The 283,404-nt window shown below is 48.9% G+C and overlaps 17 protein-coding genes and 1 long non-coding RNA gene across 29 annotated transcripts in view; 11 read left to right on the top strand and 7 right to left on the bottom strand.

Annotated features, from left to right (window-relative positions):
- The window catches only part of SLC2A1 (solute carrier family 2 member 1), a 37,464-nt gene extending 26,890 nt beyond the window's left edge, over positions 1–10,574 (bottom strand). Inside the window, exon 1 of the mRNA XM_053452198.1 lies at positions 10,423–10,574. Within this exon, the coding sequence (XP_053308173.1) occupies positions 10,423–10,506 (84 nt within the window). The 5' untranslated portion in view covers positions 10,507–10,574. The remainder of the gene's footprint in view (positions 1–10,422) is intronic.
- Positions 10,575–17,651: 7,077 nt separating this feature from the next.
- PHC2 (polyhomeotic homolog 2) lies at positions 17,652–31,343 on the top strand. 2 transcript variants are annotated; one of them, XM_053452195.1, is made up of 16 exons: positions 17,652–17,727; positions 21,922–22,082; positions 23,530–23,691; positions 23,948–24,025; positions 24,485–24,640; positions 24,938–25,027; positions 25,258–25,540; positions 25,627–25,976; positions 26,198–26,330; positions 28,783–28,991; positions 29,320–29,346; positions 29,762–29,852; positions 30,003–30,117; positions 30,236–30,377; positions 30,553–30,835; positions 31,187–31,343. In XM_053452195.1, the coding sequence occupies exons 2-16, from the start codon at positions 21,972–21,974 to the stop codon at positions 31,339–31,341; spliced, it is 2,385 nt and encodes a 794-aa protein (XP_053308170.1). In that variant the 5' UTR covers positions 17,652–17,727; positions 21,922–21,971; the 3' UTR covers positions 31,342–31,343. The 2 variants fall into 2 exon arrangements, with proteins under 2 accessions (XP_053308170.1, XP_053308171.1); XM_053452196.1 differs by lacking the exons at positions 17,652–17,727; positions 21,922–22,082; positions 23,530–23,691; ... (4 more) ...; positions 25,627–25,976; positions 26,198–26,330 and adding an exon at positions 27,252–27,450.
- Positions 31,344–35,298: 3,955 nt separating this feature from the next.
- LOC128470391 (uncharacterized) lies at positions 35,299–35,924 on the top strand. The gene is made up of 3 exons (XR_008346025.1): positions 35,299–35,462; positions 35,583–35,642; positions 35,913–35,924. It is a non-coding gene; the product is annotated as an uncharacterized LOC128470391 (long non-coding RNA).
- A 211-nt stretch (positions 35,925–36,135) lies between these two features.
- On the bottom strand, positions 36,136–57,867 carry ZNF362 (zinc finger protein 362). Of its 3 annotated transcripts, none has more exons than XM_053452472.1 (8): positions 57,591–57,867; positions 42,652–42,715; positions 40,140–40,437; positions 38,959–39,280; positions 37,746–37,970; positions 37,524–37,602; positions 37,137–37,295; positions 36,136–36,873 (listed from the first exon to the last, which is right to left on the bottom strand). In XM_053452472.1, the coding sequence occupies exons 2-8, from the start codon at positions 42,712–42,714 to the stop codon at positions 36,757–36,759; spliced, it is 1,263 nt and encodes a 420-aa protein (XP_053308447.1). In that variant the 5' UTR covers position 42,715; positions 57,591–57,867; the 3' UTR covers positions 36,136–36,756. The 3 variants fall into 3 exon arrangements, with proteins under 3 accessions (XP_053308447.1, XP_053308446.1, XP_053308448.1); XM_053452471.1 differs by lacking the exon at positions 57,591–57,867 and adding an exon at positions 49,256–49,333; XM_053452473.1 differs by lacking the exon at positions 57,591–57,867 and adding an exon at positions 49,256–49,333 and having other exon boundaries at positions 40,191–40,437.
- Positions 57,868–58,188: 321 nt separating this feature from the next.
- Positions 58,189–62,444, top strand: LOC128470188 (E3 ubiquitin-protein ligase TRIM62). 2 transcript variants are annotated; one of them, XM_053452030.1, is made up of 5 exons: positions 58,189–58,845; positions 60,637–60,732; positions 60,860–61,116; positions 61,407–61,522; positions 61,609–62,444. In XM_053452030.1, exons 1-5 carry the CDS (start codon positions 58,438–58,440, stop codon positions 62,157–62,159), a joined length of 1,428 nt encoding a protein of 475 aa, XP_053308005.1. In that variant the 5' UTR covers positions 58,189–58,437; the 3' UTR covers positions 62,160–62,444. The 2 variants fall into 2 exon arrangements, with proteins under 2 accessions (XP_053308005.1, XP_053308006.1); XM_053452031.1 differs by lacking the exon at positions 58,189–58,845 and adding an exon at positions 59,618–59,737.
- A 1,541-nt stretch (positions 62,445–63,985) lies between these two features.
- Positions 63,986–69,475, bottom strand: SVBP (small vasohibin binding protein). Its single transcript, XM_053451849.1, has 3 exons — positions 69,346–69,475; positions 69,011–69,212; positions 63,986–64,267 (listed from the first exon to the last, which is right to left on the bottom strand). The coding sequence occupies exons 2-3, from the start codon at positions 69,122–69,124 to the stop codon at positions 64,181–64,183; spliced, it is 201 nt and encodes a 66-aa protein (XP_053307824.1). The 5' UTR covers positions 69,125–69,212; positions 69,346–69,475; the 3' UTR covers positions 63,986–64,180.
- On the top strand, positions 66,506–67,994 carry LOC128470020 (calpain small subunit 1-like). The gene has a single exon (XM_053451848.1). The coding sequence runs from the start codon at positions 66,680–66,682 to the stop codon at positions 67,694–67,696; it is 1,017 nt and encodes a 338-aa protein (XP_053307823.1). The 5' UTR covers positions 66,506–66,679; the 3' UTR covers positions 67,697–67,994.
- Positions 69,476–71,761: 2,286 nt separating the features above from the next.
- On the top strand, positions 71,762–77,479 carry LOC128470090 (tyrosine-protein kinase STYK1-like). The gene is made up of 10 exons (XM_053451925.1): positions 71,762–72,019; positions 73,715–73,797; positions 74,025–74,165; positions 74,333–74,557; positions 75,020–75,201; positions 75,358–75,441; positions 75,744–75,961; positions 76,063–76,103; positions 76,194–76,290; positions 76,872–77,479. Exons 2-10 carry the CDS (start codon positions 73,746–73,748, stop codon positions 77,044–77,046), a joined length of 1,215 nt encoding a protein of 404 aa, XP_053307900.1. The 5' UTR covers positions 71,762–72,019; positions 73,715–73,745; the 3' UTR covers positions 77,047–77,479.
- Positions 77,377–85,892, bottom strand: TMEM269 (transmembrane protein 269). Of its 3 annotated transcripts, XM_053451927.1 has the most exons (7): positions 85,518–85,892; positions 81,218–81,280; positions 80,630–80,777; positions 80,363–80,460; positions 78,755–78,898; positions 78,374–78,574; positions 77,377–78,153 (listed from the first exon to the last, which is right to left on the bottom strand). In XM_053451927.1, the coding sequence occupies exons 2-7, from the start codon at positions 81,240–81,242 to the stop codon at positions 78,044–78,046; spliced, it is 726 nt and encodes a 241-aa protein (XP_053307902.1). In that variant the 5' UTR covers positions 81,243–81,280; positions 85,518–85,892; the 3' UTR covers positions 77,377–78,043. The 3 variants fall into 3 exon arrangements, with proteins under 3 accessions (XP_053307902.1, XP_053307903.1, XP_053307901.1); XM_053451928.1 differs by lacking the exon at positions 85,518–85,892 and having other exon boundaries at positions 81,218–81,810; XM_053451926.1 differs by lacking the exons at positions 81,218–81,280; positions 85,518–85,892 and having other exon boundaries at positions 80,630–81,132.
- A 12,246-nt stretch (positions 85,893–98,138) lies between these two features.
- HSPG2 (heparan sulfate proteoglycan 2) lies at positions 98,139–157,183 on the top strand. Its single transcript, XM_053452508.1, has 98 exons — positions 98,139–98,267; positions 109,832–109,961; positions 110,816–110,896; positions 113,131–113,205; positions 115,422–115,531; positions 115,692–115,750; positions 115,992–116,152; positions 116,452–116,490; positions 117,387–117,512; positions 117,783–118,070; positions 118,192–118,311; positions 118,687–118,818; positions 118,946–119,090; positions 119,172–119,323; positions 119,518–119,664; positions 119,750–119,913; positions 120,114–120,293; positions 120,504–120,700; positions 120,914–121,061; positions 121,300–121,427; positions 121,676–121,762; positions 121,868–121,929; positions 122,198–122,265; positions 122,432–122,572; positions 122,874–123,056; positions 123,239–123,418; positions 123,565–123,683; positions 123,767–123,878; positions 124,065–124,178; positions 124,258–124,379; positions 124,568–124,654; positions 124,782–124,831; positions 124,906–124,988; positions 125,211–125,351; positions 125,557–125,748; positions 126,159–126,197; positions 126,742–126,837; positions 127,064–127,354; positions 127,609–127,698; positions 128,073–128,156; positions 128,828–128,920; positions 129,156–129,236; positions 129,327–129,557; positions 129,683–129,796; positions 129,898–130,025; positions 130,214–130,300; positions 130,536–130,594; positions 130,821–130,988; positions 131,255–131,362; positions 131,545–131,645; positions 131,975–132,155; positions 135,913–135,972; positions 137,451–137,573; positions 137,659–137,811; positions 137,987–138,129; positions 138,645–138,722; positions 139,638–139,773; positions 139,898–140,046; positions 140,385–140,520; positions 140,839–140,990; positions 141,103–141,235; positions 141,416–141,567; positions 141,657–141,789; positions 141,914–142,059; positions 142,413–142,542; positions 143,306–143,460; positions 143,935–144,073; positions 144,285–144,428; positions 144,605–144,742; positions 145,046–145,227; positions 145,459–145,654; positions 145,760–145,939; positions 146,206–146,466; positions 146,883–147,045; positions 147,449–147,546; positions 147,847–148,113; positions 148,254–148,366; positions 148,472–148,619; positions 148,752–148,868; positions 149,184–149,201; positions 149,704–149,788; positions 150,092–150,236; positions 150,426–150,525; positions 150,643–150,752; positions 151,151–151,256; positions 151,387–151,485; positions 151,676–151,897; positions 152,174–152,418; positions 152,773–152,944; positions 153,143–153,265; positions 153,536–153,592; positions 153,978–154,053; positions 154,160–154,238; positions 154,823–154,864; positions 155,338–155,408; positions 155,514–155,597; positions 155,915–156,018; positions 156,702–157,183. Exons 1-98 carry the CDS (start codon positions 98,223–98,225, stop codon positions 156,872–156,874), a joined length of 12,555 nt encoding a protein of 4,184 aa, XP_053308483.1. The 5' UTR covers positions 98,139–98,222; the 3' UTR covers positions 156,875–157,183.
- A 1,577-nt stretch (positions 157,184–158,760) lies between these two features.
- LDLRAD2 (low density lipoprotein receptor class A domain containing 2) lies at positions 158,761–173,037 on the bottom strand. The gene is made up of 8 exons (XM_053451574.1): positions 172,975–173,037; positions 172,815–172,890; positions 171,576–171,746; positions 163,316–163,501; positions 161,330–161,797; positions 160,710–160,895; positions 160,147–160,302; positions 158,761–159,816 (listed from the first exon to the last, which is right to left on the bottom strand). The coding sequence occupies exons 1-8, from the start codon at positions 173,035–173,037 to the stop codon at positions 159,566–159,568; spliced, it is 1,557 nt and encodes a 518-aa protein (XP_053307549.1). The 3' UTR covers positions 158,761–159,565.
- USP48 (ubiquitin specific peptidase 48) lies at positions 172,900–183,369 on the top strand. Its single transcript, XM_053452503.1, has 27 exons — positions 172,900–173,172; positions 174,434–174,554; positions 174,671–174,827; positions 174,924–175,051; positions 175,135–175,259; positions 175,426–175,534; positions 175,611–175,744; positions 175,830–175,912; positions 176,591–176,770; positions 177,780–177,905; positions 178,270–178,419; positions 179,206–179,406; positions 179,531–179,645; positions 179,899–180,029; positions 180,127–180,204; positions 180,330–180,454; positions 180,608–180,730; positions 180,887–180,948; positions 181,038–181,148; positions 181,228–181,361; positions 181,598–181,704; positions 181,789–181,893; positions 181,975–182,130; positions 182,273–182,398; positions 182,486–182,534; positions 182,706–182,732; positions 182,861–183,369. Exons 1-27 carry the CDS (start codon positions 173,039–173,041, stop codon positions 182,881–182,883), a joined length of 3,120 nt encoding a protein of 1,039 aa, XP_053308478.1. The 5' UTR covers positions 172,900–173,038; the 3' UTR covers positions 182,884–183,369.
- A 1,022-nt stretch (positions 183,370–184,391) lies between these two features.
- On the top strand, positions 184,392–186,490 carry LOC128470616 (chymotrypsin-like elastase family member 3B). The gene is made up of 8 exons (XM_053452507.1): positions 184,392–184,431; positions 184,645–184,730; positions 184,836–184,933; positions 185,088–185,222; positions 185,350–185,486; positions 185,673–185,815; positions 185,916–186,068; positions 186,352–186,490. Exons 1-8 carry the CDS (start codon positions 184,392–184,394, stop codon positions 186,367–186,369), a joined length of 810 nt encoding a protein of 269 aa, XP_053308482.1. The 3' UTR covers positions 186,370–186,490.
- Positions 186,491–188,588: 2,098 nt separating this feature from the next.
- Positions 188,589–193,420, top strand: LOC128469779 (proproteinase E-like). The gene is made up of 8 exons (XM_053451573.1): positions 188,589–188,631; positions 188,720–188,823; positions 189,055–189,152; positions 191,886–192,017; positions 192,369–192,505; positions 192,761–192,903; positions 192,991–193,143; positions 193,252–193,420. The coding sequence occupies exons 1-8, from the start codon at positions 188,589–188,591 to the stop codon at positions 193,270–193,272; spliced, it is 831 nt and encodes a 276-aa protein (XP_053307548.1). The 3' UTR covers positions 193,273–193,420.
- Positions 193,421–195,084: 1,664 nt separating this feature from the next.
- Positions 195,085–228,028, bottom strand: RAP1GAP (RAP1 GTPase activating protein). 3 transcript variants are annotated; one of them, XM_053452504.1, is made up of 25 exons: positions 227,946–227,964; positions 214,152–214,236; positions 206,672–206,707; positions 206,448–206,495; positions 206,204–206,242; positions 205,936–206,115; positions 205,283–205,386; positions 204,945–205,023; positions 204,290–204,343; positions 203,939–204,022; positions 203,676–203,776; positions 202,620–202,749; positions 202,125–202,280; positions 201,181–201,252; positions 200,648–200,734; positions 200,037–200,177; positions 199,739–199,870; positions 199,121–199,198; positions 198,324–198,433; positions 197,752–197,865; positions 197,540–197,660; positions 196,647–196,752; positions 196,395–196,498; positions 196,112–196,166; positions 195,085–195,492 (listed from the first exon to the last, which is right to left on the bottom strand). In XM_053452504.1, exons 3-24 carry the CDS (start codon positions 206,687–206,689, stop codon positions 196,158–196,160), a joined length of 2,067 nt encoding a protein of 688 aa, XP_053308479.1. In that variant the 5' UTR covers positions 206,690–206,707; positions 214,152–214,236; positions 227,946–227,964; the 3' UTR covers positions 195,085–195,492; positions 196,112–196,157. The 3 variants fall into 3 exon arrangements, with proteins under 3 accessions (XP_053308479.1, XP_053308480.1, XP_053308481.1); XM_053452505.1 differs by lacking the exon at positions 196,112–196,166 and having other exon boundaries at positions 227,946–228,028; XM_053452506.1 differs by lacking the exons at positions 196,112–196,166; positions 199,121–199,198 and having other exon boundaries at positions 227,946–228,028.
- A 6,730-nt stretch (positions 228,029–234,758) lies between these two features.
- On the top strand, positions 234,759–242,123 carry LOC128469778 (alkaline phosphatase, tissue-nonspecific isozyme-like). The gene is made up of 11 exons (XM_053451572.1): positions 234,759–234,822; positions 235,066–235,185; positions 237,347–237,462; positions 238,001–238,175; positions 238,583–238,758; positions 239,138–239,281; positions 239,539–239,608; positions 240,301–240,435; positions 240,725–240,916; positions 241,220–241,339; positions 241,852–242,123. The coding sequence occupies exons 1-11, from the start codon at positions 234,759–234,761 to the stop codon at positions 242,121–242,123; spliced, it is 1,584 nt and encodes a 527-aa protein (XP_053307547.1).
- Positions 242,124–249,167: 7,044 nt separating this feature from the next.
- Positions 249,168–258,342, bottom strand: LOC128469891 (alkaline phosphatase-like). The gene is made up of 12 exons (XM_053451685.1): positions 258,249–258,342; positions 254,315–254,433; positions 254,085–254,204; positions 253,897–254,012; positions 253,057–253,231; positions 252,701–252,876; positions 251,949–252,092; positions 251,437–251,506; positions 251,122–251,256; positions 250,704–250,895; positions 250,459–250,578; positions 249,168–250,107 (listed from the first exon to the last, which is right to left on the bottom strand). Exons 2-12 carry the CDS (start codon positions 254,394–254,396, stop codon positions 249,836–249,838), a joined length of 1,602 nt encoding a protein of 533 aa, XP_053307660.1. The 5' UTR covers positions 254,397–254,433; positions 258,249–258,342; the 3' UTR covers positions 249,168–249,835.
- A 4,270-nt stretch (positions 258,343–262,612) lies between these two features.
- On the top strand, positions 262,613–275,650 carry ECE1 (endothelin converting enzyme 1). 4 transcript variants are annotated; one of them, XM_053452056.1, is made up of 19 exons: positions 262,613–262,653; positions 265,362–265,448; positions 267,238–267,379; positions 267,558–267,767; positions 269,519–269,643; positions 269,904–270,050; positions 270,333–270,398; positions 270,487–270,675; positions 270,942–271,084; positions 271,163–271,277; positions 271,884–271,994; positions 272,122–272,220; positions 272,322–272,399; positions 272,787–272,890; positions 273,260–273,370; positions 273,700–273,767; positions 273,850–274,040; positions 274,573–274,668; positions 274,933–275,650. In XM_053452056.1, exons 2-19 carry the CDS (start codon positions 265,362–265,364, stop codon positions 275,107–275,109), a joined length of 2,259 nt encoding a protein of 752 aa, XP_053308031.1. In that variant the 5' UTR covers positions 262,613–262,653; the 3' UTR covers positions 275,110–275,650. The 4 variants fall into 4 exon arrangements, with proteins under 4 accessions (XP_053308031.1, XP_053308032.1, XP_053308033.1 ...); XM_053452057.1 differs by lacking the exon at positions 262,613–262,653 and adding an exon at positions 264,923–264,991; XM_053452058.1 differs by lacking the exon at positions 262,613–262,653 and adding an exon at positions 265,022–265,042.
- Positions 275,651–283,404: the final 7,754 nt, after the last annotated feature.

Below are 283,404 nucleotides of genomic sequence, written 5' to 3'. Positions count from 1 at the left end.
TATTATTATTATGGAGATTATTATTATTACGGGGATTTATTATTATTATTATTATTATTATTATGGAGATTATTATTATTACGGGGATTTATTATTATTATTATTATGGAGATTATTATTATTATTACGGGGATTTATTATTATTATTATTATGGAGATTATTATTACGGGTATTTATTATTATTATTATGGAGATTATTATTATTACGGGGATTTATTATTATTATTATTATTATTATTATTATTATTATGGATATTATTATTATTACGGGTATTTATTATTATTATTATGGAGATTATTATTATTACGGGTATTTATTATTATTATTATGGAGATTATTATTATTACGGGGATTCTTTACTTCTGAGCTGGCATTTCTGTTGTTTTTTGGGATTAGATTTTGCATGAATGGCTGTGAATGGAAAATCCAAAACGTGCAGAACGTGTAGAGTCCTAACTGAGACAGGAGGGGCCGGCGGGGGCCGCAGCCGAGACACAGACCCCAAACACCGAAACCTCCTGAAAACGGGGGAAAAAGTGCCCAATCCGTGCAGGAGCTTTAATAACTGCAGAGTGTGCGATGACACATAAAGAGACACGATGCATATCCCTTTGTACAGCGCTGCGGCGTATGACGGCGATATATAAATAATAATAATAACACACATTGTACAGCGCTGCGGAGTATGACGGCGATATATAAATAATAACACACATTGTACTGCGCTGCGGAGTATGACGGCGATATATAAATAATAAAATAACACACAGCTGTACTGCGCTGCGGAGTATGACGGCGATATATAAATAATAACACACATTGTACAGCGCTGCGGAGTATGACGGCGATATATAAATAATAAAATAACACACAGTGTACTGCGCTGCGGAGTATGACGGCGATATATAAATAATAATAACACATTGTACAGCGCTGCGGAGTATGACGGCGATATATAAATAATAATAACACATTGTACAGCGCTGCGGAGTATGACGGCGATATATAAATAATAATAACACATTGTACAGCGCTGCGGAGTATGACGGCGATACATAAATAATAATAACACATTGTACAGCGCTGCGGAGTATGACGGTGATATATAAATAATAATAACACATTGTACAGCGCTGCGGAGTATGGCGGCGATATATAAATAATAACACACATTGTACAGCGCTGCGGAGTATGGCGGCGATATATAAATAATAACACACATTGTACAGCGCTGCAGAGTATGGCGGCGATATATAAATAATAATAACACATTGTACAGCGCTGCAGAGTATGGCGGCGATATATAAATAATAATAACACATTGTACAGCGCTGCAGAGTATGGCGGCGATATATAAATAATAATAACACATTGTACAGCGCTGCGGAGTATGACGGCGACATATAAATAATAATAATAACACATTGTACAGCGCTGCAGAGTATGGCGGCGATATATAATTAATAATAACACACATTGTACAGCGCTGCGGAGTATGACGGCGATATATAAATAATAATAATAACACATTGTACAGCGCTGCGGAGTATGGCGGCGATATATAATTAATAATAACACACATTGTACAGCGCTGCGGAGTATGACAGCGATATATAAATAATAATAATAACACATTGTACAGCGCTGCGGAGTATGGCGGCGATATATAATTAATAATATCTCGCGGTATATCGGATGGTGACTCAGCTGAATCGCCTGCTCCGGATGCACCGAACAGATAAGTCGTATTAAAGCCCCGCGTGACCTTTTTATGTTTGTTTACAGACACGCGTGTGATGTCATGTCTGCGGTGCAGGAAGTTGTGACACCGGCTCGGGTGGAGCGACGACCCTGAATTTTACCAAATATGGGAAAAAAACAACATCCCGTTCCAGGGCTGTCAGATCGGAATTCTCACCATGACGAGGCAAAGTGCTTTACTACCTCTGATGGGATTCCATGTCACGTATCCACATAACTACTATTTGGTAGAATTTGTTAATGGATTGGTCTTCCGAGGGAGGTGGTAACTGCTTATTTTGGTTAGGAAGCAGGGTTAGACATGTCCTAATATAAAGATGTATTATCATTATCTCTATTAGATTGTAAGCTCTTTGGGCACTTTTTGTGTCTGTATGTCCCAATGTACGTCTCTGCGGTATAGGATGGCGCTTCTTCGTGATGTTTGGAGACGGTTTCCGGGGACAGGGTTTGCTTCCCCCGACCCCCGCCGGACCCCATCCCCCGGACCCCCGCCATGACCGGGCTCTCGCGCAGGGTGAGCTTCCCTCACCTTTTATGGAGAGACGCTCGTTCTGAGCACGTAAAACACTCTCATTCCTTCCTCCAAAACACTAACATCTACAGAATGAATCAAACCATCTGCCCCGGGGATCAGCACACAGTCCCTCCGCACACTCGGGGATGCCTTTCGGGGGCCAAACGTTTCTATAGTGGACCTGGCCGAGAGATCCCGGATATTCAGGCCCAGGAAGGGACTCGGCGGCGGGTGACGCTTTGTACTCACATACATGCTGAGCTTAGGAGACGCGTGTTTGCCGTGTACTGTGCGCGTGAACAACATATGGCGAACGGGTTACCCTCAGGACACGTATTACACGACACGAGGACCTCCTCTTCTCTGTATATATTCTATACCAGATTACTCCCTGGCTTTACCCCACGGGGGTAGATAAATGTGACTCCCAGCAGAGGTGGTAGAGGCTGATACAGTGAGGGAATGTAAACATGCATGGGGCAGGCAGATGCCTTCCTTCCAGCGAATGAATGTTTGCAAAATGTAAATATAGGCGGTTTCTCTGAAAACGTGTGATTTAACATGTTTGGCGACATGTGGCGGTTCTGTACATGTCTTCACCTGCGTGTGACGCGGCCTCTTATTACAGCGCTAATTCCTCCGCGACACGCAAGAATGAAACGGCTGCATTACGTGAAATCCTCATCCGCGGGTGCATATATCGCGCGGGTGCATATATCGCGCGGGTACACTTACATACACTCATGCTGACACCACACGCTGACACCACACACTGACACATACCATACACTGACACACACGCTGACACCAGACACTGACACACACTCACACTAACACCATGTACTGACACACAATCACGCTGACAGCACACACTGACACACACTCACACTAACACCATACACTGACACACACTTATGCTAACACCACACACTGACACACACTTGCGCTGACACCACACACTGACACACACTCACACCACACACTGACACACACTCGCGCTGACACCACGCACTGACACACACTCGCGCTGACACCACACACAGGCTGACACCACACACTGACACACACTCGCGCTGACACCATACACTGACACACATTCATGCTGACACCACACACTGACACACACTCGCGCTGACACCACACACAGGCTGACACCACACACTGACACACACTCATGCTGCCACCACACATTGACACACACTGATGCTGACACCACACACTGACACACACTCACGCTGACACCACACACCGATGCTGACACCACACACTGACACACACTCATAAAAATAATAGATGTAAGTAAAGTAGCGGAAGGTGGACCCCATCTCTGAGCCCCGGGTGGGGGATCTCTCCACACCCTTTCTTGCACTCTCTGTTTCCATGGTAACGAGGATGTTTGCCACTCTGTGACCTCTTACTCTGTAAACAATATATAATGGAAAAGAGAGCCCTAGATCCTGATACACATTAGATAACACAGCATGCGCCACGGCAGACCTCATATTAACCCTTTCTTTCACACAACCAAAATCGGCACAAGTGGCTTTCCATCCAGAAGCCGCCCCGAGGGTAGAATCACAGGGACGGCACTCGGGAGCTTCAATCGCCCCCTGAACAGCCTCCGTGCCTCTAAAAACCTCCAATACTGAATGAATCGTGGAGTCAAGAGACGCCGTCCTCTAATCCCGGAACTCAATCCCGGGACGGTGTCGCTCGGAACGTAGCTCGACCCGGTACCTGTTCTTATACTGTGACTGCGTAGCCAGTGATTGGCTGACGTCGTATACGTTGTTGTCACATTGGCCAACAGTTTATAAGTCACTGTGATTGGCTGATGGCTTATAAGCCGCTGTCACATAGGCCGACGGTTTATAAGTCACTGCGATTGGCTGACGCCGTATACATCGCTGTCATATTAGCCAACAGTTTATAAGTCACTGTGATTGGCTGACGGCTTATATGTTACTGTCACATTGGCTGACAGTTTTTCAGTCACTGTGATTGGATGACGCCGTATACGTCGCTGTCATATAGGCCAGCGGTTTATAAGTCTCTGTGATTGGCTGACGGCTTCTTCTTTGCTGTCACATTGGCTGACAGTTTTTCAGTCGCTGAGCACTTTCTATTTCCGAGGTACCAAGAAATATGTCAGGCGAGGCCTCCGACACAGCGGCCTCCACTACCGTCCTCCATTTAATATCATTCGATTAAACGGTTTCAATCAAAGTAAAATAATGAAGGAACCTTTAGACGGGGGGGGGGGGGGCGGTCTCCCCTGTTATACCCTGCACGGTGCCGTCTGGCCACTGAGGGGTTAATGCCGGCCACCGTTGTGTGTAAATAAATCATAAATATTTCTGACGTCCTCCCTTCCACTCTCACTAGATCCTCTTTCGTGGTAACTCTGATGAAACCAGGGAGAGGTCTGTCCGGCAGCAACCGGTAACGGGAGGGCGACCGGTAACGGGAGGGCGACGGGCGCGCAGGATTTAAAACAAAACAGATGAAGTTCCTGGAGGTTTTCTGGAGCCGTTCCCATGGGATTCACTCCACATATTATTGGTTGTTTGTTTGTTTGTTGGTTCCACGGGATTCAAAGCGATCCTCATGGAATAGGCATAAAGTGTTAAGCAGCCTTATACCCGTGCCGCGCATGGTTAATTAATACCCTTTATTGATTGCAGAGACCACCATGAGGGAGCCTCCTATATTATCCGTGTCACAGTGAATGGACTCCATATACGCTATGTCAGCATTCACTTAATAATATCTCCATATGATAGATATTATTAATAATAATAATATAAAAGCTAATCGTATATAATGATAACAATAATAATATAAAATCTAATCGTATGGCGGGAGTTACTCTGCATAATAAACCCAAATTCACCAAATATTTATCATATGGAGATATTATTATTAATAATAATAATATAAAAGCTAATCGTATATAATGATAACAATAATAATATAAAATCTAATCGTATGGCGGGAGTTACTCTGCATAATAAACCCAAATTCACCAAATATTTATCATATGGAGATATTATTATTAATAATAATAATATAAAAGCTAATCGTATATAATGATAATAACAATAATAATATAAAATCTAATCGTATGGCGGGAGTTACTCTGCATAATAAACCCAAATTCACTAAATATTTATCCTATGGAGATATTATTATTAATAATAATAATATAAAAGCTAATCGTATATAATGATAATAACAATAATAATATAAAATCTAATCGTATGGCGGGAGTTACTCTGCATAATAAACCCAAATTCACCAAATATTTATCATATGGAGATAATGATTAATTAATAATAATAATGATATAAAAGCTGATGGTATGGCGGGGGTTACTCTGCATAATAAACCCAAATTCACCAAATATTTATCCTATGGAGATAATGATTAATTAATAATAATAATGATATAAAAGCTGATGGTATGGGGGGGTTACTCTGCATAATAAACCCAAATTCACTAAATATTTATCCTATGGAGATAATGATTAATTAATAATAATAATGATATAAAAGCTGATGGTATGGAGGGGGTTACTCTGCATAATAAACCCAAATTCACCAAATATTTATCATATGGAGATAATGATTAATTAATAATAATAATGATATAAAAGCTGATGGTATGGAGGGGGTTACTCTGCATAATAAACCCAAATTCACCAAATATTTATCATATGGAGATAATGATTAATTAATAATAATAATGATATAAAAGCTGATGGTATGGCGGGGGTTACTCTGCATAATAAACCCAAACTCACCAAATATTTATCATATGGAGATAATGATTAATTAATAATAATAATGATATAAAAGCTGATGGTAAGGCGGGGGTTACTCTGCGGTACACGAGATATTGAAACATGGAGGAACAGGCTGTACTCTGGTGCCATCTAGTGGGCTTTTGGTATATTATCCCCTGTAAAGCCTACGCCTGACTCTTACCACATTTAACCCTTTCCACTCACTGCGTTCACCATGGACTGCGAGGGGGTAACTCAGCAGGACAGACAGGAGTTATGCCTAATTTATAGATAAGCCGGGGGGGGGGTAAAATGTTCTGCGCCGCCCACCCCCCAAATATACCCGGGTCTCGTCTTTCAATGTGATGTCACAATGAGTGTCAAATACATAACGTATCCCAATGTATTATACCGCAAACTGCATCTCCCATCATCATCAGCATTTGGCTGAGGGTCATATGAGTGGCTGCTGCACTTGCAGCCACAGATTCCCAAACCATACAGCGCTGCGGAATATGATAGCACTACATAAATCAATAAATAAGAATAAAACTGCTACAAGGATCAACCATCTGAAACATCTCATAATGAAACGGGCCAGCCCCACGCCCACTACCCCATACGTTGGGAATCCACCCCTGACATCAGAGTACAGGAAGTACACCAATTCCCGCCAGGTACACAGGAAGCTTGCGCAGCGCGGTACATGGCGTGACTCGTCTCGCTGTTTCGTGCAGGGATCCCCTTTTTCCTCCCCTTCCGTGTTTCCATCTGATGTAATAAAACGTGTAAGGGGCTCGTGTGGCGTCAACTTCTTCCGGCGGGGATACCAAGTTGCTATTAATATGTCGTCCGTATGTGCAGTGACTACCATTATAACCTCAAAGCGACACCCGGAGTACGAGTCACGGTGATCTCTCTCACGGTTAACGGAAACCCACTGAGCGCCACGGACGTCTCTTTATACAATTACCGGGGAAGTTCATGGGAAAGATGTCAGGCGGGTTGGATACGTTGTGAATTGTTTGCTCCTTGTTGCTGGAGAGACGGTAACGAGTTTAAGATGTCAGAATCCAGCAGCCAATCAGGCCGCTCGTTCTACATCAGGACCAGAACACAATTACCCATCATTCGCGCTCGTCATTGTTTCCGTGGAAACAAGTTAATCATATAGAAAGAGAAAAAACTGGTTTCAGTTGGTTTTAATCCTGATTTAACCCTTCTGTCTCTGGCAGATGCCGTCGCCGTGATACTTGTATGTAGCACACATGCCTCGCCCTGCAACACGGATATCACGTACATGCAGCCTGTAAACACATCTTAAAAATTATCCATACACTCGTATGGGCAGTCCCTCCATGCCATGTGTCCCTGTTTAGTTTCACCAGTCCCTCACCCAAAGCCCCGATGCCCTTCTCTCTTCCCCTGATGCCCCTCTAGGAGGTGGGAATGTTTGCGGGGTATGAGGGGATCGCAGGGTTCTACAGCCCTAAAAGCCCCGATAATGTGTACAGAAACAGCAGGAAACGGCTTTAGAAATAAACGGGGTAAATAAAACTGACTATACTTATGATGCCCGGCTCAGTTACACAAATAGCCCCACCCCAGGCACGCCCATAACCACACCCACTGATAGTGCCCTTCTCTGGCCATTTGATGTGCTTGTCGTCAACCGTTGCACCGAGGCCAAGGCCGGTGCCGCGGGAGCATGGCACTAAGGCGCTCCAGTAGCTGAGGTGCCCAGTGGGGTCATGTAACTAGCATCACGTGACCCCTCGCAGGAGTAAGGGGGCAGCTGGCACGGAAGGTGAAAACTGCAATGAAGACAGGGCTCTGCTTGCGATAAGAAGAGAGGGGAGCTCTAAGAGGGAGTGCGTATGTGTGTATGTATGTGTATGGCGTTAGAGTGAGTGAGTGGGTATGGCGTTAGAGTGAGTGAGTGTGTAAGTGTATGGTGTTAGAGAGTGAGTGTGTATGTAAGTGTATGTGTTGGAGTGAGTGAGTGAGTTACTGTATGCTGTTAGTATGTGTGTGTTACTGCATGATATTAAAGTGTGTGAATGAGTATCAGGGGTGATCCTGGAGTTAGTGCTGTGAGGGAGAGAAGGGAGTGTGTGTGAAATACAGAAACACAATAATTGAGTTACCTCGGTTGTCAATCAGTGCAATTATTAATCAAACACATGCAGCTATACCCACTTTTTAGCTCAACTCCGAAGTGCCCCATATGGGGTATATTTATTCCACATGTAGTCTAATCCATGAATGACGCCTGACCAACGGATCTGCATATTCCTGAAAGCTTCTAATCTATTACAGTTCAATTAAATGATCATTTTTACCAAATCTGCTCATTTTCTTCCCTTGGCTTAAACGCTCCCCCCATTAGTTTGCCATTCTGGGCAGCATCGTAATATCTATCCATTACTGAGAGCGTTTAGACGAAGAATAATGGACTTTATTAACATTTCATTTATAAACCGTTTCCTGCTGTTTCTGTACACATTATTGGGGCTTTTAGGGCTGAGGAGCATCTAAGTGAGGATACCAACAAAGTATGTGCTACGGATGGATTGGGTGGGAGCGCCCAGGACCGGGGCCCCCCCGCTGCACACTGTGAAGTACAGAGCAGCCACACTGTTTGGGGGTCCTGTCAGTACTGGGGAGCCCCAGTGCACAGTTTGGGGGTCCTGCCAGTACCGGGGAGCCCCAGTGCACAGTTTGGGGGTCCTGCCAGTACCGGGGAGTCCCAGTGCAGTGTGGGGGTCCTGCCAGTGCACAGTTTGAGGGTCCTGCCAGTACCGGGGAGCCCCAGTGCACAGTTTGGGGGTCCTGCCAGTACCGGGGAGGCCCAGTGCACAGTTTGGAGGTCCTGCCAGTACCGGGGAGTCCCAGTGCAGTTTGGAGGTCCTGCCAGTGCACAGTTTGAGGGTCCTGCCAGTACCGGGGAGCCCCAGTGCACAGTTTGGGGGTCCTGCCAGTACCGGGGAGGCCCAGTGCACAGTTTGGGGGTCCTGCCAGTACCGGGGAGTCCCACTGCAGTTTGGGGGTCCTGCCAGTGCACAGTTTGAGGCTCCTGCCAGTACCGGGGAGACCCAGTGCACAGTTTGGGGTCCTGCCAGTACCGGGGAGGCCCAGTGCACAGTTTGGGGGTCCTGCCAGTACCGGGGAGTCCCACTGCAGTTTGGGGGTCCTGCCAGTGCACAGTTTGAGGCTCCTGCCAGTACCGGGGAGACCCAGTGCACAGTTTGGGGTCCTGCCAGTACCGGGGAGCCCCAGTGCACTGTTTGGGGGTCCTGCCAGTACCGGGGAGCCCCAGTGCACATTTTGGGGGGGACGCTGCTACTTACAGTAACATGGGAAGCGGGAGCGATACAGTGTGATGATGAACTGGAAACAGTATGAGAAGCTGGTAGAATATTCTGCGTCAATCGGGCCCCAAACGCTGAGAGCCCGATGAGCCCCACTTCCTGCAAATTGACATATGGCTGCTATTTACACCGATACCCCCGAGGGACATGGTCAAGGTCGTACGGACTCTCGATTGATCGGACCTCCTGAGCGATGAGAAAAATGCATTCAAATCACCGTATCAGTGCAGCTGCATCCAGAGCGTTTATCCATGTAGAGACTACTATACAAATGGATATTACAGACCAGCTCCCAGCTAGACGTCACCTGCCATTACCCACAGTGCCCACCTGCGAATGGAAGCATGGCAGCCCATGGCAGGGGTGCAGCACGTGACACTAGATATGTAGCACCACGATGGTTTTGTGACCCTAACGTTTTTTCGCAGCTCAGGGATTATGTGGGCTGTGAAGGAAATGGAAGTGGGACCCGGGATGATGCGGGGTGCATGTGTGTGACGCCGGGATGATGCGGGGTGCATGTGTGTGACGCCGGGATGATGCGGGGTGCACGTGTGTTACGCCGGGATGATGCGGGGTGCACGTGTGTGGCGCCGGGATGCTGCGGGGGGCATGTGTGTGATGCCGGGATGCTGCGGGGGGCATGTGTGTGACGCCGGGATGCTGCGGGGGGCGTGTGTGTGACGCCGGGATGCTGCGGGGGGCATGTGTGTGATGCCAGGATGCCGCAGGGTGCACGTGTGTGACACCGGGATGATGCGGGGTGCACGTGTGTGACACCGGGATGATGCGGGGTGCACGTGTGTGTGATGCCGGGATGCTGCGGGGGGGATGTGTGTGACGTGGGGATGATGCAGGGGGCATGTGTGTGACGCCGGGATGCTGCGGGGGGCATGTGTGTGTGACGCGGGGATGCTGCGGGGGGCATGTGTGTGATGCCGGGATGCCGCGGGGTGCACGTGTGTAACCCAGGCAGCTGCCTCTTACCTTTTTATCCCCGGGCCCGTGCACCAAGCTGGTGTTCTCGTTGGCCGCTGGTTTGGGGGGAGGCTCCTTGTCCTCGGGCTGCATGTTTTGGATGGGGAGAGCTGCAGGTGAGAGTCCGCCAGATCCACAGAACTGATAGCTACACCCTTCTCTCTGAGTCAGACGCTTTCCAATGGCAGCCCTTCTCTCCTCCTCTTATTTCTCCTCCTCTGCATCCTCTTCATCACTTGCAGCACTGCCCTCCTCCCTCCCGCACCCTGCGCTGCCTCCTGCCTGCCTGTCTGTCCGCCTGCTGCCTGCCCGTCCATCCGTCTCTCTGCGATGTCTTTATCTCCGATAACATTCTCACTGCCAGACGTTCATTCTTTACAATATTTAAGAGGGAAATAATCTACCCCAAGAGTTTAAATTCCCCAATCTCTATACCCTCTCGTCTGTACACACCCGTCACCTCTGTACGTCCTTCACCTATACGTTCACCACTATACTGCCCAACTGCATTTAATCCAAATGAACACGTTTTATGATAATGGCTCTATAGTGAGAGGACATGAATTATTGTATAAGATCAATTTACGCTACGAATCCCTTACAGAGGAGCCGGCGTCACCGGCTGCAGCATAAACTCTTCCTAATTACTAAAAGCCGCCAATTATGCCCATCTCGAGGGACTTGTTATTCCTGTATTATAGCTGCTACCTATAAATCCAGCGTCATGAAAAGCCACGAGGTTTACTGGGGCAACAGACTCTTCTCCGCAAACTAATATCTCCATAATGTATACATCTCACTCGAATGTATACCTCCGTAATCTCTGCATCGTCCTTGAAGCTAAACCTCCATAATTTACACACTCATGTATCCATAATCTATACAACCCCCTTGCATCTATACCTCCATAACCTACATATCCCCTCACATCTATACCTCCATAATCTATACATACCCCTCACATCTATACCTCCATAATCTATACAGACCCCTCACATCTATACCTCCATAACCTACACATCCCCTCACATCTATACCTCCATAATCTATACATATCCCTCACATCTATACCTCCATAACCTACACATCCCCTCACATCTATACCTCCATAATCTATACATACCCCTCACATCTATACCTCCATAACCTACACATCCCCTCACATCTATACCTCCATAATCTATACATATCCCTCACATCTATACCTCCATAACCTACACATCCCCTCACATCTATACCTCCATAATCTAGACATACCCCTCACATCTATACTTCCATAATCTATACATACGCCTCACATCTATACCTCTACAAGATATACATACCCCTCACATCTATACCTCCATAACTTACACATTGCCTCACATCTATACCTCCTTAACCTACACATTCCCTCACATCTATACCTCAATAACCTACACATCCCCTTCACATCTATACCTCTATAATCTAGATATGTAATAAAAATATAGGGCCAATACAAACTTCGTATCGGGAACACATAAATATGTATGTGCGCCAAAAATAGGCAGTCACTTAGATGCAAACAAAGGTGAAACATTTAATACGAACAAAAATAGAAGAAGAATATAAAAAGAAGATAACAAAAATAATACGAAACAAGTCTTACAAAACCTTGGAGAGGAATTTAGTTGATGACATCTGTCCTATGCGTTCCTGAGGATGGAGGGAGGGAGTGTTTGGGACGTGAAGAGTCCGTGGATGGCAAGTACATCTTCTCTCTACATCTCCTCCATGCATCTCTAATGCCTAACTTATATACGGTTTGGATAATGATGTCAGTCTATTGGTCTTCACCTAATTGGGCGTTCAAACAGCTTACTAAGGTCTTTACACGTCTAAACCCTATTTCAGGTGGTCGCTGTGCGCATGCTGTAATGCCCTTTTACAGTTACAACTTTACCATGCATTAACAAGTTACTATCCTATCTATAGAATGCCTGTTCAGCAAATCCTTCCTTCCATATTTTAAGGTCAAGGAAACCCTGAAGCCCATTAATATATCTTAATGATCATTTATTTATGAACAATGGTTACATATCTTTGACTATTGCCTATACCAATAATTATATATGGTCCTTTTCTTAATTGGGGTTAGAAGAGATGTTAAATGTGTTAGAATCTTTTACAATACATACCCCTCACATCTATACCTCCATAACCTACACATCCCCTCACATCTATACCTCCATAACCTACACATCCCCTCACATCTTACCTCTTTCTGACCCTACCGTGACATTGAGATGTCCTCTCCCCAGCAATCATCCCCAGAATCCCTTTGTCCCCTCATTCACTAAACCAAACCTCTCTTTTACTTACTCCCTGAGGTTTAGATATAGATCAAATAAACACACAAAACAGCACTTGCATGTATAGATCAACTGAATAAGACATACAAACCCTTGAATTACAGGCATACATAAATAATGTATGGAAACATAGCCGGCACAGATCAACACATGAACACACAAACCCAGCTTTGCATGTATAGATCAATTGAAATTCGCATGTTATTCACAAATAAACAGAATCAGACACACAAATCCTGTATTTGCAGGTATACAATAATAATGTATGGAAACATAGCATTGCAAGTATTGATCAACAGAACACACAAATCCAGCATTCCAGGTATAGATCAACTGGAAATCACATGTAAACTCAGCACTGAGGGTATAGATCAAATAAAAAAAACAAACGGAAACAGCTTTGTAGGTATTGATCAACTGAATAAGACATACAAACCCTGTATTTGCAGGTATACATCAATAATGTACGGACACACAGCATAGCAGATATAGATCAACAGAATAACAAAAAGCAAGCTTTACAGGTATAGATCAATTGGAATTCACATAAAAACTCAGCATTAAAGGTAGAGATAAACCCCGTAAATTGCAGGCATAGATCACAGGTCGCACACCCCAAAGCCAGCCCTGGCGTCCACACTGCCCACATAGAACCCGACCAGCACCCAAATTACACACATAGGACTTGCCATTTGTCCCCAAACAGCCTGCCCTGTGACATCTTGGCCCCCAAGGCTCAAACACCCTGCTTGTGTGATCTTTGCCTTTATACAAATCTATTATATACACTTTTACACTCGCTCACTAATTCACACTCTATATACACAGAGCTTAAAACCCTTTCTCCCCATCTCTTACCTTTCTCATCTTCCATCCTTTTCAATCATCCTGCATCATCTTCTTTCTTCCATGCTGTCACGGGAGCGCGAAGTCTGTCACTCCAGGCCTCTGCTTTCGTGCTCCCTCATCATTATGCGCCGGCTATTGATGCAGAGCGCCGGGGTGACGTCATATCCCCGCGCTCTGCCTCATTTGCCGGCGCGTAGTGGTTAGGGAGCAGGAAGCCGAGGTCTGATTGGACAGACCCCGCACTCCCTAATGTCGGGCCGGTTACAGGGAGATTGAAATCCCCCAACCAGCCCTGCTCATCGGACAGCTCCTCCCCCGACCAGCGCAATGCCCACTGGGCGCCCGATGAGCAGGGCTGGCTGGGGACAGCACAACCGTGCAGCTGCCTCTACACTCCCCTGAAGACCGCCCCGGAGGAGGTGGCTTATCTGATCGCCCCGCCCCTATATAGACGCTACTATTTTTTAGGGGCTTCGTGGTGAATCACTGGCAGCAATGTCATTCGCCCCGGGGCCCCTAGAACGCTGGGCCCCTGGGCAGCTGCTCAGAGTGCCCATGCATTTAGATGGTTTCTTTAATGTTGGGCTGGTTAAGGAGATCTGTGATCTCCCCAACCAGTCCTGGAGGCCAGGGGCGTAACTAGACCCCTCAGGGCCCGGGTGCGAGAATCTGTTAAGGGCCCCCCACCCCCCAAAAAAAACATGATTTTTACCCAACAATTTTTTTTCAACAAATTCAATTTACATATTGAATCATTTCTGTAAAAAAATCAAAGAAAAAGGGGCGCATGTTCAAAGGGCATAATCAAAGAAAAAGGGGCGCATGTACATAGGGCCCTTTTTGTACATGCGCCCCTTTTTCTTTGAATACATAAATAATCTTTCCACCAAAACAGCCTGACTGTGGCATTTTTGCCACCAAAACAGTCCGCCTGTGGCATCTTTGCCACCAAAACACCCCGCCTGTGGCATCTTTGGCCCCATAACAGCCCGCCTGTGGCATCTTTGGCCCCATAACAGCCCTCCTGTGGCATCTTTGCCACCATAACAGCCCTCCTGTGGCATCTTTGGCCCCATAACAGCCCGCCTGTGGCATCTTTGGCCCCATAACAGCCCGCCTGTGGCATCTTTGCCACCATAACAGCCCTCCTGTGGCATCTTTGCCACCATAACAGCCCTCCTGTGGCATCTTTGCCACCATAACAGCCCGCCTGTGGCATCTTTGGCCCCATAACAGCCCGCCTGTGGCATCTTTGGCCCCATAACAGCCCGCCTGTGGCATCTTTGCCACCATAACAGCCCTCCTGTGGCATCTTTGGCCCCAAAACAGCCCTCCTGTGGCATCTTTGGCCCCAAAACAGCACTCCTGTGGCATCTTTGGCCCCAAAACAGCCCGCCTGTGGCACCAAAACAGCCCGCCTGTGGCATCTTTGCCACCAAAACAGTCCGCCTGTGGCATCTTTGGCCCCATAACAGCCCGCCTGTGGCATTTTTGGCCCCATAACAGCCCGCCTGTGGCATCTTTGGCCCCATAACAGCCCGCCTGTGGCATCTTTGCCACCATAACAGCCCTCCTGTGGCATCTTTGCCACCATAACAGCCCTCCTGTGGCATCTTTGGCCCCATAACAGCCCGCCTGTGGGATCTTTGGCCCCATAACAGCCCGCCTGTGGCATCTTTGCCACCATAACAGCCCTCCTGTGGCATTTTTGGCCCCAAAACAGCCCTCCTGTGGCATCTTTCCACCAAAACAGCCTGACTGTGGTATCTTTGCCCCCCCTTACACATCCATGCTATCTCTCACACACACACACACACACACACACACACATATATATTAATTCACAAATATTTACTCACTAATTCACAGATAATCCATTCAATCATTCAGATATTCATACATTGATACCCATTAATTCCCTCATTCAGATACTCATTTACATATACTCATTCACAAACATTCATTCACTCACTCCTTCACAGATATTCATTAATTCTCTCACTCAATCTCAAATACTCCTTCATGCAGCCTCCCCTTACCTGAACAACCGAAGATGTAAAAAGTATGTGCCGCTCGGCGCTCGCAGACCAACTTGTTCAGTGCATAGGGGGAAGCAGATGCGCAGCAGGGTCATGTGACGTACGTCACGTACGTCACGTGACTGTTGGATTCCTGCGTCCCCCGGCATCCTCGTCTGCCAGTAAGTAGCGGCCCCCCGCGGAATTAATCGTGGGGGTTGCCCGGGCCCCCTAGAGTGGCGGGCCCGGTAGCAGCTGCTGCAGGGTTAAGGGGCAAGTGCCCCTTTTGCCCTGAGTTATAGACGGCCGTAGAGGCCGCATAGGCCCAGTCAGTCCGGTCCTGACTGGGCCTATGCGGCCTCTACGGCCGTCTATAACTCATAGACCTTGGGGCCCCTTGCCGCCGGGGCCCGATTTTGGGCGGCCCCTTGGCTTGGGCCCCCCTGCCACCGGGGCCCGGGCGCAGTCGCGACCCCTGCGACCCCGGTAGTTCCGCCACTGCTGGAGGCTGCAGAGTGCCTCAATCTTCCTACTGCCCTGCCTCCATAATCTATACCTCCCCCTCACCTCTATACCTCCATAATCTATACATCCCCCTCACATCTATACCCCCATATTCTATACATCCCCTCACATCTATACCTCCATAATCTATACATTCCCTCACAGCTATACCTCCATAATCAATACATTCCCTCACATCTATACCTCCATAACCTACACATCCCCTCACCTTTATACCTCCATAATCTATACATCCCCTCACATCTATACCTCCATAATCTATACATAGCCCTCACATCTATACCCCCATATTCTATACATCCCCTCACATCTATACCTCCATAATCTATACATCCCCCCTGCATCTATGCCTCCATAATCTATAGATCCCCTCACCTTTATACCTCCACAACCTATATATCCCCTCACATCTATAATCTATACATCCCCCTGACCCCAGTACCACCATTATTTACGTCTCCCTTTTTTGTTAAATTTGAGCACGGAAGCCATTGGATGAGGATTCTGCAGCGCGTCTCACTCTGCAATCTTACAAACAACCACTAGATGGGGCTGCAGAGAACCCCGGAGAGCGCAGGAGGGTTTTATCCAATAACTATTATTATTATTATTATTTGTATTATTATCTGTTATTATTATTATTATTATTTATTTATATAGTGCAGTTTAACAGTTTACACAGCGCTTTTTACAATACATATATTCAAGGTTGCGACAAGACGAGAATTCACAGACTAAGACAAACCGATACATTAGGTGGAGAGACTCGGCTCGCAAGCTTACAATCTACATATCTTACCGTATATATATATATATATATATGATGTGTAACTGCTAAATCAGTGACACGCCCCGCAGAATGTAAAACTGAATCAGACACGCCCCATATAATGTAAAGCTAAATCAGTGAGATGCTGGCCCCCTGTATAATGTATAGATAAATCAGTGACCGGCCCCTGTGTAATGTAAAATGTATAGTTATATCAGTGACCGGCCCCTTGTATAAAGTATTGTTAAATCAGCGAGCCGGCCCCCTGTATAATGTATAGTTATATCAGTGACCGGCCCCTTGTATAAGGTGTTGTTAAATCAGCGAGCCGGCCCCCTGTATAAAGTATAGTTAAATCAGTGACCGGCCCCTGTGTAATGTAAAATGTATAGTTATATCAGTGACCGGCCCCTTGTATAAAGTATAGTTAAATCAGTGACCTACCCCTGTATAATGTATAGTTAACTGGGACCAGTATAATAACATACAATTCCATACTGGGAATGGTAGAAGGGGAAAGGCCTCCTCTCCCTGTTCCCACCCACTTTTGTTGCCATGGAGATCAGTAGCAGCCTGCAGCAAAGAACCTGCCAAGGGAGCTCGGGAGAGGCGGGGCCACACAGCCCCAGATCGCTGATTAGCTGAGCTGGCCACGTGATTCGCACAGGAATGCTAATGAATGATGGCATTTGACTCCCCTTGCTGGGTCTGATTGGGGGAGCTAGAATTATACTGGGAGCACTGGAGACACTGGGACTGTGAGGAGAAGACAGAGACAGGTACCATGCAGCAGGAGGAGCCCCGGGGCTGACACAGCCAGGTACTGGGGAGGATACTGGGGATTGCACAGGAAATTGTAGAGACTAAAGTGCAGTGTACTGGGACCCTGGAAATTATATTGGTAATATTGGAGATCGAGGATATTGGGAGTTGTATTGGGGATACTGGAGAATGCTGGCATTTATACTTGGAATCATATTGGGGATAGTGGGAATTGTACTGGGGATGCTGGGAATTACCCTGGGCTCTGTGCTTGGATGCTGAGAATTACTCTCCCCCTGGACAGGCCCATCTTTAATGTCAGGGCTGTTTTGTGGAGCCATAGATTACTCTGGGGCCCACAGCAGGCGAACTGCGATGAAGAGGTCTTCCATGCTTGGCACAGATAGGGTTAATAATAATATTATCAGCTGTCGGCCGCAGCTGGTCACCTAGTCACCTCCGGTTCTAGGTTGGACTCACGGACCCCTTTGCCGAAGTGCCATCTCGTGGCCTTTTTTCCCGTTTGTTCCACATTTTTATCATGTAGTTTGTATCTGGGCCAGTTTGGGTTAACCAGACCCTTTCTGTTTATCAAAGGTGTAAGCTCTTTGGACGTGGCCCCATGTGGCAACCAGGCAATCTCTGTAATGCATGTATAGCTCAAACATATGTCTTAGTGAAAGGGGACGTGGGATCCGATGTCTGGACCCTGGACCTTCTGCTTATGCCCGCTGTGTTTGGTGGCTGCTGCACTTTTTCCGTTACCGTTCTGCCCCCCCCCCCCAGTAGGACCGTGACCTGCCCAGAGCCTGCTAAATAGCCTGCGACTTGTACAGCACCGTGGAATATGATGGCATTTATGAAGCCGGTAATAGCTGTCTGCCGGTATACGCACTGCCATCATAATAATGCGGGGCTGGCACTAAGCGGACAAACTGCCATTTGTGTTAACGGAGGTCCCAGGCCATGCATCACAGTTCTAGGCTGGTCTAATTTTTCCCAGCTTTTGCATCCTGGTTCTAGGCTGGTCTAATTTACATCAGCCACTGGATCTGGTTCTAGGCTGGTCTAATTTCCATCAGTCCCTGATCTGGTTCTAGACTGGTCTAATTTCTCTCTTCTCTGGTTCTAGACTGGTCTAATTTTCCCCTGCTCCTGGATTTTTTTCTGGGCTGGTACAATTTCCTCCTGCCCCTGGATCTGCAGTAGCTACAGATCAGAGACAGTAAAGACATGATTTATGGGACACGCGGTAGGCATTTTCTTGACTCTTGGGGCAGAGGGACTGTTCTGGGGATGTCAGGAGTGTTGTCTTTTGGGTGATTTACAGCTCGCGCCCTCTGGATTTATTGCTTTGGGTGGAAGGAAGTCTCTGCATCTGGAGGGGGTTTGGAGATAAAGAGTCTGAACCCAGATCAGCCTCACCAGCTCTGTTAGAAACACTGAGATCAAAGCTGCCAATTAGCTTCCCTGGTGGAACGTAGATCTTGGTGGCAGATAAGAACCAGCAGTCCCATTTAGTCTGTACGTTCCCCACATAAAAAACACAGGTCTTACAGCCCGACCTCCCCCACTATGTTTTTTTGTACCATCTCTGGTGGAAGTCTGAGGTCCCTAGAGCACCTTGTATTTCATGCGCTTGGGAACCGGTTCTAAGGGCCCCGAGTTAATAATTCTGAAGCCTCTGGGTTAGTGAGGCGGCCATGAATGTGGAAGCTGATACCCAGGTGGCAGGTTGGTGGGATTGATTACAGCACTTAAAACACCCTGCTTCCTGCACTGAGGGGGGGGGCTGTATGGATCAAAGCCATGTGCAGGAAGTCGTAAAGTCACATCCTGGGGACATTTGGCCTCCGTCATTAACCCAGCAGAGCCCAGAAAGGTCACATCGCAGGGAGTCCGCTCCTTGTGTGATCGAAGGTGCCTCGTGCTAAGTGTTAAGGGCCTTCCCTGCCCACGTTTATGGCCATATTTATTCATAAGAAAGCACTCTGTCTGCAGGCGTCCCCCAAGCACCCAGCGGGACCCGTCCGCTCCCAGCTCGCATTGGCTCAGACCCGGGTGACTGGCCCCGGGGCCCTCTCACTTCCCTGGGTACCGTGTTCCTGCTGATGGATAAAGCTGGATAGATTACCCACAATCACATGCATGCTGGAAAAAAAAAAAGAAAAAAACAGGGCAGCCACTGATTGGCTGTTGCTAGGTAACACCATAATCATGAGGAAATTAAGCTGTTCCTGTCGTGCTCCGGAGCGGGGATGGGATTGCGGGAGGTAAGGGGGTAACAGGAACAAAGGCGGCTGTGTGTGGGATTCGGATGCTGGAAGGCCCAGCCTGGACAGTGGTTAAACTGGTAGGAGCCCAGTCTGTTTGTGACATTGTGTGCAGTGCTTGTTCCTGTCAGTGATGGGAGTGGGGGGTATCACTGGGATGCTAATTAGGCAGGGGGTCCGCTCACTGCCTCCATTGTGAGGGTCACCAGATTAATGCCACAACCCGTCTAATGAGCCACGTGGTGTCTGCTCGCAGGGGGTTGGGGTGAGGCTGTACCCGGGGCATTGTAGCTAGGCTTAGGGTTCCTTTAGAATGAGGGCATTTCTATAAAGCGACCCATCAGGTATTTACTAAGGCACCCCCTCCCCGGTGGCTGGGCTTCTGTTGGGGTTAATTAATATTTTCTTCTGCCCTAATCCATGTGATTTGGTTACAGGCTGGACTTGGACATTAGTTTGTTCTTGGCCGGCAGGTTTGAGACTTAAGAACCTGTGAGTGGGGGGTCCTAGGGGCCCCTATCACTCGGGGAGGGGGGTGGGTGTCATGCTCCAGGCCCTCCGTCGCAAACTGTAGATTATTCATCACCCAGTCAGCAGGTGCCAAGGCACGCTTGGTGAATGTGTCCACTATAAAACAAGAACATGCTAGAAGGATGCTGACCCTCACTGGTCACGTTATCACTGGGATCGCCCTGCTCAGGTGCCTTGACTGTGATTGGTCAGAGTGCATTCTCAGCTGGCCAATCACAGTGACCGTCCTCACACTTACAGTTGGTCCCTGAATGCAACTGTTGCAAACGGTGCAGATAAGATGGTTGGAAGAGGTACGGGCCACAGGCGGCCCCCGTGGAGGCGCTCCTCCCTCACGCAGCTCTGCTTCTCCGTTTCCAGAGTTTGGCGGCACCTTTCCCGGGTGTATTACTGGCACCGCGTGAGCAGATTGGCCCCGGTGTACCTGGCTGCTGTGCTGCAGTATTTAACCACTGAGATTCTGCAGGTGGCGGCCAATGGCCAGAGACACATCAGCCCGCGGCACCTGCAGTTCACCATGCGCAATGACGAAGACCTGGGAAGACTGGTTGGCCAAGTGCTCATCTCCCAGTGTTTGCTGCGCCGCAGGCGGCGTCGCTCCTTATAGGTAGAGAGGTGCAGCTTTGTCGGAATAAACTATCCATCTATACTGTATGCTGGCTCGTGTGGCTCATTTCATTATTCAGTGGTTTACATGAGAAATTGCCCCCCACCAGGGTTATAAAAATATGACCCCTTATTGCTGTACCTGACGTGGGCCAGCTGGTTGAACCCATTCTATGGAAAGTGGGGTGAATCTAACTACAGGGCCAAACCATTACCAAACCACGTGCTAAAGGGATGGTCTGATTACTTCCTTGGCCTCCAGTGGGTTAATCTGCTGCCTGCAGCTGCTCTCCACCCATTGGTGGACCATAACTCTCATTCCCTCAGGCCAGCACAGTAAAGGGAATGAGAATATCATTCTCACTTTCCCAAAATGCCTGTTGATGATGTCTGACGTGGCTTTTGCGGGCTCCTCGTGGTGGTTTTGGTGTTTTCTCTAACACTTATACTCTGCCAGGGGCAGCCCCGCACAGACGGCAGCTCTGGGTTGAGGTGGGGCGGGGGCTTTGAGGTAACGGAAGTGAGGGGGTCCACGCTGATGTCGCACACACCCCGGAAATCAGAAGAGTGTTTGGCCAAAAACCACTGCTCTGTGAATGTCTTTGATAATTGTCTGCCGGTTTACACATTAAAACACTGTGGGACCCATTCATTATTAGAACCGGCAGACGACTCCTCCTCCTCCCGAACCTCCGTCCCTCCTCCAGCCGACTGAGTCCAGAACCCGGAAGACCTCCCTCCCTCCTCCTCTCGCCGACTGAGTCCAGAACCCGGCAGTGCGAATGAACCCGTGGGCAAGCTGTACACCATGTTTACGATGTCTTCTGTTTCTGCCCCATCAGGTGGTGTCGCGCGTTATTTGCCCTAATTTTTGGGACTTTTCGCTAAAAGTATGGAGAACGAGCAGCAGACGTCCCAATCCTCCAGCAGCAGCACCAATGGGCGCCAGTCCACTGCCTCGTTACCGGTATACAGCGGGATCCCGGACCGGCAGACTGTGCAGGTAATGTGCTATGCAGCGAGCCCCGGGAATTACACTGCCCTCTCCTGCCACTACGGTCCCAAGTGCTTAACCCTTTGAAGACCCTTGCGCTCCCCATTGCCCCAGCTGGTTGTTGCACCCCAGGGTGGTTACGATATTGCCGGATAACGTGAAGCCAGTTGGTGACGGTGAGTTGGTTAAAGTGCATTATCCGTGGCCCCCAAGCCTTTCTCCTGATAAATCATTTGGTGTCACAAAGTCTTTGCCCTGAAACCTGCGTTGGGGGCAGAATTTAGTGTAGCTTTGGAGAGAAGAGTCAGATGGGGTCAGAGGTCGGCTCTTTGTCATGTTTGACAAAAGCCTGACTGCTTGTTTCCGGATCTGGGAGTCGCTCGAGCCGGAGAGACCAAGGACAACGACGCAGGGAGTGGGCCGCTCGCCGACGCCAGGCCGCCCCCGACAGGTAAGGGAGCCGTCCTGTGTCACTGCCATGAATGTTCTGATCCTACCAAGGAATTTCTGCCATGGCTGTCTGCATGCATTTTTTTGGAGCTGGCTGACGAGCTCTGTCCTTAATCTGCAGCACAACGAAAGCATCAACTTTTTTTTTTTTTTTTTTTTACTGAGAGGGTGGTAGATAAGTGGAACAGCCTCCCGGGAGAACTGCTAGAGGCTAATCCAGCGAGGGAATGTAAAGGTGCATGGGATAGACATACAGCTCCTGTCTAAGACAAGACTAACGACTGATTAAGGTTTGAGTCATTTCAGACTAGACGGGCCGGATGGGGCCGATCTGCCGGCGGGGGCAATGTAACTACAGGAGTCGTCCGTGGGGGTCTGATGGCCCTGCGGGGGTCTGATGGCCCTGCGGGGGTCTGATGGCCCTGCAGGGGCCGCTGTCAGCCCCTGGATGATGGATAGGAGGCAGCAGTAGGGGAGGCTGGTGATGGATGAATGCTCTTCAGGATGTTTTGTATTTGCAGCTTCAGTGGGTGGATAACAAGGTCAGCTCTTTAACCCTCTTAACCTTTGACCTCCTCTGACAGGGGTAGCTAGGTTCTGAAGGCATTAACCCTTGGGGAGCCAGTGCCTGCAGATTGTAGAGAAAGCACAAGGCAGCCGGCTTGGAAGGCTCAGAAACTGTGAAGCGATGTTAGAAATGGAGCTCCCTGTCCGTGGGGTGCCGCAGTAAATTACTACTATTCGCTCTGTTCCGCTTACCAGCTGAGGCAGGGGTGAGGCACGCACGACACGCTGCTCACTCGATCCCGGCAGGTTTGACCTTGGGGCTGCAGCATATCTCATTCGGAACGCACATCTTTTGGTTTTCTCCTCTGCAGAAGTAGCTGCGATATTCGGGAGCCTGATGCAGGTTTTCTGTCGGATAATTAGCGGCGTTCCCGTCTATTGATGTCGTTTCTTGTTTCCCGTTAATCGTTTTTGGCGCATTTAATGTATCTGCTCACAGGTGATCCAGCAGGCTCTGCATCGGCAGCCTAGCACAGCAGCGCAGTACCTGCAGCAGATGTACGCAGCGCAGCAACAGCACCTCATGCTGCAGACGGCAGCGCTACAGCAGCAGCAGCACCTGAGCAGCTCCCAGCTCCAGAGCCTGGCCGCTGTGCAGCAGGTGAGGGGGATTCTGGGAAACAATTGGTAGCACCACATGCCAGTCACGCTGCCGGTAACCTTCAGCTGAAACTTAAGAGATACGCGGAATCACCAGATTGATGGGGATTGGAGGCAAACGGCCGCGATGCAGCACGCATCAGACAGTGCCTGTGCATGTCGTTGTGTCAGGGGCCATGCATGCGCATGCTGTGTCCATCAGAGTGAGTCTGCATCGCTGTCTGTAAAATCGTACTCCTGCGCAATCTGTCTTTCAGGCCGGATTGGCCGCCAGCCGTCAGGGGACTCCGTCTGTGACTAATGTGTCTCAGCAGACCCCATCTCAGCCCACCACGGTAAGCGAGATGTTTCCCTACTCCAGACGTGGGGTGCAAAGGGGAGACAGATAATCCGCTGGGAAGGACTGGGATCCTAAAAACTGAGAAACTGCAAAAAATATTCTGCAGTTTGACCGATAGCCAGAAGGTGGCAGCAACGCTCTGCAGCGAGAGGGGACTACCTGCCTGCTCTCCTTAATGAGACGCTTACGGCATATACGGCATTTCCCTACAGGATCCATGCCTACCACACAGATATATCTAGATATAATATATAATATCTCAGGAGTAAGCCGGGAGTGCTGCTAATCCGCACTCCCAGAGATCCTGGCTGTCCTAATAAAGCAGCAGCAGCAGTAGTAGTAGCGGGTCCTGGGCCAGTAAGCACAGTAAATCCCATCTGTTAGAAGCTGCCCCTGAGTCTCGGACGTGGAACTTGTCCTTTCTTGCCGCGACCTACTTTCTATCATCCAGCAGATTAACCTAACGACGTCCCCCCAAATCATCGGCCGCGCACAGACTGTAAGCTCCACAGCCTCGTCGGGCATCACACAACAAGCGGTGCTGCTGGGAAATGCCACGTCGCCCGCTCTCACGGCTAGCCAGGCTCAGATGTACCTGCGCGCACAGATGGTAAGCGGACAGAGCGGTGGAAACAACTCTTAGGGTTAGGGGAAACAACCCTAACCCTGCGGGGGTCGCAGAAATAATTGCTGTGTCTGTTCTTAAAAGTGATTTCCATGCTGATTGTTAACAATACTGCGAGTAGGACCGGGGGGGGGGGTATTTATGTCAGTTGGTGGCTGGTGCCTGAATACAGTGAATGGTTTGCCTGGGGGTCCCCAGACGCCTGCCTGCAGCTCAGCTCATATTGGTGATGGCGGCTGGAATCCATGTCTCATGGTCACTTTGCTGTTCCTTTCTCCCCAGCTCATCTTTACTCCCACGGCCACGGTGACAAGCGTCCAGTCCGAGGTCAGTGCTGGAGCCCCCACCCAGCCCCCTCTGAGTGGCGCTCAGGTAAGTGGCACTCAGTCCAGACTCTCTCCTGAGGGCTCATAATGAATCTGCAGCTTTATAATTCTGTGTGTTTCGGCCCCGTTTTGATCCCGTGGCATTGCAGCGATTTCCCTACTTTCTAGAGTAGGAATAGCGTCCCTTTCAGTCCATCTTACGTGTTTCTGTGCCACCTCGTGATGACACAGGAGCACTGCGAGGTCATGGTGCAGATGTTGCCACCTGTGTTTCAGGTTCAGAAGCTGGCTTTACGTGGCAAGCAAGGGACGCCGCTCGGCCAGTCACACCTTCCTAGCCTTGCCATGAAGCCGGCCACAGGCAGTCTGAGCCTTCAGACCACAAGCACCACATCTAACCCAAAACCAGCAGCGCATGTTCTCCTGCAAGCAGCACGGGTGGGCACTGATGACTCTTCAGACGGCTATAAGAAGGTGGAGAACCAGGGCATGGAGAGCCGAGGAACAACGAACGGCAGGGCGATGGTTCCAGTCACCACGCACAGCATTGTTTCTCCAGGTAAACACCCAACACTGACATCTGTGTCAGATGAGGTGCAGCTAAACCCGTTGGGTAAAACCTGGTGATTTTTTTTGCCCCCACAGCTTACACGCATCAGCTGGTGCAGCAGCATCAGAAGCAAGTCCAGCATCAGCTTGTGATCCAGCAGCAGTTCCAGCCCAGGCCAGGCCTTCTCCCTCTCTCCCAAATCAGTTCCCCTCTCCAGACGCAGGCGTCCCAGTCCCTCACTGCCCTGACGGTCACCTCCCAGGCCCAGCAGGAACCCGCATCAGTCGGTGTGGAGTCCGTCGGCCAGAAGTCCAGCTTGGCTGCTCAGACATCTGCTCCTCAACCCTTGGCGAGGCCGTTCCATGAAGGGCAGGAGCCCACAGCATCGAGCAGGACTCTCTCACAGAACCCTGTAGTCCTCCACGTACAAGCACCCACTGCTACGGTAAGTGCACCCAGGGCATATGGAGGAGGTTGAGTGGAGCGAACACTCCCAGCCCCAGGAGGGCTCAAATCACATGGATGTTTCCTATAATCGGGCCATTTAAATGTCCTGTTTTCCGAGTGAGTAAGCGAGCGAATGTCTGGGACGGATATGCCGTTCATTCGTGTGCGGTGTGTAGAAAGTGATCGTGTCCTGACAATGTGTCTCCTCTCCTACCGCAGGAAACCTTCCGGAAACATAATGCTGTCCCGCAGAGAAACATGTCTTCTGCACAGGTGCTGTCTCAAGGTGCACTACCGCCACAGGTTGCCTCCATCACAGGGACCCCGGAGCATAACGGACCCCTGCCACATGGTAACTCCACTTGCCTTTTTCTACATGGCCTAGGTGTGTGCAGGGGCTGCTCTGTTTTCTGCAACACATAGTTGCACATCGTGTAACTATCCATGACATATTTCTTGGTTTTCCACCCGATCTTCTATCCCGGAAGCTTCCGGGGTCCAGACAGTCGAGGTGGACTAACTGCTTCTTGACGTTTCACAGTTTGTCTAGATTGGCCCTCACAGGCCTACAGAATTCTGTACATAGCCCCTCTGGGAAGTTCAGACTCACATGCTGGCAGCTTTTAGGTTTAGAACAGAAAACTTCCCAGCATGCACCTGACGTATCTTGATTGGCTGCTCTTAGGGGCTTTTATTTTTATTGGTGCGAGATGCCCCAACAGCCACTCTTTCTTCTCATGGTTTTTGTGTTTTGCGCTGATACCCCAGTAGGGGGGGGGCATCACCCTTCGGGTGGCAATTGGCACAAAGCTCCACACAAAATATATTGATTGTCCGGTATGAAGGTGGCATCTGTGGAGGTTCGTGGTGGCAGAGAGTACCCAACGCGCATGCCAGAGACCACTGACCCCCGAGACAACCAGTAAAATGATCCCAGCGGGGAGTCCGAGTGCGTGGGGTCCTCGGTCTCCCCATGCAGGAGGGAGAGAAGATCAGTAGGGGTCCAGAGCGAGTTTGCTGTGGGTTTCCATGCGGCCACACACCACCCAGCAGCGGGGCCCCTGCGCACCTCCCTGCACACACAGGGGCAGCTGGCGAGGTGCTGTAGCAGCTGCCTGCAGCCTCCTCCTTCTGCTTTCTTTGCTGATTCCCCCTCCTGCCTGGGGCTCGGGGATTGGAGGAGGGAGTCGGGGAAGGGCAGCCCTCGCTCAGGAGGAGTACAAAGGCTGAGCTGCTCATTCATTGTCTGCGAGTGAGGGGGTTGTATGTGGACAATGTGCCGGCTGAGGCCTGCCCTCCCCGGGGTGTGAGGCTGGCACAGGAGATCACAACAAAGGGCCATGGAGCGCGTGTGAGCCGTCCATGCAGCGCCAGGGGGCACGGCCACTGGGGCAGCGGACACCGCCTATCGGGCCACTCCGGCAGAGGCCTGGCCCCTGGGAAGCTGCCTCTGTCCAGTTGCTCTCTGGAGGGTGAGTCCTGTCTCTCCGGGTTTGTGACGTTTTCTTTGTTGTGGTTGGGGGGAGGTTTCCACGAGATTTACCCCATGTTGGGGCTAACGAGAGGTTTGAGGTGCTTCTGCCTTAGACTGGATCAAAAAAAAGAGAGAATCTTGGCTGTTCTTTAATGAGACCCTTTCCCAAACGCCAACTCCAGTTTCCACTACTCCTTCGGTGAGAGAGCCATGGTTTGTGTGCAGGGTTAACAGTTTGTTGTCCTGTTCATTTAGTCGGCTGTGATTGCTGGGGTAGTTGCCTCCGGATCTGTTGATGCCCCTCTGCAGTGGGGTTCGGGTGTATTTTTCTGCTCTTGTGTTTTGTGAATGAGTCGCCCAACGGTGGGAACAAAATTCAAACTCCGCGTGGTTCAGCTGTTAACAGCACATCTTTCTGCATCTGTTAATTACGCTTCCTGCTCATTTTATTTTGCGTGAATGGAGCGAGGATCTGCCGTACAGCCGAGGTGGTGGGGAACTCGCTAGCAGACGGGAGCAGAGTGAGAACGGCCTAATCAGACCGCGTCACCATAAAGCCTCAGCTGGCACTCCGCCGAGAAATCAGAACGGCTGCAAGTTTCCAATTAGATTTTGGGAGTTTTTAGCGTCCTGGACTATTGGTCGCTCCGCTTGCCCGCTGAGGACTCCAAAGGGCAGGATACCTCAAAGCCCTGCGCCCCGTCCGTGTAAAACATTCCGGGTGCAGATGATCTGCTTCATCCCCTATTTTGGGAAACCCTCCCAGGCGTCCCGCTCTTCCTGCCAGGCTTATTGTGGCAGCCGGGGGCAGATCCTGGGTATTTGTGTGTGGAGGCTGCTGCTCGCTTCTCTCCGCTAACAGCCCCTGCAGGCTTAGAGCAAATGTATGGCTCAAAACGCAATGGAAATCCCGGAACGGGATATTGGTGCCGAGCCGCTAACGGGCTTTACTGACGTTATTTACCAAGACAAAAGAAACCCGCGTTTAACACATTGGGTGCCACGGAGCTGCCGCTTGTTCTTTTGTTTAATTTGGATAGAGATGCTGGAGCCCTGACATATCGTGAACCGAATCCTTCAGGACGGCTTCCAGAGCTCCCAAAACTCAGTCCAGCTTGTACCGCACAGAGTTAATGGGTAACAGAGCGGTAGAAACATAGATCCATCTGTTTTACCAGATACTGTAGATACCCTGGCCTTATGCTGCACCTATATATATATATACACCTAAATGCACGGGGTCCGGGGCCCTTGCCCATGGCCGCTCTGGTTAAACGATTGAGAGGCGACACTCGTGCCGCGTCCTGATAACCTGTGTCTCGTTCTCCAGACTCCGGGCGGACGGCTCATCCAGACCCACGCAGTCATCCCAACTCGGACATGACCTCGGGGACCGGCTCCTCTCCCGTACCGGCCGCGGCCACTGGCACCACTCCTCAGAACGGTGAGAACAAACTGCCGCAGGCCGTGGTCAAACCCCAAATCCTCACCCACGTCATTGAAGGCTTCGTGATCCAGGAGGGAGCTCAGCCCTTCCCGGTATGACCAGCTCGACTTTATACCCCATCTCAGGGGACTTACATGGGGTACTAACCAAAGCAAGGGGTGTCCCCGATATTCAGAACGGGTTCTCCACAGCCCTCTGTCCGATGCGTTATGGGAATCATTTGCTGACGGACTGCCTGAATATTGCGGGAAATGCTCAGATGATAGAACTGCCTCCCTTCTTAGTGATTTGGGGGCCACAGGTGTGTGTCCTGCGGGCGGGGGGTTTAGGAGACCCTGATTTGTTCACGTTGTGGTGAAATGACTTGTCTTGTGTTTTGGGTATATTTCTGTGTCATTCATGTCGCTTTTACCTTTGCAGTCACTCAGGAGCAGAGCCGTCCTAGAGGTGAGTGTCTCTTATGAGCGTTTGCTCAGCCTCCCTGCTCAGCCTCCAGTGCGGAGGTCGCCCCGCGCAGCAGCTGCTTTGCTCAGAGCCATCTGGGGTTTTGCGTTGCACCGGCCTCTGATGGCGTGAAGTGACATGCGCACGCACGGGCTGGAGAGTCTGCATGAGCGCAGACTCGCAGTGCTGCTCCAAACCGCTGGCAGTCTTTGCTACTTCGGGGCGATTAGGTGGGGTCCAAGAGACTTACTGCATTAAGCTGTTTGTTGTATTGTGGTGTTTCTACGACGCTCATTAATCCCAGCCGTCCCACGCGCAAGATATAGTCACGCTGAAGCCTATGCGGCCCGTGTGCTTCTAGAGCCAGGCTGTAGGTTGCCGTCCAGGAGCTCCATGCTGTCTCTTCTCTATCCGACAGGTGGGACGATCCTCGCTGCTTCTGCCTGAAAAGCTTCCCCAGCAGGACACGACGACCACTGACTCCGAGATGGAGGAGAACTTTGTGCCGGGTACGGATCTGAGTGACGGGGGAGGGGTATCTGCCCGCGGCTGGCTGCTCTTCTTGCTAGCGCCCCCCCTCGCGTGGCAGTTCCTGGGTTTCATGTATTTACCTCTCTGCGTTTTGGTTAAAGACTCCCTGACTTTAACTCCTTTTTCAGAACACAAAGAAGATGGGGAACCTCCCAAGCTGAAGTGTGAGCTCTGTGGTCGAGTAGACTTTGAGTACAAGTTTAAGCGTTCTAAGAGGTTCTGCTCCATGGCGTGTGCGAAAAGGTAAGTGGCAGGGGAGGGGTACGCGTGCTCATCGTTTAAACGTATCATTTCCCATTTAACACGGTCATTTGAAGAAGAACAATGTGTCTGAGAAGGTTCTTGCTCTGGGCTCGTGCAGGTACAACGTGGGCTGCACCAAACGGGTCGGCCTCTTCCACCCCGACCGCAGCAAACTGCAGAAAACCGGGGGGCCAAAGCATGGACGCAGGAGGTCACGGAAAGTAGGCTCCAATAATCAGAACATGGACCCAAAAAAGCAGGTAAGAACTCTGATTCTGTGTCTAGCAGCTGGTGGGAATTTTCTGCTTCTACGAGATGGAACGTAAACCGTTATGTGGCATAAAAGCCGCGGTCCGTTTAACGGTGACGGGGTCCGTTTAACGGGGACGGGGTCCTTTGAGTCGTAATATTGCAGCGATCTCTACTCCTCTGCAGTTGTCCGGATCCATCACTCCCCTGAGCTCAGTGCCTTTACCTGGTTCCTCCAGCCTAAAACACAGAAACAGCCAAGAGGACTCGGATAACTCCAGCTACGAGGAGCCTCTGTCCCCCGTCTCGGCCAGTTCCTCCCTGTCCCAGCAGCGCGAGCGAGGGACGGATTTGGAGCTGCCCAGATTACCCAGCGAGGAGCTGCTGTCTCTAAACCAAAACTTCCTTCCCAGCGACCCCACCAAGTGGAAAGTGGAAGATGTTTGTGAGTTCATTCGCTCTTTGCCAGGTGGGTCACGCATATTGTGTTTTACCCCTCAGACTGGATCCTTGGGGCCGATAACCTTCCACATTTAGTTATCTAAGGTTAGCAATAGGTTCTTCAGTTCAGGTCATTGCTGAAAAAGGCTGCCGGCCCTGGCGCTTAGAACGAAACCTGTATCCGTTCTTTGGGCAGGATCTCCTCCGCCTAAAACAGCTCAACTTGGGACCTCGGTGCGCGTTATGTAACATCTTTAATGTTCTTGGCTGGATCTGGTGGATGTTGTTGGTCACGGAGTAGATCCTGTAAGATTGCAGGACAGAAATAAAGGTTTTGGTTGTCTTCACCCTACTAACCCTCTTGCCTCGGACCCCACAGGCTGCCAGGAGATATCTGAAGAGTTCCGGGCGCAGGAGATTGACGGCCAAGCTCTCCTGCTCCTCCGTGAGGACCATCTGATGAGCGCCATGAACATTAAGCTGGGTCCAGCTCTAAAGATCTACGCCAGGATCAGCACTCTCAAAGACTCGTAGCGAGACGCTGACGATAAGAATCACTTTTGGAAAGTGTGCGTATTCTGATCTAGTTTACAGATTCCTTTTTATTTTTATTCTTACATTATCACCTTTTTTGAGGCTTGATGATGTCGCCTCTGTCCGGCGATCGGCCTTCACCCAAACGTTTTTCAGAGACTCCGTGTGACCGTGGGGTGGATTATCTGCGGACCTTTAACCCTCATCTCACGTTTCTTGAGGCCAAGGTCGTTTATTGACGTACCTTTGCCCAAACCTTTTCTGCCTTTTGATTTCTGGAAGTCTCCGTCCGCTGCCATCAGGCAGATAGAGATTATAGAATCCACCCCATGCTGCGGTTTATAAAAGACCAAGCGGGTCCCTGAATGATCGCGTCGCAGGGGAACGGAGGCCATCTTGATGGATGGAGGCTCAGTGGTTTCCTCTGTTTAATATCCTTGTAGGATTTTCTGAAAGCTGAATAACCGGATGAAAACACTTCTGAGGGGCTAATTTAGCTGCTGGGGCAGGTAACAGAATTGTTATGGGGGGAGCGTGGGCGGCAGACTCATGCACGCGGGTGGAACACGTAATGGCATTAACCCTCCCTGTGTGCCGGTCGGCTCCCGTAACGCTCTTTAATGCTGATAGAGTTCATGTTCTGCACTTGGTGACCGTGCCCGGTGGGGACGATTCTACAGAACCAGCATCGTGGTGGGAAGCACCGTCATTATAATTACCACGTCTGTCCCTAGATTTCATAGTCCTGTTCACTAAATAAACCCGCGTTATGGTGTTTCCGGGTCAATACAAGCAACAGATCTGTATTAGAAACCACCGTGCGTGCGTCTGAGCGGCCGCCTTGACTCCCCGTTCTCAGGATCTGCACAATTATTCCTCCCCATCAAGTTATATCCACTATTAAGTTGCTGATTGGTTCAGGCACCCTTTGCAAAAGGAAAGGAGAGAACCGATCAGATAATTCTGGCTCTGCCACAGGCTGCCACCACAAAACAAACCTAAATATCTCCAGTGAAACTGACAAGAAGCACACGTTATCGCCAGTTATTTATTTCATTCATTGTTCGTTTCTGCCGGCGCCCATTAAATGCCAGTATTACATTTACCTGCTAAGGATTAGAAAAATAAGATTTTTTTTGTAATAAGAGTTTGTTTTAGGTACTATGAAAGTCTGAGTGTTTGAGGCATTTTGGGAACTCTTCTGCCCCTGTCTTAAAACAAGACAAAGCTGTGGGGGGAAGGGCACAGGTGCATCATGGGAGATGCGATCATTACAAAATATCTTTCAGCAGTAAACCGTTTTACGGGTATTTTTCTGATTTTCATCACTCATGGCCCATGTATCCAAACCAAGAGCCTTCAACCCCAAAATGCCCCTGAAATCATCAGCAGCGTGGGCTCGGGACGCAGGCTCGGGATAGGCGTCTGGGTTGCGGGCTGGGCATAGGCGTTTGGGCTGCGGGCTCGGGACGCGCGCTGTCACCCCAGCAGCCGGCGGGTGCAGGGGCCGAAGCACTAGCTGGTATGTCATTACCTGTCACACGTGTCACATTCAGGTTATCGCTCTGTTTACACAATAAAATCCCGGTTACATTACCTGCTCGTAGCGTTTGGCCTCTTCAGATGTTCAACGCGTCTCGATCCAAGTAACAGAAGCATGAGCACCAAACTCAGCGCTGTCCGGGCCGGGGCCCCAGGACCCCGGAGGAAGTAAAACACGCAGATGGAAAGAGCAATTTACAAACATTGCATGTACATGTTTATTCTCACAACAGATACAAATAGCAACTTTTAAACTGTTTCCCCTTCTTTTTTTTTGATACATAATTCAAACTGATATTCCTTCTGCGACCTGTCAGTTTCTTAATCCCCTATAATTTCATTTAATGAGAGAGATAACTAGGTTCTAAATACATGTGGCTTGTATTTCATATAGAAAAAAAGGAGCGGTGTTAATATGTATATAGGGTATTTACACGGTATTAACATGCTGACGGCATAACCTTTACACAACACATTAGAAGCGGGGGAGGGGAGCCAAAAATCCAGCCTAACAGAAATGAACTAAAGATACGACTTAAAATAATACAATTAAGGCTTAAAACGAGTATAAAAATAACAGGTCAGCACCCCCGGCTTTATACACGTAGCGGGCCCTGTACTTACCCCCCAAAGCCTCTGCTCAGCAATACAACTAAAGAGAGTATTAACTCTGCTAATCGGGTTACCCCATGGGGGGTGCGGTGCCGGTGGGCGCCCCTCTTCTGATCTCCGGGTGGCAGGAGGTGGGTGAGGTGTGCGAGATGGACGAGTGGGGGGTACGGGGTCTGGCCGCGGCTGAAAGGGTGACTGATAAAAAAAACCCATTCTCCTTTTCCCAGAGAGCTCATTAAGTAACTAATGGGTTAAACGCTCCAGAATCACCAAGACACTGGATTTCTAGACACGCCATTGGAAGATACTCCAAGATTCGATTTAATCGACAGAATATCCCAACATTTTCTTTTGGAGACGCTTTTAAGTTCTTTTTAAAAAAAATGCTAAAAGATCAATTATTCTGATAAAAACGAGTGACGAGCCGACGGCCGCTTACGTTAAATAACGATCCAAATTACACTTCTGCTTCAATTCTCTCCCTCCGTTCACACAAAATTATCTGTTCCTTTAAAAGAAATTGAAGGTGCCGACGGGCACCACCGACACTCACCGAGTGTCTGAAGTTTCCCGGTACGGCCGCCTCGCCTCGTTTCCGTGCCCGTCCTGCCCCGGCCATTCCCAGGAACACCAGGAGCTTCGTGTGCAAACTGCCTAACTGCCCCGGGAACTCACAAGAGCTGACACTTACCGTGCAAACACTCAGCCCTCAAATAACGTTAGACTGAAACCAGGACCCTCAGTCTGGGGGAGAAAGCTCCGGCCCTTGGGTAATTACACGGGGTCTGCGGCTCCGGCCATAAGAACTCCATATATCAGGAAACGTGATCTGCTACGCTCCCATTGGGTGTTTTTCAGCCAATCGGTGAAGCCGCAGTGCGCTAATATTTCACTAAAGACACCCGCCGAGTTCATTGCCGGGTTCAGCAGCTGAAGCGTCACCGTTATCTGAAAGACACGCCGTTCGAGTGGGGTAAATACTGTAAATAGGGGCTTTATTAGGGTAACTTCCGTCTGTAAGCGGCATCTACACCTTGAAATCATGGACCTTAACTAACCGTTACCCTCATGCGAGGGCAATAAATGCCCGTCTTCCACGAGCTCAGCAGGTAGAACGGGGCTGTAAGCGATATATATTTTCACGGTTACAGCCAACGTCAGAACGGGGCATCTCAGGAGCCCGTGGCCATCAAAAACAAGACTCGGCGGCGTATAGAATTCCATGGAATGTTTCTTTACTAGACATGAGAGGGTTAAGGACCTGAGGAGGTTATTTCCCATTGTAAGTGATAATACGGGCCATGTACTAAACACCAAAGACAAAAACACCCACCTGGGCTGCCACGCACGTCACAGAAAACAGGAGATCCCCGTAAAGCCGGCGCCTTATAACCTTGACAACGCTTCGACTTAAAGCTGGTATAACCTGCTAAGGCACAGGACCTATCGGCACGGCTGAGGATTCCCACAAAAGGGCAGGAATTCAGGATCACTAGGACTGGCCGGGAGATCCTGAAAGCCTCTGTATCGGGGCCTATTAAGGTCTGGCTCGTAGGACCTGTGCTTTAAGGCAGGACAGGGTTTTTTGTTTCTGGGGCAGTAAATTCCAAATTGAGCCCTAAACAACTTGGGACGAAGTGTGCATTACTCAGTTACTGCGCTGGCTAGGTTTCCACTTAATTCTATAGTATCTCTATATACAATAGCCTCTCAAACGTCTGCCACCAACATAAGTGCCTTATTGCAATAGCAAAGAATGTAATCTAATACCTGCATTACAAAAATAAAAACGGAGAGCTCCCTGGACAGGCCGCCGGCGCCAGCAAAGGCCACTCCGTTATTTGGTCAGATCCCCGACAGTCATTGCCGCCAGTAGGAACAGAACAAGCCTCCTGCAGATACACAACCTCTTCCCAGGCAATGAGGGGGTAAACAGCCTCATAGGTCATAAGAGCAGGTCACTGGAGGTGATACACTCCACCACGGGGTCAATGGAGGTCATACGCTCCGCCGCCGGGTCTCTGGAGGTTATACGCTCCGCCACAGGGTCAATGGAGGTAATACGCTCCGCCACGGGGTCACTGGAGGTCATACGCTCCGCCACGGGGTCACTGGAGGTCATACGCTCCGCCACGGGGTCACTGGAGGTCATACGCTCCGCCACGGGGTCACTGGAGGTCATATGCTCTGCCACGGGGTCACTGGAGGTCATACGCTCCGCCGCCCGATCACTGGAGGTTATACGCTCCGCCGCCGGGTCACCGGAGGTTATATGCGCCGCCACGGGGTCACTGGAGGTCATACGCTCTGCCACGGGGTCACTGGAGGTCATACGCTCCGCCGCCCGATCACTGGAGGTTATACGCTCCGCCGCCGGGTCACCGGAGGTTATATGCTCCGCCGCCGGGTCACTGGAGGTTATATGCGCCGCCGCCGGGTCACTGGAGGTTATATGCGCCGCCGCTGGGTCACTGGAGGTTATTTGCTCCGCCGCCGGGTCAGCGGGGCGTTATACGGTTTGACTTCTTGGGACACTTGGGACGATTTCTTGGAAAGTTCGGCAAGGACCAGGTTTTCAGCCCGGGGACTCCAGCTGTTGGGAGCGCAAGTTCATTGCCCCTCACATCTTACAAGTCTCCATTTTCTTTAGTTTTCCCCAATTAGCAGCACCAAATTCTTGGCCAATAAATAGGACATTTTTATTGTTTTCTTGTATGTAAAAAAATGGAGGATAAAAAAAGTTTGGGTAACATAAACAGATATAAAATGTGAGAGGTTCAAAGTGCTAGGCTGGGGACTTTGCATGTCACCAAAATGTGTTGGGCAAACAAGACGTCACGTCCAGGTTCACGCTGCTTTCACTCAGTAGGTCTCACCGAGAAATCCCAAAGGCAACTGCACAGGAGGAGCACGTGGAGATCCGGAGGTAAAATCATTTACTAGCAACCCATCTGGAAAATTTGGCCATCCAGAATCAAATTGTAATTGTTACCGGGCCGCCAAGGAGCACCCTCTGCACCAAATTGTGTCCAACAGAGCTTGGCAAACATCCAGACGAGCCCAGAGCAAAGAGGGCAACCAGTAGGTCCGATGAAAGAAAGCGAGTGGCAGACTCCATGTCATCCCTTCCATCCGAGTAACTGGATCCCAAATTGGGAGCTGGAGCTCAGGCTACCCCACTCCAGAAGATCCACCCGGGTCCTGGGAATGGGGTGTGAGGGGCAGAGAGGAACCCCAGTGTCCAGCAGCCCTGGTCTTTCTTTAGATGAGGGAGATCCGGACAGGAATGCCGGGAGACTCGGTCCTCTGGGGAGAATGATGGTTGACCAGATGCTCCACTACTGTATGTTTAGACATGTGCTTCATTAAATACGTCTCCTGGAGGGCGAGAGAGAGGAATATGAATTTCACGAAGAGGACAGTCACTTCCTGTACACACAGGAAGTTCTCACGTTACAGCAGACCACATATGACCGTCTAACCGACTGGACCAGCCGCTGTCATTCCTCCACACGGAGTGAGTGCGAGGCGGTGGGAGTAGACGCAGCGTACGTGCCAGACAGCATTACATTACAGCATACAACACGCACAATACACAGCCGGACGGGATAGACACACGGAGCAGGACACGTGACACTCACCGAGGTGTACGCTCGGCCACACATACTGCAACAGTAAGCCTTGGCGTGTTTAACGGCATGCGCAGAGAGGTGGATCTGAAGGGACGCGGAGTCTGAGTACGCCCGGTAGCAGTTGGGACACTTGTACGGTTTATCTTTGTTGTGTTGTCGCTGGTGAGACTGCGAGGAGTGAAACACAGAATAAAGTCACGAGTGAGCGTACAGAAACACTTCCCGTGACATCCCTGCGGGACCCGTAACTGGGGCATGAAACAGAGAAAACAGAAAGTGACCTGTAACTAAACGTGCATTTACCACGAGCCTCAAAAAATCACCTGATGCCCCGGGAGGGGGACATGTACCCCATACCACGGCCGAGAGACCCAGTCTGTGACCGAATCCACCCACCTGCAGGTTGGAGAGCTGCGTGAAGGCCTTTTCACAGCCGGGCTGCGGACACTTGTAGGGTCGGTCACCGGTATGAATTCTTTAAAAGAAGAAAGACAGTAAGAAATGGGGCGCCGGCAGGACTGTGAGCGTTGGGTGGCAGCCATTGGTGTTTTCTGTAAACCCTGGAGTGGGCATTTAAGAGTCACAGTCGGGGCTCTGAGGGGTCAGGGAGCCGCTCACCTGGTGTGCTGCTGGAGGTGTGAAAGCTGGCGGAAGGACTTCTCACAGTACGAGCAGTGATAGGGCTTAACGCCGAGGTGAATGCGTAGGTGCTGAGCAAGGTAGGAAGCGTTGGCAAAGGATTTGGAGCAATGTGGGCACTTGTGGGGTTTGGCCTCCGTGTGGGACTTCGAATGGATCTGCATCTCTGACTTGGTGAAGAACGTCAAAGGGCAAACTTTGCACCTAAACACGAAAAGGGGGTTCAAAGATTCATCAGCCCGTTTAACAGGTTGAAAAACGAAAGGAGCCTAGAACAGCCCCCAGCCCATCGAGACAGCACCGGGAACACCCCCCCCAGCCCATCGAGACAGCACCGGGAACACCCCCCCCAGCCCATCGAAACAGCACCGGGAACACCCCCCCAGCCCATCGAGACAGCACCGGGAATACCCCCCAGCCCATCGAGACAGCACCGGGAACACCCCCCCCAGCCCATCGAGACAGCACCGGGAACACCCCCCCCAGCCCATCGAAACAGCACCGGGAACACCCCCCCAGCCCATCGAGACAGCACCGGGAATACCCCCCAGCCCATCGAGACAGCACCGGGAACACCCCCCCCAGCCCATCGAAACAGCACCGGGAACACCCCCCCAGCCCATCGAAACAGCACCGGGAACACCCCCCCAGCCCATCGAGACAGCACCGGGAATACCCCCCAGCCCATCGAGACAGCACCGGGAACACCCCCCCCAGCCCATCGAGACAGCACCGGGAACACCCCCCCCAGCCCATCGAGACAGCACCGGGAATACCCCCCCAGCCCATCGAGACAGCACCGGGAATACCCCCCCAGCCCATCGAGACAGCACCGGGAACACCCCCCCAGCCCATCGAGACAGCACCGGGAATACCCCCCCAGCCCATCGAGACAGCACCGGGAATACCCCCCCAGCCCATCGAGACAGCACCGGGAACACCCCCCCAGCCCATCGAAACCGCACCGGGAACACCCCCCCCCAGCCCATCGAGACAGCACCGGGAACACCCCCCCCAGCCCATCGAGACAGCACCAGGAAGACCCCCCAGCCCATTGAGACAGCACCAGGAAGACCCCCCCAGCCCATCATAGTTGTCCACACCTCTGGTATTGTAAAGGTGCAGTTACAAAGAGAAACGTGCAGTGAGCGGACATTCCCGTGGCCAGGGGCCATGCTTGGATGTTACAAACCTGTAGGTTTTTCCCTCTTTGCCAATATCTCCCGAGGCCAGGATAGGGTATGGGACAACAAGGACTGGTGGTCCTGGGGGGTTCTCAGCTTTAATCTTCTTGCGCCCCCTTTCTGGCTTTGTGGGTCCTAGCAGACTGTGCCCCTGGATGGTTTTAATGGAATCCAACGTGGGGGAGCTCGTGATCCCTGAGATGAGGGTGGGTGAAGTGGCAATAAGTCGGGTCTGGCTGTTGGAGGTTGGCGTTGAGGGGGTACCGCTAGTGGTACCGGTGCTGGACTCTGAGGTGCTAACAGTCGTGCGGGAGGAGGTCAGACCCAGCCCTGCGGAGTAAGATGGCCAAGAAAACAAAGGGGAGAAAATACAGCGAATGAGAACGATCAACCAAGAGCCAAACTGCAGCCATCACAGGACCAAAATCATACCAAGTATAACAGCTTTCGTGGCCCTGACACACGTCACAACATTTAGTCCTGACACATCTCACGTGAACCAGGAGCCCGACGCGGTTTGCCCCTGCTACATTTCACATTCATAGGACCCCATGCAACACCAACACCCTAACGCATTTTGTTGATATCCCACCAACCAATTGCATTTTCTATATGGGACCCTAATGTGTTTTACAACACTGGGAACCCAACGCATTTCACACCCCTGAGAGCCTGTCACATTTCACAGCGATGCCCATCCCCAGGGCATTTCCCGTCATTTAGTATCGCCTGACCTGCTTACACGTTTCATATCACTGGAACCCTGACACTCCGCGTCTCCCAGGGACCCTGACTTCATGTCCCTCGAATCCTGTATCATATTTCCTAACCCCTAACATTGTACGGTCACCGACACACTTCACGTACTATGTACACAGCCCCCCCAACGCATTTCACATCCCAGCACCCTGACACGTCTCCCAGGGGTCTTTAATCATCTGTGCCCTGGACTCGGATTAGGGGTCTGCTGGTCAATTTAATATCCTCTAGCTAGCAATTTGCACCGCCAAAGCCTCAGCCACTTACCCCGCGCGTTTCACAGCCCTGAATGGCTAGGAACCCAGCTCCATCCATCTCATCCGCACCAATCAGCACCACGGGTTCGGTTCTTGCATTCCCCCGAAATGGTCTCAGCACTCTCTCTCCAGCAACAACTTCTACCCAACGACCTCCCGCTCCATTTACCCACCTACATATGTACTTCTGCTCCCCCACCTTCCGTGTCCAGAGTGTAAATTACCAGTGACGGTGCTGGTGGCCGGCCGCGCATGGAGTGCCACGTCGGGCTGCGGGACGGCTTGTGGGTGCAGACCCGGGACCTGTTGGAGTTTCTGCAGGGACATGACAGACTGACTGGTTTCTGCAGGCGACGGGGGGATAAGCAAAGGCTGCTGGGAAGGAACAGATGTCGGAGGCAAGTGAGGAGGTCGAATCTTCTCGGCCATCAGCTGCTCCTTGATCTTGTTTATCAGAACCAGGTTATCCAACTGTGCAGAGAGGAGGAGAGCGGGTGAGAAGCGGGTGAGAAGCGGGGGGGGACGCGAGTGAGAAGCAGGGGGGGGCGCGGGTGAGAAGCGGGTGGGACGCGGGTGAGAGGCGGGTGAGAAGCGGGGGGGGGCGCGGGTGAGAAGCGGGGGGGACGCTGGGGGGACTCACAACTCCCAGATACATTTCATGGCAGAGGGCGCGCGGCGGAACCGACACATCACCAGTCACTCACCGCCTGACTACTATACGCGGGAGCTTCGCGGCAATGATGGCGGATCTGCGCTGCCGGCAACGGACTCCTAAATATCTAGAAAAGGCAAAGGCCCCAAAAACGGCAAAACCCCAGGAAAATGGCATCTCCAACGATGCGCCCGATCGGCTTCCCCTTTGCCCTTTCTATATATTTATGGGAACGTCTTGGCGTCCTCCTTATTACATCATCATATTTCATACCACATTCTGTTGTGTTTTGTGTTCCAGAGCTTGGTGGGCCCTACACTCTGTGTACGCGCATTTTGATGACATCACAGCAGATTTCCCGTAAAGAGGGGGCACCAGGGACACGGTTCAAGAGACACACAGAGACAGCATGAAAGAGACTGCTAGGAACACACACCAACAAGCCATGCGAGGCAGAGCAGGCAGCGGGAGACACACTGAAAGCTCACTGACAGAATTCCGGTGGTCAGCAGCTGATCTATTCCCTGAAACAAAAGTCAGTGATGTCATCAAAAAGCGCGAGACAGAAAGGTTTGCGGTCTGGCCAGTCACCAAAAGACGCATATGATACGGTTTATACGGCTCTAGGTGTCATGTCGGACGGGGTTAAATAACACCGTCAGGGCCAATCACAGCTGCGCTTTCCAGAACCAGTTATATTTAACCCTTCGCTGCCAGACCTGATGAATAATGTGCCAAAATATCCTATTATGTGTCAATGAGCGAGACATTTACCCCCAGAGCACAAAATCCAGAAAGGCCGGGGCATGGAGCTCAAACGAAATCCCTCATTTAACAAAAATCACCCTCAACGCTTCTCTGCTTACAGCGAGGAGCCAATCGGGAGCAGGGGCCCAGGGGCATCATGGGAAAGAATATGCTCTAGTGCTCGAGACGGAAACGTGTCTTATTAAAAATAATTGAAATACAACTTCATGTGCGCTGAATGAGAGCTGCGCAGGTTCCTGGCCGCTGTAGGAGGAGCCCAAATAAATCTCTCTGCAGCACTAACTGGCAGCATGCACCGGATGCACCCCAAACATGCATTCATGTTAATAACCAATCTCTTTCGTTAGCAGACCACGCGCCTCGACACGCACAGCCACACAACACGCGCCCCTTCACGTGGCCAATGAAAACACTGGAGACTAAAATACCCCCCAGATACAGAGTCAGGCAGGCGCTCCGATGGGTTTCTGAAAGCCAGCGGGTCCTAGGGGCTACTAAACGGGGCATGCAGATGATAAAAGCAGGGTTACTGCAGGCAATATATGTAACCAACATGCTAACCACGGCTCAACATCACGTGACCAATCGGACACCTCTCAACGTGAGTTTGATAACGTTAATGGTGTGCGATTAGCGCAGCCGCTTCAGCACAAACTAGCAACATACCTCGGTCACACATCTAGGAGACACGCCATCCACACAGCGGACACGTCAACAAACACACAGCACTACACGCAATGTTGGAGCTTTATAAATAAGATCTAATAAAGCCGTGGCCTACAGTGTACACGTGGATATCAGCACGTTTTAGGGTGCTGGGTTTTCCACGGGATGTTTGGCGGCCATAAGCCACAGAGGGGCCCTGGCACTTTTGAGAGGAGATAGGTTGACAGCCCGAGACGTGTAGCCAGGGGCCCCAGCCTCACATCGCACTTCCTTTTTGCCCCCAGGAGGTCCTAGACGGAGCGGCGTTTGGTGATCTTCCTGATCACGTGGCGGCTGCCGGGGCTCCGTGCCGTTGGCGTCTGGGCGCTCTGCCCACGTATGGGTTTAAGGAGCGTTAAATAATAGTTCCCGGAGCCGCCGCCGTGTCCCTGGCGCTGGCGCTAACCCAACTTACATCATGTTTTAGAAGTGCACATAGTGGCCCCTCGCTGCGTTTGCCCCGAATTCATCGCCCGGGGTCTACGGGGGTCTCTGGTGGCAGCGCAGGAAGTCACGGTGGATTGCAGGGGGTCATTTGACACAGAGGATTCTAGCCTTACCTGGCTGGGCATGGTGGGAGGTGGAGGCCAAAAATACGGATTGTTAAAGCGCGGTTCGGCCATCCTGCAAGAATGAGAGAGAGTTACCAAGTGGATTAGAGGCTCACATGCTGATCACAACAATCGGGGCACCATTATTAGTAATCGCTATTTATAAAGCGCCAACATATGCCACGGCTGTGTACAATGGTTAGTTATTCACAAGAAAGCCCTTGGGGCCACGAACCTCACAAATATCACCACCCCGGGTCACGCATGTTCTGTGTACTGCGGTAAATACACAACTCCAATCCACAGCAGCCAGCCGAAAGCCGATGCCCCCCATTCCTACCCCACAAGTTACCCCACATACCTCACGTGTCCTACAATCTCCAAAGCTGGGATTTTACATTAAGAAAGACGGGGGGAAAAGGGAGCCGGGATCTCTGCTACCTGCCCCGAGGGGCTTCTCCGGGATCAGAGGCTGAACACAAATACCCAGGATTCAGATACATTCCCTGCAACAATCTGCCCCTGACGGGGGTGCGTCTGGCAGGTTCCTTTGTCGCCCCGCAGCCAGCAGTGAATGTGTTAACCCGGAGCCTCCCGTGGAATGCTGTGAAATCCCGGCTTGTTTATTTGTATCCCAGGGTCAGTTCCTGCGCAGCTCGGGCCTCAAACACACAGAGGGGGCAGACGCTACTATTAACCCTTACAGGAACCAAACCTTTCAGCAAACAGCCCTCACCGAGATGAAAAAGACCGAAAATCAGAATATTAAAAAAAAAAAACAAGATCGCTGCACTGTGCAGAAAACGGGCCACAATGTGCAGCGGCAGGCACGGGCACGGCAAGTTATCCGGACCCCGGCTCCTCCGCCTGGACCCCGGCGCCCGACTCCTCCCCCCGGACCCCGGTGCACGACTCCGGGTCCTCCCCCCAGACCACGGTGCCCGACGCCGGCTCCTCCCCCCAGACCCCGGTGCCCGACCCCGGCTCCTCCGCCCAGACCCCGGCGCCCGACCCCGGCTCCTCCGCCCAGACCCCGGCGCCCGACCCCGGCTCCTCCGCCCAGACCCCGCGCCTGACCCCGGCTCCTCTCCCCAGACCTCGGTGCCCGACCCCGGCTCCTCCGCCCAGACCTCGCGCCTGACCCCGGCTCCTCCGCCCAGACCTCGCGCCTGACCCCGGCTCCTCCGCCCAGACCTCGCGCCTGACCCCGGCTCCTCCGCCCAGACCTCGCGCCTGACCCCGGCTCCTCCGCCCAGACCTCGCGCCTGACCCCGGCTCCTCCGCCCAGACCTCGCGCCTGACCCCGGCTCCTCCGCCCAGACCTCGCGCCTGACCCCGGCTCCTCCGCCCAGACCTCGCGTCTGACCCCGGCTCCTCCGCTCAGACCTCGCGCCTGACCCCGGCTCCTCCGCTCAGACCTCGCGCCTGACCCCGGCTCCTCTCCCCAGACCTCGGTGCCCGACCCTGGCTCCTCTCCCCAGACCTCGGTGCCCGACCCTGGCTCCTCCGCCCAGACCTTGCGCCCGACCCCGGCTCCTCCGCTCACACCTCGCGCCTGACCCCGACTCCTCCGCTCAGACCTCGCGCCCGACCCCAGCTCGCTGTCAACCACCAGGGAAAATTCCAATTCACAAGAACAAAAATTAAGAAAGAAATAAATTAATGAACCAAGATATTAAACCAACACAACAAAAAACAGGACGGCCATAGCAGGGAGATAGAGTGGCGAGACCTCACGAGACAGCCCGCTGGGGAGATGCTCTCTGGGCTTCATGTCTCCACACGCGTGTGAACAGATTACTGCAGTAGAAAACAGAATATTTGACTAAACCGTGTCTGTCTTAGACGTCACGTTACCGTGATCTCCGCCACCCTCAGAACCGGACAAAAAGCCACATTGTGAGCATGTAAAAAAAACAAGAGAGTGAGCACAGGGTCCACACCGCCCGTTATCAAACCTCTCTGCTGGGCGGCAGACTTCTATTAAGAGAAATATTGTGCAGGACCAGGGGAAATGTTATTACAGCTGCAGCCGGGGCTTACGGCTCCAAATAACCCCCGTCTCTGCCCCACCAGAAACCACCCCACGGCTCGCAGCCTGCTGAACGGGCCGCGATGTTCTGTCATATTACATAGGGGGCGTTTTTATGACCCTTTCATTCCCAGATCGGCATGTTACAGAGATGACTCCCCCCCATTTAAACCACAATGTATGTTTCTGCGGAAAGGAAGCAGACACGGGTCACATGATCCACTACCCGCCAATCACAAATGAGCATTCAACATCCAACACAAAACTGTCCACACAACATCCACGTAACAACGAAATCTCTCAATGGCAGATCGATAACACGGCAGCGTCCGTCACAACCGAGTTTACAGCTTGGAGGTCTCTCCCCCTCTGACTACAAACGCCCTCCGAGCCCCTCGCCAAATAAATGGGGGTCGCAGACAGAAACTGTAACCATCTGCAACACGCGCATTCTAGCCTGACAACATATGCATTCTAACCCATGCACGCCAACACGCGCACTCTTAGCCATACGCGCCAACACTTCATGCACATTCCAACCCATACACTGCATGCACATTCTAACTCATACACTGCGTGCACATTCTAACCCATACACTGCGTGCTCATTCTAACCCATACACTGCATGCTCATTCTAACCCATACACTGCATGCTCATTCTAACCCATACACTCCATGCTCATTCTAACCCATACACTGCATGCACATTCTAACTCATACACTGCGTGCACATTCTAACCCATACACTGCGTGCACATTCTAACCCATACACTGCATGCACATTCTAACCCATACACTGCATGCTCATTCTAACCCATACACTGCATGCTCATTCTAACCCATACACTGCATGCTCATTCTAACCCATACACTGCATGCTCATTCTAACCCATAAATGACCCCATGTTCATTCTAGCCCATAGGCAGATTTAGACATTCATGAATTTTCTCTTAGTTAAATCGATTCTCCAGGGATCCAGGAAGACAGGAAGTGTAAAAAAACAAAACAATAGCAGGACCACGAGCGGACACGGGACGCAGGGCTTAAATTTCATTCTTAATATTTCAGATTTTCAAATTTTAATAGATTTACAGAAATATTGATCAAAAGTCTCACAATTGGGATTGTTTTCACTAAACTCTTTGCGGTAGAAGGCTGTCAGAGACATTACTGCACGGAGCCGCCATAAAAATAATTTTGAGGTATAGTATTTCTCGGGGGGGGGGATTATCGTCGCAGTATGGTAACAACCGCCACAAAAAATCCATTAGAGAAAAATTAAACCTCTCCCAAGGAAACATCAGAAAGGGTCTCACAACCAAAATCTGCTTTCACGACAAGGACTGGCCGGCATCAGAAGGTCCGACGGTCAGGGATGCTGCCGATTCTACTAACGCACGAAGGGCGATTAGGAGATGACTGTAAATTCTCAGTGAGAAACATGAAGGTCCAGCTTAGAGAAGAACCACAGAAGGACCCCCACGGAGACCCTGGCAGCGTGGGCTGGGGGTCTACACACAATCCTTCAGCTAGATTTCTTTTACTGATATAGAGTTTCACATGGGCACCCGGTAACACGTATCAGCCGCAAGCAAAGTAACTATGTGAATAGAAACCAGATTAAACTACAGGAAAGTGAAGCGAAGTAACAGCGTCTGTGAATAGAAAACAGATTAAACTACAGGAAAGTGAAGCGAAGTAACACCGTCTGTGAATAGAAAGCAGATTAAACTACAGGAAAGTGAAGCGAAGTAACACCGTCTGTGAATAGAAAGCAGATTAAACTACAGGAAAGTGAAGCGAAGTAACACCGTCTGTGAATAGAAAGCAGATTAAACTACAGGAAAGTGAAGCGAAGTAACAGCGTCTGTGAATAGAAAGCAGACTAAACTACAGGAAAGTGAAGCGAAGTAACACCGTCTGTGAATAGAAAGCAGATTAAACTACAGTAAAGTGAAGCGAAGTAACACCGTCTGTGAAGAGAAAGCAGACTAAACTACAGGAACGTGAAGCGAAGTAACAGCGTCTGTGAATAGAAAGCAGACTAAACTACAGGAAAGCGAAGCAACACCGTCTGTGAATAGAAAGCAGACTAAACTACAGGAAAGTGAAGCGAAGTAACACCGTCTGTGAATAGAAAGCAGATTAAACTACAGGAACGTGAAGCGAAGTAACAGCGTCTGTGAATAGAAAGCAGACTAAACTACAGGAAAGTGAAGCGAAGTAACACCGTCTGTGAATAGAAAGCAGATTAAACTACAGGAAAGTGAAGCGAAGTAACAGCGTCTGTGAATAGAAAGCAGACTAAACTACAGGAAAGTGAAGCGAAGTAACACCGTCTGTGAATAAAAAGCAGACTAAACTACAGGAAAGCGAAGCGAAGTAACACCGTCTGTGAATAGAAAGCAGACTAAACTACAGGAAAGTGAAGCGAAGTAACACCGTCTGTGAATAGAAAGCAGATTAAACTACAGTAAAGTGAAGCGAAGTAACACCGTCTGTGAAGAGAAAGCAGACTAAACTACAGGAACGTGAAGCGAAGTAACAGCGTCTGTGAATAGAAAGCAGACTAAACTACAGGAACGTGAAGCGAAGTAACAGCGTCTGTGAATAGAAAGCAGACTAAACTACAGGAAAGTGAAGCGAAGTAACACCGTCTGTGAATAGAAAGCAGATTAAACTACAGGAAAGTGAAGCGAAGTAACACCGTTTGTGAAGAGAAAGCAGACTAGACTACAGGAAAATGAAGCGAAGTAACAGCGTCTGTGAAGAGAAAGCAGACTAAATTACAGGAAAGTGAAGCGAAGTAACAGCGTCTGTGAATAGAAAGCAGACTAAACTACAGGAAAGTGAAGCGAAGTAACACCGTTTGTGAAGAGAAAGCAGACTAAACTACAGGAACGTGAAGCGAAGTAACAGCGTCTGTGAATAGAAAGCAGACTAAACTACAGGAAAGTGAAGCGAAGTAACATCGTCTGTGAATAGAAAGCAGATTAAACTACAGGAAAGTGAAGCGAAGTAACACCGTCTGTGAATAGAAAGCAGACTAAACTACAGGAAAGTGAAGCGAAGTAACACCGTTTGAGAAGAGAAAGCAGACTAGACTACATCCAGAATGCATTTCAGTAAAGGAGCTGACGGGGCGGCGTGCACAAGGCAGGTATATACCGTATGTGGATGCGGCTGCATTAGGACCCCAGCCCTCCTATCCCAGAGACCTTCACAGCGCATGCGCGAAGACCACCTACATCAGCAAACTAAACAGTGCAACGCGTGAACCCTGGTGAGACCAGCTAAGGGCAGATCCGCCAATACTCTCTCGGACATAGTTACCAGCTCCGCATCGGCTGGCATTAGATTGTCAGCTCCTATGATCAGCAGCCTCCCACCCTTGTGATTCCGGTTTGGGGAATCCAGGTCGCCCCGCACACACCACCACCAAATTTACCCCCCAAAAAAGCTATTTTACACATGCACATAAACATTTACTCAAATAACTACAGTTACACGTCAAAGTCACGCCACACACATGAAAGTTACACGCCACACACATGAAAGTTACACGCCACACACATGAAAGTTACACGCCACACACATGAAAGTTACACGCCACAGCCATGCAGCCATGAAACGCTAAACGTGTACAGCAAAGCCAATAAGCCATTCAATTATTGATCGCTCTGCTCCTGGTCTGATCGGGTCCCACGGAGCCACAGCACCAGGAGCTCTTTAACCCTTGGAGTGCTGACTAAGCCGCAAACACTGCACTACCCAGCCAGGCACTAAAAAGGTTAACAATGCAATAAGTCGCAGCGAGCCGGAGAAAATGCCTCATCGGCAGCACCGCCGACGGACGCCCAGGCCACGGGCCCCGCCACCTCGACGGGGCCCTCACCCCAACTCCCAATTCAAAAAGCAGCTAGAGAGGAAGAGGATAGTTGTTATGGCAACAGCAAATCGCACATTTTACCGACTGCGAAGGCTGGAGCGGAGTCCGAGCATCCGCCACAAAGGCTTTACGAACAAAGGGGTTTGGGCTGAATACTCTGCAGCGCTATACAGTGATACGCTCCGCAGCCGGCCAGCAAGCAGGACCCCAGCCCCCATAACCAGCAGGGCCCCTGGGGAACCCCAGCCCACCCCCTCTGTGGCCCCTCAGGGCCTCTCCCACATTCTCAGACAGTATGAGGTAAATTCGCAGACAAAAGAATAACAGCCGGGCCCAGGGGCGCCATGTTCTGCAGCTTCTGCACCAGGGCTGGAGGAGGGGCAGGGGCCACACACAGGGCTCCCAGGCCGGTCCAGGGGCCACACGCAGACCACCCCTCCCCCACACCGGCAGCTGCAGGGGCCCCGGCGCCCCTCCTCCCAGGCTGAGGTACATAACCCCGTCGGCATCCCATCAATGGGGACACAGGTAGGGGCCCCCGGGTCACAGGGACCCCCACAGCCCCCCAGGGAAGCCCGCCCAGTGTGCACTGGGGCCCATCCCCTCCACCCGGCATGCACAGCGCGGGGCCCCTGGGTGCGGGGACAGGGGCCCCAGGGAGAACTCAGGGCCCGGATTCTGCATACAGACCTGGGGCGGGCGGCAGCGGCACCGAGAGAACCGAGAACCGAAAACCCGCCGACTCCGGCTCCGAGATCCCCCTCCCCAAACCTGCCCCCCGCCTGCCCCCTCCCCCAATCCACCCCCTGCTCCCCCCTCCTGCCCCCTCCCCAAATCCACCCCCCGCACAGCGGAGGGGGCTCACAGCACACACATCATACACTATACACACACTATACATACTATATACACACATCATACACGATATACACACTATATGCACACATCATACACTATACACACACATCATACACTATACACACACTATATGCACACATCATACACACGATATACATACTATACACACACACATCATACACTATACACACACATCATACACTATACACACACTATATGCACACATCATACACACGATATACATACTATATACACACATCATACACTATACACACTATATACACACATCATACATACTATATACACACACATCATACACTATACATACTATATACATACTATATACACACATCATACACTATACACACATCATACACTATACACACTATATACATACTATATACACACATCATACACTATACACACTATATACACACATCATACACGATATACATAATATATACACATATACACTATACACACTATATACATACTATATACACACACATCATACACTATACACACTATATACATACTATATATACACACATCATACACTATACACAATATATACACACATCATACACTATACACAATATATACATACTATATACACACATCATACACTATACACACTATATACATACTATATACACACACATCATACACTGTACACTATATACATACTATATACACACATAATACACTATACACACTATATACACACATCATACACTATACATACTATATACACACATCATACACTATACACACACATCATACACTATACACAGTATATACATACATCATACACTATACACAGTATATACATACACACATCATACACGATATACATACTATATACACACATCATACACTATACATACTATATACACACTATACACACACATCATACACTATACACACTTTATACACACATCATACACTATACACACAATGTTCACACTATACACACAACTCATACACTATACACACTATATACATACTATATACACACATCATACACTATATACATACTATATACACACATCATACACTATACACACTATGTACACACATCATACACGATATACATACTATATACACACACCATACACTATATACACACTAAATGCATACATCATACACTATACACACAATATACATACTATATACACACATCATACACTATATACATACAGCATACACTATACACATACTATATACACACACAGCATACACACTATATACACACATCATGCACTATACATACACACCATACACTATATACATACTATATACACATATCATACACTATACACACTATATACACTCATCATACACTATATACATACTATATACACACATCATACACTATATACACACTAAATGCATACATCATACACTATACACACAATATACATACTATATACACAGCACACACATCATACAATATATATACTAACTACACATCATATATACACATATACATACTATATATATATATACACAGCATACACTATACACACTATATACACAGCACACACATTATTCACTACACACACACTATATACATATCATACTTACACAGCACACACATCATACTATATACACATCATATATACACAACACACACATCATACTATGTACACATTATATACTATATACACACTATATACATATAATATATACACATCGCATACAACATACACTATACATACTATATACAGATCATACACAATGCACACTATATATATACACATCATACACTATACATACTATATACACACATCATATATACACAGCACACTCATCATAGACCATACATATGCCGATACACTCCATCACTATATACGCTGATACGAGACATCACTATATACACTGATATGCTCCATCACTATACACATGGACACGCACCATCACTATACATATGGACACGCACCATCATTATATACACGGACACGCGCCATCACTATATACACGGACACGCGCCATCGCTATACATTTGGACACGCACCATCACTATATACACACGCACCATCACTATATACACGGACACGGGCCATCACTATATACACGGACACGCGCCATCACTATACATATGGACACGCTCCATCACTATATACACGGACACGCGCCATCACTATACATATGGACACGCACCATCACTATATACACACGCACCATCACTATATACACACGCACCATCACTATATACGCGGACACGGGCCATCACTATATACACGGACACGCGCCATCACTATATACACGGACACGCGCCATCACTATACATATGGACACGCACCATCACTATACATATGGACACGCACCATCATTATATACACGGACACGCGCCATCACTATATACACGGACACGCGCCATCACTATACATTTGGACACGCACCATCACTATATACACACGCACCATCACTATATACACGGACACGGGCCATCACTATATACACGGACACGCGCCATCACTATACATATGGACACGCTCCATCACTATATACACGGACACGCGCCATCACTATACATATGGACACGCACCATCACTATATACACACGCACCATCACTATATACACACGCACCATCACTATATACGCGGACACGGGCCATCACTATATACACGGACACGCGCCATCACTATATACACGGACACGCGCCATCACTATACATATGGACACGCACCATCACTATACATATGGACACGCACCATCATTATATACACGGACACGCGCCATCACTATATACACGGACACGCGCCATCGCTATACATTTGGACACGCACCATCACTATATACACACGCACCATCACTATATACACGGACACGGGCCATCACTATATACATGGACACGCGCCATCACTATATACACGGACACGCGCCATCACTATATACGCCGACACGCGCCTTCACTATATACACGGACACGCGCCATCACTATATACACGGGCACGCGCCATCACTATATACACGGGCAAGCCATCACTATATACACGGGCACGCGTCATCACTATATACACCGACACGCGCCATCACTATATACATGGACATGCGCCATCACTATATACATGGACACGCGCCATCACTATATACATGGACACGCGCCATCACCTGAGTACAGTACTGGGCACCAGTGTACAAGAAAGATATAGTGGAGCTGGAGAGGGTTCAAAGACGGGCAACCAGAGTAATAAGGGGAATGGAAGGACTGCAGTACCCAGAAAGATTATCAGAATTAGGGTTATTTAGTTTGGAAAAAAGACGGCTTAGGGGGGACTTAATAACTATGTATAAATATATAAGGGGGCAGTACAGAGATCACTCCCAGGACTGGATCTATAACAAGGGGACATCCTCTACGGCTGGAGGAAAGAAGGTTTCTACACCAGCACAGACGGGGGTTCTTTACAGTAAGAGCGGTGAGACTATGGAACTCTCTGTCAGGTGGTGAGGAGGTGGTAATGGTAAACTCAATAAAAGAGTTTAAAAGGAGCCTGGACGTGTTTCTTGAAAGCAATAATATTACAAGTTATGGATATTAGATTAATAGGGACAGAACGTTGATCCAGGGATTTATTCTGATTCCCAGATTTGGAGTCGGGAAGGAATTTTCCCCCTGGTATGGGGCAATTGGCATCGGCTTCATAAGGGTTTTTTGCCTTCCTCTGGATCAACACAGCAGGCACACAATATGTATATAGGTTCAACTTGATGGACTTTGGTCTTTTTTCAACCTTATGAACTATGTTACTATATACACGGACACGCGCCATCACTATATACACGGACACGCGCCATCACTATATAGACGGGTACGCGCCATCACTATATACACGGGCACGCGCCATCACTATATACACAGGCACGCGCCATCACTATATACACGGGCACGTGCCATCACTATATACACGGGCACGCGCCATCACTATATACACGGGTACGCGCCATCACTATATACACGGGCACTCGCCATCACTATATACACGGGCACTCGCCATCACTATATACACGGGCACGCGCCATCACTATATACACGGGCACTCGCCATCACTATATACACGGACACGCGCCATCACTATATACACGGACACGCGCCATCACTATATAGACGGGTACGCGCCATCACTATATACACGGGCACGCGCCATCACTATATACACGGGCACGTGCCATCACTATATACATGGGCACGCGCCATCACTATATACACGGGTACGCGCCATCACTATATACACAGGCACGCGCCATCACTATATACACGGGCACTCGCCATCACTATATACACGGGCACGCGCCATCACTATATACACGGGCACGCGCCATCACTATATACACGGGCACGCGCCATCACTATATACACGGACACGCGCCATCACTATATACACGGGCACACGCCATCACTATATACACGGGCACGCGCCATCACTATACATATGGACACGCGCCATCACTATATACACGGGCACGTGCCATCACTATATACACGGGCACGTGCCATCACTATATACACGGGCACGCGCCATCACTATGTACACGGACACGCGCCTTCACTATGTACACGGACACGCGCCATCACTATATACGCCGACACGCGCCTTCACTATATACGCCGACACGCGCCATCACTATATACACGGACACGCGCCATCACTATATACACGGACACGCGCCATCACTATATACACGGACACGCGCCATCACTATATACACGGGCACGTGCCATCACTATATACGCCGACGCACCATCACTATATACGCCGACACGCGCCATCACTATATACACGGGCACGCGCCATCACTATATACGCCGACGCGCGCCATCACTATATACGCCGACGCGCGCCATCACTGCAGTGCCAGCTCCATTGTAGTTAAAGTGAGTGAGCCCTAAACTCGCCAGGCCCACGACTCGACTTTCAGTCTAAGTGCAGCCAGTTGAGTTACGTCTGGTGATTGAAGCCGCTGCGAGTGTACCCTGTGATTGACATGATAGTATCATAAGCTCATGCCCCACCAACACAGTACCTAGCCCCACCCATTTTTGTATGCACAGCCTCCGTTTGGCACATTCACATCACGTTAATATAACGCGGGTTCTGGGGTTTGGTGACATGAATGACGCATCAGATCAGCATGAAGACTGGTCGTGGTGAACCCAGTCCTGGCCGTTACACCGTGGCCATAAGAGAATCGCGGCTCTGCCAGGTCACGCCGTACTTGCGAGAGATACGGGCAGCCAGGTCACGGCGTACCTGCGGGAAGATACGGGCAGCCAGGTCACGCCGTACCTGCGAGAGATACGGGCAGCCAGGTCACGCCGTACCTGCGGGAAGATACGGGCAGCCGGGTCACGTCGTACCTGCGAGAGATACGGGCAGCCAGGTCACGCCGTACCTGCGGGAAGATACGGGCAGCCAGGTCACGCCGTACCTGCGGGAAGATACGGGCAGCCAGGTCACGCCGTACCTGCGGGAAGATACTGGCAGCCAGGTCACGCCGTACCTGCGGGAAGATACTGGCAGCCAGGTCACGCCATACCTGCGGGAAGATACGGGCAGCCAGGTCACGCCGTGCCTTCGGGAAGATACGGGCAGCCAGGTCACGTCGTACCTGCGAGAGATACGGGCAGCCAGGTCACGCCGTACCTGCGAGAGATACGGGCAGCCAGGTCACGGCGTGCCTGCAGGAAGATACGGGCAGCCAGGTCACGCCGTACCTGCGAGAGATACGGGCAGCCAGGTCACGCCGTACCTGCGGGAAGATACGTGGCACATTGTCCACCAACCGAACCTCCCTCTCTGAGAGGCCCCTTCCACGATGCATCCATAGGAATCCCTTCCTGCCGGGAACACCACGGGGAGCAGAGAGGCCAAGAAGGGCTTTAACAAACATCCCCACATACCTGCCTGCCCTTAAATAAATACTCAGTCTCTCTGCCTCAGTATTACTACAATAGAGCGGCCAACAGACAGGGACCAACAGCATCTCCAATCTGTTAAGAACGTGGCAAATATTTCAATGGCCAGGTCTGCCCATCCCATGCCCCAAATATATTGGCCCGTACCTGTGCCGAGGCTGTACCCGTGTTCCAGGTGACACTGCCTGTGCCGAGGTTGTACCCCTGTTCATGGTGACACTGTCTGTGCCGAGGCTGTACCTGTGTTCTTTGTGACACTGCCTGTGCCGAGGCTGTACCCGTGTTCCGGGTGACACTGCCTGTACCGAGGCTGTACCCGTGTTCCGGGTGACACTGCCTGTGCCGAGGCTGTAGCCGTGTCCCGGGTGACACTGCCTGTGCCGAGGCTGTACCCGTGTTCCAGGTGACACTGCCTGTGCCGAGGCTGTACCCGTTTCCCGGGTGACATTGCCTGTGCCGAGGCTGTACCCGTGTTCCGGGTGACACTGCCTGTGCCGAGGCTGTACCCGTGTTCCGGGTGACACTGCCTGTGCCGAGGCTGTACTCGTATTCTCTGAGATCACACGCAATCCTAGTGTACATCACAAAGTATGGAACAGGAACTGCGGATTACCAACATGCGTGACCTCTCTTATGCTGGCTGAAACTTGCTGGCCCTGTTTCTGTGCATTGCCCATTGCAGTGATGTGCGGGGAGGTTATCTCCCCGGGGAGTGAAATGAAAAGCTGCAGAAACAAGTGTCTTCCAAGGAAAACTCCATGAAAGAATGATGGGAAATGTTCAGTGATCTAGGGGTGCTCATTGGGGACTGACCCAGTCTGGCAGTGAATGGGTTATGGGATATTGCACACCTGCCCCCTGCCCTCCAGGCTCAGCCTGACGCTCACACTCGCTTTGGAGTCTGAAGAATGTGGTTTAGAAGATGCCGGGTCGGGTCTCATCATGCCGGAGTCTGGAGCCCAGAGCTACTGATGTGTCCCAGATTGGGGGTCGCCCTCTAGTGATTCTTGAATGTTATTACAACCCCTACACAGGGGGCACCATGACGCCTATATATATATTTACCAGACCTGGAATGTGCCACTTGCTGGGAGATAATTTAACACAAGTGCCCCCAGAAAAGGAGAGCATGATTACCCTTTCATCAGCAGCTAGATGTGCGACACAAAGTAACAAGCCCAGCTCTCAACATACGAATACATTAAAACCACATTATAACAGAATATATATCGGATACAAGATGACCAAAGGCTGGACCCCACACAGGGCCCACGTGATTTCTGGGCCACGATCTAATGCTTTTTATTAGAATTCTCCAAATTGATTGTACATCAGGAACGTGAGCGGTGAAGGGCACACCTTGTCTGAGATACCTTGGGCCCACGGGTGGTAGAGACAGACAGACAGACCGGGCCGAACGTCTGGCAGATTCCTCACCCTGCTATCAAATGGTTAACCAAGCGCCTGGTCATACATCCCCGTTAAAGGGTCTCTGTAAATCAGAGATGTTTCCTCTCTCACTGTTCAGAAACTGCCCGGCTTCCTCTCCATTCATCTCTCAACACACAAAGGGCTCCATTCAATAATGTCAGCCCCAGCGCTGCCAATTGTCTGAAAGCCTGTCCTCTGGGGCCACAAGATGACACGCCTAGGGTTAAATGTTTGATTTTAGGAGCAAAGAGCTGCAGGGTTATGTATCAAGAGCAGTCTTGGTTCAAAGTAGTAAAAGTGATGCTGTCGCCATAGCAACCAGAATCTTTCTGTTCACTTCTCCATTGCTACCAGGGCCAATTTCCGGCAGGGTCACCTGGCCTCTTTTCAGAGCCATCCTGCCAAGGGTTGCAGTTGAAGGACTTCAGTGCCCAGCACCCAACTAGAGATCCCCCTGTAACCTGCGGTATCAGACGTTAGTGCACATTGGGCACGAGCGAGCGAAGAATGGCTACCAATCTACCCTTTTGTTTTAGAAAATCAGCCGACTTTGCTCTGAATGCACTGCCCGCTTGCAACAAGGGATATTGCTGACGCCGTCCCTTTAAGCTCCCCCTCCCTCTACTGTCACCAAATGAGCTCTGTGCAGAACAATGAGCGGACTGAACCACACTGAGACACAGGGGAGGGGTGTGTCGGGGGGTTACCTGCCATGCCAAACCGACTCCCTAACACTAGGTGCCCTGAGGTGCCCCTGCAGACTGCTTGCCTGGGGTGTGTGACTCTCCAAGGGCTGCCGGCGGCAGACTCACCTTGGAAGTGCTCAGGTGGTTCGCTCCATGTTCCCAGGGTCCGGACTCCATTCGCTTCTGACTTGGAGGAAAACCGAGGTTTCCGCACCACTGACCGCATCCAGGGAGGCACTGGGGCCGTGCTCGGACTGGGGGTACGCTGACGCAAATGGACCGGTGGGCTCCCAGCTGACGCCTGCGCCACCCCACAGTTAATGCCAAGGCTTGGGGGCTTTTCCTGTTTAATCCTAAAAGCCGGGACCTCGCTAAGGATTACATTCTGGAGAGGAGATGACAGGTAAGAAGACCCACTTCATGCCACAGAGACCCACGCTTGGCAAAGAGACCACGCTATACGCAAACTTCCCGAACACACATCGGACTCCGTGACATTTTTGTCAATTGCTAAAAAAAAAATCAGGTAAAACTAAAGATTCCAGGATTTGTCAGGAGAGCTTGCACTCATGCTCCCCAATGAGTCAAGCTGTGATCTGGTGGCCCATGCTTCCGACTATTTTGGAGGATTGCCCTGCCCCAGCTGAGGGAGGGGATATGCAGAATACGCTCTCCCAGAAGCCATCTCGGGATCAGACGTCAGAGGGAGGCTCGGAGAGACGCTCTGTAGCTGTCATTACAGGCATCTCGTCGGAGGGGTGTTTTCCCTGTCCATCTGCAGCCTAGCAACGTGGGGCAGATGCACTTCTCCCACATACCACTCGTTTCACTTGATTTTTTTCTCTTTTTTTGCAGTCCCAGATGCTCTGTGGTATCTGTTGGCTGCTAATTAATTCAGCTTGCACAGTAACGGTTAGCTGCACTGGCTGTTTGCCGGTGACCAGATACAGCCATCCGAGCCCCGCTGCCTAGAATGGCCTGCTGCCTGAAGGACGAGCTGCTCTGCTCCATCTGCCTGAGCATTTACCAGGACCCAGTGAGCTTCGGCTGCGAGCACTACTTCTGTCGCAAGTGTATCACAGAGCACTGGAGCCGGCAAAAGCACGGGGGCACTTTGGACTGTCCGGAGTGCCGGAGAACCTTCTCAGAGCCCACTCTGTCCCCCAGCCTGAAATTGTCCAACATCGTGGAGAGGTACACGGCGTTTCCCTTAGACGCCATCCTCAGCGCCCAGAGGACCTCCTTCCCGTGCAAGGACCATGACAAGGTCAAGCTGTTCTGTCTGACGGACCGCGCCGTGGTTTGCTTCTTCTGTGACGAGCCGTCCCTCCACGAGCAACATCAGGTGACCAACGTGGACGAAGCATTTGAAGAGCTGCAGGTGAGGGTCAAGCAGGTACTGGTAGAGCGGCTGGTGAGGGTCACGCAGGTACTGGTAGAGAGGCTGGTGATGGTCACGCAGGTACTGGTAGAGCGGCTGTTGAGGGTCAGAAGCAGCAGGTGTGGCACTGAAAGCTCTTGGGTAAAGTAAAGTATTGGGTGAAGTTCTGCATGGTTAAAGCGTGTTTGGGTCCTGCAGTGCCTGGGGTGATAATTTAGACTCCAACACGTGCCTGTGGGTTACCCCAATGTAAAAGGAATTTGTATTGAGACACCAGACCAGGTATTGGGGTCTCTTGCCCAGTCCTCCACTTCACTGTCCGGGTACCAACCATTTACAATCGGGTCATGAAAGCTGATCTGCATGAGAACGATTCCCGGTTGACTGCCCAGTATGCGTTTATCAGCACCCCGGGATCCCTTCTCTACATACAGCACTAGATCATGGCTGACCTGATCCCATTCCTCACCTAAAACCCAATTTCCAGTTCTAGATACAGATTTGTAAATAAAGATTAGCAGATTAAATCTGAATAATCTAGGCATTTCATCCTACAAAATTCCCTCTTCACTCCCACCTTAAACAGATCCCAACATCCTGTGGGTCTGTAAGGGGTAAAAGGAGCTATTTTTACACGCGTGTGTCTGGCATGTATGACTGAAGCATTTCTGCAGAAATCCATTCCCCTTGTAATGAAGCCATAAAATGTCCAAAGATTTGTTGAAGATCTGCCAAAAAGCCAAGGTGGCCGCAGGTCACAGGGAGTTTCCACGTCAAACCACAGGGCCTGTGATTTGAGTGTATGTTAATACCAAATACCTTCGGTTTATACAGTCCACGTATCCAGCATCTGGAAGCACAGCCAGGAGAGTCAACAAGTCCACGCCGTCAGGTCTGTAGTGATCCTCGTAGACCCCACTGATCCCTTTAACTGGGTTTGCATTTGAGCCACATAGCGAAGGTCAAATAACTCCTGCACTCTGCCCCATGCACGATTTGATACATATAATACTAATATACTCAGTTATATGTACACCTGCCTGCATGCGCAGCCACTGACTTCTGCTTCCAGTGTGTAGCAACGTGTCATCCCTCCCACGACTGGATTACCGAAGCCAATCTTCTCATATAATCTGGTCTGACCCACCAGAATAAGGGCTTCAGGGACCTACACTACACCCCTGGAGAGGGGTACCCTGATGTCTGGTATAAGAGTCACATATGCCTCCGAGGTCTCTATCATTTGGATTCCATCTGAAGCTAAGGTCCCAAAAGCTTATTTGTCTCACCTGAAGACTCCTTCCTCCCTTGGGTGGATATCCATTCCCCCACGAGATTAGACACTAGGACATGCCCTGATGCCGGCTCCAGGCAGCGCGCGGCGGGTGCGTTACAGACGAGGCAGCGATAACTCCGCAGACAGATTCTCTTTTCACGCTCGACACCTTCCGTAACGCTTACGAGACGCTTGTAACAGGGATGTCTCTGTCTGGTAATTAGCAGCCAGTTTGCTGATGGTTAATAATCTCGGATTAATGTTCTGGCTCATGGATGAGCGGATTAATTGGAATATTATATCAGAGATAATTATCAATAGCGACAGAACCGGCAGACTGGATACTACCGAGACGAACCCAACTGCCAGACGACGGGCGGAAATCTCCAAAACTTGGCGTATGAATTATACATAAGAGAGACACCGTAATGCAGATTAACCCCTTCACTCTGTGGTTAGAGACGCCAAGGTCTGTATTTGCGTTTCATGCTGGTTTCTCTTGACTATTTTCACAGCGGGAATTGAAGGAACAGCTGCAGGCGCTGCAGGAAAGCGAGCGGGGCCACACCGAGGCCCTTCAACTACTGAAACGCCAACTGGCCGAAACCAAGGTACGTTAACAAAGTGCTGCGTCTATTTGTCTGGGTCCAGTGGGGTACAGTGTGTGTAAATTAACGATTTATAGTTGCCGCTTTAAGGAGTAATGTTCCACCGGACTCGATTTCCCATTCTTCTAAGTCTTCAGCTAAAAGCCTGCGTGCCACCATCGGGGAAGCATTCGAGCGTCTCCATCGGCTGCTGAGGGACCGCCAGAAATCCATGTTGGAGGAGCTGGAGTCTGACACGGCGCGGACGCTCACCGACATCGAACACAAGGTCCAGCGGTACAGCCAACAGCTGCGCAAGGTCCAGGAGGGGGTCCAGATCCTGCAGGAGCGTCTGGCGGAAACTGACAAACACACCTTCCTGGGGGGAATCTCTTCACTCTCAGAGAGGTATGGGGCAAGCAAAAGGAAGCAGCCCAGGTGTGGGACAGCGGGATGGGCTAATGCAACAGGACAGAGTAACAAGGGGTAACAGGACTAGATAGTGTACAAGGATGGGAAGAGTACTGGGGTAACAGGACTAGACAAAGTAATGGGCTGGGCAGAGTTCACGGTCATTCAGGATGCGTTGGGGTAACACAGTAGAACGTGGAGATCTGTCGGTACAAGGCATCTATGTTTATAAACCCCCTGGCCACAGGGAGCAGGCAGATGAATAACTGCCCCGCTTTTCCATCCAGACTAAAGGGGAAGATCCATGAGACCAACCTGACGTATGAGGATTTCCCCACCTCCAAGTACATGGGACCCCTGCAATATACCATATGGAAATCTCTCTTCCAAGACATTCACCCAGGTAACGCTGTAACCTTTCCCGCTCTAGTGAACATCACACTGACTTTTTTTGGTCTTTACAATGACGTTTTCCTGCTACTCTTTTAGTACCGGCTGCTCTGACCCTCGACCCAGTGACGGCTCACCAGCGCCTTATTCTCTCTGACGACTGCACCATCGTGGCATATGGCAACTTGCACCCTCAGCCGCTGCAGGACTCGCCAAAGCGATTTGACGTGGAAGTATCGGTGCTGGGGTCACAGGTCTTTGATGGAGGTGTTCATTACTGGGAGGTGATGGTCTCAGATAAGACACAGTGGATGATAGGACTGGCCCACGAGGCTGTCAGCCGTAAAGGAAGCATTCAGATTCAGCCTGGCAGAGGCTTTTACTGCATAGTCATGCATGATGGGAATCGCTATAGTGCATGCACGGAGCCGTGGACACGGTTAAACGTCAAGAGCAAACTAGAGAAAGTAGGTGTCTATCTTGATTACGACAAGGGTCTTCTCATCTTCTACAATGCCGACGACATGTCGTGGCTTTACACCTTCAGAGAAAAATTCCCAGGAAAACTCTGCTCTTACTTCAGTCCCGGACAAAGCCATGCTAACGGTAAAAACGTTCAGCCGCTGCGTATCAACACCGTTCGGATCTAATCGCAGCTACTGTTTCATCCCTGAGGTTACATCTTCTGCCAGCAGCTACAGAACCACCCGGACCTGGGACACAGACTGTAGCGGATTGGGGTAATTGTACCCGATTACTGTTAAGTAACACAGGTGCTTATCACCGAATGGTGTAATTTCTCTACGCCATTCACGTGATTATGGAAAGCGTGAGGCGTTTTGGATAGTCAGCTGGTCCGTTTGCTTGAAAGATAACTTCATTTTTCGCTCCCTACTAATCTGAGGCATCATCTTTTTGGAAGGAACGATGACCGTCAAGACAAGCATCTCCGTGTAACACAGGACCTGAGACAGCAGCTATCAAGGAAATATTGATCAATTCTCCCATTTTCAGTGATTGTCCACCGATGGGAAAGCAGGGTTGGGTTGATGACCAAACTTTACTAATCTTACTCAGCGTGCTGCCTTATTCCCGAGGCAGAGACTTCTGCTATTATTCCTATGTACGAGCTTAATCAAAGAAAAGGGCCCTTTGGCTGTGGACCTCAGTGCCTGACAAACCATTCCTGTTCATCAGCGGGGTTTGGTGCACACACACCTTTTGTGTAACTCAGCGCTGAGGGGTCCACAACCTGGAAGCCTCATCTGCTTCCATGCGGGTCTGTCCAGAGTTCAAATCTGCGGCCGGCCCGTTGTCTCCATCGGTGGAGGAGCCGGTGGCCCATTGTCTCCATCGGTGGAGGAGCCGGCGGCCCGTTGTCTCCATCGGTGGAGGAGCCGGCCATATAACAGGAGCCCATTAGGTTTCATGATGATTTTAGACTGGATTAAACAAGAAGTTCACAACAGATCCATCCACAATTCACAACCACAAGGCATTTGGCATTGTGTCAAGAAAGAAAAGGCTTCATTAAACTGCTTCCTCGAGAAACAGACCTTTTCACACAATGATGGGCTCAAATGTTTTCTTTTTAAAATATATACATATTAGAAGCCATCTGTAATCTATTTAAACGATAATTTAATTAAATAAATTGACCGTTCTCACAGAATGAAATCTAGTAGGTTTAGGGGGCAAATTGTCGGGTAATAAAATCCCCTCCGAATTCTAAATATAAGACTAAGCAACGTTTTGCTAGAGCTGACTGTGCCAGACCCAGGTTACTTTACGCTCAGGGCAGTGGTTTGTATGTTTTCCAGATCGGTTTAGTGGTTCATTGTGATGTACACAATGTACGCTGGCCCTTTAACAGGGCTTGACGAGTTGCTCGTACAGTAAAGCAAACCGCTTTAGGCTCAATCAGTGCTTGCCCCCCCCACCACTCAGTCCACACATACCTATATTTACATACATTATTATAAGGGCTTACAGTATGATACGGACAGACCCATTGGCTCTGGGCCCGCACAGACCTCGAGCTCAGTCACGGGTGTTAGGAACTTCTGTACCAGTGTGATTCCTAAAAGCTGCAATAAAAAGAGATGCAATAGTCGGAACCAAATGTCTGCGTCTGTTTCTTCCCACCGACGGAACGGTACGAGTGCTGTATAAATCAATCAACAATAAAAGGGGTTATACTGGATTTCCACATGGCAGCCGTTACAGGGAATATATGGGGGCCATGTGGCTTTCTTTACTGCTCATGCGTTGGGTTTAATGCAGGTCACAGAGGGGTTCCCTAAATGACTCACCTGTTTCATTTAATGGTTATATTATCTGCATTTATAATGTGACCGCGTTCACCCCATGGACGCATCACCTTAACGATTTCCGTGACAAGGGCAGAAATCCACTTCCTGCAAATCTAAACCAAATCTCCCGAGTGAGTAAGCGAGACAACGGCATTTACCAAAACTTTGCTTTTTAGAAGAGTTTAATTTAAAAAAAAAAGTAAAATAAGGAGTAAAATGATCACACGAGGGTTAAGCTTCTGATTACAAATTAAATAAAGAACTAACGAAAGAGAAGGTGGTCATTCCCACATGGTGATAAGCCCCCTCGTCGGCGCATTCTGTGTCCGGCCCGACACGTTCCGCCTCCTCCTCTTGGGTCACTTGCCAGACGCTTGCATCTGTTTGCAAAATGCTTCAAACTGCTGCTGCTCCAGCTCTGTCATCACCTTGTTTAGAGCATAAATCTGCCGAGGACAAAGCAACAAGGTGAGAAAACGCTGCCGCCTCATTTACCATCCAATTCACGTACGATAACTGGGAACTCAGGCGTATTCAGGACTGCTCCAGCTGCACGTCAACCGATTCTGTTTGCTGAAAGGGTTAAGGATTCAAACCGCCGGCTGCATTTTAACGCTCCTCTGGAGCTTTGTATCTGGGAAACATTAGTACTTTATACTCACATGTGAGTGACAGGTGGGAGGAGCTACCTGTCCACCAACCTATCCCTAATAAAATATTCCTTCCCATATATATCAGGTTTATCACAAAGGGTTAACGCAAGCCTGCACCCTCTGCTATACGGTATACAGCGCACAGTGTTCTCAGATGGAGTACAAAGCGGAGACCACACGCAACGCACCAAACAGGACCATTGTGCACCGCGGGGCACGGGAACCGTTCTGTTTATACCCCACAGATCGCCGTAACTCAGGTGTACGGCAATGGGGTGATTTCACTCTATATCGTCTCTCACCCCCAACCCCACACAAACTGCCCCAGGTCTTAAAACACAAGTGTCAGACAAATCGACCCAGCCAACAAGGTGTAAACAGCTGTCATGTGAGCATCATGGGGCAATAACACTCAGCCCCGGGCAGGTATCAGCACCAGATGTTATGTGAATAAACATGCAAGTACTTTACTGTGGCAGACTGGGGGCAATAACACTACAGGGGGAGAGGCTGGGAGGTATGGGCCAGCGAAGGGGCTGGAACAGAGCTCTAGAAAAACCAGTATGACACGCCAGTCACCGCCAGGGCGGAGGAGTACGAGATCCTTGGGAACCACAGCAGGCTCTTAGTCAGGAGATAATTCCCTGCCCCGGGGGGAATCTGCCCAGCCCTGGCTGAGAGGGCGTCAGCAGTGCATTCGTACCGTGCGCCACCCCACATCCCATCGAAAACCCGCCACACGGGAAGGAAGGAGGGGGCACCCTCCATTTATTAACTCATTCATATCCAGCGCACAGCTTTATCACGACTAAACATCATATGTAACAGACATGAAACGTGGAAAACGTGGAGTCTCGGGACAATTAACTGACATGGACCAGGAATCTTGCCTTATTTGTATGAAGGGTACTTTCGGTACCGCTAGGCACAGTAATTACCCCGGCAGGTAACCGGGAAGAGAAATATTTAGGGTCAGGAGACACTGGCTTTGGCCGTGCAAACACGGTCAGCGAGCGCCAAGGCATCGCCGTCAGATTACGGGTTAGTTTGGTGCCGATCCACATTCAACTGTATTTGGCGAAGGTCGATTCCCGGGGTCACACTCCGGCCATGAGCTAAAAATAAAGAGCTTAGTCTATTAAACCCTTAACCGTTGAAGGGTCATGCACGGGGCCTCTCACTGGCACTCTAAGAGTTAACCTGCATGCAAGTTTATTCTAAAGAACCGAGAAGGGAGGGCCAGTAATTTACATGAAGCTTTACTGGACATGAAAGGGTTATTAACGTGAGCACCGAGACTCGTAGGAAATGCCTCCGCAGAGTAATGGTTTCAACAACATTGATTTGGCAAAAAAAAGTTCAAAAAAAGGCATTTAACCCTGCAAATACTGCAGTGCATTCCCTGCAAAAAACTGAGGGTGAAAGGGTTAATCTTCCTGAAATGCCAGACAGAGATTTAAAAAAAACAAAAAAAAAAAAAAAGGAAGAGGAAAAATGCCAAGTAATTTAACCCAAAGCAGGGAATGGAAGGGGCCGGATGAGGGCCGCCCCTCATTGTGTGCTCGAAGGTTTGTTATTTTGTCGGGTTGCTATGCAGAGAGTCGCACAGCGGGGAGAGCCCTGGACCGCGCACGCACTCACTCAGGAGGAATGCTTCTGCAGCTAAAAAAAACAGGCTGGCTGCCGGTTGGTTGCCATCGGCGGGGTGGGGCAGGCCTATGACTCACTATTTCTATTTTCTCCTGCAGAGCGAGACCAGACTCTCTACGCTGAAAGCCCACGCCAGCCTCTGCTGAGAGCTCTGCACCGACTTCTCCACGCCAGCCTCCCCGGTGAGCTCCGCACCAACTACTCCACGCCAGCCTCCCCGGTGAGCTCCGCACCGACTACTCCACGCCAGTCTCCCCGGTGAGCTCCGCACCGACTACTCCACGCCAGCCTCCCCGGTGAGCTCCGCACCAACTACTCCACGCCAGCCTCCCTGGTGAGCTCCGCACCGACTACTCCACGCCAGTCTCCCCGGTGAGCTCCGCACCGACTACTCCACGCCAGCCTCCCCGGTGAGCTCCGCACCGACTACCCCACGCCAGCCTCCTCGGTGAGCTCTGCACCAACTACCCCACGCCAGCCTCCCCGGTGAGCTCTGCACTGACTACCCCTGCCTACCAGGCAGCTCTACAACCCCTCATCTCTCTTCCAAACAAGATGTTTCTACTCAATAACTTCAGCCAGGGGGGTGCGGGCAAATTAGTGCAGGGAGCTATGAGCTGCCTGTCGGGATCAGGCCAGGGAGGTGGCGGTGGCGGCAATGTTCTCCAGGGAGTTCTTGGTGGCCTGACCGGACAGGGCCAAGGAGGTGGTGGAGGTGGTGGAGCCGGCAAAATGCTGCAAGGGGTTATTGGTGGCCTGGCTGGACAGGGCCAAGGAGGAGGTGGTGGCGGCGGCAATGTTCTGCAGGGTGTTCTTGGTGGAGGAGCCGGTAAATTAATACAAGGAGCCATAAGCGGTCTGGCCGGTTCAGGACAGGGGGGTTCCGGATCTGGGAAGCTCTTTGCAGCCCCCGGCGGAGCTGGGGGGGGACAAGCAGCAAACATCCTAGGAGGGATTGTCAATGTTATCGGTGGATTAATCGCCAACTACAACCCTGCACCTCCACCAACACCATGCGCCAACACATACCAGCAAGAAGCCAATGAGAACGAAGAACAGAGACAATTCCGACGTCTCTTTAAACAGCTTGCAGGAGAAGACATGGAGGTCTCCCCTGCAGAGCTCCAGAACGTCCTCAACAAGGTGGTAGCAAAACACTCAAATTTGAAGACCGACGGCTTCAGTATTGACACTTGCCGCAGTATGGTGGCCGTCATGGACAGCGACGGGACGGGGAAACTGGGCTTTGAAGAGTTTAAGTATCTCTGGAACAACATCAAGAAGTGGCAATGCATCTACAAGGAATTTGATGCCGAGCAGACAGGGTACATTCGAGGATCCGCCCTGCCGGGCGCCTTGCAAGCTGCCGGCTTCGAGCTCAACGAGCAGCTCTATCAAATGCTGGTGCGGCGTTACGCCGACGACAAAGGCAACATCAACTTTGACAGCTTCATCAGCAGCCTGGTTCGAATGGATGCCATGTACAGAGCGTTTAAAGCCCTAGACAGAGATGGGGATGGCGAGGTCCAGATCAGGATGCCAGAATGGCTGAAAATGACTATCTATTCCTAAAAGATGTGTTCACCCTTCCGATGCCCTGGCTGGGGTTTATGGGGGATTTGCTGCTGGCTACCCCTGGCTTGGTAATTGGTATCTGACTGTTCTCTGTAGATGGGTGAGGGATGGCGGGGTGGATCTGATGCATTTCTCTGCACTCTTCATCTTCTATATAAATGTCTTGCAGCTGCAAATGTATTATAAATATATATAAATCGATATCAAACCTATAGCCTCGCTGTGATCTATCATAAAGCAGATCTATTGGCAATAACCACTGTATTCTGTACAATAAAACTTTACTGCCATTGAACGTCCGCAGCACATGGGCTCAGCTTGGATTTTTACACACGGTTTGCAGAATTTAATGCCCAAACGTCTTTGGTTTTAAACAGAGAGCGGGTGAGCCCCTGGCAGCGAGAGGGTTAACCCTTACGCACGCCTGGTGTGGCACCCGGTAGCCGCAGAGTACCGGCCCTGCCTGACATTTAGCCCGAGGCGAGGGCTGTATCCTCAGCGAGGACGAGTGGGAAGCTGATCCGCATGCAGGGTTTGTGTTTCACAGGATCCGAGGATTACCCTTCGTGCGAGGAGATCCTGAAATCCCACATTTATCAAACCGTGAACACGTATATAGAGGGAAATAAAACACAGACAAGACGGGCTGGGTGGCTCTGATCCGTCTCCAAAATGTATGATGTGCACGTTTGCGTGTGTTCTACCGGGTACACGCGTGTATATGTGTGCTATAATATCTACATACGTATGTACATGTGTGTGAGTTACAGTGTATACATGTAAGCATGGGTGTATGTGGGAGGACACGTGTACCCGTGCCGCTGCCTGGCAAGGGTACAGCCTGTGTGAAGTATAAGTGATCCCTATGGAGGTCTTACACCCCCCTCATGCTGCAGGACGGCACTTTATACGCGCTCCTCTGGGACACGGGAAACCGATGGGTCCAGGAAAACATGGCCGGCCACCACACCAAATAACTAATTCCTGTCATTATGCAGAAGTGATGGAAGCTGGTGCTTCTGAAGAGTGTGAAAGGGGATTTCACGCGTGCACTGCGTACAAAACCGTGTTAGCTATGAGATGGTGGCGTGTGATGGCACTAATGGACCCTGCTGGAACCCAGATATGAAATGTGCTGATTTTAGTTGGCATGTAGGGGAGTCTAATGAGAGGAGCCAATGGCTGCAGTAAGAGGCCAATGAGGAGACTTGTTTAGCGGGTGCAGTAACATGGCGCCTATTGGGAGTAGCATCATGGCGGACGATAGGTGGCGTTCCCTGTGGGTGTAGTAAGATGGCGCACTCGCCTCACCTCCGCCCTCTGCCGTTGCTTCAGTTCCTGCTGGGCCGTTTTTTGTTTCGCTTTCTCCTGCCGGCTGGCGGCGTCCTTAGCCTTCCCCTTGTCCTTGCGCCCTGCGGGCTCCATGGCAGCTGGCGTCCGGCTCTCAGTCACTGGACCCTGATGAAATTGTCCGACCCTAGAGCCGCCCGGCTGCCATCTTGGTACACCCAACCTGAGGTAAAATAAAAAGCATTGGCCTCGGTTACAGCGCGTCCCCCGGATCTCGCACCTCACGGGGTGGGCTGAGGTTCTGCTAACGAGTAACCGGGCACAGGCTTAAACGTGTGACCTGAAACCAGTCTTACCGAAAACAGAGTGCGGACTGCGGTCAGCCAGATTCCGGTCCTCCTCGCCTCACACAGACCGGGTGCAGTAAGATGGCCGGCTTCCTGCGCTAAACCGGAAGCACTGTCTGCGGGGAGCGGCTCCTCAGTGCTGTGTGAGGATGTAGTGGGGCTGATATCACGGATATAATAATAGTAATGATATTTATGATAATAATATAAATGATATTAATAATATATTATACTCCGGTTCCTGACTGGAGCCGCTCACTGCGCCCCCCTCTGGGCACTCTGGGACCTGCGGTTTGGCGGCAAATACACATTAACCCCTGGCGTGCCAGAGGGGTGTCCCCGTGAGCCCCAACTGTGGGTGACAGAGAGCGCGGGATCAGCTTTATTACCGACTGCACGATAAATGGTGTCTCTCCATACCTGCCAGGTGTCCCTGTGTAGTCTTTCCACCCCCGTTCTCCCCCCCGATGCTGCTCTTTTCTAGGAGGTCTGAATGTTTGCCGGGTAAATCTAGCGGACTCACCAGTACAAGCAGTTGCACGTTACAATGTCACGAATGCATCGCCACTTAAAACATGCTTCATTTTTGTCAGCACAGTCATGCATATTAAAAATAATCAACACATTGAATTGAACTCCCATAAGGCTCAGACAGACATACTACTTCCATGATGCTGGCTGAACGTCGTGGGAAGTGCAGCAACAGTACAGCTAAAGATATACATGTACACTGCCCTTACACACACTCACATATACATGTACACTGCCCTTACACACACACATACACTGCCCTTACACACACACATATACACATGTACACTGCCCTTACACACACACATGTACACTGCCCTTACACACACACATGTACACTGCCCTTACACACACACATATACACATGTACACTGCCCTTACACACACACATATACACTGCCCTTACACACACACATGTACACTGCCCTTGCACACACACATATACATGTACACTGCCCGTACACACATACATGTACACTGCCCTTACACGCACACATATACACGTACACTGCCCTTACACACACACACATACATGTACACTGCCCGTACACACATACATGTTCACTGCCCTTACACGCACACACATACATGTACACTGCCATTACACACGCACATACATGTACACTGCCCGTACACACATACATGTACACTGCCCTTACACACACACATATACATGTACACTGCCCTTACACACACACACATATACATGTACACTGCCCTTACACACATACATGTACACTGACCTTACACACACATACATGTACACTGCCCTTACACACACACATATACATGTACACTGCCCTTACACACACACACACACACATACATGTACACTGCCCTTACACACACATACATGTACACTGCCCGTACACACACATACATGTACACTGCCTTTGCACACCAGCTAACAAATAACTATACTGCTCTTACACACCGGCCCATACACACACGCACACAAGCTCACAAACACATACATACACATACACTGCCCTTACACCCCTTTCTCCCCATCTCTTACTTCTTCCTCCAGCCTCCATCCTGTATCCTGAGGTGGGAGCGCGAGGTCTGTCGCTTCAGTTGGGAGATCACGCTCTTCCTCTACTCGGCTCAACATTAGGGAGCGCGAGGCTTTACTGCTCCCTCATCACTGCGCGCCGGCTATTGCTGCAGAGCACCGGAGTGACATTATATCCCCGCGCTCGGCATTATTTGCCGGCGCGTATTGATTAGGGAGCAGTAAAGCGAGGTGTGAAGTGACAGACCTCGCGCTCCCTAATGTTGGGCTGAGTAGAGGGAGATTGCGATCTCCCAGCTAGTCTGCAGCTGCTGATCGGGCGTCTGTGCCCCCCCCCGCACACTTGAGGTGAGTACGGATCTAGGCGGGACAGAGACCCAAAATCGGGACAGTCGGAGGGCATGGTATCGTAGGGTTCTACAGCTCTAAAAGCCCCGATAATGTGTATAGAAACAGCAGGAAACAGCTTTAAAAATTAAACGGGGGAAATAAGATCCATTATTCTTCATAATAAATGCCCCACTCAGTGACACAAATGGCTACCAGTGGGGCCCAAAGTCGCATAAAAGCCCCTATTCTGTGTAATTCCTTACAGGAAATGGCCAATTATTGTGCAGATTACTGGGACGTGAAGCCTTTTAAACCATTTAATGTAAAGTAATAAATAAGATGCCAGAGCCCATTATATTGCAGTTTATACTGGCTTGGAGTCATGGGAGTTGGCTGGTGGCAGCAGATGTGCTGAGATGTTCTGGGTGTCCATATCTCCCCGGGCAGGGGGCAGGTGGAAGCGTGTGACACTCTCGGGGCAAAGTTTGCATCGTCAGGCGGAGGCAGTGATTGGGAGTTCTCAGGAGGCAGCAGCCGCCGTGTTCAGGCACCGCCTGCCCCTCTCTATACCCCCCCCCGGGGCCGTAATTAAGCTGCCTCTGGGAGAGTCTGTAATAAGCGGCTCCGTGGAGGGAATTGCTGCCTCTCTGACACTTATCTATATTCTGACAGGTTTGCAGTTGCCGGTTGGTGCTGCCGACAGGTTTGTGGTCGCCGGTTGGTGCTGCCGACAGATATCAGCCGCTGATCCGTTTCGCAGGGTACCGGACCGGAGTCTTAACAGCGGATCTGTCGCTATGTGAAGAGGTAAGCGTTTTACTTATCATCCTTAGTTACCAACCATCAGTACCCGGTACCATGGACCCGCCGCAGCCGCGTCTCAATCACCCGTTCGCAGCATCAGATGGAATTAATGAGCAGCCTGTTGTGACGCGGGGAGCAGCCGGTTGTGACGCGGGGAGCAGCTCTTCACGCGTTTCGTCTGGTTGGGTCCGTTAGGTATACATAGATGAGCCCGCGATGGAGATCACAGCTGGTCCCCGTAACCCGTCCACCAAATTCACTTTCCGGTTCCGTGAGTAAAGCCGCCTGTTCTTGCCCTGCCCGCAGCTGGCACTCTGTGAAGTCGTGGGTGGCATCTGGCGCGGTGCCGGGATCATGCGTGTCGGATACGATCCCCGTCTTTATTTATGTTACATACTTGGGAGTCACCTGGAAAAGCGGGTTAACTGTCTGTGTGTCCATTAATGAAGTAAAGGCGTAAGTGGCTTACACCATGAGGCACAGGAAGGGGTTAATGTCTGCCGGGGCAGAACAAACACATGAAGATATAACATCCAACAAAAAGCAAACAGGAGCCTGGAAGCGAAGGGTAAAATAATGTGACCGGAGATCCTGGCGACTAGTACTCCCTGCGGGAAGGAATTAACCCCGCACAGAGCTGGGTAACCGGGGCAGAGGGTCACCCCCCTAAGGGGCAAATGTTCCTGTAATACGCGTTGACCATGAGGGGCAGTTTCTGTAGTAGACCATCGGTTTTGGGATTGTGTTCGTGAACGTGAGCTTCGCTGTGGACTAAACATGGTCCCTGGCGATGGCCCCCGGGTGTCAGGAACGGGCCGTCGCTCAAGCTGGAGTGGTAGACGTTTGACGTAACTGAGCGGTACAACTAAATTCAAGCACAGAGCGCTTTGCCGGGTCCACTGGGGCACTGTCCACGAACGCTTGTTGAACTTTACACGCAACACGGGGGCCTCAGCTAGGGCCGGAGCCATTCCAAGCAAAGGGTTTTTCACAGTCAGGGCAGGGAGATGTGGAATCCACTGACTTGAGAAGTGTTGATGCTGCCGACTTTCACCCAGCCGCACGTTATATATTTCTATATAAAAATGTCCGTGTGAAGCAGTCGTGTATTTACCCGTTTACCAAAAGACCTCCCTACCCCAGGCTGCGGAGCCGTGTCGCGGGAGGCAGGCTCTGTATGCAGGGTAATGTCGATATTTTGCCCTGTTAGAGGTGAGTTTTGTCTTTACAGACCAAGGGTCGATGGCTTTACTTTTATCTTGGGTTCAAGGGTACGGCTGCCCGTTCCCCGCTGATACCTTCCCCCGTAATAAACTGGCGAGATTGCGCTTTATCTGCCCGGTGCCATCTGCTAATATCTTAACTGCCCTGATAAGGGAAGACACCGTCAACAAAGAGCACCGGTCTCAAATCAAAGCAAAACACCTCGTTCCTCTACAGCAGCGAATGGGTTAATCCGACCAATAGCAATGTATTGAAGTAAAGGTCATGTGACACTGTTATTATCCTGTGTTTTAACTGCCCCAGCCAGGTAAAATGAGAAGATGCTGATACCCCATTCTCCCGCCAAGCACCCGCCTTTTTAGTCCAGCTTTTCATTTAGTCTCTCTTTTCTCCTGGATTTTCACCCTGTCCACTAGCGAGGGATTAAGGGCCAACAGTGACAACCAAACTCATCCCCATCTGCTTCTCTTTCAGCCAGACATCAGACGCTGGCCTGTGACCACACATGGACCTCCTGTCAGGACCCTCCAACAGCTCCGCAGGGGACGTCCAGCGCAGTGAGTGATGCCCCTGACAAGCTTTACCTGCTGGGGAGAGATATTTGCCTCCGCGGGGTTATTATTCAGGGACGGGTATCGCTATAGAAGATTTTTTGCCTTCTTTGAAGAAACGGCAAATAATGACGTTTCAGTGTTTAACATCGCTACAGAACACGTTGGTGCTACAGGACAGGTTAATGAATAATAACAGGGTCTGTGTATGATTTGGGGTATTTCTGTTGCAGATGAGAACAGTTGGCAGGACTCAGTGATTATTATTCCCGTGTTGCTCTCAGCCTCCACCGTCATCGTGGTCACCATCATTTTATGGAAATCCATACAGAGAAAAGGGAAGAAGGGGCGAGAATCTTTCAACAGCCCTGCGGGTAAATGGGTGATCGCCTCAAATACAGCTCCTTAATGCCCCTCTATCACTATCACCCTGACGCCTGCTCACTGTCGCTGTACCCCTCGCTGATCTGGTGAATTTGACTCATTACATGTTATACATGATCCTGAGACGCTTCACCCACGTTCATATTCTCTCTTTCAGAGAATGATGTAGGGGGCGAATGGGCTGTAAACGATGGGGCAATTTATGAGAACTTCCCTGTCGTTGAGTCTTCGAGTCTGAAGAAGCTGGAGCTGCCGGAGGGGTGGAGGATCAGGGATCAGGTGGTGATATGCGCTGGACAGTACGGTCCAATAAGCCGCGCGGTTCTGGTCGGAGACGGGGTTACTGGTGGGAAGCAGGACGTGGTTCTGAAGGAGCTGTCTGGTAAGTTACCCATCCAGGCCACACAGGTGGACCCCAGAGACCCCCGTCTGTGTCACGCGCTGGGAGATTAACTCCAGATCCCTTTAAACCCACCACCTTGACATAAGAGAGTCCCCTGGCAGGACTTGGTGCCCATTCTTAGTGTAGAATCCCTCTGAACAGAGCAGGGGGAATAACTAAATCAGGGGTAACAACAACCCGACTTCTGGGCAGATCCCAACATACTGATTTATTTTAAAAAGAAACAAATGGGGAGGCTACAATCCCATATAAATTCAAATAGTAAATCCAAACGTAAATAAAATCCAAAGGAACGACAGTACGTCAACACAAACAAAAAATGATTTATTTTGGTTGCATTTTGGCAACTATTTGCCAAATTTGGAGTCATGGTAAGTGAGGGATGGTGCTAGCTGTGTGCTTTCATTAGTTATTCAGTACTCACCCGGAGTCTTTCTGCAGAGGATTTTAGTCCCGGTGAAGCCCAAGACTTCGTTGACCTCATGAGGTTCCATGTCGAGGTTTGTAACCACGAGAACCTGGTGAAGGTGTTTTGGTGTCAGACAAAAGTGAGACCCCTTCGGCTCATCCTGAAGGCCATGACCCCTGGAAATCTGCTGGCGTTTCTGTGGCGTTCACGCGAGGTAAGCCCGGTGCTTGCACCTCCGTGTCACTGACACCATGGCTGGGGTGTGTAGTCCCCTAAACAGTCTGGGGCTTTGGTGGGGATTGTTAATAGAAACTGATAAACAGACACTGTATTCCACACCTCCTTATTTAACCCTTTATCACTTCCTCAGGAGCATCCTATGGACACAGAGTCTCTTTATAAAATCACAGAGAAACGCGTCTTCCACATGGCTTCCCAGGTGGCGAGTGGGCTGGTAGGTATTGTTCGGCTACACGGGGCAATGTCTAGGGGCAAAATGTTACCCTAGAAGAAAAACAGCACTAAGAACAGAAACTATCCCCAGAAATGCCAAACGCACCAAAATGACATTAAAAGTGGAGAAGTGACTAGAAGATTTCGAGCGAGCTGGCTGGTCACTCGCCTCTGTGGGGTGGATGAAGGATCTCCGATTCAGCTGCAGCACGAAAACCGTCATTCCCCAGTCGCTCTCATTAATGAGATCTACCCCTGGCGATGCCCCTCTTGCCCCTGAGACCTTTATTGCTTAATTCACAGAAATACCTGTCAGGAAGACATAACCTGGTTCACGGCTTTGTGGCGGCGTGTAATGTCCTGATCCACGAGGATATGAGTGTTCAGCTGTGCGGCCTCGGGCTGGCAGCCATAATGCACCGGACAGGTAGCATCCCGACAAGAAGGGCTGCTCAGGTGCCCCTGAAGTGGCAGTCCCCTGAACGGCTGAGCGGATCGGTCCCCACCGAGAAGTGCGACGTGTGAGTTATTTCCTCTGATTTCATTCCATTTTACTATTTTAATGAGAGCGGAACGAGGTTTGAATAATAACGGGTTTCATCTGTTCTTACTCTTCCCCCAGGTGGGCTCTTGGAATTTTACTGTACGAGATGGTCACGCTCGGTACGTGTTTGTGTGACGCGACTTTCTCTGTTTTCATTCGTTTTGGGAGATGGGAGTGATTTCTATATGTGAAGCCTTTGACTTTTCCAGGTGCGCCCCCTTACCCAGACCTGGAGCCCTCTCAGCTGCTACCAAAGCAGAATGGAGCGTGCAGGATGGAGCGGCCGGAGCAGTGCAGCCGGCAGCTGTAAGTGCTTTATATCACGCATCAGCATAAAACTGCTCTCACGGCCCCCCTAAAGCCACCTGATACTCCAGAATAGGCCCCTGATAATTGGATCCTGGCACCGGTTCTGGATTCATAAATGGGTTCTAAGCGTGGGCGCAGCGTTCTGTTCAGACGTTGAGTCTGCGGCTCCCACAGGCTGGTGATTGACTCCCCTGTAATATAAATGATAAATGATGAATGTTTATTAATGCAGATGGTGCTAGCATGGAGTATGTGAGTAACGACTTACTGAATGACCCCTGATACTTGGGGCAGATATATTAACCCTTTAATAATGCACCGGTGAGGTTTAACGAGAGATCTCTGCCTCATGCGGTTATGACTATTTATTGCTTTAAAGAGCCCCATCATATTCCGCCAGGTGGCAGCAGAGACCTAGACGGGAACTACATGTCTTCCCAAGACCTCCAAGCTCTGCTCTATGGGCGACTCTTTGTGTTTGACGATTCATTGCCTCGTGTGACAGTTTTGTGCCTCGTTGCTGGGGTGGGGGGGTCTCTGGTATAATGACCGACTTGACCAATCTCCCGCTTGCGCAGGTACGAGGTCATGGCGGACTGCTGGACATGGGAAGATTTACAAAGGCCTTGCCTTACAGACGTGATGAAGCAACTGCAGATCCGCATGGAGCAGGCAGAAGCACATGCGCCTCTGACAGCCGCCCCCATGATAAGTCACAGCGACTACGCACGCCTGACTGGGATTTCTCTATGATGAGACACAAGGCCTAACTGCACGTTAACCATGGCTGTGCCGCAGCATGGTCAATGGAACGGGCAGTTAAATGTAGGTCTATGTGTTTGGTGGTTACAGAGACCAAACGGCAGCACTTGGCCTGTAGGAAGAGCTTTCCACCCTCGTGGGTCATTGGATTTGTTTAAACGTCTGATGGGGGTGTGGGGTAGTTATATGATTAGGGATTAGATCATCATCTTTTTAGTTCATCCCACAAAGAAGGGACAGAAGAGAAAAGCCGGTATCCGTGAACTGAAAACCTCTTTATTACATACATGTAGCTGAAAATACTCCAGACAGGACCCGTGGTGTATTGACAATGGCTTTATTTAATCACACATGGTTACACTATGTCACAATTTCACAGTTCAGCCAGAATAGTCTTCTAATAAATGGATGTTTTCTCAATGAATTCTGGGTCCGGTAACCAAACCGCTGACCGGGGCTTACAAAATGCATCATTTTCCCGATCATGCAACAAGCGCTCTGTGCTCTTCTCTAACCCCCCGCGGAATCCGTGTGCTTGGTGGGTTTATCTGATGAATGGTGGTTCTCATCCTATGTATACCTTCCGTGGAATGAGGTTTGCTTTGTGCGCACATTGCTCCGCGCTCCCCACGCTCAGTGTGTTTGTCGGAGGCTCCGCTCTGTGACTCCTGGAAGACCAGCAGACAAAAGGGAAACTAAAAAGCTCAAAATCTCTCTGATATTGGAACGGAGCGGCCGCAGCTTGAGATTTCCCCTCTTATCATTGACCTTGAAGATAATGAACTCACAGCAACTTCCACTAATGATAACGCACGTGCTGCGCGGCAAAATACTCCTAATTAGACGGCATGTATGTGCTGCCCACTTCAACACAGAATAGTTCTCACTCCAGAACAGCTTTGCGTTCGCGGGGACCTCGCTGCGGTGCTGGAGACCCCGGAGCTTCCTTAAGAAGGGGAACTCGGAGCCGCCTTTCCCCTCCGGGCCGTTACACCTTGAAGCTCCACAGAGTGTTGGGGAAGAGGATGTAGGACACCGACCAGGTCAGGTGGTATAAGCAGGCCAGTGGGGAGAAGGAGCAGAGGATGATCAGCACACCTGGAAAATAAGACACGGCAAATGCCTTGAGACACTGTGAGTTTCTCAACGCAGGGAGACTGGGGGAGGAATAATTTTTATTAACGTTATTTAACACATTTTTAATGATCGCATCAAGCAAGACGTCAGCTCATGGAGCCAGGAGGACACGCGAAAGGATAAGTAGATACGCAGCTGCCCAAGAGCTGTCCAAGAGCTGGACTTTAGCCGATAAACTCACCGCCCACAAACACCACCTTTTTCCAGAGCTGAGACTCCAGGATCTTGTCATGAGGGTAGAAGCCTTGGTCAGCCATGAAGAGAATCATTATGACGGCTATGGCCCTCAGAGCCACCAAGTGACCGCTAGTCAACAAAGACGCACAAGCCAAGATGGCAGACGCGTAGGGACAAGGCAGTCCTCGGTATACGAAGGGGATACCTAGAGGGGGAACAGATAAAGTCTGGCAGTGAGACCCCCAAAACAGGACACCACCAGCACACGGCCACGAGGACAGGATAATGTTCCCAAGTCTGTGAATTTAGCAAGTTTACACTAATACAGGAATGTGTAGTTTATAAAAACGGCGGTTTTGCTAAAATACGAAGAAATCCCCCTTACCACTCGAATAGAAACAGAGGCGCGTGAAGACGGCCAGAACATAAACGATGACCAGCAGCGCGTCGAGGACGCTGTCTGTGTGCAGGAGAAGAGCTGTCGCCAGACCAAAGGACGTGAAATCAGCGAAATCATCGAGCTTTGCACCTGCGCGAAAAAAACAAACCCAACGCGTACGTTAGAATATCCACGCTTCTCGCTGACTCCACGCGTGTGATCCATTAATCGCAGAACTCCCGCGCCCTGATACTACATTTCCCCCTGTATACCTTTCCCAGGGCCATCTTGACTGCTGGACAAAAGGGGCATCTCCCCTTAGCCCAGGCTTACCTCAGGGGCCCCAGGCAGTGGTCATTGGGCCCCAGGCAGTGGTCATTGGGCCGCTAGCTTTAGTATTCCCCTGGTTGCCATCAGTTGTGTTGTGCACATGCCCAACATCAGCTAGCTAGATGCAGAGGGAGGAAGGCAGGCTGCTGTGATTGAGCTGGGGTGCACCAGGTCGGTGCTCTAGGGGGGCTTGACAGCCCTACTCTCCCAGTCTTAAGTCCTCCTCCCAGCGCAGGTGGTAAGGAAGGTTAAATTCTCTTTATGGGAGGAAGGGAATGTGTTCCTGGCAGAGCCTATGGAAATAGTATTAACGCGTTCACCCGGCACTCGAGGTGCCAAGAAACCCATACAGAGCAAGCAAAATAACCGCCCATCTCACACAAAATAAAGAGGGATCCTCGCCTTTCCCTGTTTTCTAGAAACAAAATGTTTGTCCAGACTGACCATCGGGAAATGGATAGATAACAATGAAAGCGTGAGGATGGTGTCAGCGACGTAGCTACTTACCCCAGGGCGCCAACATCCAGGAATCCGAGCCTGGTGCCAGCGGCCACCAGGAGAATGTGGGTCGGGGATTATCACATTGTTTGGGTATTATTAACCCTTCAGGAAAAGGTGATTACAGAGCCCGGAGCGGTGAGCGCTCAGTAACAGCCATGGAGTCTGCGTCCAAACCTGAGGGTCACACGGAGGTCTGAGCTGCAGCCGTGACGAGGCATTCAATCAGCCCTAAAACTGGCTGCACCTTTCCGCGCTCCAAATACTTTCCACCCTGCACCCGCGTAATATTTACCAGCTCAATTCTCTGCCTGACTGGCCTTCTGGTAAAATATTTACAAGGGGGCAGGCGGCGAATGCTAATGGGCCGTACGTTGCCTCCTTCAGTACTCTGGCACAGGAAGGGTCAGATAAATTCTTACGTTTGGCTGTCACCGAATGTTAACACGGCGGGTCGCCGTCCTTTGGCTGCTGTCACCATGGCAGAGCTGGGCTAACATCCCACGCAAAGCCCACTGCCTCCCACTGCTGAAAGAGGCGGGACATGAGTGGAAAATGGGTGTGCATGGGGAAAAAACAGGACGTGGGTGTGGTCTGCAAAAAAAAGGGCAGAGCAAGCGTGGAAGGGGGTAGGGCCACGATTAAGCCCTTCGGTGTGTTGGTGGTACACGCCTAGAAATTCATCATCTCCACGTCCTGCGTGGTGACACCTTATGGTGGGGTCAGTATTTGGATATTCTTAGAATTAAATCAGACTCAATGGCGACCTCTGTAGTGGCGTCTTACCCAAAGCAGAACACGCATTTAGTTGTCTGGCAACAGCTCCATCAGCCAAATCCAGCATGAACCCGATCAGCAACAGCCAGCAGGCCGACTGGCGAAACCTTCAGGAGAGAAAATCGAACACGTTGACCAAAGGATCAAAGGCAAATATGCAGCTGGCCGCGGCATCAGGAGAAATCCTGGCCCATATATAACCTGAAGGTATACAGGGGCTGGGTACGTGCCCACCGGGTCACTGCCAGAGGGGGGCTGTCTATTTACTATACTTACCCATTAAGGGTACACAATAAGGAGGTGAGCCCCATGATCAGGTTGGAAAGCGACAAAAAATTGGCAGCATTTTTCCGAATGAACTCCAGAGTCTGGCAATGTGAAAGGTGCCGGCCATGAACCCACCTCCTGGCAGAGAGTACAAGCCCTGGAGACCATATGAAGATGCCGCAAGTTAGTACATAACAGATTGTAAGTGATACGGTCACAGACGAGAGCCACGCCAACTGCTTGTGTTGGGAATAAGCAGCGCAGCGCTGTAAACGGTGCAATGACACCGTCGCCGGGTGGCATCTCGCTAAACAGAAGGCAATTAACTTGATTATCAACGTTACGATGCAATCGGTAATGGAAACGTGGTGGCAGCATCTGGCTTCGTGTCCCAAAGACACCTGCGATGGCTGCATCACCACATCTTACCATCCAAGTGCCGGAAAACATGATCGTTCTTGAGCCAAATGCTTAACCTTCCGTTTATTCATGTGAAAGGTAACCTACAATTCACTAGTTCTGTGTCCACGCTGTCTGTATCCTCCAAAGCCAGAAAAGGACCTGGTCACTCCTTGTCATCCCTGGCAATATACTCACCAGAGGGGGGCAACTGCATTAGCATCCTGGGCTTTTTCGGCTGAACGGTGTTATTTATCCTCACTGGTTGTTAAAAAAAATAAAATAAAAAAAAAACACAGAAAAAGTTACTAGAGACATAATTTGATGTAATACGAAGCTGGCGCGGCCCTGAAGGTCATACGTGTGTGTCCCGTGTCCTAGCCTCAGTGACCTTCATGTATGCGTCATGTGCCACCGCCATTGGCTGAGGGTTTAATGAGATGCATCAAAGAGAATTTGGTTTCCATGGAGCGTTTTTGGATACAACCAGTGAGAAGAGCGCCCAGGAGCAGCGGCTCCGGCTCCCAGTGTTTGGTGAAATGTAAGCAGCGGGTTACGCGTAAATCAGTGCCGCGTATCACAAAGGTCAGCTTTCCAGTGCCAAAGAACCGCATTAACCCTTGCGTTGCTGGCAGATTTACAGAAGGGTCGAGACTGCTCTGCCGACGGTTAGAAGGCGCAGCGAACTCGTTGGGCTCCATGCGCGGTTTAATAGATCAGATCTGCAGATTTATTAACCCTTGGTTTGACATGTTGTCCTATTTGCAGAGCGCTGAGTTTATTCGGATGAATTTATTTAACCTTTGCTCCGCCGCCACCCCCGGTTATGGCTCCTCTCGGATAAGTAAACGTGAGTTATTTGATAGCTGTGAATATCGGCTTCCCGCCGCGATTCACGCCACCCCGCCGGCGGTATTTATCATTGGGTCCGTGGACTAATCCTGAAATGTTCTCTGAATAACACGGAAGCTTCATGCCAACAGAGGTAACCCAACCCACGGAGCGCACGACGGGAAACGAACACTCCCGCTCGGTCAATGTTATCTGGAGGTGTGTCCCGGGGTAATAGAATCTGCCCCCCCCCCGCCTGCAAACTGTAATATCATCTAAATCCTTTCTACGGCTTTGTAGAATTAGGATTCAAAGCGACACACAGAGCCCCGCAACTCGAAAACACACACCTGCCACTCCAACTCTTACCCCAACTCTTACCCCACTAGCCGGCCCCAGGAGGTGTCTGAGCGTGACGGGCGCTGGCATCTTGTCCCATCGCCCAAAACCACTCATATTTAGAAGTTATTATTTTTAGCATTGAGAGGTTTCATTTTCCTCCCCTCTGCCTCTGCCAGGGGCAAGTACTTCCCATACCCGGTACAATAATCCCTCCCCTCTACCTCTGCCAGGGGCAAGTACTTCCCATACCAGGTACAATAACCCCTCCCCTCTGCCAGGGGCAAGTACTTCTCATACCCGGTAAAATAACCCCTCCCCTCTGTCTCTGCCAGGGGCAAGTACTTCCCATACCCGGTACTATAATCCCTCCCCTCTGCCAGGGGCAAATACTTCCCATACCCGGTACAATAATGCCTCTGCCAGGGGCAAGTGCTTCTCATACCAGGTACAATAACCCCTCCCCTCTGCCAGGGACAAGTACTTCTCATACCCGGTAAAAATAACCCCTCCCCTCTGTCTCTGCCAGGGGCAAGTACTTTCCATACCCGGTACTATAATCCCTCCCCTCTGTCAGGGGCAAATACTTCCCATACCCGGTACAATAATGCCTCTGCCAGGGGCAAGTGCTTCTCATACCCGGTACAATAACCCCTCCCATCTGCCTCTGCCAGGGGCAAGTGCTTCTCATACCAGGTACAATAATCCCTCCCCTCTGCCTCTGCCAGGGGCAAGTACTTCCCATACCAGGTACAATAACCCCTCCCCTCTGCCAGGGGCAAGTACTTCTCATACCAGGTACAATAATCCCTCCCCTCTGCCTCTGCCAGGGGAAAATACTTCCCATACCCGGTACAATAATCCCTCCCCTCTGCCTCTGCCAGGGGCAAGTGCTTCTCATACCCAGTACAATAACCCCTCCCATCTGCCTCTGCCAGGGGCAAGTATTTCTCATCCCAGGTACAATAACCACTCCCATCTGCCTCTGCCAGGGGCAAGTATTTCTCATCCCAGGTACAATAACCACTCCCATCTGCCTCTGCCAGGGGCAAGTGCTTCTCATACCCGGTACAATAACCCCTCCCCTCTGTCTCTGCCAGGGGCAAGTGCTTCTCATACCAGGTACAATAATCCCTCCCCTCTGCCTCTGCCAGGGGCAAGTACTTCCCATACCAGGTACAATAACCCCTCCCCTCTGCCAGGGGCAAGTACTTCTCATACCAGGTACAATAACCCCTCCCCTCTGCCTCTGCCAGGGGCAAATACTTCCCATACCAGGTACAATAACCCCTCCCCTCTGCCTCTGCCAGGGGAAAATACTTCCCATACCCGGTACAATAATCCCTCCCCTCTACCTCTGCCAGGGGCAAGTACTTCCCATACCAGGTACAATAACCCCTCCCCTCTGCCAGGGGCAAGTACTTCTCATACCCGGTAAAATAACCCCTCCCCTCTGTCTCTGCCAGGGGCAAGTACTTCCCATACCCGGTACTATAATCCCTCCCCTCTGCCAGGGGCAAATACTTCCCATACCCGGTACAATAATGCCTCTGCCAGGGGCAAGTGCTTCTCATACCAGGTACAATAACCCCTCCCCTCTGCCAGGGGCAAGTACTTCTCATACCCGGTAAAAATAACCCCTCCCCTCTGTCTCTGCCAGGGGCAAGTACTTTCCATACCCGGTACTATAATCCCTCCCCTCTGTCAGGGGCAAATACTTCCCATACCCGGTACAATAATGCCTCTGCCAGGGGCAAGTGCTTCTCATACCCGGTACAATAACCCCTCCCATCTGCCTCTGCCAGGGGCAAGTGCTTCTCATACCAGGTACAATAATCCCTCCCCTCTGCCTCTGCCAGGGGCAAGTACTTCCCATACCAGGTACAATAACCCCTCCCCTCTGCCAGGGGCAAGTACTTCTCATACCAGGTACAATAATCCCTCCCCTCTGCCTCTGCCAGGGGAAAATACTTCCCATACCCGGTACAATAATCCCTCCCCTCTGCCTCTGCCAGGGGCAAGTGCTTCTCATACCCAGTACAATAACCCCTCCCATCTGCCTCTGCCAGGGGCAAGTATTTCTCATCCCAGGTACAATAACCACTCCCATCTGCCTCTGCCAGGGGCAAGTATTTCTCATCCCAGGTACAATAACCACTCCCATCTGCCTCTGCCAGGGGCAAGTGCTTCTCATACCCGGTACAATAACCCCTCCCCTCTGTCTCTGCCAGGGGCAAGTGCTTCTCATACCAGGTACAATAATCCCTCCCCTCTGCCTCTGCCAGGGGCAAGTACTTCCCATACCAGGTACAATAACCCCTCCCCTCTGCCAGGGGCAAGTACTTCTCATACCAGGTACAATAACCCCTCCCCTCTGCCTCTGCCAGGGGCAAATACTTCCCATACCAGGTACAATAACCCCTCCCCTCTGCCTCTGCCAGGGGAAAATACTTCCCATACCCGGTACAATAATCCCTCCCCTCTGCCTCTGCCAGGGGCAAGTGCTTCTCATACCCAGTACAATAACCCCTCCCATCTGCCTCTGCCAGGGGCAAGTATTTCTCATCCTAGGTACAATAACCACTCCCATCTGCCTCTGCCAGGGGCAAGTGCTTCTCATACCCAGTACAATAACCCCTCTGCCTCTGCCAGGGGCAAGTGCTTCTCATACCCAGTACAATAACCCCTCTGCCTCTGCCAGGGGCAAGTGCTTCTCACACCCGGTACAGTAATCTCTGCCTCTGCCAGGGGCAAGTACATCTTGTGCCCAGTACAATAAACCCTCCCCTCTGCCTCCCCAGGGGCAAGTGCTGCTCATGCCCGAGAGCCCATGAAATATTCCCGTAAATAACCTCAGGAGAGAGGAACGAGGAGACAGCGAGAAAACATAACGCAGCAAAAAAACAAACTTCATCAACCCTTTCAGTGCCAGGAGAGGGGGGCTCCAGAAAATACAAGGGACCCCACTGGGACTGGTGAGCCGAGGATCCCAATCCGTGCAGCGACGGGATACGGCGGGCACAATTATCTGATCTGGCAGATTATCCAGGGAGAATGTCGTTATTCCAATTATGGGATTGTGTTTCCCTGATAACAGGTGGGGAAAGCCAGATTTTCAGGGACACAGAATTAAAGCCAAACAGCATTTCTGCACGATATAAATGATTCTGTGCAATAGCGCTGGCATATAGCGCAGCACGGTACAAAGGTAATACTACCAACTGGGATTCGCCAATTTTTTTTTTGTACCCCTGGGGTAAGAGACGTGATTATTGTGATCATTCTTATTCATTTACCTCTCAGACACCTGCCCTCACCAACAATTTACCTGCTTTTCCACCTTCGTAGCCTTTTGTGTGTTTGGGGCAACACAAGAAATCCGCCGCTCTATGCTGTCGATAAGGTGTGGGGTTCAGGCGCGGACCCTCGCTGCTCCGTCACTGGTTTACCAAACTGTTAATTAGCATTTGTTGGTTAATTGCTGAGTTTGGGGGCAGAACAGAAGCTAAATTGTTGCCCTGAGTCCACGGATAAGCTGGGGCTAGTTAAAGGAGCGGTGTGTGGCCCCCGAGAGCCTGGCATTCGGTGGAAGGTGAGATGTCCTCGCAGTTTGGAGGCAGTGGTCCTGACCGTGGTGGCTCACACTGGCTGTACGTCTGTCTGCGCAGCGGATGATTGCTGTCTGCGCGTCTCGTAGCCTCGCAATGCCAGAACTTTCTGCGGATCTAAGTGCTGCCTCTTTTTTTATCGGCTCTCTGCTGCCACCACGTGGGTCAGTTCCAAAGGAAAATTCCACAGGATGGATGTGCAGCCACGGACGGCACTGACGCCCCTGCCAGGGCTGCACTCGGGGACGAGCGGAACAAGCCCGTGAAGCCAAATAGTTTATAACAGAGTCACCGTATTAATGGGGAATGCAGAGGGGAGGACGGTGCGGGGAATAAAATCATTGGGCAAACCCCGATAATGAGTTTATCTCGCGCCATCTGCGCAATATCTTATACAGACGCCCAGACCGGGGCAGTCTGTAACCCTAAAAGAGACGGCTTGTGCCAGCAACAATCTAAAGTGATCATGGGTTGGCGTTTCCCTCCGTCAGCCGCTGACCTCAGAGATTCTGCCCCCCATCTGCCCCAAATAACGGAAACCATTAACAGGGGCGGTTGTGAAATCTACCCTGGACCCTGAGTGTGTCCGGTTTCATGAGTTGAAATGGTATGAACTCTTTCCCGGTCCTTCTTGTGGCGTCCTTTATTTGTTATATGACTGCATGGATCTGTTATACTCGTTGCGCGTGATTGGGTCACATGACAATCCCGGATGTGCCAGCCGCGTGCGAAGGTGTGCCTGGAATGTGTGTCGTGTTTATCAGGCAGGAGGCCAATGGTCGTGTAATAATTGGGGTGGTATGCCTCTAATACTGCAGTGGTCGGTAAAGGTGCCTTCTTGCGTTGTCGTGGGGTGGATCTGCACGCTGTTCTCTATGTATACAGATACAATTGCAGGACAAGCCCAGATCCCAAACTGTGAGAACAGCCAATCACAGTGAGATATCTGTCTCTGCCACCCAATCACAGCCAGTGATTTCTTGGCCACCCAATCACAGTGAGAGATCTAAATCTGCCACCCAATCACAGTAAGTGATATCGTGGCCACCCAATCACAGTGAGCGATCTACCTCTGCCGCCCAGTCACAGTGCACAATCCGTCTCTAGCAGCGAATCACAATGTGTGAGGAGCTCTGTCCGCAGGAGGGAGAGCTGTTTAACCAGGAGCTGCCCTCCAGCTGTTGTTAAACTACAACTCCAATCACTCTGATGCCTCCCTGTTGCAGCTCCATGGAAGAGGCTGTCCATAAGGGATGGATCTCCTGGGGCAGAGACTCGGCCCCTGCCCCGGTCTGGATGTTGACCTGGCACACGCAGGGTTACGGGTGTGGAGAGCTGGTAATTTTCCGCTCACTGTGGGCCCGTGTGATGTGTAATAGGAGCGTGACACTTGTGTAATACACCAGTCAGCGGAGCTGCTCTGTGATTGGCTGTGGCCCCACACGGCCGCTCGCTGTGTGTGTAAACAATCAGGCGGTGGGGGCAGGGTAATACTCCTTACTGCTATGGAGTGCACCCCTCTGCTGGAGCGAGCATTGCGCTGCTGCACAATCATATTGTACGGATTCAATAAAACATGTGAACACAGGTCACACCAGGAACATTTCAATGTCTTGTGTGTGAGCGAGAGAGAGAGAGCGCTGTGTGTGAGCGAGAGAGAGAGAGCGCTGTGTGTGAAGCAGGAGAGACTGCTGTGTGTGAGCAAAAGAGAGTGCTGTGTGCGAGTGAGAGAGCGCTGTTTGTGTAGGAGAGAGCGCTGTGTGTGAACAGGAGAGGGGGCCTTGTGAGTAGAAGCGAGAGGTTTGTGCAGAGACAGGGAAGCAGAGGTGGATCTGCCCTTTGCCCCAGACACAAATAACAAGTACCCTTTCAGATAATGTGAAATTCACCTCTCTATCTAACAAGGGCAAATAATGTGAGTTGCCCCTGGCCTGGGGAGTGTTGGGGGGGGGTAAGTGTCTGTGACTGTATTTACTTTGGATGACTCAATAACCGTGACAGCTGCAGACGGCGGCTGGACACGAGAGGACAGTCTGTACTATAACAGAAATCACATCGCGGGGCCGTAAACAACAGGGGCAATTGTGACGATTCTCGCAGCGACCTGATCCAACTGCCCCATTCATGATGAGCAGCGATTAACTCTTGCAGACAATACATCGATAAAGACTGGCCCCTAAACAGTTAATTAACTGAATATTTATTGTGTAATTTCACCCCAAAAAATCAAATAACCTGATTCTGGTTTTAACCCCTTCTTCTAGAAAGCCCTGTTTGAAGTGGCTCCTGAAGGCCTGCTGGGGGCTGTGAGGGGCACAGCGGGAGGGAGGGAGGAGTGGGGTAAGAGGCTCTTTCCCTCAGTAATGGAGCACGGTGAGTTTCTGACTCTCAGGGGCCCGGACCTGTGCAGTGGCCCTCCTATTTCCTCATAATGTGTAATAACCCAAACGTGTTGTCTCTACGCAGACAGACAGACGGCCACGTCGCTGTCACCTCTGCGTGATCTTCATTCTGCTCCGTAGAATTATCCCGCAGATATCACAGAAATTCCTACCCCGGGAGTAGGAAGAAAGGTGGCGGGTTCTGGAGGAGGCAGAAAAGTGGCGGGTTCTGGAGCAGGGTGACTGCACCATTGACGCTTTGATGTGGACTTTTCTGTGACTCCGAAGTTGTGTGTTAGGGATATTAATGAGACAAAACAGGCAAAACCAATATTCTATCGCATACGCAAAATAACGACGCTATCAATTATTGTAGGACCACATCCACAATATTACTATAAAGAGATACCCTATATTTTATCTCCGATCCTAAAATCTTTCAGATCGCGCCAAAAATTATAATTAAAAATGAGATATTATACCATCACAATAGTCAATCAAAAATATTATTTATTGTAAAAACATAATTTATAAAATATCTATATTAGTCATGCAGTGCATAATATAAAACAGAACAGTTATCTTTAAAACATGTGATAACGAATCAAATCCAAAATACAGTATATTATCAATCAGATATCAAATATAAATTATTACTTTATGAGTCTAACAGACACAAAAAGCACATGGCATAAACTTTAGCTTTATCAATTATCACCTTATATAAACAGCATTTATTATCAAATCAATTCATTTCCACTCCACTCAGCAATCAAAAATAACAATCAGGGTGGTAATAAAAAGATCACTATCTCTCTCTATATTATTTTTACTAATATGACAAAAATAATTTAATAATGTCTAAGAGTATTAGTGAAGTTCCTAATAGATGCAAATAATGTCAAACTTCATCTATAGGTAAAAATACCTTTTCATTATTGTTATTATCACGGGTTATAAGCTGCAGTCTCACAAGCCGTCATATACAATAATGCAATATAGTACCTCCCAGAAACAGGGAATTCTATATGAAGAAGACAAAATTCACCTCTATTCAGAATAATTATAATTACCACCACTTGTTGCTGCGGTCCGACTGGTCCTTGTAGATATCGAGCCAGGTTCAGTGGAAAAATGAATTGGAAAGAAGAATAACTTTATATGTTAGAAACTCAAAGTAACTCTAAGAGTAAAATATGGTGCCAAGATCTTGTGACGTTCCAAAATTCCAATTGTCTCGGTCAGAGTCCCTAAATTATTTAAAACATAAACTTTTAAAGACCGGGCTTATTATCATATTCCCCACCTATTGATTGGAATCCTCCAATCATATTTGGGGGTTTTACTCATTATAATTAGGACTTCTTAGCGTATTTGCACCGTTGTATTTCCATCATTTACCTCTGAGAGACGCTCTGGTCTAAGAAATAACTTTAAGACCGTTACATATACGTTTGGAATTTATCCTTGGTCACCCATATCTCCAGACGTTACCTCCTGGGTAGTAAATCAGTTTGGAGGGTCACGCAATGTATCCCCCATTCCATTTACATTCCTAGAGATATGCAGCTTCTACTCCTTAACGTTCTCATAGAAGATAAGACTAATTAGGAAATATTTGCTGAAGCGGCTATATTCGGAAACGCTTCCTTGTTCTCCATTATAGAAAGACCAAGGAGAAAAAGAAATAAATATATGATTAAGGAAAACAAAATGGTTCTGACTCCATTTTGGGCTCATATAAAATACAGAAATATGGAATACTTGTTTTCCAGCCTAAAATATCTGACAGTGGGAAGCCAAACGCCCTGAGCGATGTAACAAATACGAGACTTTTAAACCACTTTAAATGCCCGTCACGTGTCACTATGGTGTCCCAGGGCAGAGAGGGGCCGAGAAAACAAGCATTGAAGGCAGACGTGGCCGGACCCTATGCCGTGGCCTCCGTCCTTTGCTTATCTGCCCTTTCTCTTGGTTAATCCTACTTGCAAACGGGTCACATTTTCTGTGGATCACATCATCCGGTTCCCCCTGAGCTGTCGCTATCTGCTGATCTTTGTGTCATCCTCTCACACTAACTGTGATAAACAACCCAATCCGTCCGATGGGCCACGTGGCCCGGCACATGTCCTCCCACTGCAGTTAGCACCAAGACAGCCTTTCCGGATCCCAGGACTCCTGCTCATTTTGCTGCCTCCAGATTGGGTTCACTCACATTTATTAATCCCGAGATCTCTTCATTATAAAAGCCGAGATGTCTTCAAGCTCCCATAACCTGATCCACCCAAGCCCTGTGCCACTAACCACCAACGTGTCCCGTTTGGCCGGTACTGCCCCTCACACACATCATGAAACTCTATGGCAAGACATAAATATAGTGCCAACCTGTGCCATGACGCTGTCAACACACGACAACTAAATGAAGCCAGAAGACGTTGGGTGACTGGTAATCTAATGTGGGTCGGGGTTGGGGAGAGAGCGTAGACAGGTTGTCAGAGACGTGGCCAGTGGCCTGGAGACAAGAGAATGTAGCTGGGTTTGTGGCCAGACTGGGGTTTGGCCAACTGAATGTATAGGAAGCGTATATAGGGCTGTCCTGGCCGAGGTGAGTTGCAGATCCCGACCAGATGCATGATCCGCCTGACTTTATAAACTCAAACGTGGAAGAAGACAATTAAGGGTTGGGCAGTTCCGGTTTCTTCCACCGGAGGGCAGCCTGAGCTTTGACACTGGTGTTAGGTCCCACGCACTGTTTATTAGAGTGTTGCCAGTTTTGGGTTTAAAAAAAATTTCTGCTCCGAATTCACGAAAGTCATCAGAAATTCTTAAACCATTTAATGTCCCGGACCAGCGGGGGAGGGGTAAATACCTCCTTAGTCAAACTTTTTAGCAAAATGTCAGGTGTTCATGTTTAGCTGCTCAGTAGGCATGCTGTTTTGCTGTTTTTTAGTTCTTGATTCTGAGCTGAGGGTATTGGGAGTTGCATTCCAGTCTCTCCCAGGTTGCAGGTGATGTGGGCACTCTGAGCAGATAGGGCCACTAGGGAGAAACAATTGAACCCCTGAGCTCTCTGCTCCCTCTGAGACAGATTCTGGAAAGCGTTTTCGTATTAAGTAATATTAATAGTTTGCCATGATCTGTAACCTCCTTGTTACAGCCAATACTGCGGCAATCAGACCCGCACAAGGGCTCAGACCTTCTGTTTGTGATTATTTCAGCAGATGGAATTAAAGGGTTAAATGCCCTGTTATTACCACTAGATGGCAGCATTTCTCCACTCTGCTCTGTGCTCTGCCCCAAAATATCTTTCTCCAGCACCCTCCAATGCCCTGGCCAACTGGGAATCCCAATCACCCAAAGGGTTTCAAAAGATTAACTCAGTTCTGTTGGGGCGTTCTGGTCCGCCCGACATCAGTCAGAAGATATGTGACTTCTCCCAGGAGCCTTTATACAAATAAATCAGGGGAGGGAGCTGAGCTCCTCACACTTCAGTCTCTTCCTCCAGTGGATTGATATCAACCAGAGAGGAGGCCGAGGGGCTGCATTATCAGAGAGGAGGCCGAGGGGCGGAGTTATCAGAGGGGAGACCGAGGGGATGCGTTATCAGAGGGGAGACCGAGGGGCGGAGTTATCAGAGGAGACCGAGGGGCGGAGTTATCAGAGGGGAGACGAGGGGCGGAGTTATCAGAGGGGATGCGTTATCAGAGGGGAGACCGAGGGGCGGAGTTATCAGAGAGGAGGCCGAGGGGCTGCATTATCAGAGAAGAGACCGAGGGGCGGAGTTATCAGAGGGGGGACAAGGGGCGGAGTTATCAGAGGGGAGGCCTAGGGGCTGCGTTATCAGAGAGGAGGCTGAGGGGCTGCATCAAAGGGGAGGCCTAGGGGCTGCGTTATCAGAGAGGAGACAGAGGGGCTGCTTTATCAGAGAGGCGGCCGAGAGGCGGAGTTATCAGAGAGGAGGCCGAGAGGCGGAGTTATCAGAGAGGAGGCAGAGGGGCTGCGTTATCAGAGAGGAGGCAGAGGGGCTGCGTTATCAGAGAGCAGGCAGAGGGGCTGCATTATCAGAGAGCAGGCAGAGGGGCTGCTTTATCAGAGAGGCGGCCGAGAGGCGGAGTTATCAGAGAGGAGGCAGAGGGGCTGCATTATCAGAGAGGAGGCTGAGAGGCGGAGTTATCAGAGAGGAGGCTGAGTGGCTGCATTGTTGATTTCTGACATAAATATTGTGGGACAGACATGCGCACTCATAGTGTCGCTTTACAGCCGCTGTAAACTACGCCTGCTCACCCTCCTATACCGCCCATTGTTTGGGGAATCATGTGCTCAGCACCATAAAGCGAGGCAGTAGAACCAAAGGAGGAGGTTGGGGACCTGGAAGAGCATCGTGCTATGGAGGCCCAACTAGGGACAGGCCACGCGTACATGAGTCTCGGCACCTTCAATGTTTTATTCCCCTTTAAGGCGAAATAACCTCCTTTGTATGTCAGCCTCAGACCAGGGGGCAGATGTTCTTTGTCTCTCAACAAACATTGGCCAAGGGTAGCAGTATGGGGTTTGTGCACCTGGACGGGGGAGTTGTTTCCCAGCTGGACCGTAACCAGGGTCTGGAGGAAAGGATGCGATCATCATCAGACCGATAGTACCTTCTGTAGCCAACTAATGTATCCTTGGCCACAAATCCAAAAACCACCTAATTATCTATGATTAATGAAGAGCTATCATATTCCATGGCGCTGTACAATGGTTAAAAAGGACCCAGAGGGCCAGCCAGGACTCCTCCTCCTTAGCGTTTGCCCCTTGCAGCCAGCAGCGGATTCGAGAGCTCTTCTGCCTCCACTGGCGGTGGGGACGGTAAATGCGATCAGCAGCACGGGAGCAGCAGCATGCGGGGATGTAGGGTGTGAGGGCAGGAAGAAAACGTTTCGGGCGGGGAGCTTGCTGCTGGAATATGTCACATTATGAGAAGTGTTTCAGACATTCACGCCTTAGTCTTAATAATTGTTCATTGTCTTTACACAAACCCTGTGCCCCAGGGGCATTAGGAGTCTGTTAACCCTTTTACTTACTTATTGTCCCACCTTGAGTTTTGCACCGAAGCTGGGGAGGGATCAGGTGTGGAACCGTCTGCATTTTAAAGCTTTCTACATGGTAACGGAACTAGTAACATAGTAACTGTCCTTTTAACCGAGTTTCCAGTTTAACCCTTTGTGTCTCCTATAAACCCGCTCAGATAGGACATGCTGTGTGCCCACACAAGTCGTCTCGCCCCATGTGCACACACAGTGATACTGTGGGGGGTGATTAGAGCACAGCCTGTGGCCTAGACAAAGGGTTAAAGTTTGGGATTGATGAAACAGACGGTGTTATCGCAGGAAGCAGGCGCTGCACACATAGGAAGCACAGCTTGGGAAATGGCAGAATTAACTCTTGGAGAACCAGCAAAAGAAACCATCCCAATACCGAGGGAAGCTGTCAGCTCAGCGGCTCAGTAGCAGAACCCTACATGTAATGAAGGGGTTAATTAGCACAAGCCTGTCTTCAAGTTCGAGTTGTTACTGTAATGACGCCACGTTAAGAAGACACGTAACACGTAAATATCACGTTATCGAGCATGATTGTTGACATCGGAATCTTGTTATTATTACTGATATCAAGTGTATTCAGACCCAGCAACCGGCATTATGAGCCACGTCAGTGTCCCGTTTAACCCTCTCAGGGGGCGCCTATCGTGGAACAAAAACAGGAAGACGTGAAGATTACAGCATCCTCTGATATCCCAAAACAGGGGCCGAGTCTTTCCTGGGGCAGAAATGAATGAATTAACTGGATAGCCACAGAAACCAGGTCCATTCCTGCCCCAGAACGCACACTGACCAGTCTGGGCCCGCTGGACCCCCCGTCACAGAATCAGCCCAGAGGGAAACATGGATCGGTCCACAGAACTGAGCCAACCTCAAGATGGGAATCCCCGAAGCAGCTGATCACGGCTGTGACTGGCTGAGGGTTATGGGAGTGATGGAGATGTATGAAGTCACATATATTCCACACACTGAGAAATATGTGTAAGAGTTTCTAATATTCTGTGGGGTTAGAGTTGAGGGGCCAAGTTTCCGTTGCCCCCCCCCCCCCCAGGAAAGCTGTACCGGGGGCAGTATCTATAGAAACCTTTAGCCATACATTTTTATCGCTCTGGCATTTTTTTACACATACATTTTTTCTCCAATCATCCATCGTGAGCCCCGGGTCAGTCATGCCTTAGGGTGAACCTTGAATTTTTTCCATGGGGGGCAAAAAAATGATTGCTCTCAAAGGATTGGGGTTTGGGCAGAATAGATGTCTGTTTACTGGACATCTCCCAGCAGCCCCTGGGGGTAAAGATCTACTTTTAAAGTGAGATTATCTTCACTGCGCCAGATTAACAGAGAAACGAGTGCAGAACGCAAAGCCCTGCAGCCGGGGGGGGGGCAGCAGAGATTAACCCTCCCAAAAAGAATTCATAAAGAGGGATTAAAGGAAACCAGGCAAAGTGGGCACAACAACCCCATACTAATGAACCCCCTGAACCCAACTGCCCCTCCTCGAGACTCCTAAAAGCCCCCACCAAAGTACATGGACCCCTCCTCCCCATCATAGAACAATCTTGGCCATTGAAGAAAAGGGCAACCCGTGTAAATGCCACGCTTCCCACTCGCTGGAGATCAGACAGAGGGGCGCACAAATCAGGGATCACATTCCCAGGGCTTTCTATTAACCCTTTAGGGGTCAGCGGGATGAGCTTGACACCCTTGATACAGAATTTGGATAGTGAACCAGACCCTCCCTCTGAGATCTTCAGAACTGCAACTCTCTCTCCCTTATCCTGCCCCCCCCATTATTTATCCTGCCTCCACTCCTCTCTTTATCCTGCCCCCCTCCCAAATGAGCATCTCTCCCCTGTCTCCACCACCAGTAATAGCATCCAAACAGCTGTCAGGTTTACTTGGCTTAATCCTAGAAATCAGATGTGTGGCTGTGGGGGCCGCCCTGGCCCCCGGCTCTGCGTGGAATGTATGGAGAGTTTCCCATATTAGTGGTCTGCCTGTGACATACCCCAATCTGGACGTATTATTTGGGGGGATTATTATATTTGTTCCGTAGTAATTACCGTAGTATTAACCCTTCAAATCACTTCCCGGGCCGAGCCATTTCATTATACCTCGTCCCGGGGTCCGCTGTTTGCCTTGGTTTCTCAGGCTCTGCCTCCTTTCTTCTTCAGATCTTTAAATCTCCTGCGGATTTATCCTCATCGTTCAGATGGCCCTTAGTATAAGTGCCCCTATAGAATCTCACCTCCTGCACTTCGTGGCCCCTGATTCTCCCCCAGGCCCTTCATCTTGTTCCAAATCTCTTTTCATCCTGAGCGCCTCTCCCTCGGCCCCCTTTACCTGTCAGCCGCTGCTTTTATCTCTTATTTGCTTTCTGCTTCCTCCCACGATACGGTTTACCAGGAGCCACCCCTGGGCCTCCAAGGACTGAACACACAGGGGTAGTTGGTGTTATAACCCCATCTAAAACTTACGTAAATGATTGCAAGCTCTTTGGACCAGAATTGGGTCTCAGCGAGATCTTAAACTGTGTTTATTTCCCTCTGCATGCCCTGAAGAGCTTCCGACATTTAGGGGCGGAAAGACACTGCAAGGATTATTCCTCACATGTCCCGCTGGGTACATGTGAGGAAGAGCCCCTGATGTTGCTTGGCCCCTGGGCAATGAACCCTTGGAATGCGATAATTTCTCATTGATCGTATTTTATCACCTTGCTGATGGCGTTTATATCACGTAACGGCTCCCACCGGTAGCCAATCACAGATTACTACAGGTACGTCTACTATGTAACTGATGATGCCCTAAATACAGCTACAGGGACTAAAGGGGCATAAAGGGGTTAAAGGAATGGAAAGGGTGGTATTTAGGGTGGCGATGATGTCATACGTTCCTGTCTTGATTACAAGTGACAGTCTGTGGACACAAATTCCTTGGATTCCTCTTTTTTTCTGTGATTATTACACGTCCTAGAGAAAAAAGGGGGAGGGCGAGGGGCAAACTCATCTGAATGCCCCTTGTGTGCTTCCCACTGCCACCTCTAGGGTCAGCACAGAGCAAATAATAAAGCCACATCCAAAATATCTAGGGGCTGCAACATACCCCAAATACCCTAAAGTACAGAGGTAATATTGGCGTAATGATCATCGATGGGCCGGTGGGTAGGGTCATCCAGACCCTTCTAGCTGGCTCACCTTGAATATCTTGGGGTAGTTCTGTGCTTGTTGCAGAGGTTTCTGCCCCGTCTCCTCTCTCTTCTCAGATGTACAGACCACTGATTGCACGTCCCTCCTAGATGAACAAAGCTGCCCGCGAAACCGGGAAAACATGGGAGCCGTTACATCACTAAACGACATGGAGGGAATTCAGGGTAATGAACATTCGCTGCTTCTTCTCCCCAATATATCTGCCCCAGCGCCGTATCACAGGCGGACAGTAGAAAATATATATTTTATAAATAAATATATATAAATATATTGCTCGCTGGTAACCCAAAACATGATGTAATGCCTTCCATTGGTTGATGATATCACTCCGCATGCCTTTACACCAGTTAACAGACACCATCTTATTATTCCATTCAAAAGTTACCAAAAAAGCCCTGAATAGCTGGAAACGGCATGAAGCTGGCGGCCGACGATGTTCTCAGACGGGAACCTTCCTGTTTAACTCATTGACTGCCTTGAAGATGATGCCTACCATTGCCCCCGGGGGTTAATGTAGTGACCCCTAAGCTTTAAATAGCGTTACGAGAGAGGTTTCGGTTTACGCTAAAAATAAGTGGCAGACAAAAGACTGCGTGAGAGGCCATTTTTACACCATTTCCCAGCATGGGGTTTCTGGAGCAGCCTCCACGGCCGCTAATAGCCCCGCAGTCACCAGTCCGGGGAGGACAGTAATAGACGAGAATGTGTTCCATGTCCCCAATCCGGTGCAAATTAACTCACCTCTTCCCCACCAAACCCCAAAAGTGTTACCGGGGCCTGTAGTGGTTAATGACTTATACCCTACTCGACATCAGAATGTATTGTAAACGCGGCATCTATAGATTAAATAGGGGAGAGTTTTACAGGGAAACCCATCGAGAAAGCTCTGTAAAACATTAAGGGTGAAGGAGCTCATACACGGGTCTGAGAGCAGGAGGAAAATAGTATATAGGAGTCAATATATAGGTCAGTGTATAGGAGTAAGTGTATAGGAGGCGGTATGTAGCAGGGTTAGAGTGTATTGGGGCAGTATATAGGAGTCAGTGTATTGGAGTCATTATATAGGAGACAGCATATAGGAGTTGGTATATATGTGGGTCAGAGTGTATTGGGGCAGTATATAGGAGGCTGTGTATAGGAGTCAATATATAGGAGTCGGTATAAAGGAGGCAGTGTATAGGAGACAGTATATAGGAGTCAGTGTATAGGAGCCAGTACATAGGAGACAGTATTATAGGAGGATTAGAGTGTATTGGGGCAGTATATAGGAGTCAGTGTATAGGAGTTGGTATATACGTGGTGTTGTTTGGAGGCAGTATATATGAGTCAGTGTATAGGAGTCAGTATATAGGAGTTGGTAAATAGAAGGGTTAGAGTGTATTGGGGCAGTATAAAGGAGTTGGTATATAGGAGTCATTATATAGGAGGCAGTATATAGGAGTCGGTATATAGGAGGGTTAGAGTATATTAGGGGCAGTCCACAGTATTAGGAGTCACTTTCGGGTGTGTCACATCAGGACTTTCTCCAGCAGGGTTTCCGTTGGCCGCGGAGCTGACACTCTAGTGGCCCCCTTGTGTGCTCGGTTCCAATCACTGTTTTCTCCCCGTGGAGTGGGTTCGTGCCCTCGGTGCCCCGTGTCAGCCAGTCGTCCCCGCCCCTCCCCATGCGGCCCCGCCCCCTGCCCGTCCCCCTCTGCCCTCAGTCTGCTCGGTGCTGGGTCCCGGCGGCTGCTCAAACTTTGTGTGGCCCTCGGCGCAGAATGGGGCCCCCGACAAGACTGCTGTGCGTGCTGCTGCTACTCCAGGTAAGTGCCCGGGACAGCTGATACTTTATACCCCCTGTGACTATGACAGGTCCCCGGGGGTGGGGCAGGGGGGCAGAAAAGTGCCGTACAGGGTGTAGTAATTCGCTGATGTGCCCAGAGGGGCAGGTTCTGGGGCCCTGGTGTATGCAGTGTTTGCCCCTCAACCCCCAGACACGGACCCCGTAAATGTTCTCATTACCTCAGGTTTGTGGCTGGCTCGGGGCCCCGCGTGGTACCGGCTGCTGCTTGGCTGTGGCACTGAGGGGCCGCCCCGCCGGTACCTGCGCCGCCAGCCTTTGACAGACAGGAGCTGTTGTCGGGTATTTTCAGTTCCGACTCATTATAAATAGGGCCGTGTTAGTTTACCCCGCGGCCGGTGCTATTCGTGGACTCGGTGCCTCCCTGTCCCGGCTCTCGTTGGGGGCTTCGGCGGAGCAGACCCCACGTCTTCGCTTCATATCAGGAAAGGCATTTGATTTCCCGAGAGCTTCCCTTTTGTTGGGTATAAACATCAGATCTGGTACAAAGTGGTAAAAGTGGAGCAGTTGCCACAGCAACCAATGGACTGTTCCTGCCAACTGCTGCGCTTTTTCAACTTTGCCTATGGTATTTGGCACGCCAGCACCCGCAGGGTTAATCTGTACGTTGGGACCCTTTTCTCTGTAACCCCCCCCACTCTCTCATGTTGGTTCCACACGTGTGTGTCTCTCTCTCTCTCTCTGCTCCGGGTTCCACGCGTGTGTCTCTCTCTCTGCTCCGGATTCCACGCGTCTGTCTGTCTCTCTCTCTGCTCCGGATTCCACGCGTCTGTCTGTCTCTCTGCTCCGGATTCCACGCGTCTGTCTGTCTCTCTGCTCTGGATTCCACGCGTGTCTGTCTCTCTCCTCCGGGTTCCACGCGTCTCTCTCTCTCTCTCTCTCTCTGCTCCGGGTCCACGCTCTCCCCCCTCTCTATAAGTGATTTCTCAGATGCCGCGCTCGCCGCGGACGGTTCCGGTGAAACCAAGAGAGAGTCTGAGATTGGGAGCAAAGTCCACGGAAATGTGTGCCGGATCCCATAGCAACAGGAATTCCTGCGCAAAATGCTTTCTTACTGTAGGTGTGAGTGGGAGAGGCGGGCGATGTAGGAGAGGCGGGTGAGATGATAGAGGTGGGTGGTGTGGGAGAGGCGGGAGAGATGAGAGATGGAGAAGCGATAGAGGTGGGCGATGTGGGTGGCGTGGGAGAGGCAGGTGAGATGATAGAGGTGGGTGGCGTGGGAGAGGCGGGTGAGATAAGAGATGGAGAAGCGATAGAGGTGGGCGATGTGGGTGGCGTGGGAGAGGCGGGTGAGATGATAGAGATGGGTGGCGTGGGAGAGGCGGGTGAGATGATAGAGGTGGGTGGCGTGGGAGAGGCGGGTGAGATGATAGAGGTGGGTGGCGTGGGAGAGGCGGGTGAGATGAGAGATGGAGAAGCGATAGAGGTGGGCGATGTAAGTGGCGTGGGAGAGGCGGGTGAGATGATAGAGATGGGTGGAGTGGGAGAGGCGGGTGAGATGATAGAGATGGGTGGCGTGGGAGAGGCGGGTGAGATGATAGAGGTGGGTGGCGTGGGAGAGGCGGGTGAGATGATAGAGGTGGGTGGCGTGGGAGAGGCAGGGGTGAGATGAGAGATGGAGAAGTGATAAAGGCGGGTGAGGTGGGTGAGGCGAGGTGGGCGGTTATCGGCATGCTGTCAGATAACGGGCCCCTGGGTTTCGGATGGACGAGTGACACCAGTCACCGCACAAAATTAAGGTGTGACGGGCTGGGGCAAATATTCCGGCTTCAGAATAACCATGGGGTAAAAATAGCCAGGCAGATTCCAGGGCCGTGTCGGCTGCCAGCACAAGCCTCCGGCAGCAACCATGCGCAGGATGCTACAAACCCTTTTTGGAGCAGCCTCCCAGCAGAGGTGGTAGAGGGTAATACAGTGAGGGTATTAAACATGCATGGGAAGGACATACTGTTCCTGAATCTAAGACGAGACCGACGACTGATTAAGATTTGAGTAATGTCAGACTAGAGGGGCCGATGTGGGCCGATCTGCCGGCAGGTTTGGGGTTACTACATTAATCAGTGATGGTGGGGTTAACCCTTGTTGTGCTAGACCAGCATACACCAGGAATCCCCCTTTAGCCAGGTGGGGCAGATAACTCACATTCCTGATCCAGAAGGGGGCTTTTGTCTCAAACGTGTGACATTTTTGTGTTCCTGTTCAAATGAAAAGCCCCATGGGGGGGGCAGCCCTCTCCTCCCTGCAGCCAGGTGGCCTGAGGTGGCCCGAGGTGGCCACGTCTCCACAGGCCACTGCCCCTCCCAGACACGGCCAAGGAGCGTGAAATCTCTGTTTGACCAATAAATTGAGCAGATGAAAGGAGCTTTAAGTGGCAGCAAACACAAGCGGCCCCGGGGCCGCCTTCACGTTAATGGAGCATCAAGACCTTAAGAGTTTGTTTCCTGAACCTTTTCACCTCCAAGTTACCCCTGCAGAGCATCTCACCCCGAGCTTACACTGCGTGCAGAGCATCTCACCCCGAGCTTACACTGTGTGCAGAGCATCTCACCCCGAGCTTACACTGTGTGCAGAGCATCTCACCCCGAGTTTACACTGTCTGCAGAGCATCTCACCCCGAGCTTACACTGTCTGCAGAGCATCTCACCCCGAGCTTACACTGTGTGCAGAGCATCTCACCCTGAGCTTACACTGTCTGCAGAGCATCTCACCCCGAGCTTACACTGTGTGCAGAGCATCTCACCCCGAGCTTACACTGTGTGCAGAGCATCTCACCCCGAGCTTACACTGTGTGCAGAGCATCTCACCCCGAGCTTACACTGTGTGCAGAGCATCTCACCCCGAGTTTACACTGCGTGCAGAGCATCTCACCCCGAGCTTACACTGTCTGCAGAGCATCTCACCCCGAGCTTACACTGTGTGCAGAGCATCTCACCCCGAGTTTACACTGTGTGCAGAGCATCTCACCCCGAGCTTACACTGTCTGCAGAGCATCTCACCCCGAGCTTACACTGTGTGCAGAGCATCTCACCCTGAGCTTACACTGTCTGCAGAGCATCTCTACCCGAGCTTACACTGTGTGCAGAGCATCTCACCCTGAGCTCACACTTGTGCAGAGCATCTCACCCCGAGTTTACACTGTGTGCAGAGCATCTCACCCCGAGTTTACCCAGTCTGTAGAGCATCTCACTGAGTTTACCCAGTCTGTAGAGCATCTCACTGAGTTTACCCAGTCTGTAGAGCATCTCACTGAGTTTACCCAGTCTGTAGAGCATCTCACTGAGTTTACTCAGCGCGAGTGCGTCTTGGCAGACTAAATATTAGGAGCAGCAGTGTGCGAGGCCTCCATATAGTTGCAGCTGTTTATATCAGTTCGTGATGATGTCATAGATTTTCTGGTAATGCTCTGCAGTGATTGTGGTGGTTTAGGTGATCCTGGTCTTTTCACAATGTGTTTGAATGGACCTCGATGGGGGAGAGGCTGCGGTGGCCGGCCGATGATGGGGGAGAGGCTGCGGTGGCGGGCCGACGATGGGGGAGAGGCTGCGGTGGCGGGCCTACGATGGGGGAGAGGCTGCGGTGCAGGGCCGACGATGGGCGAGAGGCTGTGGTGCGGGGCCGAGGCTGCGGTGCGGGGGAGAGGCTGCGGTGCGGGGGAGAGGCTGCGGTGGCGCGCCGACGCCGGGGGAGAGGCTGCGGTGCGGGGCCCCGATATTCCCCTTAGAGGAGGCCCGGAGGAGGCTGGCGAACACACTCAGTGAGAAGAGTAGCAGCCAGTTTTCTTTTGCTCCAGATTGCGTGGCCCCCCTGCTTTGTCCTTGGGGGCCCCGGTCCTGTTCCTGCTACTCCAGACTATATCCGGCTAAACTTCATCACGAACAAAGGAGCCTCGGAAGGAAAGGGCAGGAATCCCACAGCTTTTCCTCCGCGGTGTCTGGGCGGCGGGGCAGGTTGGGTGGAGAAGGTGTCCTCCGTGGGTCCTGCTCCCGAGTGACATTTGGGTCAAGCAATTTTACTTGTGACCCAGATTATTTCCTTAGAGAGTTTCTGGAGACATAAAAGCCAAGAGAAAGCTTTGAAACGTTACGTGGATCAGGTGACAGCGGCTTGAGGGGTCCCGTGTAACCCCCTGAACTTCCTAATGCCAACTGGGCCCCCAATGGGACCCAACCTGCCTGCATTTAATGACGTGCCTGCTGGGTGAGGCGGGGGCCACAGAGAGACTGCCAGATACAGCTGAGTGACATACCCCCCCCCCCGGTTTACCTGCCGCGACTTGCCGTATCTCACCCACCTCCTAGAATCTGCCCAGGTTGGGGGAGTTTAGCATCGTTCTTTAACTTGAAAGGAATTCTCTGTTGTCGGATTTAACCCCGTCAGCGAAATTCACATCTGGAACAGGCGTCTCTAGACGTTGAAACCTGTACAGTAAGAGAATGAAGCGCTCGGCCATGAAACGTCATGGGTTTCTGCTAAAATGGGGAAATGTTTGTGATTAATAAGGGGGGACAGATGGCGTGAGCGGCATCCGCAGACCCCAATGCCACGCCCAGTTTGTATTAACTACTGTATTGGGTCAGGAGGTGAGCGGACGCTAACAATGTGGCAGCCCCTGACGACCAGGCAATCTGAGATAAGACAAACCCAGAACCAGGGAATAAAGAACGATCTCGGATGAATGTAACCAATAAGCGCCAGAGAATAAAGAACGATCTCGGATGAATGTAACCAATAACCGCCAGAGAACAAAAAACGATCTCGGATGAATCTAACCAATAACCGCCAGAGAATAAAAAACGATCTCGGATGAATGTAACCAATAACCGCCAGAGAATAAAGAACGATCTCGGATGAATGTAACCAATAACCGCCAGAGAATAAAAAACGATCTCGGATGAATGTAACCAATAACTGCCCGGGAACAGCAAGAGATCTCAGATGAATAAGTGCAACAAGCAATCTTGGATAGATCTACCTTATAACGGGTTAGAATGAGCGACCTAAGATGCATCCAACCAATAACCAACAGGGTGTAGTCCCCCATCTTGGATACATGTACCTTATAAGTGACAGAGTGTAGACATACATCTAACCAATAACTTGAGGGTTATACCGAGCAATCTCAGATACATCTAACCAATAACTTGCGGGTTATACCGAGTGATCTCAGCTAGATCTAACCGATAACTTGCCGTTACAGCAAGCGATTGATCTGAGATAGATCTAACCGATAACTTCTGGGTTACATTAAGTGATCTCAGATCTAACTGATAACCATCACGGATTCATCTAGTTGTATTTGATTTATGGAGTTTTCTTGTAAAGCCGATGAAAACATTACCGGTTTGTGATTTTGACCATTTTAGGCCTGGGGCTCATCTTTAGCCGTATACACTGGTCTAGAAACTAAGCAGTTAAGTTGTAATGTGACACAGCGAGGGACCACCTACTGGCAGTCGATGAAAGACAAATTTGGGTAAGTTGGCACAGTTTGGGTTATTTACAAGGAATGCGGAGTGTATTCTTGGCAGGTCTTTACAGGGAGATTTCCTGACCCCAGGTGAGGTGCAGAAAGATGTTCTACAGCCTGAGGGTGGGTAAAATGATGGGGAAATCTCTTGTTACGACCGGAAGAAGTGAAGGTACAACAGCAGTCTGTTTCAGCAAACCCGGCACACCTCTGTGTGTGGCATCCAGTCGGGCAAACAGAGCTGTATTAGATACAAGATCCAGAGCCCACTGGTCCCCTCCTTACCCCACAAGGGGCATAGTCGGCCCTGAATTTACCCAGAATGCCACATGCAAACAGACAACCTGAGAGCCCTCATACATGTACACAGACCATGTGAGAGCCCCTTATTTCAGGTCTTCAGGGGAAGGAAAGTGAGAACAGATCCTTCTGGGAAGGAAAGGGTTACATGGAGAGGTGAGAGAGGTGTGGAGTCTGGTATGGGAGAGGAATGATAGGAATGTGAATTCCTGGCCCATGAAGGACTCTATACAATAAAGTGATCTTACGGGAGGTGGAGCTCTGCAGGAGACCCCCACACACACAAGTTTTGGGGTGTAAACCCCCCCTGGCTGCATGACCAGACTATAAAAATGTATTAAATAAAATCAAGTATCCCGTATAATTCAGGCTTTTGCCTCTCCTTCTCAGTGGAACTGCATGTCTCTGGCATTTTAACGGGATTTGGGATTAATAATAATAATATGGCGGTCAAGATGCCATCGATGTTAGTGGAGGTCCATCGTGGTGCCTGTGCTTTTCACAGCCTGCCCCAGAGATACCATCCCTCAGGTTTCCAACTCGCATCTTTCACTTGCCTCGCATCCTCTATCCCCTCCCGGAGCCTCTAACAAAACACGGGGGTAAAACCCTAACCCTTAATGCAACCTGAACCATCCTACTTTGTACATCAAGCAAGGCAGAGTATTGGCCTCCTGATACCTGGACCTGGGAAGGAGTTACTTGTCATGTATGGTTTATGTTGGCAAGAAGCCGTCGGTTGGCTGCAGGTGATCGGCTGCACTTGTTTAATGTTTTTATAATTTCCCAAAGAGTAGATTTCATCCTGAGATAGTGATTTTGGTCGAGTAACCGGTTACCCCTGGGCCGGTTCTAGTAGCCCCTGTCCCCCTGCAGGGATTTCCCTGCGTGTTGGAGGTTCAAAGGGCTGCCTGTCCTATTAATTTTGCCTGGTCCCAGCACTATTTTAATGAATGAACACGGTTCTGCATGTGTTCGTACTCATGGCTCTGGTTATAGGCTGGATAATGAGCTCCCATACTATTGATGGTAAAATTTTGGTGTGCGAGACGAGAAGCCCCACTGAGCTGTTTGTGCACTCAGGTCCCTGGCCGAGTGCAGACGGACACCTTTCCCTCTGGCTTCACGTCTCAAGCGGTTGTAGCCACAGTGAAAAGAGAGATTTGAGTTTGTTGTGACTGGGGTCAGTGGGCTCTCTGCCCGACCCCTCCGTGCCTGGTATCCGGTGCCAGTTCTGTAGGATCAGCACTTGGCACGCAATTTTCCCAACAGAGGCAAACATATGGTGGGGGTAACATGGGGTAAGATGTACCTTTAAACATTTCATGGTGCAAGCGTATTTAGATGGACTTTTAGTGCCAGACCACTATGGATTCTGTATGTTGCCGGCTAGTGTGTGAACAGCTGTCACTTGTAGACCTTTAGTTTAAGGCGTCGTTGGTAGTTGGTCTTAAGTGGTTCTGTGATGAGAAAATTCCTCTGACTAATGCCTCTGTCAATTGCCCTTTCCTGTTTTTTTCCTGTAATACAGAATACTGTTTGCTAATCCTGCCCGTTGGGCCGTTAGTCGCGCCTCTCCCTGCAGGGGATGTAATGGCTGCTGGGACCCTGTCTCCTGTGAGACCCCCGCTGCAAGACAAGTAGGCACTAGGCCGACTAAAAATATTTTCCATTTCCGGTAACCTGAGCCGGTCCCGCATTCTGCCAGCAGCTAGCAGGTGGCGGCTGGGGGTCGGAAGTTGAGGCCTACGGGTGAAGCCCAGACTGACCTCGATCAGCACGGAACCTGCGTGTCCTACCAGCCGGTCACGCGGGCCACCCTTTGCTGCCACTTGTGCTAATTCGTCACAAGAGGTCCCTTTACATTCCCAGCATTGAGGAAATTTCCATGGGACGGGTAGACAACTTTCCACCGATCCCCAGATCTCTGTGGGCTCCAGGATCACCAGCTCGTAGTCCAGGGCAACCCCTGATCGATTCGGAATCCTACGATGCCCTGAGTCACAGAAACCTTACGTCCATACGGTTGAGCCTGGGCGGTGTGTGTAGAGTAAGGGGCAATTTTAATCTCCAGCACTGTCCGCAGAAGGGCAGAGCAATTCAGGGCTCAGGGCTAGTAATGTGGCTTCCTGAATGCTCAGCCTAAAAGTCACAAAATGAGGCTTCCTGTGCGTTCTGCTTCCCATGAGCTCCACCTGCTAGCCACCTGATGAGGCTGTCGTCCTATTATCACCCCGTGTGTAATAACTGACCAGCCAGAGAGGGAAGTCTGCCTCTAAACACCACTAAACGGTGGCCTTCCTGAGGGTTTGTGGGTTAATCCCCTCCGGGCGGCAGGTGGGGGTTTGTTTGTACAGTGTGCGTGATAAAGGGGCTGGAGGGGAACTGAAATTAGGAATTAGGCTGATGGCGATGGCGGCAGCTCCAGGGCTGGGGCACTAAATGTACAACTGTGTTTTCGTAGTGTTCAAATGAAATCATAAAGCCCGGGAGCCTGTGCCCTCCACACAAACCCCAAGTGCATGTCTGGGGCTGTAAGGGGCAATCTGTGTAATCACATTTGCTTCTGTATATACCCTGCCCACAGGTGACTAGGGTTTCTATTATGTGTATCGCTCCTTCTGCCCATTGTGAGACGGCTGTAACTTGAGGCAAGTTCAATCACCCATGGGTGCAGCTTTTTTGTAAGGTAATGAACTCCGTTATGGAGTTGAGGTTCTAGGTTGGTTGGACCAATGGTGGCCCAGCAGAGCCGTCGATGGAGCAGTTTGAAGTTCTAGTATTGTCCCAGTGGGACGAGGAATAAGTAAGCGTTTCTGCTTCTCCTGGGGTCTAGTCATGACGTTTACTCCATATAGTGTCTCAGTATTCACTAAGCCTGCATGGATTCAAAGCTTGGTACTGCTCTATATTGCAGCGGCCCCTGTGGCGGGAACTCAGTCTGGAGCTGCTTTATTCTGCGTTTCTGACACGGCTACGTGGTCTGCCTGTGGTTTTTCACATTTCTGGCCTGCCACGTACCGATGTGGGGAATTTGGGTTTGCAGGCCTGTGAGCTCACATTGTCCGGCCGCACATGTACGATGTGTGTAAAGGCTGCATGTGTGTACGTTTCATGGGTCCTCCTCCTCTGTCCCCTCCATAATGGTGCCCTCCCCTATGTCTCACCCCCTCTGTGATTCAGCGAAATCACCCGATTCTCCTGCTGTAAAGACTAAAACCTTAATAGTCTTTGGTCTTGTCTTAGATTCAGGAGCGATCTGGTTACCCCCCCTTCACCCTACAGATACTCTCTGTTCTATGTGGGTGCCCCTTCTCCATGTAGTTGCCCCCCCCACCCTGTAGTTGCCCCGCACTCTCCCCTCCGTACTGCTGCCAGCCATCTCTGTGTTTCAGGTCTGGGCGTTCCCCGTCTCCTGCCGTCAGTAGCCCTGGGGCATGTTTTCGGAGGGAGCTGTAAAAGCTCAGCTTGTTTAAAGACAGTCGGCTTGGGAACGCCCGAGGCCTCGTTTCTTTCTAATGGTGTGCTTTTTGTGTCTGGCTGGGAGTCCTTGTGTTCCCCTGTTTTTGGTCTACGGACCACCTGTTTGTGTAACTACAGTAAAGGGGAATGTTTTACTGTACTAATGGCGTGCGCTGCGATCGTTCTATCCCATGGAGCGGGGCTCATCTGGCGTCAGGTTCGTGTTACCTGGCAGACGCTGGGAGGTTTGTTCTTCGGCAGCAGAATGAGAAGCGACTAAACAGCCTCCTGGCCGTCACACAGTTAATTTCACCTCGACTGACACCACTTCCTGAGGTTAAAAATACGTGGCATTGTTAAGGGTTTCCTCCATCCTGGAGAATTCCCTTTGGCCGAGCAGAAAGAATCGCCCCATGATCCCCGTGGCCCAGCTGCCCCGAGAAGGGGAAGAAAGGGTGTGGAGGGGAAATGTTTTTGTATCCTTCCTGGACTGTAAAGAGCATCTCAACTTAACTCTGTGTTTTCAAAATGGAAGACGCTGTGTAACGACCAAACGTATCATTAGTAGAACCAAACCATCCCAGTAACAGAAAGAGCGTCAGGGGTCACGATACCAGAAAAGCTTATTATTAAATCTTCAGCAAAAAAGACTTTGCACAAAACATCGGCGAATCCGCTTTGGAATCCCGCTGGGTAATCCGTGTTTTTTTTTAGGACAAACAGTTCTGGTTCCTCACAGAAGATAAATGTGATCAAATACTTTTTCTGCCTTTAGCCACTTATTTTTTGAGGGAGACTTTGAAATAACTGTTACCAAGAACATATGTGATCTGAAATTCATGTTCCCAACAGCGCCTAACCCTCAGGCGTGAGCAGGAGAGATCCGTTGCAGAGTGGAAATCTGATGAAGGGCCGTGGGTTGTGAGATGGCACGCCAGGTAGGGGTCCAGGTATTTGAGATCAGACGCCAGGTAGGGGTCCAGGTATTTGAGATGAGATGCCAGGTATGTGAGATGAGACGCCAGGTAGGGGTCCAGGTATGTGGGATGAGGCACCAGGTAGGGGTCCAGGTATGTGGGATGAGACGCCTCATCACCCTGGCAATTTGTGTCATGTCTGCATGTGTGCCAGATAAAGAGAGCGTCGCGGTTGGTGCCACCAGACTGAGAGACGTTCAGACACCACGTTGGTTCTGCTGTGTGACAACCGCAATCCCGTATCCCACATACCAGCTCGGCTCTGCTTAACCCCTTCCTGTTCCTCTGTATAACATAACCCACCACACTTGGTGTCTGCTACACATCTCACTGACATAATGTGATGCAGCCCCTGTGACAGGCATGTGTCCCCCCACTACGCTGAGCCCGCTCCCCAGCAGTCTTAGGCCTCCAGGCCCCATTGAGCGAGCCTCGAGCTGATTAAACACCCTTTATGTTGGCGTTAAGTCCCTTTGTTTGGCTCCCGTCGTCCTGTAATCATAAGCCGCGTATTTGCACAGAAAGTGCTGTCCCCACACATTCCAGCCTCGTCCCGGTCTGATGAGCTGCAGCGAAGGCCGAGCTGGGCAGGGCGTGCAGTGAAATGGCTGCAGAGGAATTTATTAACAAACTGTCAGTGTTTGAGGGAAGAGAATTAAAAAGGTCTGTTAGATAAATGTGAATTTGGGCACCGTGACCATCTTGGGGGGCTGTGCTTTTCTTTATACATTTGATGTTTTTGGATTTCCGGTTGTAGGAGCGTTAATGAGATTTTCATGCAGAGTTTTAGCATTCTGCTTCCAAACACACCAGGAGTTAGTAGCTCTTTGTTATATGATGTGGCCCCCACTTTCCAGTTTCTCAAAGTAAAAGGGATCAGGCCTCACTTGGCCCTGTCTGATGTAATTGACTTAAAAGGGTTAAACACGCACTGTCCGCTGGCCCCATGACCTCATACTGACGCCCCCCCCCTTCCCGCGCCTACACTTTTTGAGCCTTTCGGATGATCTTATTCTCATTGTTTGGGGCTTGTAGGCGTCCGCCAGGTGACGGCGCAATCCGATAGGCGTCAGGGCAAAGTCACGGGGGGAGGGGAAATATGATGGTGAAGATTTAACCCTGCACTGGCTGTACAAAAATATCCTTCTCGTGTATTTTCATGTTTTTCTTTAAAAATTAGTATTTTCTGCTATTTCTTACATTTATGTAAAAAAGTATATATTCTGAGTGGTTTTGAGGGAAGTCGGGTGTAGAGTGTAGGAGGGCATTGGCTGCCTCAGGGGTATAGATATCGCTCACATGTTATATGCTGTCTTTCAGGTGGCGCACAGTTCCCGCGTTTTGGATGAGGTGTATTTCCCAGAGTCAGACACACGGACGGGAAGTCACAGATGGAGCTATGGAGACCTGGCAGACGACGAGGATTTTGTGGCGGACGAGGCCTCAGGAGGTGTGTATACTGACCATTCGCGTTAATTTGAGGGTATCTGCTACGGAGATAGATGGGGAGGTACTCAACATTACCCAGAAACCCCAGATTAGACAGGAATAAAAGTCAAAGATCTGAGCAACAACGGTAACCACCCCGGTGTGCTCCTCACTCTGCCCCGATGTGCTCCTCACTTTGCCCTGGTCTTAGAGCTCCTTCCTCTGCCCTGCAAGCACCACTAACAGTTCCCCAGACACTGAACCTGTGCTGCCTGGGAAGTTCCTCCGGTGGGAAGGGGCGATTTACACCATTCCCTTAATTAGGCAAATTGTCTCCTGCAACTCGCTATAAAGCGCATGAACCCCAGACCCCATTAAGCTGATATCAGCGGCTGTGTGTGGAAGGGACGCTGCTCCACGGCTGCCTAATTTATGGTATGGGACCTGGTGACCCCATAAAAACTGTGTAAATTACTGCGGTATATGGGGGGTATGGCCTGTATATTAGCACATATTAGCAGTATATCCTAGTATAAACTAACACTGTTTGAACACAATAAGAACAGGGGACCACAGAATTGAGACGCAGGTTATTTGTTTGCTTTTCATTTAGTTTTGTGACCACAACTCAAATGTAAGCTCCTCTGAGCAGGCCCTCCTCACCTGTTGTCTCTGTAAGTCAATTTGTTATGTTACATGCTACTTGTTATGTGCTGTCCACCCATTGTACAGCGCTACGGAATTTGATGGCGCTATATAAAACAATAAATAATAATAATAAATTAATGGCTGTTTCTGCCAGAGTCTCATGTAACTTTAATGGATTGAAGGGGGTGACGTCTGCCCCGTGACTCATGGGACTGTTTTTTTTTCCAGATGATAACGGGAGCTCTGAGATCGGCAGCGGAAACGTGGCTTCGGAACTAGAGAAACCAACACAAGCACCCTACGCTACAGGTGAGGCCAAGTCATGGTTGGCCCTTCCCTTTCAGTCCTATGCCCCCTTTGATGGCCCTTGCCCCTGCCTGCTGACCCTGCCCACCCTAATGGCCTCCTCTCTCCTAGTCAGCCTCTTCTCCCACCCTCCACCCTGGCTATTGAGTGTAGAGTATTACAGCAGTAGCAGAATTCTGGCGGTGTTGGCTTCCTGTGTGCCTCACGCAGACGTGTAATGCACATGGTTGGGGCTTCATGTTACATGTTTAGCCAGTGTGGAATGTGTGGGAGAACATGCTGGACGTGCTGAATTAAGGAGACGGATCTTTAGATAAACAGGAAGGACAGGTGGGTATCAGGAACGCAAGGGGACCCGGCTGACTCGCCTGCTGTCGGCGTGCTCACCAGTGCCAGACCGGGAGGTGACATCATAGCACCATCTGAGACCGAGCTCCGTGGGAGAGTTTTTCTTGGACATTAAATCCAGAAAGTGGAGAAACCAAATGGAATCTCAGCCCAACAAACCCTATGCAGAACGAGCGCTTTATTCTAATTCATTTTACGACCACAACTAAATTGGTAAAAGTGGCTTCTGTCAGCAGGATATGGCTTCCCTTGTAGGACATGGCAGCCGTGGACTACCGGGTTTCTGCCCAGACCCGATCGTCCGCGTTAATTGTCTGTAAATGTCTATTTTCTATGTTGTACGCTTGTTGTGTATTTTGTTTTGTATTGTGCGATCTTGGCCATCTCCCGCCTCCACGTAACACCCCCCCCAGCTCCGGAATGTCCTGGCTACTGACGCTCTTCCCACATCTGGATCTCCCCCTGGGAATGCCCCTAGTGGGGAGTACATGGAGAACAAGCATGTGGGAAGAGGGTCTCAACAATAAGGGACATCTGGCAAGTCCCCGTGTTTTTACTCCTCCGCCACTGCGTGAAGAACTGCGAGCTCTGCTTCTAGTAAGAGACGGTAACAGACATGGGGTGTTTCTTTGTCGTGGAAGGACTCACCCCAACAGGCAGAAAGAAAGAAGCTTCTGGGGGTCATAGCAAAGTCAGTCGCTCGTATTGCCCCCAAGTCTTTGTATTGTGAATTATGTGTTTAGGAAGGAACAGTGGGGCCCTATTCTGGCCCCAGTGGGATCCTTTTCAGTTTCTGGTCCACATAGAACTCATATAAAACTAATCTGATCCATATCCCACCTCATTTTACAGTTTAATGCCCCCACCGTGTCCTACATGTGTTTTATTGGCTATCAATTTATAGTCAGTGTCAATAATGACCAAACCATGTCATACGATCACAACTGTGAAATGAGGAATGTTCCAGGTTGGATTATAGAGGCCAGAAATATCTCCTGGCTTTTTCTCTTCTGCCCAAGTTGTTAAGTGGTTTTGCGATACGTTGTGGATGGGTTCCAGCCAAAGACAGGGATGGACAGGCTCCTGGCGGGCAGCCGCACAGGATTATCCGGGTGAAAAGCTGGACCGGCCCTGAAGTTACATACAAGGCTTTAAGTATTTTTGCACGTGATTTAATATGTTATAGGGAAATTTTTTTTAGAGCCACGAACAAGGCATGCGCGACCATGTTCTGGGTCAGATATAAATAGCTTTTATGTATCCGTGTGGCCAGGGTACAGCGGGTGCCAGCTCGTGCACTTAAAACAATTCACTGATGCTGACCAGAGGTTACATCCCAGGGTGATGCCAGCTATCCCTATCTGGGATTAAGATCACTGTATCTAACTAAAAAAAACCGCTTGGGACTCCTACCTTACCACTGGGATATCACTAATTACTTTACCCAGTTTATTAGTTACCCTGGTGAAATGTTTGTGAGGTGAGGATCACTGTCCCACTTGGAAATGTGAGGAGCAAAAAGCCTCCAGAAGCTCTTTGATGTTCTCTTTCTCAAATCTGTTTCACTTTTTTCTTCTTTGTCTTTTACTCCTCTCCTCTGCTGTTGCCTCTCCCTCCTGCCCTCTCGTTGCCCTTTCCTGTACCCTCTCTATGTGTTCACCTGCACTGCCCCCTCTTTCTCCCATGGCCTCCCTCCTGCATTTTCCCTGCCCTCTTCTATAATCTCTCTGCCCTCCTACTTTCCACCCCTTTCTCGCCCTGATTTTTGGCCCATCCTTGGGTTTCTCTTTGTGAATCCCCCATCCCTTGTTTGTTGCCCTCCGTCCTTCCTATCTTGCCCCTTTACCTCCTGTTACCCTGTACCACATACCATACTTGTCAACCCCTAGGTATTTACACCTCCCCGATAGTGCCCCAGCTGGCGGGTATGAGTGTATCGGAGCAGGACCCAGAGCCCTTTCTCAGTAAGTTGCTCCATGGGACTTTTGGCCAGGGGTGTCAGTGTTTGTGTGGTTCATTGCATGCATCCTCTGTGTGAACTCTGTATGTAGCCTTTGTGCACGTGTGTGATGTGGTAAGGGCAACTGGACTATGTGATACTGTGTTCATGTGCGGTTACATGTGTTGCAGGAGATCACGGGCCCTGATCTTCTGCTCCTCGTTCTGCCTTTTATTCACGGTTTGTAGGTGATCTTTTATTGGTTATAATTAAACATCAGGGTTACCGCCAACCAGTAAAATCATGGCGCTTGCCCCCGTATTCCTCTGTATCGGGAATCTATGACTTCATTATGCAGTCGTGGCCAGAGATCTCAAATATTTTCCAACTGGGTGGAAATTCCCTTTTTAAATCTGGTCTATGGCTGTGGCCTCTTTTTCCCCCAGGTTGCAGCCTCCTCGCCCCCTGTTCTTAGGTTTATTGGAGGCTTCTGTTGAGTGTGACTCAGTCTGTGTTAGGCAGACGTGACAGTCTTCAGGTCCACGGAGTGCACACAGACTCCTTTCATCCACATGCAGCACATGGAGCTGAGAACGTGGCTCCCCCAGGCCATGCTGCCATCTCTGGGCAGACTGGCCATTGTGGGGTATTTTCAGTATCCTGTAAGAAATTCCCAGTTAGATTAACCCCTTCCTTGCAGCCGTGGAGGGTACACAATGAGCATAAGCGTCTGGCCTGGCTCACCTAATACCCCGATAAGCTGCTCTGTGGGCCTGGACCTGGACCTGGAGCAGACTGAGCTCTCTTTTGCGAGTGCACAATGTCTACATTTCCAGACGTATTCCATAAATCACTGCCTATGGGCCAGCCACTGTGAGCAGCTCAAGGTGGTCAGGACTCAGGAGCCTCTCCCCCCAGTGTACATTCCCAGGTGTAGTTTGAATCTGGTTCTGCCCCTTCATATGCTCTGAATATTGAATACAAAGGTTTGTTCTGAAATCAGCGCAAAAACAACCAGGAAGCCCATCCGTCCTCCCCCACTGACTTTACACAGAGCCCCCAATGTGTATCCACATTTCAGGAGACCCCGCCGTACACAGCTGTACGTGGTACCTCCTAGCACACACTGCAGGGGCAATTTGGGGCCCTTCCAGCTGCTCGCTGCGGATGGGTCTGTTTTCTGGCAGCTGTCTCTGTGATTGTGTTTAACAAATTGCTCCTGGCTGGACTTTGGGCATCTGTATAACTGCAGCAACAGTGCTGGGGGTTGAAGGGTCTGGTGAGGGTTCCAGGGTCCAGGCCTGTACAGGGTTCCTTATTGCCCCAGCAGGTCTGTCTTCCACCGATCATAAATGTAGATGTCGGAGGGGGAAGTGGGTGTCCAGGCTCCAGATGGGAGCAGGAAAGCAGATGTTTGGAAGGCAATGGAGATACGTAATCTTTAGGAAATGCCTCAATGACCTTAGTAAATACGGCTGGTAATAGGGAGCCGAGGAACAGCAGGAGAGGACTCTGGAGAAAACTCAAGAAATATTTACACTTCTGGAGAGTTGTCGGCCTTCGCAGCTGAGCGTTTGTCCCCAGTTTGCAGCCAGCTGTTATAAAATCACATGTGTGACCCTTATCAATAATGTGCTTTGTTATTGTGAATTTATTCTTTCCGTGGTCAAGACTCCACTGGACGCTGTTATTATTCATTGATTTATGAAGCTAGCCAAACCCAGTTATTGTATGTCAGTGAGGGGCTACAGTGATAGTGCCCACAAGTGGTTGTGTTAATAGCGATGGTGCCCACTAGTGCCAGTCTTAACAGGGATGGTGCCCATTAGTGGTTGTGTTTATAGCGATGGTGCCTACCAGTGGCCGTGTTTATAGTACCTGTCTGAATGCTTTGCTTGCGGTTTGTTGCCAAAGTGTGTTCAGAAAGTGGAAATGGATCCAGATAATCACGTCTTGTTGCATTTTCACTCTTTTGTTCTGTCTGTAACTTCATTGTCTTCTCCGGGGGATATAACACATAACCGCAGGGCCAAGGCCTGCCCTCTCTGTATCTCCCAGCCTCTGTCTCATTGTCACTGCCTGTTTGGGGGTCGCTGTCTTTGCCCTTGTGTTACCTCGCAGCGAGCGCTGACAACACGTTAATCCTCCTCAGAATTCAATCAAATCCAGTCAGCTGTTTAAACTGCCCTCGGCACGGCTTGTTCCCTGTCCTTCCCTTTAACCCATTTTTATTTCTTCTAGTCTATTACAGAGCGCTGGTGAATTTCACCCAATCCGTGGAATATTCCCCCAATTTGGACAATGTGTCGTCGGATGAATTTCGGGATTTGTCAGAGGCCGTTGTTGACACGGTGAGATGTTTCATGTTCCGATCAGATATTTTTTCCAACAGATCCGTCAAGTGGAGAATAAGCCAAAGATTGTAGTTTTATGACGCCACATTGTCATTTAATAGCCTCATCCCAGCGATCACTGCGCCCGCTGACTAATTCCTTACGTGTCTTGTTTTAGCTGGAATCCGAGTATCAGAGAATTCCTGGAGAGCAAATGGTCAACGTCGTATACGTCAAGTGAGTCTCCATAAAGAATAAAGCGGAATTTCCGCCTGGGCTGTGTAAATAACATGGAGCCATCTGTTCTCCCTGGATAAATTGATATTTAATTTCCCCCTTATCAGCAGTCTGTGGGCAGAGAGTGGCCCTGGGATACCGTGGAGAGCATACGATAGTCTTCCGACCTCGGGAATCAGGATGTAACATTGGTCAGGAAGTGTTATTTGATTATTTTTTCGCTCACGTCTTGCCTTTACAGGCTTATTGATGGATACGTATTCGTAGAACTTGACGTGGGCTCAGAGGGTAATGCCAATGATGCCCAGATCCGGCAGGTGCTCTACTCTGTGATTGAAGGTGGATCCATCGCCTCGTATGTAACATCCACGCAGGGATTTCAGTTTCGCCATCTCGGATCAGGTAAGGAATCTGTGAAGGCTCCTTATAATATCCTGTCTGCGATCTTAGAAATTAATGTCTATTCTCATCTGCATCTGTTGTAAGGACGTTCTGGTTAATCCATCTCGCAAGCCGTGTCAAGGACCCCAGGCACCAAAAGTGTGTTATCTGTATGTAAAGCGTGTGAGGGTGGATGAAACTCCAAACATACAGATTCCACCCCATTTCTAATAATGCACTGCATTTATATCATGAACGTGCATTGGTTACAGTATCAGCCAAAGCTCTGTACACAGCACTAACATGATTTTCCTTTGTAGCACAAACCCCACCATCTCCAGTGGGGATGGCGCTGCCAGGTAAGTGACAAGCTGCGTGCTGTAAGCAGACGCATGGTACTATTTGTGCTGCACGTCACGTTGTAGGGGTTGTGTGTTTATGTGCACCTAGTGCTTTAGTGAGTATGCGGTTTGAATTGGGGACAATGTTTTTCGTAATCCTCCTGATAAAGCTGATGTTTACTCCTTACTCGGTTGCTGTGATCTAATTGTCTTGGCAGTGTTCATTAGACAGGACGCCATATGAGGGGATTTGCTTTTTCCTGTGAATAAAGTGCTTTGTGTTCCAAGGCCAGTAAATAGACCAGATTTTGCCTGCTGCAAGTTCTGCATCGTGCAGCAGATTGCTGCATGCACGTCTGCTTCCGTGTGTTGCTGGACTGGAGTTTTGCCATACTTGTAGTTATTGTTTCATAGTTGTGGAGTCGCATGCCTTGCTGCCACGCAGTGCTAGGGGATGTGTATTTGGCACCCAGCTTGCGTGTTATGTGGGTGGCGTGCACCAGATCTGCCACGCCAGCATATTCCACAATCTGGTGGACAGCACAGGTGAAGACATGCGCAGGTTCCCAAATCATCTCTGAATTTAGCAGACCCTGGATGTCCTTTAGAGATATCGTCAGCTCTGTGCTAGCAGCATGGTGATGGATATGGACTTAAGTGAAATTCCCCACGTGAGGGGGCTTCCTGCGCCCTGGTGAGGGTATTCTGCATTGTTACCCTGAAGCAAGACCAGTCCTGCTCTTAAACTGCTAGATTCTGTATGTTTTTCATTTGCTGCACGCTCATCCTTCGGTCCCGGGTATTCTTGCACATTTGTGCGTTGCTCCCTTTGTGTGCATGTGAGCGTACAGCTGCATCGGTCGTGGTCTGTCATTCTGTATATGTGACACTCCCTGCGTGGTCTTCTCCTGCAGTCACTCCCACCGTGCGTTCCTGCACAGACTCAGAGTTCACCTGTGGCAGCGGAACATGTATCCCACTGGAGTTTCGCTGTGACCAGCGGCATGACTGCCAGGACATGTCAGACGAGGATGGATGTGGTAAGGGCCGAGTATTGAGTATTATTAGCAAGCGCAGGGACTAATTATTGCCTACTGCTAAGGGGTTATATGGTGTAAGAGGGGCAAGAAATGTCTGACCCCTATGGATCTTGTTCTCTCTAGAGAATTGGCTTAGCGGGGTGTTCTATTTATCTATCTGTGTATGCTGACCGTCAGCTACGCTTTACTCTTTTGAAAGCCGTGTATCTTCTGTAACGAGCAGTCCACAGTCAGTCGGCATAAGGATTTCTCATTGATTTTGCTTTCCAGAGGTCTCCACTCCTCCGGTTCCAAGAATAACAACTGCGTCAGTTCCACGTACGATCCCTTACACAACGAGACCGACTGTTACTGCAACACCTCCTCGCGTATTCACTCGGCCTCCGGTCTACACCACCAGTACAGTCAAACGTCCTACCCCAAAACCAGGTCTTGATCTTGAGCCACGTCAGTGTCGGCGGGAAGAGGCTCGGTGTCCCAACGGACAGTGTATCCCCAGAGATTATCTGTGTGACGGGGAGAAAGACTGCACGGATGGCAGCGACGAGCTGAGCTGTGGTGAGACCTCTTTTTCGCTTCCCTATGCCGGCTGCCAGCCCAGTCCTGGACTGGTCAGAGGCTGGTAGTACCTCCACAAAAAAAGGTTATTCATTTGCTACGACATATTTTCTTGCTGCAGGAACTCCTTCTCCTTGCGAACCCAATGAATTCAAATGCAAAAATGGCCGCTGTGCCTTGAAGCTTTGGCGCTGTGATGGTGACAACGACTGTGGAGATAACTCAGATGAGCTGAACTGCCGTGAGTGCCATGAGAATTGGGGGGCCGATAGGGGTATTAATATCACACCTGTTTTCCAAAGACCTTTCCAAAAGTCACTTTTTAAGAGCGATATAGCTGTGTGGGGAAAATGGACACATTTAACAGAAATGCCATGAAAGTTCAGGGGAGACAATTCCCAAACCTGGGTCCCAGGGATGAAAGGAAGATGTGGAGCGGGTTTTAGCGCTTGCAGGGCAGTTTAAGACTGAGCGATGAGAATAGGAGTAAAATAAATAAAAGCTGCGACAGGCTCCAGCCAGGTATGACAGGGAGGTCATTACACTGAATACTGAGCAGCGTCCATTGGCTGGCATACTGGTTTCTGTTTAACACAATACCTTTCTGTCCCCACAGCCACAAAGGGACCAAGCGATGCATGTGCCCCAGATCAGTTTGTGTGCGTGGGCTCCCGTACCTGCATTCCTGCCAGTTACCAGTGTGACGAGGAGGCCGACTGCCCTGACCGCTCCGACGAAGTTGGCTGCAGTAAGTGGGCTTCCATCATTGATGTTTAGGCTGAGTACTTTTTTTGTGCCAGCAGCTTACGGCTTTTCGCAGAGCACACTCCCCTCACTGAAGATCTTTAAGATGAATTTTCATTTGTCTTAATTAGATCCTCCCCAAGTCATCACACCTCCAGAGGAGAGCATCATGGCTTCCAGAGGGGATACCGTGCGTTTCACTTGTGTAGCCATTGGAGTACCCACTCCCATCATCACCTGGAGATTGAACTGGGGTCACATTCCCACCAGTAGCAGGTAATGTCTATCTCAGACCCTGACTGCATGGGACAGAGAATGATGGCGCTGAACCATTTTGTGTACTTGTTTGTATTGCAGAGTCTCAATGACCAGTGAGAATGGACATGGTACCCTAATAATTCGGGATGTAAAGGAAGCGGACCAAGGAGCTTACACTTGTGAAGCAATCAATGCTAAGGGCATGGTCTTTGGAATTCCAGATGGAGTCCTGTCCCTAAAGCCAAGCAGAGGTATGCACTCAATGAAGACATTGCAGACATGGCTGGCTTTCAGGATCCCGTCACCTTGGATGGATCTGTGAAACCAGATCCCTGGTGACCCCAGCAGAACCTGACATCCAGCCTCATAAAAGGGTTCTGAAGCTTTTAGAACCTCTTGTTTTGAGTGTTTGTGTGATCCTGTCACTGTTTCCATTAACTGTTAGGCCCCTGTCCAGAGGGAACATTTCACATCGAAAGCACATCCAAGTGCGTCCCCTGCTTTTGTTTTGGGATCACCAAGATCTGCCACCACACGGGGCGTTATAGAAGTCAGATCCGCCTGAGGTTTGACATACCTGATGATTTCAAAGGTAATTCATTTTCCAGAATCTATAGATCTCCTAAATGAGAGATATAACCATTAGACATTATATGAAACTATGGATTCCCTCGTAGGGGTGAATGTTACGGCACCGGCACACCTGGGAATCCCCCCATTGTCCTCGAATCAGCTGCAGATCGAAGCAAGCGAGGAAGAGTTTCAGCTGGTGGATCTTTCACGAAGATTCTTGAGTCAGGAGTCCTTCTGGAGGCTCCCTGCACAGTTCCTGGGGAACAAGGTACGACAGTTGTGGTTTCCCTGCTAAAGGTTACTCCATCGAAACCATAATCCATATGATAATTAAAGAAAATGATTTGGCCGATTTTGGCATGTTCTGAAATGTTTTTGCTCTGTATTGTCTGTTGAGACTGTACATGATCTGGTTGGATAGCAGACCTATCTTTGTTCAAGTTTGTAACATGTGATACATTCATTCAGGTTGACTCCTATGGGGGAACTCTAAGCTTCAAGGTTCGTTATGGGTTAACTCGTGGTCAGTCTGAGCCGGTGAGAAGACCTGACACGGTTCTAATAGGAAATGGGCAAAAACTGATCTACCGCATCCAGACACCTACCCAGCCATCCGTTGTGAACCAGCGCACCATTTATTTCGCTGAGGTGAGTTAGTTAAGAGTGATGGGGTTATCTGTGTACGAATGGAATAGGTTTCCCTTTTGAAGGTCACAGTAGGATATGGGGTAAGTCAGCCTGATCTGAGTGATGGATGTAACGATGCGTGTGGGGCATAAACAATAGCGCAGTGATTTTTTTTTTATGTCGGATATAGATGCACCATGCATAAACACTGTATCTTCTTCACAATGTTAGGAGAACTGGATTCACGAGTCTGGGGCTCCAGTGACTAGGGAGGAACTCATGATGACGCTGCAGAACCTGGAAGGCATCATGATCCAAACGGTTTATGACAACAAGATGGCGAGCGTGGGAATTGCAGACATTGTCATGGACACAACATCTGTGGAGTATAGCCAGCTGGGCATTGCCACAGGCGTGGAGGAGTGCAGGTTGGTGTTCTCGCAGGTGGTATCTGTTGACAAGGATGTGACTTTTGGGGGGCATGTCCCTTGACCACCCAAGAGCACCGCATAGTATTGCCCACCACACCTCCAAAACCAGAATCCCCATGTCAGCAAAAAAAAATAAAATAAGGTTGTGGAATTAGTCTGTGTGTGTTCCATCTCGTATCGGCATAGGGTCTCACAGACTCTTTCTTTCAGATGTCCAGGCGGTTACTCTGGCCTTTCTTGTGAGGTCTGTGCTGCGCAGTTTGAGCGAGTTCCCGGAGGACCATTCCTCGGCACCTGCTCTGGCTGCAACTGCAACGGCCATGCCACCTCCTGCAATTCTGAGACCGGTTATTGTGTGGTAAGAGAAGCCATTGCCTTCCTCTTGCAGAGTAATGGATTGGGGAGGTTTTGCAAAGCACATGACTAATACTTCCTAATACACTGCTCTAATACCATTGCCATTACAAATACTATGCCCCTAACTCATTAGTCTGCAGATGTTGTTGGGGTAATTAATGTCCAGTTTATGTCAGCCTTGGTCACTGCACCACTTTCTTTTGGTTTGATCTATAATATCATCCATTTTTTATATTCAGAACTGTCAGCATAACACGGAGGGGCCGCAGTGTAACAAGTGCAAGGCTGGCTTCTTCGGCGACCCCACCCGAGGTACTCCTGATGCTTGCCGGCCATGCCCCTGCCCGCACACCGACTACAGGCGCAGGTGGGTCCCAAATCCCTTTATCATCTTGATAAGTCTATTGTGCCACGCAATTTGAGACTGGGGATTCTTAAGGAATCTCCATCAACTGCCCTCAACTTCAGTATGAGGAAAAGATCATTTTGCCTTGTGGCTTATGTAGAGGAAATGTGAATTTCTGTCAAATTACTAAAATCTGGGGTTTTTTCCTTACAATTTCTACCATGGTTTTTGCTTTTGCCCCTGCCAATCATACCCTGTCACTTGGCCAGGTATTCTGACACATGCTTCGTGGACACGGATGGGCAGCCCACATGTGATAATTGTCTCCCAGGTTACACTGGACGTCGATGTGAGAAGTGAGTACAGGATCTTGAAGTTCTATGTAAATTTGGTTCTGGTGATGTCATCATTGGGTGCTGCATTGTGGGAAATGTTCAGGAATGTCCCATGTCACATTTCAGATGTGCAGCAGGGTATGAGGGGAATCCCATGCAGCCAGGAGGCCGGTGCGAGCCCAGCAGTGGTAAGTAGCAGCTCGAAGCATACACCACATTGTTTCCAGAGGCAGCCTGTTTCCCTGAGGCGTGACCGGTGCGTCCTTTGTCATGTGTTTGATACATTTGTTTTAACTTGTTAATTTCTATAATGATAGGAAAATGCTAGAAAATCTAGTAAGAACGTGTTTTGTGTTCTGGGTGTTCTGGGTACCTGGCACAGGTTACCTTAATGCTTGATTTTGAACACCTTACTGCATTATTTGCCAATATCTCCCAATCTTTACCCATTACCAGCGGGACCCCTGGAGGAGTGCGATAAGAGGGGCAGCGCATCCTCATCCGGCCAAACTTGTATCTGTAAGGTAAGCTTCTGCTCATACGATGAACTCATATTGCAACGGCTTGTTGTTTGTCTAACTTGTCCTTACCATGTGCCATACATTAGTTCTCTCGAACGGATTTAGTATTTAAATCATAATACCATGTGTCTTTTTTGAACATATTTTTCATGATTTGCCTTCCTCGTAGTCACACGTGTCCGGGGGGCGCTGCAATGAATGTAAAGGCGGCACCTTCTACCTCAGTGAAAGGAATGCAGACGGCTGTCTGAAATGTTTCTGCATGGGTATCACCAGGCAGTGCTCTAGCTCCTTCTGGAACCGAGACCAGGTAATGCTAACGTCTGACACTTATAACAGTATGGGTGTCCGCAGGGGCCATAGAAAAAGTGGATCAATTTCACAACTTTGTTGATGCCCAGATTAGTGTATATAAAGCTATTAAACCTCAAAAGCAAACATAGCAGGATTAGGGTTGTAGTTCCCCTCAAGACAGCACAGAAGTTGGGGAGGCTGGGGGATGTTACTTGTCTTGATACAGCCCTTTGTCCATGCCACATTTTATTGTTACGTTCTGGTAGCAGTTTACACGATACGGATTTGCTAATCTTGGGGACAATCTTTATCGACAGGTCCGCTCCACCTATGACAGCCATGAAAGGGTGCCCTTCACCATTTCGAATGCAGCCAGCACCAGAACGTTCACTGACGGTATCAGTGTCTCCGGCCCTTCAGAGCTCACATTTGGGAAATTCAGCAGCATTCCCCCTGATGTGTATTTCTGGGTCCTGCCCGAACGCTTCAAAGGAGATAAAGTGAGTAGGAGCTGAACTTACAAACAGGGACAGGTGACCGGATGTGCGAGTGGAGAGAGCATTGTAACCTGACAATATGTCCATCAGAGACACAATATCCTGGGTTACTTTTTGACAAAGGTAATTACTGTGGGTTATCAGGTCAGGAGTTGCTTTAGAAATGTGTTACCTTTGTATCCCAGGTGACATCCTATGGTGGGGAGCTGCGCTACACCATCACATATGAGTCCCGCCTGGGTTCCCAGCCCCTGTACAGTCAGCCAGATGTGGTGCTGCAAGGAAATGGGATCTTCCTGGAACACTTTGCAAACATCAGGATGGTACCTGGATTCCCCATCACTGTAGTTGTGCCATTCCGAGAGGTAGGTGTGCAGTCCCACGCTGGTATCTTTGTTTTTGCAGTAAAGTCTGCAAAACATATGCATGGTTCAGGACTACAGAGCCAGCACTAACCTAATGTAAGAGGTTGAGCAGTAAGTAACTGACGGTAATGTGTGTCCTGTGGCAGGACTCGTGGCGTCGGACAGATGGTCAGGATGCCACACGAGAGCACCTGTTAATGGCTTTGGCAGATATTGATCTCCTGATGATCCGGGCATCCTACGCAGACAGCATGGCAGAGACCAGGTAAGGCAGTTATAATCTGGTTGTATCCAGTGTTTTCCATTAGGTGGTTACCAAATTAACCGTCCTCTCTGCCCATTATTCAGGATCTCAAATATACACATGGATATTGCTGTACCACACACAACAGGCCTGCAGCGAGCAGTGGAGGTGGAGCACTGCGTCTGTCCCCCTGGTTACGCTGGGCCCTCGTGCCAGGTCTGCTCATCTATGTGTTACCAATACATTGGGAATGTGGGGTGGAGATGGGAAGATCTTGTCTGGTCTGTTATTCCACATGCTAAGTAGATCTGTACCGGTGGAGAAATTACTGAGGACGATAGTCCCACAGGGCTAAGCTCTGGACTATATCTCAAATTAGTGTCATCTTGTCATTCCTTGTAGGACTGTGACATTGGCTATACACGATCCACCAGTGGCCTCTACCTTGGCACCTGCGAACGCTGCCAGTGTGGTGGTCACTCCACTGAATGTGACGGAGAGACAGGAGAGTGCCTGGTGAGTGGGCAGCTAATGGGTCTATCCGGTGCTCTACGCAGTGGCAGATGCTTGAGTTGTTCATTCTATTCTCTTCTAGAATTGCCAGCACAACACGGAGGGTGCCAAGTGTGAGCGCTGCAGGCCTGGCTTTTATGGCGATGCCACTAGGGGGAGCCAAGGAGACTGCCAGCCTTGCCCCTGCCGTGGAACTTCCAGCCAGTATGTAACCATGCGCCGCGTATTGCTTGTCCTCTGATCATGTTCTGGTAGTCTGTCCATTTGGTGTTTCCTTTTTTAGCTTTTCCACCTGTATTTGCTTGGTGAGAGACCCCAGTGTAGAATGTTCTGCGTTTTGTGACGTATTTCTGTAATTCCAAACATTTTACTTTTTTGTAACTTCTCTTCAGGTACTTTGGAACATGCTTCCTGGACACAGACGGGTACCCTACATGTGACTCCTGTCCATCGGGCTACGCAGGACGTCAGTGTGAAAGGTATATCATCAACCTCAATAGGCAAAACAATATACAGGGGTCAGGGTGTCTATCCTGGGACATCCCCTGTCCCTGGTGTGGTATGCAGCTTGATACCTTATCACATATTTCTAACGTGTCCTTTCAGATGTGCTCCCGGTTACAGGGGTGATCCGGCACGTGGCCAGCCCTGCACAGGTAGGTCGTGTTTTACAGAGATTTTCACACTATTGTGAAGTTAGTAAAATGTCTTAATTCGTGTTTTCTTGTAGTGGATTCTGGCCTTGGCTGTAGATGCGATCTCAGAGGAAGTGTAACAGGCACATGTGACTCCCGGGGACAGTGTCAGTGCAAGGCAAGTACTGTATACTGAACATGTGTAGGGTTTAGCTGTGGATAATCAACGGCAAATAACAGTAAAACTTTGTAGCTGTTTCTAGAAGGACCATTGCAAACACCCCAAGTGATCACTCAGCTTTCTTTGAATGACAAATTTATCTCTGGCTTGGGGAATGCATTCGAATTAACTTATTTTATGTGACCCTGTACATCTCTTTATTCTTTTGTTTTCTTACAGCCTTATGTGGAGAGTCCTTCCTGCAGCACCTGCCGCCCCAACCACTTCTACCTCAGTGCTGATAATCCAGAAGGCTGTCTGCCTTGCTTCTGCATGGGGGTCACCCAGACATGCACAAGCTCCAGATACCACCGCGAACTGGTGAGCCTGTATGCCAAATAAAGAGATTTCAAGATCCAGAGGGGCTGCAAAGCTCAGCATTCTTCACTCGCATGGCCCGCCGTTATAATCTCTGATACCCCCTATACTGCAAAACCCAAGCTAGTAACATCCGTCACTGGCCTGGTGACGGCCTTGGTCTCTAGTAGTTTAATTTAACGTCTGTTTCTTGTTCATCTGACCATAGATTACCAGCCCCTTCCTCCCTGGGAACTTCCAAAACTTTGCTCTGGTGAACAGACAGCATAGCACCCGGATCAGCACTGGATTCACAGTGGAGATGTCAAGCCATGGACCACAGCTGAGCTATGACCAGTTTGACCAGCTGGGTCAGGAGACATACTTCTGGCAGCTGCCAGAGGGATATCAGGGGGATAAGGTATGGCTAGGAAGAACATGGTGTCTGTCTTTCAGCAGCTCTTGGAGTCACCATCAACACTGCGTAGAAACAAATGTTTATTTTACACCTGTATCAATGTCAGCAGAATCCGTCCGGGATGCAGTTATCCTTTTGCAGGGAATACGTGAAACCATCTGGTCCATAACCCAACAATCAGTTCACAGCACAAGCTAACACAAAATGTATCAGTAATGTATGGTTATTGTGGATGGCTCCGCAGTAACACGTTTATGGAGAGCAGGTTTAAAAAAAGGTCTCGCTCTGCACTTGTCAGTATGTAGGTCCTGCAGCTCTCAGGGCGACTCTTTATTTTCTGCGGTTCGTTACAAACTTTTCTTCTTGTCTTTCTAACGTTCCTCGGTTCTCATTTTGTGATGCCCTTTCTGCAGAGGGAGATGTACTATGCTCGGATACGTCGGGCTCATAAGGTAGTTTGTTTTGAAGTGGTGGAAACAATCCTGTGTTTGCCCCAGCGAGGATGTGTTGTTGCATTACGGGCTAACACTTTAACATGTAATACACGCATGTGTGTATGTGGGATCGTAACAGAACGTGGCTTTTCCCTCTGTAACGAGCCGTACCATTACATTAACAGGTAATTCATGCCATTCCAATGAATTAGCTTTTTGAGAATTTGTGAAACTTCTAGGAATATTGGCTAGGAGGATCTCCATCAGTTACTGATAGGCTTCCGCTCTCGCTTTATGTTGGAGGTTTCTGAGGGTGCATGCTAACCTGGGGTTTGTTTTGCTGGAGCACTGCATGAAACTCATAGACCTTGTGTTAAAGTGATTGACAATCCAGAATGATTAAAGGGTAGCTGCAGAAAGTCAGTTTATTGGGCGATTGCGCAGAATTTTTATGTTTTGTGAATGGATTGTGTTGACATTAATTGTTCTGGAATGGCGCCTGGTCTTGTGATGTTTTGGACGGGTGGGTGTACATGACAGGTGTCCCCTGTGCATCCAGCAGAATGAATCATCCCTGACGGAGGAGGAGTTGCGGAAGAGAGTAGCAATTGGGGACACGCATTCTGACATGCACTCTCGTGTCAGACGTCAGGCGAAGGTAGCAGTTCCATCATACGTTCGTTGTCAGGCACTTAATACACAGAACCACGTGATGAACATTTATCCTTACACGTTCTAGAGTTACATGCATTGTTACATGGCCCAAGTTTTTATCTTCGTTTTTGCTGATATTTCTCTTTGTTTCGCCTTTTCTTTCCTCCTACCCTTTGCACCTTGATCCTTTCACCCTCTGTTCCCCGTTCGTATGCCCCATACAAAACCAGATGAATGAAAAGCAGAAAAAAATTGACAGTGAAATCTGGAGCCTTCTGTCTAGCTTTTCATCGAATCATTCATCACCTCCTGAAGATTCTTCTACAAGTCCAAAAATACTGCAGGAATCGCCTGCTGCCGTTTCATCTGCTTTAGTTGCTGCCCCAGGTCCCCCCTCTCCTCATGGGTCTCATAACCCAACACGGCACCACTCAAAATCTAGGCCATCCTCAGGAGCCTCTTCTCGCTCCTTCCCTCCAGTCGGTCCTCCCGGGCAGTACCACAGGCCACCCACCCATCAGGTAGGATGTTAGGCTGGTGATGAGAGGGTTGTCTTTAGAGCTTCATTAGAAATGACATAGAACACACCGGCCCCGCCGGCATGGGAACTTGCTAGTATAGGCTTCTCCAAATGGTTTGATTTATACTAAGACTAGAAAACAAGGTGGATGTGTCCAGAGAGTTGCGTCCTTTAATTTTGCTGCATAGGTTTTTCTGGGTGTTTGCCGAGGTTGTATTTAGTGTCCATATAATATTGTTTTTTTAATAACTCAAGGCTCCGAGAGGAGATTCTCCCCAGACACCAGCTTTGGATTCCACCAACCTCCTCTTCTCTAGAAACACACGGCTGAGGGATGCAGAAAAGGTACTTGGTTACCTTTTGAAATGTGCTTGGTGCACGAGATTTGCTTTAACAGGTCTCAAGTGGCTTATGGCTTTACCGTCACCATCAAGTATGTAAATGGGACGTTTTGGTAGTCCTGTTCCTACTAATTTCTAAAAGTGGCATATAATCGGCAATTTACCAAGTGCTCGTCGAACCATTTGTCCTCTGTTGCACGATGCTAGTCTTGATCTAATTGCGTCTTTGACCTTTGATGGTCACTCCCCGCGTAACCTGAATTGCAGCGTGATTATCCCGGGTATTTTTTCTTGCCACCGGTACAGTGAATTGAAGCCGTGATCTGTTGTACTTTTAATGTTCTCTGTAATTGTACTCTATTCTTCCTCTTTTCCTAGTATTCTCTTATCTACAAGGGCTTTTCTCTTCTCCCTGAAGGCATTTTCTACTGGCAGCTGCCTAAAGCTTTTACTGGGGACAAGGTAAAGGGGCTACTGACGTCACTTACCTACGTCAGTGGTCGTTGTTGGAGTACAGTTGGGTTATCCGCTAATGCATTGGTGGTCTTTGAGGACTGACTTCAGACCCTTGTTCACGGTTATGGAAGGGATTTAATTTCATCATTGCACAGCTTTTTCAGTATAGAAAATAATGATATAGTGTCATTAAATATATATTACAGACTGTTAACAAAATATACTGATTGTAAGATTGTATCCGCAGCAAGAAATGGGACAGATGTTTATTTTTCACTCATGTCAGTGGATTTTGATAAAAAAAACAAACAAAAAACAATCCTGCTCTCAAAGTGGGTGCAAATTTTCCTAATCCCTCTAAGGATTATGTGGAGAGACATGCAGATAAAGACTGAAGGTGTGTCACTTGATGGCTTCCTAACCGCTGTTCCATGGGTTGCCATTTAAAATGAAAATGCAATGATTATTGCTACGGTTTAAATATTTGACAGAATGTCTAGTTTAATTGTAAAGTTTGAGAAATAAAATTTTGCTTTTTGCCCAGCTGAGTATTTGTAAATTGCGTGGTGAGGGTTTAGGATTCTCCTAGTGCTGGAGGTTAATGCTTTCCAGGAATAATGTATTTTTTGTGATTTTAAATACCACCCCTTTCACTGGTTTATTTTTATTTGTTTTAGGTGGCGTCTTACGGTGGGAAACTTCGCTATACATTAAGCTACAAGGCAGGAATCAGAGGGACCCCACTGGTCGATGCTGATGTTCAGATCATGGTACAAATTAAGAGATTTATCTTTCCTAAGTGTGATTGCCATTTAAGGTGTAAATCTGCCGAACAACAAAGCAGTATCGGGGGGGGGGCCCCAAAAAGTTTTAGATACTCTGTGAGCCCGCATGGGCAGTTAACATTATTGAAATATGAGTTGCCTTGTACTGGCTCAAAATGGTGCACTACCACACAAAGTGTGTTATAACTACAGACGAATCCTTTTCTTACATAATTTCTAGGGTAACGACATCACATTGGTCTCCTATCAGCCTGAGCTACGTCCCCGCGAAAGCCATACCTATGAGGTTATATTCAGAGAGGTAAGGATCGTACCATGGAGGCTGTTGATGGGCCCTTGCTTTTTTACTCTGTGTTAACAACCAAACCCGAAACCTTTTGTTTGAGTTTAGCATCAGTGGAAACGTCCTGACGGGCGGCAGACCACTCGGGAGCATCTGATGATGGCTCTGGCTGATCTGGATGAGATTCTTATAAGGGCCTCATACTCCACGGACATGATATCTGCCAGTATCACAGGCGTCAGCATGGAGACTGCAGGGCCATCATATACGAGCTTGCCACAGGCGTTAGAGGTTGAAGAGTGCCGCTGTCCTCCTGGATACCAAGGACTTTCCTGTCAGGTGGGTTGCATGTTGTATGGTTTGCGGTGCCACTGCCCCACCACAGGGACCTTTACTTAATACACAAGAATAAAGACATATTAATGTCAGAGATGGTCATTATACTGCTGGTTCCTTTTCCCCAGGATTGTGCTCCTGGCTACACACGGACCGGTGGCGGCCTTTACTTGGGTCACTGTGAGCCATGCGACTGTAACGGACACTCGGAGACCTGCCATCCGGAAACTGGTTCTTGCTCTGTGAGTAGCCTCTTCTCCACCGTGTACTGTGCCTCACAGCACAATTTTATTGTGTATGTTTATTGCAACAATGAGCACTTTCCTTTTTTTTTTTTTTTTAGAATTGCCTACACAACACAGCTGGGGAGTTCTGTGGCCAGTGTGCGCCAGGGTTTTATGGGGATGCCACCGCTGGGACCCCGGAGGACTGCCAGCCTTGCGCATGTCCATTAACTGATCCAGAGAATCAGTACGTATCCATAACTCACTGCAAAAACAGGCCTTGTTAGCTTGTTTCCTTAAAGGTCAGCAGACCTTTACATTAGATCTTATTTGTTTGCCACCTCTCTAACTTCTCTTTATTTCTCAATAACGTGCGCTACTGATCCTGTTAAAGAACCAGCAAGACATGTCTGACTTGTTTGTGTATTTCCGCAGATTTTCTAGAACCTGTGAAACTCTGAGTGCTGGTGGGTATCGGTGCACAGCATGTCCGACGGGATACACTGGACAGTACTGTGAAAGGTAAGCAATGAGACATACCCAGAGCCATCCATACCATCTCGCTAACCCGTGAAAGGCAGCCTGTGGCTGGGGACAAGCCGCACACAGAAGCTTTTTATGATTTCTACATGTATTTTTATGTACTTATGTTATTGCCGTCAGTGAAAGCCAACTGTACAATGCGCTCTCCATTATCCTTGATTGATCCGTCATGATATCCTAGACCTGATTTATCTTCTGTTTATTAATGTGGCAGATGTGCCCCCGGCTACACAGGAAATCCCAACATCCGTGGACAGAAATGTGTTCCTGAGGGTGAGTCCAGTTTAAAAGTCTTGCGTTGGAGTTGGGAATGGTCCTGGTATAGTGTGGGTAACTGACCCAAAAGGTGGGTGAAGGGCCTGCTGTATGGGAGTTGTCTCCAGCTATTTGCTTGACCTTCATTTCAGTAACTGTACTAGAATATTGTCTTACTCTAGATATAAAGTTTGCTTTCTGCTACCTGCACCGGAGTTTTCATGCTCACATCTTATACTTTCAGGCCACCAAACTAACCTCGTAGTGAGGATCCATCCACAAAAAGCCACGGTCTCCCAGGGGGGTGATGTGACTCTACGGTGCCAGGTGACTGGAAATCCTCCTCACTATTTCTACTGGTCTCGAGAGGATGGACGTCCACTGCCTGGCAATGCCAAGCCAAGAGAGAAAGGTATTCTCCCAGTGAGCTGGGTGCAGTTACAAATACACCGCAGAAATGTTTTTAATGGGATGTCACAAGCTTAGCTTCTTATTTTTCTGTTATTGGAAGATGACGATTCTATATGTGTTAACAGGGGGCAGATCTGGGGTCTTTTTTCCTTTCTACGGAACTACTTTACTCTGATGAGGCATCATTTAATTGCCATGGAAAGCTGGTTGGTTTGTGCTTCTGACTCCCATGTTTATGTACATGTGAATGACCTGGTCTTGTTTCAGGAGAGCTGCACTTCTCTGGAGTACAACCTTATGATTCTGGTATTTACATCTGTACCTGCCGCAATCTACAGTTCGCCAATACCAGCAAAGCAGAGATCGTTGTTGCTGGTGAGTTATATATGAAGCTTTTAAATACCGTGTGAGAAAACATATTTTAGCAAACAGTGGGAATAACAGATTGTACAAAAATATATCAAGACGTTTAAAATATATAGAATGTTTTATGGAAAATTACATTTTTTTAGTTGTATAGAAACTATTATTTACTGTTTTCTTTTCTGCCCCAAAAGCTGCCCCCAGTAAGCCTATCACAGTGACCGTAGAAGAACAGAGGACCCAGAATGTTCAGCAAGGTTCAGACGTCACCTTTATATGTACAGCAAAAAGCAAGGTGAGCAGAGATCATACAGTTTGTGTCCGTGTAACGGTAACGTGGCTCATCATGGTAAAGTGAAGAGTAAACATGCAGGGGATGGATAGAAGGATATCCCCCAAAAAGGTTTGAGCTCTTAAAACTGCTGGAAAATCAAGCAAAATAAATGGGCCTGTAAGATGATTCTATGCTTCTGTGATACAATTACTGTAATAAGCATTTATTTTTCTTAGAAATCCAGCTCATGTTCATTAACAATTGATAATGTCTGTTCAGACGTTGGATACTTCTCCTGATTTTCATGCTTGATTTTTCTTGTTTTCCACTGTACCTCCGATAATAATCAGTCTCCGGCCTACACGTTGGTATGGACACGGCAGAACAATGGCAAGCTTCCCGACCGCGCAATGGACTTTAACGGCATCCTTACCATCCGCAATGTGCAGCCTGAGGACGCCGGGATTTACATCTGCACCGGCTCCAACATGTTTGACATGGACGAAGGCAATGCCACACTCTATGTTCAAGGTTGGTGAATGCATCACCGTTCAGTCCTCTCCATCCTCCACTCCTACCCGCAGTGCATGGTGCTAAACATTTTTCTCCCCTGTCCTCCTTCACCCCTCCACTGCTTGCCAATCCAATAACTAATCTTCAAAGACCCAGCTTGGCTTTTGGGCACTGGCTGTGTTGGCGTTCAACGGTTTTGGACTCTTCCCTTGGCCAAGTGCTGAGCTGTAACCCCAAAGATCTGTTTGCATGTTGGAATGAAGTGATCCTGCTTCTCTCTGCCTCTCTCTGCACTTCACCTTAAGACTGATAAAATGAAGAATACTCGTTAACCTGATCAGACGCTTATGCTGCCTGGGCCCAAACCAATTTATCTGAAAATAACAGATGAGTTAAATTTAAATCAGCTTCTCACCGCTAGCAAAATCATTCCTTCCCAATAAATAAATCATTTTATTGCTGCTTCTAAATCCTTCCGCTTGGATTGCTTCCACCTGCATATTAAACCCAGCTTTGTTCTCAGGAACATTTCTGTTATGATGTTTGTATTTTACACTGAACACGATGTTGAATAGCTGATGTTAATACTAGGCCGGGATATCCATTATCTTCTAGAACCGTCATGCTAAATGTTTGGAATCCTCAAGTAACTAATATTTTTTCAGATGTTTACCGACGACACATTTAGCCATTCATCCGAATTTATATAATCCAACCGTGATTAGAATTGCTTTCGGGTTTCATTAGCACCATTGTTAAAAACGTACTTAGCAATTACATGCAGTCGTAGGGAAGCGCTTTCTCTGGAATAGTATCTTCTGTCCCTTGTTATAATACGAGGAGAAACATTTGTGTTAGTGATTGTAGTGCCGACGTTTAGCGTACAGGAGGGCAGTATACAATATGTGTAAGGGATGACTTGCATTTAAATACAGAAGGGCAGGAATCTTAACAGGTCTCATCAGTGACACATGATTTTTTTTCATCTCTGGAACTGAACTATTTCTACTCCATCTTTCCAGTGTTGGGTGATAGAATTACAAATAATAGTGAGGGATGAAAAAGTTGCCCTTCCTGCCTCAGAAGTCATATCTTGAGGTTGTGTAGAAGAATATTGTTGTACTGGTATTATTAGTGCAGGGTTTGACAACCTTTGTGGGCAGCAGTGTCACTTTATGTTTTATATTTATATTACAAGCAACGATCACACAAATGAGCTGAAAGTCACTCATGCTTGCTGTCTCCATCAGCGTTGCTTTACCAGGTTTAGTGATGGATCAGAAAGTATTTATTAGCTGCAGAAATTAAGAGCTTTCTGCTTTTATTAAGTGATGCCTAACAGTTTAGTGGCTGCATTTTCATGTCTTCACAGAGGCAGCAAACGTTAAGCACCATTTGAGCATCATGATTTGCTAATAAGCACCTTGATAATGTGAATTCTTAGATCGCCATGTTTAGGTTATTATATATCTATTTAGTATTACAGTCACAACAGCCCCTGCCATGTTACCGTCAGAGTTTCCACTTATCCCGGCATAATTTTCCTGCCCAGGCATCATTTTATCATCTGTCATTTCTAATAACACAAATACCTTTTAGTTTCTCAGTCCATTTGGTGATGGTATGTCATGAGTCCCGTGTTCCTCCTATTGTTATACGTTCTGTGTTTTCTCTGGAAAATATTTACTTTTGCACAGACCTGGGTGGGCTTCAAACTCAGATAATATTCTTTTACGTCTTCTTCATTATGAGAATGTTCTAGATCTACTTGGTAATATTTAATATCCACTCTTCTGTCTTCTTTGTGGGATGTCTTGGATGGAGGGGATTTCTCCGTCAAAATACCTTTTTGTTAGGAAGAAGTCCAAAGGACAAGCGCCCTGGCTGCTGGACATGAATCTGATGCATTCTCCTCCCTAGGAACTAGTCTAGTAGCACAAAGCGATCTATAAAAACATTCTCCAAATTGTTCCCCATTCTTGGACCTCTGATGTCCTTACACAGTAAAGTGATGGAATGCAGAGAGCATTACAGTCCAGGGTCTGCTGACCGCACACAATCCACTGACACGTTACGTGGCCTTCAAATCCTATAACCGCTTAAGGAGAAAACCAAATTGCCTTCATAACGGGACATGCTACATGGGCCATCATATAAAAGGCATAATAAAACTTTATTCTGCCTTATAATGATGGAGCCAGCACCTAGCTTCAAGATGCCTGTAAGTTCTAAACTACCTTCATAAAATAGTACAGGGTACGTATGGAGGGTGAATAGAAGCGTTTTTGTCAAAAACTTGAGCTTTGTTGTCATTATATAATTGCTTGTTCATCTTGGCTATGTATTCCTGGTGCAGATGGGCTTGGGTTATGTAGAAGGTGGATGTGTTATATTTAGAGACTGTGAATCACTATGTTGACCTAAATTTTAAGAACTACCTCAGGAAGGAATAGAAACTGTAAAAATAGGACACATTTGTCGAAGGTTCATTTGTGTTTCATTTTCTGAGTAAGTACATTGTATCTACATGCCATGTAACGAGGCTGTCTGCGTCATGTTCACACTTAATGTTTGCACAAATGTACCAAATTCTTTCCTTATGACCTCTTTAGAGACCAACACTGAGCTCCTTGTGTTACTGTGTTCATTCTCCCTAAATACATTTGACATTAAATCATTGGATGTACTAAAATAAGCTGCAAGACATGCTTCGGAACCAGACGCCTCTGACTTATTTAGGTCTGACAAATATACAAGCGTATTTAAAGTCGTGTCGATCTTCATATATCCGGTAGCACTGGTCTGATTGTAGTCTTGAAGTTTAACTTGAATAAAGCTAGTTTTTTTTTTCAAATTTCCTCTTGTATTTCCTTTGGGCTATAAAAAGGAAAATCCATCCATTAAGGCCACAGATTTGGATGTGGAGATCTCTGTAAGAAGTTAGGCTTGTTCTTCACTCAGAAACCAGCTCTGTTACAGAAACCATCGGCAGACTTCTATATGCCATGACACCGACGTGTACGACGTGTACGACAGACTAATGATTTGCACAGAATTTCTCACTGTGCTTAAAGATTGTGCAAACTGAGCTTTAGCTCGAATATATCACACTACAGAGAAACCCACTGGAATGCTGTTGTATTCAGCCATTTGTTCCATGCTGAATAAGCACACATAGCTCAGAATTAGCCTCTTGTTTGCAGGAAATGTGATAGTTCCTGGCACTTATTATGTTAGAACTTTCTTCCTAAATGAATGCTCTTCTGAGTTATTGGGGAGCTGGGTTAGCTGTTCTTTCCGGAGTAAGGTAATATGGTGTAACTTTGTCTCATAGTCATGTAACAGACAGGTAAGTGTTGCTGAAGTAGCCTGGAAAGTGGTCATATCACAATACTCTGTGTGTTCAGCTCCATACGTGGCTGTTTTAGTCTCTAACCACTAACCAGATGCCAGAAAGCTGAGAGCTATGCGATGACGCACAGGGAATCCTCCGTCCTCCAGCAGATCCTTTAACACGTTCACTGCAAGCAGGGGGATGATGCCCGGCAATAACTGGAATGCAGGGACTGCATGATACCTTATAATATGTAAACGTTCCGTTACCCATTGAAACGATTTCTCTATTCTTTAAGCTTTTTCAGTTGCGAGTGGGTGAAAACCCATTCCATGCACAGAGACCATTGAGAAATACAGCTGTCTGTGTTTGGGTAGATATGGGCAATCCCAGTAGTAGTTTTAATAACTGGTTATAAATATTGTTCTAACTTGTCTGCAGAGACGTCTCAGACCCAGATGTTTTATGGACCATATGAAACGTTTGAAGGACACAGACCGTGTAAGTTGGCATGGAGTGGCTATGCCATTGAGCATTGTGGCTGCAGCATGCCAAACTGCCCCTCTACAGCCCTCATCATCTGTACTATTACCTCTAGCCATCTCTCTGTACACCACGGAGTGTACTGCGCATGATCAGGCAGAACCTGACTCTGTATCAGCAGTTCGGCGACATAAATACTAATCTTCTGGGCTTTGCCTTCTCTAACCTTCCATCAGGCTGTCTGTGCATTTCTGTGAAATGTCTTCTTGTATACACAATGTGTATTAAAATAATTGTATTTCGCATGGGGATCCCTGCAAAGTAGGAGAGTGGATGGTCGAATCCGAGGGTTTACATATTAAAGCGTTAGAATGATGTCCACACATCTTGGGGAGATTGATAAAGCAGGGACTGGTCATCGATGCTCCAACCACATCCCCGCTCATCTTTTTCAGGGATTAACTAGTGAAAGTCCAGTGTAGTCCAATAATGCCGGAAGTGTTGCATGTATTTGATGTTAACCACGTTTGTCATTATTGTATTGTTTCTGGTAAAACCAGTGGAGTGTTCCGGGCTGCCCTTAACACACCACTTCTTAAGGACACACAATGTAGAGACAGAAATGCTATGGAGGCTGGGCCAGTTGGTCACTAAGCTCCATAGTGTAAACAGCGAGTCTGACCACCCAGAAAGGCACTCTGCCCTCGGTAATGTGGCCCCCTGGACTTGCTGCCTTTGCCTAGTTTGCTAGAATAAGCCAGCATGACTAACTAGGAAATTGGTGTGATGTTAATGACATCAAGGGGTATAGGATTTGACACCAAAAAGGAGGGCAGAATTTGGGTTTAGGGAAAGAAGAGCTTGCAGTTTAGCTGGATGTTAAAATTGATGCTCCCTGAGACTAACACAAGATCATGTCCTCTGTACCCTAGGGATGGTGTGTGTCTGGGCCAAATGAAATAACATGATTACATTATAAAGTTCTTCATTAACGGCTCTGTACGGTGTATGGGTTATTTCTGAGCACAGTATAAGGGCTCGTTGTGCTTTCTGGTCCCTTAATGTTATCATGCGTGTTTGGGTCATAGGATTTACTAATCACAAGCTTCGTTTCCAGTTACATCCAAAAGCACGTTCCATTTTCCATGGCCGTAACTAGTCATTTTCCCATCTAACGGTTTTACTGAAAGGTATTATTTCTTATCCCGGTTCTTGTTTGAAGAATCATGTTTTTTCCATTTCTTTCGAGCGATCCGCATGTTCTTAGCGTGAATTGGGCTAACGTAAGCCGGCTCAGCAGGGAATGGCTGCACGCGGTATTTGTGCATTTTCAGAGGTCATTTAGAAGTGTTTCAGCAATGCTCTTAATTTCCGTGACTAGCAACTCATATGGAGTGTCCTGTCGATATCTTGGTAAAATCTGACCCTTGCATTCAGGCTTTGTCTGTGGTCAGAAATATCTTGATGAGTGTAATGTATTTTCCGCTCTATATTAGCCGGAGCAGGAGTCCATCCCTCAGCTTTTATTGAACCCAGGCAGCTTACTGTTCAACGTGGTCAACCAGCAGAATTTCGCTGCACAGCAACTGGAAACCCAACTCCAACACTAGAGTGGACAGGTAGGAACTGGTGTGCGAATGAAGGGAAGGATTATTTCCACGTGTTCAATGCTCGATATATAATTTTAATGTCCGTGTCCGGCAGGTGGACCAAACGGAGCTTTGTCTTCCAGAGCCATTATCCAAGGAGGCATCCTACGTTTTACATCTACAGAGCCTTCTGATGAGGGCCAATATACCTGCCACGCACGCAATAGTGCAGGACAACACCTTGCCAGGGCGGATCTCAGAATACACAGTGAGTATCCTGTGTAGGGAAACAGTTATTTGGAGCCATTTTCACTGTGGATTGGAAAAAAATTACTTTTTGCATTGTGTTTTTGCCAGAGAAGCCGCCACTGCATTTTGTTAGCTGATCTGGGCAGTTACATGGCGATTCTAAAGAATAATGCCATCTACATTGTGTCTTGTAGGTGGGAGCTTGCCAGAAGTACAAGTGAGCCCTGAGCGTGTAGAAGCCAGGGAAGGGGACACTATCCGATTATACTGTAGGGCAGGCGGCAGTCCACCTGCTACCATTTCATGGAAGAAACAAGAAGGCAGCTTGCCCTCACAGGTATGAGACAGGTTCTACTGATACCTTTTGACCCGATATCTCTCCCTCAGTGTTAGATGTTTAGGACATCATAACAGAATAAGATTTGTGCAGTAACAATATTCTGATACGTAGAAACATTTTAACTACTGTGTAAAGGCCCTCAGGTGGCAGTTGAGCACTGATGTCCCCAAGTTCCCTGTTCAAGCAGTCCTTTCCCATCAACGTTACTGAAAAGTAAATAACATCTCAGTACTACAACACTTGGCTACGGACTGTTAGAAAGTCTAGAAGACTGCCCCTTGTACATGATTATGGCTGTTGGCTTTATGTATCAGAAGATTGTGACCTGACACATCTGTGGTGACACAAATCAAGACCTGACCTGACTTTTTGGCTTAGCTTTCTCTTTTGCCGTTTCACTGCTCTCCTGATCCAGAGCATTTCTTTCTGAGTGGATGACTATTGCCTTTCTCCTTCCTGTCGATCTGTCTTTCTCCCCGTTGCCTGTTGGCCTTGTCCATCCCTCTATGCAGGCCCTCAGCTCATTTGGCTTCCTTCACTTTCAAAGCAGCAGTCTTGAAGCTCTTCGGAGACGTATCCAGGAGCTCCAGGTACCCAGCTGTGTTTGTTTCTCTTTAGTCTCCATCATGGTGACAGCTAAACATGTGTCATGCCTGGTTTACTGATGTCTTGGTGCCCATTGATCAGCACAGCCTCCTGTATTTAGACTAGCAATGCTACTTCTAGCATTTTTCTGCTACTTGTAGTACATTAAAGTAAAACAATTTTGAGTTATGCAATTTATGCCAATAAGTTTTAGGCCCTTCCCCTTTCAAGGTGTCAAACTACCTCTCTGCCTGTATCTGGTATCTTATATATATTATGTGAACCCAAGCAGGAATCTGTATGGATTTTTAATAAAACACTAGCTAATGGAATGTAGGCCTGCATGGGACAAGCAAAATAATCTCCTGAATATAAGACAAGGCCAAATAAGGTAACAAAAACGTAGACTGGTTCTTATCTGCCGTCAGATTCTTTGTTTCTATGCTATTAAAGAGACCGCAGACAAAGCGACAGTGACCAGAGCTTGAGACAAAAGCTTAGCAGGTGAAGTCAATGCCTCCTAAATTATGATATACTAGCAGTAACCATACTGGCTCTAGTTATACTGAATAAAGGCCTAAAATAAAAGAATATTACATCCAGAAAATGTAATTATATTCCACCACCCTGGTGCAGTCTATTCGTAAGAAAGTAATTCAATATTAGTATTTTAGTTGAACATAGCTTGCTGTGGCACATCAGGTACACGAATGATCCATAAATGTTGTCGAGGAAAGTTCTTGCTCCTGAATTTGTTGACACTGCACTGTTTTTGTGCAGATTCCAATATTAGTAAAACAAGTTCAAAAGCTTACCGGATCTGTGCATTATAAGAGCGCTCACTCTGAGGTTGATAAAGGTCAGGTAGCGAATTATTTGGATCGTTTGTTAAAAAAAATAAAGCCGTTCATTTTTTTCAGGCCCGTACAGAGCGGTCGGATATCTCCACCCTTGTGATTCCCTCCATAACAGCGGCTGACGGAGGAATCTATCTGTGTGTGGGGAGCAGCTCTGCTGGATCGTCACAAGCCAGAATAGAAGTCATTGTGACCAGAGGTGAGCAAGGACAGAGATTGTTGGAACTGTCTGAAATGTAACAAACTGGTGACCTCCCAAACAGTGCATAATTTGGGTCACGTCAGAGAGTTTGAACAGCCTTTTTCTGCCCCATCTGCTGCAGTTGTCGTCCCTGCGTTGAGAATTGAACCATCATCAGACAGAATAGTTGAAGGCCAATCCGTGGATTTAAATTGCGTGATTCCCGGTTACGAAAATGCCGTGGTTACATGGCACAGGTCAGGAGGACGCCCACTTTCTCCAAATCACCAGGTAAAAAGAGATTTGCTGGGTTTATTGTTTTGATGTAATATTAAGACAGGATTGATGAGGCGTCTAAAGTCTTATAAAAAATTGAATGTGCAAGTGCGCCATTATAATTCAGAATATAAAGTCGGTTCTTTAGCTCTCTGCCTCCTGCTGGAGATCTGCTGTATTGAACCGGACACATAGCATGCAAAAATGTTATTTTTATTTATTGTTTTATTAAGCGCCATAACATTCCATAGCGCTGCACACTGGGATTCCACGGCTTATATAACTGGCTGGGTTTATAATGCTGAAGATTGGCCGCATTTCTTATTCCTTACGTTTCCTCTTTGTTTAATCAGGTATCCGGTTCACGTTTGCGCATTACGCAAGCCTCCACAGCTGATTCCGGGGAATACATATGTCGTGTCACTAGTGGTGCTGGCACACAGCAGACTTCAATCTATATCACCATAACCCGTGTTTCGGGTCCACCGCGTATGTTGTTACAGTATATTTTAAATTGGCTTTTACCCTGAAAAAACGATTTAAGATGTATATGACGCCGATTGCCATACTTCAGAGCATCTAGACTTTCAGGCCTTTTCTTTGGCCTCTCGTTAGACCACAATACTCTATAGCACTTTTTTAAAAAAAAATCTTATGAAGCAAATGATATTTCCTTTATGGCTGTCGCAGATAAATAGAAACATTAATTTGCGTAAAACAATTACTTCGATCCATACGGCGTTCAGGTATACTTTAATGAATCTGTAATATGCCAAACCAGCTGAAGTTTCCCTCTTAAACCCCCAGCTTCAGGCAGCTCTCCTGCTGTGAAGATTGAATCCTCGTCCAATGCTATTATTGAAGGACAAACACTAGAGCTGAACTGTGTGGTTGCAGGACAACCGAATGCTGTGGTTACGTGGCATAGATCAGGGCGTCCCCTCTCACCCAATCACCAGGTACATGAACAGCGGCATTCAATGCTACGTAATTTCAATCTGTCCTCAAACATTCCCTTTTCTGTGGCGGTACACGTACTTTCTCACTGAGATTCTTTCGCTGTGTGCTCAGGTTCATGGCTCTCGTCTGCGGATTGTCCAAGCCTCTGTGGCAGACTCTGGTGAATACATCTGCCGTGCCACATCTGCAGGAGTCACACGCCAGGCATCTGTTACTGTCACCATTATCCACGGCTCGGGCCCAGGTCACTGTAAGTTCTGCAGTATCGCAGGGTGTTTTCAGTACCTCCATCAGCTGTACAACACTTTTCCATTTGCAAATATTATTAGCAGAAACCCACCAAGTCACACAGTCCCAAGCGCATCCTGCATAACTAGTAGGTGTTCTTTGATGATAGATTGCATCCATCTCTCGTTCTTGTTAGTTTCTGGAATTACGCCGACAATCAAGATCGAGTCTTCATCTGATTCCGTGGCAGAAGGAAAGACTGTTGTTTTGAACTGTGTTGTTGAGGGTCAGCCACAACAACAGGTTACGTGGTACCGACCAGGAAAGCAACTCGCCCAGAATCACCAGGTATTTGTGGCTCTGGGCTCTATGGGTTGTGGTTACTGCACATAAAGACCCCAGCGCTGAAGTCTTCACTTTCTGCGTTGACTTTTCAGGTCTCTGGCTCCCGGCTACGAATTATCCAAGCATCTCCGTTGGATTCTGGAGAGTACATTTGCCGTGTCAGCAGCAGCTCAGGTGTCCAGATGGCATCCATCACTGTGGATATCGAAGGCTCCCACCAACGCAGTGTGTATTACATGATTATATTGATAGAGTTAATCCTTGGAGGAAGTGGACAATGGCTAATTCAGCTACAAACGGTGATTGTTATTGAAGCTGAACTGTAAAGTATCTTGTTTTGCTTTCCAAGTCCCTAGTTCTCTCTGGATTGAGTCGTCCTCACAGACTACAGTGGAAGGTCAGACGGTGGATCTTACCTGCAAGGCTGAAGGACATCCAGGAGCTTCTGTGATCTGGCTCAGGGCTGGTGGACGTCCTCTCTCATCAAATCACCAGGTGATTACCTACATTAACTGCAGATATTAGGCTCATTTCCTCAGATGTTTCTTGGATTGGGAGGTGTCAGGTCTACAGCTGTGCATTCACAAGTCACCATAGCAAATTGCAGTGTTTAAGTGCATGATACTGGTTGCAATGTATCGTGTATTGTCATTTTAAAACTTGTGTGCTTCATATGTTTGAGTCCTCCAAACATTCCAGAATTTCATATATGTTAGCCTGTGACGTATTCCTGCGAAATCAATTCATTCTTGGGGATGGTTGTTTGGTTAGAGGTTTCTCAAACTCAGGTAAAATCTGGCATTGTATGCATGGAGTTTTCACTGCCGGTAAATGAATTTCTTGTGCAGGTTTTTGGCTCCCGGATGCGCATTACTCAGGCATCTCCAGCTGACTCGGGAGAGTACATCTGCCGTGTAAGCACAGCCTCTGGGATACAAGAGGCCTTCATCACCTTAACCATACAGAGGTCCTCACAAGGTATGCCTTGCAATTAGGTTATTGATCCATTAGGGAGCAAGACATTTGATCTGTTAGATCATTGTTGTGTTTATTAGAGGGAGACCAAAGTGTAAGTTGATGTGAGTGAAAAATGATTATACCGCAAAGAGACAAAATGCACCCAAGGTTTCCCAATTTCACCGCAGCGATTCCAGCATCTGGGTAGTAAATATTCTGTTCTATATTGTTAACTTTAAATGACCTAGCCCTGATTTTGGCAACAAGGCCCACATTATTTATCTCAAGCTCAAAAAAAGATACTCTGACATTTTAGAAGAACAGATCACTCGCTGAGAGCACAAAGACCTCTCTGTGCGTCTGAGCCATGGAACGCTTTACAAATCCGTCTCTGAATTTTTCCTTTGTGGTCCCATATTATTTCTGAGATTTGACTTGTGGTGACTCTGCCCTGAAAAGACACTACAGCGTGTACGTATAGGCACCAGCATTACTGCCTCGTGTTAATTCGTTTCCGTTCTGGAGCAGTCATGCATATTTCAGGTTTACATAAGGCCCTAAAATACTCACTTTGCACAAAACTGACTTGGTGGTAAAGTATGTTTGCAGCGGATCTTAGGGAGTATATAACTGTAAATGCAGTCTTAAGCTGTATACGGTGAGGTTCTATGACGTTCTCCTGCTTACATTCCCGCCACATCAGATCCTCGGTTAGTGTTTGTGGAAAATATCGGCAAATATTTTAATCTGACATCCCTTTTTTTTTCATTTTATACTCGAACAGCTCCTGTAAACATACCGTTGCCTGTAGTTATAGAGAAATCCTCCGATAAGGTGGTCGAAGGTCAAACTCTGGATCTAAACTGTGTGATAGTAGGGAATCCACTAGCCCAAGTTACCTGGAGCCGTCTTGGATCTGAATTATCTTCCAACCACCAGGTGGGAATACAAATGCCTTATAATGCTGGTTTATTACGATGCAAATGCTGCACACACGAGGTGACAAATACCAAATAAACAAAAGCAACTGTGAAATAAGAGTAACGCTCATGACTTTTTTTATGTCCTGATTTATATAGATTTGTTTTGATAGGGTTTTTAATCATTTGTGGTTTATAGATTCTTCCATTATACAGAAATACTTTTTCCTTACGTACAACTAGTGGCAGCCAGAGCAGATCCTGCGTATACATCCGGTCACAGGGGGAGGATATTTATCTTTTGGTCCTCAATATGGCTTATATCCTAGGTCTAATATCCTATGCTGGAGGTACAACAAAAAATATAACCCTCTTGGTCTCACCCAGAGTAGGGAGAGAGTTTTTTTTGTCCTGCATGAGACAGAACTTATATATATATATAGTTTGCTTTTATTTTTCACTTTAGTTGAACGTTGTTTCCGCAATGTTTTAGATCTCAGGCTCCCGTCTTCGCATTGCCCAAGTTTCTACTGCTGATTCTGGTGAATATATCTGCCAGTACAACAGTGGCTCGGGAGTCCAAAAAGCCTCGGTTGTCATTACCGTTATTTCAGGAGCTGCCTCATCCTATCGTGAGTACTGCCATGGTTGATTTTTTATTTTAAAAAAAACGAGATATAGCATCCTTTAGTACAGAAACAAACTGCTTTCAAGTAATGAAAAGTTTTAAAGATTCAGTATCTTTGTGTAACTCTGCACCAAATGAATATCTACCAGTCAGAAGGGCATCACAGCATGTAAGAGTCTGCACGTTAAATAATTAATCTGAACCTTCTTCCGTAGGGCTCCAAAGTCCAGTTATTTCTATTGACCCACACACTGCCACAGTACAACAGGGGGGGAACGCTACCTTTAAGTGCCGCATCCATGATGGCGCTCAGCCAATCCGTATTACCTGGCAAATGGCCCATAACCAACCTCTACAAGGTAATGAACATGATGTCTTTTTTTCATACTCAGTGTAAACAGAAAAAATCTTAAATGGCTGAATAGGATACACTGTGTGGCTAAACCCAAGTATCGCAAGCTATGTACAAATCATGTGCAAAGCATAAGCATAAAGAAAACCGTATGAGTGGCTCAGTATTAAAATTGTCTTCTTAAAGGTAACGTGCACATCAGTCCCGATGGCTCCATTATCACCATCATTGGTGCTCACCATAAGAACCAGGGCTCGTACCGCTGCATGGCTTCTAATGTCTATGGATCAGCCCACAGTGCCGTGACTCTCATGGTACAAGGTATGTGACTCCATCATCATCTTTAGATCTTCCGGTTCTGTATATAAATGTTCGGCTATTCTAACTGACATCATTGCTGTAAAATGACGTGGTTATTTGAGTTGTTTTTTTGATTCCAGGCTACCTGGGATGTAAGATACACTTTATCATTCTCATTTTCTCAGTGGCATTCTCGAGCCTTTCGTACACATTGTAACCCATCTTCATTTTGAGTTCATAATAATGTTTCCTTGGTCTGTATTGATAACGCTGCAGTGAGCTCTATAGCCCTGCCTCCACTAAAGGTTTTATGTGGATTCCCAGGTCGTCCAACAGTCTCTGTGATTCCAAACGGACCCATCCGGGTGAAAGTGGGTGATCCGATCACTTTGGAATGTATGGGTATGGGTGACCCCCGGCCTTTGGTCAGCTGGCGCCGCACAAGCTCTCGGCAAGACCTCAAGCAGCAGAACCTGGTGCCACTGGACAGTAACGCCATACTACAGGTGAGTCACGAATCTGCTGTGCTTGAACAGTTCATGATACACATGGGTTCTCACAATTAACAATGTTTTACAATTATAAGAGGAAGGAAATGTGGAACATGTTTGCTCGTTTTACAGACAAGAGCTTCAGTGTTTTGGGTAGTGTCTTCTCTCTTCGTATCAGGCATTTGCTCATCAATAAACTGCTCTGATCTCAGAAACTGTATGTTGCCTCTATGACCCATCCTCTAGATTTTATCTGCAAGATCAGAAGACTCAGGATCGTACACGTGTGTTGGCCAGAACCCATCGGGTTCCACACAAGTCCAGGTAGAGGTTCACGTGGAGGATCGTGTGGTGAGCCCCAGTGCTCCCAAGGTCACTGCAGACGAGCCCGTTCACATTGTGGTGGCTGGGCAGAGCGCCACCCTGACATGTACTGCTACAGGTGAGCTTTGCAAAGACAGACAGTGGGATTTAGTAGGCGTGTGGCACCTGTTTTGAAGTGAAATTTCAAATTTCTAGAGCCAATACCTTTGATTACCTTTTGTAGGAAACCCGGCTCCAACCATAACCTGGTCCAAACTTCGTGCTCCCTTACCTTGGCAGCACCAGGTGGTGAACAACACTCTGATTATTCCCAATGCTGCCCAGCAGGATTCTGGACAATATATCTGCAATGGCTCTAACACAGACGGATACGCAGAGGTTTTCATAACCCTGGATGTTGAAAGTATGCTCTCTAATTTACATATTATATATTCCTTTGTAATGTAATCTTTGTTGACCTTTATTAAGTATATCCACTATAAATCTGTCTGACACCATGAACACAGTTCGGGGGTTACTTTAGCACCAACTTGTAGATAAAAATGTTTTGCAATCACATCCACACACCGTATGATATATATACTGATAGAGGGAAGATGGAATAACCCGTTACCTTACCTGTTCTGTTAATAGATTACTACTTATCAATTGCCTCTCTCTCGCCAACAGCGCTGCCTTATGCTACCACCCTTCCTGACGAGCTGTCGGTGAGTGTTGGAGAGGTTATCCAAATCCAGTGCCTAGCACATGGTACTCCTCCACTCAAGTTCCATTGGACCAAGGTCAACGGATCTCTGCCAGACAGAGCCACAACGCGTGACAGCATCCTGCACATCAATTTAGCAACCGCTGCGGATGCTGGAACCTACCGCTGTGCGGTGAGCAACAAAGTGGGGAGCAGCGAGGCATCTGCACAGGTCAGCGTTTTAGGTAAGTTACTGGTGATACGTGAGCTGTTCGTTTTTACATTGGGTCAGTAATTAGATATACCTTCACATGGGTAATTGCAGAGATTTTCATGATTATCAAACACAAGTAAAGATGACTGTGGTACGAGGCTGTAGCTAATTCTCTGCGGGTTCATAATCAACGGTATACTGTAATTAGACTAGTCCGTATGCAGGAGTAGCACGAGATGAGGGTGATCATGGGTTAGGTTTAGTCCGAAAAAAAACAAAAAAAACCAAATATAGTTTGCGTGTGAACTCGGCTTCATATCTTCTCTGCAACCATAAGCAATATTTGGATCCGCAGTTTGGTTTTCATTGCCAGGGTTTCTGTTTCCTTTCACTTGTTTTGGGGGACTTTTTTGTACCTACACCTGACCTGTAATTCTCTTCACACAGCTCCATTTTCTGTGCGAGTTTCACCCCATGCTGACACAAAAGGTGTAAATGGAATTGCAGAGTTTACCTGCCATGTAATTGGGGATCCAAGGGCTAGAATACAGTGGATGAAAGAAGGAGGTCCACTTCCACCAAATCACAAAGTGCAAGGATCGGTGCTTCGGTAAGCGGCAGCAGAAGCCCCCCGACGTATCAAGAGCTTTTATCTGTGATTACAGAAGTCTATATAAATCTATAGTTCTACTTTAGTATTACTGGGGTATCTTTCTTCCTTTACATGTCACGTTACATCAGGTTATTGAGTAAGCATCGATGCAGATTGACTGCGAAGCTTGACTGTCTCTCTTTCAGCTTTGACACAAATCTTGGTGGTCTTTTGATGGCCAAGAGTAAAACTGTATCTCTTCAACTGGCATTCCAATAAAAAGCGATGCTAAAAACTGTCAATCCTTACGCAGGGAATGTAACAAATCCATAATCTAATGGAATTGTTCTTAGAACTGATGTAAATCCAGCTTTACCGAGGTAAGCTTTACTAAGCCGCACCGATACTTTCTTTCCTACAGAATTTCAAACCTTGAGCGTGGAAACGAAGGGGTGTACACATGCCGAGGAATCAGTCGATTTGGCCAGGCTCAAGACAGCGGGAAGCTGGTTATTCAAGGTACGCTGCCAGTGATAGGAACATCATTTTGTGACATGGACCTAGACGCTTATGTAAAGTATATGCTTTCTGATAGGAAGGAAAATAATGACGTGATCACTTGTCTATGTTCTTAAACGTCAAGTCTTGGGTGCTTTAAGCATCCTTTGTACACCTGCAGTTCTAAGAACATATCCCACTTTGAAGGCTTTATTTAAAATACTTCGGGGGTACCTGTGTTACTCTGCCTCTGTAACTAGGCTGAGATTACAGGCTGACCAGCAGTCTGGAGCTTACTGTGTTTGTGTATTTTCGTCACAGCTCTTCCCAAAGTGAGAATTAATATCCGCACATCGGTGCAAACGGTACTGGTTGGAAATTCTGTGGAGTTTGAATGTCTGGCCATTGGCGACCCTCAAGCCAAAGTTACCTGGAGTAAAGTCGGCAGCCGCTTGCCCCCTGATGTACTGATCAGCGGGGGCATGCTAAAGATCGAGCAAGTAAAGCAGTCTGATGCTGGTCAGTACCGCTGTACCGCTGCCAACGATGTTGGAGAAGTCCAGTCTCACGTCATTCTCCACGTGCAGTGTAAGTATATATTTTTTGCATGAATATTGGTTATTTTAAGTGAGGTTTTTCATAGTTAATGTTGCTTGAGTACCCTTACACAGCCATAAATATGTCTTCCATATCACGTTATTAACCTTAGTACATGGTCATATTTACAGCCGTTCCGCAAATTGCTGCTCAGCCTGAGATGAAGGAGATAACAACTGGATCAACAGCCATATTCCCATGTCTGGCTTCTGGTTTTCCGGTCCCTGAAATCACATGGACCAAGGTACATGAGCTAATCATGTTTTTGTGGTAAAGCCATGTATTTTTTGGTTGTGCGAGTCGGATCTCACAATGTTCATTCATACTAACGCGTTGTGGCCAATTGCAGCTGGAAGGAGATCTTCCTAGTGATGCTCGAATTGAGAACAATGTGTTAACCCTACTGTCTGTGAGACCCGAGGATGCCGGGACGTACGTCTGTACTGCAGCCAACCGCCAGGGCAGAGTCACTGCCTTCTCGATGTTGAAAGTTCGAGGTAAGAATGCGTTTTATGGAATTTTTTCATGCTAATATCTCATATTCATTCATTCATGGTTCAGGATCAGCCACTTACATTGTTATATCCCATACATTGCAGCTCCTTATTTAGTTCCACTTATCTTTGCAGAACGGATCATGCCTTACTTTTCTGGCCGGCCCAAGTCTTATTTCACTCTGCCAAGTATTAAAGATGCGCATAAGAAATTTGAGATAAAGCTCACTTTCCGGCCGGATACTGCTGACGGTAAGAAAACTGGAGCAGATCTTACTGTGATTTCTCCTTGTACTCGGTAAATCAGATGCACATATTATCTACCGATATTCCCTTCAGCTTCCTTATCGTGAAAAAATGTGGCTTCTTCCAACTAGCATTGCATCTTTTCCAGCGTTTCTGTAAATGATGTTTTTGCTGTTAGTTATGAAATGTTATTAGGGAATCTGGCTGTGTAAGCCCGTAGTGCCAGCTTCTGTTGGTTTCTTCACTGTACGTTACTTGTGGCCTCCTGTTGCTCGTCTTCTTACCCTTTCTCTGTCCTTCCATTCTCCTGCTTCTCTATAGCTCTGGTTCTTTATTCAGGTAAGTCACCTTCTTCACCCTTGGAATGCCTTCTTTTTGATGTTCAGATCCAAATCTTTTTTCTAGCGCATAAATTTGGCGTTACTCACCACAGCTGGTGATAGCATGAGCTGAGCGTCGAGTTTACAAACTGCTTGCTAAGATTTCCATAAAGGACCCAGTTAAAGTCCAGTAAGACATCTAGTTTCACATCAGCAGCACTGCATGTTGAATTTTGCTATTTAACCCTCAGAAGAGTTTTCACTCCAAAGGAGTGAGTGGTCTAACGTTCCTGGTGGCTGTGCGAGTGGGAACGTTCGGTTTATTCGGCTTTCTTTCCTGCATATGTTGTGTGCCTCATCGTATGTCCCATCTATGAAATGACTGCATACAGCGTCTGTGCATCTGATGAACAGGGATATACGTTGTATTTGGTTATTGAGTTTTTCATCTGAATTATTATGCCCAGTGTGCCGCTTTATTCAGCAGCTCCTCGTTACTAATTTGGGTTGCTTTCTTTTAGGGATGCTGATTTATAGTGGGCAGAAGAAGACTAGCGGGGCTGATTTTGTCTCTTTTGGACTGGTGGGCGGCCGGCCGGAATTCAGGTAATAATTTCTATAAGGTGATCACCCCTCAACATTCAACAGCTGACCTTTCTTTTTGGAGCTTACTTTCTGCTTGATGATCTTTTGACATTTCCGTTAAATAATGATTAGGACGTCTTCATTGTTAGACCCCCTTGAACGCTTGCACTGGGTATTTGCCCAGGTATGTGTGGCCTGAGCCCATCCAAAGCCCAGAGAATTTCCTAGAAGGGAATGCAACTCTCAAGCTCATGAGACCTGAAACTCCCCCATCTGTACATCTGGTACCTCCCTGATATTAACCTCTCTTCTCTGCAATTTTAGATTTGATGCAGGATCGGGAATGGCCACTATTCGTTATCCGACACCTTTGACGCTTGGCGAGTTCCATACTGTTACCCTCTACAGAAACCTGACTCAGGGGTCATTGGTAGTAGATCAGCAAGCTCCTGTAAATGGGACATCACAGGTACTATGACCCACGTCATTATCAGATAGATAACTTGCCTTAATGCCAATATAATGAATCCAACATGTCACTATCTTAATTTTTCACCAAGTTTCTGATGATTCTTCAGAGTTAAGATTAAGAAAAAATAATTCTGGATTAAACGTAGGTTGTATAACGCACACAGCTAAGCACTCTTTCTGTTCCTAGGGCAAATTCCAAGGCCTTGATCTGAATGAAGAGCTATTCCTCGGGGGATATCCTAATTATGACGCCATCTCTAAGACCGGCTTGAACACTGGATTTGTTGGTAACAAATGATTCACTTGGATATCTGACACTTATTTATATATCCAGCACACAATACAACCTTTAACTGATGCATCTTTTTTCTGTTGATTTCTTCTAAAATATTTTCTCTCTCCAGGTTGCGTTCGACAATTGATCATCCAAGGTGAAGAAGTGATTTTCAAGGACCTAGACTTAAAATCAAGTGGAATCTCCAACTGCCCAACTTGTAGAGATCAACCGTGCAAGGTACTTTACTCCTAGATGTATCCTTACCCCTTAAAGCCTTCCTATAAAACAAGAATGTTTTGCTAACCGAGTCTACAAAAGTAGCAGAAACATTAATCCACGAGGAGTGCTTTAGGATTATGAATGCAATATGTAGGTAGTGAATGGACCTGTACAGTTTCACCGACAATGCTAACACCACCAACTGTCTAGAACCGCAAGCTTCTGTCTTAAAGCATTTGCTTTTTGATTGTCAACTGCTACCATTTTTCTTTCCATGCCACCTGTGAAGAGTCTTTCTAAAAGGTAATCAACACCATGTTGTTACACAGCACCCAAAGTTATATGAGATGTTCCGTGGTTTGTCGATATTCAGACTTGGATGAAATCTCAATGGTGTCCGTCTTTTTTTATTTCAGAATACTGGAACTTGTCAAGATACAGAAAACAACTACGTGTGTTTGTGTCCTCCTGGTTTCGCTGGAAGTAACTGTGAACACTCGCAAGCCCTACATTGCCACCCAGGTGAGTAGCTTTTGCCCTGAGATACTGTTTATTGCTCTCTTCTGTACTATGTGGCATCCAGTCATGACACTGCATCCCTTTACATGGACGGATCAGAGTCTCAGGTTCTGTACCTTCTTCTTCTTCTCAGATGCCTGTGGTCCTGATGCAACCTGCATTAACCGAGCTGATGGCCGGGGATACTCATGCCGCTGCCACCTGGGCAAATCTGGAGACAAATGCATGGAAGGTCTGAGAGATTCTTAAAAACTTATCTGCTCTCTTGAAACTCAGAATTGCTTGTTCGGTCACCTTATTTTTAACTTTTAATTTTGTTGAAAGCATTTGAATTCATCTACCTCCATCACCTTCCCTTTAGTCTAATAATATGTTTCCAGTTTATTTACCCTTCGTGCCCTTTTCCGTTTTTTTTTTTACAGGTGTCATGGTGAATACCCCATCGTTTAATGGACAGTCCTCCTACATCTCCTACCCTCCTCTCACTAACATCCACAATGAGCTACGAGTCGATCTGGAATTTAAACCCCTGTCTCCTGATGGTCTTCTTTTCTTCAGTGGAGGGAAAGCTGTCCCTGTAGAGGATTTTGTGTCCATTGCTATGGTTGGGGGGCACCTGGAATTCCGCTATGAATTGGGATCAGGTACATTCTTATGATTGCATGAGATGAACTTGCCATTGTCTAATTTCAGATCATATGACTCTATTTCATTAGTCATATGGTCACGGTGAAGTTTAAGACAGCAGATGTGCATATATTTGCCATATTTCCTGTAGTAAGGGCAGTAGGTCGTGCATGGGGATAGGTTTTGAGGATAATAAATGGCATTTGCCGTAGGATGGGTAGAATGTTTTTCTTCAGTGCTGTATGACTGTTATGGGGTTGCATATCCAGTTAATAACATTTTGTCTGATACAGGTTTAGCCATTCTACGAAGTGCTCAGCCCATACAGCTGGGACGGTGGCACAAGGTATCTGCAGAACGTTTGAATAAGGATGGGACAATGCAGGTAGACAGCAATCCACCCATTAAGAGGTCATCACCAGGAAAAAGTCAGGGGCTTAACTTGAAGACACTGATGTACCTTGGGGGTGCGGATGGCTCTGTGGAACTTCCATCCGCTGCCAATATCAGTCAGAATTTCCAAGGCTGCATTGGAGAGGTGAGCACTGCCATCAACCATAACCCAACCCTCTGTCTCCACAATGCAGTCATTGATCCCTAATAAAACATAGGTCATCTACTTGTTACATTTAATATGGCCTAAACATGACAGGCCCTTAGGACTCCTCAGTGCATGTAGGTAACAGTGGCTGAAATAAGTCATGGCACTTGCTTTCAGGTATTTACATTGTTTTGTGGTAATAATTTAGCCTGAGGCAATGTCCTCTCGACAATTGCTTGTAATTGCTGTAGTTGTGCAAGATAAACCCTAGCACTTTCTGGATGGATTGTGACTGTTGGAGAGAAATGCGATGAGTTGGATGACCTTCACGGACATCATTGTCTCCTATAGGTTTCTATTAACGGAAAGAAGGTGGATATATCATACAGTTTTATTGAAAGCAGAGATATTGGTCAATGCTACGATTCCTCTCCATGTGACCGAAGGCCGTGTCTGCACGGGGGGCGATGCATGCCAACTGGAGAGTATGAGTACCACTGTTTTTGCCGAGATGGCTTCAAAGGTAAGAATACCCGCTTGAGGCACAGACAGGTTTATGAGGTATCCCAGACACAGGGTGGGGTTGGATAAACTGCAGAGAACAAAATCAAAGGTTAATACCTGAAAGGTATGATTTTCTAGGATTTGGAAGTAGACATCGTTACTGAAGCTGTTTGGTGCTGTGGACTGTTTTTCATTGGCATAATTATGTCACTTGTAGGAGACCGGTGTGAATCTCACGAAGATCGCTGTCAAATAGATAATCCATGCCTCAATGGTGCCACTTGCAAAGATAACAGATGCCACTGCCCAGAAGGCTTTCATGGAACATTGTGTGACCAAGGTGAGGAGTGCCACGTTCTCTGTGCTCAGTACAGTACGCTATCAATACGAATAAGTGTCTTTAGTCGTGCATTCTACACGCTGTATAAGCATGAACCATTTTCACAATAATAATATCTGAAACCACACTCAAGCAAATTATTTTAAGGGAGCTTTGCAAAGACTGCTACTCCGCAGCTCCTGCATCCCATTTGTAAAGAAGTTTCATCAGGAATGTGCTGTATGTCTGGTACGATTGTCAGGAAAATAACAGGCTTGTTTATTTGCACAGGAGCCGCACCAGCAAGTCCAGATCGAGACTGGCACGTGGAAGGCAGTGGGGGCAACGGTACATTATCCAAAGCTTTCAATATTCCCTTTCCTTTAATTGTGCTGGATGAAATGTTGGAAGGTAGATTTACTTCGTAGGTATCTGTAAATTCGTCAGATGCCCGGGGCGAGGAGAGCTCAGTATTCTGTGGCCTGGCTCCTGGGAATGCCCTATTGGTGGTCTCTGCGATGATTACACGCCACTCACGTGTAGGCATCTACTGGCATGTCTTAGAATATCTACTTACTGAAGGCAATGCATCGTACGGCCATTGATTCTTTCTACGGGATCTTTCTCAGTAGCTGCAAATAAAGAGTCTTTCACTTGATTTATTCTGCCATAATTCCAATCTTTATTCTTCAAGTATGTTGATATATTTTATTAAGGTGTGTTTGTTTTGTAGATGCACCAGGACATTACGGATCCTACTTTTCTGACGACGCTTTTATTGCCCTCCCGAGACATATGTTCCCCAGGAGGTAAGAAGGCTGAGGCTTCATCTACACACATTCTAAATGTAAATAGATTTTTAAGAGGGAAATGTTAACATGGTTGTTGAGACATTACAAAGTGTCATTCTTTCAGTCGACCAGATGCACCTGAAACGATCGAGTTTGAGATTCGTAGCACGTCTTCAGATGGTGTGATTCTGTGGCAGGGAATGGTGAGTCTTTTGCACATATATCTCATTAGCAATATATTCTCTTACATTCTGAAATTCCAAATAGAAGCATATGGAGAAGCTGAGTTACCTGGATTTAAAACATCCTTTACATCTAATCATAAATCACTATTTTCTTGCCTCTCTACTGGCTGCATTACCCAAAGCCTTGTTATGGCCATTTTTATACAATGTGCTTCACTAAACAGTATAAATAAACGTCTGTAAAGTAAATGCTTCATGCAATGCGTAAAATAGCTTGTTTATCCTTGATTTAGTCCATGTTTGGCCTGCATCGCAGTAAGTAACCTGTAAGCTATGGATCCACTAGATATGTTATGCAATGACATCTGAAGGTCATGTGGTATGGGTGGGCTCATAGCACTGCCGACCCAAAATGCATGGTGCATTATCCTTAAAGGAAATTTTACGCTGCATCCTGTGCATGTTATTGTCATAGCTTCTTGTGTGTAGAACCAGAGAGCATTACTGGCTTCTCCCGGGTTTGTCCCATGCAGTTCTTATGACCACATCTGCATGTTGATAAACCTGTAACCTCCATATTCACTCTACACTTTTTTCTTCAGGCCACCTACCACTCAGAGCATGAACTGCATGATACTAACCAGGTATATATATATATATATATATGTATATGTCTATGACTGGGTCACCGCAGAATGTAACTAGAATCCTCCTCCATCCAGACAAATGGATTAGATACACGTTCCATAGTCTATATACACAATTCTGATTGCTGGGCTGACTAATGAGATGGAACCAGACGGAGCTCCCGCTACTCACAGCGCATTGTGATCGTACACGCTATAGGATCTGTAAGCAGAACACATTTAGCATTCTGTACGCTCCCGTAAGTGAAGTGCTGCATGAAATATACTACGTGCCTACGGGAAGCAACCAAGATGAATGAGTGGGTCATCGACTCACATTATTCCAGAAATACTCAGGGTACACTGTTCACTTTAATATCCACCTTTACACTGTGCATGATATATGCCTACATGTAGCTTTTTTGTGACTTTGTAAATCTGTTTCAGTTAAGCTGAAGAGTCTTCTCTGCTTCTTAAACTTTCTTTTCCAGGAAGAGAATGATCAAGGCAGGGGAAAAGATTTTATCAGCCTTGGGCTGAAAGATGGGCACCTTCTATTCAGGTGAATGGTGATGAAGCAGCTAATGCTGGATTCATGCTGAATACAGTATGATGCAATGAGATTCACATGTATAAATGTAATCTTGTATTCTCCCATCTGTAACAGTTACCAGCTGGGTAGCGGAGAAGCAAACATTTTGTCTGAGGATCCAGTAAATGATGGAGAATGGCATAAGATTGTCGCTGTCCGGTAAGAAATAAAATTATTTTAAAGTATTGTCAGTGATGCTTAAAAATGATAATCCAGAATATAAAGATTGATTGCATCTGTATATCTAGCACATGCTGAAATGCACCATTGTGTCAGCCTGCATATAATGTCATAGCTGTATATGGTATAAACATCAGAGAAATGGCAGCGGGGCGGTTGCGTTACCCTCCCTTACTGCTGAAGGAGTGTCGGTTCTCCAGAATTCCAGCTCTTATCTTAGTAAGTAAGGCTACAAGTACCAGACTGAACTCACACCATCTCTGTATTTTTTCTAATGGTACTGTGTTTGTTGGCAGTGAAGGGAAATCGGGCAGCATCCAGATTGATGGTGAAGATCTAGTCTCCGGCAGCTCACCTGGCAAAAATATAATGGTGAACACCAAAGGCAGCGTCTACATAGGTATGATTCTTAAAATGCAGACATAGCTTCCAGCGATTGTCCAGACAGATCTCTCGGAAGCATTTGATTTAGTTTGCTGTGCACGGAGAAGGATATATCACCACTGAACACGGCCTAACTGTGAATGGGGAAAACAAATCATAACAAATAAGAATGGCCACTAGGCGGGGCCAACGCTTCACCTATACAAGTCATATATATATATATATATATATATATATATATATATATATTTATTTATTTATTTAAGTGGCTGCAGGAACTGCCGGCACATGGGCCCGATAGTAAATGCTTTCCTGCCTGGATAGGCTGCCAAGAACAGGAAAGCGTTCCAACTCAGCTGACTGGAAAAGTGTAAAACCACCCTCTTTTGGAAACAAAAGCCTAAAAGCCAGCTAAAGAATAAAGCCTTTTGGGTCAGTAGGACCGTTCCCACCCTGTAAGGGAGGACGATAATCTCTTTGTGCGAGCCGGAGAGAGAGGAGCGGAAAGGGTTTTATTTTTTCCTTCCTCTACATAGAACCCACTTGTCCTGCGCTGACTGGCTGGAAGAGAACGCATTTCATGCGATTCATGTGAAAAATGCTGCCACCTACTGGTTAGATTGGGCGGCTGTTTGGGATCTGACCGCGTATTTTTAATTTGTTTCCATTTTCCCACACTTTTATTATTTGTTGCTTCAGGCGGAGCACCTAATGTGAAGATTCTGACCGGAGGAAAGTTCTCATCTGGAATTACCGGCTGCATCAAAAACATTGTGCTTCTGAATGCCAGACCGTCTCAGCAACCGCTGCAGCCAATTGACTTGAAGCATCACGCGGAGACGGGGCAGAACACCCGAGAGTGTCCTTCATAGGCTGGGGCCGTTAACTCACCAGCATCTCCAAAGCAATCCAGAGACTTTGTTTTTTAAAAGAGAGAGACGCTGATAAAAAGGAGAACAATTGTAAATGGTGCTTTTGCTGCTACCAAATATGAGAGGGTGGCGATAGGTTTTGGATTGTGCATTTCTGTATTACTCAAGCAGGTCTCTTCCTTTTTAGTTATTTTTTTACCGTCTTCCTATTTTCATGTGTATTATTGCTGGATGAAGGACTAGTGTCTGTTTTTGATCCAGTTGCTTTTGAGTCCCCCCTCACTAACATAATGAACAAAAAGAAAACAACATGCAGACCACAATGTATAAATGTAATTACCTCCCAGTTCAGAGACGAAGACATTGAAGACTGATCATTTCGTGTTTGGTTTCATGATGTTTGTATAATGTTTATTTCCAAGTGCCCAGCTCTCACAACGTACGTTCTGCTTTGTGAAGCTGACAAGAGGAGTCTGCGTAATATTGCGGATAATCGTGTAGGATTCTGCCTCGGGTGCTCCCTGGGAAGACGGGATGAAAGTACCCATCGGTCTCCCTCCGGAGGCGATTCGGAGATGTTTTCACCCGCTTTTGTAAGGGAGTAGAACTATTGTTTTCCTGTTTAGTTTTTTTTTTTTTTATGAGGGTAGTAAATATTTTTTTATTACATCTCGAGTTTAGTTCCATGATCCTGAGTGCCATCATCTCTTTCATGGAATATTTTTTATAGTATTTATGTTTAAACCATATTTAGCAAACACCCCACTAACTTTACTATACGAAAAAACGGAAAGGTGCCAAATCTCTAAAGGTCAAATTCTCCAATAAAATCATTCCTTAACACCTGTCTGGTCATTCCCAGTGGGATAAATTCTATAGCTTTAGTTAAAAGGAAAACCCATATTTCCTATAAGTTACAATCATCAATAAGTTAACTCGGAAAAAAAACGAAATGCGTGCAAATGAAGCATAATTTTCATTCTAATCGTTTTTAAGAATGAATACAATATCCTGCTGTGGAATAAACTAAAGATTCCTCAGCATTTAGAATAAATAAGAATCCATTAAAGGATGCCTGTTAGTTACCCCGCTAAGACGGCAATGTCAACCCTTAAGTTTACCTCACAAAAATTTCTCACCAACCCAAAAAAATCCTCACATCAACAATTAGCAGTCCCGAGCGCGAATGTGCTTTATAGAACCCGGCCTAAGAGCAAACGCACCTTTTTAGGCTTCGTGAAAAGTGGGAGTAGTTGAGGCTCTCGGGACGTGGCAGGAACCAGCCCTGTGTGAGCCGTGACCGTTACTTTGCGGAAGATCCTCATATTTTTTTATTGTTAGAAAGAAGTAAAGCACTTACCAGACTTGCTTTTCAAGGTCTGGATAAAGAATATAAAATGACTACTGCATAAAGCCCTGGAACCGGAGCAGACTCAAATATTCCCTGCATGCACTGGTGTCTAAACAAAAGAGCAGGCTGTAGGTTAGGACATCAGCAGAAAAAATGCTCAAAAAGTCACTCGTTTATAGATCTAGACAAAGGCGCTGCCGGGGGCTTCTACAAGCGCACACCAACAGAGCCCCTATTCCTGTTTGCAGTAGCAAGGTGCCTTAGCCACACTCAATCCACAGGTTCTCCCGGTGCTATAAGTAAAAACGCAGCTAAAGTCCACAATACAAACGGTGCTAAATACACAGAATACACGCAGCGCACGGAATGACAATAACACATGGCTCATGGGAACGTAACACAATTGGAAACGGTATTTGTTTTAATGTAAAATGATACATGCAGGCAACAGCTTGAGATCCATACTAAGTATAAAGTGGCCGCAGCCGTCATTGTAAGGCGTTCGTCGTTGGACTGCAGGCCTTTGTTTGCAGTAGGCGTCTGTTTAGGATCCGCGTCGCGGCGTATGATAATCCAGTGTTACGTCCAGCAGAGACGGGCCAGCAGCGTACGTCAGATTACATTCTGCTGCCCCTTCTCTCGCTGTCACACCACGATGGTGCTACTTTAGATTCTTCACAAGGAAGAACTCTTGCCTATTTCTTGCCTTTTCGTAGATGCGCAAACGCTTGTTCACGTTAATGGTTTGTTTTACACTGACACTAAAATCACAGGCCTTGCAGAACGTCTGAGCACCAAATGTTGTCTTTTTTGTTACTTCCAAAAGCATCGTATTACCTCAGTGCATCAAGCTTTTATAACTAACCAATAAACCTGATCTTGGAACATGTCGATCGCCGTCTCTGTTGTGTTAAGTTTGCAAACTTTAATCTTGCAAAAGAATGAAAGAACAAGCTTTTTTTGCAGCGTATGTACGTGATTTGCATGATTGTTTTATGAATGGCAGTATTTAACAAAGCAATTGTGCAGAACGGCAAAATAAATATAAAGGAGAGCTGGCTGGAAGCATCACAGCATGAAAAGTCTAAACGGATTAGTGACACCTTCAAGTCTTTGCACTTGGTGGGTAAGCAACTCCTTGAAGAGTCTTGCCAGTGAGGTAGAACTTAATACCCAACCTGAAAAGCAAATCTAATTTCACACAACGAGCAGGTCAGGTATGTCGTCGTTCTCCGCACGCTTTTTGGCAGCGTCACGCTGATGTGTGAGGAATCCTATTCGGGGACCTTCTTGCGCCTATGCATTGAGGACCGGACTCATAGGATGCATGGATAGTAACATCAGACAGGCACCATAGCCGTTGTGTCCTGGGGGGTCACCTTGCCCGGACGGGTCTTGTCCTTCAAAACACAGCTACGCATGCAGAGGTGGCAGGCGGCGCAGAATGAGTTGCAGCATGGAAGGAACCTACAAACACTGCTTCTCCAGATGAACCAACCTGGTGACCAGCAGCACCAAAACAGGATGGCCACTCCTACCACGAGCCCCAGAATAACGTACAGGTAGAGGAGTGAGGTGTATGACCTTCTGTCTGGCAGGACAAAATAAAGGCATCATGCAACGGAGTAAGGCAGTGTTATCAGCCCCTTGCCTGGGACTCAAACTGTCAGAAACATTGTGGAGGCGAAGGTCTGTAATGTTAGGAAGTGACAAGCTGTGTCATCCAGCTACATCAATCATGCAATGTTTAGCTAACACAAGCGGTACTCCCATGCCTTACAGGTGTTACAGTGACACTAACTCTCCTAAGAACGCAGATCTTTTTGGAACATCATTTAAAACATGTCAATCTATGTCTTATGTCTTCTTCTGACTTTGCTGGATTATAAGCAAGCAGACAGATAGAAGGTAGTCTATTTACCTGCAGTCGGTCCGTGATGGTGGCCGCTGTCCGCACCATGCGGCTTGTGCTTCCCTGCACCCCCACAGCTCTGGTTTAATGATGCTGCCTCTAGCAGCGCTGAAGTTGCAGTTTGGGTGCTTAATATTTCTCCGGGAATTCCGGTCCCCATCAAACCTAACCAAGGAAAAAAACCCATTAATGTTGATACGTTGTTTTGTTTTATTTCGAGAAAACATGAAGATGTCCTGTTCATTTAGTAATTAATTACATCCACATCACGGCCCCCATACACCTCTCAAGCTGCTCCCACACCGATTGCCAAAAAACAAGCTCTGAAGACTGATTAACTTGGAGAACCTCATTCCAAAAGATAGAGTTAAGTATTGTTAATCTAGTCAAGCTATCTCCTTTCAGCTCAGGTAAGCCACTAAAAAAAAACCTCCAAACCAACCCCTCCATCAAATCTATAGAACCCTTGTAAAACACGCATGTAGCCGGCTTGCATACACCATGCCTGTCGTATGGCCTGCAGAACAGGGAAGTAAAGCCTCTATCGGACGTGACATCTCCGCCTGGCATACCTCTGCTCTTCCCTGCTCTTCCGTCAGCAGATAAGGGCATGCAGTTCGCAGGGGGCCTGCCGGACTGATCACTCCCATCACCACAATTATCTATGTTCTTGGAGTCGCACACCAAGCTGGAGGGGATGCATTTACCATTCTGACAGTGGAAGTATGGCTCTGAGCTGCATTCAGAGACGTTCAGACCTGAAGATTAAAACAATACGTTACACCAAATAAGTCACAGAACGGGTTTGCTCCTTTCTAGAATACTTCTTTTTTTGCTAAAAAGTTAAAAAATGCACAGCATCAGCACAACCGAGAATGTAAACCTTAGAATAGCCCCAGGTGAGTGGCAGGAACAGCATTTTATTAACAGCTAAATACATTTTATTTTAGTCAGTGGCTGCACAGGATTAAAATGTCTAAGAAGATGAAAAGCAATCATATAGATTGTCAAACATAGTAATGGTTCAGTAAGTACTAAATCTAGCGATGATCCAAATATTCGTATTATATCAAAAGTACTCAAATCATCCGCTATAAGAGGAAACAGTAGGTCTGGACAGTTTGCACGAATAAATCACAAATCATGTCGGAGATCTGACAAAACGTACCTTTTCAAACTTGTTTGCACTTACCTATTCTGAAAGAAGTGAAATCACCAACAAAATCCACTCTGGGTTGCTGGCCTCTGGTGACCAGGCGTAACGTCAGATAATTGCCAGTGGACAGAACCGGCCGGGGGATTGTCTTTCCGCAAAGAGGAGTCCCTAAAGGTTCTGAACTCAGGTCCTTGCCATCATAAAACTGGACGTAGGAGCCGGCATTGCAGGGGTCATGGACCGTTCCCGGGCCCTTGGTGGTGTCAGCATGTTGTGCACCGTTTGCCCCTGGTCCAGGTGTGGGACTATTTGACATGCGCAGCAGGCTGTAGACCAAGAAGAAACGGAACTGGAACTGAACTTTGTCCTTCGATGCAGAAGCTTGCATGGTCAGTCGGCAGTCCGTGCCCATGGTGACAAAATAGTATTTCCTGGACTCCCCGTGTGAATTTACAATCATTCCGTCTCCTTTAATTGTTTGGCCACAAAAGTCTACCAGGTTCACTGTGTGAGTCAAACAAATAAACCACATGATATAAAAGACAATATATAATAGAAAGAGTAAAGAACGCAACATCAAGTGAAAACTAAGATAAGGACAGTTACACAAACGCTTCAAACGTGAACGACTCCCCACGAGGAATTCAAATGTCCAAACCTACAAGCGGTGCATGCGCGGCTGGAGCGGAAATTATATATATATATAATTATACATACTGAAAGGAGAGAGAGGGGAAACCAAAAAGCGTCCTGTGGTGTGTGCAGTTTGTAAATGAATCCATAGTGTGTGTCCGTCACAGGATAAGGAGAGAGAAATGGAAACGTTTATTTCCAGCACCCTACAGGTTTATTTTTTGGATTGAAGACCTAACGGTCGTGGAGAAAATAAAAGGCACCCCCAGTTTTGGCAGAGCACATCACCACGGTAACTTGATTTACCGCCATCAAACATTTACTGCCTTGGTGTCCACGGGAGATGCCTCCTGGAATCTGCGCATGCTGTGAGAATTGGGGGTAGTTCAATCTCACCTCGAACCAACAAAGTGACGTCATGACAAAGAAAAGATAAGAAAACAAAAGTCGAGGAGAGAATCAGAGACGACTATTATTCCTAATAACTGTTATTCCTGTAAAAATCACACTTTGCTGCGCTGTAACAAACCAATGTGACAAAACGTGGCGAATCAATGACTGGAGATCGTATTCAATGTGGTTACGATGGAGATATGACCTCGTAAAAGGCCTTATCTGCCCTCACACACGCTGCCGTATCGCAAAGACCCAGACCTGGCTTATACCAACGATGAATCGAGATCGTTTATTGTAAAGGTGATTCACAAAGAAACACGTGGGTTCCGCTGTACGCCCTACCAGGGCCCGAGGCGAGCGCGCCCAAACAAGCGAGCCAAACTCCGCTATCTATGGGCCGCGCTGCAAAGAGCTGATCTGCGGGTGGTGTGGGCTCCGGGACAGTTGGGCAATGATTTATCTGAATATTCAAAGATGAGACACCCTGCGCGGTACAGGCAATCCGCGTATGTACAAACATACTGCCGCCATATTTAAACCTGATCTTGCCTGGGACACGCATCATGTGGAGCAGCATTTCTCAATCCCTATGTCTCTGAAACACGACTGATATCATCTGCTTCCACATACTGGGAACCAACCTGGGAGAGGTCCCTCTGCGATCCGCCGCACCGCGGTGGTGTGTGACCGTATCCGTGGAGCACGAACGTCTCCTATAACCAACTATCCCTATTTACCTCAAAACGGCAACAAGAAAACTAAACAGCAAAAGCGTTTATGGAGATCTAAAGAGCGAAGCTGCTGCATTACAGAGTAAACTTCCAGATCTAGTAACACAGAAACACAATAAAAACACCCAAAAAAGTGCTATACATTCGACACAACGCACAGTAACATTTCAAGAATATTTTTTCTTTTAACGTGAAGGAACAGATGTCCCCTGCGGCGCAGTAACAGGCGACTGGAAGAACGTCTATCTGCCCCGTTACCTACCTGTTCCTATGGGGGACGCCACTTGCATCATAAAACTCAGCAGAACAAATAATTGTGACAGCAGCTGTAAAGTCTTCGTGTTGTCGGGAGCCATCTTCACATTCCTCTTAAGCGTCAGAGACTCCGAAGCGAAGGGTGCGGAGAGCGCTCTCGAAGCATGCAACAGCTGTGGTCCGGGGCAAGTATCTGCCCCACGGTTACAACCAGGGTGATCGCTGAGGACACCAGCGCTGGATTGTTATTCACAAAGCTTTTCTCTTTGTGAGTGCGGCGGACCCTTAAGCATTGTCTAACCCCCTTTTATGGTCTGGAATTGTGATTCCATGTAGCCATGGAAACGATGGGAGTTTAATGGAGGGATGGAGAGGAGGGGGTAATAAACACTTTTCCATCCTACTGGGCATTACGGACACGCAGGTGGCAGTGCCGTGTCTCATGACTGGTGGACGGCCTCTACTGTAGCTTCAGCACTGCAACCAGCTTTAAAAGTTCTGCCCTTAATAAAATGTGTCTATTCATAACTCTCAGGCAGCAAAAGTGATACGGAAGCACGTACATGCGCAACGCAGAGCGGATGTCTGCCTTCGTTACACTATTTCATAGCATGGAAGGCCACTGAATATCACCTTATAAATTCACATAAAATAAACATAATATAATGGAAGACCACTGAATATCACCTTATAAATTCACATAAAATAAACACATAATATAATGGAAGGCCACTGAATATCATCTTATAAATTCACATAAAATAAACACATAATATAACGGAAGGCCACTGAATATCACCTTATAAATTCACATAAAATAAACATAATATAATGGAAGGCCACTGAATATCATCTTATAAATTCACATAAAATAAACACATAATATAATGGAAGGCCACTGAATATCACCTTATAAATTCACATAAAATAAACACATAATATAATGGAAGGCCACTGAATATCACCTTATAAATTCACATAAAATAAACACATAATATAATGGAAGGCCACTGAATATCACCTTATAAATTCACATAAAATAAACACATAATATAATGGAAGACCACTGAATATCATCTTATAAATTCACATAAAATAAACACATAATATAATGGAAGGCCACTGAATATCCATCTTATAAATTCACATAAAATAAACATATAATATAACGGAAGGCCACTGAATATCACCTTATAAATTCACATAAAATAAACACATAATATAATGGAAGGCCACTGAATATCCATCTTATAAATTCACATAAAATAAACGCATAATATAATGGAAGGCCACTGAATATCACCTTATAAATTCACATAAAATAAACACATAATATAACGGAAGGCCACTGAATATCATCTTATAAATTCACATAAAATAAACACATAATATAACGGAAGGCCACTGAATATCCATCTTATAAATTCACATAAAATAAACGCATAATATAATGGAAGGCCACTGAATATCATCTTATAAATTCACATAAAATAAACGCATAATATAATGGAAGACCACTGAATATCCATCTTATAAATTCACATAAAATAAACACATAATATAACGGAAGGCCACTGAATATCATCTTATAAATTCACATAAAATAAACACATAATATAACGGAAGATCACTGAATATCACCTTATAAATTCACATAAAATAAACACATAATATAATGGAAGACCACTGAATATCCATCTTATAAATTCACATAAAATAAACACATAATATAATGGAAGGCCACTGAATATCCATCTTATAAATTCACATAAAATAAACGCATAATATAATGGAAGGCCACTGAATATCATCTTATAAATTCACATAAAATAAACGCATAATATAATGGAAGACCACTGAATATCACCTTATAAATTCACATAAAATAAACGCATAATATAATGGAAGACCACTAAATATCACCTTATAAATTCACATAAAATAAACACATAATATAATGGAAGACCACAGAATATCCATCTTATAAATTCACATAAAATAAACACATAATATAACGGAAGATCACTGAATATCACCTTATAAATTCACATAAAATAAACACATAATATAATGGAAGGCCACTGAATATCCATCTTATAAATTCACATAAAATAAACGCATAATATAATGGAAGGCCACTGAATATCACCTTATAAATTCACATAAAATAAACACATAATATAATGGAAGGCCACTGAATATCACCTTATAAATTCACATAAAATAAACACATAATATAACGGAAGGCCACTGAATATCATCTTATAAATTCACATAAAATAAACGCATAATATAACGGAAGGCCACTGAATATCATCTTATAAATTCACATAAAATAAACGCATAATATAATGGAAGGCCACTGAATATCACCTTATAAATTCACATAAAATAAACACATAATATAATGGAAGACCACTGAATATCCATCTTATAAATTCACATAAAATAAACACATAATATAACGGAAGATCACTGAATATCACCTTATAAATTCACATAAAATAAACACATAATATAATGGAAGGCCACTGAATATCACCTTATAAATTCACATAAAATAAACACATAATATAATGGAAGACCACTGAATATCATCTTATAAATTCACATAAAATAAACGCATAATATAATGGAAGATCACTGAATATCCACCTTATAAATTCACATAATATAAACACATAATATAATGGAAGGCCACTGAATATCCACCTTATAAATTCACATAAAATAAACACATAATATAACGGAAGGCCACTGAATATCCATCTTATAAATTCACATAAAATAAACATAATGGAAGGCCACTGAATATCCATCTTATAAATTCACATAAAATAAACATAATATAATGGAAGACCACTGAATATCACCTTATAAATTCACATAAAATAAACACATAATATAATGGAAGGCCACTGAATATCACCTTATAAATTCACATAAAATAAACACATAATATAATGGAAGGCCACTGAATATCCACCTTATAAATTCACATAAAATAAACACATAATATAATGGAAGACCACTGAATATCACCTTATAAATTCACATAAAATAAACACATAATATAACGGAAGACCACTGAATATCACCTTATAAATTCACATAAAATAAACGCATAATATAATGGAAGACCACTGAATATCACCTTATAAATTCACATAAAATAAACGCATAATATAATGGAAGGCCACTGAATATCATCTTATAAATTCACATAAAATAAACGCATAATATAACGGAAGACCACTGAATATCACCTTATAAATTCACATAAAATAAACACATAATATAACGGAAGACCACTGAATATCACCTTATAAATTCACATAAAATAAACATAATATAATGGAAGACCACTGAATATCCATCTTATAAATTCACATAAAATAAACACATAATATAACGGAAGACCACTGAATATCATCTTATAAATTCACATAAAATAAACACATAATATAACGGAAGGCCATTGAATATCCACCTTATAAATTCACATAAAATAAACGCATAATATAATGGAAGACCACGGAATATCATCTTATAAATTCACATAAAATAAACACATAATATAATGGAAGGCCACTGAATATCACCTTATAAATTCACATGAAATAAACACATAATATAACGGAAGGCCACTGAATATCATCTTATAAATTCACATAAAATAAACACATAATATAATGGAAGGCCACTGAATATCATCTTATAAATTCACATAAAATAAACGCATAATATAAAGGAAGGCCACTGAATATCATCTTATAAATTCACATAAAATAAACACATAATATAATGGAAGGCCACTGAATATCACCTTATAAATTCACATAAAATAAACACATAATATAACGGAAGACCACTGAATATCATCTTATAAATTCACATAAAATAAACACATAATATAACGGAAGACCACTGAATATCCACCTTATAAATTCACATAAAATAAACACATAATATAATGGAAGACCACTGAATATCATCTTATAAATTCACATAAAATAAACACATAATATAATGGAAGGCCACTGAATATCCACCTTATAAATTCACATAAAATAAACACATAATATAACGGAAGGCCACTGAATATCCACCATATAAATTCACATAAAATAAACGCATAATATAATGGAAGGCCACTGAATATCACCTTATAAATTCACATAAAATAAACGCATAATATAATGGAAGGCCACTGAATATCATCTTATAAATTCACATAAAATAAACACATAATATAATGGAAGACCACTGAATGTCATCTTATAAATTCACATAAAATAAACACATAATATAACGGAAGGCCATTGAATATCATCTTATAAATTCACATAAAATAAACACATAATATAATGGAAGACCACTGAATATCATCTTATAAATTCACATAAAATAAACACATAATATAATGGAAGGCCACTGAATATCATCTTATAAATTCACATAAAATAAACACATAATATAATGGAAGGCCACTGAATATCCACCTTATAAATTCACATAAAATAAACGCATAATATAATGGAAGGCCACTGAATATCATCTTATAAATTCACATAAAATAAACACATAATATAACGGAAGGCCACTGAATATCATCTTATAAATTCACATAAAATAAACACATAATATAATGGAAGATCACTGAATATCCATCTTATAAATTCACATAAAATAAACACATAATATAATGGAAGACCACTGAATATCCATCTTATAAATTCACATAAAATAAACATAATATAATGGAAGACCACTGAATATCCATCTTATAAATTCACATAAAATAAACACATAATATAATGGAAGACCACTGAATATCCATCTTATAAATTCACATAAAATAAACACATAATATAATGGAAGACCACTGAATATCCATCTTATAAATTCACATAAAATAAACATAATATAATGGAAGACCACTGAATATCCATCTTATAAATTCACATAAAATAAACACATAATATAATGGAAGACCACTGAATATCCACCTTATAAATTCACATGAAATAAACACATAATATAATGGAAGACCACTAAATATCACCTTATAAATTCACATAAAATAAACACATAATATAATGGAAGGCCACTGAATATCATCTTATAAATTCACATAAAATAAACACATAATATAATGGAAGACCACTGAATATCCATCTTATAAATTCACATAAAATAAACGCATAATATAATGGAAGGCCACTGAATATCATCTTATAAATTCACATAAAATAAACACATAATATAATGGAAGACCACTGAATATCACCTTATAAATTCACATAAAATAAACACATAATATAACGGAAGACCACTGAATATCATCTTATAAATTCACATAAAATAAACATAATATAACGGAAGGCCACTGAATATCATCTTATAAATTCACATAAAATAAACATAATATAATGGAAGACCACTGAATATCATCTTATAAATTCACATAAAATAAACGCATAATATAATGGAAGACCACTGAATATCATCTTATAAATTCACATGAAATAAACACATAATCTAATGGAAGGCCACTGAATATCCATCTTATAAATTCACATAAAATAAACACATAATATAATGGAAGATCACTGAATATCCACCTTATAAATTCACATAATATAAACACATAATATAATGGAAGGCCACTGAATATCCACCTTATAAATTCACATAAAATAAACGCATTATATAATGGAAGGCCACTGAATATCACCTTATAAATTCACATAAAATAAACACATAATATAATGGAAGACCACTGAATATCATCTTATAAATTCACATAAAATAAACACATAATATAATGGAAGACCACTGAATATCCACCTTATAAATTCACATAAAATAAACGCATAATATAATGGAAGACCACTGAATATCCATCTTATAAATTCACATAAAATAAACGCATAATATAATGGAAGACCACTAAATATCACCTTATAAATTAACATAAAATAAACGCATAATATAATGGAAGGCCACTGAATATCACCTTATAAATTCACATAAAATAAACGCATAATATAATGGAAGGCCACTGAATATCCACCTTATAAATTCACATAAAATAAACACATAATATAATGGAAGGCCACTGAATATCATCTTATAAATTCACATAAAATAAACGCATAATATAATGGAAGACCACTGAATATCACCTTATAAATTCACATAAAATAAACACATAATATAACAGAAGACCACAGAATATCACCTTATAAATTCACATGAAATAAACACATAATATAATGGAAGGCCATTGAATATCATCTTATAAATTCACATAAAATAAACGCATAATATAATGGAAGACCACTGAATATCATCTTATAAATTCACATAAAATAAACGCATAATATAATGGAAGACCACTGAATATCATCTTATAAATTCACATAAAATAAACGCATAATATAATGGAAGGCCACTGAATATCATCTTATAAATTCACATAAAATAAACACATAATATAATGGAAGGCCACTGAATATCACCTTATAAATTCACATAAAATAAACACATAATATAACGGAAGACCACTGAATATCACCTTATAAATTCACATAAAATAAACGCATAATATAATGGAAGACCACAGAATATCCACCTTTATAAATTCACATAAAATAAACATAATATAATGGAAGGCCATTGAATATCATCTTATAAATTCACATAAAATAAACACATAATATAACGGAAGGCCACTGAATATCACCTTATAAATTCACATAAAATAAACATAATATAATGGAAGACCACTGAATATCACCTTATAAATTCACATGAAATAAACACATAATATAATGGAAGACCACTGAATATCCATCTTATAAATTCACATAAAATAAACATAATGGAAGGCCACTGAATATCATCTTATAAATTCACATAAAATAAAAACATAATATAACGGAAGACCACTGAATATCCATCTTATAAATTCACATAAAATAAACACATAATATAATGGAAGGCCATTGAATATCCACCTTATAAATTCACATGAAATAAACACATAATATAATAGAAGACCACTGAATATCCATCTTATAAATTCACATAAAATAAACACATAATATAATGGAAGACCACTGAATATCCATCTTATAAATTCACATAAAATAAACGCATAATATAATGGAAGACCACTGAATATCCATCTTATAAATTCACATAAAATAAACGCATAATATAATGGAAGGCCACTGAATATCCATCTTATAAATTCACATAAAATAAACACATAATATAATGGAAGGCCACTGAATATCACCTTATAAATTCACATAAAATAAACACATAATATAATGGAAGATCACTGAATATCCACCTTATAAATTCACATAAAATAAACGCATAATATAATGGAAGACCACTGAATATCACCTTATAAATTCACATAAAATAAACGCATAATATAATGGAAGGCCATTGAATATCCACCTTATAAATTCACATGAAATAAACACATAATATAACGGAAGGCCACTGAATATCCATCTTATAAATTCACATAAAATAAACACATAATATAACGGAAGGCCACTGAATATCATCTTATAAATTCACATAAAATAAACGCATAATATAATGGAAGACCACTGAATATCACCTTATAAATTCACATAAAATAAACGCATAATATAATGGAAGGCCACTGAATATCACCTTATAAATTCACATAAAATAAACACATAATATAACGGAAGGCCACTGAATATCATCTTATAAATTCACATAAAATAAACGCATAATATAATGGAAGACCACTGAATATCACCTTATAAATTCACATAAAATAAACACATAATATAATGGAAGGCCACTGAATATCACCTTATAAATTCACATAAAATAAACGCATAATATAATGGAAGGCCACTGAATATCATCTTATAAATTCACATAAAATAAACACATAATATAATGGAAGGCCACTGAATATCACCTTATAAATTCACATAAAATAAACACATAATATAACGGAAGGCCACTGAATATCACCTTATAAATTCACATAAAATAAACGCATAATATAACGGAAGGCCACTGGTGCAACCTGAAGTGTAGAAGCCCCCTGAGCTCCGTGCGCTGCCCTTCCTGCGACACATACACTACGGTTACAATATACATTCAACATAGAAGTGATTCTGGTGCAAAGTTTTACCGTCGATTTCATTGGTTGCCATGGAGACAAGACTTTTCATAATTTGCCCCAGAAGCGTTTTGCTTACCGCTCTGAAACGCGCGGCGGATTCTCGCACGCTCCGCATCTCCCTTCTGCTGAGCTGGGGCCATGTTGCCGGAGGTCACCAAATGGTTAACACCTGTGAAAAGCCCCTGCAGGCTCCCTGGGGTGAGCAGCCCTCGGGGGCCAGGAGTCCTATTCACACCATTATGGGTCACTGAAAAGGATTAACACCTCAAGGTTTGGGGTAGATAATCCCCCCTCAGTGTATGTAATGGGGGTACTGTTACCGCAGGGTTGGGATAGATAATCTCCCCTCAATGTAAATTATGAGGGTACTTTTACCTCAGGGTTGGGGTAGATAATCCCCCCTCAGTGTATGTAATGGGGGTACTGTTACCGCAGGGTTGGGACAGATAATCTCCCCTCAATGTAAATTATGAGGGTACTGTTACCTCAGGGTTGCGGTAGATAATCCCCCCTCATTGTAAATTATGGTGGTACTGTTACCTCAGGGTTGGGGTAGATAATCTCCCCTCGGTTTATGTTACGGGGGTAATTTTACTTGAGGGTTGGTGTAGATAATCTCCCCTCAGTGTATGTTATGGGGGTACTGTTGCATCAGGGCTGGGGTAGATAATCTCCCCTCGGTTTATGTTACGGGGTAATTTTACCTCAGGGTTGGTGTAGATAATGTCCCCTCAGTGTATGTTATGGGGGTACTGTTACCTCAGGGTTGGGGTAGATAATCTCCCCTCGGTTTATGTTACGGGGTAATTTTACCTGAGGGTTGGTGTAGATAATCTCCCTTCAGTGTATGTTATGGGGGTACTGTTACCTCAGGGTTGGGGTAGATAATCTCCCCTCGGTTTATGTTACGGGGTAATTTTACCTCAGGGTTGGGGTAGATAATCTCCCCTCAGTGTATGTTATGGGGGTACTGTTACCTCAGGGCTGGGGTAGATAATCTCCCCTCAGTGTAAATTATGGGGGCAAAATTACCGCAGAGTTGGGGTAGATAATCTCCCCTCAGTGTAATTTATTGGTGTGCTGTTACCGCAGGGTTGGAGTAGATAATTTCCCCTCAGTGTAAATCATTGCGGTACCGTTACCTCAGCATTAGGGTAGATAACCTCCCCTCAGTATAAACTATAGGGGTATTGTTCTTCCTGCGGTGGGGTCAGTAATCTTCGTTGAGTCCAGTTTGCGCAGGTACCTTTGCCCCCTCAGTGCACGCACAGCGGGATAGACAGACGACTAAACACTGCCACAGATTTCCACTCACGGGTGGGCGGGACTGCATAGAACCCGCGCTGGCGTCTCATTGGCCGGATTTTCCGTGACATCATGACGAATACGTGCTGCGGTGACAGTTAAGCGTCAGCAGCGACAGGAGCTTGCGGCCTAGCTTCCGATAGACTCCCCGGCCTTTCCCGATAGGGTACCGCCTGCCCGTTTTCGAAGCGCTGTAGCTTCCGGCTTCTTCTGTCACACCGGGTCCCCGACATTATGGCGCCGCGACTCCAGCTGGAGAAAGCTGCCTGGCGGTGGGCGGACACAGTGAGACCCGAAGACGTGGGGCAGGAGCACATCGAAACGGCTTACCGGGTCCGCCTGGAGCCCTGCGTCCGGGGCGTGTGCAGGTACCAAGTCTCAGAACCCAGCATTGGGCTGCTATCTGCAGGGAATAAAAGTACAGGCCCTGCGAAGCAGAAAGGCGGGCGCAGCCGAGAGCGCCGGAGATATCGTCCGCTAGACCTGCTCCAAGTACCAAAATCACGTGTGGGCAGAGCCACGGCTTCATTTAGTATTTTAAGCCTGTCCTGGGGGGTCTTGTGCTCTACATGCTGTATAGGATCCCTCAGTGACTTAATCACCTCTGTGCTGCGTCCAGCGGTGTAACGCCGGCGCGGGGAGGTGGGGAGCGGTGTAACGCCGGCGCGGGGAGGTGGGGAGCGGTGTAACGCCGGCGCGGGGAGGTAGGGAGCGGTGTAACGCCGGCGTGGGGACGTGGGGAGCGGTGTAACGCCGGCGCGGGGAGGTGGTTATAACGCCGGCGCGGGGAGGTGGGGGAGCGGTGTAACGCCGGCGCGGGGAGGTGGGGGAGCGGTGTAACGCTGGCGTGGGGAGCGGTGTAACGCCGGCGCGGGGAGGTGGGGAGCGGTGTAACGCCGGCGCGGGGAGGTGGGGGGGCGGTGTAACGCCGGCGCGGGGAGGTGGGGGGGCGGTGTAACGCCGGCGCGGGGAGGTGGGGGAGCGGTGTAACGCCGGCGCGGGGAGGTGGGGGAGCGGTGTAACGCCGGCGCGGGGAGGTGGGGGAGCGGTGTAATGCCGGCGTGGGGAGCGGTGTAACGCCGGCGCGGGGAGGTGGGTGGGCGGTGTAACGCCTCCGCGGGGTGCAGGGAGGTGGGGTGGTTGGTGTCCTGGATTCCCCCCCCACGCCAGTTTTGATTAGAACGTTTTGCGTGCGCGTGTGGCTGTCGCGCATCTCTGGCCAACTGAGGAGCCGGGAAGGAGCAGGTTGAGAAGGAGTTCTGATGGCTCCGTGCAGAGTTGTTGAAAAGAGAATATATTTCCTGGAGCTGAGCCGCTTCCCCACCACGGCCACCGAGCACAAGCAGTGCCTCGTGTTCTGTAAAATGCCCCTGCTTGAAAATACTCAAATAAAGCTCTGTCTTGTTTCAGCGGTGATTATAAGCATTCACCTGACCGTATACTTTACCTGCGCCCGTCTTTCTGCTCTGGTACCTAAAGCTTTATATTGCCGGCCGCGGGTAACATACTAACTGGCCGGCCTCTCCGTGTAGGGGGCGTTGGGGACGCTGGCCCGTGTCGCTGCGCGTGTCAGGGACGCGCTTCTCCTGCGGGTTCCCGGGGGTAATCCTGTTTCTTGGTGTCCTTTAGGAGAAACTGTAAAGGAAATCCAAACTGTTTAGTGGGGCTCGGTGAGCACGTCTGGCTCGGTGAGATTGATGAGAACAGCTTTCACAACATCGATGACCCAAACAGCGAGAGGAGGAAGAAGGTAGGTGCCTTCAGAGAGTAACGGTACCCAAGCTATCCGCGCACGCTGCTCGGCACAGGATGACTCAATGCCGCGTCCTGAAATGAGAAACATGTCTCGCGCTCTGTCGTTAACAGGACACGTTTGTTGGTTTGACCAATTTGGGGGCCACTTGTTACGTGAACACGTTTGTCCAAGTGTGGTTTCTTAACATGGAGTTCCGCAGAGCTCTGTATCTGTACGAGAATTTGCGGAGCGTGGCCAAGGCCGAGGAGTGCATCCAGGAGGATAAAGGTGCGTCTGGAGGCTGCGGGCCGTTTTGCTGCAGACACGCGCATGCTGCGTACCTTCGCTGTGTTTAATGCGGTCGACCGTGTATCTTCCCTCCAGAGTACGAGCCCCAGTCCGTCTGCGAGCAGCTCCAGTACTTGTTTGCTTTACTGCAAAACAGCAACAGGCGGTACATCGATCCATCTGGGTTCATCAAAGCTCTCGGCCTGGACACCGGACAACAACAGGTGATTGCCTTTGAATTTTCTGCCCAAACGGGGCAAATCGACGCATGTGTCTGACGCTAACTGGGTTTACTTACTGCTTTCAGGACGCCCAGGAATTCTCCAAGTTGTTTATGTCTCTGCTGGAGGACACTTTGTCTAAACAGCAGAATCCAGATGTAAGAAACATTATTCAGAATCAGTTCTGTGGACAGTGTGCTTATGTCACAGTGTAAGTTATGGGTTTGTACTTATCTCGTGACCCGTGGAGGGTTAGTGCGGGAGTGAGGATGCTCGGTGACTGTCTGGGGATGCGTTTGGTTAGAGATCATAGAGAAACCTAGTGTGTGTAGAGCAGTGACTGTTTGGTTTGAATGTCGTGGTTTGTCTTATCACAGCTGCAGTCTCTGTGGCCGGGAATCTAAGTGCGTCTCCAAGTTTTATGAGTTGGAACTGAATATCCAGGGACACAAGCAACTCACGGACTGCATCGCCGAATTCCTCAAGGTACTGTGTGATCAGACTCGGGATAGAGGGGAGGTATTTTCATCCCAGCAACCCCTAAGACTGTTTTCCCGGATAGGAAGAAAGGCTGGAGGGTGACAATCGCTATTTCTGCGAGAACTGCCAGAGTAAGCAGAACGCTACGAGAAAGATTCGCTTGCTTGATCTGCCGCCGACGCTCAATCTGCAGCTGATGCGTTTTGTGTTTGACAGGTGAGCTGCTGCCGTACGGCTGTAGGATTACGTATTGCTGCCCAATGGAGTTATCTTTTCTAAATATTTAATCTGCGTTTCACAGGCAAACGGGTCATAAGAAGAAGCTGAATACATACATCGGGTTTTCAGAGACTCTGGACATGAACCCATCTTTAGAGGGGACTGGTTGGTGCCATTTATTATTTTAGATTAGATTAGTCTCTGCATGGGTTTGTTTTAAATATCAGGGGCCCAAGAACAACTTTTAAATGCTGCAAGTGATCTCCAGAGCGATATAATAAAGATTCAGACGTTTATATACTTCTGATCGTCTCATAGTAAGTTAATGCTGAGTTTTGCAATTCAGCAAAATTCATTCAGGGACCAAGTGGAAGCACGGTATTTCTGTATCAGGAAGGTGCCAGAAGTTAGGGTTCCATCTAACAACCTATGTGTAGGAATAGTAATAGTGAGGATCGGGCTCTGGAACAGGGGGACTCGGACAAGCCCCGGGAGGCAGGAACGCAGCAGGGTCAGATAATGTAATGAAAGACGATATGGAGGTGCCTGAGGACTCTCATAGCAGAAATCTGTCATATAAGTGATGTCATCAAAGTTATGATGGTATAGTCTTCTCTCTGCGTCCTCTAAGTAGATCAGAGGTTTGACACACAAGCCAACCTCGTACAGTGTTTGTGTGAGAACAGATAGGGACCACGTTTAGAAAGAGACTCTGGTTTGCTGACAGAAAGCTTCTGTAATAAATCTGAGTCAACGTGTAGAATATATCCTGCACTAACCACAGCTGCAAATGTGCCGGAGTCGGGTCAACAGATGGTTTACTTTGTGTCATGTCTCCCCCAGACGGAAGGTTTGTGTACGACCTGAGTGCGGTCCTTATACACAGAGGAGTGAGTGCGTACTCTGGCCATTACATCGCTCATGTGAAGGATCCTCAAACTGGCGAATGGTATAAATTCAACGACGAAGAGATAGAGAAGATGGAGGGCAAGAAACTTCAGCTAGGGATTGAGGAGGATCTAGGTAAAGCCTTTAAGTTGTGAGTGCAATTTTTAACATCTAACTTTATTTAGCAATATTTCCCCATGTGGCACATGTCTCTCCGTGTGATGGTGAAGCCTATCAGACAAGCTTTTCCCATAACACAGGAACCGCCGGTTGGCGGGATGGGTGAATATCGTTCCGTGTCATTCCCAGTGGGAGGTGGTGGCTCTCCCTATACAGGTAACGATATGGGAGGCTTCTGGTGTTAGTGGTATCTTCAACATTTGGGGTGCCCTGGGGCTTGTATCTGCCCTCCCAGACTCTCCATCTTGGTTGGTCAGGAACCTCCCTGTGGGCTGAAGGCTCATTCCATCTCTACAATGCGGATGTCTGGGCAGAGGCAGAGGATGGACCTGCAGGTCAAATCCACAAAGCTGCTGTTGGGTAGAACCACGTATCTTCATTGAATGTTGTCGGTTAAAGATTGTGGTTCTTCAATCCCTTCTCTTTCCCTAAAGGGTCCCCCAAGTCTCCCCCTGCTGCACCGGGAATGGCGTGGAAACGGAACGTTACCGGAGCTTTTCCTCTAATTTCTCGAGGCGCACTACCCCCCCCCAATAAACTGTTTACATTTATATTTATTTCTATGCTCGTTATAACATGGCTGCTGCAACCTATAGGTGGCCGGTTCTGCCCATACCTGCTATGGGAAATAAGGAGAAGAGAATTTCGATTTGTGGCTTCTTCTGTAAATTGTGTGAAGCCGAAACAAGCTGCATGTTATATAAATGCGGATAAACCCTGCTTATCTGAGACCGGTTTCCGAATTATCTGAGACCGGTTTCCGAGTTTCTTGAATTGTGAGGCTCCTTGGCATGATTAATGTTAGCGTCCTCCATGTGGCCACCACCTGATCCCATGTCTGTGGCCTGCTGAGTTCCGCGCAGGCTGTGCTAATGCTTGATGTGAGGAGGATGAATATTGATGCCTCGCTCAGCACCGCTATGCCGTCTTATATTGACTGCTCTTTGTACCCTGATACCCACAGAGCAGTCTAAAGCCCCAGCACGCAAACCTAAATGTGCCAAAGGCATCCACTGTTCCCGCAACGCGTACATGTTGGTTTATCGGCGAAAGTCGGATGAGAAAGAGGATGTACCTTTTGAGGTGCCAGGTAAGCTATTGAGAGGGTTTCTGGTTGTGTGCTGTGCATGGAATGTCTGGGGCTGCCATGTTTGGGTACAAAATGAATCATGGACCCTTTGATTAGAATATTGGGGGGACATCACAGTGAGCGTTAACATTTCTTACACAACCTTCAGCTGTCACGGACATTAATGATGTGCTGAAAGCGGATTTTCAGATTGAGACGTGCTTTTATCTAACCGGCTAATATACGGGTAATCCCCGGCGCTCGTAGAAATGTCTGCCGTTTCGCGAATGTGTGATCTGTGTAACACCACGTGGAGGTTAAAAGTCTGTCTCCCGCGGGTAACCGGACCCTCTGACTGTCTCTGGTTCTCTCGCCCGTCTCGCAGCTTTCCTGCAGAAGCTGGTGGAACTGGATAACTGCAAGTTTGAGGAATGGTGCGTGGAGATGTCTGAGATGCGCAGAGAAAGCGTAGACAAAGGGAAAGCCAAGCATGAGGAGGTGAAGGAGCTGTACCAGAGGTTACCTGCTGGAGCTGGTCTGTAAGATATTTTAATACTGCCTTTAGCGTCAGGCCGTCTGCATGTCTTGCTCGCTGTGCTGGGGGTTGGGGTTTAGAGCATGAGAGGTTCTGGGGGTTCAATCTCACGAAGTCACGGTTATATGCGAGGCTGCAGTCCGACGCATGTGTACGTGTGCCTCGGGGGGTCTCTTATGGTAGAGCCTCCTTTCCGGCTCCTAACCTACAGCAGCCTTAAGCTTCAAAAATAACGTAAGATTTGTGGCGGAGGCGGACGCGCCACGATTCCAGCGCTCGCTCCGGCGGCTGCTCTCCTCCGGCCGGCATGCACCTGGCCTGCTCTCCATTCATTTGCTGTGAGGTTTTTATATTTTAAAGCTTGTGATTGAATTATTGAAAGAGTGAACGATATCTCTGCCCTGCGACATGCTGTGTGTGTTATCTGGGGTGGGGGGGGGCATTGTTTTCATTCTAATGTTCTGATTTATTCTTGTGCCGGGGCTGTCTACAGAGTACTTGAGCTTTTCTATTATCACATAACGCAAGAATTTGCCTTTTTTTATCTGATCTGATTTAAAACACAAATTTTCTTGCTATGTGCCGTTTTCTATTTGAGCTTCTTAACCCGCGACAGACACTAATTTAGTAACGGCTGATTATGTGTTAAATTATATCGGTTTTATTGCAAATTAAATGTTTCATTCACTGGAGGGTTTTTTAACGAACTGTCTAATATTTCCCTTCCTTTTTGCGAAGAGGTTTTCTCCTGCCGCGCGTCTTATCGGGATGTCCTCTCTGATTTAGGGGACGCCTATGAGTTTGTGTCTCTGGAATGGCTCCAGAAATGGCTGGATGAGTCCACACCGACCAAAGCCATTGACAACTCCAAATGGCTGTGCCCACACGGCAAGCTACACCCTGACAAGACTTCCATGATGAAGCGGATCTCTGCGTACGCAGCAGAAATATTTTACCAGCGATACGGGGGAGGCCCTCGCCTCAAAGGTGAGCGTCGCCCATCTTTCCCATTCTCTGAAGGGCATCTCCCGGCACAGGCCCGTCTTAGTTGGGTGTCTGCGGACGGGGCCTGTTTTATGCCCCTGTGTCATCTGTCCGTCTCCCGTTCCAGCTGACGCGTTGTGCAAGAGCTGTGTGGTGGAGCGGTGCCGGCTTCTTCGCCTGAAGAACCAGTTAAATGAAGATTATAAAACCATATGTAACTTGGTGAAGGTTACGGCCAGCAGGTAGAGACTCTTATTCATGAATTCGTTCTCCTAATGTGGCTGTGTCTAGAGTTTTGCATTTGTCGTTGAATGATGGAGGGGTTAATGCTTGGGGGGATGTGTCTGAATCATATAGGGGTCTGGCGGCCACGTTTTAATTTCTCTTTTTCAATAAGTGCGTTTAGCTGTAGGCCCGAGGTGGCGATCACTTATGGCTCGGTGCCACGTTTCTAATGCCACGACTGCAGATAACGGGATTTTGTTTTACTTCCAGTGATGAAGGCTTTTGGGTTGGGAAGGCATCGCTGCGACGCTGGCGCCAGTTGGCGTCCGAGCAGCTGGGTCAGCAGGATGATGAACTGGATACGAGCAATGGGAATGTTAATGGAGACGCGCCGAAGATGGGTAAGGTCACCACGTGTGTAGGGATGGCAGCTTGGGGCTGCCGCTGTGGCTTCTGTACTGTAAAAGTGCTTTATTGTTACGCTTTCCGCTCCTTCAGATTCAGATGATTTGCCTGAAGAAAAGAAAGAAAGTGAGCCGGAGCTTGGCTTTAATGAAGACATCGTTTGCGAGCACGGTGAGATGTTTTGTGCTTTGCGTATCCACTGGTCTGTGTTGGGTTTGGATGTCCTGTGTACGTGGCATCCGGCCGGCGCGCTTGGAGGATTTGCGCTTGTTTTACCGATTTAATGCGTCTTTTAGGTGGGCTCTGCACTGGTGAAAGTGAGAGGAAAGTGATAACGGATGAAGCGTGGTACAAACTGAAGGTGTACTTCCCTAGTGCTCCAGAATTTCGGCACAACCAGGAGTCCTGTTCCCAGTGCAAGGTATTTCCAAGAATACAATAGTCCTTCGCGCTCCGCTGCAAGCAGGGGTTTTACGCGCCAGAGCAAGATTCTTGGGGAATGTCCTGAGAATTCTGGATTTCTGTATCTCTTGTGACAGAAATGGATCTGCCTGTTTGGGTTCCCCCCCCCTAGGTTTTAGAAATGGAAGGTGAGAAGAATGAAGCCCTCCATAAGATGATGGCAAGCGAGCAGAAAGCAGCCCTTTTCAACCTCTTCCAGGACAAGAACAGGCCGTCGGCCGCCAACTGGCCTCAGGTATCTGGTGACTCCGAGTATCCTGAGCCGTTTTCTCCCGCCGGAGCCTTTTGTCTCGGTGAAAGGCTCTGGGGAGACGTATAATATAATATAAATAAATATAATGAAAGGCTACACCGCGTGCATTCCACCGACGCTTTAACGTCCTTTTACCAGGAGATTTCCGAGCTCTACGTCGTCTCGCAGTTTTTTGTGGAAGAGTGGCGAAAGTTTATACGGTAAGCGAGTAGTTTTTGGGGGCAGCCGCTGTATTTTATGTGTCGTGTAAAGCAGTTTGAGGAATTTAGATGTTTTGTTTCTGAGACAGGAGGCCAACGAGATGCAGCCCTGTGTTGTCCCTGGGTAACAGCATCCTCCTGTGTCCGCACGGGGGCATCATGTTCACGTTTTCCAACATGACCAACGAAGACGCCAGGCTGTGAGTCTCTTTTCGAGAGTAATCCATCCAACGTGAAGCGCCATCCCAAATAATGCGTCCTACCCTTTCTTTGGCACAGTGTAGCTCTCTTATGGCCTGAAGAATGGGAAATCATGCGGAAGCTCTTTATCGTCGATTACTCGATAAGGATTAGCAGATCGTTTGTGACGGAGGGCGATGGGATTGTAGCTGCGCAGTATGTGTCCGAGCCAGGTAGGTGCTTTGTACCGCGGGACAGCCATTTAAATAAATCCTCCTTCGGCACTCTCGCCATCATGTATCCAAAAAGATCCTCCTGTTAGGCGACTTGGGCTTTAAAAGTCTGCAGACGTGTGTGAATTCTGTGCCGGAGCCCGCAGGCACCCGCTGTGTTTGTTAGGAACGGGCATTGCTGGGAAATGCAGGTTTTCCTTCTAAAAGCTGCTTTAATCTGTTTGTCTTCATTTCAGAGATGTGTCCAGACTGCCGGGAAGGGCTGCTATGTCAGCAGCAGAGGGACATGCGCGAATACGCCCAGGCAACAATCTACATCCACAAAGTGGTGGATAACACAAAGGTGTGCGCTTATTTTCATGATATCATGCATCAGGGGCTTGTTACTTGTCGATTTTAGCCTGACCCGTGCGCTCCCGTCCCGTAGGTGATGAAGGAGGCTGCTCCCGAGCTGAATGTCAGCAGTTCCGAGCCCGAGGATGAAAAAGATGATCCGCGACCCGAAGGGGAGATTGATCCAGATTTCCACCAGGTGCCATTATTTTACCTGCCCCGTACCTGGCTCTCTTGGGACCTCGCGGTCTTTACTCTTACACCCATTCTGTTTCTGCAGACAAACGGAGGAGTGAAGCGTCAGAAGGTGTCCAGCCAGGGCCACGTTTCCCACCACAAGCAGGGCATCCGGCGCAGCACGCGGAATAGGAAGGTGCGGGGAGAAAAGGCTTTGCTGGTCTCTGCCAACCAGACCTTAAAGGATTTGAAAATCCAGGTAATTCAGTCTGAATGTAATGTTGGCGAGGAGGCGGTAAGAGGATATAAATGTGACAACACGCGCTTTCTATAGAACGTTCTGTCTATACAGACAGCTTTGCGTGCTCTATGCCGATGTGTCCCGTGTGTCGTTTCTTTAGATCATGCACGCGTTCTCAGTGGCTCCGTTCGACCAGAACTTGTCCATTGAGGGGAAGGTGTTGAGTGATGACTCCGCCACTCTCGGTGACCTGGGGATCATTCCAGAATCTGTGATTTTATTAAAGGTACGAATGTGTCCGGCACTCTGAGATACAGAGTAGTTTATCTGTTAAGAAATCTCCGGCCTTTATGGATTTTCCTTTGGTCTGCAGGCAGATGAACCGATTGCAGACTACGCTGCCATAGATGATGTGATGCAAGGTAAGTAACGCAGGGTATTTATAACAGCGTTCCGGTCTGGGGAGGAATCATAATGTTCTGTTTGGAGTAAATCATCGGGATGAGATTATGCACGTATTGGCCGTTTGGGTAATGGTTGAAATATGTATATTTTGACATTTTCCTAATATCTGTGTATTCGTCTCTCCCCAGTTTGTATGCCAGAGGAAGGATTTAAAGGTAAGTTGTTGACACGTTTCTATGGCGACTTACGGGAATATATTACTTAGAGCAACTCTTGCGTAAAAGCGAGACTTTTGTCAGAATGGCCTGAATTCGTTAACACAGTTGTTTTCTTTATTTGCCAGGAACGGGTCTTCTTGGGCACTGACGCAGGGTTCAGCTCGTAGCGCGGAGCACCGCGGTGTTTCCGTTCAGACCGAAGACATCGGCTTTCCCAGGAGGCCTTTCTTCCAGATTCATCTCCCACTCCAAATGCCTTATGACTACAGCAGATTGCACTGATGGACTGCCGAGCGAGACGACGGGATAAATGGATTTTTTATATGTACATAAAGGAGAAAATAAAGTGTATCATGTTGAGGATCAGCCGCCATAAAACTTTTTACATAGAGAATTAAGGGGAAATAGTTTTATGATTCTTAGACTTATGTCTCGCAGCGAGGGTCTCCAGGCGGCCGACGACAGACTTTCGTATTTAAATGGTGGACTTGGCCGGTTCCTGCGGGTCCTGCGCGGCGGTGGGCAGGTGCGCCGAGCTGCTGCCGGTACACGGCCTGCTGGTGAGCGTTATGCAGTCACTCTGTGTGTTATGTGATCAGACGCGGTATGAATAAAGCCTGTGAAATGCACCGGACACGACACGTCTTCCAGAGTCTGCTTTCCGAGCCGGCCGGTGGGAGCCGAGACGTTCACTCTCGTTTAGTCCGTGCGTCACGTTTAGGACGGCTGCGGCTCTCGAGGCGTTTGGGGGAATCTGTCGCTAGTCTGCAGATCACTTTAAAACGTTTTTTCTACGTGTAGCTGTTCTGTGTTTTTGTCTTTTTAGTACAAGAACCGTTTCTCCTGTTTCCTCTGTATTTTTACTCTTGTTTAAAAAAAATAAATAAATAAACTTGGGGTGGAATCGAGATGAAGATGATTGGCTGCGGCTGGTCATGGATTCCTCGTTGCCCGTTTGCAGGACTTTTCCGGCTCTGCGTCTCGCGCCCGGGGGGGAATTAAAGACTCTTTTCAGAAGAATCCCGCGGCCGGCCCGGCTCCCGTCTGGCGGTCGGGAGGAACGTTTACATGCGTAACGCTTGGCGGCCATGTCTGTCTGCGGTCTGTAACATGTTCTATCGTTTTTGCAATAATGTACATGCTTCGTGCATTGCTATCTCATGTAGCATGCGAATAAAGGCGGTGAGAAGGCGCATTTAGACAAATTCCTTTCCTGCGTGAATTTCTTTTTTCCTGTAAATTCTAAACACTGGAAAGCCGTATAAGTATATTATAATTACAGAATGAATGCTCTGCGGTGCTGCGTAACGGGGCTTCGCAGTAACGGGTCGCAATGCACACGGCAACGGAAGGTGTGCGCAGGAGTTTACGATCCGGGAGGAGGTAACTGATTAAATGATGTTACTGAACACAAACTGGGGGGTAAGAGGGTCGAGGACACCTGCCGACAGGGAGAGGTGGTAGGAGGGCAGTTTAGCGGGTGATAAGCTTCTCTGATGATGGATTGTCTGCGGGGTTACACCAGGTGTTGGCACGGCCAGTGATGTCCTTGGGCAGGTGTTCTGCCGTCACCTGTACCCGCTGCTGTGCGTTCCCAGGACCTCTGATAAAGCCGGTATTTAAGTGCCGCCTGGGATGGATCGTCTCTTCGATGCGATGTTCGGACTGGTTATCACGTTGCTGCTGGCGGTGGGAGGTGAGCGCTCTGTCTGTTACTCGGGGGTTAGAATGGGGGGTGTCGCTAGTAATAAATTGGGGGAGGATATGGGGTTAATACAGCATGGCTCACCTTGCTTCTTTATTAACATTAAAACCATTAATGTCCGCTGATATAAAAAGTTAAATTCCGGACAGAAAACATAATGGCTGCTCATGTCCTGAATAAAGTGGCTGCCTGTGTCCCCCCCAGTGTACGGCTGTGGGACCCCCACATACGCGCCACAAAGCCGGGTGGTGAATGGGGAGGACGCCGTCCCCCACAGCTGGCCGTGGCAGGTAAGTGGCACCTGGAGATAGGGTAAAACCCACACGTATTCTTCGCACTAATACCCACCGGCACCCGGGAGCCTGGCTTTTAACGTTCTCCTCATCTCTTCCCAGATCTCCCTGCAGTATGAGAAAGCCGGCGCGTTTCACCACACGTGTGGGGGGAGCCTCATTGCTCCTAACTGGGTCCTGACTGCGGCTCACTGCATCTCGTAGGTTCTGCGGCCGCCTCTCTCTTCGCTTGGGGGCGGAGTTTTAAATGTTGATCAGTTACCATGGAAACCAATTAAAGGTTCCCGCTGATAGACCAAAATCCATCTTTCTGTGTAACCCTCTGTGACCCCGAGTGTATTGTTTGTGCTCCAGATCTGGCCGTACCTACCAGGTGGTGCTGGGAGAACACGACCGCAGCGCGTCCGAGGGTGGGGAGCAGATCATCGCGGTGGACAGCGCAGACATTTTCGTCCATGAGAAATGGAGGAGCAGCTGCGTGGCTTGCGGGTAGGGGGCGCTCTTGTTACCGGGGGTGGTATTGTTCCTGAACTCACGCCAGTTCTAGGCTGGTCTGAATGTGTCGCCTTCTGTGATGGACAAACGGTCATCATGACGACGTTTTTACTTTCCGCAGGAACGATGTCGCGCTCATCAAACTCTCCAGAACCGCGCATCTAAATGACCAAGCGCAGCTCGGCTGCCTGCCCCAGGCAGGGGACGTTCTGCCCAATAACTACCCCTGTTACATCACAGGCTGGGGTCGTCTTACCAGTACGTATGGGGGGAGATGGGTTTACTCTACCCGGCATAAAGACGTTTCTTCTATCGTTTCTAAAATTCCTGCCGCCCCGGCAGTTCTGATAAAACGAGTCTGAGAGAGGCACAGATCACACGCGATCCACGCGATCCACGCTAAGACTTTGAATCTGCGTTTTTTGTCTCCCTGTGTTCTGCCAGCCGGGGGCGCTCTCCCTGATGTGCTGCAGCAAGCTCTCCTGCCTGTGGTGGATCATCAAACCTGCACCCAGAGGGACTGGTGGGGCAGCTCCATAAAGACCACCATGATCTGTGCCGGAGGGGACCTCCAGTCTGGGTGTAACGTGAGCTCACCGCTGTCAATTTACCTTTAATGCATGGAGTCCAAGGGGCTAAACCCTGCACAGCAGCCCACTGGTTATGACCCCTCTTTCCTGTTTTCAGGGAGATTCTGGGGGACCCCTGAACTGCCAGGGCCCTGACGGTAGGTGGGAAGTCCACGGCATCGCCAGTTTTGTGTCCTCTTTGGGCTGCAACGCTCTGAAAAAGCCAACCGTTTTCACTCGAGTTTCTGCATTCAACGACTGGATCCAAAACGTGAGTGGGGGGTGGCAATAGACAGAATCTGCCGGCACATCGGCACCATCCGGCCCCTGTCGCCCGTTTCTCCTGCTGTAAAGACCTTAATCGGTCATCTGTCTCGTCTTAGATTCAGGAGCCGTATGTCTATCCCATGCATGTACCCTCACTGTATTACCCTCTACCACCTCTGCTGGGAGGCGGTCTCACTTCTCCACCACCGTCTCCGTAAAATACCATCCAGGTTAAAGTTTATTTTCAAGGCAATATATTTATTGTGATCTTTGCGTTTATCATCTAGATTATCGGAAAGAATTAAAGCTGCTGCGGTTATCTGTGATATTGGGATGTGCTGAATCCACCGCCGGAATTCTCTGACACTGACCACAGCAGATCCTCCCGATACCCATCCAAAATAAACACTTTGAATAGCAACACAAGCTGCCTGTCTTTCTTTACTGTAACTAGAAGCATGGGGCAAAGTACCCCTCGTTTCAGAGCACTCCCATCACTCCCAGTACATGGCATGAAATCAAAAAGTCACTTCTTGGTACTTAAGGGATGCTCCACACTTAGATGTATGTGAGCCCCAGCGTGGCCCTCAGGGGGCGCCAGCAATTGGTGTTCTTCTACTGCCAGGGGACATAGTACAAGGAGCAATATTATAACTCCCATCACGCTTAGAACATAATCACATGACCTGAATGAAAAGACTCCTCCAAGGGAGATCATAACGCTGTATATATATATATATATATATATATATATATATATATATATATATATATACACACATATACATACATACACATACATATATATACACACACACACACATACACCTCTCCAGTGACCCGTTCATTAACAGAAATGTACAAAGAATGATTTCATTCATAAAAAAGGAGCGGATTCTTTACAGTGAGGGCAGTAAAGGTACGGAATTCTCTGCCGGGAGAGACGGTTCTATCAGATACACCGGATGTCCCCAAAAGGGGTAAATGGGGGTATAAATGACGAAATAAACAGGAATATTTACAGCTTCTTGATCCAAGAAGGAATCTGATCACCTTTAGGATTCAAGAAGGTATATTTACCCCCCTGAGTGGCAAAATGCGAAATATAGTGTAATTGGGTTCTTTCCTTCTTTTTTTTGGGGGGGGGACGTGATGAAGTTACCTACTATGCTACTAAGCCTGATGTAGCCCATCATAAGTAATAACGCTGAGCGTGTGGTCCCCTCATCATACAAGGACCCCCTAACACAACCCTGACTGAAGCCCCCCGTCACAGACTGGCCAGAATACATCGATCGATTCTAGCGGCAGCCTGATTCACAAATACTTTTATACACTAATAGTCAGGAGGCCTTGGAAAGCATGTTTATTTCAGACTGAATAATACACTTACTCTCGTTACAGACATGAGGAGATTCACTGTGTTAGCCCCTCTATTAATTAACAGCCATGATCAGATTCAGAGAATTAACTCCTCTATTACCAGACATCACACACACGGTCACACACACTGTGACAAACACAGTCACACACACAGTCACACAAAACACACACTGTGACAAACACAGTCACACACACAGTCACACAAAACACACACACTGTGACAAACACAGTCACACACACACTGTGACAAACAGTCACACACAGTCACACACACTGTGACAAACAGTCACACAGTCACACACACACAGTGACAAACACAGTCACACACACACACTGTGACAAACACAGTCACACACCCATAGCTGGTGTGAAGCTTACGCTCCCGGAGAGGCTTCTGAACGCTCAGGTAATTTAGGAGAGCTGGGAAGTCTCTCCTGAGACCTCCTTCACTGAGACGTCTTATTCCGGGACAATGCTTTTACCGGATTGAGGCTACCCAGGACTTTAAGTCCCATTGCAGGACTGTCCGGGGCAATCCGGGACATTCGGTTACCCTACTTCCGGCCCCGTCACAGTTATTGCCGGCACCAGCGGGGTGTGTGGCCCCAGGTCACCGGCTGCCTAATGAAATCCCAGCTCCTGCGGAGTTCCCACATTCCGTGTAATGTACAATGTAACCAACACATACACGGAAAAGGGGCCCCCATTACACCCCATGGGGGTAATAAAAGAAACACGCAGGATATTCAGTGGGGGTAGTACACAGACTCCACAGATACTTTGTAGGGTTAATACAGAGACTGTCATCATACCCCACTGGGGTAATAAAGGAACCCCTTTCCCTGGAAGCTGCTGGAATCGCATAAATAAGGATGCCCCTGGTGGTGGCTCAACGTGGTGATGCCCCCACCTGGCTGGTGGTCTCCAGCTTGTCCTCGGGCCCCGGCTTATGGCCTCATGGCTAATTGCTATAATGTGTGAATGTCTGCAGCTGGGTCGTCAACGTGCCACGGCTGGGCCCTGTGCCCGTAAGCATGGTGTCCTTGGGCGGGTGTCATGGCTGGTGTCGGTTCCCAGGCTTGGCTGATAAAGGGCTCTAATAAAAGCTTTCGGGCTCCGTGAGACGGGTCATCTCATCGTGATGCCTCACGCGGTGATCCTGGTTCTGCTGGCGGCCGCGGCTGGTGAGTGGCGCCCTGCGTCCTGCGCAGAAATGCGGCTTTGGGGTTAGAAGGAAAGTTAATATCAGCCACGTCTGCCACTAACCGATTGCTTTGCTGGACCCCACAGCCCACGGATGTGGTGTCCCAACGTACCCCCCGCTCGCCCGAGTAGTGAACGGCGAGGATGCCAAACCGTACAGCTGGCCGTGGCAGGTAAGTTTAGTATTGGAGGTGCTGGGATAATATTAGTGACGGTGAATGCGTCCCACGGCCGCCACTTCAATAAATCAGCAAATTATTCCACGTCCTGTGAAACATCCTGTGAAGACGAGAAGCTGACACTCGTTTTACTACTTTCCCCAATAAATATTTATCAGCAAAGGTCTGTGATGCGTATATTTAACCATGTGACGGGGTTAAATACCCCCTGTGCCACTCCTGTAGGTGTCTCTGCAGTACCGGAGCGGCAGTCAGTTCTTCCACACCTGCAGCGGGAGCCTCATCGCCGCAAACTGGGTGATGACGGCAGGACATTGCATCTCGTGAGTCCTTTAAAGTCATGTTAATAAGGGGTTAACAGAGGGTATGCGCAGAATGGGAGCACCGTGTATTGTGTCCCCTCCGTGTAACTGCCACAATGGGGTTACACATAGGGGGTAGTTGTGGTGCAAAGTGATGAGTGGGGCAATTGTCAGGAACATTTTAACCGGTTGCCAGTGCCGTAGCAAGCTCCTTTCGCTCCCGAGGCAAGAATGGAAAAGTGTGCCCCCCCAGCAATTTTTTTTTTTTTTTTTTTTTTTTTTTTTTACAGAGGTTATTTTATTTACACTGTCCTTACACACACAGTTACACATACACACTGCATATAAACACACGTATGCACATACACCGCCCTTACACTCCCCTGCCTTTACACACACAAACATATACACATACACACACACGCTAGCTCACAAACATTGCTCATACACACACACACTAGGGTGACCGCATTTTATTTCTGCCATTGAGGGAAGCGCATGAGATTACACACACACACAGCTATATACACGTTAGACATGCATTTATAACTACATCATATATACTTATCTCTTCGAAGTAAAGACTGAAAGAACAGCTGAACTGGCAGTTAGTTTTCATTATTTGATATTAGATCCTGCTGCCGATGTATATTAATATTAGCCCCTGCTGACAATATATATCAATATTAGCCCCTGCTGACAATATATATCAATATTAGCCCCTGCTGACAATATATATCAATATTAGCCCCCGCTGACAATATATACCAATATTAGCCCCCGCTGACAATATATACCAATATTAGCCCCCGCTGACAATATATACCAATATTAGCCCCTGCTGTCAATTTTATATTGAAATAAATCGGGCCCTATGCAAGCATTTCTTTGGGCCCCACTCCACACTCCCTAGCACGCAATAATTCCCTCCACTACCACACCATAAAAAATATTTGCCACACTCACTACAGATTAGGGGAACACTGCGAGAGTCAGTGCAGTCTTCTCTCCTTCTGACCCTACCATGACACTGAGAGGTCCTCTCCCCCGTAATCATCCCCAGAATCCCTTTGTCCCCTCATTCACTAAGCCATACCACTCTTTTACTTACTCCCTGTAGTTCAGGTAAAGATCAAATAAACACATAAAACAGCACATGTATAGATCAACTGAATAAGACATACAAACCCTATAATTACAGGAATACATAAATAATGTATGGAAACATAGCCGGCACAGATCAACACATGAAACACACAAACCCAGCTTTGCATGTATAGATCAATTGGAATTCACATGTGAACTCTGCATTTAAGGTACAGATCAAAATAAACAGAATCGGACATACAAAACCTGTATTAGCAGGTATACAATAATAATGTATGGAACATAGTATTGCAAGTATTTATCAACAGAACACACAAACCCAGCATTCCAGGTATAGATCAACCAGAAATCACATGTAAACTCAACATTGCGGGTACAAATCAAATAAAAAACAAATGGAAACAGCACTGCAGGTAGTGATCAACTGATTAAGACATACAAACCCTGTATAAATAATGTACGGACACACAGCATAGCAGATATAGATCAACAGAATAACAAAAAGCAAGCTTTACAGGTATAGATCAATTATAATTCACATAAAAACTCAGCATTAAAGGTAGAGATAAACCCCGTAAATTGCAGGCATAGATCACAGGTCGCACACCCCGAAGCCAGCCCTGGCGTCCACACTGCCCACATAGAACCCGACCAGCACCCAAATTACACACATAGGACTTGCCATCTTTGTCCCCAAAGAGCCCGCCCTGTGACATCTTGGCCCCCAAGGCTCAAACACCCTGCTTGTGTGATCTTTGCCTTTATACAAATCTATTATATACACTTTTACACTCGCTCACTAATTCACACTTCATTCACATAATTCATTCTTTCACTTATTCTCACTATTTATTTCCATATTCTTACTACCCCCTTTCTCTGTAGCTACCTCTCCTCCCTTTTCTCACTATCTCCCCTCCCCCCCCTCTCACTATCTATCTATATACACAGAGCTTAAAACCCTTTCTCCCCATCTCTTACCTTTCTCATCTTCCATCCTTTTCAATCATCCTGCATCATCTTCTTTCTTCCATGCTGTCACGGGAGCGCGAAGTCTGTCACTCCAGGCCTCTGCTTTCGTGCTCCCTCATCATTATGCGCCGGCTATTGATGCAGAGCGCCGGGGTGACGTCATATCCCCGCGCTCTGCCTCATTTGCCGGCGCGTAGTGGTTAGGGAGCAGGAAGCCGAGGTCTGATTGGACAGACCCCGCACTCCCTAATGTCGGGCCGGTTACAGGGAGATTGAAATCCCCCAACCAGCCCTGCTCATCGGACAGCTCCTCCCCCGACCAGCGCAATGCCCACTGGGCGCCCGATGAGCAGGGCTGGCTGGGGACATCGCAATCGTGCAGCTGCCTCTACACTCCCCTGAAGACCGCCCCGGGGGAGGTGGCTTATCTGATCGCCCCGCCCCTATATAGACGCTACTATTTTTTAGGGGCTTCGTGGGCCTCTGGGCAGCTGCTCAGAGTGCCCATCTCCCCAACCAGTCCTGGAGTGCCTCACTCACCTCACCTCACCCTTCCTACAGCCCTGCCGGTTGCTATGGTGATTACTCCAGAACTGCTCGTTATACGTTACCCCTGTACGTGGCTGTGGGGCAGTCTCCACTCACAGGTAACCCCGTACACCGGTCTGGTTTCAGGTCACTCACGTACCGGGTCGTGGTTGGCGAGTACGACCGGAGTGTGTCCGAGGGGCCGGAGCAGATCATTCCTATTAACGCCGGAGACATTTTTGTTCACCCCGGGTGGAACGATGCCTGCGTGGCGTGCGGGTGAGTGTTTCCTCAATCTCTGGGTGTCGGGGCAGATTCTCGGGGTCACACAGTCTGGACTCCATCATATTCTCCCCGCTCAGATCATTTATAACACCTCCAGTTGGTGCTTTTGCTCCCAGTATGTTGTGGGTGATATCCCTGCTTGAATCCAGGTGACTCTAATAATGACAAGTCAAGGTTTCCATGACGACTGGTATTAGCTCCGTTTGGATAACGCATTTGGCGAGTCACTGCAGAGAGCCTGCATGATGGGCTTTTAAATCTATTTAAAGCATCTCAGGGGTCCGTCCATATACTGGCCCCATCCTCCTCACGTTAACCCAGCCGCGCGGCGTCTCTTCTCCCCAGGAACGATATCGCCCTCATCAAGTTATCGCATCCTGTGCATCTTAATGATAAGGTGAAGGTGGGATGCCTCCCGGGGTCCGGAGCACTTCTATCCAATGAGTATCCGTGTTACATCAGCGGCTGGGGCCGCCTGTACAGTATGTATTAAACCCTTTTACCGGTTCACGTTCCGGGCACCGGCCACGAGCTCCGTTCTGTTGCATGATGGGTCTGACGGCAGATTAATCCGCATGTAAATGGCCGCCTCAGTCTCATTAATGTCGCTTCAGACGGCTCAATGTGCGGCTGCGAGCCCCGGGGCAAGTGTCACCCACAGATCCCGGTGTCTCCGTGGCCCTCTCGGACCGGGGCCGTGTGGCCGGTGGGTATGTACTAAGCCTGTGTCTCTGCAGCTGGTGGCCCTCTGCCTGGCGTCCTGCAGCAAGCTCTCCTCCCGGTGGTGGATCACCCCCACTGCTCCCAGACAGACTGGTGGGGTGGCACCGTGAAGGAGTCCATGGTGTGCGCCGGAGGAGATGCCCAGTCTGGGTGTAACGTGAGTATCCGCAGCCCACCGTGTACTCGCCTATAGCTGGCTGAGCGTCCTTACCTTTTGTTGAATGCCCCCGTCTTCTCTCCTCAGGGGGACTCCGGGGGGCCCCTGAATTGTCAAGGCGTTGATGGTAGGTGGTACGTTCACGGTGTGACCAGTTTTGTATCCAGTCGAGGCTGCAACACTTTCAAGAAACCTACCGTGTTCACTCGCGTGTCTGCCTTTAACACGTGGATCCAGGAGGTACGTGTTCTCATTAACCTTTTGTGTTACCGCTGCCTTTATTCGGCTCCGATCTCTCCTCTTTTTACAGAGATTTAATCATTTTGAGCTTTTTTATATCTATTTCAGACCATGAGCCAAAACTCATAGAGTGGAAGGCTGAGGAGCAGACGACACCAGTCCTAGAACGTCTCCCCCCGTCTATACGGTGTCCGCACTTCCATATACCCCTCTAACATCACGCGGAAAGCAACACAAATGTATCCATTGATCCAAAACAAATAAAGGCTCTCTGTGTGCTTCCTGCGCGGCTCTCTGTGTGCTTCCTGCGCGGTTCCCTGCGTGGTTCCTTGTGTGGTTCCTGCATGCTTTCTGCATGTTTCCCTTTGTGGTTCCCTGCGTGGTTCCTGAGCGGTTCCCTGCGTGGTTCCTGAACGGTTCCCTGAGCGGTTCCCTACGTGGTTCCTGAGCGGTTCCCTACGTGGTTCCTGAGCGGTTCCCTGCGTGGTTCCCTGCATGGTTCCTGCGCGGTTGAAGCTGTAACTCACCTGCAGCATGTCGCTCATTGAGTTCCCTGTCCCAGTGTTTTGAGTGGCTCCAGGCCCACTGGAGAACCCACTCCGGGCCCCGGCTCCCCCAACCCCCACAAACAACACAGTCCTTAGAGATGAGATTTTATTCAGCCATATATCTTCTTCTCAGAGCCTTTTTACAAATAATATTAACTTTTCCTTCAGATAAATATTTAAACTTTAGCGTTTTTACACAAAAAGACACTAAAAAGAGTAACCACGGCAACAACTTAAATAAATAGAAAATAAAAAGTGTTTAACCCTTTCTCATCGTCACAGAAAGTGAGAGGGAGACTTCATTACACGGGAACAACGGACAAACGGAGGTGTGATGTCATCACTACAATAAACCACAAGAGGGCGCTGTCTGCATGCGTTACCTGCCCCTATACGAGACGCGCTCACTCCTGACGGGAAGCGGCTGCTGGGGCAGGAGCGCAGCGCTGGGGCAGGAGCGCAGCACCGGCTCCGCTCATCGTATTTAACGAGTGGTATCCATAAGACCCAACATGACAGGAATGGAAGGGGCAGCACTTTACATGTGAAATGTACACGTGTGCTGGAAAAATGGCGGTTGTGGTCACCTCATCCCCACAAGGGAACTAAGTCCATGCACAGCAGTGGCCCCTCGGGAGCAAGACAAGCCGCCCCATGTGACTCCAGACAGTGGGGTTCGGACAGGAACACGTGAACGGAGGTGATTATCGGACACAACAAGTCCACGGTCTACACGATATAACACACGGGGCAAGTGGCATCAACCAGGATCCCTCTGGAAGCTTGTCTATAACGTCAGCGCATGTTCCTGATGGCAGGTTGGGGAGGTTCCAGGCGCGAGGACCCGGAGACCCCCGATCTGCTGTATATATATATATATATTGCTGTTTTAGATGTAATGTTTAACTGTAAGAGACTGAGGGGCTTTCAGCCGGTCCAGCACTGAGGAGTTTATCCCCTAAACCGTTGCTCGGACAGTGACTACGGTAACCCACAAGAGCCTCTACGGGATAGCAAGGGTTAAGATAAGCAATATTAGCGCTCTGACCTCCGAGGGGATGGCGTGTCGTGAGAGAATACTTACAGGACGGACACAGAAGAGACAGTGTGTGAAACGCGTTTCCCAAGCGCATGCACGGGGGTTGTGGCGCGACGCTCTGCACTATTTCTCACATGTGATTGTATCAGAATTTCTCTGGTCTGCCCCTTTTCTGCATTTTCCTGGCCCATGTTTTTCTTGAGCTGTACAAATTGTGCATTTCTGAAAGTCCTGAGATAAAAGGCGGTCGGGGGACGGTCCAGACTCCATCACCGTTATCTGTCGGTAACCACCATAACAAACACCCCCAGCACTGAGGCCTGGGGAGGGCACTCTTTCCCAACCACAGGACCATCTCTGCATTTAAAGGTTGTAGACCCCCTGTTCATTTCGCTCATTTAAATCCATCGCTCTCGAGTTACAATGAATCCACATGAGACGGTCAGCGACCAAACTCCAGACGCGGATCCATCGGCCCTAAAATCCCAAGAACTTCTGCAACGGACCTCCAGACTCCAACTAACTGTCGTATATATATGGTACGGAAAGAGTTTTGCGCTTTCTTGAAACCCGACGGAAATACGAAGCATCCACTACGCGGGAAACGGGGATGAGAGGCTGGCGGGGGGTCCCTTGGCCACCGCCGCGGTGTCAGAAGCGAGAGGTCGGAAGACCGGGCTTGCAGGTGGGGCGATCGCACTCAGCACTATCGAAGACTGGAGTCTGCCGCAAATCCTTCAGCTTCTGCCGCCTCGGACGTCTCTTTATGAAAGAAAAAATAACACATAATGTTTTAAAGGGGGGCAAACGGTTAGGATTTGTGTGAAGCGAGGGCAAAACTTTATTTTATAGACCTCTCACTCGCTGTAGATATCGAGCCGCGGAGTGCGGTGACTCCGGATCAATAAACGTCGGGATGAATCACACGTAACGCTGAAAATCAGACAATCTGCTTCCTGATGGATTCCCTTTAGGGGCCGAGTAACGACTCTTTAATGGAATTGCATCCTTCCTGGGCAGACGGCGCGTTCTACGGCCGGGGCAATTATTCACAGGTGGCGCGGGTTTAAAGACCTTTATTGAACTAATCCTGTAACGTCATTAGCGCTCTCTGCCAGGAGCCTCCTAATCCCTCTCCTCTGTCCATCTCAGCGACGGCAGGACCGGTCGCGGAACTCCCAGCCGGACGAAACCATTAAAACCAGGACGTGATCCATTAACCAACCCGCTTACACGAGAGACACCGGCATGGGGCAGATCATCGTCAGGTAATATTACAAAAAGGGGTCGGTAAGGAGGGAAACCGGATGGAAACCAGTTCATAAACGGATCCATGAAGATACCGGACTGATCGTCACACTTTGGGACGGCAGAGACTGACCTGCGAGGACAGAGGGACATCGACAGGGAACCGGCGTGGGGTGGTGCTAGCAGCGCTGTGCGGACGCAGACAGACACACGGACAGAGAAACGGGGATAAGAAAAGAAAAACAGCCGGGTCAACAAAGCAGGATAATCACGGCATCACGCCAGTCACACGTTACACGGATATCTGCCCCCCCGAGCACACCTGTGTTACTACATACATGCACACATGCAAAGGATTCACTAAACCGGGTCACTGCTTTGTACGGTGACCAATCGGAGGCGGGTAACGGCCTCACCTGATTGGCTGTGCGATGCTCTGTCTCTTCCAGTTGGATTTTAATCTCTGGATAGGAAGGTTCTCCTGATTTGGAAACGTCTGGTTGGGGAGAGCGAGGAAAACCTGCATGGGGTGAGGAGACATGCGCGGTTAGTTGTGCCGATGAGCCCGCGCAGTAACGTACGATCATCAACAAGCAGGGGGCACTTTGTTTGTTACTGCCCTCCTTCGCTACTTTATTCGGCATTATTGCCCCGGCCCCATATGGTACCTATGGAGCTGATCCCGCTGGCGCTGCTCCCGCTGTCCTCCAGCCACGTGCTGTATGTAAACGAGTCCCGCTTGTGTGGCGTCCCTGACGAGGAGGAGGCACTTTCCTGGGGGACAAAACAGAGGCTGAGGAGAGAAGCGGGACTGGCGAGCCCTGACCTCGAATCTGCTGACCAACCTCATAATAATAATAATACTTCTACTACTACTAACATTACTACTAATACTAACAATACTACTACTATCAATACTACTACTAACATTACTACTACTAATAACAATAATACTACTACTAATACTAACATTACTACTAACAATACTACTACTACTAACAATACTACTACTAACAATAATACTACTACTACTAACAATACTACTACTAATACTTCTACTACTACTAATACTAACATTACTACTAATACTAACAATACTACTACTACTACTAATACTACTACTACTAACAATAGTACTACTACTACTACTTCTTCTACTACTACTAACAATAATACTACTACTTCTACTACTACTACTAACAATACTACTACTACTACTACTTCTACTACTACTACTAACAATACTACTAATACTAACAATACTACTACTAACAATACTACTACTAACAATAATACTTCTACTACTACTAATACTAACATTACTACTAATACTAACATTACTACTACTAACAATAGTACTACTAATACTTCTACTACTAACAATACTACTACTACTACTAACAATAATACTACTACTAACAATAATACTACTACTAATAATGCTTCTACTACTACTAATACTAACAATACTAATAATAATAATAATACTACTAATACATCACTCATAGCCCCAAAAACACAGGAACCCCATGATGAGAAGGGAAAAACCAGACAGAATTACCATCCCGGTGTCTTCTTCATCCAACATCTCGTTCTCTTCAACCACACTGGCAAAACTGCTGGCGCTGGACGAGGAGCGCGAGAAATCCCTCTGCGCGTCAGGTTTGGGCGTCGCGTCTATTCTACAAACAAAAGAGCCAGGAGACGGAACACCATATCAGACACCAATATCACCAAGATCCACCCCAAGGGGGCTTTAGGCAAAGTGTTTACCTGTTCTTTGTGGTGGGCATTTCCGGAGAACTGTGATTGGATGAATTCTCTGATTTTGGCTCCTGAGAACTATTTCCACTGTCCGGGGTCTTCTGGGGCCCAGTAGGACTCTCTCTGTGAAACACGTTACATAATCACGTTAACGGCTCTGACACAAACATAGAGAATATAAAACACTCAACCCCAACAAGAAATCCTTCACCTGTCTCACCGCGACGCGCCACCGAGTCTCACCGCAATCTCCCAAAATCACAGGAATCCCTTTAACGATAAATATCTGCCCTAATTCTGGCGCTGGGGTAGTTTCATAGCAGGATAAGAACCGAAAGGGCATTCATTCACGGTCTATTAAGCCCGTATCTAGGTCTTGGTCTGATGTCAGCCCGCATCCCACCAAACGTGGACCGAGGAAAAGGTTACAGATCAAACCATGCGCAGCCAACGGGGATAAATGCCCCATCCATGATCTAATTTAGAACATGGGAATAATGATGCCATGTACCGCATATAACACGCATGCACACACATCAGTGACCAGGAACTGGGCTGAGGAAGACACAGCTCATCCTCACCTCTTTTCCTGGACCTCCTGAATGTTCTCAATGCCGATTGCGCTGCTCCTCCGAGAGCTAAAAGGACCCGACTTCTTCCTCGTTGGACTCTTTCCCGGGACAATCAACGACTGAAAAAGATTTGATTCCTTCATGCAGGTTTTCAAACATGAGAGTTTTAAATGTATCAATCTCCCTGCCCTCCTGCAAGCGGAAAGTGCCCCGTGTGGGTGCAGATCATTGACCTGAGCGGGCGGCTATTGTACACGTCAGTCTGTAATGAGGTTCTACTTGTGGAAACTGCCCCTGGTCCTAGGGGTAAATGTGATTGTATCTGTAAGCGCTCTCCAGGAGATACGGTATCTCTCTCTGTGACCGCAGCGTGAGAAAGCGGGGCTTGGCGCTCGATAAGCTGCGAGAGGTTAATCGTAGCTCTGTAGACGTACCCAAAGACGGTTCTAGGTTCTAGACTAATTATCTGACCCGCGAGCACATCGCCTGTTTAAACTGGGGATCGTTAGCATAAAGACGCTGTGGAGTAAGAGTTTCCGCAAGGTATTGTACTGGGACACCCCTTGCGACTGGGTGACCCACTGCAGACCTGAGTGACCCGGTCACCGACGCCCTGAAATCCCCACCAGCCACCAGGCTGCGCATGAGGCGGCTCGGCGCCCCATCCAGGGAAAGGTTTGGGGGTTTCATGTTTGAGGTGGTTATGGAGGAGGACAAATTCCAGCTGAGCTCCCAATACAATCCCTTGCCGGTCCGGTAATCTCATCATGCAAAGCAGAATCAGACAGCAGGAGATAAGCATCCACCTCTTCTATTGTTCCTATGCCTATGGCACTTCCGCGGCGTCCATGCCTAGCGGCTGCTTTCCCTGGCACAAGCAATGACTGGCAAGCCGAAAAAAGCAGAGGACCAAGCAGGGGAGAGAGACAGCAAGGGTACGGGGAGAAGAGAGAGAGCGCGGAGAGACGGAAAGCCAGGAAACACGGGGTGATGGTTAGGATCATTCATGTGACAAACGGCAATTTGAGCAGGAAGAGGAAAAACAAGGCAACAGATAAAGCGAGATGAGAGGAAGAAAGGAATGAGGGAAAAAGAAAGAAAAAATGAGAATTTGTGCACTGTATGGATTGTAACAGTCAGTTAATGGTTAATTATTATGTTGCGAATGGTAATTTAACGTCCCGTGTTGCGCAGGACTGATAATTAGTTCCCTTTCAATGTATGAGGGCCACATAATGGACACAATGGGAAAGCGTCTTCTGCATCTTTGGGGAATGGGGTTCTGTAACCCAAATGGAGATTGGGAAAAAGGCTGTTTAGACCCAAAAAGCATAAAAATTCACAGCTCCCCATCAATATATGTGACAGACAGATTTAGCAAGCTTTGTCATTATCCACCAATTGCCCCAGGTTGGGGTACTTACTATTCCTGGCAGCTTCGGGGTGTCGGGGTTGCTGTGTCCGAAGCTCCCGCTGTGGCTGGTGGAGACCGTGTGTTGCTTCTTACTGCTGAGTCCCATCGCGTCCATGGACTGGCTGCGGCTTCTTATCACGCGCTGCCACGGAAAACACACGGACAGCTCGTTAAATGAGGCAGGGTGGGCAGCGGACTGCCCCCGGCTCTCCCACAGCGCGGGCAAAAGGTATGTCTCCGGCGAGTGTTATCGGGGTATCATGTCTGTGTGATTCTCAACGGTCTTCATAGAAGAACCTTCTTCTCACCTTAAAAGACTCAAAGAAGCCCCCACCACCCCCGCCTCCATTCTCCATCTTGTCATCGTCCCCGCAGAGTCCCATCATGCACTGGCTGTTAATGTGCAGCTCTTCATACAGCGTTTCTAGCAGCGCGGTCCGCGTGCGTTCCTGAGGACAGAGTGGACAGTCAGCGAGTAGACTGGGAGATGGCGAATTCGTTAGTGGCTACTGGGACTGGATTAACTAGAGCTTCCTTTGGGTTATCTGCTGCACAGCGTGGAGAACCTATAGAGAGAGTGTTGCCACCAACCTTCAGCTTGGAGAGCCCATACAGTGAGTGCTGACACCAACCACCAGCTTGAAGAACCCATACATTGAGTGCTGACACTCACCTCCAGCTTGGAGAACCCATACAGTGAGTGCTGACACTCACCTCCAGCGTGGAGAACCCATACAGTGAGTGCTGACACCAACCACCAGCTTGGAGAACCCATACAGTGAGTGCTGCCACCCACCTCCAGCGTGGAGAACCCATAGAGTGAGTGCTGACACCAACCTTCAGCTTGAAGAACCCATACATTGAGTGCTGACACTCACCTCCAGCTTGGAGAACCCACACAGTGAGTGCTGACACTCACCTCCAGTTTGGCAAATTTCTCAGCTTTGTAACAGGCGTACTCTGCATTTATTAACTTTGTCAGCAGAAACTCTTGGAAGTCTTGACCCTGAAAGAAGAAAAAGCAATTGAGTTTCTGGATGGCCCGTTTCCTCCTGTCGCTTGGGGCTCAGAGGGCCGGCCGCTCACTTTCCTCCTGTGTCGGGGCAGAGGAGGCATGGAATGATTTATGTTTCCTTGGATTTCTCCATGAAGTTTGGTTTTGCCCTGTAACAAAAACCGTTCTACGTCTTCAAAGAAGATCTCATCTGTTTGACCAAAAAGTATAAGAAAGGCCATGCAGGACCCCAGAACGAGCATCACTCAAACTCCAGCTATGTCTCAGCGAGACCCCCAAAAGCCTTCTGAACTCTTACATCCGCCACCTGTGATCCCACAACTCCAACATGGAAACCTAATCCCCTCCTGAAATACCCTGAGTATTCTGCCCCAATGTGACCAGGGGGTATCAGATACCCACAACCAGAGAGGGGAGAGAGAGGAGCTTCTTCTCACCTTACGGAAAACCGCTGGGTCTGGGAGCGGAGGCCCGAAGAAAGGCACATCGTCGCGGGCCGTGACAGACACCTGCAAGACACAAAATGAATTTCCCAGAATGAAACCGAAACGAGGAGGAGGAACACGATGCAGCGGACAGGCCAACGGGATCGAGAACAGTCCCTCAGTCCATGGAACTGGCCACAGAGTGCTTCAGTGGTGGTGCGGTGGGGGGTCTGCGGGCTTCCAGGTGTGAGATTGTATAGCGAGCTGTACCAGTTATTAACATTAATTAACATTAATTGCGTGCTGTGTTTAATTGCAGACCTCCATCTTCCCAACGGTTTACATCCAAACAGCATTAAGTGTTTCCCGCTGACGGCCCGTCGCCCCGCGCTCTGAGCGATTAAAGTGTCTGGCGCTGCGCTCATTAAGCTCACATTCAATGCGACAAAGGCTGGGGGCCGCCAGTCACAAGTAAACGGCTACGTGACGAATATATAAGAAGCGTTCCAGAGCGAGTCTGTTCTCTCCAGACGTCTGACGGAACGGAGCCCCCGGCAGGTGCCAGCTCCCCCGATATCCGAGCAGTCAACGGAACACTATTCCTTTCCAACGCGCATCAGACAGACGGCGGACCGCCGAAGCCACGGAGGAGAACCAAGAAAGTCACTGGAACGGCTGGAACCGTCCCAAACGAATGCCCCGCACGCTCTGGACTGCAGGCATTGCCGAGTCCATTGCCAGGAGCCAGGGGTATTAATGGCGCATGTGGTGCCACCGTGTCCCTAGACCTGAAGATACCGGCAAAAGCAACTCATCCAGCCTTCAAAAAGACAAACTTTTCCAGAATAATGCCGTAAAAACACATATTCCCAATATTTTCACCGATATACGGGATGTGGATATTTCTGATAACGTATAGCGAGATTATATGGAGAGCGGATGCTCGGGGGGGTTACCTTATAGAACGTGTTCTCCGTCAGGGGGTTCTCCGCTTGCACCACGACGTAAGCGTGCAGGAAGTTGGAGGCGATCATGTCTGGAACGAAGGGCGTGTTCTCATCTTGGAAGACGATGGCTACGATGTCATTCCCTATGTGCCGCTTCCTCTGCAGCTGGATGTAAAGGGCAAGAGAGATCAAAAAGTGTCTCGGGAGCCACCAGGGGCCGCTGTGCTACCGAGGGGTCTCTGGGGGTCCAACATATGGCAAGCATGGTAAATGAGGCATCATGGGTAGATTTCACCACGGAACACGTCTCGGGGGAAACAGAACGATCCTGGACATCATGAGACGATACATTAAATATCGTTACTATCACAGAACATTTCGCATGACCGTCCGCGGGCCACGTTCTAGACATGGTGCGGTGGGCGGTGGCACCACAGGGGGTCTCAGACCGAACCTTCTCACAGTGCATAGAATCTGAAGCCCCCCATATGGTTTTTCTGTCACCTGCTGGGAGTCTCCCTCCGTGTACGGCAGCTTCGTGGAGACGTGGAACATAATTTCTTTGCCGCGGAAGTTGCAGTAAACGGATTCCGTCCCAGTCTGTCCGTGCGTTACATCCAATCCGCCCCGGAACCTAAAAACCGAGCCAAACACGCGCTTATTGGACAAACAGCAGAAGCATGATATCCGCAGCGCCTGTGATATCCTCAGAGCCTGTGATATCCGCACCGCCTGTGATAACCGCACCGCCTGTGTTATCCGCAGCGCCTGTGATATCCGCAGCACCTGTGATATCCGCAGCCCCTGTGATATCCGCAGTGCCTGTGACATCCGCAGCACTTGTGATATCCGCAGTGCCTGTGATATCCGCAGCACTTGTGACATCCGCAGCACTTGTGATAGTGATATCTGCAGCCCCTGTGATAACCGCAGCGCCTGTGATATCCGCAGCGCCTGTGATATCCGCAGCGCCTGTGATATCCCCAGCGCCTGTGATATCCGCAGCACCTGTGATAACTGCAGCGTCTGTGATAACCGCAGCGCCTGTGATATCCGCAGCACTTGTGATAGTGATATCCGCAGCGCCTGTGATATCCGCAGCACCTGTGATATCCGCAGCGCCTGTGATATCCGCAGCACTTGTGATAGTGATATCCGCAGCGCCTGTGATATCCGCAGCGCCTGTGATATCCGCAGCGCCTGTGATATCCGCAGCGCTTGTGATAGTGATATCCGCAGCCCCTGTGATATCCGCAGCGCCTGTGATATCCGCAGCGCCTGTGATATCCGCAGCGCCTGTGATAGTGATATCCGCAGCGCCTGTGATATCCGCAGCACTTGTGATAGTGATATCCGCAGCGCCTGTGATATCCGCAGCGCCTGTGATTTCGGCAGCACCTGTGATCAGTGACACCCTGGCTTCTGCCACCAGGCTCTTTCTGTGTCACAAGCAGTACGTCATGATGTCACCTCGGAGGGCCCTGGAGGGCCCGGCACGCGGATTCAGGGTCGCACTGTATAACTGAACACATTTTTTACATTTGCCCAGAAATCGCTCACCCCTTAAAGTCCTGGAGCTGCACCTTTTCCCCCAGAAGTTCCAAGAATTCGGTAAAGGCCGGGCTTTCATCCGTCGTGCTGAATAACTCTTCCTCCGACGTCTACAATACACGGTGATAAACAACGTAAACACCAGCACGCCGACACACCCGTACACTCACACACCCCCTCACATCCTCACACCGAGCCCCTCTACACACCGCCACACGTCAGTCTGACCCCCCACACACACCGCTTTCACTGTGTTTTCATCAGACTCTGACCTGTCCTGTTTTCTGGTAAATGACCCCAAACTTAAAGTTATTGCTGATGACGTGTTCATCGAAGGTGACGATGAGACGAGACGCCTGCGGACGAAAGAAGAAGAAGTCAGAGAGCGGAAGCTGCCCCTCTCCGCGTGTCTCTAAATACAGCCGGGGCAGTTAATTTACAGTCCGCACGCTCCTGTGATATTTAATAATAAATGAATTTGTTGCTAGGAGACCGGCTTTTAGTGGATGATGCCTTTAGAGGGGGCTGAAGGCCATGAATATGGATCATGCGCAAGTATCCGCTGCGTACTCAGCAGCGCTGTATATCTCGTAAATGGTGCAGAACAGACGGGGCTTCTTCACCTTGGGATACAGGACGGGGTGAAAGCGATCTACGTTGACGTCTTCACACACCAGCTGAAACCACAAAGAGATCTACTCTGACCCAAAGTGTAATGCAGTGCAACCTGTGCACAAGGCTTACATGTAGACACAGGGATAACAGACAAAGTATACAGACTGCCACCGGGGCAACAGAGAGGGTGATAAACACTGTCTGAAGGGTAACAGAGAGGGTAATACATGCTGCCCCAGGGGTAAGAGAGAGGGTGACAGAGAGGTAATAGAGACTGCCCCAGGGGTAAAAGAGAGGGTAACAGAGAGGGTAATACATGCTGCCCCAGGGGTAAGAGAGAGGGTGACAGAGAGGTAATAGAGACTGCCCCAGGGGTAAAAGAGAGGGTAACAGAGAGGGTAATACATGCTGCCCCAGGGGTAAGAGAGAGGGTGACAGAGAGGTAATAGAGACTGCCCCAGGGGTAAAAGAGAGGGTAACAGAGAGGGTAATACATGCTGCCCCAGGGGTAGGAGAGAGGGTGACAGAGAGGTAATAGAGACTGCCCCAGGGGTAAAAGAGAGGGTAACAGAGAGGGTAATACATGCTGCCCCAGGGGTAAGAGAGAGGGTGACAGAGAGGTAATAGAGACTGCCCCAGGGGTAAAAGGTCTTTGCTTTATACCTTTGCCATTTGCACCACGTTGGGGAATTCGGTCAGACAGGATATGGGGATAACGTCGTGATACGTTTTGCATTTGGTCCTAAAACAGAGAGACCTGGGTGAGTCCAGCAGAAGAGTCATTATCTTAAGTCAAATATATTTGGGGGTCAATGTGATATTTGGGGGTTGGAGTGATATTTGGGGGTCAGTATGATATGTGGGGGTCAGTGTGATATTTGGGGGTCGGTGTGATATTTGGGGGTCAGTATGATATTTGGGGGTCGGTGTGATATTTGGAGGTCGGTGTTATGTTTGGGGGTCAGTGTGATATTTGGGGGTCAGCAGGAGCCAATCCCTACCTTAGGAGCAGACGGAGATGCTCTTGGTCACCGATGACATCATACTTTACTGAAAAGACGAGGTGTCCGAGTGACGCATCCACTGAGTAATAATTAAAATGCTCCTGGAAAAAGTGGAAAGATTTGAGGACCGTTGCCTGTACAGCACCAAGGTATATGTCGGTGCTTTACAACAGGTAACATCGCTGCTTTCCTGCTTCATTCTCCTCTCCAACAAACGGATCATTATTATCATCATTATAATTATTATTTTTACTATTATCATAATTATTATTATCATTAATATTACTATTATAATTATTAGCATAATTATCATCATTATAATTATTATTTTTACTATTATTATTATTATCATTACTATTATCATCATTATTATTATCATAATTATTATTTTTACTATTATTATTATTATCATTACTATTATCATCATTATTATTATCATAATTATTATTTTTACTATCATTATCATTACTATTATTACTACTATTATTATTATTATAATTATTATCATTATTATTTGTATTACTATCATTATTACTATTATTTATTATTGTTATTATTATTACTACTATTATCATTATTATCATTATTATTATTAATTAGTCCTGGCGCTCCTCGGGTGGATTTGGCGGTCCGGCGTCGGGGGGCTTTACCTTTCCCAGGAAGTGCTTGCGGTAGAGTTTGGCTACGTGGCTCCTTTCCAGCTTCGCTTTGCCGCTCGGAGACTGCGCAGCGTCTGCCAGGCCACAAATATCATGGTTGGTCCCCTCGATCCAGTATCCCCCAAACTGTGGCAGGAGGATCAGGGGAAAGGGCCCTTCCCGCCCCAAAACCTGGAGAAAAAAGAACCAGAACTTACAAACTTCGTCTATTACCACCACGTGTGCCCAAAACACGCAAGCTTCCCAGGCGTGGTCTCACCTCGTGGACGCTGGGGTACGGAATATAATCCTCTTCAGTCTGCGGACAGAGAGATGAGAACGTGAAAAGCAGAAAATACCCGAATCCGCTGAATTCTCCCCAAACACTGATACTGGTAAATGGGGGTCCTTGCACGTCACCCAGCATGGCGTCCCGGCGTGTGCCACACAAGCCACGGCCCCTGAGCGGCATTCCCGGCCCTTCCCAGTAACTAGCTGACTACGGCTCGCACTGGAATCGTTACCTTCAGAGGAGGAGGGAGAGAGTAGCGCTGCTCGTCCATCCGGCACCCCTGCAAGAGAAAAGAAAATCAGGGGGTCCCACGCCAAGCGCCACCACGTCCACGGAAAGATTCCTGAGGTTACGCAAGCGGGATTTAAACGCAGGTTACGGAGCAGCCGGTATTTCCCGTTTGGCTGTAAACGACGCGTTACACGGCAGCTCATTAAACTCCCGACAGACTCTTACCTGCATCTTCTCAATCATCTCAAACAGGTCCGAGTTCTGTGGGAGCAAAGCAGAGAGGACGTGAGACGGCTGGCTGTCTGTCTATCCGTCTGCCTGTCCGTCCGTCCGTCTGTCTACCTGTCTGTCTGTACGTCTGGCTGTCTGTCTATCCGTCTGCCTGTCCATCCGTCCGTCTGTCTACCTGTCTGTCTGTACGTCTGGCTGTGTGTCTGTCTATCTGTCCGTCCGTCTGTCTACCTGCCTATCTGTACGTCTGGCTGTCTGTCTATCCGTCTGCCTGTCCGTCTGTCTGTCTACCTGTCCGTCTGGAGATGGAGCTCGTTCTCCGCTTTGATTTCATTAAACCTCTGACTGCTGGCATGGAGTCGGCATCTTAAGAAACATGCAACACAAACATGCGCTGCTTTACATGCAGGGTGCGGAGGGCGATTTGCATGAACCTCTCCATGCGCGTCTCAAGTGCAGGAACGAATAGCCAAGGACCCGGCGCGTGATGTTTGAAGAGGAGTCATTAACATAAGCAAGGGGCGATAAACAGCCCCATCTGCCCCCCGGACCGTTCCCAGGGTATATCCCAAAGACAAGACACTCAAAGGGCAAAATCCCATGGGGGGGCACTGCGAATTTGTTTACCCCTCCTGGGGGTATCACTCAGCACCCCTCAGCTGGTTCTGTGATGAAACAACCCCCAGCACTCACCTTTCTAATCAACGCTATCATCAGGTCCCTGAGACGGCTCGGCAGCGAGCTCGGCGAGCGTCTGCCCCGGGGAGGGTACGGAGAGGCATTTATATACCGGCGATAATAATATCCTGTCTCGTTACATCACCCGCCGCTAATAATTACATAAAAGCACACGGAGTCCCGGCGGAAACATCGCGCTTGGGTAACGGTTACTGCGGGAACCATGAAGCCACATCACGGCTTCCAAACCCAACCGATCTCCCAACCTCCATCCCGCTCCTCCATCCTGCAACCTCCATCCCGCTCCTCCATCCCGCCCCTCCATCCCGCTCCTCCATCCCGCAACCTCCATCCCGCAACCTCCATCCCTCCATCCCGCAACCTCCATCCCGCTCCTCCATCCCGCAACCTCCATCCCGCTCCTCCATCCCGCAACCTCCATCCCGCTCCTCCATCCCGCAAACTCCATCCCGCAACCTCCATCCCGCTCCTCCATCCTGCAACCTCCATCCCGCTCCTCCATCCCGCCCCTCCATCCCGCTCCTCCATCCCGCCCCTCCATCCCGCAACCTCCATCCCGCAACCTCCATCCCGCAACCTCCATCCCGCTCCTCCATCCCGCAACCTCCATCCCGCAACCTCCATCCCGCAACCTCCATCCCGCAACCTCCATCCCGCAACCTCCATCCCGCTCCTCCATCCCGCAACCTCCATCCCGCAACCTCCATCCCGCTCCTCCATCCCGCTACTCCATCCCGCCCCTCCATCCCGCCCCTCCATCCCGCTCCTCCATCCCGCTCCTCCATCCCGCTCCTCCACCCAGCAACCTCCATCCCGCTCCTCCATCCCGCTCCTCCACCCAGCAACCTCCATCCCGCAACCTCCATCCCGCAACCTCCATCCCGCTCCTCCACCCAGCAACCTCCATCCCGCAACCTCCATCCTGCTACCTCCATCCCGCTCCTCCATCCCGCTCCTCCATCCCGCAAACTCCATCCCGCTCCTCCATCCCGCAACCTCCATCCCGCTCCTCCATCCCGCTCCTCCATCCAGCTTCTCCATCCCGCTCCTCCATCCCGCTACCTCCATCCCGCTCCTCCACCCAGCAACCTCCATCCCGCAACCTCCATCCTGCTACCTCCATCCCGCTCCTCCATCCCGCTCCTCCATCCCGCAAACTCCATCCCGCTCCTCCATCCCGCAACCTCCATCCCGCTCCTCCATCCCGCTCCTCCATCCAGCTTCTCCATCCCGCTCCTCCATCCCGCTACCTCCATCCCGCAACCTCGAGGACCTGATAATCGTTCCTTCCCCGAAACTACCCCCAGAGAAACGGTTAAATGCCCCACACAGGGACAAAACAGCGATTATAGAATAACCCCGGGAGGGGCAGATTGCAGTTCCGGCCCCGACCCGAGCTCTTCTAGAGATTTATGGCCTCGCAGGTAACTATTAGGGGAACATGCGTGTGATACGTAGTAATTACATACGTGTGGGAATGTATCACGCAGAGAACTGGGGCGCACGCGGTGACCTGAACACCATGACTATTACCAACAGGGCACAAAACAACCTGCCCCCCCCGCGTGTTTACATGAGCTTTCACCCCCTGGTGACCGATGGCAGGAGTCCAACTCCGTGAATGCGCAGAGTGCCCGCAGAGTGCCCGCAGAGTGCCCGCATCACTGCACGGCAAGATTCCAAAACAAATGCTTAAAATCCGTGGAAGAACGTCTAGGACTTATTCCTCCTCATCCGGAGACGTACGCGGAAAAGCCCCGGGACACCCCTGCCCCGGCATGTATTTATACTGCGCCCCCAGATGGGGTGACAAGCTCTGACACAGCTGGATAATTACCACCCTGGGGTTATTCACGGATTACTCAATGCAGGAGAATTTGCATCGGTCCTGGGTCAGGACGTAAACATTTATTAGTAACGAGTTGCTCTACATTCTGGAGCGGCAATAAATGTCAGAGCCGGCGCGTTTCGCACAAAGCCCCCGCCTCGCCGGGTATTCTCAGAGCCGGCACGTTTCGCACAAACCCCCCCGCCTCGCCGGGTATTCTCAGAGCCGACACGTTTCACAGAAAGCCCCGCCTCCCGGGGAGGAAATTCTCAGAGCCGGCGCGTTTCGCATAAAGCCCCCGTCTGGCCAGGTATTCTCAGAGCCGGCGCATTTCGCACAAAGCCCCCGCCACGCCGGGTATTCTCAGAGCCGGCGCGTTTCACAGAAAGCCCTGCCTCGCCGGGGAGGAAATTCTCAGAGCCGGCGCGTTTCACAGAAAGCCCCCACCTAGCCGGGTATTTTCACAGCCGGTGGATGGGGCAGGAGAGACGGATCCGGGGGGGGCGACATCTCCCAGGAGAGAATAAAATCAGAAATAAATACAGAACAAAAGCCTCACCTGGAACAAAAGCCCCAGCACAGGGTCCCAAAGCAGCGCATGGCCGACCGTACAGAGATTCGGCTCCGCGCGGGGGGGCCACGTTGCGCATGCAGCATGCAGATCTCAGCCACATTCAGGACGAGAGAGCGTTTGGGATCAGGTTCTGGTGGAATATTCCCTGCTTGGGGGCAATTAATTTTGAGTGATACCCCGGGGTTTGTACAGCATACTCACACAATACGCTTCGAGTGAACAGTCCGGGTCCCCTGCCGGCTCCTCCGAGCGCCCCTGGGTGTCAGCCATGACACGGAAGACGTCCAGACACGCTGCTTGTCACCCTGTGTGCGCTCGCCGTGCCCCCTCCCTGCCTCTCATGCCTTCACGCTCTCTACATGTATGTTTAATGGGCGTGGAGCCAGCAGCCGCTGCCAGGGAGGCAGGTACTGCCGCCCAGTGCATTCAATGCGACGGGAACAGCTGCGCCATGCAAGCACCAAGAGGGGCAGCAAGGCACGGCCCAACCGGGAAAGGGACCTGGAACTCTCCCGCAGAGCTGACCATCTAGTAAAGTAACTCCAATGCGGGTATCTGACCTGCAGAGCTGACCATCTAGTAAAGTAACTCCAATGCGAGTATCTGACCTGCAGAGCTGACCATCTAGTAAAGTAACTCCAATGCGAGTATCTGACCTGCAGAGCTGACCATCTAGTAAAGTAACTCCAATGCGAGTATCTGACCTGCAGAGCTGACCATCTAGTAAAGTAACTCCAATGCGAGTATCTGACCTGCAGAGCTGACCATCTAGTAAAGTAACTCCAATGCGAGTATCTGACCTGCAGAGCTGACCATCTAGTAAAGTAACTCCAATGCGAGTATCTGACCTGCAGAGCTGACCATCTAGTAAAGTAACTCCAATGCGAGTATCTGACCTGCAGAGCTGACCATCTAGTAAAGTAACTCCAATGCGAGTATCTGACCTGCAGAGCTGACCATCTAGTAAAGTAACTCCAATGCGAGTATCTGACCTGCAGAGCTGACCATCTAGTAAAGTAACTCCAATGCGAGTATCTGACCTGCAGAGCTGACCATCTAGTAAAGTAACTCCAATGCGAGTATCTGACCTGCAGAGCTGACCATCTAGTAAAGTAACTCCAATGCGAGTATCTGACCTGCAGAGAAAGCTCTAAGCACAGCTCAGCGCAGAGGAATCTCCGGAGTCCAAACGCAGGATTATTCTGTTAGTAAATCGTCTCCATCCCTCTGGTTCTGGCATGTGACCAGAGACAGTTCTAGGCTGGAGCCGGGGGTAGGAAGATATCTGCCCCGTGCCTACCCTGTACCTGCCCCACACCTGTCCTGCACCTACCCCGTACCTGCCCCACACCTACCCGGTACCTGCCCCGTACCTGTCCTGCACCTACCCCGTACCTGCCCTGCACCTACCCCGTACCTGCCCTGCACCTGCCCTGCACCTACCCCGTACCTGTCCTGCACCTACCCCGTACCTGCCCCGCACCTACCCCGTACCTAGCCTGTACCTGCCCCGCACCTACCCAGTACCTGCCCAGCACCTAGCCTGTACCTGCCCCGTACCTGTCCTGCACCTACCCCGCACCTACCCCGTACCTGTCCTGCACCTACCCCGTACCTATCCTGTACCTGCACTGCACCTACCCCGTACCTGACCTGCACCTACCCCGTACCTGCCCAGCACCTGTCCTGCATCGAGCCTGTACCTGCCCCGTACCTGTCCTGCACCTACCCCGTACCTGCCCTGCACCTACCCCGTACCTGCACTGCACCTACCCCGTACCTGACCTGCACCTACCCCGTACCTGCCCAGCACCTGTCCTGCACCTAGCCTGTACCTGCCCCGCACCTACCCAGTACCTGCCCAGCACCTGTTCTGCACCTAGCCTGTACCTGCCCCGTACCTGTCCTGCACCTACCCCGTACCTACCCCGTACCTGCCCTGCACCTACCCCGTACCTGCCCTGTACCTCCCCTGCACCTGCCCCGTCTGATCAGATTACAGTCACAAAAAGAGAGAAGGTCCCCAAATGGAGCCCCCCTGGGCAGCCGGTGCCCCGTCAGCGTGTTCCGTGTAACGAGTAGAGTGTGTTTTATACCCGGGGTGGTCACGCGGTGCTCAGTTTCCATCGCCGTATCGTCTTTCTGCCCCCCTGGGGCCTGACACGGCTTATTTATTTACGCCAAGTCCCCTATCTCAGGTATCGCCGCATCTCTCGCCGCCGTTTCCCACAGATCTCATTTCCCCGCATTGAGCTCGTCAGCCATTTTGTTATGTGGGGAAACATGTACATAGCGGGAGGGATGCGTGTGACTGCGTGTAAAGCACACACAGATAACACGGGACATGCGGCGGGCACGGGGCACTAAATGGTGTTCTGCGCTTATCCAACAGCACTTTATACGGTTAGCGTCCTGCCTGGGATATTATCATCAATAACAACCTAGGGGCAATTAGTCCTTTTAACCCCTTGTGTGCCCAAACTGCCGTTTGTTTGGATTCACAAATTAAAACGCAGACTCTCCTCATTAGAGTTTGCAGTGGGCTTTGTACTGCGCCGCAGAATAGGTTGGTGCTTCATAAATCAATTATTTCATTGAAGCACGAAACACTTAATTGCCCTTCCCATAAAACCCCAGCCTGGGGCCATTGTTTGCCGACTCGGAGGGAGGGAGCTCTCTACAAACATCCGGGTTCCTGGTACCTTGGACAGAACAAACCTCCCTTAAACTCGTCAGTCTCCCCGTGGAGGGTTAGGAAAGGATTAAGATAAATGGAGTGCAACATCACAACCTAGACCCTTTCATACCCCTTTAGCCCCCTGAGTGCCAGACAGAGGACAGGGGAACCTGCAGTCCACCAACAGCAACCACTGCATGGAAGGAAGTTAACAGCACGCCACCTGATGTACAGCATCAAGAGAAAGGGTTAAAGGCACACTACTAGGTATCTAGCCAAGATGTAGGGGTTAATGCCATGCTACCTGCTATTTAGTAGGTAGGTAGGGGGTTAATGGCACGGTACTTGGTATCTAGTAGGGGCTAATGGCATGCTATCTGGTATCTGGCAGAGATGTAGGGGTTAATGGCATGCAATCTGGTACCTGGCAGAGATGTAGGGGTTAATGGCATGCTATCTGGTATCTGGCAGAGATGTAGGGGTTAATGGCATGCAATCTGGTACCTGGCAGAGATGTAGGGGTTAATGGCATGCTATCTGGTATCTGGCAGAGATGTAGGGGCTAATGGCATGCTATCTGGTCCCTGGCAGAGATGTAGGGGTTAATGGCATGCTATCTGGTATCTGGCAGAGATGTAGGGGTTAATGGCATGCTATCTGGTATCTGGCAGAGATGTAGGGGTTAATGACATGCTATCTGGTACCTGGCAGAGATGTAGGGGTTAATGGCTTGGTACCTGGCAGAGATGTAGGGGTTAATGGCATGCTATCTGGTACCTGGCAGGGATGTAGGGGCTAATGGCATGCTATCTGGTACCTGGCAGAGATGTAGGGGTTAATGGCATGCTATCTGGTACCTGGCAGAGATGTAGGGGTTAATGGCATGCTATCTGGTACCTGGCAGAGATGTAGGGGTTAATGGCATGCTATCTGGTACCTGGCAGAGATGTAGGGGTTAATGGCATGCTATCTGGTACCTGGCAGAGATGTAGGGGTTCATGGCTTGGTACCTGGCAGAGATGTAGGGGTTAATGATCCGCTACCTGTTATCTAGCAGGAAGGTAGGGGTTAATGGCACGCTAGCTGGTATGGAGGGGTTAATGGCACGTTGGCTCTCATGGTGTCTGTAGCCGGTAAAGCCCAGTACAGCAGCGCCATCTACTGGCCGGCACCTGAATGTCGCTCTGCCACCTGAGAGCATTAAACCCCGCGGGACGTAGCCCCCCCGCAGCAGGCACCGGATCCGTCCACTCCCCCCCCGGCCGCTGAATGTGGAACATGCCACAAAGGGCCGCGCACGTACCAAGAGACAGGAGATGACAGGAGATGACAGGAGAATCCAGACTCCTCCATTTCTGCTACTGGCAAAAAATAGTCAAACAGCAACAAGCGTGCAACGCGGAGACCTGCAGAGCATAAGAGAGCGCAAGGGAAGCATGCGGTGCAGACGTGCAGAGCGTATGGGGGATGCATGCGGTGCAGACGTGCAGAGCGTATGGGGGATGCATGCGGTGCAGACGTACGGGGGAAGCATGCGGTGCAGACGTGCGGAGCGTACGGGGGAGGCATGCGGTGCAGACGTGCGGAGCGTACGGGGGAGGCATGCGGTGCAGACGTGCAGAGAGTACAGGGAAGGCATGCGGTGCAGACGTGCGAGGGAGGCATGCGGTGCAGACGTGCGGATGGTTCCGCTTACCTTGAATCGAGGAGCGCTGGCAGGGGGGGTGGCTCCGGATAAATCTAGCGTGTAGGACAGGAGCCGGCTTTGCCCGTCGTGGCGCCTACGGGGGAAATTATGGGAAATATTAGGAAACGCAACAAATGCAGAGGCAATAAACGGCCGACGCATTTCACGCAGTGACCCGCAGCTGCGCTTCCAAACTCCCAGACTGCTCAGCCTGAGCCTCGCATGCCACACGTGGGGCCAAAGACACGTTTCCCGGCTCCTGCCACAAACCCCCTGAACCTCCAGCCTGCGCTCCATCCGCTGCTCCAGTCCCTCCATCCAGCGAAGCGCGTTGGCTCGGTTCCTGGCGGTGTCCACCATCCCCCGACACGTGGCGCCCAAACATTTGCTTCATTAGCAGAGACGAGATGGAGGGCTTGGCAGACATCGCGCTCATCCCGATCTGTCGTCTGAGACGAGGAGACACCGACTGGTCCAAGAAACGTGGGAGTCGGGGGGGATCCGGAGGGGCCGAGAGGCACTCGAGCTCCGGACTGCGTGTCTGGGGGAGACGTGGTCTGCGACAAACCGGCGAGACCCTCAATATCATGTGGGCCAAGAAAATGGACCCAGTGCTCAGCGATTCACGTGACGGGACGGGGGTGAGGGTCCGCGTTCATGGCGTGGCCAGGATCTGGGGGTCCGGCGTGGCCAGGATCTCAAGAACCCAGGGGCCACACAGGGGCCACACAGCGGAGGTCCCCGGGGCCCTGGGACAGCGGATTTACCTTCTCCTGGAACTGAATTACTTATAATACGGAAGGAGCCACGGAGGCGGCAGAGAGCAGATCAATGAACATAAACACGTATGTGATGTACGCAGGACACGCGTGTCTCTGCTGGCTGTGCGCTCTAGGAAAGACTCTACTACGCCAACTATATCGGCCCACAAAGGGCCCCGCGTCTGAATATAAACCCGGCGCCTCCATTCCCGGGGGGAGAGCCCGTGGTCTCTGTATGTATCTGCCATCTAACCCAACATCCCACGATGCCCCAGGCTGATTCCCGGTAAGCTGGACGTGCCACGGGGTATTAAGGGGGCATTAGTACTCCAACCACGGCGCAGGTAATGCCACCACAGATGCCGAAGCTGCGCATGGTGCCAGAATCTGCGCTGTGGTGACTACCTGACTCCGGTGGCCTTTCACTGAATGCCAGCAGGGGGCGCCATAACACGCGTGTTCTGCTGGATGCGGGTATAAGAACCACGTCCTGGCAGCGCAGACCACGAGCCGCAGCGCAGACCACGGAGCCGCAGCCGACAGAAATCCCCCTATAAATTACCCCAATCTCCGAACGCACAAACTGCCACGGACCGTGAGATCGCAGGCTGTATTACCCCGGCCGGCACATTAACCGCTCGCACACCGTGAACAACCCATCGGCCCCCGGGGACGCTACGGAATAATCTGGGGACTCTGTAACCATGGCAACACACAGACACACACACACACACAGCGCGTATCAGCACTGCGATTAACTCTGGGAATATGGAAACATTCGTGGGGGGCGCATGCGTGGCTGCGGACACAGGGATTTTCACAAAGAAAAACTTAACCCCCAAGATCGCGGGACCCCCGGCACATACCAGATGACAATACCCCGGGGGGGGGGGTTATTGGGATCTCTGGCTATACACAGAAACCAATGCACGCACTTCCGCCCGGGGGCCACGTAGTAAATGCCACGTTTTCTGCGTGGATCCTGAAAGCGCCAAGTGAATGAAATAAACGTGGAACCCGATGAGTTAATGTGAGCGCGGAGGCATTAATGATAGCAGCGAGAACAGGTCTCGCTCTAATCGACCGTTAAATCTCATTAGACCGTCTCGCCGAGACATCCCGGAACAAGAACGTGTCAGATTATTATTCGCCACGTTTCACGGCTCGGCCGATTACCCCACGGAGCTTCCCTCGCCACTACTTCCTGGGATATAACCCTGTTACTGCCCCTCTAATAACCCCCCTGGGTGACGCCGGACATGAAGCAAGGGCGTCCGGGGGGTGACGCAGGACACGCAGCGAGGGGGTCCGGGGGTGACGCAGGACACGCAGCGAGGGGGTCCGGGGGTGACGCAGGACACGCAGCGAGGGGGTCCGGGGGTGACGCAGGACACGCAGCGGGGGGGGTCTGGGGGGCGACGCAGGACACGCAGCGGGGGGGTCCGGGGGGTGACGCAGGACACACAGTGGGGGGGTCTGGGGGGTGACGCAGGACACGCAGCGAGGGGGTCCGGGGGGCGACCCAGGACACGCAGCGAGGGGGTCTGGGGGGCGACCCAGGACACGTAGCGAGGAGGTCCGGGGGGTGACGCAGGACACGCAGCGAGGGTGTCTGGGGGGTGACGCAGGACACGCAGCGGGGGGGTCTGGGGGGTGACACAGGACACGCAGCGGGGGGGTCTGGGGGGTGACGCAGGACACGCAGCGGGGGGGTCTGGGGGGTGACGCAGGACACGCAGCGAGGGGGGGGTCGACGCAGGACACGCAGCGAGTGTTTTTGCTCACTTTCCGTGTTAGTCACATGTTATTTGACATTAGTGTTAAGCAGTGACAGTCCGTGGAACGCGTCGCCGGAAACGTGTCCTGATTTTCTCCTCGCGTCTGCACAAAAAGGTTGTAAAAAACGTTCTGTTTGTAACTTTATTCCGTGGTGTTTTATCCACGCAGCGCAGGAAGCACTCAGAATCTCCTGGGATATCAGTGGAAAGCCCACGTAAACACACGCACCGACGCACGGCCTCCCTTAGTCTACCAATCGGTGATTAAAGATTTCCGTGACGGCTCAGGGCCACAGAAATTCCCGGGCCAGACAATTGCCACGCAATGACAGGCTGGGGTCATAAACACCCCAAACATACGTGTCCCCCGGATAAATCTCGTCTTATTCACTCACCGTATGTCACGAGATCCTAACTCCCATCACACACAGTAAGACACGCGCTCCTATGGATGCCTGCCAGTAGCACTGTTTAGTAGACATGACCCTTCCCAAGCATGTGGGGGAATTAACCTCTTATACTCCCTGATCTCATCACATGTTGCGGTTTAATTCCCGGAGGATGCCACGCGTGTTCTCGGTGTGCAGATAACGCGCAGACACTCATCGCCAGACATAGACAATGCGGTCTGACACAGAGCCACCAGCCATGATCGCTGGGTCATATGTGCTACATACACAGTCCGGCATGACACACGCACGGGGCTTCCAACGCACACGGGACCTGCTCGCCGGAGCCGCCAGAGCCACCAGCCACGATCGCCGGGTCATATGTGCTACATACACACTCCGGCATGACACATGCACGGGGCTCCCGACGCACACGGGTCCCGGCGACCAGGTGACTCTAATTCACATCACACGGTGAGGACTGAAAAGACATGAAACAGACGCAGCCGCCGGAGACACGGAAATCACCGCCCGGCCCCAACATAGTAACGGCCCCCGGTAACGCTTTTTACCCTTCCTGCAGGTAACGCATTCAATGCCCACAAACTGACTCCTGATGTCAAGATTCCAAACTACCCCTGCTGGTGACGCAGCCACGTGACCCACGGGGCCACACGGGCAATATACAACACGGGAAGGTCACCGAGATAACGGAGCCCTGACCACATACCCCCAGGGGCCGAGGATCAGGATGGTGCCAGATGATGGAGCCCTGACCGTATACCCCCAGGGGCCGAGGATCAGGGCTTCAGCTCTGTGGCTGGTGGGACCAACCCCGGCGCCGTGACATTGAGTGGCCTCTAAACCGCACAATGCTGGAAACAAAGCCCCACAAATCACCCCCATGTCTGATCCAACCCCAGCTCCCCAATGCCTCCCAAGACCCCAACTTTCTACTGGATTTGCCCCCGGCTTATGCCCAACACACGGTTATTTGCCCCAGGCACTCCAGTCATTGCCCAAACCCCCAAGTATAAGAGACAGCGAGGAACGTACCGTGTCCTCAGCCGTGGAGAGACAGCATCTGCCCCGTGTCCTCAGCCGTGGAGAGACGGCATCTGCCCCGTGTCCTCAGCCGTGGAGAGACGGCATCTGCCCCGTGTCCTCAGCCGTGGAGAGACGGCATCTGCCCCGTGTCCTCAGCCGTGCAGAGACAGCATCTGCCCCGTGTCCTCAGCCGTGGAGAGACGGCATCTGCCCCGTGTCCTCAGCCGTGGAGAGACAGCATCTGCCCCGTGTCCTCAGCCGTGGAGAGACGGCATCTGCCCCGAGCGCACAAACCTCCGGGCTGAAGGAGCGGAAATCCCTCGGAGACCCCGAGCCGGCGGCAGAGACTTCCTCCCCGCTGCTGCACCTTGAGACTGCCGGCAGATGAAAGAGACAGCAGATCTGCCTGCCCTGAATTACCCTCCCCCTCTCCTCCGCATTCCCAGCATCTCCTGGCAGGATCCGCTCGGATGTTCTCGCCCCGCCGGGGTCTGCGCACCTGCCCCAAGGAGCCACAGCAAGGTGCCACCAGGGTCACGAGAATGCCCCCCCCCAACATGTTCAATTAACACTTCAATGCCAGGCATGGGGGTAAAACAGCGACCAAAGAACACACCCTGAAGGGTTAACGCATTCGACAAAAAGGGGGCCCGACGAAAATCCAGGGACTGCAGCCCAACAAATGTCATTCCATCTGAAGAAGAGACCTCCGAGGTCCCAAAGCTTATGTCCCTTAACATCGTATTCACGTATAAAATGTGTTCATGGCGCCGGCGCGGAGGATTCCCCGCGTTATTGAGTCACTGATGATGTAATAACTGGACGAGGCGTTACTTACCGCCCCGCGTAGGGTAATAACCGGAGTCTGCACTTTCATTAAGAGACCGAGAAGTCCTCAAAAGGAAAGGAAACTTTTGGACAAAACGCCCCAAATCGGTTCTCTGCCCCATTTTATGTTAATGTGAAATTGGCATTTTTGGGATTTATTGAGCCCCCCTTTGTCCAATTTCAGAGAGAAAGGGTGGGGGGTTACCGGTTGTCATGGTAACCAGATTAAGGCTGAGCTGCCTAGTTTGAAAGCCGCAGGGGGGCCCGGGCCGATGTATTGTTTAAAATAGAATAAGGGATCCGTCTTCCAGCTGGTTAGCATGCGCATGCTGCCGGCCGGTGTCGGCTGTGTCCGAGGGGCCGCTACGAGGGGCTTTTGACAATTTGATGGCTGGTTATTGGAGGTCTTTTTATTATTTATTGTTCTAGATGTAGCACCATCATATTCCGCAGCGCTGTACAAAGAGGATTATAAAGACCCTCATACCACGTACATACCAAGCCAAGGGGTGGTGGGTATCGGACCCCACACGGTGTGTTCGTATCTGCTGCGTTGCCAAATATTTCGCCATGGAAACGCGCTGGCATCCTACAGCAGCGGTGGCGCATTACACATTGGGGCATATTTCAGCTCCGTGTAGTAGTTGACGCAAGGACCTGCTCAGCCGCGGGTTACTAGCTCTACAGCCCCAGCCTTTCAATTTTACCCTAGCTGTAATCTCCAGCTCTCCCTCTGTTACCCCTGAGGGGCATTTGGCAGCGTAATTACCCACTTCAGATGTTACTTGCACTCCGTTCGTTTGTTCAGCACTTTAATTATTCTGTTAATGATGTCGCAGCGCGCGTCGCCGGCGGCTCCTGGAAGCCATATCTCGCTGACTTAACTATACATTATACGGGGCGCCTCACTGACACGGCACTTAATGTGTTAATGGCCCACTTTGGTTTCAGAAATGTGAGAAATATAAGTGAGCCTCCTGAGGGTTCTCGTGGCTTTAATCTGGAACTAGTCCAGAACCCGTTGATTACAGACGGCCTCGGTGTTACCGTCCATCTTCTGTGGATCCCAGAACAATAAATCAGAACCCTCCCATAAAGATGTCTCCTCAGAAGAGATGCCCCGAGGCCCGGTGACGCTGCTGTCTCTTCTGACATCTCTCCGCACGACGCGTTTCGCACGCTCAGCAGAAAGCCCGGCGCGCTCAGCAATTTCAGCAGCTGTTGCCCCGTTCATAGCCAGACTCACCATCCAAGGTCAATGCCCCGCGGCGGGGTATCACGCGATGGCGACCACTAGCAAATCATGACAGCTAGCCTTACATTTGCCCCAGTTATAGATTAGGCAGGACCAATCCAAAGTGCCGAAAGCTGGGCCATCAAGGCTTGGAAGTTATCAGTGAGAAGCATCCGATCAGCCAACCTCCCGGCTCTGCGGATATTTTATTCATCTGGGGGCTCACAGGTCCCACGGCGTTTTCATGGGGGTTTCACCGGAACGTTCCAACGCCGGGTGACGGTATGAAGTCCCTTTTATATCCAGCAGCTTCGGGCGCAAAACTCGAGACGGACAATTCTTTTAGAAGTTGGTAATGAGAGAGTTCGTCTACCTCTCTGCTCGTGGCGGTTACCATGCCAACTAAACATTCTTTTTTAGGTAAAATTAAAACGTTCTTTGGAAACAGATGAGAACCGAGTAACTTGACTCACGTGTCGTATTTAATACTGTGAGATCCCCACACCCGATCGTAACAGGGGCTTCTGACAGGTCAGGTCTGTATGGACCAGCCCGTAGATTGTCCATAGATTGCCCATAGATTGCCCGTAGATTGTCCGTAGATTTCCTGTAGACTTCAGTAGATTGTCCATAGATTGTCCATGGATTGCCCGTAGATTGTCCGTAGATTGCTTGTAGATTGCCTGTAGACTTCAGTAGATTGTCCATAGATTGCCCGTAGATTGTCCGTAGATTGCCTGTAGATTGCCTGTAGATTGCCTGTAGAGATCAGTAGATTGTCCATAGATTGCCTGTAGACTTCAGTAGATTGTCCATAGATTGCCTGTAGATTGTCCATAGATTGCCTGTAGACTTCAGTAGATTGTCCATAGATTGTTCGTAGATTGCCTGTAGATTGTCCAAAGATTGTTCATAGATTGCCTGTAGACTTTGGTAGATTGTCCATATACCGGTATTGTCCATAGATCATCCAAAGATTGCTTGTAGATTTCCCATAGATTGTCCGTAGTTTGCACACAGATTGTCTGTAGATTGCCTGTAGATTTCCATAGAGTCTCCGCAGATTGCCCGTAAACTTCGGTAGATTGCCCGTGGATTGTCCATAGATTGTCCGTATATTGCCCTTAGATTGCTCTACCTTGCTTTACTTCTAAACATACATACCATGCATATCTATATGGACAGGGTGTATGTACCTGCACAGGTGAGTATTTCTGGACAGGGTGTATGTATCTGCACAGGTGAGTATTTCTGGACAGGGTGTATGTATCTGCACAGGTGAGTATTTCTGGACAGAGTGCATGTACCTGCACAGGTGAGTATTTCTGGACAGGGTATATGTACCTGCACAGGTGAGTATTTCTGGACAGGGTGCATGTACCTGCACAGGTGAGTATTTCTCGACAGGTTGTATGTACCTGCAAAGGTGAGTATTTCTGGACAGGGTGTATGTACCTGCACAGGTGAGTATTTGTGTACAGGGTGTATGCACCCGCACAGGTGAGTATTTCTGGACAAGGTGTATGTACCTGCACAGGTGAGTATTTCTGGACAAGGTGTATGTACCTGCACAGGTGAGTATTTCTGGACAGGGTGTATATATCTGCACAGGTGAGTATTTTTGGCCAGGGTCTATATATCTGCACAGGTGAGTATTTCTGGACAGGGTGTATGTACCTGCACAGGTGAGTATTTCTGGACAGGGTGTATATATCTGCACAGGTGAGTATTTTTGGTCAGGGTCTATATATCTGCACAGGTGAGTATTTCTGGACAGGGTGCATGTACCTGCACAGGTGAGTATTTCTGGACAGGGTGTATGTACCTGCACAGGTGAGTATTTCTGGACAGGGTCTATATATCTGCACAGGTGAGTATTTCTGGACAGGGTGTATGCACCCGCACAGGTGAGTATTTCTGGACAGGGTCTATATATCTGCACAGGTGAGTATTTCTGGACAGGGTGTATGCACCCGCACAGGTGAGTATTTCTGGACAAGGTGTATGTACCTGCACAGGTCAGTATTTCTGGACAGGGTGTATATATCTGCACAGGTGAGTATTTTTGGTCAGGGTCTATATATCTGCACAGGTGAGTATTTCTGGACAGGGTGCATGTACCTGCACAGGTGAGTATTTCTGGACAGGGTTATGTACCTGCACAGGTGAGTATTTCTGGACAGGGTCTATATATCTGCACAGGTAGTACCTGGGTACCCAGCGCATGTTCTCTGAACGCTTGGCGTGTTTGTCTGGGACTTGGGAACCTCCATTCCAGATGTTGCCGGATTTGCATAATGAGCAGGGTATCCAGGCAACTAATGCACTGGGTTTATTTTTACGTCCATTAAGATATTTGATGCAATAAACATATTCCAGTCCGAAGCCGGAGATTAAATCTGTGTCGAGAATATTGCGGGAACAGTGTGAACGGCCCCCGCTCCGTGTCCGGGCCATGCGGACGCTGAATGCTCGTCACAACAGGTCATGTGATATTTATGTTATGCTCTATTCCAGAGCTGTCCACGTTCTAAAGTGGAGGGCCACATACAATTGAGAACTATAGACACCATTAAATTAATGATGGATTAAAGGAGGGGGGCCGTGTCTGGCCCATGGGCCTTCATTTGGACATCAATGTCTGACACCATTAATATCACCACGCAATCAAACTGGTCAATATGGCTCATGCTTGAAGCTTGCCACCGGACACAACATGTAATGTGTCGTCTCTTTAGTGCATCCACAAACTACCCCCACCAACTAAGGAATAGCCCAAAACAAATGCCCCATCAGAGGCATCCAGGGGGTAATTTTCACGTTCCATGCAGGGCCAGTCATTGCTGGGGGTCAGTACCAGATCAGCAGACACTATAGAAAGTGCCCCCAGTATGTAGAAGTGGGTCAGGTACAGAAGCCCCCATACAATAAATCTATGCCTACAGAGACAGGGCGCGTGCGAGGGCACAGGGCGCGTGTGAGAGGGGACAGGGTGCGTGTGAGAGGGGACAGGGCGCGTGCGAGGGGACAGGGCGTGTGTGAGAGGGGACAGGGCACGTGTGAGAGGGGACAGGGCACGTGTGAGAGGGGACAGGGTGCGTGTGAGAGGGGACAGGGCGCGTGCGAGGGGACAGGGCGTGTGTGAGAGGGGACAGGGCGTGTGCGAGGGGACAGGGCGTGTGTGAGAGGGGACAGGGCACGTGTGAGAGGGGACAGGGTGCGTGTGAGAGGGGACAGGGTGCGTGTGAAGGGACAGGGTGCGTGTGAGGGGACAGGGTGCGTGTGAGGGGACAGGGCGCGTGTGAGAGGGGACAGGGTGCATGTGAGGGGACAGGGTGCGTGTGAAGGGACAGGGTGCATGTGAGGGGACAGGGCGTGTGTGAGAGTGGACAGGGCGCGTGTGAGAGGGGACAGGGTGCGTGCGAGGGGACAGGGCGCGTGTGCGAGGGGACAGGGCGCGTGTGCGAGGGGACAGGGCGCGTGTGAGAGGGGACAGGGTGCTTGTGAGGGGACAGGGCACGTGTGAGAGGGGACAGGGCGCGTGTGAGAGGGGACAGGGCGCGTGTGAGAGGGGACAGGGCGCGTGTGAGAAGGGACAGGGTGCGCGTGAGAGGGGACAGGGTGCGTGAGAGGGGACAGGGTGCGTGTGAGGGGACAGGGCGCGTGTGAGAGGGGACAGGGTGCGTGCGAGGGGACAGGGCGTGTGTGAGAGGGGACAGGGTGCGTGAGGGGACAGGGCGCGTGTGAGAGGGGACAGGGTGCGTGTGAGGGGACAGGGCATGTGTGAGAAGGGACAGGGCACGTGTGAGAAGGGACAGGGTGCGTGCGAGGGGACAGGGCGTGTGTGAGAGGGGACAGGGCGCGTGTGAGAGGGGACAGGGTGCGTGTGAGGGGACAGGGCACGTGTGAGAGGGGACAGAGCGCGTGTGAGAGGGGACAGGCTGCGTGTGAGAGGGGACAGGGCGCGTGTGAGAGGGGACAGGGCGCGTGCGAGGGGACAGGGCGTGTGTGAGAGGGGACAGGGCGCGTGTGAGAGGGGACAGGGTGCGTGCGAGGGGACAGGGCGTGTGAGAGGGGACAGGGCGCGTGTGAGTCCTGATTCCACGAGAGACAGAGTCCCTCCGCATGAACGCGATTCACACAGCCCTCGATCCCTTACCCTGAAAAACTGCCCCCAGAGCCACCCTATTAAGCCCCAGGCACTCACTTCTCAGTGGATCCGCCACCCGAGCATGTCTCACAGAGCGGCTGTCACTCGGCTCGCGGTGCCCACTCACAGCGCTCCCATCCAGCTGACGGCGGTGTAATTATGTCAGGGAGCCGGAGGAATGCATGCCCCGCGGTGCCCACGCAGACCGTGTCCTACTTTTCTAAGCGCTGCCCTGATGTGAAAAGAGCTTTAAGCCGCCAGCGCTGAGCACAGATATCACTGCGCTCCACCTCGCGGCCCCCCGGACCCCCATAATCCCCTCAATCTGTGCAGGGAACCTCCGTGGCCTCCAGGAGCCGAGTGTTACTGCCCTATAACATCCAACGAGCGCAGAGCGAACCCCCAGAAAGGAGATAACGCTGGGGAGACGCGGGCAATAAAACCCACTTTATACCCACATAAACACGCTACAGACACACGGAACACGCAGGAACAGCACGCAACAGCCGTGTCCTGGAATATGTATGTATAGAGCGGTCTGGAGCTCTGTGTATCGGGAGCTCTGTGTATTGGGGAGCGACACGGGTAATGGGCTGCCGGTCGCTCCTAATCCCAGCCACGTGAGACGATCTGTCTCTGCAGAGTGCGGACTCTGTGCCCCAGGGGCGAGCTACGTACCCCCCGTAGGCTCCAAACGAGAAACTTCTCTTCCTGTAATTCATTGCGAGTCTCCACTCCCAGGACGTGAGTTGAGTCTCCACTGAGTGAGCTCTGTCTTCTGAGTGGACCGTCCCTCCCCGGCTGGTGTCTCCTGCCAGAGCATCCTCTGCCTGCTGTCTCTCTGGTGACGCTCAGCCTCCGCTGCGTTGTACTCTCTTTCTCTCCTTCCTCTCTTCCTCCTTGTTTCTCTATGTCTCTCCCCTCTCTCTTTTTTTCTTTTCCCCTCACTATCTCTCTCTCTCTCTCTCTCTCTCTCTCTCTCCTGCTCCCCCTCTTTCTCCGTCTGCGTCAGTCCCTCACTTCCTTCGCCTGTCCCATCCCCGCCTGTCCTTCTTTCGTTCTTTCGGAATTTCTATTCTCCTCTCTCTCTCTCCGCATTACGCGAGGTGTCTGAGGGTGCGCTCAGTGCTGCGGGAGATATTATTAGGAACCCCCCCCCCGCGGTCTAAACAGCAGAAAGTTCATTTTAATAAAAATAGTCCTCAAAAGTAACTTTAAAAGAAAACCCGGAGGGAGATGGGTGGCCGGGATACCCGGCGGGGGGGGGGCGGATGGAGGTCGCCGGGATACCCGGCGGGGGGGGGTGGATGGAGGTCGCCGGGATACCCGGCGGGGGGGGCGGATGGAGGTCACCGGGATACCCGGTGGTGGTGGGGGGTCGGATGGAGGGCGCCCGGGATCCCCGGCAGGGGGGGTCGGATGGAGGGCCGGAGCGTGAGGGGCCCCGGGGGACGCTCCGCAGGAAGTCGCAGACGTGAATTGCTGTAAGATAGCTTCATCAACTATTAATTTGGTTGAAAATAAGAATAATGAGGTCACGTTTCCATGGCGCCCGCAGCGATTTCCATGATGGAGAGATTTATTATATAAATGGGATCTGAGTGTCTGTTACATACCCCGCGTGCCGCCGCTCTACGGGGTTAACTTACATGCCCCCTGCCTCCAGGCTGAAAGGGTTAAAGTCATGTAATAGCGCGGGGGGGGGGGGTGCATTCTGTTCAATGGAATGTTTTCTGCTCCAAACACTGCAGTAATTCAGAATCCCGCGGCCCCCGGGGCCGATCGCACGCACCGAGGGAGTCGGGGGGGCTGAAAGACCCCTTTGTTTCCCAAACAAGTGGCTTCCCCTCCCCCCGGGGCAGTACTGGAGATGCCACAAACATTCAAGCCGTCCTTTCCTCAGCACGTGAGGGCCACGGGACCCGCAGCATGCGCACCACGGAAAGCGACGGGTACCCCACAAAGGGGCATCTCGTTTTACCCCTCACTGCGCGGACAGACGAGAAACCGCCATACAGGAGGGAGGGGGGTAAGAATGAATCCGCGGGGTAAATGATACATGCGCGTGGTGGAGTGGCCCTCCCAGGGCCCATGCGACACCCCAGCAAAGGAGCCGGCCGGCGACCGGACGGGGCCGATGGATCCATTTCTTCCCATCAGAGTCCAGGATGTTTCCTCCATCGTGACGCGGTCCCCATGCGTGTCATTCCTGTACCTCGACGTTTAGGACATAGTGTCCCCTGCGTGGCACAGAGCGCCCCCTGCGTGGCACAGAAGACCCTGCGTGGCACAGAGCACGTCCTGTCTGGCACAGAGCGACCCCTGCGTGGCACAGAGGGCCCCCTGCGTGGCACAGAAGACCCTGCGTGGCACAGAGCACGTCCTGTCTGGCACAGAGCGCCCCCTGCGTGGCACAGAGCGCCCCCTGCGTGGCACAGAAGACCCTGCGTGGCACAGAGCACGTCCTGTCTGGCACAGAGCGCCCCCTGCGTGGCACAGAGGGCCCCCTGTGTGGCACAGAGCGCCCCCTGCGTGGCACAGAAGATCCTGGGTGGCACAGAGCGTGTCCTGCCTGGCACATCGCTGTCATACATGCCCCCAGTGTGATGCAGTGTTGTACATTGTACAATGCTCCGGAATATGATGGCGATATATATCTCAATAAATGATGGCAATACAGACGGGGGCTGCTATAGGCAAACCCAGTGAGTGTCTGGCGCCATCTTGTGGCCCTCAGTCATATTACAGGGGGGTTCAGCACCATGGAGAGAGCGCGTCCAAATCCGCCTGCACAGAAACGAGGCCCCTGTGGCCCCCAACAACCCCTAAAACACAGCAGATTCCCATAACACGTGGCTTAGCGGGGGATCGCTTTTCGTGCTGTTAAACGTGGACGGGTTGTAAACGGCTCTGCGCGTGAATATTGGCCCGTGCTGGCAGCGTGGCCCGTTTTCTAGGCATCCGGACAGAGAGACAGCTGCGCTCTCCTGCGAGACACATACCGCGTTAGCTGCGCTGGTGATCCTGCGATGCTGCCTTGGCCTGGAGCCGCATTACATGGTGCGAGGGGCAGCATAGAGGCAGCCCAAGGCCAATGCCCCAGAGCGGGCAGCGTATGGGAGACGGATCCCTGGCCGGGACAGACGACGACTGATTACGGTTTCAGTCTTTGCAGCAGGAGACACGGAGCGGCCACGGAGCGGCCACGGATCGGCGTGTCACGGAGCGGCGTGTCACGGAGCGGCGTGTCACAGATCCGCGCAGGCTCCCGGATGACAGTGAGAATTCCGCCGCAGGAAAGCTGGCCGTCTACCAGACCATACGCTCATTAGATCAACGGCTCCAATTTGGCTGCTAGGTCCATGGAGTTTGGAGGGCATTATTGCCCCGGGATGTATTTCTGCTGACCGGAAAGTCAAACTCACAAAGAACATGAAATAGCCGCTGGAAATGTTCGCCCGCGGAGCATGCAATCTGATGTCCGCAAGATCATGTAAATATTGTACAAAGTCCTCCAAATAATCTTTTTGGGACACATGTGTGGGCACTATAGGGGGTGGTGGGGGGTCACTCTGGACACAGAGATAATATGTAAGCACGTGGAGCGCACACTCACCAGAGCCCAGTGCGAGTAGCCAACACAGGGAGCCCTTGGGCAAGTCCAGGAGCATCACTCACAGCAGCCGGTTCCTTCCTGCTCTTCCATGTCTCTGTCGGGGTGCAGCTTGTGGGGGTAGAAGGCGAGCCTGAGAGTGGAGTATGCGCTACAGGAGGTGAGCGCTACCAGGGGGTGTCTAGAAGGATGAGTGAGCTTGCTGCGGGAGGCAGGGGCTTGCAATAGGATGCAGGGGCTTGCAGCGGGATGCAGGGGCTTGATGCGGGAGGCAGGGGCTTGATGCGGGAGGCAGGGGCTTGCTGCGGGAGGCAGGGGCTTGCAGTGGGATGTAGAGGCTTGCAGTGGGATGCAGGGACTTGCAGGGGGATGCAGGGGCTTGCAGGGGGATGCAGGGGCTTGCTGCAGGAGGCTGGGGCTTGCAGTGGGATGCAGGGGCTTGCTGCGGGAGGCAGGGGCTTGCTGCGGGAGGCAGGGGCTTGCTGCGGGATGCAGGGGCTTGCTGCGGGAGGCAGGGGCTTGCTGCGGGAGGCAGGGGCTTGCAGGGGGATGCAGGGGCTTGCTGCGGGAGGCAGGGGCTTGCTGCGGGAGGCAGGGGCTTGCTGCGGGATGCAGGGGCTTGCTGCGGGATGCAGGGGCTTGCAGGGGGATGCAGGGGCTTGCTGCGGGAGGCAGGGGCTTGCTGCGGGAGGCAGGGGCTTGCTGAGGGAGGCAGGGGCTTGCAGGGGGAGGCAGGGGCTTGCTGCGGGATGCAGGGGCTTGCTGCGGGAGGCAGGGGCTTGCAGGGGGATGCAGGGGCTTGCTGCGGGAGGCAGGGGCTTGCTGCGGGATGCAGGGGCTTGCTGCGGGATGCAGGGGCTTGCTGCGGGAGGCAGGGGCTTGCAGGGGGATGCAGGGGCTTGCTGCGGGAGGCAGGGGCTTGCTGCGGGAGGCAGGGGCTTGCTGCGGGATGCAGGGGCTTGCTGCGGGATGCAGGGGCTTGCAGGGGGATGCAGGGGCTTGCTGCGGGAGGCAGGGGCTTGCTGCGGGAGGCAGGGGCTTGCTGCGGGATGCAGGGGCTTGCTGCGGGAGGCAGGGGCTTGCAGGGGGATGCAGGGGCTTGCTGCGGGATGCAGGGGCTTGCTGCGGGATGCAGGGGCTTGCAGGGGGATGCAGGGGCTTGCTGCGGGAGGCAGGGGCTTGCTGCGGGAGGCAGGGGCTTGCTGCGGGTGGCTGGGGCTTGCAGTGGGATGCAGGGGCTTGCTGCAGGAGGCTGGGGCTTGCAGTGGGATGCAGGGGCTTGCTGCGGGAGGCAGGGGCTTGCTGCGGGAGGCAGGGGCTTGCTGTGGGATGCAGGGGCTTGCTGCGGGAGGCAGGGGCTTGCTGCGGGAGGCAGGGGCTTGCAGTAGGATGCAGGGGCTTGCTGCGGGAGGCAGGGGCTTGCTGCGGGATGCAGGGGCTTGCTGCGGGAGGCAGGGGCTTGCTACGGGAGGCAGGGGCTTGCAGTGGGATGCAGGGGCTTGCTGCGGGAGGCAGGGGCTTGCTGCGGGAGGCAGGGGCTTGCTGCGGGAGGCTGGGGCTTGCAGTGGGATGCAGGGGCTTGCTGCGGGAGGCAGGGGCTTGCTGCGGGATGCAGGGGCTTGCTGCGGGATGCAGGGGCTTGCAGGGGGATGCAGGGGCTTGCTGCGGGAGGCAGGGGCTTGCAGGGGGATGCAGGGGCTTGCAGGGGCTTGCTGCGGGAGGCAGGGGCTTGCTGCAGGAGGCTGGGGCTTGCAGTGGGATGCAGGGGCTTGCTGCGGGAGGCAGGGGCTTGCTGCGGGAGGCAGGGGCTTGCAGGGGGATGCAGGGGCTTGCTGCAGGAGGCTGGGGCTTGCAGTGGGATGCAGGGGCTTGCTGCGGGAGGCAGGGGCTTGCTGCGGGATGCAGGGGCTTGCTGCGGGATGCAGGGGCTTGCTGCGGGAGGCAGGGGCTTGCAGGGGGATGCAGGGGCTTGCTGCGGGAGGCAGGGGCTTGCTGCGGGAGGTGTGCAGATCCTCGCTTGGAGTTGCCACCTTGCATGTGCTGTCTGCTGCTTTCTCTTCTGCTGCAGATCTGACAGAGCCAGGAGCTGGGCTAAGACTGGATAAACCCCAAGTCACATGCAGACAGCCAGGCTCTGCCATTGGAGCAGACAGTTTGGGGATTCACCCTTTCCTTGCTGGATGGAGAAGCTGAGTAAGTGCTGCAGCTCTCTGTCCTATTTCCAGCTCAGCCTCTACGTGGTGAGAGCAGCTGATGCAGACAGCGATCGCCGGGGGCTCTCAGCCGCATGTTGTGAGACCATCCACCCCCCCCCCATTAACGTGCAGGGAGCCGGGCTCTGCCATGACCTCAGAAAGGAACCCTGGAACCCACCAGTCCGAGAAAAAACACCTGCCCTGACACCCAGAATGCAGCCGCCTCAGCGCATGCGCAGATCCCAAATATATCGAGACCCATCAGACACATATGAGCCCATCCGGCAAGTGCAATGCATGCGCAGCTGCCTCTCGTTTCTTGCATAATAATCACCCAGTCATTTTATTCTGTAACAGAGGGGAAGAAGTTACCCCGTCTGGGGGGCAGGTTGGAGGCCACCGCTACCCTCACCCAGTGAAGGACTATTCTGAAGGTGAAACATCGCAAAACGTGGGACTTCTGATTAGACCTCGGGACGGTTTCCCCGACGTTTCTCTGCGCTGACCGTGATCCATGCGCAGTAACTGCCTCCCTCTGTGTGAATTATTCGGGAGAGAGCGAATTCTGACGAGTTCTGAGCTGAACCCGCGAGAAATGCACTGGGAGCAAGTGTAAGCTCTGTGGGTCAGGGTTACACGGTCCTCCTAGAATGTAGCCATATGCAAATGAAGTCCTCCTATAGAATACCTATATGCAAATGAAGTCCTCCTAGAGAGTAGACATATGCAAATGAAGTCCTCCTAGAGAGTAGACATATGCAAATGAAGTCCTCCCAATTACTCTGCTTGGACGGCCGAATCAAACCTATGGATGCGAGGATCCAGGACGCCCTTCAGAGACTCATCCTCCATGTCATGGGGGGTCTTCCTCGGAGCCAGCGATGGGGCTGCGGAGAGGATGAAGCATCAGCTTTGTGTGAAGATCCAGCGTATCCCGTTTTATGTTGTGGGTTAATCTCTCGTGGGTTAATATGTCAGCATGGGGGTTATTATCCACATTTACCCCCCACCCCCCGTGCATCTCTCGTGGGTTAATATGGCTGTCAGCATAGGGGTTATTATCCGCATTTACCCCCCCACCCCCGCTCTACGTCACGCGTAATCTCCTCTCCCGCAGATAATGGTCTCGGAATATTGTCTAATCGTCCTCTGACGCACGGCCGGTTCCGCAGCACTAGCGCCCCCCCCCCGCTGCACTCGAGCAGCCTCTCGCTTGTTGACTCGTTAGCTAATTACCCGAGTAATTTACTCAATTGGTGATAATTGAGCTCTTTAGCACCAAAACGCAGCCCGACGTCTCCCGATTTTCACAGATTCCGCGCCGGGTGAACACGTTTTCACGCGCTTCGCGGTCGCGCATGGATAGGGTTAAGTATGCCCCCCCCGGGGGAGAGATTTCTTTTGGGGGGGTTTGGTTGCGATGACTGGCGGTTTCCTGGAATCGTGAGCTCCGTCTGTCAGCGGCTGAATGCGGATCATTTCATACGCACCATTAAGCTGTCATGTGCCGAGCGCAATGGAGGCTGAAAGTAAGTGCTGTGGGTGGGAAGGAGCTGTGTGCCCGCTCCCGGGGGGCCAGTCCTAACACGTGGGGGAGGTGAGTCATCCCGGGGGTTCAATGTCGGCCACAGAGGTGAGGATACGGCCAGCAAATCATATCACTCACAGCACAAAAAATGGGGCTTCGCTATAAATTCGAGTGCAGTGTTATGATTGAACCTTTCTGCCGGTTGCTATGGTGATTGCACCGCTTCTCTACAACAATTGCACTTCGTAATTCCCCACAAATATCCTCATTATGGACAGAAGGAGACGAAAATCATTCACCTGAGGACAAGAAATAGGAGCCAAACTGGCAAAAAGTAGACATCTTTTCTCTTCACCAGAAATCCCCAGAATTATGCCATTTAACCAGAAAAATGTCCGCCCCACCGACGCATTTCTCAATTAGAGACTAATATGGGAGGCAGTTAAACCCACCCTGTGCCCTCTGCTGGGGCAGAATTTGGACCCTTTTCACCGCACCGTTGGGGATCGTTTTGCTCCCCATCTTGCAGAATAGAACCAGACAATGCTCCAGAACATCCCCCCGCGGGGGGCAGACACGCGGCTCTCGCGGCCCCCCTTGTTCCACGTCTAATTTCTGCTAACGACTTTACTCATCAGACTTATTTTCCTTATTTGAATTTTCCAAATCCTGACAAAGAGTTTAATTTCACGAAGCTTCTGCATCCGCCTGCAAATTGATTCCTTTTGATACGTTTTTGGCTCGGATGGCGAGGGGGCGGGGCCAGCTGTCAGCGATAACCGACGACGCAGCCGCCCGCCGACAGACAGAGGAATGGGGAGGCCGTAATTATCCTCTCATTTACATTTGCAGCTGGGGCGAGTGTTATAATGCAGCGAACGGATCCAAAAGCCAGGCTTTAGGATCAGAAATGGCAGATAAGAGAAAAAAGCCCAATTTCCCCGCTTATTTGCCCCGAGCCCAGATACGTGGAATTGGGTTCAACGTCTCGGGGAAAGCAGAATCTTATAGAGGCGTCTACTGTGTGGCTTCACCTCCACCAGGAAAACGAACCTTCTTATTGGTTTCTAGAGGTTAAAATGTCTGTCAGTTCCCTGCAACCCTAACGATACATGAAATGAACGGCCAATCAGAAAGAGATGAGCATGCGCACTCCGCTCATACGAGCGCGGAGACAAATCCAGAACCCCATAGATAGAAATCCAGAACCCCATAGATACACTTTAACTCCAGAAGCTGTAACTCTAGAGAACCCCATAGATACACTTTAACTCCAGACGCTGTAACTCTAGAGAACCCCATAGATACACTTTAACTCCAGAAGCTGTATCTCTAGAGAACCCCATAGATACACTTTAACTCCAGAAGCTGTAACTCTAGAGAACCCCATAGATACACTTTAACTCCAGAAGCTGTAACTCTAGAGAACCCCATAGATACACTTTAACTCCAGAAGCTGTAACTCTAGAGAACCCCATAGATACACTTTAACTCCAGAAGCTGTAACTCTAGAGAACCCCATAGATACACTTTAACTCCAGAAGCTGTAACTCTAGAGAACCCCATAGATACACTTTAACTCCAGAAGCTGTAACTCTAGAGAACCCCATAGATACACTTTAACTCCAGAAGCTGTAACTCTAGAGAACCCCATAGATACACTTTAACTCCAGAAGCTGTAACTCTAGAGAACCCCATAGATACACTTTAACTCCAGAAGCTGTATCTCTAGAGAACCCCATAGATACACTTTAACTCCAGAAGCTGTAACTCTAGAGAACCCCATAGATACACTTTAACTCCAGAAGCTGTAACTCTAGAGAACCCCATAGATACACTTTAACTCCAGAAGCTGTATCTCTAGAGAACCCCATAGATACACTTTAACTCCATAAACTCCACAGCAAAATCTAGAAGCTGTAGCTCCGGGACCCCAGAGGCCGTTAATCCAGAATACCCCACCTCTGCCGTAGCTCCAAGACCTCAAGAATGACTGATAAGACGTAATAAAGACGGATATAGGCTGCACTTCAAGTCTCAGCAAAGCTGACCAGCAGTCCCTATTTTCTCCACAAGATGGCGCTCTGCTCTCTCGTACTTCCTGTCTGACGCGCTGAATGAAGGAGTTGAATGAATGAGTAAAATAAACATTTTAAAACAAAACAAATAAAATGTCATTTATTGTAACCTTTTCTTTTCCAGACTGGATGTGTTTTTTGCCAGTGAGTATGTGCTCTGCAGGGTGACGGACACGTAAAGTGACGCCCGGGGGTTGCTCTCTTTATATATTTCACAACGTACAGGGTAGGCAAGCAAACAGCCTGTTAATGCAGGGATTTACATGCTGCCTTTAAGTAAGAGCCATCTGACCTGTCAAATTCTCACTACAAGAGGCTTCATAGATGGAGCAGAGGCGGATCCAGACATGGGATAACTGGTGCCTCACGACTAACTCAGCTGTACGCCACAAAACAATTAAAACACCAATGGAAAAAATCTTTGGGTGGTGAGAACCATCCTCAAAGCAGTACAGCTGGGAGCACCAGCCCGTGGGATGACGAGAGTATAAGCAGTCGGTAGGTGACAAAGCTGGAAGATTCATGGTTGCTGGATCGTTGCCCTATACTGCTGGCCCGGGGCGTGTTGTTGCAAAGTAAGGAAGAGTTTAAAGCCAATAGACAAGTACCCTGCCCCGTGAATCCACCCCGTGCCAGCAGTGGCAGCGGTGACATCCAAGAGAACAGACACACAACTTGCTCCGCACACCTCTGACCCGGGGCCACTGCACACTGCTCCGCACACCTGTGACCCGGGGGCACTGCACACTGCTCCGCACACCTGTGACCCGGGGGCACTGCACACTGCACTGCACACCTGTGACTGGGAGACACTGCACACTGCACTGCACACCTGTGACTGGGAGACACTGCTCCGCACACCTGTGACCGGGGGACACTGCTCCGCACACCTGTGACCGGGGGACACTGCTCCGCACACCTGTGACCGGGGGACACTGCTCCGCACACCTGTGGCCGGGGGACACTGCACACTGCTCCGCACACCTGTTACCTGGGGGTGCTGTGCACTGGCAGAATGGTGCTCTCCTTGTTAATACTTCTGGCCATGGTGGAGATGTCCTCATCGTCCTCATTCCCAGGTAGGGATATGTACCAGATTAACTCCATTAAAGCCATTGGGCAACAAGTCATTATAAGGTATTGCCCCAGACCAGCCTCATCTCTTGCTTTCTTAAAGTGCCTTCAGAAATGTTTTGTTTCTTCCCACATAAACTCAGCGATACAAGTTATATGTGCAGCGACCGTGAAATTGTACATATGAGGGTCTCTGTGGCATCTCTGAGATCTAATCCTTGGTGATTCCGCCTTTGCTTGGATTTCAGATCGAGAGAAGGACCCTCAGTACTGGAGAGACCAGGCCCAGCGGACCCTACAGCAGTCTTTAAAACTCCAAAAACTAAACACAAACACAGCAAAAAACCTGATTATATTCCTCGGAGACGGTAGGTGTCAGTGATTTAGAGCTCATGTTTGTGATTAGGATGTTGTGTTGGTTTTTTAAGGTTGTGTTGGTGATTGGGAGGTCATGTTGGAGGTTTTGTTGGTGATTAAGAGGTTATGTTGGTGATTAAGAGGTTATGTTGGTGAGTGTAAGGTTGTGTTGGTGAGTGGAGCACCACCCACTGGTGGTTGGTTTGGTGAGTGAGAGGTTATGTTGGTCATTGAGAGGTCATGTTGGTAAGTGTGAGGTTGTGTTGGTGAGTGGGGCACCATGGTGAGTAGGAGGTTGTGTTGGTGATTGGGAGATTATGTTGGTGAGTGGGAGGTTGTGTTGATGATGAGAAGGTCATGTTGTTTTTTTGGAGGTTGTGTTGATGATTGGGAGGTCATGTTGGTGAGTTGGAGGTTGTGTTGGTGATTGGGAGGTCATGCTGGAGGTTTTGTTGGTGATTGGGAGGTCATGTTGGTGAGTAGAGCGCCACCCACTGGTGGTTGGTTTGGTAAATGAGAGGTTGTGTTGGTCATTGAGAGGTCATGTTGGTAAGTGTGAGGTTGTGTTGGTGAGTGGGGCACCATGGTGAGTAGGAGGTTGTGTTGGTGATTGGGAGATTATGTTGGTGAGTGGGAGGTTGTGTTGATGATGAGAGGGTCATGTTGTTTTTTTGGAGGTTGTGTTGATGATTGGGAGGTCATGTTGGTGAGTTGGAGGTTGTGTTGGTGATTGGGAGGTCATGCTGGAGGTTTTGTTGGTGATTGGGAGGTCATGTTGGTGAGTAGAGCGCCACCCACTGGTGGTTGGTTTGGTAAATGAGAGGTTGTGTTGGTCATTGAGAGGTCATGTTGGTAAGTGTGAGGTTGTGTTGTTGAGTGGAGCTCCATGTTGGTGAGTAGGATGTTGTGTTGATGATTGAGAGGTCATGTAGGTTTGTTGGAGGTTGTGTTGGTGATTGGGAAGTCATGTTGGTGAGTTGGGGTTGTGTTGGTGATTGTGAGGTCATTTTGGTGAGTTGAAGGTTGTGTTGGTGAGTAGGAGTTTGTGGTGATAATTAAGAGGTCATGTTGGAGGTTGTATTGGGAAGTTATGCTGATTTGTTGGAGGTTGTGTTGGTAAGTGGAAGTTTGTATTGGTGATTGGGGGGGTCATGTTGGTTTATTGGAGGTTGTATTGATGATTGGGAAGTCATGTTGGTGAGTTATAGGTTGTGTTGGGAGGTCATGTTGGTGAGTTAGAGGGTTTTGTTGATAATTGGGAGGTCATGTTGGTTTGTTGGAGGTTGTGTTGATAAGCGGGAGTTTGTATTGGTCACCCAGAAATCACACTGACTGTTACGTGAGGCACATGTAAACATGTTAGGGGCATGTATGAGACGTGACTTCTGTGAAAGGTTAGCTCTGTGCTGGAGGACATTGCGCAATCCAGTGGGGTTTGATTGAAGAAGGATTGGTCGGGTGTGATGGTTTAATAATTCATGACTCCTGACAGAAGCACCAAACTGTCCCGTTTAGCAGGATCTTTAGACTCATCAGGTGCCAAGAGACTGCTGTGACTGCGCTCAGGAACCAGGCGTGTAAATCACACCCAAAATCAGCATCCTTTTCTCACATGGACAGTGAAACCGGCCCGGGGTTTAAATACGATGACTTTTGTTCTACCTTTTCCATGAACTCTCCGGCTGTTAGAAACCAGATTCAGCAGATTCTTGGCAATTACTTTCCGAGACAAAGAAGGAAGAAGGAAGCAAAACCACAAAGTGAAAATGTGACAGACGTATTTACATTCTAAAGAATGCTCAAATATTTGCTCAATTCACCCAAAACCCATTTACTTGAAGCTGTAAAATATTCTAATTCCTGCAATTCCTTTGTAAGCATCAGATTTCCTCAGAGGCGGAGCTACCAGAGGCGGAGCTACCAGAGGGTGTTAAGAGCTGGGGCCCCGTGACAGGGGCCACTGCTAAATATAAAAGCCGTATTAAATCGGGTGGTTAATCCCATTTCATGGCAGTTTAAGTGGTTAGGAGGAATTAGTGATACGGACCGTGATATTCTATGTCATTAGCACAGTATGGCTCCCCTTGCAGGGCCTGCACAGAGCTGTCAGGGGCCAACACCAAGCTGTGGGTGTTTCTGGGGTCCATGCTCACCCATCATTCTTTTTTGCAGGAATGGGGGTCTCCACTGTCACGGCGGCCCGAATACTGAAGGGACAGCTGGCCGGAGAGAGCGGGGAAGAAACCCAGCTGGAAATGGAAAAATTCCCATTCGTGGCCCTGTCCAAAGTAAGACGGGGTAGCTGTGGAGCTGCTCGGCGTGCCCTGCCTCCTCCTGTGTGTACCGGGCCGCGGGGTGCGGGTTTTACCTTAATTGCCTCCACTGGACCAGATTCCCAGCATAATCTGTCTGTACGCCTATGGGGCAGGAGGATCAATTTGTGAGAGCTGAGCCTGGGGGGGGGGGGTAATTCCTCCTCCACTCATTGGGTTACATTTCCTACAGCCCTGTAATCAGTGACACAAGTCCTGCTGAAACGGTGATCACCGGGTCACCCAGCGGGTGATCTCAAATTCTGGATTATATGAATTATAGTTATTTATTGGCTGAGGGACAATAAATAATTGGTTTGTGGAAAAAGAGATCGTTGGCCTGGGGTGCAGGGGCATTTAAGAAGCGTTTGTCTGTACCAGGGGCTGTAGGTAGTAGAGTCTGGATCCTGCTTACCCTTCTTAGCTTTTTCAGGGTCCCTCGCGGTGTTAACCCTAACTATTGCCTTCCTCCAGCCGTGAAAACCCTAACATGTCTCTGTTGGCCTCATGACAGACATATAACACGGACGCTCAGGTGCCAGACAGTGCCGGTACTGCCACCGCGTTCCTGTGTGGGGTAAAAACCAATAAAGGAACCCTGGGGGTCAGCGCAGCCACGGAGCTCGGAAACTGCAGGTCGTCCAAAGGGAACGAGGTCCGATCCATCCTCAGATGGGCAAAGGATGCAGGTGAGACGGCAAAGACCACCAGCGGGGAACCACCAGGCAAGTCCTCAGCAAACCGGGGAATCTCCCCAGGGCTGGCTTTTGGACAGGTGTAACAGTTATTTCTGCCCTACCCACCCCACTAACCCGACACACCAGGGTGTTGGGGTGTTGGACGTGGCCATGAATAGCAATGGTGGAAAACTCTTACTCAATAGGTATTTCCTAAGACGCTAACTTCACATCCGGTGCTCGCTCCCGCCATGGGGTCTTAGGCGGTACGGAGCTGCCTGTCGCCTCCTTTGTATATAAATAAAGGTAGACTTTACACCCCTTGGTGCCCCAGCTCTGCCGAGTGAGGAGTCCAAGTGGGATTATTATTTCACCTACAGCTCATTGTTTAGTGAATAAGACCCTATGTGTGTCCTTAGGGAAGTCGGTTGGGGTGGTGACCACAACACGCGTGACCCACGCCACTCCGGCTGCTGCCTACGCACACAGCGCAGACAGAGACTGGTACTCAGACAGCGACATGCCACCGGAGGCCATTGCTGAGGGCTGCAAGGACATCGCCTGGCAACTGGTGGAAAATGTACCCGACATTGAGGTGGGCTAACTACAGCCAATCACAATCTGCGGTGAGAGGCACCTGCCTCGGAGGGGCCATGTGGCTGGTGTTACAGGGCTCCAGGGACCTGGGATGTCTGTCTTCTTTGTGGGCATTTCTAAGTTCCTGCCGGGCCCCTGACTGCTGCCCTGCAGAGGGCCACTTACCTCCTATCTAGGCAAGTGCAACTTTGCAATACATGCAGGGGGTCTGTCCGTGGGGGCTCTCTGGGGGCCTTTCACTGAAAAAAACACTGGATTTTTAGAGGCTTGATATTAGTATAGCTGCTGGGTGAATGCTAGAAGGATTCTATGGCTGGGTCTTTAAAATACTTGTTGACCCTCTAACTGCCATTCAGTATTTACTTTCTGACCCCCAGGTGATCCTTGGAGGGGGGAGGAAATACATGTTCCCGTGGGGGACCCCGGATGTAGAGTTTCCGGATGATCCCAGGTCCAACGGTACAAGGCTTGATGGACAGAATCTGGTCAAAGCGTGGGAAGAGAAAAAAGACCCAAACAAGGTGCCACGGGGTATTTGTATGATTGGGGGGGTCATAAAGTTTTCCCTCTCATGCCTGCCTCTCATGATAGGGGCAGTCGGTGTATGGAGCCCATTCTGCAATTACCCTGTAATTCTGAGTTGATTATTTCAACGGGTTCTCTGGTAGACAGGGGCCCGTATAGCAGCCCTAAGAGTCCTCGGCTGGACAACCGTGTTCTCGCCCATGGTTTGTCCAGCAGGTTCTGCGTCAGCTTCACTGTACTGTATCTGCCCCAGGTGTCACGCTACGTCTGGACCCGCAGTCAACTGATAAATCTGGACCCCAACAATGTGGATTATCTGCTGGGTGAGTGTCTATCGACCCTGATGCGAAAAAAATACGTTAAAGAGACACAAAAGTCTAAATTTAGTAAAGCGCTCCCCCTCTAGCACTAAAGTAGTTTATTCCGGAGCATCAAAGACCAACGCGTTTCGCTGAAAAGGCTTATTGGGTCAGGGTGACAGGACCGTCTTTTCAGGGATTATCACATCAGGAGTCACATCACGTTGAGTGTGATACACCGTTAAAAGAGCCGACTGGTCAACCTTGTCCACTGGAAGTACTTTCCCGGTGTCTACTACCCTTTGTGTAAAGCAGAGTTTTCTCACCTGCTGCTTCATCTCGCGCTCGGATTAGTAGTTTCCGTGTTTATATTTAAACAATCATCGCACCCACATTTCACACCCTTTAGTTTGGGTGTGAGCCACTGGCAGCTCTCCAGCATGTGTTTAACTAAAACGCTATATAAATAAAAGATAATAATAACTCCCAGCACCCCGAACCAGCCTTAAAGTCCAACCTGTGTAAAACCTGGAGGATGTATCTCTTTTTACAGCGCGTTCCGCAGGGTCTGTCAGGAATCATGATCTGCACCTCCTTAAAGACACAAACAAAAGCCCATGGAAAGTTGCTCCAACCTTCTGACGGATCTTGTTGCCCCCGGGGGGGTTGTTATGTAGAATTTTGTGCCCTGGTATTAATCCGTTTGGGTTTTTTAGGTCTCTTCGAACCCGGCGACCTGCGCTACGAGCTGGAGAGAAGGAACTCCACGGACCCCTCGCTGTCCGAGATGGTGCATCACGCCATCCAGATCCTGCAGCGGAACCCGCAGGGGTTTTTCCTTCTGGTGGAAGGTGCAGATTAGAGGGCATTAATACCCTAGGAACTACCCCATGATAGGGAAAATACAGCCTAAGACACATCTTGGAAGCATAAACATATACATACACACTGTATATACATATATATACCCCGAAAGTGCAGCAATATTCATTCATCGCCCAGCTTTCCTCTAGAAGGGCAATTACCCCCTCATCACTCCTGTGATCCTTTACAAAGAACAGCTCTAAACCCTGTTTTCATGCGGTATATTGCCTCCAAATACCCCAGATCCTCAAATGTGTCTTTTTGTTGGAAATCCAGGGGGCAGGATAGACCACGCCCACCATGCGGGTAAGGCCAGCCTATCACTGCACGAGGCTGTGGAGATGGACAGGGCCATCGAGGTGGCAGGAGATCTGACCTCAGAGGAGGACACCCTGACCGTGGTGACCGCCGACCACTCCCATGTCTTTACCCTTGGCGGATACCCCCCTCGCGGGAACCCTGTATTAGGTAGGTACCCCAAATCAGAATATTTTACAGCTGCTGGACCTGTTAACAATACCTCCTGTTAATGGTACCGAGTACTGTTCAGGTCCACAGTGGGGCGCTAAATGAACACCGAATTACAGAGAAGTGCGAGTGCGTGGAGGCTTCAAAATACAGGAATAACCCGCAGCGTCCTCTCCGGGGTATCATTACTGCACGGCTGGTTTAAATATTACTCGGTATATTCTTCGCAGGACAATGTGGGGCACACAGGCCCATCCCGGGGTATCTGGGAGAAGACATTCATTTTACTATCTCTGCTTTTAGGTCTGGCTGCTGCATTAAGTGACGTTGATGGAAAACCGTACACCGCCATCTTGTACGGAAACGGACCAGGGTTCAAACTGGCGGGAGGCTCACGGGAAAATATCTCAGGAGTGGATACTAGTAAGTGAAAAAGCCACCAGTAACCAGGGTCTTCAGGAGGATTTCCAGTATGGAATGGGCCCAACCCAGTGTACTAAAGGAGGGCTCCCTATTGAGGCAATTAGGCCTTTAATAACTTGCTTTTATTGGGATTTACTTGCATATCTGGGAACTCTCTGAGTTTGGCCTGAATAGCTGCTTCTCTGGATCACGGCCTGAAAGCTCCAGGACATGGGAGCAGTGGTTAGAGATGCCCCATTCCCCGACCCTTGTCCACTTCCTCCTCCCACCCTAAACAAATATAAGGTGGTTGGAGCTAGCCCCGCCTTCAAGGTAGCAGACCCCCCCAGTGGTGTTATTGGCCACACCCACCCACAATGCCAGCCTCCCACTGATGAGATCAGTCCCACCTACCTATGTAATACGGCTTCCCGTAGAGGGAGAGCTCCAGAGAGCCGGAGTCTGGAAGTTCCCAGGGAGGCGTCTTTGGTGTATTTTTATTTCTACTCATGATTTGTTTATTTCCCCAAAAGCTGTTCCCGATTATCGTGCCCAGTCAGCAGTGCCACTGGAATCAGAAACCCATGGTGGCGAGGACGTGGCCATCTTTGCCAAGGGCCCAATGGCGCATCTCTTTCACAGTGTACATGAGCAAAATTATATTCCGTTTGTAATGGCGTACGCAGCTTGTATTGATGAGAACAAGGAGCACTGTGCGGAAAGTAACGTCACCGCTGACTCCGCCTCGGTCCTCGCGCATTCCTTTACTTACCTCGTAGTACTCGTGATGTTGCTCGTTCTCTGAGGATTTGGTAGCAACTTGTTAACAACAGGAGGCTCTCCATATCCAACTCAACAGAAGGCTCTCCATATCCAACTCAACAGAAGGCTCTCCATATCCAACTCAACAGAAGGCTCTCCATATCCAACTCAACAGAAGGCTCTCCATATCCAACGCAACAGGAGGCTCTCCATATCAACTCAACAGGAGCCTCTCCATATCAACTCAACAGGAGGCTCTCCATATCAACTAAACACAAGGCTCTCCACATCCAACTCAACAGAAGGCTCTCCCTGTCCAACTCAACAGGAGGCTCTCCATATCAACTCCACAGGAGGCTCTCCATATCCAATTCAACAGGAGGGTCTCCAATTCTCCATATCAACTAAACAGGAGGATCTCCAACTCTCCATATCAACTCAGCAGGACGGTCTCCATATCAACTCAACAGGAGGCTCTCCCCATCCAACTCAACAGAAACTCAGTTTTGTATCAAAACTGCGTTATCTCTGTAACGTTGATTTAACCCTTTAGTGAATTGACCTGCCTGTCCTCTTACTACACGGCAGCTACACATTTGAAGCTTTCCGTATTATTACTAATAAAATCTGCCTCCTAGTCTTGCCAAACTTTTTGCCCCCTTTTGTTACTTTCCTTAGGAAACAAGTCTTTTGACGTCTTGGCACGTCTCATAAATCTGCATGAGACACGAGGGGCTCTTCCTGCCCCTGAATTAGCTAATCCAGCGAACAAATATAAAGGGATTTTCTTTCTTGGCCCCGACGGCCACTGATTTGCATGTAGTTTCCCTGAGACAAAGAAGAGGCCGTAAAACAGAAAGAAGAGGCCGGCCGCTCGCTAATTCCTCCCCGGGTTTATCGCGCTGCAGACAGGAAGGACGACTTTGCATCTGAATCTTGTGATTATTCAAAGCTCGGGGCGCTCATCCTCTCGCCCGGGCGGGTTAACCTTTCGCTTCCTGGCTGCCTTTAATAAAGCATATCATTCCACCCGCGTTTAGAATCGAATGTGGATTCCACTTTTAGCGATCGACTTCTTCTCATTTTGCGTTTATCCGGCGCTTGGAGGGTCTTTGGTTTCGGGGTACCCCTGGTGTATGACCATGAGATATTAGGGTCCCTCTTAACCTTCCGGGGTCAACTGCTTCGTGGCTCATCTTCATTGGTTAATCGGCTTTTGTCAATTGTTTGTTTATGGAGCTCGGTAAAATAGGATTAGAGCGCCGTGCACTGGGGGGCGAGAGCGTAGCGATCCCGTCATTAAATATAAAAAGAGACCTTTGCAGAGATGAGATTATTAAACGGTATCACGATATATGGAGAGAGCGGCGCAGCGTAGCGCCATATGCCGAGGGCCAGTTTACCCTAGATAACCGGGACTTTGGCGCGATGCTCTGCCGTTCCGGGAATCAAATGACGAGCGGCTTTTATCTTTAACCCCATAAGTGACAAAAAGCAGGAGAGTAAACAGACGGACAGAAAGCGCTCCCAGGATACAGGGGTTAAGGGCAGGGACCCCCTGGCGGCTTTCATTTACTAATTAGGACACAGAAAGTTAATATCCAAAATCGCGAGTTTTGGACGATTTTCCGGATGTTTCAGAAACAACAGCTGGAAAGCGAAGATATCCGGGGTGCGGATTAGACGAGTTCAGGCAAAACAGCAAACTGGGTCCCAGAAGCTCAGTTAATATTAGAAATATCAATAAATATTATTAGTAAATATTAGAAAAATCAGTGAATAATAGTAATATTAGTAAATAGCAGTTAATATTTGTAAATATCAGTAAATATTGTTAGAAACTATTAGAAAAATCAGTGAATAATAGTAATATTAGTAAATATCAGTTAATATTTGTAAATATCAGTAAATATTGCTAGCAACTATTAGAAAAATCAGTGAATAATAGCAATATTAGTAAATATCGGTAAATATCAGTTAATATTTGTAAATATCAGTAAATATTATAAGTAACTATTAGAAAAATCAGTAAATAATAGTAATATTAGTAAATATCAGTTAATATTTGTAAATATCAGTAAATATTATTAGTAACTATTAGAAAAATCAGTAAATAGTAATATTAGTAAATATTAGTTAATATCTTAAATATCAGTAAATATTAGAAAATGTCGGTAAATATCGGGTAACGGATGCAGCCAAATACCCACAAGATGGTGAAAGGAAAACTCTTAAAATTCCACAAACTCTTCCCGTTGCTCCGGTAACGAGAATCCCGGAGGAGAAACGAGGTGATTTCCGGAGCAATAAAACAAGCTGGCCACGCTTAACGGTCACTGTTATTCTGGTAGCGTGTTACACACACGCCAATTAAATACGTGTCTCACCTGGGGAAGCGCTCCTAAGCATAGAATATATGAAAATGCCAGACGGTTTAACACTAACCCTTACTTAGACTGTAAGCTCTTGGGGCAAGGACCTCCTATTCTAATGTATTCATGCGTCTTGTATCCTGTTCCTGATTTATGGCATATTCTCCAAAAACCCAGGGGTTAAAAAGCTAAGATTATAAGGCTCTAATATGTTAAAATGTACCCAGGGGCCCCCAGGAACACTTTGGGAAAAGGGATTATTCATTAAAGGGAATCAGTAACTCCCATCACTCCGTAATCCCACCTCCACGCTCATATAAAGTCTTTTAGAGAGTGAGAAGGGTTAATTGTTGTTAATTAATAAATGAGCTCATTAACAGCCCTCTATTTATACGGAGAGAATGGCGGGGAGCGCGTAGCCGGCTGCTGGATTGGGGTAAGGGCTTTTCTTGGCACGGGGGGTGCGGCGGTGTTGACGGTTTGAGGATTTCATGTCATTTTTCACTTTTCTGCTGCCCAGAGCTGGTTTTGGGCTGTTTTGGGGTGTTTTGTGCTATTAAGTAAGAGGGCTTGGGTTTAAATCGGTGGAGATGGGGTGGAAATACCTTTATTACCCTGCAGGGTGTATGTGCTTGAAATGTGTGGGCAATTCTGGAGCTAATGGTGGTACAATCCATAGGAAGTGTTATGATTTCCATGGTAACTGCTCCACTTGCACCCTAGACTAGGTTGACCATGAGCCATTTTCTCCAAGGATGAATGTTTAACCCTTTGCTGGCTGACGTGTAAAGTGCTGCCCCCTGCAGTACTTGGGGTGAATAGAATGTGTGTGGAAGGTGGGGGTGCATGGAGTAGAATGTTTGGGGGGGTTGCATAGGGTGGCCACATTTTATTTCTGTCATTCAGGGACACACTATAAAGCGCATGAGCTTACACACACAGGTGTGCTGCTGATGTATACAGAAACACTAGACGCTGCTGACAATATACATAAATATTTTAAACTGAAAAAATTGACCCCACGCAAGCATTTCCTTGGGCCCCGGGCCACGCTCCCTAGCATGCAATCGCTCCCTCCGCTACCACGCAAAAAAATATGATTTCCACGCTCACTGCAGATTAGGGGAAGACTGAGAGTGAGTGCAGTCTTCTCTCCTTCTGACCCTACCGTAACACTGAGAAGTCCTCTCCCCCGTAATCATCCCCAGAATCCCTTTGTCCCCTCATTCACTAAGCCATACCACTCTTTTACTTACTCCCTGTAGTTCAGGTAAAGATCAAATAAACACATAAAACAGCACTTGCATGTATAGATCAACCGAATAAGACATACAAACCCTATAATTACAGGAATACATAAATAATGTATGGAAACATAGCCGGCACAGATCAACACATGAACACACAAACCCAGCTTTGCATGTATAGATCAATTGGAATTCACATGTGAACTCAGTTTAAATTAAATAAACAGAATCAGACATACAAATCATGTATTTGCAGGTATACAATAATAATGTATGGAAACATAGCATCGCAGGTATAGATCAACTGAAAATCACATATAAACTCAGCATTGCAGGTACAGCTCAAAAACAGCATTGCGGGTATTTATCAACTGAATAAGACATACAAACCCTGTATCTGCAGGTAAACATAAATAATGTACTAGCTAACCACCCTCTCTCTCCCCCTTCTCACTAGCTAACCCCCCCTCTCTCCCTTCTCACTAGCTAACCTAACCCCCCCTCTCTCCCTTCTTACTAGCTAACCCCCCTCTCTCTCTCCCTTCTCACTAGCTAACCCCCCCTCTCTCTCCCGTCTCACTAGCTAACCCCCCCTCTCTCTCTCGTCTCACTAGCTAACCCCCCCTCTCTCCCTTCTCACTAGCTAACCCCCCCGTAGTTTACATACCTTGTAGAAGTCCTGCGAGGCCTTTGCCTTCCTGCTCTGCCGCGATGCGGGCTGCTTCATATGACGTCATATGCCGGCGCTCAGTAGGAAATGCCGGCACTGGGACCGAGCTGGAGGCTACGCGGAGGAGAGTGAGAGGCGCCGAGCGGATGCCGAAAACTTCATGAGCGACCGCACGGCGCCTCTCTCTCCTACGCGTCAGAAAAAAAACGACTGCGTTTCAATCCCGGGACTGACCGGGACTGACCGGGACATGTGGGCCCCGCCCCGGGTACGTTGAGTACAATGTTGGGGGGGGGGTTGCATTGAGTACAATGTTTGGGGGGAGGGATTGCATGGAGTAGAATGTTGTGGGGGGGGGGTTGCATGGAGCAGAATGTTGTGGGGGGGCATGGAGCAGAATGTTGTGGGGGGGTTGCATGGAGTAGAATGTTGTGGGGGGGGTTGCATGGAGTAGAATGTTGTGTGTGTGTGGGGGTTGCATGGAGCAGAATGATGTGGGGGGGGCTGCATGGAGTAGAATTTTGTGTGTGGGGGGGTTGCATGGAGTAGAATGTTTGTGTGGGGGGGTTGCATGGAGTAGAATGTTGTGTGTGGGGGGGTTGCATGGAGTAGAATGTTTGTGTGGGGGGGTTGCATGGAGTAGAATGTTGTGTGTGTGGGGGGGGGTTGCATGGAGTAGAATGTTGTGTGTGTGGGGGTTGCATGGAGCAGAATGATGTGGGGGGGGTTGCATGGAGCAGAATGTGTGGGGGGGCTGCATGGAGTAGAATTTTGTGTGTGGGGGGGTTGCATGGAGTAGAATGTTTGTGTGGGGGGGTTGCATGGAGTAGAATGTTGTGTGTGGGGGGGGTTGCATGGAGTAGAATGTTTGTGTGGGGGGGTTGCATGGAGTAGAATGTTGTGTGTGGGGGGGGTTGCATGGATTAGAATGTTTGTGTGTGGGGGGGGTGGCATGGAGTAGAATGTTTGTGTGTGGGGGGGTTGCATGGAGTAGAATTTTTATATCTGGTTATTTTTGGACTTTTGTAATTTTTTGATAACTTTGGCCGATTTCAGCTTCTGCCAGGACTCGGCGTCTGAATATTAAACTCCGGCTGATGCCGAAATCCTCCCTGCGCCAAACCCTTTCATCTGGTTCTGAGGAGTGTGACTGTGATCGCGGTAATGGGGGGGAATAACCCCTCGCTGACCGGCTCCTCAGGACCGCCGCTCATCATTTTGTGGTATTTTTCACACTGAGAATATCGGCCGCCGTTGTCCCTGATATTTGAATTGTGCAGCAAGATAAAGCCTCTGAATTCCGAGGCAGGAAGAGGGGCTGATTAATGTCGATGCGCAGGAGGGGGCCGCGAGACCCTGAGGTAAAAGCCTGGGGCATCAGTCCTGTACGTGAGAACTCGGCGGCCGATGCTGGGGGGCCACGTCGGCTCCTGTTGATTTTGGGAAAGTGATTCTAGGTTTTTGGCACCAAATTGAGTTATCATCCGGGCCGGCAGGGGTATGACAAGCGCCAAGTAAACTGCTGGCTGGTTATTGGGGAAGCAGGAGGCGCGTGTTATCATACAACAAACAGCGGGGTTCCTGCCGATTTATTTTTAATGTAATCAAATAGCGGGGGGGAAAAAGCTACAAAAATAAAGCAAAACAATGGGAAGGACGGACCTGGCAAGGATCTCGCGCTCAATGTCACCCCCGGAGACAATGCGGCCCTTTCAAAGATTCTGAACTGAAGCGTTCCCCATTAGACCGGCTCAGACTCGGAGAAGACGTTCCGTCTCCCAGCAGAGGCGGTGATTTGGGGTTCTAGCCGGAGGCTCTCGGATACTTAAAAGATTATTGGATTCAGTAACAGTTCCTCTTCTGACTACTAATAACACTAATGTGACCGGCATGGCACCGGCACGTACCTGGGCACCGGCTGCCAAACAGTGTAACGCTGACTGGGGGGGACCCTGCGGTCGGGTTCTTGTGTAACGCTGACTGAGGGGGGACCCTGCGGCCGGGTTCTTGTGTAGCGCTGACTGAGGGGACCCTGCGGCCGGGTTCTTGTGTAACGCTGACTGGGGGGGGACCCTGCGGCCGGGTTCTTGTGTAACGCTGACTGGGGGGGACCCTGCGGCCGGGTTCTTGTGTAACGCTGACTGGGGGGACCCTGCGGCCGGGTTCTTGTGTAACGCTGACTGGGGGGGACCCTGCGGCCGGGTTCTTGTAACGCTGACTGGGGGGGACCCTGCGGCCGGGTTCTTGTAACGCTGACTGGGGGGGACCCTGCGGCCGGGTTCTTGTAACGCTGACTGGGGGGGACCCTGCGGCCGGGTTCGTGTAACGCTGACTGGGGGGGGACCCTGCGGCCGGGTTCTTGTAACGCTGACTGGGGGGGGGCCCTGCGGCCGGGTTCTTGTAACGCTGACTGGGGGGGACCCTGCGGCCGGGTTCGTGTAACGCTGACTGGGGGGGGGACCCTGCGGCCGGGTTCTTGTAACGCTGACTGGGGGGGGGACCCTGCGGCCGGGTTCTTGTAACGCTGACGCGGGGCCCTGCTCTTTGTAGGCATTGACAGGTTAAGGGGGGGCGTCGGTGGGTAGAACGGGCTGTGTCTGGCATGCGGTTAAACATTTCCTATTAGTAAACCTTTGCCCCCAAGTCCCATCACCGGTAGAAATGTTTTATGAAGGGCCCCGAGGCGTCACGAGGAGTCCCTACGGGTGTTATTGGGAATTATCCAGAATATAAATAATCGGGGGGGGGGGGTCGAGTAATTACTCGCGGGATGGTTTTAATAATTCAGACAGACGTGGTGGCCGGGCAGATTCGTGCCTTTTTATTACTTTGAGCCGAACGGGCGGCTGATTAAAAAGCGCTCGTGAGAATCGCCATGAAGATAATAATCCCCAAATATATAAGATTGAGATAAAAAGTGGTTTGTGGATCGTGGAACGTTTAAAACATGACGGCTTCGTGAATCGCCTTCAGTGTACCAAACATTAACTCTGCCGTCCAGTGCCGGGGAGAGCGGTGTCGATGTGCTGAACGCGCCACAATGGCCCCGGTGTTGCTGTAGTTCTGCCCCACTGCTGGCTGGGAGGGTTATTAGAGATGCGACTGTAGACCCCGGGGAATCGGCGGAAAGGAACCACGTTTATCACCACGTTGGGCACAAGCGGCGCCGTATGAGCGGCCAATCTCCGAGCCGCGGCTCCCTCCGCCAAATGGAGACAGAAATCTGATTTGGATCTAATGGGGAGAATCGGGAGCAGCGGCGGCTGGGTGGCAGTTCCCTGTTGGCTCCAATCATGGTGCCGTCACCGCGGCCTCTTCATTAGCTGGATCCTGGAGGTAAATTCCTTTCCTGAGGGAGGTTCCTGGACGGGGTTTTAGCAGCGGCGAGACGTTCTCCGTGGAGGTTTTGCAGACTGACGGTGTACTCGGTGCATCTGGAGGTAGATCTACTTCCCTGAAATCAAATTCAAAACAAGAAGCGGAGCGCGAGGACAGACAGCACCGCGGAGGCCAGCGTCATGGAGGCCGGATCCCCCGGGGCCGCGCTCCTGGCACTGCAGTGCTCCCAGTTTGTGCCTACGCACGACGCATACGCCATAACGTGGGGGATGTAGTTCTGTTCGTGGACTCCGTGCAGAAGATGCGCCATGGGGCCCTTAGCAAAGACCGCCACGTCCTCCCCGCCGTGCGTCTCCATCTTCAGGGGCACGGCTGACTGAGCCTGATAGTTCATGTGATCTGCAGGAAGGGGAGAGAGGGGTTAATGGCGTATACGGGGTAATGTTGTTGTGGGTGTGGCTAAGTCATGGTACTACCCACAATGCAATATTGCGCACCGGGGAGGAAATACCCTTGCCTGGAATTGCTGCTGGTTATTCCAGGGTCTTTAATTATCACTAACCGGTAATAGAGGATTGCGGCCGGGTAGGAGACCCCATTACCCGGACATCCACCGGAATCCTAATTACCATCTGAATGGAACACTGACCCCCCCAACCCGGGGCGACTGACACCCCCCCGGGGCGACCGCTCTCTTCCACTGAGTTCTGTCCACACCACGCTTTAAAGCAAACTCCGCCGTCTACTCACTGAAATCCACCGTGGAAACGTTCTCTCGAGACCCCTCCACCATCTTGTAGCCGGGGCCGTTGCCGTACAGGATGGAAGTGAATGGCTTCTGGTCCACGTCGCTTAAGTCTGGCGCTAAACCTGCGCGGGGAGCAAATTCCGATAAATCCATGGAATCTGGTGCCAGGGAAATAACTGGGTACGGCTTTGGCATTCGAGGGTTAATTAACCCAATAGCTGTAGATGCCCGAATTACACTTTCTTACCAAAAATGGGGTTTCCTCTGTAAGTGTATCCTCCAAAGGTGAAAACGTGAGAGTGATCGGCAGTGACGACCGTCAGGGTGTTGTCTTCGCTGGTTTTGCTGGCGGCCACTCCGATGGCGATGTCCATCTGCACGGCCTCCGTCAGGGCCTGCTTGGCCTTCCCCTCGTGGTGTCCGTGGTCAATTCTACCCCCTGAACATCAAAAGTGAATCATTGCATCATCTGGCGCGTAATTCTGCAGCCAATCGCTTGCAGTCGGCATCTGGCCGGAGTCTGTAAAATGGCGGCTTCCACGCGGTAAAAACCAAGACGTGAGAAAAATCCCAGCGTTTGGCTCCACGGCGTGGAAGCGAATTCTGCCCGACGCGCGATTTAAGGAATATTTAAGCCTCGCGGACTCGGGTTTGCAAAGTTTTACCTTCAACAAGTAAAAAGAAGCCATTTGGGTTTTTTGTCAAAATATCGATGGCGACGGCGACCATTTCTGGCAAAGACGGGTCTGAAGCCTGGTTTCGGTCCAATTCGTACATCATGTCGACGGGTTCAAACAGACCTGCAGCAGAAATCGACCAATAAAATGCCCCCGCGATGACGCATGGGTCTAACGTTATGAATTGGGGATATAGCCCGGGAGAGGCGGCGGACGTGGTTTTACCCGTTAAGTGTGCCTTTAATGTATTGGGGGCCCTAGACTTTTAAACCGGGGTCAGGAGAAGCCTATGGCCAAACTCACCAAGTAGATAATCCACGTCCTGCGGCCTCACAGACATCAGCTGATCGCGGTTCCAGACGTAACGGGCGGCCTGTAAAGAACGGCATGTTTACGGTGAAGGTCACGGCGGTCTCTGGCTCAGACATCCCACTGCAGGGACGTGTGAGCTTTCCTGACACATTTCCCTCCTCTGATGCCTCCACTCATACAATTGTATCTAACTGTGACTGAGATTAATGGCCCTTTCTGTCTGCAGGAACCAAGATGGCCAACATTGGCCCACATGAGCGCAGGTCTATACCGGACCAAGAGGTGTACTCTGCGCTGTGTAAAACAGGTAATATCCCCAGCTCCGTTGGCCATTTAGGAATTTCCATGAAGCTATGACCTTTGGGTTGTATTCATTCTCCATCCCTCGGGGTCGGGGGTCCCAGATTTATCTTTCTCCCCCTGAATACGGGAGTCAGGAGGTGTCCTGTTCTGATGTAGAGGAACACGGGACTGACCTCCTAGATTGGGGACAGCCGTCTCACCTGCTTGTTGGGCTTGTTGTCCATCCAGACTTTAGTCAGATTCAGCCCATCCAGTCGCGTGCCGTTTGCCTTTGGGTCATTGGGGTATTCCACGTCTGGGGTATTTTTGGGGTACATGTACTTCCTCCCTCCCCCCATAATAACCTGAAAGATAAAGACGCTGCAGTCGGCCGGCAGATTCACTTTTTTATTTATTTTTTTCTAGTGAAAATGCTGGTATTGAAACTAACGTTCAGCCTCGCAGCTCCAGGAAAGGTGAGTGTAAGCTCTGCGGCCCTGATGAGCCGGTGAAGAGCGTATAATAATGACGTGTTTTATAAAACGCTGAATAGTTCCAAACCGGCTTCAAACATTAAGAATAACATTTTTCTCGAAAATGTCACCAAACTGGCGGAGTGCCCGCTAACCTTCTCCGCTTCCTTCTCTGTGCCAAGACAGGCGCTTGCCATCTAAAGCTGCCGCTCCGGTAACTTAGACACGTGTCAGTGAAACCAGGAGGACAAGTCTCCCCATTCAGTTTGTCCAGTCCCTCTCTCCTCCCCTGATGCCCCTCTCTCCTCCCCTGATGCCCCTCTTTTCTAGGAGGTGGGAATGTTTGCGGGGTATGAGGGGATCGCAGGGTTCTACTGCCCTAAAACCCCGATAATGTGTATAGATACAGCAGGGAATGACTTTATAAATAAACGGGGTAAATAAACCCCATTATTCTTCTAAGTGCCCCTCTGGCTCAGATTGCTGGGAGTTTCACTTACGTCTATGTTGGGGATGTTATACATGAGCTGCCACGCGATGTCTTTGCAGCCCTGGTTAATGGCGTCGGGCGGCATCTCGTTGTCGGAGTACCAGTCGCGGTTAACAGAGTGGGCGTAGGACGCGCTGGGAGTGGCGTGGTTAACTCTGGTCGTTGTTACTACCCCAACAGACTTTCCTGAGGGGGGAAACAGCAGGTTTAAAGAGGAATATTCAAAACTGTCTAAAATGTATCGGCAGAGACATTCCGCTGGTTTCCATGGCGATTTCTTCACACTTCAGAATCTGCCTATGGCCTGATCAGGGCGGGGGGTGTAACGTCCAAGTACCCCGCCGCTCCCTGTATCCGCAGCCTCACCTGCTTGCTTGGCCCATTTCAGGATGGAGTCCACCTCGTTGCCCTTGGTGGTATTGCAGTGACCCCGTACAGCTGCAGCGTTCACCCCAACCGTTCCCTCGTTGGCTTTTACCCCACATAAATATGCAGTGGCTGTGCCTGCGCTGTCGGGTACCTGCGCGTTTGTGTTATACGTCTGCAAGGAAACAGATTTGTGGTTAGTTTTTTTATGTTGCCCCCCCATCGGTTGCTTTGTAGTCCTGCGGGAGGACTCTTTACTATCTTTACTACCACCACGTCCAAATTAACCCCTGCCTTCCCTCCACTGTGAAGCTGACATATCCAACAGTCTTCAACTAAGTTTCTGGGATGTAACTGTAAATCTGTGCTAAAAAGGACTAGTTTAGTTTTCCCCAGAAAGCCTCAATCAATAGTTCTGAATGTGGGCTTCTGGGAAGAGCGTTCTGCTGCATGCACCTGAGTAATGGCACATTGTGGCTTGTGGGGTTCCCTAGGGCCGGTTTCTATTGCTGGTCTGTCCTGAAATAGACTTTCTGCCCCCAGAAGGTGAGAGAATCCCCTTGATGAGGTTAATGGTGCGATTTCCCCAGGAAAGATCAAGTCAGATTTAGAAATGTGGCTGCCGACCAAGGACTGGATGGCCCAAAGGTGGTTAATGTGGGGTCTGCTGGTGGCTTAAAACAAGGATTCTCATTGCTGCAAATCGGTCACTAAGGTGTCTGGAGCGGCTAAAACAAATAGGAAAGTCTCTTGCAGAGTGTGCTGAGACAGCAGGCTTTCATTCATTTCCTTATATCTGGGAGAGCGTACATTCTGTTAGAAGGTCATGTTCAGCCTCACCTTTGCCAACGCGACGTAAGGAAACTTGTCCATTTCCAGCTGGGTCTCTTCTCCAGGATACCCAGCAAGCTGTCCCTTCAATATTCTGGTAGCAGTCACGGTTGGCACCCCCATTCCTGAAGAAAGAGCGTCCAGTTTAATAAAACTTGTCTCTCGCAATGGTGCAAGGACATCTTGACTTGACTTACCATCTCCGAGGAACATGATGACATTCTTGGCAATCTTGGTGTTTAGGTTCTGAAGATCAAGGGCTTGTTTCAAGGTAACCTGAGCCTGTCGGCGCCAGTAATTGGGATCCTTCTCTCTTTCTACATATAGAAAACCAGAACGTTGGCTTTGAACGGCATCCTAAAGATCGTGGACCAGTGAAGGTCTCCTGACCGTTTAAAATGGGATTCTCTTCTCCCTGGACACTTACCCGGAAAGGACCACGACAGCTTCGCAACCACCAGCAGCATCCAAAATCTCGGCACCATCCTGTCTCCCCGGAGCCCAAACATCCAAACTCAGAAAAGCTCCAGCACTCTCTGAACGCCCCTATAGCAGAGAAAAGGAAATGTTACACTAGTACGTGACATTGGCTTCACCGTGCTCGACCAGCGGTGGACTTTGGGTAGATGTTAATAAGCGGCTCCTTATGCTCCTCCAGACCCAAAGCGAATGATCTGACCCATTCACTCCCATTTACGATCAAGCAAATCTTCACGGGGAGAATGGAAGGATCGGTCCTAATGCAGACTTATATCCCAGGTTGGGGGACCTTCTTTTTTATTATAATGGTTACACGCCTAGTGTAATAGGACATCCTAATCTGCTCAGTGACTGCCTATCTGCTGCCTTTCTTATGAATTCAGACGGTTCAGGCAATCTGGAGATCTGGTTACCCGAACCATTAAACACGAGACCTGGTGAACTGGCGCAGTGTACCACCAACCACGAGTGAACCCAAAGTGCATCTCAAACAAGTGGCCGAATGCATGAAAGCTTTTGAAGCCCCTATTCATAGAAAAATGTGTCCTGCTGGGCAGAGGGCTTTTATGGAATATGTATTGGCATGATTAATGATGTCTGGCCACCAGTGCTCTAATTGTGTTCTGAAGCCAAAGATACCCTGCAGGGAACTCAAGACCCAAACAACGGGCTGTTGGTATGAAGTGAGTGACTTCTGACCTAGAGACCATCCGGGTGGTCTACACGGTCCCAGTGCATGGGAAGAAATTCCTTGTGTCACGGATTCCTCTGTTCATTGTCAGAACATTGGCTCGGTTTACATCTGATTTAATCTGGATTTCCCCTGAAAGCTTAAACTCCCGCTGTAAAGAATATTTTCAAAACCTGTATCTCTGGGCAGCCCGTGGTTCTCGGGTGAAGATAACGTGTTAATTCCCAGAATTACATCAAAATTCCCACCATGCTCTTATACTAAAACCATGCCCTCCACCTCCTCAATGACCCAGGTCTCCCCGTTCGGCTTTAACCCGACGCGATCTACAGATGATCTCCTGGCCACCCATTACACCAAGTTCCTGAGGCCACTCGGCTACTTACCCCGCCAGCCTACAGGTGAAGTAACACAAACACATCAGCACAATGAAGGCGATGATGGAGCAGACCACAGTGGTGATGACCAGGTTCGTTTCATTGCTCAGGGTCATGGTGAGCGTTTGCTCTGCAGCTCAGCAGAACCAGAGACCTGTCTGCTTCTCTGCCTCGCTCCCTGCCTGCAAATCATTCCCTGTCAGCAGATTATGGGATTAACACCCCAGATAATTCCTCCTGCGGCGATTACCGAGAACTGAAAGAAGACGGCACAACTTGGACATCCTACAGACGCGGCCACCTGCTCACCTCCTGAAAACGGCCATCCAACCTAAGCAGGGGCATTATTCTCCTGTACCCAGCCACACGGAGGCTTTATATTCACTAAAAGCAATGTAATTCCTACAGAGACGGGATCACAAGACCTGTCAATGAGAAGACGAATCTAACGCAACTTACCTTACCTTATCTGCCACGTGGATTGTTGGGTTGGAGACCACTTGAGACTATAATGGATCTGTTGACCAGTGTAGGTGTGTTGGGTCCTTCCTTGCTCTATAAACGTAAGGCCGGGTCCTTCACTACTAAGTCACCTGACTTCTCAAAACAGGGAGAGGGGCTCTTAAAATGCCCCGTCTCATGTATTGGGCACAGTCCAGCTGTTCGGCACTAGGGTCTGCCGGCCGTGCCCTCCTATGCTTCCTCCAAACCCTGGCTCCCATAACTGCTGTCCTCGTTACCCGTCGGCCCGCTGGCACCTCTGTTAGTTAATCTCTCCAGGTTTTTTTTGAGGGGGGGGTGAGTTTGTTGGGTCACTTCTCCTTGGCTTTTTGGTAAATCCAAGATGCTCTACAGCCCAATGGTTTACTCACCAAGCCTATAGCTCGTCAGAGGGATTCCCTTATAGAACGTGTATCTATATAGCCTGTTACCCTACACGGGGATGTACGTCACGCTGCAGGGATTTAGTTTAATGATTGTGTTTTTGTAAGAAACCTAATTCTTGTGCCAGCTTCCCGCTGTTCTGCGCATGCTTACACGATCGTAGCCCCTCAGCGGCTCCGGAGAACGCACTTTAGCTAATAAGTTCCTGCTGGGTCGCTCTGGGAAAACAAAGGTGGTGTTAACCCTTTGTGTCAGATCACTTCCTTTAAATCCTAATCCTCCCTCCATGCACCACGTGGTGGATGGTGCAACGTGGTAACGCGGCTCTGGGGAGCGCGTCATCACCGCGTCCCAATAGGGTTATTGTGAGATGTCCCCCAATAATCACTGGGGGTATTTGGCCATGGATCTTTTATCTATCTACTAAACAAATAAGACCCTTCCATGCTCGCTGTAATAAAATCACCGCTTCTCCACAGCGATAAGACATACATATATCTGTTACGTATAGCACTCATACGTATATCCAAACTCCACAGCGATAAGACATACATAAGGTCGTACATATATCTGTTACGTATAGCACTCATACGTATATCCAAACTCCACAGCGATAAGACATACATATATCTGTTACGTATAGCACTCATACGTATATCCAAACTCCACAGCGATAAGACATACATAAGGTCGTACATATATCTGTTACGTATAGCACTCATACGTATATCCAAACTCCACAGCGATAAGACATACATATATCTGTTACGTATAGCACTCATACGTATATCCAAACTCCACAGCGATAAGACATACATATATCTGTTACGTATAGCACTCATACGTATATCCAAACTCCACAGCGATAAGACGTACATAAGGTCGTACATATATCTGTTACGTATAGCACTCATACGTATATCCAAACTCCACAGCGATAAGACATACATAAGGCCGTACGTACATCTGTTACGTATAGCACTCATACGTATATCCAAACTTAACCTGAACCCCTGCGGAAACGAGACGCGTACAAAGCTATCGCAGGCGACAGAATTATTCGTGTAGACTAGATTGTAAGAGTATAGTATGTGATGCATTATGTTAACCCATTGTACAGCGCTGCAGAATATGATGGCGCTATATAGATCATTATTGGTCTGGTAACACGGGTCACACGTCTCGTACACAGAACTGCTCTCCCTTGTTCTGTGTTCGTTCATTACTTGGGCTGACCTGTTCTGTAGCGTTGCACAATGTCTTCTGTGCCATTGATAATGTTAACCTGTTAGGTGCCAGGTGGGTGAAGAGCCCGCAATGTCTTGTACTGTTCTCTGGCACTCACAGGGAGGCTCGCGCTTTAAAGGGTTTAAATAATAACGCATGGTTCACGCTCAGAGTACCCTGCTGTTAATCTGTTTGTACAGCGCTGTGGAATATGTTGGGATCTTCATAGGTAACGCCTTAAATGCATTAGAATAACAGAATTGACCGGTAATTTCTTAGATTCGCTCCGTAAAGCCGGCTGCCTGAAATATGCCATTTACAGAATAAGCTTGGCAGCCGCACCGCGGTCGCTCTGCTCCCCAAACTGCCCTCTGGGTCAGTTAATAACCCCTAAACTGCTGGAGTACCAGAGCATAAATACACCCGCCTCCATCACCTGTACTCCTCTGCAAAATAACTTTTAATCTGCCCATACACACAATCATGATGAGATACACAAGTCCCACATCTAGTCAATGCGAGCCTATGATTTAAAGTGCGATTAGAACAGACCCAAACAGCTGTGATCATAAAACTTTTGGAAAATGCACATCAAATGTTTTCAGAACAGTGTTTTTCTGCCCCTGGATGCCCCACTTCCACTAGCAGCACTCCTAGATAACCCACCCGCCTGGGATGGGCATTGGTTTAGTGCCCCTTACCTGCCAGCCCGGGAGCGCTGAGTGCTCAGCCAAATGTCCTTGCTGTGTCAAGAGTGAGTGAGGTGTAACTGGACAGCCCAATACACCAGAGCAAGTACTTCTATGCCTGTCTTTTCCTTACCACCCCCTCCTTTGATCACAGCCCCTTCTCCTTCCTCTCACCCCCCCTTCAGGATTTCCCTCCCTTACTGGGTGAGAATTTAACCCACAAGCTCCCTGCTGGGGCAAGCGGCTGGAAACATGAGCCCCAGTCTGGGGGATGTAAAAATACGAGAGGGGGGCAGGTATCCCTGCGCTCAGAATTTGGCAAAATGTTTGCATGGAAGACTCTCCTTTCTCAGGTTTCTCATCGTGTGCCGTTGGGTTTGGCATGAGTGGTCCTTGGACCGGGGGTCTCATTTGGATGCAGCCTGCATCTTGTTTCATCCATGGGAGCCAAGTCTGTGAACACATGGTGGACAGGCTGATCGGAGGCGCAGTAATGCTTTACCGCTGCTGAAAAGCCTGGCCGTCTGCATGCAGTCGCTTACAGATCTACAAGCTTCCGACCATATGCTTAATGCCGCAAGGTGATAAACTTCTGTGTGATTCATAAGCCGAACGTGACCCGTGAACACACTGGTCAACTCCAAACATGACTTCTTAGGCAAGTTCAGCCCAGCTGGTTGCTTCGGTCTCTGCGATTGCGAGGTGACACACACCAGAAACGTTTATGGATACTTCATGCTGTGAGCCCCAAACTGTGCATGGTGAAGGAGCCCAGCAGACTCCATTATATTCTGAAGGAATAGTGGTCTCTAAAACACACCCCTCCCCCAATAAACAGGCTCATGAGGCCATGCAGGGAATATGTTGAACTCCTGCTTGACCCACTTTCTGGATTAATAGCAGATCTTTAGGTTAAGGGGTCTGGTGTTTTGTCAGATTAGATTGACGTTCCTGAAACTCATGGAATTTCCAGCTGTGCAGACGCCTCATTGAGGAACCAAGTCTTGGGCTCTGCTGGTAATCCTGACTCAGGCTGCTGGAGAGCCGAAGACGTGACATTGATTCACTTAATATCATCTCCGTTAGTGGAATCTGGAACCATGGAATGAACCTTAGCCCTCAAACACCCCAGATACCGACCCTAAGGCAGATATCTGGTCTAGGACCCTGAGCTTTACTCCCAGTTGAGGATTCTTCATGAACACATTCGCCCTGGTGGGTTGCACATAAATGTTTAAGATTTTGGTTGTGATTGGGCGGCTGGTGTAGAGAATGGGGGTAAAGCGGAATATCGCCAGCCATGTTCCAGGTCCTGAGTAAGCTTTTCCTGGGTGAGCAGACGTGGCTTTCGCTCTCCACCACCCATGGTCTTCAAACAATATAAGCGAAACTTGGTGACCTTATCAGACAAAGGCTTTGGAATGTGGAGTCTGTTTAATTAGCTCTAACTTCAGTCCTTTGATTTTGTTTAGATTGTTTGCTGATGTCAGTTTCCCTTTTTGCTAATTCTTCATTTCCTCACATTCTATAGAGGTGATTTATCTGAAGACGGATCTAATTCTTTCCAGATTGACAATCGCATACAAGGAATGTAGATTTATGAAACCTGAATCTTTTTGCAGAGAGGGGAAAGCTTTGGCTGTTTTTTTGTATGCAGTTCTCAAGAACTATCAATGGTTGAATTTTTATCAGGAGCCATCGAAGGCAGGAATACGTTGGATAAAATCCTTGGATTTATCCAGAATCAGGGAAATGCTGAGAGGAGGACATTCCAGCCGATCCTCTGACTTTGAGTGTCTTGTTAGCATGCGTAACTTTTTAGCCTTGGGACCTTGTCAATATTTGACACAAATGTTCAATCTGCTTTAAAGTAACAAAATAACCAACCATCAAAGTGTTGCAGATTTCCTGAAATTAGCAGGAAAATCAATAGCTTTCAAAACAAATTTGGTTACAAAAAAGCTTTCTTCCCAAAAAGGAGGCAGCGACAAATAAATTGGCAATTGGTTAAGTTTTTTTGGGCGCTTGATCCAGACATCTCAGCTTCTTCTAAAAACGAGTTAAAGTTTGATTATTGCGCTAATCCTTGACGTTTGGAGGATTATTTACACTTCAGCGAGTGGCCCAATGGGTAACTTATCAATGGAAATGTACAACGTACGATCCGCGTGATTGCTTCAATTAGTTTCTATAATAAGAACCAGAAAGTTAATGGACCAAATGCCTAGGGTTAATGGGAGTCTCTTGCCATGGTGGGTGTTACTGAATTCATGTGAGTTGAGATCTTCTTCGCCATGTGAGGTTAGCAGGGAGTCTCTGGTCCATCTTGGCCATTTTCAAATGTTTGGAGAGCTTCGGACCATCGGGTCAGCTTGGAATTTGTGGGTTTCGGAGTTCGGCTCTTTAGCTAATGCTCAAAGACCACCATGTTCTAGACTTGACTTTGGCTGCTTGCGGTCTTAATATGAAGCACACTATCTGCACAATGCACGGGACATTTCTTATTTTTGAGACTTCTGCTGTGACTCAGCCCCACATGGATACTCCTGGTTCGCTGTTTCCATGGCATGACCTCCACTGGTCTGGATTCTGAGTGTTCCTGCACCATTAGTCACATTTCTCCAATACATTTACTTCTGGTTATCTATGTCCTCAGCGTGTGGTCAGTCCTTGAGACTTTTAGCAATGTGGCCAGTCCTTTAAGTTTCCAGAACCTGAGTTTACTCCACATGAAGCAATCTATGAAGAGAATTGTGTTCTTTGGGGTCTTCGTACTGAAAAGGTGGAACTTCTGCTTCTAACTCTGAAAATGTTTGCAAAACAGAGTGGATGCTGCCCCCTAGAGGCCACATCTGCTTTGGCACATCAGCTTTGGAAGGCTGTGGCACCTCCAAGAGGCAAACATTGGAACTGAGCTTTATAACAAAACTCCCACCCATTCAACCCTTTGAACAGTAGAACACACTTTGGGACCGAGTACCCCCTTGCCAACACTCGCCATATGCCAGTCTGATGTTCTGATGCCTAGTGCTGGCAGAAGTGGAAAATCCTCTCGGCAGAAGTGGTAGAGGGTAATACAGTGAAACATAAACATGTATAGGATAGACATATGGCTTCTGAACCTAGACAAGACCAAATATGCCGCTATTTCTTTATAATCTAATATATAAAACTAAATTTCTCGCAAAACTAATTTAGGTTTCAAACAACTGCTCAAGGCAAGCAGAGGGGTTATATTCTCAAATGATTATTCTTTTGGGTAATATCCTCATCTGAACAAAGTTCATCTGACTTTTAAACCAAAGGCCTTTTGGGTCCTTTATCTGCCGGCACCTGGTTCACTGTCCCCATCAGTCCTGCAGCTCAGACAAACGGCTGATAATGCACAATATGGCGCCCACAGACAGTCTCCTGAGCAGAAGAGTCCAGTCTACGCAAGGGCCAGTTTGCTAAGACATTATCCGGCATCCAGTCTCAGCTGAGCATCGGATAGCCTTGCTTGATAAACAAAAACCTTTCTTCCAGGTATATTTGAGTGCTGACAGTTTCTTAGCTGATGGCCATTGAGGCTTCTTGTTACTAGCTCATGCTCCGGCCCCTCAGTTGCTGAGATAAGGTATGGGGTATTCACCTGAAGGGAGTTGAGGGACATTCAAACACTCCAATAATAATCCTCAAAGGGCGCCCGATTAATGTTGGCGTACGGTGTTACTGTAAGGTGTTGGTGTGTTTACAAACATGTGGTTAGCGTGTGTCTGTTACTGTATGGTGTGAGGGTGCGTCAACGTATGGTGTGGGAATGTCAGAGGTGATGCTAGGGTTAGGGAGAGGAATGTTTTCTCTGGGAGATTTTAGGTGTGTATGTTATGTGGGGGGCTGAGGAAATACTGAGCCATGGACAACTAGGTCCTATCCAAATAAACAAATCTTGCAATCAATATCTTGTCAATGTTTAAATGACGACATATTCTGAATGCGGTCTGGCACTGGACCATGGCCAGCCAACCAAGGGGTGACATTTCCTCCGATGACCCCTGGGTGATGTCTCTGAGGGCTGGTTCCCTCTATTACAGGTGTCTGTGCTCTGGCTGTCACTGGTGGTGGCTTCAGGGGATCAGATCCTGGTTTTGGGCACCTAGGCTGCCCAGTGTCGCTGTTTTCATCTCTCGCATGATACTCTTTCACCCGTTACATTGTTGCAAGGACACTAACACTTTGTGACAACCACCTCTCTGATTTCCCAGAGACACAGAAGGGTTAAGTACGCCTTTTGAGAGCTCCACCCCAGGGTGTGTGTTGGCTGCTCTGCCCTATGTGCAGGCTGCTGATTGGCTGAGAAAGCTGTCATTCAAATGGCAGGGGCACATCTGCTCCTTTTCCAGTCCTAAGCTTCCTGAAAAGAGAGCTGATCGAGAAAGTGAGTGCTGTCCTGAGTGGGGTGTGTATAAGGGGTCTGTATACAGTGACCACTGCCTTGAGTGATGTGGTTGGGGGGGGGTCTTTACAGAGAGATCACTGTCTTGAGCAGTATAGTGGCGAAGGCAGCACTGTGATCACTCTCCTGTCTTTCCTCTTCTGTCGATGAGGTTTGAGGGGTGTCTGACACTAGTGGCCCCTGGGTTAGTGTGAGATTGGGTACTTGGCCCCTTCTCTTCGACAACCATGGGGAAGGTTTTACGGTAAGAATAACACCCCCTTTACTATCAATGCTTCCTAAAAATAGGCCAGAATCCACAGCATTAAAGGGGTATAGAGGTGTCCTTTGTATCTCCAACTGGTGGAGTATTTTAGGGGGGGCTGTAAGGTATCCCTCGGCATCAGAACTGGGGCCATGTAGTACCTAATCATGTTATAGCAGCGACGGGTTAATTTCTTATCACTAGCATGTTTCACAATCACGTGTGTTTTGTGGGTACGCACTCGGACAGGCTTGTAAGAGGTGTAAGTAAATATTGTCTGCCAGTAACATGTCGCCTGCAGCGTGTAAAAGCCACTGGCAGAGACATCTGCTTCTGAAACCTCATTTGCCTCCTGTGAAAATTTCACAACCTTCCTGCCCTGCAGTTACGTCAGCTCCCCTGGTGAACGACGCTGCCTCAGGGTTTTAATCTCTAAACCCTATCCCACTGGTTCCTCCCTGTTCTCTTGCAAGGTAACCGGGCCTAGATTAGTCATGGCGTCTGTATGACCTCAGCATGGCGTTGGGTATAACCGTCTGTTTCCCTGAAGTGACTGGAAGTGGACAATGGGTCACTCCACAAGGTAGAAGTGATGACCTCATACCTTTCCGCATTCCTGTACTTTTAGCTGGAAGTCAGAATGTCCGTGTTTTCTAGGGAAAGTCCGTACAATCGCATGCATTTGCTTTCGCATGTCTTGGCTTCCTATTCCAGAATTGATTATGCCCCGTGGGCAGGTATTTCTAGTGTCAGCACCTTCTCTGTATAGGCTGGGGTTGTACACCGTGAGGATAGGCATGGCTCCTGACTGTACTGCAGCTGGATGTGGCACGGGTGATTGGAGCTCAGTCTTGGGTTCATCAACCCCACTGCATCCACTATCGAAAGCGTCGTCTTTGTGTTCCACCACCCAGCCGAGGAATGCTTGCTGTCGTCTGCAGGTGTAATTGGAAAGATTCAGTAATACGGGGTAGAGCTGGGACTTCTCGTGGCATGAGTTGATGACCTTTATCTTCTGGTGTCACCTGTCCAAATGTCATTTCATTTATTTGCCTAGTGTGGGGTAAACTGATAAAACTAGGGTAAGACTGAGGCCTGGTTGCCGCGCATTCTGTCCAGTGTGGGATATGTAGCATATTCATTTACGGTATCATCGGTGCTATTTTGTTTGTAATCAGGGAATCTCTGGGTAATTTAGATACTTTGTCATCGACGCTACCGCTGGCCTGTAGGAGACGTGTATGCCGTGTGATTGCCAGTCACTCACTCGATAGATGGTTGGCTTTTGGATTTACCCTTAAGGTATTATACAGTGTGAGTGATCATTACTTTATAATAGTGAGAGGGGATGACATTCTGTCAGAGTTCCTTGTTTCATGTTGAGTAGGCGCAAGGCTTTGGCGCACGTCACATCTGGTTAGGGAAATAACAAAACTTTCATTTTCAGTGTGAAGATGTCACTTCAGCCTTAAACCGGGTGTTTAAAATAAAGCTTCATGCGCGTTCCGGTCTCTGTTTAAACATAAAGCATGGGCTGTAATTCCCGTCTTAGTGGGATTTGGCCTTTTAGTAAGCGCTGCTAATTGACCTGTAGACCTGTCCCAGCGTGTTACTAATTTCCTCTGATCCCTGGGCTCCCACGGCGAGTGCTGCAGCAGACCCAGCGGAGCTGTGCACAGAGGTGTGTTGTAGAGATCTGGTCTGGTTCCAGTTGCGTTTTGGACATTAGCGAATTGGGTATGTGCTGTAAAGTTGCCAAATTGAAAAGCAGGTCAATTAACCCCCCCCCGCCCAGGGGTACAATGTCCTGAGGCAGAGCGTTTGATAACGGCCATCACTGCCCCCTGGAGCTTGGTGCCTGTGAGCAGTTGTCAGCCTGATGCAGAACTTCCTATGCAGCACACATAGGGTTAACAGAGCATGTGGTTGTCCCTCCCCTCCCTGTGACACCAAATAACCCCCCCATGTAGGAGGGAGAGGAGGCGCTATCTGCCAAACTGAAGGCAGGACAATAGGGCAGGCATGTCCCCTTCCCCCGTTCCCTCTTCTCCCTGGGATGTTTTGTAAGCCTGGCTGGTCAGTGCTGCTCTCCCCGGCCCCCTAGTCCCGGCTGGGTCCTTTATCTTGGTCAGTGGCCCTAGCGAAGGGTCCTGGGGGTGAGGGTTACATAAGGAGGCTTGTGTGGGTGGTCCTGCCCACAGCCCTGTGTTTGTTTGAGTTCTGAGCCCCTGTGAGGATACAATGTTCCCACTCGGTTCTGATCTTTCCTCCTCACTGCACTCTCTGGCACGGCAGGAGGGGAAGCCAGTGTGGGATTTACTATTAAATCCACATCTTCCAATCCCCCTACTGTTTTTTTGGGAGTTGTCTCTGGATACTGTATGTGTGCTCTGTTCTCATCCCAATGGAGGCTTTAAGAGACTCTGTTGTCCACATTACTTTTCAGATGTCTGCCTACAAGCGAGCAACTCTGGACGAGGAGGATCTGGTGGACTCTCTTGGAGAAGGCGAGGTGTACCCCAATGGGCTTCAGGTAGGAACATGCATGTAGCAGATGTGTAATTCCAGGGATCGGGTGTCTGCTCGAAAGGTTTGCAGTAATCTGAGGTGTTTTACCCCACATGATCCTGTTAAGGGATCATCTGGATTTTACTTTTCCACAGGTGTGGGAGGAGGATAGGACGGCAGACAATTTCTAGCTTTCATTTGAATCCGGTGCCATTTCTTTTGATTAGAACGAAGCGGGAGTCTGATTTATAACTTCTTGATTATAGGATACATTTTTATTAGATTATGGGTTAGTGGGTGGTTTTGTCACTTGGTGGCTTTAGCCTGGCCTGTGCCTTGGTCTTTTGCTCTGCTTGGGGCAAGTTCTAGATAAACCGGCCTGATCAGATAGCCAGTCTGTAAAGTTTAACATAAACAAGAACAGCCAACCTTCGGATGTTCAGCTGAAAACCTCCCATGATGTTTAGCCTTTGACTAGAAAAGGGGCCAATAATGGAGATGATTAACCAGCTTCATGTTCTGTAATTTTCACAGGGAGGTGAATGGTTTAGTAACGTGCCTTTAGTCTCAGGCAGACGTTGTGCTTTACCGCTGGTGCAAAAGCAGACCATAGCTGGGCTTATTGCAGCCCAATGCCCATGGAGGGTGCCTGTTAGTGAGGCGCTCCTGGGTGGAGCGAAAGTTCCACTTAAATTAATCCTGATGGAGTCCTGCTTGTAACAAACAGGAAATCTGATCAGCACAATGGGGAGGAGGTGCTGCTTGGATGGTTCACATTCCTGATATGTCAGAGGCAGGTAATGTGAGCCCTACCCAGTCCTGTACTAGTAAGGGTAAACCAGTAAACCCTAGGATTAACCCTTTCCTGGGTGGCTGCCAGGCATGTGGCATGGGAATGAGAAACTTAATCTAATGCTTGTATCCTCCACCAGCTTCCCCGTATCGGGAAGATTTTCCTGTCCGGAGAGAATAACAGAACTCTGGTCATTCGATGTGTGTTAAAATGACGAGAGCTCGTCCTGTCTGGCGTCTTGAGTCTTGCGCATAAATCCACGCACTTCCTGGATTTGAGATTGGAGCACTTGGAAGGGAATTGGATAGGGAAGGCTGTTTGGAGGCCCCCTGACCTCTAGCTGGGGGATCAAGAACTCCTGGAAACCCCTAGTATTGGGGTTGGGACCAGAATTAAGCACAATTAGGGATCCCTGGCCTGGTTTTTGCTGGAGACCATGGAAACCTCTAATAGGAAGGGAGCAAGATGGGATCTGTTTCGGTGGATCTGTGTGCCCTGGCAAGTTTGTGAACACGTTGTACTGATCTGTGCAAAGATCAACAAGGAGACCTTTGTGTCCTGGGTCATTCACAAAAGGAAGATGCTGGAGTCCCCCAGCATATCCACTCTTTTCTAAACATATTATCCATTCTCTTGTCTCCCATGCGTTGATGAGACGGCAGTGAACTCGCAGATAAAGGGCATCCTATGAAAAGGTCACGCAGCATCCTTAACATCTGCATGCAGATTAATAGGACCTGCCAGATCGCGCTTTTTTATGTAATGCGTGTTTTCCTGGTGATGGGACGCTTTACTGGATGACAGGTTTTTTGGAAGTCATTTGTCCATACAGTACTCCTGGAATGTGTTGACTGAGTGGCTGTCTTTTGGCACCTGCTGTACAGTGCCGGTGACCAGGGGTTTCCTTCCTTTATCCTGCCGGGATATGGGGCCGTCGCTGTGTTGGATGGTTTAGTTCTCTTGTGCTTGGCACCAATCTGGTAAGAAACGCTAATTACCTTTTTTTTTGTTTGGTTTCCAGGTCAGTCTGCGTGGCGTTAGGCAGCGCTCCAGCTGCTGGACGGAAAGGACTCATGTGGAGAAGAGGCTGCTAGCCCTGGTTGTCCTTCTGTCTATAGGACTACTAGCCTGTGTGCTGTCCCTTGCCATACAGTACAGAAACAGTAAGTTGTGTATGGGCTTGCATGGTCCCTGCCCTGATGGAGGGGCCATATGTGCTGTGGCAAGCCCCTTGGAGTAGTTTTAAGGAGCAGGTTAATGGTGAAAGGCGTTGGTGTTGAAGCAGCTTTGTATATCATCCAGATGTTGTGCCTAGTAACTTCTCGTGTCTTCTGGTCACAGATCATAATGTCTGCCTGTCGGATTCCTGCATCTCCGTTACCAGCTCCATACTCCGCTCTCTGGATCAGTCAGTCGACCCGTGCCAGGATTTCTACAGCTACGCGTGTGGCGGATGGATCAGATCCAACCCCATTCCTGATGGACATTCCCGGTGGGGAACCTTCAATGATCTCTGGGAGCACAACCAGGCCATCATGAAGAGACTGCTAGGTAAGGAGGCATCCTGACCTGGGGTAGCTTCGTGTGTTTTTCTTTCGCTATGGAATATTTGTCTTGGGTTAATAATTTGCTGTCTGGTTCTAGGAATATAATAAGGATGGTGGTTGTTTTTTTTGTAATAGCGTGGCGTCTGAAGATGCTCTTTGCACAGTGCATGCGGGGCAGCTTCCATTAAAATACTCATCCTAGTGATATCTGCGAAGGGTTTGTCTTGGCGAGTGGCACCCAGATGTGAATCTGGTTATATAAGCGTTGTTTGTAAATTATTCAGTTGCCGATGGATCAGGAGTCTGTTTTTACAAACGCTCATTGTTGAAGAGGAGTCTCGTCTCAGATCAGAGATCTCTTCCTTCTGCTGCTCGTCCCTAAACAAGTCCTGGCGACAATGGGGGCAGGGGAGATTCAGACTCTGTCTGGAGCATTTTAATTATACTCCTGTTCCCTGCACCATAAAAATATACATATTAACCCTTTTAATTGTCTGAATCTGCTTTGTATGTGTCTTCCAACAGAAGTGGTAGAGGGTAATACAGTGAGGGTTTTAAACACGCATGAGATAGACAAACGGCTCCTGAATCTAAGGCGAGACGAACAAATGATCAAGGTTTGGGTCTTTACAGCAGGAAAAACAGTGACTGGAGGGGGCTGAATGGGGCCGATCTGCTGGCAGGTTCTGTTTCCACAAAGTCAGAGGCGCTCAATATTTATCCAGAGCTCTATATATAGACACTTGAGTTTATAAAGTCAAGAAATCGGTCCAGTAATTCGCTATAAATTAGGGGACATGGTGTAAACAAGAACTTTTAGGGGACTTCAGGTCCTAAAGTGTCCCTCTCTGGCCATAACGCTGGTTTCCGAAGGCTTATAACTGTCCCTTTAATTGGAGTATGACCCCCATATCTGTGTGTTTAATGGCACATATGATTGCCGTGTGTGTAATGGCACATATGATTGCCCTGTGTCCCAGTTGCCTTTGACGCAAGATGTTCATTTAGCCCAAACAGATTGGCCGTGACTGCTCTTCTAGTCCTTGTTTTGACTGTGTCCCTTGTGTCTGTCCATGAAACTCTTCCGATAGCTGGTGCCTTTCCTGATGATCCGATAGTTTGGGCCGACATGCTGATCACGCGTTGGATTAACTTTGCGTTTTTTCCCTTTGAGTGTCTATTACCCGACTTACATCTCCATCCATAGAAAGCGCATGCAGTGGGGCGTTATACCCTTTTTAATAGTGTGGCTTTTAGAAATGGCTTATAAATCTTATCTCTGAGGACACTGGAGATATGGGGACATAAAGAGGCACATCCCAGGCCCTGAGTTACATGGTAACAGCGGGGAATGAACCTCTGTCTTTAATAACATCCAGACTCACACAGCTGGCTCCCACTTGTCATAAAGACTGACAAAGCCTGCAAAGCTTATGGAAGATTGTGGCTGTGAACTGGTTAAATTCCTCTAGTGACCCTGGGGCAGTTTCTGCAGTCATCTCTGGGCTTTATCAACCAATGATAATATATGCAATAATAAATGCGTCACCAGCACCCTGCCAGCAAGGCTTTTACACCTTTAAATCAATTAAAGGGCTGCCTGGCATTTAATTGCTGAAAGTGAACTCAAACTGCGATGTAATTAGCCTTCCACGCCTGGGTGTTTAGCATGAGATAAGAAACAAGAACCTGTTGAAAAATTCAAGATTTGGGTCTTGTCCAAGTATTACATTTCCCTTTTTTTTCCTAATCTAGAAAACTCGACAATGAACATCAGCAGTGCAGCCGAGCACAAGGCGCAAAGATACTATCAGGCTTGCATGAATGAGACCAAGATTGAGGCGCTCGGCTCAAAACCCCTGCAAGACCTGATCGAGAAGGTGAGGACTGGGCACCCTCTGCAAAAAAAAAGAACTACTCTGCAACCATTTCATTGCGTTTTTAGGTGCAGACACAATAAGTGTATAGGGAACATACAACTGGTGTGTTATACAACATCGCTGATCTGTCTAAGACACAACAGCCACATGGTCTTAGATGAGACGGTCTTTAGACCTGGTCCATGCTGAGATTCCCACCGGGATATACTGTGATTTTCGGTTGGTGAGTTACTGTGTTTAACCCTTTGATTCTGTCACAGCTTGGTGGATGGAATATTACAGGCCCTTGGCATCAGGATAACTTTCAGGAGACCCTGCAATCAGTAACTGCGTATTATCGCACCTCTCCCTTCTTCTCAGTGTCTGTCAGTGCGGATTCCAAGAACTCCAACAGTAACGTTATACAGGTGAGTTTGGCCGAGTAGGATGGGATTATCAGAACCTTACTATTAACATTCTTTTAATACTGTCAAATGGGGAAAGCCGGATTTCCGAATGTTCCTGATATATATATATATAATATACGCCATCGGGCGCAGTTCAAGGAACTCACAATATTGCTGAAAAGCAAAGCAGAAACTGGAAAATAAGATTTCTCTTATAGGATTGCTGCTGTTCACAGTATTTGAGCTTCATTTTAGGTGTATAAACATGTTTTTGGTTCAATTGATCCCTGTCTTCTCTTCCAGATCGACCAGTCTGGACTGGGATTACCATCCCGAGACTATTATCTGAATAAAACGGAAAACGAGAAGGTACTGTTTGTCCTTTCTATATCAGACACATTTCCGATTAGTTTTGAGGACTAAACCTCTTTGAACATAACATGATCCCCTCTCTCAGTTCCTCACAGGTTACTTAAACTTCATGGTGCAGTTAGGAGTGCTGCTCGGGGGGAGCGAAAACTCTACGAGGGAGCAGATGCAGGAGATCCTAGATTTTGAAACGGCTTTGGCAAATATCACTATTCCTCAGGAGAAGCGCAGAGATGAGGAACTCATCTATCACAAGATTACAGCTGGAGAGCTGAAGGTAATGCTGCCACAAGATCCTTAATGCTCTAGCGTGTGCAATTTGCTCTACCTGGGCTATACAGACCTCCCCACCAGAGGACTTGTTGAAGCCGGTTTTTGGCTTGGTAGAACCCATAGTGCTACATCATGGGTATCCAATGGCAGATCATAGGAATTATATTTATGCAGTACAAAGCTTTTGGCTGGGTCCCTGCTCCTATTGGCTGATTTTATTAGGACATGTATTTACTACAAAGTGAATAATTTTTAGGGTCTTCTTTGCAGAACCTGGCACCTGTGATTGATTGGATGCCCTTCCTTCAGTCTGTCTTCCATCCGGTGGAAATCAACGAATCTGAGCCTGTGGTGGTTTACGCCAAAGAATATCTTACAGATGTGTCCACCCTCATCCATTCCACTGACAAAAGGTAACGTGTGGGGTGACATTGGTTGGGTGGTCAATGCTATTGGTTTATCTCGTGCTCACTTATCTCTTCTGGTCCTAGGATTCTTAATAATTACATGATCTGGAACCTGGTCAGGAAGGCCAGCTCGTTTTTGGATCAGCGTTTCCAGGATGCCGAGGAGAAGTTCATGGAAGTCATGTACGGAACCAAAAAGGTGAGACTTAGGTCAACAATTCAAAGGTCTTGGAATTATTCTGGTGGTTTCCTAAACAAACAGTATTGGTGACGTGATGGAGAATTCATCTGGTTTTGGAGATTTAGGGCTCTTTCTTTTACTCTGGGGGATGGTGAAAAGAAGGACAGAGACCTTTGGTTATGATGCCCCCTCTGCTAGGCAGATAGAGGTTGTTTCACTGGTCCGACAAATCTTTTACTAATGTAAGATATGGCGTTCGTCATCCTCCTCCACAGCATTTTCTCTGTTCCTCCCCGATTGCGGGGTGATGGGACTTCTTATCTGGCCTCATGCTTTTACAGCTGTGGGGCTGAGCTGTTTATTTCCTTCCTGTTGTACAATCTGTGAGGATTCTTTACATTCTCAACATTTTTTGTTCTGCAACCTAAACCCATCAAATGTTCACATCCTAGATATTTGGTCTCGGAATAAAGGTAAACATTTTCCATACTAAGAATGAATCTCTTCCTCCTGTATCCTGAGGGTGAGCGCCCTCCGGAGAACCAAGAGTTGACACCTTCAGCTTGTGTTGATGTTTTAGGTCATATTTCAGGCTCTGTTAATCTGTATTCTCCTCTTTCTCAGACCTGTATCCCTCGCTGGAAGTTCTGTGTCAGCGATACAGATAATAACATGGGCTTTGCTCTGGGTGCCATGTTTGTCAAATCCACATTTGATGAGAACAGTAAAGGTCGGGTAAGTGCATGTGCAGGCAATTGGGTGAAAATACAGTTTCTCAATCACAAGAGATTCTGGTGGCGGACAAACAATGGGTCCAGGAGAGAAGCTCCTATTGATGTTTATCTAAATCCTTTGGCTTCAGGCTTTACAAATGATCCGGGAGATAAAGACAGCTTTTGAGGAGAGTCTGAGCAGCCTCAGCTGGATGGATGAAGAGACTCGCAAGGCGGCCAAAGAAAAGGTGAGTCTTGCCCTGCCAGGGAGGGCGAATTTCCGGCGGCCAGGTACAGTGACGGGGAGCGATCGATGCACAAATGTTCACTTGTCTTATTCTCTGTCCAGGCTGAAGCAATCTATGATATGATTGGTTACCCAGGCTTTATCGTGGATCCAAAGGAGCTGGACAAAGTGTTCAACGATGTGAGTGAATTCCCGATGGGGGTCCTCTTATTCACTTTTTTTTTGGGGGGGGGCGGGGGTGGTTTAGTAGCTGGAAGTCTAACTTGCTTCATGTGTCACCAATAAAGATTCTGGTGCAAAGTTCTACACATGCAGTTGCCATTGAAACAAACTCTGTTTATAGCACCACAATTTCTCAGTTTTCCCCTGATAAATTTGGCAAAATTGTTCAGCACCTGGAAAACCCTCGAGAAATAAATGTGTCCCTACAGGGAGTCTATCTTTATCAGGAAGCTTGTACTTGGCGGGTTTCGGGAGCTGGATTTGCAGAAGTTGTGGAGTATTGTGCAAAATGCTTCCTGCTCAACCCTCTGCCAGCGCTTAATTGTGGAATTTGTTATCCTATAGTACGAGGTGACGTCTGATCTGTACTTCGAGAACGTCATGATGTTCTATAACTTTTCCGGGCGTCTGACCGCTGACCAGCTGCGCAAGGCTCCTAACAAGGACCAGTAAGTCCTGTGAGAAATATGTTAAATAATTAAAAGTTTAAATAACTCTGACGTGAGTGTGTGAAATGCATCTGCGGGAGTCTAGCTTTAGGGCTTTAGTAACTGGAGAGAGCTGCTACAAAACACAACAGATTTGTACCACATGACGAGGGCAAAGAGGGTAAATACCTAAATGTTGTACCGTATAAGGGTATATTCTGGCTCCCCCTGTGGCATCTGAGGATATTAAAGCTATATACTTATGTACATGGACTGGAGCAGTAACAAGGGTGGAGACGTGCAAATTACAATGGGCCCCATCACATCAATGCCATTTCTGCAAGCCCAAAGAGAGCTAAGGTATGATTTTCTTTTTTTCTCCCCAAACAGGTGGAGTATGACACCCCCAACTGTGAACGCCTATTACTCCCCCACCAAGAACGAGATTGTGTTCCCTGCCGGGATCCTCCAAGCTCCATTCTACTCCAGCAGCTCCCTGACGTACGTACACTGCACATACCGGGCTTACATGAGGGGCTTCCCACACGCTTTACTCCTATGCAGGGGATAAATATTGGGTGAATTGGTAAAGAGCAGAAAAGGGTTGTTTTTTTTTTTTTTACTCAATGGATCCCAGTGGTTCTATTTGAGCCTCTCATGCACCTTTCAGCCTGGCAGGAATAGTTCTGCAGCTCTGTATCTCTCCAGGGCAATGCTGTCTCAATGTTGTATCCGTACTGAAAGCTGTAGGAGTCCCCAATTAACACCTTCCACATGTTGAAGGGATGGCTCTCAAGTGTTTGTACAGACTCCTTTTTGTTTTCCCCCAGGGCGCTAAACTTTGGTGGTATTGGTGTTGTAATGGGACACGAATTAACACATGCCTTTGATGACCAAGGTAATTCCCGTCAATGTTTTCTGATGGCTCTTGGACTAGGGAGGGAGATCTGATTTTTAAATGCCCCTGTCCCCCTCCACAGGTCGGGAATATGATAAAGATGGGAACCTTCGCCCCTGGTGGAAGAACTCATCTGTGGAGGCCTTCAAGAAGCAGACAGAATGCATCACAGAGCAATATGAGAATTACACCGTGAACGGAGAGCCCGTGAATGGCAAACACACGCTGGGAGAGAACATCGCTGACAACGGGGGTCTCAAGGCTGCGTATCGGGTATAACATATGCAGCTTTCACGAATCAGATCAAAAATGATACATTTTAATTTCTTTGCTTAGTTTGGTCCCATTCTATTGCTTGTAGTCTATGGAGTGTTGTAACTATAGGTTGGTTGTTATCCTCAAATCAGTTGACTGCTTGTGAAGGCTACTCGGTCCTGAGGCAAGCCGGAAGATGCTTGCTTGAGTGCTTGATGTGGTGATTGCTACAATCCAAGCCAGACTGGGGCAGTTGGGTCACATCTACCCCGCATGGAGGCTAAGACTCTCCATGTTGCTGTTGAGGGTTACGATGAACTGGATCAACACGAGTGATGGAACCACATAAGACATGGTCTCTAATACGGCCCCATGAAGTTAATAAATACCCCACCCAATGCAAATGATGTCCTGTGACATTACATGTGCCCCTGAGCTCTGGGGAGGACTTATCTGCATTTCTAACAATACAAACCTCTCAGGCTTTTCATATAAGAAGCATATCCCCTGATTGTGCCCTTTCTCTTACACGTTACCCCTGTTTCCTCAGGCTTACCAGAACTGGGTGAAAATGAACGGCAAGGAGAAGCTCTTACCCTCTCTCGGCCTCACCAACGACCAGCTCTTCTTTGTAGGATTTGCTCAGGTAAAGATGAAATATCGGGTTCATTGCTAATAAAACTGTATAGCATTAAGATGTGGATATACCATCCTGCCCTTGTTTAGCCTCAGGGCTGTCTGCAACACGGGACAATAGGGGCGGTTGTCCCAGGCATAGCCTAGGGGTACACAGCATCTGTCCTTTTGGCCCCACATTGTTGATGATGGGGCCCGTCTGATGATCCTGCCTAGTTGGAGACAGTGATAAATGCTGTAGAATTCCCTTCAATGACTGCTATTTTACTTGCAGGTCTGGTGCTCGGTGCGCACCGATGAGAGCTCGCACGAAGGCCTCATCACCGACCCACACAGCCCTCCTCGGTTCCGTGTCGTCGGCTCGGTCTCCAACTCAAAAGAATTTGCAAAACATTTCCAGTGCCCTCTGGGGTCACCCATGAACCCAATCCGCAAATGTGAAGTGTGGTGAAAGGTGGAGGCGTCCAGCTGGTGGATGGGTGAAGAGCGTGTAGGGGTAACCACTAGCTGGGAGGGACACATTGCGACCTCCCAACCTCACGAGAAATCCTCTTTCCTGAAGTGCCGTTTTTCCTTTTCACACTGAATAGGGTTTGGTTTCTCCTCCGGCAGTGACCCGCTGCACTAATGTGTAGACAATCGTTTGTGTTGTGCCATTGTACACTTCTCCCGTCGCGTTTTGTGGTAAACTACGTATGTTTGAACGCGCCGGCTAGCCTCGCTGCGGTCTGACACGCGCCGGTTAGCGGGTGGGATAGAGGTTATTTCGTTAGTGTTCACGTCTGTGTGCATTTAAAGGGACAGTGATGCTGCTGCATTCAGTCTTCACTGTTAAATTGCCTTTTCCTTTAAGACTTCACACGATGCCTACAATCCTAGTGAAGATCTGTGCCAGGCTGTAATGTATATATTCTATACGTGTGTATATAAGTGTCTGTATATATTTATATCACATCTCCATGTCTCGGATTAAATACTTTGTAGCTTTGTAATTATTTTGTATGACGCCTTTTTTTTTTTTTTTTTTATGGAGGGTTTAACTCCTTAGTGGTCAGGTGAGCTGGGGACTTAAGAAGCCACAACCTTGCCCCCCTCCTTAAGGATCAAAACACTTAGTTTGCCCCAATGCGTTTCTAATCGCGGGTACATGGGGGGGGCTAAGCGGGTGTTGGAGATGTGCTGTAGTCATTAGCTTGGAGATCCTGCGGGGGGGGTTGACATTAACAGGCTTTTTATTGTGAACAGCGACATTTCAGTGGTTGAAGCTGCAGCTTCATTTGACGCATGATAAACAGACTGGGATTGACTCTGTAAGTGGCGCCTGGCTCATTTTGTTCAAAATGAAATAAATATCACTCATGTTGTAGGCCGGTGGCTGCAGATCATGGTTACACACAGCAGGGATGTACGGGTTAAAGATACCTCATGCGTGCTGCAGGACGGTAAGAAGCGCCGCTCTCCCTCTGGGGTGTCCGCTGGGGTGACATGCAAGTAATTTTTGCTTCAAAAAACATTCTGTGAAGCTGCAGACGGCTCGGACTTCACGGCTCTCGGCCCACATCTGCTTCTGATCTGTTTTCTGGGAACACGGGGAGTGGAATGTGGTGGGACGGGTCACTGAACATACAGCGGATCCGGCGCATCGGGGTGGGAGGATGGGGATTCATTCCATTTTATATGGCGGAGGGGCCCTCTGTGGTTGGGCCCCGTTTCCAGGGAGTGTTTAGGGCCTTCAAGGCAAAATGGGAGGAAAAAAGGCTTTAAAATCTAGTTTAAGAAATGATGTAAAATGAATGATGGAAATAAGGATTTGGGAAGGGTACGTAGTTTCATTGCTCGGATGGACGTGCTGATAAAAGATCGGTCGGCCCCCACATTTCACCCAGTTTCTTTAATACAGGTGTCCTGCCCCCCTCAGGGGGTGTTAGAGATAATACGGTGACCCCGTCAGTGGCTTCTTGAGCTTGGCTTTGTAGCAGCGGAACCGGTTTCCTCGGGTTCGGAACCGGCTCTTCAGGGACTCACTTCCTGCCTGTGACACGCGTGTTTTCTGAAGCGTGTCTGTCCCACGTAAGGGGCCTCTCATCCCCCATTCCTGCGGTCTCCGCCATTTCTGTAACTTGTTATGCGAGTCCCACCGGCAGGCTGCCAGTCACGAGGGGAACCGGCCGCATCTGAAGGCCAGGAAAGGTTGCGATGTTCAGCGAGATCCTGCCCCGGTCTACAGAGGGACCAATGGGGGCATCCCCTTGATTTATCGTTATGTGCCCTATTTGTGTGACTGGGCAGGGAGATTTAGAAGAATGAGTTTAATTTACCCTGTTTAACGTTATCGGGAAGGGGACACTTGGCGGGTATGTGTTGGACAGGGACACTTGGCATGTATGGGTTGGATCGTCACATGAGGTGCATACAGTCGTTGTCCTGTCAGCAGCCTTTTACACCATTAATAATGATAATTATAATAAGAATAAAAGGGTGGAGCACTGGCGCAGGACTCCAGCGCAGACCCCGCTACCTGTCGCTCCGCAGGCTCCGCTTCTCACTTGGGATTCCTGGTCCTGAGATTCCATCCTCCCAGCAAGAACACAGTCAGCCGACGCCAGCCGCTGCTTCAGTTTGAGGCCTCCTCCCGGCAGAGGCAGCAGAGATCATCCCCGAGCGCCGGCCGCACACTTCCGAAACAATCCGAATTTCGCAGCTTTATCCCGCCCGCCTTGCATGGTCCCGCCCTCACGGTGACAGCTCGGTCGTGGCCCCGCCCCTCGCGCGGACAGTCCCGCTGCGGGTCCGCCCTCTGCCCGAGCCCCGCCGAAGGTTTCCGAGCTCCGCCGAACGTCCGTCCTGCCGGGCTACTGGAGGCGGAGGCAGCGCCATGTTGGATGCTCCGTTTGCCGAGTGAGGAAAATCTACCGGCATCTCCCCGAGCCCCCACTAAGAGCGGCTCCCGTGACGGGGGTCTGTGTATTGGCCCCTGCGCGATTGCCACGGAGAGCGGTCGGCCCTGGTTTGGGGTTCCCGCTCCCGGGGGCCCCTCTGCCATGAGTTTACCCCAGAAACCGGCCCTGAAAGCTGCGGCACCGAGCGGGGGGCCTCCTCCTACTGCAGGGCCTCCCCCCGCAGCCTCTTCCCCACACCCCGGCATCCGGGGCCTGCAGCCACCGCCGCCACCGTATCCTTTCCGTGGGGGCTGACGGGAAAAGGGGGGATGCTGCCTGAGAGAGGAGTGGGGGGCTGACACTATATAAATGGGGGTCGGCACCCTGATAGAGGAGAGGACATGATAGGAATGGGGGGGTCTGACAGGAATGGGGGTCTCCATCATGAGAAGCATTAAGGTCTGCGGTTGGTGGCATGATTGGGGACTTGGTGTTGGTGAATGCAGGTCATTTTTACCGAACCCTCATGGGGGGGGGGGGGTTGTAGCTTGAGACAGAAGGGGCATGATTTACATTAGTTTGGGGAGAGTTCCTGTATGGGACCCCTGATACACTGTGCTGGTGGGGTTCTCTCTGTGTACCCCCAGGTTCTGGACACTTCATCCAGAAACAGGCCAAGATCTGTCATTGCGATGGCGGATGATGGAGACGCGTGTTCTGCGTGCTCGCTCTGATGCAACGGCCCCTGCAGCTTCTTTCTCCCGTTACACTCTGGTATATGGAAGAATTTAGGTAGCTGGTGGTGTCCCAGAAACAGGGTGTTCCTCAGAGCATGCGCTCAGGGGGTACTTAAACTGGCCCCACCTTGACAATGGACATAAATTCCACTGCACCCCAGTCTGGGACTGGGAGGAGGACTGGGGCGATGTGGGAGAATCCTGCGCTGCCTTACGACTTGTCTCTGGGAAGAAGAATATTGCGCTGCATCCCAGCGCATTATTGGGGAAAGTACTTTCAGCTGGTTGCGTTGAGTCTTGCGCTGTTTGTACCCGACCAGGTACTCGCTCTGCACCCCACCGCGCAGGCCGCTGCAGCCCAGTGATGCATCGGGTGCTGCGGGAGAGTAAGTGACATTTACTCTGTTACATGATGATGTTGATCGTTGTCTATATTTTTAAAATCCGATGTGGGCGCCACATTCTTCATACAGAGAATGGATGTTCCGCAGCTTCCTTCCACGTGTTTCATGCGTGGTGACACGTGACGTGTTTGCTGCCTCCGACGGTCCAGCCGGGAGATGGTGGGAGGCTGCAGTGTGCCGAATCCACAGAGTGACCCCAAACACCAGCGCTGGAGGCCTCTGGAAAGAACATGGGCGAAGGGGTGTCTGGTGCTAGCACCTGGCTGGGGTGGTATTTGGATGGATGGTTACTCGGTGTTGTGGCGCAATAGGAAATCGGCGTCCTGTTAGTAGATGTGCCGGAGCCGCGAGGATGAATGAAGGTCAAGGAGCCACCAACCCCATAACACGATATCGAGATCGCGTCCCTGCTGTCGCGTCATGGTTTTGAATGGGTTCTTGTGCAGAGGCTTCGCATCATATTAAAAAAGAAAAACAACCAACGCGGGTCTCCGGGGAGCCGCCTGCGCGGCTTTTTTTGGCACATCGGTGTTTTCTTTCAGAGACAGTGTTGTAAGGGGATGCAGGGATTAAAGTGACGGAACCAACCAATGTTGGATGCGCATAGCTAGAGATACCGTTGGCTGCATTGACAGTACGGCGGCTGCGTTCATGCGCAGGTAAGCACGTGGCTTTGTCTGCCTGGTCTGAGGCGTCTTAATGCAGCAACGCATTATGGGAAACGTCTTCAAAGAGCCAGAAGCTGCGACAGAAAAATAGTAAACTGCTTCAAAAATATATTAGCCCAGCAGGGTTTTGCTGACGGGTAAAGATAGATCTCGTGCCGTGCCGTGTGCGTCTGGTGCTGATCTGTAAGCCTGACAAATATTTGTAGCGTTCAGAAGCCACGTATGTGGGGCTCCTCCCGGCAGACGGAAAGGTGACTCTAAGTGACGTTGTGAAGATGCGCCTGTCTTGGGATTTGGCCGAGGGCTGTTCCTTTACACCAAGCTTTAAACAGGACCGGCCAGACGTCTAATAAAGATGAAGGGCCTGGCGGTTTAGGTATCCTGGCCGGTGTGTGGAGTCAGTACTGAGAAACCAACTCGTATTCCCGGGCTGGTCACTGCGCGGGCCCCGCTCGCCGGGCTGGTCACTGCGCGGGCCCCGATCGCCGGGCTGGTCACTGCGCGGGCCCCGCTCTCCGGGCTGGTCACTGCGCAGTCCCTGAGACGGTAATATTAACGTGTAGCCTATTCTCTAGCCCCATGGCCTGGTAACCCTCGAGCCGGACAAGGCGTGCGTACTTTAGCTGAAGGCCTGATTGACGTTGTTATGCGGTTCACGCTCAGCTGATGGAAACATTGGGCTTTGGTGTTCCTGCCGATGATAGATCGGTACTGAGTAGCTCGATTGCTTGCCTGGCACGGCACCCGCGTCTTGCATAATCTCAGGCCGAGCTGCGTGATTCCAGCTGCTTTCTGTTTTTATTCTCCCTCTCTGACCTTTCGAGAAGCGAAGCGCCCATAAGGAAGTTGTTTGTTTCCTTTTGCAGTACCGAGCTGTACGCGCGGCGCATGGGCATTGAGCAGCAGATACTCGGTTCATGCAGCCAGTGTTAACCCTGTAAGTGGCAGAACATCTGAAAAGAGACAGGGACTCGATTACTATGGAGGTCTCTTATATTGAGGTATCAGTGTGACTAGTGGCAGTCGGCGGGTGCTGTTTATAGGGGTCCCGTGGTTGAGTGTTATGGATTCTCCTCTGTGGGGGAAACGGGGGCAGTTGCTGGGCCTGGTGGGTTTTGTCAATGAAGCGGCAGGTGATGCCCTCCGGTACGCTGCCTGTTACCGGTGACAGATGCCAGAGCGTGTGAACGGAGCCCGGCAGTCGGGAAGGTGGGTGAAATGGTTTGATCATTTACCACCCATGACTATGGCATCGGCCCCTGCGCTGGGCATTTTAATGCGCCCAGCTGCCCCATTGTGTGGCATGTGGAATCTGATTGCTGCAGATGGATGCTGGGACTTGGCAGTGTTTTTCAGGACAGGATGCACGTGCAAGTTTCCGGAGCCAGTGTCTTTCCTGTGTGTCGTTGCGTGGTCCAGGTGTTCGGGGTCCTGCTATCAGAACAAAGCCCCTTTGAGAGTGTGGATTCTGTCCCCTCCATCCCCCACACCCTTTGCATTGTCACGTAGCGGTGACATCTCTGGCCACCCTATCCCGCTGTTTGCCATTGCCCGTTCACCGGTGCCGCAGCTCTTTCTGTTAACCCTTAGCTATGCCAAGAGCTTCATGTGTTGAGGTCTTTGCTGGCAGTCTGGAATATAGTCTGCGCTGCTATATTGTGCAGCATGTGACCGCTTTGTTTACTGCCTGTCTGGCAGCTGGCTGTGCAAAGGTTACCTAATGTATGCAGTGCATGAGCACAGCGTATACATTCCACCACAGTATCTCTCTGGCCAATCACAGGGCTTCCTATCTGTTGCCGTGTAGACTGCGTGACAACATTGTGTTCCGACCTCGAGTAACCCCGTCCGCGTTGCTCGTGTTTTTCTCCCGTCTGGGATTAAATGTCCTGTGCTTGTGCTGGGTGGCCGTGTTGCCGGGTCTCTGTGTTCCTGAGGCAGACGTGTTCGCGCAGGGTGTGATTGCGAGCCGTGTGATCTGCCCCCAGCCTCAGTGCTTACACAAGCCGGTGTTTATCAAATCTCCTTCCAGACAAGCATCGCTCCCGAGCTCCGTGTTTTGTGCAGCTGCCGGCCTCTGCCAGCCTCTCGTCAGGTGCGCATCCCGCGGGGAGAATCAGACAGCGGCTGCCGGGACAGATTGATGGGGAAAGCTGGAGTCTACGCACAGGTACAGGGAGCTTCTCGGTTGTTGCTGGCAGGTCCTTGGCTCTTGGGGTTCCCTGTGGGTCAGCCGTGTGTGCACCCCGATAAACTGATCTGCTTAAAGTGCTTTTGTCTTGGTGCAGCCTTGGTGCATTCATGAGCGTTGTGGGTGTAAATACTGTGGAGGTCCCTGAGTATGGCGCACACATCTGGCACCGGTGTATTCCTCGTGCAGTGGCCACGCTTCGCAATTATCTCAATCAATTGTTTTTGTGCCAGGGGCAATTTGTCTCATTGGAGTGTATTCCCTCAGGAGCCATATACCTATCCCGCACATGTTTAAATTCCCTGTGTTAACCTGCTGGGAAGCTACTCATCCACCACCCTATCCATAAAGCAAAGCTTCCTTAAATACAGCGTTTTCAGAACGCTGCCAATCCCAGGCTAATTTCAGTAACGGTAGTAAGGGTGGGCTGCTGCCCCAAACTGCCAGCTGATGGGTATTAAACCTGCTGAGGAAGACCGGCCCTCAGTATGTTCCCGAGACCTGCTCGCTGTCTGGCGCGTTTCAGAATCACTTCTACTTGTGTAGTTTTCTTCTTGTTTTCTGGACTTTGGGGGGTCCCGTGAGTCACGGCGTGACCATCTTCTACCGTATGATGGAAGTTTGCTAGGATGTTAGTTACACTCGTTTATAGTGTGTACAGGTATATATAATATAATTATTCAGCTTCCCCTGTACAGGTGTGTATATAATATATTTATACGGCTTCCCCTGTACAGGTATATATATATATAATTATTCAGCTTCCCCTGTACAGGTGTGTATATAATATATTTATACGGCTTCCCCTGTACAGGTATATATATATATATAATTATTCAGCTTCCCCTGTACAGGTGTGTATATAATATATTTATACGGCTTCCCTTGTACAGGTGTGTATATAATATAATCATTCAGCTTCCCCTGTACAGGTGTGTATATAATATATTTATACGCCTTCCCCTGTACAGGTGTGTATATAATATATTTATACGGCTTCCCTTGTACAGGTGTGTATATAATATATTTATACGGTTTACCTTGTACAGGTGTGTATATAATATATTTATACGGCTTCCCTTGTACAGGTGTGTATATAATATATTTATACGGCTTCCCCTGTACAGGTGTGTATATAATATATTTATACGGCTTCCCTTGTACAGGTGTGTATATAATATATTTGCACGGCTTCCCCTGTACAGGTGTGTATATAATATATTTATACGGCTTCCCTTGTACAGGTGTGTGTATATAATATATTTATACAGCTTCCCCTGTACAGGTGTGTATATAATATATTTATACGGCTTCCCTTGTACAGGTGTGTATATAATATATTTGCACAGCTTCCCTTGTACAGGTGTGTATATAATATATTTATACGGCTTCCCTTGTACAGGTGTGTATATAATATATTTATACGGCTTCCCTTGTACAGGTGTGTATATAATATATTTGCACGGCTTCCCTTGTACAGGTGTGTATATAATATATTTGCACGGCTTCCCTTGTACAGGTGTGTATATAATATATTTATACGCTTCCCCTGTACAGGTGTATATATAATATATTTATAAGGCTTCCCTTGTAGAGGTGTGTATATAATATATTTGCACGGCTTCCCTTGTACAGGTGTGTATATAATATATTATACGGCTTCCCTTGTACAGGTGTATATAATATATTTGCACGGCTTCCCTTGTACAGGTGTGTATATAATATATTATACGGCTTCCCTTGTACAGGTGTCTATATAATATATTTGCACGGCTTCCCTTGTACAGGTGTGTATATAATATATTTGCACGGCTTCCCTTGTACAGGTGTATATGGTGCACAGGTGTTTTTTCTATAATAATTGTGA

Source organism: Spea bombifrons, chromosome 12, assembly GCF_027358695.1.
Source record: "Spea bombifrons isolate aSpeBom1 chromosome 12, aSpeBom1.2.pri, whole genome shotgun sequence".
NCBI lineage: Eukaryota > Metazoa > Chordata > Amphibia > Anura > Pelobatidae > Spea > Spea bombifrons.
Note: the sequence above shows the minus strand (reverse complement) of the source record. Positions and strands in the feature narration are given on the sequence as shown.

Excerpts from the sequence above, each read along its gene's own strand:
- LOC128470616 (XM_053452507.1), top strand. The coding sequence starts at position 184,392 with ATGTTCGGACTGGTTATCACGTTGCTGCTGGCGGTGGGAG. Across the intron at positions 185,487-185,672 it reads AGGCTGGGGTCGTCTTACCA|CCGGGGGCGCTCTCCCTGAT; the intron begins GTACGTATGGGG and ends GTGTTCTGCCAG. Across the intron at positions 185,816-185,915 it reads ACCTCCAGTCTGGGTGTAAC|GGAGATTCTGGGGGACCCCT; the intron begins GTGAGCTCACCG and ends TCCTGTTTTCAG.
- LOC128470188 (XM_053452030.1), top strand. The coding sequence starts at position 58,438 with ATGGCCTGCTGCCTGAAGGACGAGCTGCTCTGCTCCATCTGCCTGAGC. Across the intron at positions 61,117-61,406 it reads ATCTCTTCACTCTCAGAGAG|ACTAAAGGGGAAGATCCATG; the intron begins GTATGGGGCAAG and ends TTTTCCATCCAG. Across the intron at positions 61,523-61,608 it reads CTTCCAAGACATTCACCCAG|TACCGGCTGCTCTGACCCTC; the intron begins GTAACGCTGTAA and ends CTACTCTTTTAG.
- USP48 (XM_053452503.1), top strand. The coding sequence starts at position 173,039 with ATGGCGCCGCGACTCCAGCTGGAGAAAGCTGCCTGGCGGTGGGCGGAC. Across the intron at positions 181,894-181,974 it reads TTGATCCAGATTTCCACCAG|ACAAACGGAGGAGTGAAGCG; the intron begins GTGCCATTATTT and ends CTGTTTCTGCAG. Across the intron at positions 182,535-182,705 it reads CATAGATGATGTGATGCAAG|TTTGTATGCCAGAGGAAGGA; the intron begins GTAAGTAACGCA and ends GTCTCTCCCCAG.
- LOC128470020 (XM_053451848.1), top strand. The coding sequence starts at position 66,680 with ATGTTTCTACTCAATAACTTCAGCCAGGGGGGTGCGGGCAAATTAGTG.
- LOC128469779 (XM_053451573.1), top strand. The coding sequence starts at position 188,589 with ATGCCTCACGCGGTGATCCTGGTTCTGCTGGCGGCCGCGGCTG. Across the intron at positions 189,153-191,885 it reads ACGGCAGGACATTGCATCTC|GTCACTCACGTACCGGGTCG; the intron begins GTGAGTCCTTTA and ends GTCTGGTTTCAG. Across the intron at positions 192,904-192,990 it reads ATGCCCAGTCTGGGTGTAAC|GGGGACTCCGGGGGGCCCCT; the intron begins GTGAGTATCCGC and ends TTCTCTCCTCAG.
- LOC128469891 (XM_053451685.1), bottom strand. The coding sequence starts at position 254,396 with ATGTTTGGGCTCCGGGGAGACAGGATGGTGCCGAGATTTTGGATGCTG. Across the intron at positions 252,877-253,056 it reads GAAATGGGCCAAGCAAGCAG|GAAAGTCTGTTGGGGTAGTA; the intron begins GTGAGGCTGCGG and ends TTCCCCCCTCAG. Across the intron at positions 252,093-252,700 it reads ATAACATCCCCAACATAGAC|GTTATTATGGGGGGAGGGAG; the intron begins GTAAGTGAAACT and ends TTTATCTTTCAG.
- PHC2 (XM_053452195.1), top strand. The coding sequence starts at position 21,972 with ATGGAGAACGAGCAGCAGACGTCCCAATCCTCCAGCAGCAGCACCAAT. Across the intron at positions 25,977-26,197 it reads TACAAGCACCCACTGCTACG|GAAACCTTCCGGAAACATAA; the intron begins GTAAGTGCACCC and ends CTCCTACCGCAG. Across the intron at positions 29,853-30,002 it reads GGAGGAGAACTTTGTGCCGG|AACACAAAGAAGATGGGGAA; the intron begins GTACGGATCTGA and ends CTCCTTTTTCAG.
- TMEM269 (XM_053451926.1), bottom strand. The coding sequence starts at position 81,036 with ATGCAGCCATCGCAGGTGTCTTTGGGACACGAAGCCAGATGCTGCCAC. Across the intron at positions 80,461-80,629 it reads TTATTGTGTACCCTTAATGG|GTTTCGCCAGTCGGCCTGCT; the intron begins GTAAGTATAGTA and ends TCTCTCCTGAAG. Across the intron at positions 78,154-78,373 it reads AAAGGTGGTGTTTGTGGGCG|GTGTGCTGATCATCCTCTGC; the intron begins GTGAGTTTATCG and ends CTTATTTTCCAG.
- LOC128470090 (XM_053451925.1), top strand. The coding sequence starts at position 73,746 with ATGGACCTCCTGTCAGGACCCTCCAACAGCTCCGCAGGGGACGTCCAG. Across the intron at positions 73,798-74,024 it reads CGCAGGGGACGTCCAGCGCA|ATGAGAACAGTTGGCAGGAC; the intron begins GTGAGTGATGCC and ends TTTCTGTTGCAG. Across the intron at positions 75,202-75,357 it reads TTCTGTGGCGTTCACGCGAG|GAGCATCCTATGGACACAGA; the intron begins GTAAGCCCGGTG and ends TCACTTCCTCAG.
- HSPG2 (XM_053452508.1), top strand. The coding sequence starts at position 98,223 with ATGGGGCCCCCGACAAGACTGCTGTGCGTGCTGCTGCTACTCCAG. Across the intron at positions 147,547-147,846 it reads CGGGAAGCTGGTTATTCAAG|CTCTTCCCAAAGTGAGAATT; the intron begins GTACGCTGCCAG and ends TTTTCGTCACAG. Across the intron at positions 150,526-150,642 it reads CTTGAACACTGGATTTGTTG|GTTGCGTTCGACAATTGATC; the intron begins GTAACAAATGAT and ends TTCTCTCTCCAG.
- ECE1 (XM_053452055.1), top strand. The coding sequence starts at position 265,320 with ATGGAGGCTTTAAGAGACTCTGTTGTCCACATTACTTTTCAGATGTCT. Across the intron at positions 270,676-270,941 it reads TTACAGCTGGAGAGCTGAAG|AACCTGGCACCTGTGATTGA; the intron begins GTAATGCTGCCA and ends TCTTCTTTGCAG. Across the intron at positions 273,371-273,699 it reads TACTCCAGCAGCTCCCTGAC|GGCGCTAAACTTTGGTGGTA; the intron begins GTACGTACACTG and ends GTTTTCCCCCAG.
- ZNF362 (XM_053452472.1), bottom strand. The coding sequence starts at position 42,714 with ATGGCCGAACCGCGCTTTAACAATCCGTATTTTTGGCCTCCACCTCCC. Across the intron at positions 37,971-38,958 it reads AAAGAGGGAAAAACCTACAG|GTGCAAAGTTTGCCCTTTGA; the intron begins GTTTGTAACATC and ends TTTCGTGTTTAG. Across the intron at positions 37,296-37,523 it reads CGCAGCTCTCCAACCTGCAG|TCTCACCAGCGACAACACAA; the intron begins GTGGGTGGATTC and ends CACTCCTCGCAG.
- LDLRAD2 (XM_053451574.1), bottom strand. The coding sequence starts at position 173,037 with ATGTCGGGGACCCGGTGTGACAGAAGAAGCCGGAAGCTACAGCGCTTC. Across the intron at positions 161,798-163,315 it reads GGCGTCCCCCATAGGAACAG|TGAACCTGGTAGACTTTTGT; the intron begins GTAGGTAACGGG and ends TGACTCACACAG. Across the intron at positions 159,817-160,146 it reads CCATCACGGACCGACTGCAG|ACAGAAGGTCATACACCTCA; the intron begins GTAAATAGACTA and ends TTGTCCTGCCAG.
- RAP1GAP (XM_053452505.1), bottom strand. Across the intron at positions 205,387-205,935 it reads GCAAGCACTTCCTGGGAAAG|GAGCATTTTAATTATTACTC; the intron begins GTAAAGCCCCCC and ends CACTTTTTCCAG. Across the intron at positions 202,281-202,619 it reads CGGAGGGAGACTCCCAGCAG|CTGCAGAGGAAGCGGCACAT; the intron begins GTGACAGAAAAA and ends CTTTACATCCAG.
- LOC128469778 (XM_053451572.1), top strand. The coding sequence starts at position 234,759 with ATGGTGCTCTCCTTGTTAATACTTCTGGCCATGGTGGAGATGTCCTCA. Across the intron at positions 239,609-240,300 it reads CAATGTGGATTATCTGCTGG|GTCTCTTCGAACCCGGCGAC; the intron begins GTGAGTGTCTAT and ends TGGGTTTTTTAG. Across the intron at positions 240,436-240,724 it reads GTTTTTCCTTCTGGTGGAAG|GGGGCAGGATAGACCACGCC; the intron begins GTGCAGATTAGA and ends TTGGAAATCCAG.
- SVBP (XM_053451849.1), bottom strand. The coding sequence starts at position 69,124 with ATGGAGCCCGCAGGGCGCAAGGACAAGGGGAAGGCTAAGGACGCCGCC. Across the intron at positions 64,268-69,010 it reads AGCAACGGCAGAGGGCGGAG|ATTTATGCTCTAAACAAGGT; the intron begins GTGAGGCGAGTG and ends TGTCCTCGGCAG.